Source organism: Oryctolagus cuniculus, chromosome 13, assembly GCF_051225735.1.
Source record: "Oryctolagus cuniculus isolate XC-2025 breed Fujian yellow rabbit chromosome 13, ASM5122573v1, whole genome shotgun sequence".
In the NCBI taxonomy this organism is placed as follows: Eukaryota; Metazoa; Chordata; class Mammalia; order Lagomorpha; family Leporidae; genus Oryctolagus; species Oryctolagus cuniculus.
Genome location: NC_142879.1, coordinates 41,076,273 through 41,316,435, shown reverse-complemented (window position 1 = coordinate 41,316,435; position 240,163 = coordinate 41,076,273). Strand labels below are relative to the sequence as shown.

General features: G+C 43.9%; 7 protein-coding genes, 4 long non-coding RNA genes and 2 pseudogenes across 21 annotated transcripts; 6 read left to right on the top strand and 7 right to left on the bottom strand.

Annotated features, from left to right (window-relative positions):
* Positions 1–668: 668 nt before the first annotated feature.
* Positions 669–3,603, bottom strand: LOC149122566 (uncharacterized). 2 transcript variants are annotated; one of them, XR_016218914.1, is made up of 3 exons: positions 2,969–3,603; positions 1,930–2,020; positions 669–1,406 (listed from the first exon to the last, which is right to left on the bottom strand). It is a non-coding gene; the product is annotated as an uncharacterized LOC149122566 (long non-coding RNA). The 2 variants fall into 2 exon arrangements; XR_016218915.1 differs by having other exon boundaries at positions 991–1,125; positions 2,969–3,106.
* Positions 3,596–61,969, top strand: NMT2 (N-myristoyltransferase 2). Of its 4 annotated transcripts, none has more exons than XM_051821427.3 (12): positions 3,596–3,942; positions 23,500–23,635; positions 30,738–30,882; positions 33,805–33,923; positions 34,025–34,116; positions 34,224–34,340; positions 36,218–36,388; positions 37,571–37,679; positions 44,156–44,326; positions 56,612–56,779; positions 60,286–60,423; positions 60,574–61,969. In XM_051821427.3, the coding sequence occupies exons 1-12, from the start codon at positions 3,833–3,835 to the stop codon at positions 60,592–60,594; spliced, it is 1,497 nt and encodes a 498-aa protein (XP_051677387.3). In that variant the 5' UTR covers positions 3,596–3,832; the 3' UTR covers positions 60,595–61,969. The 4 variants fall into 4 exon arrangements, with proteins under 4 accessions (XP_051677387.3, XP_051677388.3, XP_089167615.1 ...); XM_051821428.3 differs by having other exon boundaries at positions 3,767–3,970; XM_089311489.1 differs by lacking the exon at positions 30,738–30,882 and having other exon boundaries at positions 3,797–3,942.
* Positions 61,970–62,490: 521 nt separating this feature from the next.
* Positions 62,491–70,011, bottom strand: LOC100351937 (ribonuclease P protein subunit p38). Of its 2 annotated transcripts, none has more exons than XM_008268310.5 (3): positions 69,751–70,011; positions 68,773–68,824; positions 62,491–67,208 (listed from the first exon to the last, which is right to left on the bottom strand). In XM_008268310.5, exon 3 carries the CDS (start codon positions 67,195–67,197, stop codon positions 66,361–66,363), a length of 837 nt encoding a protein of 278 aa, XP_008266532.1. In that variant the 5' UTR covers positions 67,198–67,208; positions 68,773–68,824; positions 69,751–70,011; the 3' UTR covers positions 62,491–66,360. The 2 variants fall into 2 exon arrangements, with proteins under 2 accessions (XP_008266532.1, XP_089167617.1); XM_089311491.1 differs by having other exon boundaries at positions 69,382–69,764.
* Positions 64,370–66,272, bottom strand: LOC100348920 (set1/Ash2 histone methyltransferase complex subunit ASH2 pseudogene; annotated as a pseudogene).
* On the top strand, positions 69,894–84,031 carry LOC100353195 (acyl-CoA-binding domain-containing protein 7). 3 transcript variants are annotated; one of them, XM_051821429.3, is made up of 5 exons: positions 78,208–78,380; positions 82,852–82,931; positions 83,247–83,364; positions 83,473–83,535; positions 83,622–84,031. In XM_051821429.3, exons 1-5 carry the CDS (start codon positions 78,236–78,238, stop codon positions 83,693–83,695), a joined length of 480 nt encoding a protein of 159 aa, XP_051677389.3. In that variant the 5' UTR covers positions 78,208–78,235; the 3' UTR covers positions 83,696–84,031. The 3 variants fall into 3 exon arrangements, with proteins under 3 accessions (XP_008266531.1, XP_051677389.3, XP_002717480.1); XM_008268309.5 differs by lacking the exons at positions 78,208–78,380; positions 82,852–82,931 and adding an exon at positions 69,894–70,031; XM_002717434.6 differs by lacking the exon at positions 82,852–82,931 and having other exon boundaries at positions 78,238–78,380.
* On the bottom strand, positions 77,439–78,218 carry LOC149122565 (uncharacterized). The gene is made up of 2 exons (XR_016218916.1): positions 77,948–78,218; positions 77,439–77,866 (listed from the first exon to the last, which is right to left on the bottom strand). It is a non-coding gene; the product is annotated as an uncharacterized LOC149122565 (long non-coding RNA).
* A 4,174-nt stretch (positions 84,032–88,205) lies between the features above and the next one.
* LOC149122564 (S-acyl fatty acid synthase thioesterase, medium chain-like) lies at positions 88,206–121,887 on the bottom strand. The gene is made up of 9 exons (XM_089311252.1): positions 121,856–121,887; positions 121,093–121,301; positions 102,690–102,828; positions 99,515–99,614; positions 98,264–98,433; positions 94,841–94,943; positions 92,959–93,389; positions 92,407–92,444; positions 88,206–88,481 (listed from the first exon to the last, which is right to left on the bottom strand). Exons 1-9 carry the CDS (start codon positions 121,885–121,887, stop codon positions 88,339–88,341), a joined length of 1,365 nt encoding a protein of 454 aa, XP_089167378.1. The 3' UTR covers positions 88,206–88,338.
* On the bottom strand, positions 116,801–117,971 carry LOC127483440 (dead end protein homolog 1 pseudogene; annotated as a pseudogene).
* A 10,502-nt stretch (positions 121,888–132,389) lies between the features above and the next one.
* Positions 132,390–149,953, top strand: LOC149122562 (uncharacterized). The gene is made up of 3 exons (XR_016218912.1): positions 132,390–132,524; positions 147,972–148,053; positions 149,832–149,953. It is a non-coding gene; the product is annotated as an uncharacterized LOC149122562 (long non-coding RNA).
* LOC149122563 (uncharacterized) lies at positions 140,274–141,675 on the top strand. The gene is made up of 2 exons (XR_016218913.1): positions 140,274–140,342; positions 140,819–141,675. It is a non-coding gene; the product is annotated as an uncharacterized LOC149122563 (long non-coding RNA).
* Positions 149,954–165,947: 15,994 nt separating the features above from the next.
* On the bottom strand, positions 165,948–197,153 carry CDNF (cerebral dopamine neurotrophic factor). Of its 2 annotated transcripts, none has more exons than XM_089311487.1 (4): positions 196,771–197,110; positions 183,859–183,986; positions 182,703–182,844; positions 165,948–166,432 (listed from the first exon to the last, which is right to left on the bottom strand). In XM_089311487.1, the coding sequence occupies exons 1-4, from the start codon at positions 196,883–196,885 to the stop codon at positions 166,392–166,394; spliced, it is 426 nt and encodes a 141-aa protein (XP_089167613.1). In that variant the 5' UTR covers positions 196,886–197,110; the 3' UTR covers positions 165,948–166,391. The 2 variants fall into 2 exon arrangements, with proteins under 2 accessions (XP_089167613.1, XP_002717486.3); XM_002717440.6 differs by lacking the exon at positions 165,948–166,432 and adding an exon at positions 177,358–178,577 and having other exon boundaries at positions 196,771–197,153.
* On the top strand, positions 196,224–232,206 carry HSPA14 (heat shock protein family A (Hsp70) member 14). 2 transcript variants are annotated; one of them, XM_089311484.1, is made up of 14 exons: positions 196,224–196,366; positions 198,164–198,244; positions 198,320–198,402; positions 206,888–206,936; positions 207,070–207,175; positions 208,364–208,454; positions 210,436–210,540; positions 211,981–212,142; positions 213,395–213,550; positions 215,758–215,860; positions 225,287–225,499; positions 225,923–226,096; positions 230,568–230,638; positions 231,995–232,206. In XM_089311484.1, exons 1-14 carry the CDS (start codon positions 196,346–196,348, stop codon positions 232,071–232,073), a joined length of 1,494 nt encoding a protein of 497 aa, XP_089167610.1. In that variant the 5' UTR covers positions 196,224–196,345; the 3' UTR covers positions 232,074–232,206. The 2 variants fall into 2 exon arrangements, with proteins under 2 accessions (XP_089167610.1, XP_002717490.3); XM_002717444.6 differs by lacking the exon at positions 196,224–196,366 and adding an exon at positions 197,268–197,411.
* MSANTD7 (Myb/SANT DNA binding domain containing 7) lies at positions 197,268–205,285 on the top strand. Of its 2 annotated transcripts, none has more exons than XM_008268311.5 (5): positions 197,268–197,411; positions 198,164–198,244; positions 198,320–198,402; positions 200,431–201,143; positions 201,981–205,285. In XM_008268311.5, exons 4-5 carry the CDS (start codon positions 200,582–200,584, stop codon positions 202,502–202,504), a joined length of 1,086 nt encoding a protein of 361 aa, XP_008266533.3. In that variant the 5' UTR covers positions 197,268–197,411; positions 198,164–198,244; positions 198,320–198,402; positions 200,431–200,581; the 3' UTR covers positions 202,505–205,285. The 2 variants fall into 2 exon arrangements, with proteins under 2 accessions (XP_008266533.3, XP_069911535.2); XM_070055434.2 differs by having other exon boundaries at positions 200,355–201,143.
* Positions 232,207–240,163: the final 7,957 nt, after the last annotated feature.

Genomic DNA, 240,163 nt, shown 5'->3' with positions numbered 1-240,163 from the left:
GGTGCTTTTCCTGGTCTCCCATGGGGTGCAGGGCTCAAGCACCTGGGCCATCCTCCACTGCACTCCCTGGCCACAGCAGAGGGCTGGCCTGGAAGAGGGGCAACCGGGACAGAATCCGGCGCCCCGACCGGGACTAGAACCCGGTGTGCCGGCGCCGCTAGGCGGAGGATTAGCCTAGTGAGCCGCGGCGCCGGCCTATAATGGAATATTATTTAGCCTTAAAAGGGAGGGAAATTCTGACACATGCAATACTGTAGCTGAACCTTGAGGACCTATGTTTCGTGAAATAAGCCAATCACAGAGACCGGCGCCGTGGCTCAATAGGCTAATCCTCCATCTTGCGGCGCCGGCACACCGGGTTCTAGTCCTGGTTGGGGTGCCGGATTCTGTCCAGGTTGCCCCTCTTCCAGACCAGCTCTCTGCTGTAGCCAGGGAGTGCAGTGGAGGATGGCCCAAGTACTTGGGCCCTGCACCGCATGGGAGACCAGGAGAAGCACCTGGCTCCTGCCTTCGGATCAGCTTGGTGCACCAGCCATGGCGGCCATTGGAGGGTGAACCAACAGCAAGCAAAGGAAGACCTTTCTCACCTTTCTCTCTGTCTCTCTCACTGTCCACTCTGCCTGTCCAAAAAAAAAAAAAAAAAAAAAAAAAAAAAAAAAAGCCAATCACAGAAGAGATATACTTTATAGCAGCCATCTAAAAGAGTCAAATTCATAGGACTTAGAATGGTGATTGATAGGAGGAAATGGAGAGGTTAATGGGTTGTAGTTTCAATTTTGCAAAATGGAAAATTTCCAGACACTAGTTATCCAACAATGTGAGTAGGCCAGTACATAACACTACTAGATGATAAAATTAAAAATGGGTAGGGTGGTAAACTTTATGTTGTGTATTTTAGCACAATTAAGAAAAACAAAAAAGTGTTCTAATATTATGCTTAAATAAAACAAGGCCAATGATATACAACCAAGGCCTTACATTTGTAATGGAGACGAGCCTGGCTGACTAGGAGTTTCCCAAGGGGCTCTTGAACATACTGGCAACCACTTTTCAGTATTCTTTTCTCCCAAATAAACTTGGATCTGAGATTCTGGAAGATGCCACTTGGTTCCAATTCTCCAAACTCTGGGAATAAGCCAGGGAAAGAAGCAGAAATACTTAGGAACAGAGTGAGCTCCATCAGTGACAATAGGATTTAGGTCATCTGTAAACGCTTTCCTCCTTCAAAAGACCAGTGCCGAGAAACATTTGTATCATATAACACTTCAGCCCGGGACTGTACAGAGGTCTGGATTAGCTTCCTTCTGTCCTGGGGAGCAGATGCTGGCTGTTTGTCTTTGTTTCCTCCTGTTTAACTGGTTCTGAAGCCTTCATTTTATTTCTCCAGGATGATTTGTTTTCACATGCTTTTGTAAAAAACAAACAAACAAAAAAAATGGCTCTTGGTCAAAGCTGCTGGAAAATTCAAATAAAGATGTCTCCTGCCTTGCCCTTGCCTTGGAACTCTTTCATCAGGGAACCCTTGTCACACGTTCCAGCGGCTGAGCTGACGCTTGCTGCTGGTCAGGTTCCTGGTTGCAGTTACCCAGTTTCAGTTCCTGGAGAAGGACTGCGATAATCTCACTGTCCCGTGTTCGCCTTCATTAAAAGTTTAAAAGCAAAGGCCACGCGTACCTTTCTGGTTCAGAAATTGCTGCAAGTGCAGCTGGTGCTGTGGCCCAGCAGCTTAAGCCCTGGCCTGGAACTCTGCACTCCAGCACCCCATATCAGAGTGCAGGCTGGAGTCCCTGCTAATGTGCATGGGAAGACAGCTGAAGGTGGTCTAATATAATATATTATAAATAACATATTATTATATAATAATAATATATTACCTGGGCCCCAGCCACCCACGCATGCAGGAGATCAAATGAAATTCTTGGCTCTTACCTTCTGCCTGGCCCAGCCCTGGCTGTTGCAGCCATTTGGGGAGTGAACCAGTGGATGGAAGATCTCTGTCTCTCCCTTTCTCCTTCTGTCACTGGAGTGTTAAACAAACAAATAATAAAGTCTTTAAAAAGATTCAATTGTTCAGAAACAGAATAGCTGTGATTTTCAAGGATAAAATTGCTTTCCCAGCGTGCATTGGCTCCATTTGCACTTTTTAAAAAAGATTTGTTTATTTGAAAGACCCAGCACCAGAGAGAGGGAGACAGAGAGAGCTCTTCTGTCTGTTGGTTCACTCTCCAAAAGGCCACAAAGACCAGGACCCGGCTAAGCTGAAGCGAGGAGCCAAAAACTCCATCTGATCTCCTGCGTGGGTGACAGGGACCCCAGTCCCAGTCCGTGGGCCACCCTCGGGGGCCTTCCCAGGCACATTAGCAGGGAGTTGCCTGGGAAGAGGGCAGCCTGAACTTGAGCCTGCACGCTGTGGGCTGTGTGAGCCCCCGCTCCTCCCACCACCTGCGCCTCTTATAGAACCTTCTCTGTGCTCAACAGCAAACAGCTGAAGGCTTTGAAATCGCCCGGTAGTTTCCATTTTCAGGTGTTTCCACTTCATTGCATTTCAAAGGCATCGTTTGGGGGCGGGGGAGGGCCTTGGGAGAATCACAAAACGCTCCCAATACCTCTGCAAATAAGGGACTCACTCGGAACATTTCAGGTGGCTTTTTATTATTGTTATTTGACAGACTGAGAGACAGAGAGAAAGGTCTTCCTTCCGTTGGTTCACTCCCCAAATGGCCGCTATGGCCGTTGCTGCGCCGAAGCCAGGAGCCAGGTGCTTCCTCCTGGTTTCCCATGCCGGTGCAGGGGCCATCCTCCACTGCCCTCCCGGGCCACAGCAGAGAGCTGGACTGGAAGAGGAGCAACCGGGACTAGAACCCGGCGCCGCAGGCGGAGGATTAACCACGTGAGCCACGGCGCCGGCCCTCAGGTGGCTTTTGAAAGTCTCCTTTTGCGCCCCAGCCGTTCTTCAGAGCCATCTTACCACCGCCTTGGAGAACCACCACGCAGACTTCCGGGGGCCTGCCAGGGCCTCTGAACGCTGCGCATCTCCGGAAAGCAATGCTGCGCGCAAAACGCAGCCGCCAACGGGCGTCCGCGCTTCCCCGGCCGTGGACTCGGCGGTCCCTCGTGGCGCGCGTCCCTCTGCAGCTCGCCGTGTCCAGGAGGCCCTCCGCGCTCGCTCGGAAGTCCAGGTCACGACTTTCACTTAAAACCCTGCAGCCCCGGGGAGTGGACAACGTCCCCTTCTCCCTCGGGGTGCTTTTTTTGGGGTCGGAGCCGACTGTGCGTGGCATCCAGCGAAATAACGGGCAGCTCCGGACTTTTCCGGCCGCATTTTACAGGACTGCAAGGCGGGTGGGAAGGCCGGAGGCACCTCGTTTGGACTTTTTGGTTTAAGAACGTATTAGATGTCTTCAGATAAATGAAACGGAATTCTTAAAAAGCGAGGGGGCGGGGAGAGCTGGAACTCACTGACCGCGGCACGCCTACGCCTGATAACAATCCCTGCCCAAGGCCTAGAGCGCTCCGGCCATGCCGACATGGAAAATCGCGTGGGCTCCACGAAGATGTCCAGAATGCCCACGCACAGGACTGCGCGCCTGCACGCTGCAGCCTGGCGTGCAGAGCCCGGGACCGAGGAGGGAGGCCACCGTTCGGACGCGCCCCGCCCCCGGGCCGGCTGTGGGGGCGGGGCGGGGGCGGGGCCGGCCGGTTCGGGGCGGGGCCGGGCGCGGCGGGCGCGGCTCCCGGGCTCCGGAGCGGAGCAGCACCGCGAGCTGCACTAGAGGGAGCTGCCGCCGCGCCCGCCGCCCCGAGCGCCGCCTCCCCAGCCCGCGCCGCCGCGATGGCGGAGGACAGCGAGTCTGCAGCCAGCCAGCAGAGCCTGGAGCTGGACGACCAGGACACGTGCGGCATAGACGGGGACAATGAAGAGGAGACTGAGCACACCAAAGGGTAGGAGACGACGCATGGGCGCCCCAGGGTGAGACCGCGCGCGCTGAGCCGCTCCGGCTCCCGGGGTGCGGGGGACCCTCGGCCGCTCTGGCCCGCGATGGCGTCGCTTCGGCCCCAAGACCATTGTGAGGTCTGCGTGGCGTGGCTCTCAGGGGAGCGCGCGGTGGGGGCGAGGCCCAGGGTGGGCGGGGAGGCTGGGGCCCCAGCCTGGGACCGGCGCCGCGGCTGTCACCTGCCGCGCGCCCCCGCTGGCGGGCTCGCCCATCCCCGCCGGCGGTCCGGGCCCCGTGGGGGCGGCGCGCCGCCCTCGCCCGCGGGTGGCTCCGGGTGCGAACGGCGGAGAGGCGCGCCGCCCTTCCCTTTGTGGCAGCCGCGGCGCGTGGGATGCAAGTCGTCTTCCTCTGATCCTTGCCATCCCTCCTGAAGTCCTTTCACGCCCTCCCCCTTCCCGCAGCCGCCGCGGCCACCTGGAAAGAAAAAAAATACGTGCTGGGGAGTGGCGTGGAGCGGCGCCCCTGGGGGCTTCGGGTCTGCTGGCGGCGAACTGTGCAAAGTTCTGCGCCCCTGGCCCGGCGAGGGGCGCCGCGGGGCCCCGGGCTCTGCGCGCTCCTGGGCGCGGTGGCCTTTGCCGCCGCCACGCGGGTCCGCCGAGCGCCCCGGAGCTGGGCTGACCCGCCGAGCTGTCCGGCTTTGCCTGGCTGGTGATTGATCTCCGGAGTCAAAGGCACCAAGTGTTCTAACACTTGATCGGGTTTCTTAAGCCTTTGCGCCTGTCCTCCTTTTCTGCGCGGCAGACTTGGTCGGCTCTCCTGTTGGAGAGAAAGATTGCTTCAGGTCCAGGCCGGTATTGAAGTTGTCTTTGTAGAGGCAGGGGGTGGTTTTAAATAAAGACTGGTGTCATTTCATCGGTGGTGTTGGCATCGCCCTGCTGGACTGAGACGGTGCGCTGGTGCGGAGCCGTTTCTGCTGCCCCCTTAGAAGTGAGATTTGGCAAGCATGGTGACCGTGTCGAAGTGGGTCATCCTAAAAACATTAGACGGAGGCCTGCGTCACGGAGAGCTGATTTGTTCCCTTCACTGAAGAGAGATTCTTTAAATGATTGAGGGTTGGTGGCGTCTAGTATTTGCATTCTGTTTAGTATCTACTTTAAGATTTATTTTAAAAAGGAACATTTATTGACCTTTAACGTGCTATAAATTATTAAATAAAAGATAAAAAAAAAGCTGACTGCATGTGTCTGTCGTTTGCAAGAGCTTTTTTTAAAAAAATTTGCAGTGAATACTTCAGTGGCAGCTGCAAGTACTGAATGTTATTATTCAAATCTAGAATTTTTTTTTTGAGAGGAAATTGTACAGAAATCTGAGCCCAAGTTCCGTTTGTGCAGTGATGGAGATTTGCCTGTGATACGTAAATATAAATACATGGGAACTTCAAAAAGTTTGTGGGAAATGGCACTAAAAGATACGTTTATTCCGGTGCAAAAAATTTTGAAATCCCTGCATACATGGTTTTGAAACAATAGCTCCATTGCTGGAAATGGGCCCAGATCCAAGTATGATAAATTACCGAGATAACTTCAGCACAGGTCTGCTAACCTTTCTGGTGAGACCCTGCACTTCTCGCTTCTTTCCTGTAATTTGTGCTTATTGTTCTTCGTGTGAGTGACATTCTAGGTTAATTAGGGCTTCATTTTTGTACAAAACAACAATGTCCGTGGTACAAAGAATTCATCATGAATGCACATTGATCGGGCACAGTTCCCTGCTGTCTTGCTCGAGGCTGTTGGAAGTTCCCAGAGTAGCACCCACAGGCCTCTTTCGAGGGTTACAGTTTTGAACATCACTCGTTAATTATATGTTAGCACAGTTACTCACAACTTAGAGATGCGTAGTGGACTGCGCGTTGTTGTAACAAAGACTAGATAATCTGGTGGCAGTTTCCAATGGGAAAATGTTATTAATGTATTTGTGTGGTCTATTTACATGTAAGGGAATTAGTAAAACTCCAAGCTGCTGCTCTTGTTGGATTGCTTTTTGGGATTTGACAATTGCAGTGTTTTGTGGAGTGATTTTATTTGGCTCATGTACTGATGATAGTGCTTGGTAGAAACTTCCGGTTTTCAGTCCTCAAGTTGGAAAGTGTTAGAATGTGCGTGACTTCTCTTTCCTGCAAGTGGCGTCTTCATTGTCCTCTAACTTGAGCGAGTAGCAGATAGTGAGCTTCTGGAGAAATGAGTGGGCGTTACCCTTCCCCTTTGCAGGGCACACTGTCCCGCCATGCAGCTAGCGCAGCCGTTAAGGTGCTTCTGAAGTGGCACAGGGGTTAAGCCACCTCCTGGGACAGTGGTATCACTTAATGTGCTTGGGAAGCAGAAGAAGATGACCCAAGGACCTGGACCCCTACCTGGGAGACCCAGATGGAGTTCCTGGCTTCTGCCTGGCCCAGGCCTGGCTGTTATGGGCACTTGGGAAGTGAACCTCTCTCTTTCTCTCTTGCTTTTTCAATTAAATTAATAGATAAATAAATAAAATCTTTTTTTTTTTTTTTTAAATGATGCCACTTGGGATGCCTGCATCCCATTATCTGAATACTTGGTTTGAGTTCTGGCCCCTCTGCATCTGACCCAGCTTTCTGCTGATGTGAACCCTGGGAGGCAGCAAGTGATGGCTCAAGTACCTGGGGCCCTGCCACCCATGTGGGAGACAGAGATTGAGTTCCAGGCTCCTGGCTGGAGCCTGGCCCAACACTGGCTGTGTGGGTATTTGGGAAATTAACGAGTGGATGAAAATCTTACTCTCTATTTCTCTCTCTCTCTCTCTCTCTTCCCCTGCCTTTCAAATAAAATGAAAGTAAGTAAATAAAAATTTAAAAGGAAGGTTGTTGCTTTGAGGCCACTGGTTAGTGATTAGTACATAGAGTGAGAATTTTCTGATTAGTACCCTGGTGGTTTGAAATAATTAATTTACCATACCATTCACTGTAGTATACTTGCTAGCTGTTTTTAGACACACATAAGTTAAAAGTAGAGCCTCAAGTAACAGGAGGATATCTAATTCTTGCTTTGCACCAAAATGTAAAGATTGCATATGCTTTTGTTTTCATAGTTTTCTTTATGGATTAAAAAGGATATGTTGTCTTGTGGATAACGCCAAGTGTCCATGAATGAAATATGAGGCATTTTATGTTTCATTGAGAGCAATAGCATAGGCATTATAAAATACTTGGCTCTCACTATCTTTATGTGTTATTTTTGATGGAAAAATGTACTCTTTGCTTAACTTTTTGGCTCACCCAAGTGTGGAAGTGGCACACTGTTATAAGAATTCCATGAATCCCAAAAAACATAGTGGAGAGGAAGGATTGCCAGTTTTAATCTGTGGGACTGTATTCAAAAAAATAAAGTTTTGTTGTTTTCAAACAATGTGAAGCGATTAGAACCAGGCTGACCGAGGATTCTCTAGAAAGAGCTTTTTTTTTTTTTTTTTTTTTTTTTTGACAGGCAGAGTGGACAGTGAGAGAGAGAGAGACAGAGAGAAAGGTCTTCCTTTGCCGTTGGTTCACCCTCCAATGGCCGCCGCGGCCAGCGCGCTGCGGCCGGCGCACCGCGCTGATCCGATGGCAGGAGCCAGGAGCCAGGTGCTTTTCCCGGTCTCCCATGGGGTGCAGGGCCCAAGCACTTGGGCCATCCTCCACTGCACTCCCGGGCCACAGCAGAGGGCTGGCCTGGAAGAGGGGCAACCGGGACAGAATCCGGCGCCCCGACCGGGACTAGAACCCGGTGTGCCGGCGCCGCTAGGCGGAGGATTAGCCTAGTGAGCCGTGGCGCCGGCCTAGAAAGAGCTTTTGTAACACTTGATTTACAGGAATAAGTACATTCGTCTTTGTAGAGAGCTTGAGGGAGCCGGAAAACTTCCAAGCAAATGAAAAGTTGTAAGATTTATACTTTCCTTTTTTAAAAATTAATGAATGAATTTGAGAGGCAGAGAAAGAAAGAAATCTCCCGTCCACTGGCTCCTCCCCAGTGGCCGTAACCGCTGGGATTGGGCTCTGCTGAAGCTGGGAACTGGGAGCCCAGTCCAGGTCTCCGACACCGGCAGTAGGAACGCAAGGAAGCTGGAATCGGGAGCAGAGCTGGAACCCGAAGCCGAGCAGTCTGCTGTGGATGCGGGTGTCCCAGGCGGCGTCTTTTTTTTTTTTCCTTTTAAGACTTATTTGTTTATTTATTTGAAAGTCAGAGTTACACAGAGAGAGGAGAGGCAGAGAGAGAGAGAGAGAGAGAGAGAGAGAGAGAGAGAAGGAGAGGGAGGGAGAGAGGGAGGTCTTCCGTCTGATGGTTCACTCCCCAATTGGCTGCAATGGCTGGAGCTGTGCTGATCCGAAGCCAGGAGCCAGGAGCTTCTTCCAGGTCTCCCACGCAGGTGCAGGGGCCCAAGGACTTGGGCCATCTTCTACTGCTTTCCCAGGCCGTAGCAGAGAGCTGGATCGGAAGAGGAGCAGCTGGGACTAGAACCAGTGCCCATTGGGATGCTGGTGCTTCAGGCCAGGGCATTAACCTGCTGTGCCACAGCACCGGCCCCCCAGGCGGTGTCTTAACCGCTGTGCCCAACTCCCAGCCCATTTATGTTGCTTCCTGGCAGAGACAGCTTCTTAGATGAATTATTAGAAAGATGATTTTTGTTCCCCTGTAGGTGGCCAGGTTATTTACAAGATGAGTCTCCTAGGAGCTTAGGTAGATGTGGGTGGATCTTTAATGTTTAATACTCTACCCATTATCATTATTATTTGAGAGACAGACAGAGCTCCCATCTTCTGGTTCTTTCCCCAAAATGCCTGCAACAGCCCAGGCTGGGCCAGGTAAAAGCTGGAGCCAGGAGCTGCATCCTGGCCTCCCACCTGGGCGGCTGTCACTGCTGCCTCTCGGGATCTGCATTAGCAGCAGCAGGAATAGGAGCTGGGGCCAGGACTTGGACCTGGGCGCCCTGATGTGCGTGTGGGTTTCTTATCCATTAGGCCAAACCCCAGCCCCGGTACTCTTAGTCGTTCCTGGTGGGTTTGTGCTTTCTGTTGGTCTTCTGGGGGGTCTGGGGGAATCACTGAGGGCAGTGCACACTGCTGAGGAGCTGGCTGACCCTCAGTGCCTTCTTGCCCTTGCCCAATTGATGGGCATCTTCTCCGCTGGCAAAATGCTCCTGCGAGTGGTCGTTATCTCGTAGTCTGTCACCCACAGTAAGCAGGTTCAGTGTCACAGAGTCGCTCCATCGGCCTCCGATAAAATGAGTGTTTAAGTTGGTCGCAAAATCAAATCTCTCTTCTTGCTTTCTCCACATTGCCTTTGAGAGTGCGCATGTTCTAGACAGATGGGTGATGTTCATCCCCTTTCCACTAAGAGAGCTTTTCCGTGAATATTTACTCTGGTAAAATAGGAGGCAGCTATTAAGACTATGTAAGGGGATAAAAATAAATATGAGTATGTCTTCGTTGGCAGATAGGTGACTGAATTAATCAGTCCCTGGGGAAGATAGGGAGTAGTTTTAGTATTTGAGAGTTAAGATTTTAAAAAAATATTTATTTATTTATTTTCATCTTGAAAGAAATAGAGACAGACAGAGAGGCATCCATAGATTTACCCCCCTAATGCCTATAACAGCCAGCGCTGGACTAGCCTGAAGCCACCAGCCCAGAATTCCATCTGGGTCTCCCAAGTGGGTAGCAGGAGCCCAGCTACTTCAGCGTCGTCTGCTGTCTCCCATGATGTATTAGCAGGAAGCTGGATTAGAAACTGAGGCACTGGGACTCAAACCAGGCACTCCAAAATGGAATGCAGCTACCCCAAGCTCTGGCTTAGTCCACTGCACACAATGCCCAGAGAAAGAAGATGGCAAAGATATTTTTATGACTTTTTTTTTCTTAGAAAAATAAAAAATCTATTTGCAAAGATGAAAGAAAACTTTGGAATTCTTCAAATTCTTCTGCCACTCCCCATTTGGGGGGGGAATGGAAGCTGTGCTGTGTGCAGCATGTTGTTAAATATGACTTTGTCAATTATTGGAACTGACTGTGGGAACCTCCCCTTAGTCTGCTCCACGGAATTGGTGGGAAAATGCAGAAACTCCCTGTAACTCTCCATGGGCTTTTCTTGTCCTGGAAAATTCAGGGGATAACTCAAGACTGCCCCTTGTGAAATTTGATCTGGTATCAACCCACTCTAAATGGAAAGATGTATTCACACCCTTGCCCAAGGGACCTCTTCAATTCAAGAAATAGAGTTTGAAATAATCAAGTATCTGCTAAGACTTGCACCTGAAATGATGACATCACCCTTTGGCCAGAACAAAGTTTTTCCTGAGATTGAATAAAATACGGAAAATCTCTAGGTATAGGATGCATACTTTGTGGTCTTTCTTAGCACCGGTGTATATTATGCATCTGTATTAGATAAAATCGCCGTATTTAAACAAAAGCAAGTCTGTTCCAAATTCTGGAAGGAAGGTGATTGATTGGATTGTTGTTACTCAGTTGAAAATATGCTAATGGCTTCTACTGATTATAAGAGTGAAACGTGCTTATTAAAAATTCAAAACAATAAGTAGAGTGTGTAAAATAGAAGGTGAACGCCCCTAGTTATCTTTTCCCCTAGACATGCTAGTTTAATTAGCAGTTTAATGAACTCATTTTAATCTCTGTGTGTTGACAGTAAGTACAAACATACTTTACATGGGGTCACTTGTTACTGTGTATTTTTCACTGCCTCTTAGTGTTGTCGGGTAGAACTTTCCAGGATAATAGAAATGTCCAGTCTGATAGTCATTAGCTTTGCAGAACTTGAAATGTAGCTAGCGTGACTGAAGAAATGACATTTTGTTCAGTTTTAATTAATCTTAATTAAAACAGCCCTTTGTGACCAGTAGCTGTCATATTGGACAACTCAGCTCATGTCTTTTTTTTTTTTTTTTTAAAGATTTATTTACTTATTTGAAAGGCAGAGTTACAGAGAGGCAGGGGCAGAGAGAGAGAGAAAGAGGTCTTCCTTCCTCTGGTTCACTCCCCAGATGGCTGCACCGGCCAGAGCTGGGCCAATCCAAAGCCAGGAGCCAGGAGCTTCTGGGTCTTCCATGTGGGTGCTGGGGCCCAAACACTTGGGCCATCTTCTACTGCTTTCCCAGGCCGTAGCAGAGAGCTGGATCAGAAGTGGAGAAGCCGGGACTCGAACTGGTGCCCACATGGTATGCTGGCACTGCAGGCAGTGGCAGTACCCGCTACACCACGGCACCAGCCCCTAGTCCTTGTTTTGCCTTTGAGTTTTGTTTATAAGCATTCACAGTGCTGAAAGTACTTATTTTCCTGTCTTTTGTAGAATACATCAAGTTTCTTTTTTTTTTTTTTTTTTTTAAGATTTATTTATTTATTTGAGAGGCAGAGTTCTAGACAGAGAGAGAGAGAGAAAGGTTTTCCACTAGCTGGTTCACTCTCCATATGACCACAACAGCTGGAGCTGGGCTAATCAGGAGTCAGAAACTTCTTCCAGGTCTCCCACGTGGGTGCAGGAGCCCAAGCACTTGGACCGTCCTCCACTGCTTTCTCAGGCCATTAGCAGGGAGCTGGATCAGAAGTGGAGCAGCCGGGACTCAAACTGGTGCCCATATGGGATGCTGGCGCCACAGGCAGAGGCTTAACCTACAACACCACAGTGCCGGCCCCTAATATATCAGTTTTAATTCTTTTTTAACCTTCTAGAAATGCTCATGAAATTTCAAACAAGCGTATTTTTAATGTATATTTATGAATATAAAAAATTAACCACTACCTCCAATATTTAATACCTCACGGCACAAAAATGTGTAGAATGTTTAATTCCTCCTTGCTTTCATTTCCTAGGTTTTGCTGAAGTAACCTGACGTTTTAATTGCATGTGGCTTCTTTGAAATTTTTTGCCCTTGTATCCATAAAGACTTTTTTCTAAACTTTTCCATTCTATTTCACACCCATGTTATTAAAAGCCAGCTTTACTGTTTTTAATGCCTGAACACTGTGTCGTGTAAGCCACACACTTTCCTTTCAATACTTTCTCACTTAATTTTCCCCTAGAGTCTACGGATGATGTATTTCCTGAGTTCTTGGGGCTGGGGATGCCGGTCGTGGGCCCCCGCACGGGAACCAGCCGTTTTCCTTCAGGCGCCATAAACATAGTTTTATTGTCTTCTGGCTGTCAGTGGTGCACGTGTCTTCTCTGCCAGCCTGCTCTTTCTTTGTAGATAACCTTCTTCTTGGTCTCTGTTTTGACTTGTTTTCAGTCCTGAAGTTTCTAGGATTTTATCCCTGCCCTCTGAGCAGGGAGCTTCCATGTCCTTTACCTTCTTGGATGACCTTTGCTTTAATACCTACACAAAATAGCTCGAGCTAATAAATATGTATGAGGGTTTCTTGGAGATGGACATTCTCATGGTCCTCTAGCCCGTCCAAGCTGCGGCCAACTTCCCCGCATCTCCGGGCTCCGCCTATTTTTGCTGCTTCCTCAGCCTTTGTCCCTCTCCCGTCTCCCCCTGAAGAATCACTGCTGCTGTGCACAGTGTACCGATGTCTTTGTAGACAGCAGCAGAGGGGAAGCTGATTATAGCGGGAAACAACTGCGGATCCCGTGACAGGCATCATTGCTCACCTACGGGAAGTTGTTACCGTCCATGCCCCTCTGGGGGCCAGTGCTCCCGCGGTGTCCTCTGTCCCCCAGAGAACGTTCCACCCATCTGGCGGTACCTCTTCTCCAATGGAAAGTCCAGCTCCACTGTCCTTTCTGTCATGGTCTTTATAGCCTGAGGTGACCCCCAGCAGAGGCCCTGCAGCCCACGCTGCACTTGCGCTTCCCATGTACTGGACACCAGTTCCCCCCCTTGCCGTCTCCCAGTTACCTGCTCAGGCTCCAGACCCTTGATCTGCTCCCACAGAATCTGTAGCTCCTAGAGATAAGTGACTTGTCCATCAGGTGGCTGGGAGTTGGGAAACAGAGTTCTTTGCATCTGCTGTTGAATGCCTGTGCATCACGTCTACAAACTGCCTCAAATAAAAGAAGATTTTATTAAGCATATCAAAATAAGGTATGACTGGCCTTTACTGGAACCCGGGACCAGCATGTTAGCAGTCCAAGGTTCTATCTCTCTCCAGCCTTTTCTCCCTCTCTGCCTCCTCCTCTCAGTCACTCGCTAACTGTCCAGAGATCTGTCAGATTCTCCAGACTGGTTTCTGGCCGACAAGGGAATGATCCAGGCTGATCCAGTCAGCAGGAACTGACCAAGACATATGTCAGAACGGGTCTACACACGCTGACATGTGTGTCCCTGTCTGCACACACGTAGATTACAGCACGGAGACCACATCTTGCGTCTGAGACCCCTGTCATGTCTGGTTCATTGCATGCACTGGGAGCTTCATAAAAGTGTGTTGAGTGGACTGCAGTGATTCTAAGTGACCACTGGCTAATTTCTGACTTTTAAAATGTCCTCCTGTGTGCGTTAGAAACATGAGAAGGATTTCCTTATTCTGTTTCTAAATGGAAGGACTTAGACTGTAGAGTTGTAGTTGAGTTTTATGCTGGATAGGCCCCAACATGGTAAAATAACATTCAGTTTTAAATTTTTATTTATTTATCTCGTTTTTATGAAATAGAGCGAGATCTTCCATCCACTGGTTCACTCCCCAAATGTCTGCAACATCTGGGGCTGAGCCAGGCCAAATCCAGGACCCTAGAACTCCACCTGGGTCTCCCACGTGGGTGTCAGAGGACCCGAGTACTTGAGCCATCACCTGCTGCCTCTCAGAAGGCACAGTAGCAGGAAGCTACGTCAGAAGTGGAACCAGGAATTGAACCAGGAATACTGATACAGGATGCGGGCATCCCAAGCGGCAACTTAATTGCTGAGCCCAAGTGCCCACCAGTAATTTGTTGAACTCCTGATATGTGCTGTGTACTTTCTGTGGTTGTTTATTGTTCTCATTGAATCATTACCAAACAGGCAAGCAGACCGCGTCTTAGCATAGCTTGAGTGACTTGCCCCAGCCCACTTTTGATTCGAACTTGGATCTCTCTGTGAACCTGTGCCCTTCTATAAACTGTCTGGTCTCGGGGACTCTCAATAAAGATTAGTTTGTTTCATGTTCCACACTCATCTCCCCGTAAATCTTAGGTTAGCAGCTGAGCACCTTGGGTCTCTTAAAGGACCACTTTTAACCAGGCCATCAATAAAGTTCGCAGTAAGATTTTGTTTTTCCCCATGGCCGGATCATCCCCACTTGGGCCATCTTTGTCTACTTTCCTAGGCTCATTAGCAGGGGGCTGGATTGGAAATGGAGCAGCCAGGACTCAAACCCATGCCATATGGGATGCTGGCGCTGCAGGCAGAGGCTTAATCCGCTACACCACGGCGCCAGCCCCAGTATGTGTTCTTTGGTGTCTAAGAAGAGCTCCAAGTCCACCTTTGTGACTCCCGATGTGCCATTTGCACAGCCTCACCACCTTGGCCTAAGACCTTTGATCTCATTCATGGAGATTGTTCCCTCTCTCTGGTCTCTGGCCCTTGCTCTTAGGCGCATAGCACAGGCTCATTTTCAGTCTTTCTGCCTTGGATCCTCCATGCTATTTTCTCTCTCTCTCTCTCTCTCTCAGCTTGTTTTCTTTTCAAAACCATCTGCAGCTCTTTGTTCTGGGCCACGATTTGGTGGGTTCTCGTGACCTCATAAGTGGTGGTTCTGTCTTTGTTGCAGAACCGACCAGTCTTGCTTCTTTTGCAACCTCATGGCTCTTTCCTCGTGGGTCTAACTGCAAAAGATGATGGCTTTCCTTCGATAGCATGTAAATCTTGCCCCTTCTTCCCAAGATTTTTCTGGAGAAAAAAACATATCCTGTAAGGATTTCATACAAATATGGAACATTTCTGTAATGAAATCAGTTGACTAGCTCCATGATCAGCATTGAGATATATTTTTAAAGGGCATAAGAAATGAAAATTTGGGGGGGGGGTGTTTGGTCCTCTTAATTAAGCCATCAGCTAAGATGCCCACATCCTACATCCCAGTGGCCTGGGTTCAATGCCCAGCTCTGGCTCCTGACTCCAGCTTCCCACTAACATGGACCCTGGCAGCAGCAGTCATGGCTCACGTGGGTAGATTCCTGTCACCCATGTGAGAAATCTGAATTACATTCCTGGCTTCCGGGTTCAGACTCCTGCGCTATGGCGCAGCGGTATACTACCACCTGCAATGCCAGCATCCCACACGAGTGAAAGTTTATGTCCTGAATGCTCCCTGCTAATGTGCCCAGGAAAGCAGTGGAAGGCAGCCTGAGTGTTTGGGCTGCTACCACCCATGTGGGAGACCCGGATGGAATTCCAGGCTCCTGGCTTCAGCCTGACTCAACCCTAGATGATGTGGCCATTTGGGGGATGAACCAGCGGATGGAAGCTCTCTCTCTCTCTCTCCGTGTCTCTCCTCTCCTTCTGTAACTCCACCTTTTAAATAAATAAAATAGGCTGGCGCCGTGGCTCACTAGGTTAATCCTCCACCTGCAGCGCTGGCACCCCAGGTTCTAGTGCCGGTTAGGGTGCCGGATTCTGTCCTGGTTGCTCCTCTTCCAGTCCAGCTCTCTGCTGTGGCCCAGGAAGGCAGTGGAGGATGGCCCAGGACCTTGGGCCCTGCACCCGCATGAGAGACCAGGAGGAAGCACCTGGCTCCTGGCTTCGGATTGGCGCAGTGCACCGACTGTAGCGGCCATTTGGGGGGTGAACCAACGGAAGGAAGATCTTTCTCTCTCTCTCTTCCCCTGTCTAACTCTGCCTGCCAAAAAAAAAAAAAAAAAAAGAAGTAAATAAAATGAAATAAAATAAATCTTTTAAGAAAATGTAAAGGTTAGAGGCAAGAGAAGGATTGTCTCCTGGGGCAGGAAGCCCAGGGCATGTCCTCAGCAACTTCACTTACTAGCACTTTCCCTCTGCACCTGACACAGTGCTGAGCCTGTGGTAGATTTTCAGTGAATACTTGATAATGGGTGCTGGTAGGTTGCTGGTAGGTGGACTTCAGCATCGAGGCTATAGGGAAGTATAGCTTTCAACTCCTTTTTAAAATTTTTTTTATTTTTTGTTTGAAGGCAGAAAAACTGAATGAGAGGAACAGAGAAAGGCTGGCAAACAGAGATCTTCCATCCATTAGTCCACTCCCCTGATGCCTACAATAGCCAGAGCTGGGCCAGAGTGAAGTCAGGAGCCTGGGACTCAATCCAGGTCTTCCCCATGGGTGGCAGGGCCCCAACCACTTGAGCCCCCACTTGCTGCCTCCCAGGGTGTGCATTAGTAGGAAGGTGGAATTAGCGGTGGGACCAGGACTGGAACCCAGGCACTCCAGCGTGGGATGCACGCATCCCAAGTGGCATCTTAGCAGCAGCACCAACAGCCTGCCCTGCTCCCTCTCATCAGACATGTGTGATTAATGTCAGCTAATGTAGGGCATCAGACTGAATAAACTCCTCTGTCACACACACACACTCACACACGTTTACGTAAATCACACAATGACAATACAACACATTTACCACTTCAGAAGATGCCAGCCATGGGAACATTGAGGGAAGAAGGCCTAAAATATTCCTACTCCCAAAGCAGAGAATTTACAAAACGCTCCGTGTCCCCCACTGTATTTCTAGCCTCCGTACCTGGCTGTGATATGTTTGCGTAAGCCCAATTGCTAGTCAGGTATTTTGAGCATCCTTGGTCGCCAGATGATTTAAAATGCAAACATCACGGTAGTACAGATTTGATTCTCCTGATGAAAACAAGCCGCTCGTTTCAGGGTAGAAATGTGCTGCTATTTTTAAACCTCTAGGATACCATTTGACAAGGTCTTAATGTATCTCCAAAAATGAGCACGTGTTCTATTTGAGGACTAGGAACAGGGGAATTGGAATCTAGAGCTCAAGTGCTATTTCTCAGACAGTTTCCCTATCGGACGTATCTTTCATATTTTGACTTCACAGAAGAGTGAATTATCCATTGAATTTAATTTTCCCTTTTAGAGGAGAATCTCAGTGGCCATTGCTAATTGGGTTCCTTTTCTTTAAAACAAACAAACAAACAAAAAATCTGTTAGGCCTACTACAACAAGCAGGAGTGAACCCGCGAGGCCTTGCTCCTAATAAGCTCTGGCAAGTGGACGTCACCCACATTAACTCCTTTGGTAAACTTAAGTTTGTCCATGTGGTGGTAGATACTTATTCAAAGGCTGTATTTGCAACAGCCCAATCCAGAGAAAAGGCTAGTAATGTCCCAATCCAGAGAAAAGGCTAGTAATGTGATAAAGGCGGTTAGGGTTAAGTCAGCCATGCTGGTCCTTGGTGTCCCCTGGACCATAAAGACTGATAACGGGCCGGCGCCACGGCTCACTAGGCTAATCCTCCGCCTGCGGCGCTGGCACCCCGGGTTCTAGTCCCGGTTGGGGCGCCAGATTCTGTCCCGGTTGCTCCTCTTCCAGTCCAGCTCTCTGCTGTGGCCCGGGAGTGCAGTGGAGGATGGCACAAGGGCTTGGGCCCTGCACCTGCATGGGAGACCAGGAAGAAGCAACTGGCTCCTGGCTTCGGATTAGTGTGGCACGCCAGCTGTAATGGCCATTTGCGGGGGTAAACCAACGGAAGGAAGACCTTTCTCTCTGTCTCTCTCTCACTGTCTAACTCTGCCTGTCAAAAAAAAAAGACTGATAACGGGCCAGCATATACATCACAGGAATTTAATCCCTTCCTGAGGTCCTGGAACATACAGTCTGCCACAGGTATCCTATACAACCCACAGGGACAGGCAATCATTGAAAGAACTCATAGATCTCTTACAAAGCCAGAAAAACAATCATATGCCCCTAGACCCACAGCTTGCTTTGACTGAGGTCCTTTTCACTATCAGTTTTCCTACTTTGATTCCCAAGGGGTCAGCCCAGCTTATAAACACTGGGGATCCTTTCCATCCCAGACCCCAGCCCCTGTGGTTAGGTGGAAAGACCCCCCGACAGGAAAATGGAAGGGACCACACCCTCTGCTAACCAAGGGCTGAAGATATGCTTGTGTCTTTCCAGGGAATGTGGGACAGTCCATTTGGGTACCAGCCAGAAACATCAAGCCTGCAACTGACAGCCAACCAGACCCAGTTGAAAAAGACTGAGACTCCGCCTTGTTATCAGACACACCTGCCCTATCATCCTACCCTGAGAAACTGCAAATAGCCACACTCGCTACTGCTTTATACCCCACTTAGCTCCTGTCAGCCACTCAAACAGCCCACAGCCTGTGTGCGGTCACGCCATTCCTGATAACCATTGTTCCTCATTCCTGCCCCTATCTGAGCAAGCACTCCTGTGGTCTCCTGTTTTGAGCACTGGTTAGTCAATGACGGGTAAGATCCCCTGGGGGACAACCTAAGACAGGCACAGCCGCGTACGGAGACCATGTGGAAACGGGGTCAACAATGGTATGGCCAAGAATCATGCCTCCCGTTGCTCAAAAATAAACGAAAAGGGTGATATGTGGTGGAATGAGAAGGCCATGCCAAGATGGCCACTAGCGAGCGAGCAGTCAGTTACTCAGGAATGGCTTCCGAAACCCCCTGGGAAACCACCTGGCAACAGAGCCTGCCTGACAACAGGCTGTGATTGGTTAGGGCATAAACTGCCCCTTGACTGGATTGGCTGCCTCGGCTATATAATCTGCTGTACCAACTGAAATAAATGAGTCTGCGGGCTGCTGGCCTCTGGCCCACTTTCACCCGACTCCTGGGTCTGTGTGGTGACTGCGCCCCTCACCATGCTCCTCTCTGAACAAATCCACAGCAACAATGGATGATCAGTGTCTTGCTCTTCCTTTGTTTCACTTTATGATCCACCCATGAGACGAAAGTCATATGCAGGGCTCTTTGAGATAAGCAGTTTGTGGGGAGAGATAATTAAGATTCTTGGGGGCCCTGTTGTTAGAGGGAAAACAGGCAAGGCACATCCCTTAAAAACTCAGAGGGCCTTGGTTCAGAGGGTCCGTTAGATCTTCCTGAAGTCTTAACCAAGGGTCTGACAGCTCTACCCTGGATTTGATTTTTTTTTTTCTTTTTTTGTCCTAAGGCCATTTCATAATTTAATGCTAATATATTGCTCTCTGGAGATGGAGATGGGAAGCAGTTTTATTTTTGAATCTGACAACTATGGGCTGGGTTTATAGTTTCTGTAAATTCAACTCAGAACCTAAATCATCAGTATTTAATTAATCTCTCTTCTCTCTCATTTTATTGTGGGCAGCCAGAAGTGGCCAACATTTTCTTTTCTTTTTTTAACTTTTATTTAATGAATATAAATTTCCAAAGTACAGCTTATGGACTACAATGGCTTTTTCCTCCCCATAACTTCCCTCCCACCCGCATCCCTCCCCTCTCCCACTTCCTCTCCCCTTCCATTCACATCAAGATTCATTTTCAATTATCTTTATATATAGAAGATCAATTTAGCATATATTAAGTAAAGCTTTCAACAGTTTGCACCCACACAGAAACACAAAGTGTAAAATACCGTTTGAGTACTAGTTATAGCATTAAATCACAATGTACAGCATATTAAGGACAGAGATCCTACATGAGGAGTAAGTGCACAGCGACTCCTGTTGTTGACCTAACAAATTGACACACTTGTTTATGGCGTCAGTAATCATCCTAAGCTCTTGCCATGAGTTGTGGCCAGCATTTTCAACACTTTTTCCAGAAATCTTTTCAGTTAAATCATAAAGTTCATTAGGCTTGTTGTCTGTTTTTCACATGTTCTCTGGGCGATAATGTTTGGGGTTTTTAGGTTTATTCTTTGTTTATTTGAAAGGCAGAGTGAGAGAGAGAGGAAGAAACAGAAATAAAAAGAGATCTCCCATCACTCCCCCAAATGGCTTTTATGTTTGAGCCAAAGCCAGGAGCCTCGAACTCCAATCAGGTCTCCCACATGCCCAAGTTCCTGGCCTCATCTGCTGCTTTCCCAGGTGCACTAGCAGGGAGCTGCATCAGAAGCGGAGCAACTGAGACTTGAACCAGAGTTCTGATATGGGATGCTGGACCTGTGTCACAGGTGGCAGCCTAATCTGCTGTGCCACAGCTCCAGCCCCATCTTGCAGACAGTTTTATAAGCATTCCTCTCCTGCATCAGAGGCATCCTTTCCTTGGTCTTCCATGCATTTGCTTTCTTCTTCTTCACACCATCAGGTCTCTCCAGCCAGTACCTCCTGTTTGGGTTGTTTATCACTTTCAGACACCAAATTTCTGCTTCAGGGTTCATTGCTACAGAGCAACAACTTGGGGACATAAAGCAATGCTCAATTACTACGCTTCCAGGTTTGGTGGCTCAGCAAGTTGGCGAAGGCGGACTGACACATGGAATCTCAGACAGTTGCCGTCATACCTGGGGCTGGCATCACTTGCACATTTGCCTCTGCTGATCGATCGCTCATGGCTTGATTGATTCTGTCTCGGTGCTAGCAGTTCCCCCTGCAGCCAGCAAATTCAGCTGCACTCTCTGGGGGGCCTGTCCACTAGGCTGGAGGTCTCAGAGCGCACCTGACTTCCCTCAGACGGAGAACCTCAAGGGAACAGGTGGAAACTGAATCGCCTTTTGTCACCCAGCCTGGGAACTCTCAGAATGTCACTTCCAACATGTACAGGGAGAATCGCAAGCCTCCCAGCCCCGCCCCGCTCTGCAGGGCAGGGAGTGGACCCACCTCTAGATGAGAGAGGTATCAGAAACTTTGTGGACATGTTTGAAAACTGCTCGCACCTGGTGTAATTGTCCAGTGAGTGAATGTGTAGCCAGGAAGTGGGCTTGTCGGCCTCACTCTCTGCTTGTTAGACTTTGCACAGTGCAGTTTGGCACTGTATTAGCAATTATGTTATGGTGGAACTTTCTTGTGTATATAATGTATTTTTGAAGAATGGGGACATGCATGGTACAGTACATTTACTCCAGCTGGGTTAGAAAGCTAACTTTTTCTCCCCAAAATTTCATTAAAATATTAGAATCAAAAAGCAGAGGAGGATATTTATGTACTTTTGGGATTGGAAAGGACTTTTAAAGCAAGATTTAACAGGCCGGGCAGGCCGGCGCCGTGGCTCACTAGGCTGATCCTCCGCCTTGCTGCGCCAGCACACCAGGTTCTAGTCCTGGTTGGGGTGCCGGATTCTGTCCCAGTTGCCCCTCTTCCAGGCCAGTTCTCTGCTGTGGCCAGGGAGTGCAGTGGAGGATGGCCCAAGTGCTTGGGCCCTGCACCCCATGGGAGACCAGGAGAAGCACCTGGCTCCTGGCTTCGGATCAGCGCGGTGTGCTGGCCACAGCGCGCCGGCCGCGGCGGCCATTGGAGGGTGAACCAATGGCAAAGGAAGACCTTTCTCTCTCTCTCTCTCACTGTCCTGTCAAAAAAAAAAAAAAAAAAAAAAAAAAAAAAAAGATTAAAAGCAAAAAAGCCACAAGGGAAATATTTTAAATGTTACAATACATTAAAAACCTTAAATGTCTATATAAGAAAAGAAATTATAAGTAAAACCAAAAGGTTAAAAATAAAATGTGTGAAATATTTACAGTCTAAATAAAAGACAACCAACTAGGCCAAGTGACATAAGCATACAGTAGTATCTCTCTCCTAAGGCTGTTGTGAGAAATGAGGTTAAGTACCCAAAGCAAATATTTAATAAATGGTACACCCCAGGAGGCAGCAGGGGATGACTCAAGTGTTTGGGAGACCTTGACTGAGTTCCAGGCTCTTGGCTTCAGCCTGGCCCAGACTTCGCTGTTTCAGGCACCTGGGGAGTGAAACAATAGCTGGAAGACTGTCTGTCGCTATCTCTCTGCATTTCAGATAAATTAAATAAATAAAAATGTAAAAAGATGTGCAGCCTCATTCCTGATTAAATAAGTGAAAAGTCAGTCTACACTGGGACTGGTTCCACCTGTGAGAGTATCACGGTTGAAGAAGATTGTTTCAGAGCTGGCTAAGATGTGGGTAATTTGATGCTCTGATTTTCTGTTGGTGGGGGAGAAATTGGTACAGTATTTGTAAAAGCAGTCTTTATTATTTAATAAAACCAAGAATGTGCATGCCCTTTGACCTAGCATTTCCCCGTTTGGACATAGTTTGTGGAGTGTGTAAAGATAAAAGCACCAGAATATTTTTTTGTAGTAGCCTTTTTACTATAGGAACAGTAAGTAAAATCTGATCCATCTACATGGTGAAAAGCCAGCCAGTTGGTAAAGAGAAAGGCAGTAGTTCAGTATATTCCAACGCAGAAAGAATTCCAAGATCTGCAGTTAAGTGGAAAGGTAAGAAAAATTTCAAAATGGTATGTCCAAGATTCAATTTTTTATCTAAAAAAGATCATTCAACATGAAAATGAGGACATGCTTTGAGAAGAATGGCAGTTTTGGAAGCATATTGATTGCTTTTGAGGGACGGTAGTATAAGGGAATTAATTGATTAATGACATCGGAATCTTGTGCGACATATTCGGCATGTCATAATTAGGTGCAAATTCAAGAAGGAAAATAGGGAGAGGTAAATCTGATTGATTTAGAACAATGGCTCACAGCTAATTGTTCCCGCCACTTTCTTCATCCTGGACAATAACGCAATAGTAACTCACACCCAACTTTTAATTCACCCTCTGGGAGTTTTGTGGTAGAGTAGACCAGATGAATGGGAAACCTGTCTCCTTGCATCCATTTTCCCCTGCTTCCTCTTTCAAAAGGCAATAAGCCTTCTGACCAGAAACGGTTACAGTTTGTTGTTGTTAGCCCTGCTAGTAAAAGCCTTTGCCAGGAGAGGTTCCCTCCTCTGCATTTTTGAAAACGCATGTTGCAGAAAAGCACTCTGGTTAGTTCTGTTGCTCCCGGAGTGGTGCTTGGTTGTACCAGAGATGTCTGTGATGGAATTTTCTTATGTACCGCTCCCTGAATAGGCTAACTTTTGAAATGTAGAGTGGGAGAGCAGGGGTACTGAGGGGATGGCGTCCAAGTGCCGGACTCGGTGTGGACTGATGTTTTCCTGCCTTGTCTGTTCTTTTTTTTTTTTTTTTTTTTTTTTTTTGACAGGCAGAGTGGACAGTGAGAGAGAGAGAGACAGAGAGAAAGGTCTTCCTTTGCCGTTGGTTCACCCTCCAATGGCCGCTGCGGCCGGCGCACTGCGCTGATCCGATGGCAGGAGCCAGGTGCTTCTCCTGGTCTCCCATGGGGTGCAGGGCCCAAGCACTTGGGCCATCCTCTGCTGCCTTCCCGGGCCACAGCAGAGAGCTGGCCTGGAAGAGGGGCAACCAGGACAGAATCCGGCGCCCCGACCGGGACTAGAACCCGGTGTGCTGGCGCCCCAAGGTGGAGGATTAGCCTAGTGAGCCGTGGCGCTGGCCCTGTTCATTTCTTAATCTATGCCTCATCTCCTGCCCAGAGCCTAGGGTGGGTTTTCCCTTGTGTGTAACACACGTGTTCTCCGGGATGCCTTTTTTGTAGCTTGTTTTACCCTGTTTGTATCTCCTGCAGGAGTCCTGGAGGGGATTTCGGAGCCAAGAAGAAAAAGAAGAAGCAGAAGAGAAAAAAGGAGAAGCCCACCTCTGGAGGGGCCAAGTCCGACTCGGCGTCTGACTCCCAGGAGGCTAAAGCCCAGCCACCTTCCAAGGTGCGAGCCCTGCTCTGCTCTCACTGTGGGTTCCCCTGGCTGGTGGTGGCTTTGTGCCTGGAGGCGCAGTCGGAGTTATGTTGAGACTGTGTGCTCAGTGGCACTGGGAGCCACGCCGTCTTTACAGCTTCCCTAACACTGACTTTGGCACCCGAATAAGGAAAGAGGAACAACCTGTGCTTTGTGTGTGTGTGTGTGTGGGGGGTACCTGCCAGATTTTCCCTGATTTTCAGGGACTTGGGGTTGGGAATTAGACTGTAGTTACAGAAGAAAGTCAGTGTGAGCTGCTTCGGCTTTTTTATTTTTTTTTTTTTCCAAGTTACACTTCATGTTTGACTACTTCTAGTTTGGCACATATTGACATTTTCATTTTCTGGGTGTCTGTCTAATTACCTGGGTAGCACACCGCCATCTCCACCGCGGGTAAGTCTCACGTTGACTTTGGATCAGACCAGTTGCCAGTGGCTATTCTTCATTCAGTTGCAGGGATGGGGAATAGCTCCTGGTGAAGAAATAACCCATTTAGACCAAACCACACAAGTTGTCCCGCTGGGCCCCGTGTTGGCAGGGTGCGCTGCGTGGGCGTGTGGTGGTGCAGATGGCAGTCACCCCTGCCCACAAGCACCTCCCCCCACTCCTGTCACCTTGGCTGAGAACACAGCCCTTGTGTGCTGGGCTCTGGGAAACACCGAAGCCCTCTGGGTGCAGGAATTCAGTGCACAGCAGGATGGAACTGGAAGTGTATACTAAGATAGAGGTGATTTTGATTGTAGCTACAAATAGGCTATCCTGGATGGTGTGTGTCGTGGAAATACCTTGGAGACTTTGAACTTGGCCCTGGCTCCATTGTTCATGAACTGTGTGCTTTTGCCTAAGCTCCTTCATCTCCTTACGTCTTCCCTGTAAAATGGAAATGATGCCTTTCCATCTCTCAGGGCTGTTTATGTTTAAATGAGGCCATTTTTATTAAACGGCTTGTGTAATGTGAGGCACTGTGTGCAGGGCAGTTATTACTTTTAGGTAAGTTTTGTGGGCTTTTATTATACAGGATGTATATTCTGGCCCATGAGCTGAGTCTTTTTATTTTATTTTATTTTATTTTGACAGGCAGAGTTAGATAGTGAGAGAGACAGACAGACAGAAAGGTCTTCCTTCCATTGGTTCACCCCCCAAAAGGCTGCTCAGGAGCCAGGTGCTTCCTCCTGGTTTCCCATGTGGGTACAGGGCCCAAGCACTTGGGCCATCCTCCACTGCCTTCCCGGGCCACAGCAGAGAGCTGGACTGGAAGACGAGCAACTGGGACAGAATCCGGTGCCCCGTCCGGGACTAGAACCTGGGGTGCCAGCGCCGCAGGCGGAGGATTAGCCTAGTGAGCTGTGGCGCCAGCCTATGAGCTGAGTCTTGCAGGTAGTTTTGTTGTTGTTGTTGCCTGTTTTACACAAAAGGACCAGGAATCACTGAGAGGGAAAATTACTTGCCCCACTTTTTTACTGACTGGCTTTTTGGGTGAGAAGAGAATGGAGTCTTCCACCCTAGCTTTTCAGCCTGTCTCTCAGGTAATCAGTATTCTACCCATCAGCCATAATTTCCAAGGTAGCTCATAGGAGAATACCACTGTCGGCTTGCAGAGTATCTTCCCATCTCCAAGTGTTGCTTCAGCAGATAGGCAGGTGTCACTCAGCTGCAAATGTGGCCGCCCCCTCGTTGCTGCTGCCACCACCATCATTCCTATACCCTAGTAACTTTGAGTTGTTCCCTCACCTCTACTTTCTTGTAAGAAAGTAGGGCCCACCAAGGCCGAAGGCACTGGTAACATTACGTGGTAGAGACCTTCTTTTAATTAGGAGCAAGCCAACAGTGTTTTTTTTTTTTTTTTTTTTTTTTTTTAAAAGCTTTACTTGAAAGACAGAGTTACAGAGAGAGGTAGAGCCAGAGAGAAAGAGAGGTCTTCCATCCACTGGTTTACTCCCCAAATAACTGCAATGGCCAGAGCTGAGCTGATCGGAAGCCAGGAGCCAGGAGCTTCTTCCAGGTGCAGGTGCAGGGGTCCAAGGACTTGGGCGATCTTCTGCTCTTTCCCAGGCCATAGCAGAGAGCTGGATCGGAAGTAGAGCAGCTGGGACTCTAACCCGTGCCCATGTGGGATGTGGGCACTGCAGGCTAGGGCTTTAGCCTGCTACACCACAGCACCGGCCCCACCAACAGTGTTGTAATGTGAGCTTTTCACCACTGGATGTGTTTTTATTTTCATTTTATTTGAAAGGCAGAGAGAGGGACAGAGACAGGGAGATAGATAGAGAATGATCTTCTGTCAGCTGGTTCGCTTTCCATATGCCTGCAACTGCCATGGCTGGGTCAGGATGAAGCTAGGAGCCAGGAACTGCCACACTGAGGGCATGGACGAAGCACTTGACCCCTCATCTGCTGCCTCCTAAGGTTCACATGAGCAGGAAGCTGGATCAGAAGTGGAGTAGGGGCCAGTGCTATGGCACAGAGGGTTAAAGCCCCAGCCTGCAGCGCCAGCATCCCATATGGGTACCCGTTCGAGTCCCAGCTGCTCCACTTCTGATACAGCTCTCTGCTAATGTGCCTGCAAAAGCAGCAGAGGATGGCCCAAGTCCCTGGGCCCCTGCACCGGTGTGGGAGATCCAGAAGAAGCTCCTGGCTCCTGATCCGCTCAGCTTCAGCTGTTTCAGCCATTTGGGGAGTGAACCAGCAGATGGAGGACTTCTCTCTTTCTCTGTCTTTAAAATAAATAAAATAAAAATCTTAAGAACAAAACAAAACAAAACAAAACACAGAAATGGAGGAGCCAGGATGCAAACGCAGCACTCTGATATGGGATGCTGGCATTCCAAGCAGGGGCTTAAGCTGCTGTGCCAACTGCCTGCACCTACCATTGTGTTTTTAAAACTTAGGGTTCTTTTCCTTTAAGCTTCTATTAGTTCTAGATAATACTATAGTTTATAGTGAACTGAATTTTAGCGAATATTCTGATCAACCCTAAAGAATCACAATAAAAATGATTTTTTGTCTGTATTTTTTTTTCTTTAAGATTTATTTATTTGGTGCTGGCGCCATGGCTCACTTGGTTAATCCTCTGCCTGAGGTGCTGGCCTCCCATATGGGCACCGAGTTCTAGTCCCGGTTGCTCCTCTTCCAGTCCGGCTTTCTGCTGTGACCCGGGAAGGCAGTGGAGGATGGCCCAAGTACTTGGGCCCTGCACCCGTGTGGGAGACCAGGTGGAAGCACCTGGCTCCTGGCTTTGGATTGGCGCAGCGTGCCGGCCGTAGCAGCCATTTGGGGGATGAACCAATGGAAGGAAGACCTTTCTCTCTCTCTCTCTCTCTCTCTCACTGTATAGCTCTATCTGTCAAAAAAGATTTATTTATTTGCAAGGCAGAGAGAAACATATCTTCCATCTATTGGTTCACTCCCCAAATGGTCATAGTAGTGGGGGCTGGGTCAGGCTGAAGCCAGGAGCCGGGAACTCCGTGTGGGTGACAGGAACTCAGCTACTTGAGCCATCGTCTGCTGCTTCCCAGGTGCATTATCAGAAGCTGGACAGGCGTGGAGGAGTGGGCACACTGACTAGCTCTCTGACATGGAATGCCTGCGTTGCAAGGGCTTAACCTGCTGCACCACAACACCTACCTCTGTCCGAATTCTTAAAGATGTTTGGTTTTTATTCATATCCTGTATTTTTTTTAATTTTAAGGTGAGCACATTTCATGTATTGCATATATACAGATTTAGAGCATAGTGATACTTCCCACCTTACCCTCCTTCCTACCCATACTCCCACCCTTCCTCTCTTATTCCCTCTTCTAATTTTTAAAATGATCTATTTTCAGTTTATTTTATACTTATAAGATTAACACTACACTAAGTAAAGAGTTCAGCAAATAGTAAGAAGAAAAAAAAGACTTTTTAAAAAAAGATTTATTTATTGGGTGCCCGCACTATAGCGTAGTGCATAGTAGGTAAAACTGCCACAGGCCTGTCCTATGTGGGTGCTGGTCTGAGTCCCATCTGCTCCACTTCCAATCCAGCTCCCTTCTGGTGTCCATGGGAAAGTAACGGAGGATGGCCAAAATGCTTGGGTTCCTGCTCCCATCTGGGAGACCCGGAGGAGGCTTCTGGCTCCTGGTTTCAGACTGGCCCAGCTCCTGCTGTTGAGGCTGTTTGGGGAGTGAACCAGCAGATGGAAGTCTGTCTCTCTCTCTCTCCCTGCCTCCCTCACTTCCTCACTCCCTGGCTTGCAAGGCTCCGCTGGTTCTGGCCTCAAATGGGTGCAATAGCAGAGCTGGGCTAGTCTGAAGCCAGGAGTCAGGAGCTCCATCCTGTCTCCCACATTTGTAGCAGTGGCTCAAGCACTTGGGCCATCTTCCATTGTTCTCAGGTGCATTAGCAGGCAGCTGGACTGAAGTGGAGCAGCTGGGACCTGACCTGGCCCTCTGGAATGGGTTGCTGTCATCTCCAGCTGCAGCTTAACCTGGTGTGGCATAACACCAGCTCCTTCTTTAATGACTTCTTAGTGGCAGAAGACTTGGATGGTTTTCCGAGGTAGTAAACTTGAAACATAATTGGTAAAGCGTATAGTCGATGTTCAGTATTTTGCAAAGAGTAGGTGTATAAAAAGAATACCCTAGGAGTATAGTAGTGGGAATTCAAGGCAGGACTGTTGGCCATTCTCACTCTCTTGACACTCAGTCCTTTCTCCCCAGGTGGTGCTACTGTTCTGTTAATGGGTAGGGTTAAGACATCATGACTGAGTTTTCCTTACTTCTTTGCTGCTGTGAATTTCAAAACTGAACTTACTTGAATCTTTTTTTTGAGAGCATTTAAAAAAAATTTTTTTTTTTTGACAGGCAGAGTTAGACAGAGAGAGAGACAGAGAAAGGTCTTCCTTTTTCCGTTGGTTCACCCCCCAAGTGGGCTGCTACGGCCGGCGCATTGCAGCCGTTGTGCTGTGCCGATCTGAAGCCAGGAGCCAGGTGCTTCCTCCTGGCCTCCCATGCGGGTGCAGGTCCAAGGACCTGGGCCATCCTCCACTGCCTTCCCGGGCCACAGCAGAGAGTTGGACTGGAAGAGGAGCAACCGGGACAGAATCTGGCACCCCGACCGGGACTAGAACCCGGGGTGCTGGCGCTGCAGGCAGAGGACTAGCCTAGTGAGCTGTGACGCCGGCCTAGAAAGCATTTAATAGCTAGCAGTGGGATCTAACTATTTCACAAATGGTGACCTCACGTGGAGAATGCTGGGCAACCTGATGTACCTGGGGAGGTGAGGTAGCTACCACTCTGAGCTGTGACTCGTAGAGCTGGGATACCATTGGCTCCTTTGGAACAAAGATGCTTATCCACTGTTACAGAATCATTCGAGTTTGATGTATTAGTGTTAGAAGATTTAACCCAAATCTCAGGAAAGAAAACATGCCATGAGAAATTTAATATAGACACTGTGGATTTATATTGGTGCATCTGGGCTCCATAAGACTTGTCCAACATTATGAGTTGAGAGTACTGTGACTTCAGCTCCCGTTTGAGTTGTGGGCCCCTGTACAGATTGTGTTTTGGGATTTGAGTGGATGTAAATTTTGCTTTGCTAGAAACCAGTTACTTTTAATGTTGGAGGAACTCAGAGACCCAAGCAATAAAAATGATCCAAAAATAAAACACATTAGAGCAAGAAATGTATTTTTTTAAATTTCTATGTGATGTTAAGGTATGGCCCTTGGGATCTGGAGCTCAATCGAAATGTGAGTGTAACAGCTCATGAAAGCAGGCGGTTCTGGGCTGGACGGCTGCGTTTCTAAGGGGAGACATCAAGCCTTCAACATGCCTCCAAGTGGCTTCACAACTTTGTTTCCTTGAATCACTGCAGTGTCAGGAACCCCAAGGAAACCTAGGGACACAGCAACTGCAGGATGGCCTGTGTCAAGTAAGCCCTGTTTTGGGCTGTGTCAGACAGGTGAGCTCCCCAGGTTAGGATTATTTACTCCAGACCACAGATTTCAGATTCAAAGTGGAGCAGAAGTCCAAAGTCACTGTTTACAGGCCGCCCAGGGTCAGTTGTACCTTAGCCTGTGGCCGGCGGCTGGTGATGGACAGTGGAAACCAAGGGCTCCGAAATGCCTTTGAGATGACAGCAGAGGTCATTCTTTGTGGCACGGCAGGCTTCTCCCACTTCCCGGTTACTTTGCATATTGAAAAGTCTCTGATCTCCACTTTCAGTCCTATGCTCTGTCCTCTCATTTTAAGTATAGTTTCATGTCCCATAATTTGAGGAATTAAAAGAAAAAGAGCTGAAGAATCCTCAAGAGATGATCAGTGTACTGGCTTTGAAAAAGCAACTTTAGAATTGAAAGGTATTGTCTGGAGGTTGGAAATGTGCTTTTCCTAAAAAAGAGGCTGGATCCAGCCCTGGGCTGGGGAGAACAGGTGGTAGTTGCCAAGCGTCTGAATGTACAGAGGACGCTGCTGGCCCTGGTGCTCGGAGGGTTTTGTCTCCCTGGAGGAGGGTTGGAAGAAGGGCAGGATGTTTCAGGGAGGGGCATGGTTTAAGGTTTCCTTTCTTGATCATCTCCTTCCCAGCTCAGCGCTAAGTTCAGGTTTTTTAAAATTTTCTTTAATGAACTAAAATTCCCTCCCGTCCACTTAGCTACTGTTGTAGAAGCTATTTCCTTCATTCACCCATTGCCACTACTACAGAGCATAACCCTGGCAGTGCCACCAATGCGCGTGCCCCTGGCTGCTGCATGATGGTGAGGCTTGGGACGCTTCTCCTCCCAGAAGCGTGCTGTTGGGTGCTGTCAGCGGACGGGTGGGAGACGGTGGTAGAGTGTGCTTTGATTTGCTTCAGTTTTCCCAAACTGCCACAGCCCCCATCCAAACTATAGAGCTGTGTGACCATTAACAGACTGTGTTTGCTTTGAGCTGAACGTGTTTGCCCACTTATGCCCGTGGCCTTGACCTGCCCTAGAGGAGGATGTCAGTTTTTAGCGACGTAGTCTCCAGGGCAGACGCACGTGCGTTCGCCCCGGCTTCAGGAGCAGTGGCGGCTTCCTCACGCCCGGTGTCTTGTGTCTTTGCTGCTCTAGAATGCCGCCGTTCCCATGCAGAAGCTGCAGGATATGCAGAGAGCCATGGAGCTGCTGTCCGCGTGCCAGGGCCCGACCCGGAGCACTGATGAGGCCGCGCAACACAGATACCAGTTTTGGGACACGCAGCCAGTGCCCAAACTAAGTAAGCGCTTTTGCTTTATTTTTCCCCCCAAAATCAAAAATGCATGCACAACAGCCAGAAGTCTTGAAAGAGATTACACCACTTGTATCTTTGTCGCATAGTAACTAACATGTTTACTATCAGGTAGTTACATCGGCTGTCAGTGACAACAATTTTGGCCTAATTTCTGTCCCTATAAGAACATCCTATTTCCCCACATGTGGAACGCTGGTGGGGTTCTTTCCCCCTCTCATTCTTTGCTTCTGAGCTTCTTGGGATTGTTTTTGCTCTACGTAAATTTTTAGCAGTTTCAGCCCTCGGTTATTTAAAGTCTCAGAAACCATCCCTGTTGCAGTCACGTATTACAGACATGGAAAGTTTTGTGCTATTGAACCCTGGGATGTGCACACCTGCCACTGGTGCTCATTGGCATCAACTCGGTAATGGCCCGGTGCCCTCAAGGATTAGGGGCGTCTGGTGAAGGCCTAGGTAGGGGCTTTGGTTCGCAGAAGACACAGCCACGAGGCCTCGTCCCTTGGTGCTGCGCCTGCCTCCTCCTAGCTCACTTAGGCTTTTACCTTTTAAGTTGCCATAAACGTAACCTGATTGGCCCTCCTTCACACTCTGCAAAAACGAGACGGTGTTATAATTGCCATAGGGTGATCAAAAATGTACTGCAACTTGGGTGTGTATGGCAACAGATTATCATAGCATTGTTTCTGCTTTTTTCATCCTTGATTATTCAGGTTCTGAATCTGTAGCATATCAAGGGTTAAATGCTGTCAAAACTTAATAACCCAGCTGTGACAAGCAATCTGTTTTGTCTAATTAGGAAGCAGTCCTTTTCAGTGTCTGCAAGTATTGGTTCTTAAACTGTTCTGCTGCTCCTGCCCCTCTCCAACCCACGCCCACCTCAGATACCTGAAAAGGAATCCATTTATGAGTGTGGAAGACAGAAATGATCTTTGCTTACTTTTTTTCTCACAGGCTTTAGAAATGTATTTTGTGATGGAGGAAGATTCTCTTGAATTGACAGGCTTTTAAATGGGGGTGAACTGATGACCATTAGCTACGGGATCTAGATTTGTGGGTCTAAGTATATTGGCTGCTGCTGAATGCTGCTAGGTGGACTTCTGGTCTACCTATTTCGGGGAGTGAAAGCCACTTCCAGCCAGCACCTAACCCCAGGGTGCTTCTTGAAAAGACGGCCCAGGCACTCACTGCACTTTGCCTCTTCCCCTCAGTCTTTGTGTGGTTCTCTAGTCCCTTGACTTTTTGGTGCACACTTTAGTTCATTCAAAGGCCAGAACGGGTTGGGGAGAGGGAGCCAGCTTGGTGGGGGAGGAGTAAGCCTGCAGTCAGGGAGGACATTCGGAAGTCAGGAAAACTGCTTGCCTGCTCTGTCCATCTGTGGGGCATCCAGTTTCAGTCCCGACACACCCAGCTGTTCAGAGCTGCCTGGGACTGTCCCCGGGATGCTGTGTGAGAGCCAAGGTCCCCAGGGACCCTGTAGGGGCGCAGTTAGGAGTTTGGCCACCTGGGCTGAATTGAGGAAGCTAGAGGCACTTCTGTGGAGCTGAGCTGGTAAAGTGCACATAAGGTAAGAACGACCACGTTGGGTTATTACCAAAGGAACTGGAGCTGGCACAGCCCCTGTGACTTGTACCTATACAAAGGTCGTGTGATGGGAAGAACCAGCCCCCGAGGGTTCTCCGTTCAGCAGATGTTTGCTGAGTGTCTGCTCTCAAGCACTGGGCACAACATGGGGTGCGTGCTGGGGAGCCAGGTGGAAGAGTAGAGAGACGGTGGCCAGGCTGGGCATCTGTGAGGACACGCTTCAGGTAGGCCAGGGAGAGATGCTGTGAGAGAGCGGTGGCTAAGCCAGCACCTGCCTGAGAAGTTCCCCAGGGCCAGCCGTGTGAGGAGCAGAGGCCCGGCCCCAGAGCTGCCCTGGCGGGGGACAGGTCTGAGGGAGGTCCGCACGCTGAGCACTGGCAGTGAAGGGCGGCGGAGCGCAAGACCGGCGGTGGCCCTGGAGAAGAGCCCGGGTTCCATTCTGACCACTTGGGGAAGTTTCTAGAAAATGAATTGGAAGAAGGCACCTAGGTGGAAATCACTAGAAACCATTATGGCACGGACTACTCTGCTAGCAGGACCAATGGAGAGAAGTCACCAGTCTTGAAATTAATTTTGGGTTTGTTGCTGGGAGGGGCCGAAGGTCACTGCAGCTCCCGATTCCACCCCTAGTTTGCAGATACAAGGTAGAAAAAGAAAACATTTGTCAAACTAATGGTTAAGAATATTATACTACTTAGTTTTAATGACCTGTGATTACTTAGAAATTTACGGTATCTGGGTGAAATGGTCATTTTTCCACTTGATGATTATTTATAGCCCTTGCCTACATATCTGCTAAACTAGGACCTTCTTGCTTTCTACTTGCTGAACTCTTTACTTGCTGGAGCTTTAAGCCCTTGACTGCTATGTGAATTAAAGAGATATTATCTCAGATGTGAAGGGGAGAGGTGGGGGAGGTGGAGGGAGGGAGGGAGAAAGGGAAAAATATTGTATTCTTAGAATGTGCCTATGAACTGTGCTGAACCTGTTAAAAACTAGATATATAGACGTCTCTAAGGCTGTTGTATCGTGGTGCTGTGTGTTACATCTGCAGCCTGCCACTGGGACTAAGAAATTGCCATTATTGTATAAAGTCACCATCCTCACTGGGTGACAGAGGATTTCTCCTTTGATTTAATTGATGAAATAGCAATGCCTAGCTTACCTGTCTCAGTCCACAGGAGGCTGAAGTAATAGCTTGGTTTTCAAGAGTACATTAAACCCAAGGCCCCTAAATAGGATTTTGTTTCTGTCACTGACTGTTTCGGATTGTCCGAATACTTTTGTGATTGAAAATTCTGTCCGTCCGCTTCTCTTCTGTTGCAGATGAAGTCATAACGTCCCACGGTGCAATTGAACCAGATAAAGACAATGTCCGTCAGGAGCCGTATTCCCTGCCCCAGGGTTTCATGTGGGACACTTTAGACCTGAGTAATGCCGACGTGGTGAGTAAAACTCCTGCATTCAACTTGACGTTGCCTCCACACAAAAGTGCTCCTGAGTTGGGTCTGAGCACCGTGGACAGGACGCTTGCTGTGTCTTGTAGCTCAAGGAGCTGTACACGTTGTTAAATGAGAATTACGTGGAAGACGATGACAATATGTTCCGCTTTGACTACTCGCCCGAGTTCCTGCTGTGGTGAGTCGCGCCCGTCTCGGAGGCCGTGGGGCTGGGAGGGCTGCATCTGTCCCCGCGTTCTTGGACACTCACTTGGTGCCTGGTTTTCTGGTCTTTCCTGACTTCAGGGCGCTGTGCCCCCCAGGCTGGCTCCTTCAGTGGCACTGTGGGGTCAGAGTGTCTTCAAATAAAAAACTCGTGGGATTCATAAGTGCCATCCCCGCAAACATCCGGATATATGACAGGTGCGTCGTGAGTTCTTGTCAGGGCCAGTTCTTGCGTTTCCTTTCCAAGAATGGCTGTTAGATGCGGCTCGCGTGTGTGTGCCTGCGTGACTGCATAGGCCGCGCTTTGTTTAGCAGTACATTTGGAAGAAGATAAGGCAACAAGGTGGTAACAGGAGGCTTTTAAACATTTAATGCAGGCTCTTGATAGTGGGGGAGGTTGTGCTTGTGTGGGGATGAGCTGTATGGGATCTCTCAGTGCAGTTCTGCGTGAACAGAGAACTATTAAAAAGTAAAGTTTAGGGGCAGGCATTTGGCCTAGCAGTTAACATGTTGGCTAAGATGCCCACCTCCCATGTCAGAGTACCTGGGTTCACGTCCCAGCTCGCCTTCTGATACTAGCTTTCTACTAATGCAGATCCTGGGAGGCAGTGGTGATGGCTCAAGTAATTGAGCTCCTGCCATCCACACGGAAGACCTGCATTGAGTTCCCTACTCCTGGCTGCAGCCTGGCACAGCCACAGCCATTGAGGGCATCTGGGGAGTGAACCAGTAGACAGGAGCTCTCTGTCTTTCTCCATGTCTCTCAAATAATTAAAAAAAAAAAAGTATATTAAGTAGTTAAAATAATTTGGATAGAGGGGACTGTGAACTAAGAAAAATGTTTTCTCTCTCCCTCTCTTTTTTTTTTTTTTTTTTTTTTGCTCTACCTGAGTCTCATACAGGCACACTAATATGTGTCATGTGTAAATACAGACACATAGAGAGAGGCTATGTGTGTATCAGAATAAACAAGCCCATAAAGAGGTATTTCACATTTATTTCTAGGTAAGAATACTATACAAATTTGAAGTGGGATAAAAAACTGTCTCTATAAAGTGAATATGTTGTATTTCATTTAAAACATTTATTTATTTACTTAAAAGGCAGAGTGACACACAGTGAGAGAGATCTTCCATCTGCTGGTTCACTCTCAAACAGCCACAGTGGCTGGCACTGGTCCAGGCTGAGGCCAGGAGCCTGGAACTCTATCTGGATCTCCCACGTGGGTGGCAGGGGCCCAAGCACTCAGGCCATCCTCTGCTGTCTTCCCAGACACATTAGCAGGGAGCTGAATCAGAAGCAGAGTACCAAGGGCTTGAACCAGCACTCCCATATGGGATGCTGGTGTCACAGGCGGCAGCTTAGCCCACTGTGCTACAGCGCCAGGCCCCAGTATATTGCATTTTTGCTCTGTGTCTCCAGCCCGGAAAGTCAAAGACCCAGCTGTGAAAGTCAAAGATCAAATGCATTCTAGGTCTGTTTGCATTCCAGCATGTTGGGTTAACTTAATTACTGCTAAAAAGCATTTGATCTCCAGGAATAATGTCTGCCAAACAAAACGGCGGCAATCCTGGAGGCCAACCTGGGAACAGGCTTTGAGGCTCTGGAGTGCTTATGGTAGCTCAGAAAACCATCAGAGCTGGTCTGGTCAGGGCCTTTCTCAGAGATCCTAGGAATCTGTGTCATATCACAAAGCGACATCTTGTCTGATTCTGCACCGGGCTGACCCAGTTACTGCCGTAATTATATACATTTCAGGAAAAACAGATAAACTTTAGGAGAACCATCTGATCCAGTTTGTTAACTAAAAACTTAGAAAAAAAAAACAAAACTGAAATCCTAAAGTATATTTAGAACTAGAGTGTTTACACCTCCCTGGCCTACAGTTAAACCATTTTGGCCGAGGAGTATGGGGAATAGCATTTTGATTGGAATCTGTGAAAAGTCTAAAGAATAGAATATTTTTAATATGTTAAAGGATGTCTTTCATGTACCTATTTTTAAAAATGTTGGTCTTACTTTTGAAAAATGTTTGTCTTGTGTTGGCTCTAATTTTCAACATCTTTATTTCCCAGTGTGAAGAAGATGGTAGAAATCAACTTTCTTTGTGTGCACAAGAAACTGAGGTCCAAACGAGTAGCCCCAGTGTTAATTCGAGAAATAACTAGAAGAGTGAATCTGGAAGGAATCTTCCAGGCCGTGTATACCGCTGGGGTAGTTCTTCCTAAGCCGGTGGCCACGTGCAGGTAACAGCCACGCTACTCAGCTCCTCCCACCCCAAACTAATGAGAACTGTTTTTCTGGAAGCCTTTATTCCCAGGAGTAACTCAAGGGATTTTGGCTTACTTGTGTTTATGGAGTTTCTTGGTAGTGGAGATCAGACTGGAACCTAGAACCACTGAGTCCAGTATTCTTTGCAATATAATACAGCCAACTGATCATTTAAAAATGTTTTAGCTCGTTCCCTCTGGTGCTTCTGGGTCTGAGCTTTTGTTGCCCTTCTGCTTGAAAGCCCATCGCTATGGATGCATGGGGAGACCTGAGCGCTGTGATCTTGAAGTGGCCAACATCTACCCTTGGCTTGCTCCCTACCACTTGGTTTTCTGCTGTGCCTCACGGCACTACTGAATTATTCCAGAACCCCACTTGTGTCGGTCGAAGAGCCATGGCTGTACTTGGTGGCAGACAGTAAGATGGCAGCTTCAGCTCTGTGTTTGTGACTTGGTCCATTCTAATCAAGCTTTCCAAGGTTACTCCAGGGAGAAGCCAGTCAGGTCGTCACTGTTTCTGAAAGATCAGGAAGAATTCATCTGTCTGTATTGTTTTCATTGACTAGGGTGAAATTTAATGTAACCATAGTATAAAAGGTAAAAGAGTACAATTACTGTATTCTATTAAATTACTATACTCATAATTTAACAAAAACAAAGACTCCACAGCTGTATTTTAATTCAAATCATTTATCCTAGTTCCTAACCTGGAATCACTTTAGAAAGTCAAGCTGGTTTCTCAAAGAGTTGGTTCCCTTGGTGTGTATTCTATGGGAGTGGAGAAGACTGTGGATGTAGGAGAAGCACTTCCATGTTTTTAAGCTGTTCAGTTTGCCTTCTTAGTATCAGTGGTAGTCACTGAAGGCGTGCAAACCTCGGTCTAAGATTTCTCTTGTACTTTTAAGATTCCTCTTCAGTGAAGATGAAAGGTCACCAACTCCAAAGGAACATTAACTAGGAATGCAAGACATATTGTTGGGGTTACAAAGTTGGCTGGTAAAATGACTGCGTGGGCGGAGGGCCAGCATTCAGCACTGTGCCAGGCACAACGTGAGCGTTCAGGAAATGCTCACAGAGCAGCTGAGCTGAGCTGAGTGAGGAGTGAGGACCTGTGCACTCAGCAGTCAATTTGACTTCAACACCTTTATTGTATTCCAGATACTGGCATCGATCACTAAACCCCAGAAAATTGGTAGAAGTGAAATTTTCTCACTTGAGTAGAAATATGACTTTACAGAGAACAATGAAGCTATACAGACTTCCGGATGTAAGTAAGAATGCTTTGCAGTTTTCTGAAGCTGTAACAGCTGAAGCTTTTAATGCAGAAAAGAATTATTCGCAGGAGTCTAAAAACAGTCTGAAGAAGTGAACATGGGGCTAAAAAGACTGCAGAGAGCTAAGGAACTAGGAAAAGTAGGAGAGCTTAATGTGGAAATACCAGTCTTTTGCTTTGTTTTGATTTTAAGACTTTTTAAGTTCTTTGGTTTATAGTCGCATCAGGTTGAACTCAAGTAAGTTTTCAAATTTTGAGTTTTTATGGTCTGTTAAGTAAGAGGGAAGGCGAGTTCAGGCTGCTGCTTTCTTCAAACAAAGGAACCGAGTTTAGAGGAGAGACCCAGGGACAGGAAATAATGTCTCATTAAATGATCATCTTTTTAAGCTAGCAAATTTCCAACAGGAAAAAGTTGTCATTCTTCATAGGGGAAGATGTAAATATGCCTTTTAGTCTTAGCATTATTGGGGAATTGGTTGGTAAATTCACGGTTGCTCCGTGACAGACCATCACACACCGAGTCAGCCGCCCGGGCCCTGTGTAGCTGCATCTTACTGTCAAGGTGTCAGCCAGGGCTGGGTCTCCTCTGAAACTTCCGGAGTACGCGTGTTGTCAGCAGGACGGAGTTCCTCGCTGGCTGGTAGACTGAGGGCCTTACTACTTTGCAGGCTGCCTTCAGTTCTTTGCCATGTGGACAGCTTGTTCATCGAAGCCAGCGGGAGTCAAAGCCTCCATGAGAGGGAAAAGTCAGAGAGCCTTGTGTAAATCAAATCCCCATCTGTCAGTCAGAAGCAAGACCTGTGCCCCGCCCACGTGCCCTAGGAGCATATCACAGCAGGTGTGACCTCCAAGAGGTGTGAGCCCTGGGGCCATCATACAGCCTGTTTGAAGTTCTGCTCTAGGAGAACTGAAATAAAAACTTCAGACATGCCTGCTTTTTTCACTAGGGGGCTAACGCTGTTCTACTTTGGTTTCCCCGGATTTCAGTGTATTGAACCTAAAGCAATATACCTTATGAGTAAGGAAGACACACAGTTACATCTAGGTTGCCTAAAATAGGATGAAGAATAAGGAGTTTTGATATCAATCATTGGCTTAGTCAGGATGATTAGAATTTAAGATGTTAAAAATATTTTTGATGTGACCTTGACAATCAGCCTTTATATTTTTGTCCAACAGTCAATCGAATCATGGATGAAAACAATTCTTCTTCTTCTTCTTCTTCTTCTTTTTTTTTTTGACAGGCAGAGTGGACAGTGAGAGAGAGAGAGACAGAGAGAAAGGTCTTCCTTTGCCATTGGTTCGCCCTCCAATGGCCGCTGCAGCTGGTGCGCTGCAGCTGGCGCACCGCGCTGATCCGAAGGCAGGAACCAGGTGCTTCTCCTGGTCTCCCATGGGGTGCAGGGCCCAAGCACCTGGGCCATCCTCCACTGCACTCCCTGGCCACAGCAGAGAGCTGGCCTGGAAGAGGGGCAACTGGGACAGAATCCGGCGCCCCAACTGGGATTAGAACCCAATGTGCCGGCACCATAAGGCGGAGGATTAGCCTATTGAGCCACGGCGCCGGCCAACAATTTTTCTTCTTTTCATTTCATTTTATTTTTTAATGATGCATTTACTTATTTGAAAAACAATAATATATCTCTACCTACCTACCTACCTATCTATCTATAGAGAAACAAATCTTCCACCCATGGTTAACTCTCCAGATAACTTTAATGGCTTGAGCTACTGATCCAGGCCAAAGCCAGGAAGCAGAGCAACTAGAACTCAAACTGGTGCTCTGATATGGGATGCTGGCATCACAGGTGGCAGCTTTGCTTACTACACCGCAATGCTGGCTCCTGGATGACAAAGTTTTGACAAGTTGGTAAAAAATCCCTGGTCAGGCACTGGTACTAAAACCGGATGTTGGCATCTTACCTACAATTGACCTATGCCCTATTCTAGCCATGTTGTTGTAGTGACTGCCTTTTTTCCCCCAATAACATTTTTCCAACACATTTTCACACTCATTATTCAATTTCATGTCAACCTTCTGAGGTTAGTGCTTCTTATCTCCTTTATCCAGATGGAAAAGACTGAGGCCAAAGGCATTATCACTAGTAAGTAGAGGACTTGGGGTCCAAGCCCTCATGTCTGTGTTTCCTCTTATAGATCCCTTTGCTTCTGCCATCACCTCTAGCACAGCCCCTGTCGGGGCACCATGGCCCAGTCCCGCCACATGGCCCGCTGTGCAGCTGTCACAAAGCAGGTTAGGACAGAACAGGACGATGGTCATGGTCCACTCTCGGCCTCTTCCAGTTTCCTCTCCTCCTTTTAAGTCATAGAGAGAGGGTAAAAGAGACGAAAATACAGATATCAGGAAGCTGGGAGATGCCAATGACAACTACTTGGGTGTCTGCCTCTTTTTTTTTTTTTTTTTTTTTTTTTTTTTTTTTTTTTTTTGACAGGCAGAGTGGACAGTGAGAGAGAGAGAGACAGAGAGAAAGGTCTTCCTTTGCCGTTGGTTCACCCTCCAATGGCCGCCGCGGCCGGCGCGCTGCTGTCGGCGCACCGCGCTGATCCGAAGGCAGGAGCCAGGTACTTATCCTGGTCTCCCATGGGGTGCAGGGCCCGAGCACTTGGGCCATCCTCCACTGCACTCCCTGGGACAGAATCCAGTGCCCTGACTGGGACTAGAACCTGGTGTGCCGGCGCCGCAAGGCAGAGGATTAGCCTAGTGAGCCACGGCGCTGGCCTGGGTGTCTGCCTCTTAAGTTTATGCTGGACAGTGCAGCAGCATCACCACCACCACAGGTGGACGATACCACCACTGGCAATCAAGTCATTAGTGAGCATTTTTGTACCGTTCAGTGTAAAAGAAGCCTTTTGAATGCAACTTTTGCTTTGTATATCAATCTTACTTCCTGATGCCTCATGACTGTCTCTTCATATAGTTCCTACTTTACATCTTTCTCATGGACTACTGAATAAAGGAGTGAACATTTAATGTGGCCAGCCTGATGCTAGACATTTAGTGTCCATGGTCAATCTCATGTATGGTTCATAGCGATCCCAGGAGGCATTATTCCCAGGGTCTGTCACAGCACAGGACCTCAAAGCACAAGGTTGACTGGACCAGAGTCTGCTAGGTAAGAGTAGAGCTATTGCAAAGTCCACACCACTGGCCACTGTTACCTAAAATGCTAAGACTTGGTACAGGTGTGTGGATATAGCAATTAAGATGCTGGTGAAGACACCATGTCCCACATTACACCCTCTGGCTTCCATTCTTGGCGCAGGCTCCTGATTCCAACTGCCTGCTAGCGCAGAACCTGGGAGCCAGTGGTGATGGCTCAAGTAGTCAGGTTCCTGACATCCACATGGGAGTCCTGGATCAAGTTCCCAGCACCCAGCTTTGGCCTCTGGTCCAGCTCTGTCCATTGTGGATATTTGGGGAGTGAACCAGCATATGAGAACTCACTGTCTCTTTCTGTCTTTCAAATTAATTAGTTAAAAATAAGACAAGATACTAAGGTTTCCTTAAGAAACAAGTCTTACCATGTCTTAATATCCTTTCCACCTTGTTTTTTTTTTTTTTTTTTTTTAATTTTGGTGTTGGGTATTTCCAAAGGGGTGTGTGTGTGTGTGTAATGACTTCAAACGTAAAGGCATTTGAAGTAGTTAGGAGTCAGAAATTAATCTTCTGAGGTCCTTACTTGGTCTTACAAGAAGGATATTCTTGCTAAGACATGTTCTAAGACACACAGATGTTCCATAGCATTAGATAAAATGTTTTTTTTTTAGTGTTTAGCATCTTCTTTTTAAATCATATAAACAACCATAATCATTGTTTACATCTCTACCCTGGAATGCCAGCGCTACACAGGTCAGGCCAAGTGGTTTGACAGATAACAGCACCCTTCTGTTTCTCACAGGGCTTCAGGCTGCACTTCCTCGGGGCTGCTGAGCAGGTTTTTCACAGATTTCATTGTCTATGCATAGAGTGCAACAAGTAATGGGATAGAGCAAGGCAGTGGGAAGGTGTTTGCTTATGGAATCAGAGATGCTCTCAGTTACTGAAAAAGTTTCTTTGCTTTTTATTAAACTCAGAAGACATGACCACTTCACTGAAATTATACAAAAGCTTATCGTTTTTATCTAAGCTTAACAATCTTTCCACTTTTCCCTGAAGATGACAGTTATATTTTGAGTATTTCGTATTTAAAAAATTATTTTATCACTTTTTAGGCTTTTGGCTAAGATCAAGTATAAATATTATTCTATAGATTGTCAAGCCATTGCTAGTCAGTAAAATAAATAACTGCCTCATTTTCTAGGACCTTATATGTTTTTATAGCTGGTAGTACTCTGATGATGTTCTCCTCTTCTTAATGCCTCTGCTTACAAATTGCCAAGTTTCTGTTATTTTCTATCTGGGTCTTCCTTGAGTAAATTACTTATTTTTCTGAACTTCTGAGACCTACGACAGTCCCTGAGTTCTTTCTGTGAAGTCAACACTGTTTTCATAACAACACTACAGTGAAATTTTGCATTTTTCGTTTTCGCTGTCTGCGTGCTTATTTAAAATGTTCTCAGGTTTAATTTCTGATGCAATAAATGTAGATGCATGTAACCCTTATCAACAAAGCCCTTTGGGGTCTTCAGTGATCGCTGGGAGTGGGAAAGGGACAGTTGAGGTCTTCTGTGAGGACGTCTGCTGGGCTCACGGCACACTCTTCTTAGGAATGGCACAGTCTGCATATTAAGTGCAAGAGAATTCTGTTCCAGAAGGATATTTTGCTCTGATAGAAGTTGGCAAACTTTTTCTTCATTTCTGAATGTTCTTTATTAACAGATTTTTAGATCTTGTTACTTCCACTAATTAATGTAATGGCTTGATAATGTAGATGGTTACAGATCCAGTTAACAAAAGAGAAAACATTCCGATATGGAGAAAGGCTATTTGAAATCTATCAGCTGAGGTCTGCCTCGCAGAAGAAATGCATCTTTAATAACTGCAACATGGTGTTTTCTGTGATTTTGGTCTTCATTCTAGCATTTAGAAATACATATTTATTTCATTTACTTCCAACTAGGACCTGGGTTTCTGGACTTGTCGGCTTTGAGAGCCATAAAAAGAATAAAAGAATGAGTTGTCTATTAAATAGTAAGAATTTCAATTCTCTAAATTTAGATTATTAAATAGTATTTTAGCTGCAATATTATATCTTTATAGATTACCTAAGTCATGATTGAATGGCGCATAGTAAATAGCCAGGGACCACTGGGTCTGCATTGCCCGATGCCCCGCCCCCATGCTCATCAATAATCAATCAGCACTGGTCTGCACAACTACTGGTAGTCATCAGAGCTGGCACTTGAAAAAGACCTGTTTTCCCCCTGGGATTCTACCTAGGAATGTGCAGGAGTTAGAATGATCTAATTCCATGGGAATTTTTTTATTTTAAAATATTTAAAAATAATTTAGAACAGAAAAGTTAGAGTGGCAATATTTGTATAAGTTACTAATCCCCTAAAATGTATCTAGTATTTCTCCCAGAGCAGGGGGTGGGGGAGGGAGCAGGTCAAGTTTCCCTGGGGAAAAAATGAGGCTATTTTTCTCAGCTTTTACTTTTTGTTGGTCAGGCTTTCTCATTCTAGTCTCAAGTATCTAGTCTAGACAGCCTGTAGAAAACCAAGTGTTGCCAGGAGCTTTTTTTTTTTTTTAATACAAATAGTTGAACAAATTCAAATGAGGACCTGTCCTGAGCTGCAGGCTTTTTACAAGTCCTGTGGTCTCTGTGTAAAGTTGTGAAGCTCTGGAATGGTGACCGAAACGCCTGCTCTGATGACCTGGTAATCCAGAGACCGCACGAGCAGCAACCTTTAGGAAATGCTGAGCTGTTAAAGTGCTTGCCTTCCCATCCTGACCAGTATGGTTCAACTCAAACTGTTTTTGTTAAAAAGGACAAGATCATGATCTTTTTTCATGGGCTATTTGAAGAAAATAAGTTTCTCCACTGTGTTTTTCAGGATGTCAGACCTGGCAGTTTTAAAGGATAATATTCCAGCAGTCATGCTAGACTGTTATGTTCTGTCTTGTATAATGCTAACGTCCTTGGCTTAGGCATACAAATCAACTGTGACAGTCCTCCCTATCATTTTGTTTGGGTCATGGCCAATACTGACCAAAGACCAGCCACACAGAAATTACAAGAAATGACACATTATCTAGCACATCTTCGAACTCAGTGCCTCTCACACTGTATGCAGGAATCACTTGTGGGCTGAAGTGGGGTGGGAGTTGTGTTGAATTGCAGATTCTGATTGGCTAAGGGCTGGGGCCCAGCCGAGATTCTGCAATTTTGACAAGCTCCCTGGTGATGCTGTTACTGCCCATCTAAGGACCATGCTCTGGACACAAAGTAGTTCTTATTCGCCTTACATTTAAACTCCTGAATTTGTCTCGTTTTCCCTCCAACAAGGTTACAAAGACTTCAGGTTTGAGACCGATGGAACCAAAAGATGTCAAAGCAGTTCGAGAATTAATCAACAGCTACCTGAAGCAGTTTCATCTAGCCCCGGTGATGGATGAAGAGGAGGTAGCCCACTGGTTCCTCCCCCGGGAGCAGATTATCGACACTTTTGTAGTGGAGGTAAAAATAAGGTGATCCGATATTACCGAGAAGTGTGCAGGAGTATTTCCCAGAAAGATCGGGGAGTGCCCCTCTCTTTCCTCTTCCTCCACCACTCGCTGCTTCTGGAGCAGATTTCCACCACCCCTTCTTCCAACACAGTGTCTCATCCCGAAAAGAGCATACCTTTTACTCCCGATTCATGGGAAACCAGGATGCTTCTCTGTCGTTACCTGCATGGTTAATTGCTGTTCTCATTTCTGAAAAGGTCGATCTGGATGACCTCATCCAGGTGGATGTGTCCCAGATTCTTTCGGTTGGGGAAAACTGGTAGTTACTGAACTGCCTTGGTTAAGAGGGCAGTTAACCCCGGTGCTCCAGGAAAGGAAAAGAGGAGGGAAAACTGACAGCTTGTGATTATTGGTTAGATTAATTTAACATAGTGCTCTTTCAACCTTTTTTTAAAAGCTTGAAATTTGTTTGCCTGTCTCACTTGAAAGCTCTTTTGGTTGAAGTGGGGTTGCGTTGACAATTTGGGATTTAATTTGTTAAGTACTTGGAGGATGGAGTTGGGGTGTTCAGCAAGAAGCTACCATAGTGATCTGATTGCATCCGCTGTAAACACTGAACAGCAGTGATCCTCAGCACTGTCAAGCCTTGTCTGGATGTAGGATCACAGGCCCAAGCAGGGCACAATGGTGGGAGCCGAGGGGTGGGGCTGAAATGCAAAGAACTTTTCTAAACAACAGAGCGAGCTTTGTCTCTAAATTTGTTTTTGTAAAGCACTGCAAGTATGAACATCTTCGTATACACATTTCATATCTGTGTTTCTTTAATGTATTTGAGAGGCCGAGTTAAGTTCCCATCTGCTGGTTCACTCCCTAGAAGCCTACTATTACTGGAGCTTGGCTGAAGCCAGAAGGCAGGGACTCAGCCAGGTCTCCCACGTGGATGACAGGGACCCCATTACTTGAGCCATTGCCTGCTGCCTCTCACCCATTGTACAAATTATTATGCACTTGAGTAAGTTTCTCCTGGGTGGCTGGTCTCAAACTTTTTAATCTAGGACTCTTACTCTGAAGAATCATTGCGGAAAGGGGCTGATACTTGGCCTTGTGGTTCAGATGCCCACATCCTGTAGCAGTGTGTCTGAATTCAAGCCCCTGCTCTGCTCCTGATTCCAGCTTCCAGCTAATGTGTACCCTGCGAGGTAGCTGGTGATGGCTCAAGAAGTTGGGTCCCTGCCAGACATGTGGGAGACCTGAATGGAGCCCCTGCCTCCCAGCTTCAGCTTGGCCCAGCCCCTGCTGTTGGGCATTTGGGGAATGAACTAGTAGATAGGAGCTCTCGGTCTCTCAAATAAATAATAAATTTAAAAATGATTGAGAACACCAAAGAACTGGCAGATATTTACTGTAATAAAATTTAAAAATTTTAACATTTGAAGAACAATATAACACTAGTAAATGCATTCCATGTTTCCCAAAGATCATATTTTGCTATGAAAACCACTTTTTCCAAACAACAAAATTAGTGAAAGAATGATATTGTGTCATATTTTTGCAAATTTCTTTAATGTCTGACTTTAATGAAAGAGAACTAGATACTCAATGCTTCTGCACTGAATTTTCTGTGATTTTTTTGGTTAAAATACATGAAGAAAATACTTCATATGAAATGTTGAAGATATAGAAAAGAATGAGTATTTCTATAGCTTTTTCATATAGTTATGAATATTCTCTTACCTGAAATCATCAGTGAACTTTTTATACTCTATTACATTAAAAATCCATTGGTTTACCTGGTCCTTTGAAAGACTTACCTATATAAAAGTTTCTAACATCATCTATTGGTCACTTGGAAAACAATTGGGGGCCGTTGCTATGGCGCATAGCGGGTGAAGCTGCTTCCTGCAGTGCCGGCATCCCATATGGGCGCTGGTTCAAGTCCCGGCTGCTCCACTTCTGGACAACTCTCTACTGTGGCCTGGGAAGGCAGTAGAGGATGGCCCAAGCCCTTGGGCCCCTGCACCTGCATGGAAGACCCAGAGGAGGCTCCTGGCTCCTGGCTTTGGATCAGCCCAGCTCTAGCCATTGAGGCTACCTAGGGTGTGAACCAGCAGATGGAAGACCTCTTTCTCTCTCCCTCTGCCTCTCTATAACTCTGTCTTTCAAATAAATAAATAAATAAATCTTTAAAAAAATTTGGTATTTCATATAAGATACCAAAAGTTAGAATATTACCACCATTGTTATCAGAAAAAGTTTATAATACAGCTTATGCAGATTTTTCAAAGCTTTTAACCTACACTTGAAAGCTGAAACTTTATCAGCGGCAACAAATTCTCTCAGTTATTCAAGTGGCAGGCTTATATAATTTGTTTCTAAGAAAATATGCCAAATACCCAAGTCTGAATGACCATAGTTTGCCAGTCCTGCTTTTAAGTAATGGGCCATGGAAACAAATGGCTAGTTGAGCTTACAACCCAGTTGCATAGAGCTTCTTAAGATGATCTTTATGTTTCATGTGCAGCAGGAGCATTTATGCATAACTTTTTCCCATTTTATGACAGAGTATTAAAAAAGCTGAGAGTGAAATAATAGTAAGAACACAACAAGGACATATTTACATCAAATTTGCTTTTTCTCATATTTTATTTTAAAGATTTATTTATTTATTTGAAAGTCAGAATTTCAGCTGGCCCTGTGGCATAGTAGGCTAAGCCTCTGCCTTCAACAACAGCATCCGGTATGGGCACCAGTTCTAGTCCTGGCTGCTCCTCTTCTGATCCAGCTCTCTGCTATGTCCTGGGAAAGCAGTAGAAGATAACCCAAGTGCTTGGGCCCCTGCACCAGTGTGGGAGTGCCGGAAGAAGCTCCTGGCCCTTGGCTTCAGATTAGCACAGCTGGGATGTTGTGGCAATTTGGGGAGTAAAGCAGCCAATGGAAGACCTTTCTCTCTGTCTCTCCCTCTCTCTGTCTGTAACTCTACCTCTCAAATAAATAAAACAAAAAATCTTAAAAATAAAAAAAAAAAGAAAAAGTCAGAATTAGAGAAAGAGATCTTCTATTCACTGATTCATTCCCCAGATGGCTACAATGGCCACGGCTGGGCCAGGCCAACACCATGAACCAGAATCCTCATCTGGGTCTCCCACATGGGTGGCAGGGGACCAAGCACTTGGGCCATCTTCTGCTGCTTTCCCAAGCCATTAACAAGGAGCTGGTTTGGAGGTGGAGCAGCCAGGACTTGAGCTGGTGCCCATGTGGGATACTAGCATCACAGGTAGTGAGTGGCTTTACCTGCTGCTACACCACAATACTGGCCCCCAGAATTTTTTTTTTTTTTTTTGAGAGGCGGAGAAAGAGATAAAGACAAACAGACAGGCAGTGAGGACTGTCGTCCAAAATGACCACAGCAGCTGGGGCTAGGCAGGGGCCAAAGCTGGGAGTCAGGAGCTGGGAATGAAGGATCCATCGCAGCCTCCCAGGTCTGCATTGCGAGGAGACTGGAGTCCAGACCATGCTGTGGGGTGGGGGTGTCCTAGGCTGAGTGCCCACTCCACGCTGACTTTTCTTGAAGTGTGAGGGTGTTGTGCAGAATATGGCGACTCCTGGTACGGCTGGTGCTACAGCCTTGATTTGTGCTAATGCACCAGCAGCTGTCTCCACCATTGCTTCTCCACTATCAGTGCAGTGAACAAAGCAAATACTTTCTCAGTGTTAATTACAAAAACCCCATAGATTTCTGAAAGGTTCCTGGGTACCCCTCTGGTTCACAGACCACATTTTGAAAACTGTTGCCCAGGGGGCATGACTGGAATGGGTCAGCCCCATCTGTAGCATTCTCAGATGGTCTCGCAGCTCACCAGAATATCTCAGCATGACCTCAGACTTCCTGTTTCCTCACATCCTCACAAGCAAGTGGTTATTTTCAGGCTTAAAATCTAGTCCTGTTTGATGAGTTTGAAACACTTCCTTGTTTTTAATTTATATTTTCTCATTACTAATACATCTGAACATCTCTTAAATCTGTTAGCCATTGTTATTTCTTCTTCCACGAATTCGCTGTTCATATAGTTTGCCTGTTTTTCTTTGTGACTGCAATTTTATTGATTGGGGAAGTTGTGCTAGAAGCTGAATACTAACGCTTTAGAGTTCTATTTCTGAGTTCCTCTGTGCTATTCTGTAGATATCCATCTGTCCCTCCACGAATGCCACGCTGGCTCCAATACTATAGCTGCATAGTAAGCCCTAATGTCAGGCAGAATAATTCTTCTCACTCCAATTTTATTAGTCAGGATTGTTTTAACTAATCTATTTCCTTTTCCTTTTCATGTAAACTTTAGAATAAACTTGTCTTTGTCCACCTTGCTGGCCCTTGATAGGCGTTACATTAAGCCTATGGATTAATTTGGGGGAGACTCAAAGTCTGCCAATCCATGAACATAGCATATCTCTACATTTATTTAGGTGTTTTTTTTTTTTTTAAAGTTTCTGTTATCAGCACTCTGATTTTCATCATCCAGATCTAATACATGCTTTTCTGAGTGTCTACCTAAGTATTTCTGTTTTTTGGAGTGACTTCAGTGGTATTTTGTTTTTAGTTTCAGTTTCTGCGTGTTCATACTATAAAGAAAGGCAATTGCTTCTCCTGTGATGATGGTATATCCTGCAACCTGTTGAGATTTCCAGGAGTTTATGTATAGATTGCTAATAGTTTCTGAAGTATACATTGAGTTGATGAGAAATACTGGTCTAGAGGATTTTCAGTTTTTTGTTTTGTTTTGGTAATATTTTTGTCTGGTTTCAGTTCCAAGATAATGTTGGTCTCATAAAATAAGTTGGGAAGTGTTACCTCCTTTCTGTTTTCTGGAAGAGATTGTATAGAGTGCATGTTAATTTTTTAAATGGTAGAGTTCTCTATTTGAAACCATAAATTTTTGGAAGTTTTGAGATAGAAATTCAACGTGTTTAATAGCTGCAGCACTGCTCAGATGGTCTCTCTCCTCTTGATAGAGTTGTAATAGTTGTGGGTTTTGAGAAGCTGGTTCAATTTATTTCTACATTTTAAAATTTGAGTGTCAATTATTTATAATGTTCCCTTGTTACCACTTGGATGGCTGCAAGGCCTGTGGTGACATCTGTTGTTTCATTCCCTATACTTGTAATTCATATCTTCTCTATTTTTGTCAGTCCTGCTAGACTCGTATTGATTGTTTTTCCAAAGAACCATACTTCTGGCTGCTCTCTGTTGTATTCCTGTGTTCAGTATCATGAATTTCTGCTCTGGTGTTTATCAGCATTCTTTCTTTCTGCTTGTTTGTGGTTTATTGTGTTCTTCTAGTTTCTTGAGGAAGGGGCCAGCTTATTGATTTGAGACCTTTGTTACAAGCATGCACTTAGTTCTGTAAATTTCCCTCTCTACACTCTTCAGCTGCAGACAACATATTTTAGTATGTTGTATTTTCATTTTCATCGAAGGTTATATATTTTAACTTTTCCTTTGAGACTTCCTTGTTGACCCATGGCTATTTTGAATTGTGCTGTTCAATTTTGGTGTGTTTAGAGATTCCATTTTTATGTTACTGTGCTGACTTATGTTACGAATAAAGGACACATTGGGTGTGGTTTCAGGTATCTTAAACTTCATGAGGTTTGTTTTATGGCTTAGGATATGGTCTGTGTTGGTGAATGATCCATGAGTGCACGAAATGTATATACCACTGTTGCTGGGTAGAGTGTGCTGCATCTGTCTGGCACATCCTGTGAACTGAGTGAGTTATTCAGATTTTCTGTGTTCTTGTTGCTTTTCTTTCTAGTATTTGATTTGTTAATGAGAGGGCTGTGGACGTCCCCAACTATACTTGTGGATTTGTCTATTTCTGTTTCTAACCTGTCAGTTTTTCTTGTCTACTAGTCCTTCTTTTGATCCCTGCATTTAGACTAATTTCATTTCAGATAATTATTGATATGTTAGATCTCAGTGTCTGCTGCTTTATTATTTGTTTTCTGTTTGTTTGTGCTGGTTCTTGTTCCTGTTTCTTTTCTTCTCTATTTACAATGCATTTGGGTGAATTTGTTTGGTTTTCTGCTCTGGGTGTTGCAGTATACCTGTGGGACTCAGCACAGTCTATTGAAATCAGCATTTTATCACTTTAAGCAACTTTACTTCTATTTAGATCTCTTTCCTGTCTCCATTTTAAAACATCATTGTCACAGCAGGTGTTTAGCCTGACAGTTAAGACACCTGCATCCCACATTGGAGTGCCTGGGTTTGATGCCCAGCTCAGGCTCTTAACTCCAGCTCCTGCCAGTGCAGACCATGAGAAGCAGCAGTGATGGCTCAAGTATAACGAGTTCCTGTTCCTATGTGGGAGACCTGCATTGTGTTTCCTGCCCCTGGCTCCAGCCCCAGTCTAGCCCCAGTTGTTATTGTCCTTTGGGGAATGAGCCAGCAGATGGTAGCTCTCTTTGTGGCTATCTGCCTCTTAAATAAATCTTTAAAGATTTATTCTTATTTTTTAATTTACAAAAGTAAAATGTCTTAAGTATCAGATGGTACTGTAATATTTACGTCAATTATCAAGTATGATTTATAACACTCAGAAGTGTAGTTTATTGTTTGGGCCCAAATTTCTGCTCTATTCTTTTTTCCTTCTGGTACTCCAAGGTCCTTTTTATTTATTTATTTATTTATTTATTTTTGACAGGCAGAGTGGACAGTGAGAGAGAGACAGAGAGAAAGGTCTTCCTTTGCTGTTGGTTCACCCTCCAATGGCCACCGTGGCCGGCGCACTGCAGCCGGCACACCATGCTGATCCAATGGCAGGAGCCAGGTACTTATCCTGGTCTCCCATGGGGTGCAGGGCCCAAGTACTTGGGCCATCCTCCACTGCACTCCCTGGCCACAGCAGAGAGCTGGCCTGAAAGAGGGGCAACCGGGACAGAATCCGGCACCCCGACCGGGACTAGAACCCAGTGTGCCGGCGCCACAAGGCGGAGGATTAGCCTAGTGAGCTGCGGTGCCGGCTTCCAGGGTCCTTTCTTAAATTAGTCTTTCTTTGAAGAAATTGCTTTAGCCAATCTGCTAGTGACACATTTGTTTAGAGTTTTCCTTTATGAGAGAGACTGTCTCTGTTTCCCTGTTATCCCCAAAGGGTGATTTCATCAAATATAGAACTTGTGGTTGACAGTTCTTTTTCTTTCAGCACTTAAAAAAAAAACATATGCCCATGGGTGTTTAGCCTAGAGGTTACACATCAGGTGGCTGGGTTCCACTCCCTGGCTCTGGTTCCTGACTACAGCTTCCTACTGCGGCAAACCATGGCAGGCAGTGATGATGGCTTAAGTAATTGGTTCCTGCCACGCCTGTGGGAAACATGGATTGCATTTCCAGCTCCCTGCTTCGGTCCTGGCCAAACTCTGGCGATTGTGGACACTGAGCCAGTACATGGGAGCTCTTTATTTCTGTCTGCCTCTTATATAAATAAAGTAATAAGCAAATAAATAAATTGTAAAAACAAACAAACAAACAAACAAACAAAAAACCTTGCTCCATTTCCTTCTGGCCTCTATGATTTCAGCCGAGAAGTCTGCTGTCATCCCCCGATTGAAGACCTGCTTTCAAAATGTTGGCAGTTTCTTTGGATTTGTCCCATTAGGGTTTGCTCAGCTTCTTGAATGTGCAGTGCCAAACTTGGGGAGTTTTCAGCCATTATTTCTTCAAATACTCTGCAGCCCAACACTTACTCCTTTCCTCCCAGAACCCTAAGGGTGGGGATCCCTTTTGATACTGACCAACAGCTACCTGAGGCTTAATTCATTAGTATAGGTCTGTTTTCTCTGTGTTGCTCACAGGTAAATTCTATTGACCCTCCTGCGTGATCCATGTTTGTATCCTTGGTCTTCTCTCTTCTGTTGAGCCCATCTAGCAATTTTTTTTTTCTGTTGTGTTATCTTTCAAGTCTGTAACTTCCCTTTCCTTGCTGAAGTTTGCTATATTTGCTTGTAAGATAATTCTGCATTAAGTGAAGCAAAAGCATTGCGTTACAGTCCTGACAGGTCATTCCAACATCTGATCTCATTGTTGGCCTCAGTTGGAATCACAGTGGAATGTGCTGGGATTGCCATCTTTTTCAAGTTGTGGTTTTCCTATTGTTGGTGTGGCAGGTGATTTTCAGTGTTATCTAGACATATTTCCTGTTGTGTAAGGAGACTGGGTCTTAGTTAAATCTTACATTCACAGATTATCTCCCTGTTAATGTGAGCGTGTAGTTTATGGCCTAATTTGGTGACTGTTTTCCCAATAACGGTTTGCTATTTGGAGCCATCAGAGTATTACTTTGGTCTCCTTGGTTTATCTGTGTCTTTGGGATCCTCACAAGAGTACTGTCCAAAGGGTTGGCAGTGGTTTGCCGGGGTGTGCTGCCCCTGTCTCTCAGTGGGATGGGGAGTCTCAGAATTGTGGCATCAAAATGGCTTCCCTGGCTGGGCACTTCCTATGTCTTGTTCCCACTGCCACTACGGGCTCCCTAGAGGGATTAGGGCTTGGAGAGTGTCAGGCCCGGCAGCAGGCACAAAGTGATTTCTGGGTCTGAGTGGTTGTTGTGGTAGAATCCCCACCCCCTGCCAGTTCACCTGACTGCCCTAGCACCTCCTTCCTTACCTTATCTTTTAGTTTTGTTTCTAAGGACATTTTAGGTGAAGTACATTTTGTTGTAATTGAAATGGTTTTTTAAAAATTATTACTACTTGGGGCCGGTGCTGTGGTTCACTTGGCTAATCCTCTGCTTGTGGCGCTGGCATCCCATATGGGCGCCGAGTTCTAGTCCCGATTGCTCCTCTTCCAGTCCAGCTCTCTGCTGTGGCCCAAGTGCTTGGGCCCTGCACCCGCATGGGAGACCAGGAAGAATCACCTGGCTCCTGGCTTCGGATTGGCTCAGCGCCGGCCGTAGCAGCCATTTGGAGAGTGAACCAACGGAAGGAAGACCTTTCTCTCTGTCTCTCTCTCTCGCTATCTATATCTCTACCTGTCAAATTAAAAAAAAAAGTTTAAAAAAATTATTACTACTTTCAGATTGACTGAAGTCAGTGAATAATAAGATTTTTTGTGTATTAATCTCATGTTTAAAAAATTTGCTGGACTCTTATTGGCTCTAAGATTTTGGTTGGATTATATTATGTGCCAATACTTTTATACTTTAAATTTTCTTTCCAATTCTTTTAAGTCATATATGCTTTTCTTTTAGTCTTGTAGTTGACAAGTCCTGGAGTACATCTTAATTTTGATCCTGACTTCAGCATCTAGCAGTTAAGATGTTTTTGTTACAGATGTTTGGTGGATGTTCTTTATCTGGCTAATCACGATCCTTTCTCCTTCCTAATTTGCTAATGGATATTTGAAAATCATGAATTGGTACTGAATTTTGTTTACACCAGTTTCATTGTTGTAGAATTCACATAAAGTGTGCAGGTTTTTTTTTTTTTTAAGATTATTTTTTATTTATTTGAAAGACAGAGTTACAGCAAGAGGTCGAGACAGAGAGAGAAGCCTTCCACCTGCCGGTTCCCTCCCCGGTTGGCTGCAATGGCCGAAGCTGCACTGATCCAAAGCCAGGAGCCAAGAGCTCCTTCCAGGTCTCCCATGTGGGTGCAGGGGCCCCAGTGCTTGGGCCATCTTCTACAGCCTTCCCAGGCCATAGCAGAGAGCTGAATCGAAAGAGGAGCATCTGGGACTAGAACGGGCGCCCATATGGGATGCTGGTGCCACAGGTGGAGAATTAACCTACTGCGCCACAGCACTGGCCCCTAAATTTGCTCTTAAATACATGTTACCTGTTGATATTGCACTGTATATTAACTTAGTAATTTCATCTTATACTTGCTTCTTTGTACTGTATAGAAATACTACTGATTTTTATACATTGACCTTTTATACTTCAGCCTTGATAGATTATTTTTTGTAGTTTTTTTTTTTTTTTAGGATTCTTTTTCTACATAGATGTCATCTGAAAAGACAGCTTTATTTCTTCTCTCTAGCCTACTTTTATTTGTCTTACCCTATTGCAGTGGATTCCCAGTTTGTTTTAATAGGAGAGTGGACATATTAGACTTGTTAACAGTTCTAGGGATTTTTTTAAATTTATTATTCCTATTTGTTTTAAAGATTTATTTATTTATTTGAAAGCAGAGATACAGAGAAAGGGAGAAGCAGAAATCTTCCAACTGCTGGCTCACTCCCCAAATGGCTGCAACAGCCGGAGCTGAGCTGATCCGAAGCCAGGAGCCAAGAGCTTCTTCTAGGTCTCTCACACAGGTGCAGGGGCCCAAGCACTTGGACCATCTTCTACTGCTTTCTAAGGCCATTTACAGGGAGCTGGACCGGAAGTGGAGCAGCCGTGACTTGAGCCAGTGCCCACATGGGATGCGGGCACTGCAGGTAGTGACTTTACCTGCTCTGCCACAGCGCTGGCCCAGGCACCAGGGAGTTTTGTTCAGTATTGCGTTATTTTGTATGTTAGCTGTAGGGCTCTTGTAGATGCCCTTTCTCAAACTGCAGAAGTTACTCTCTGTTCCTAGCCTGTTGAGAGCTTTTAATCACACATTGGTATTGAGTTCTATTCCGTATTTTTCTGCTTCTGTTGAGATGATGTGTTTAAACTGTGTGTCTAATGGAACCATTATTCTTCCCCCAGGGACAATTTATACATAAGGCTTATTTGTTCCTTGAAAGTTGTTAGAACTTAGTTATAAATCACTGAGACACAGCCTTCTATTTGAGGGTAGTTTCTTTTAAGATCAGTCTTTACACTGGATTGATTATGAGGAAAAATGGAAGGCACCAAAGTCAGTGAGTATCCCACACTTTCTTAAAAGTTTGATAGTAGGTGGCCATCACTGTGGTATAGCAGGTAAAGCTGCTGCCTGCAGTGCCAGCATCCCATATGGGCGCAGGTTCACGTCCTGGCTGCTCCACTTTCAATCCAGCTCCCGGCTGATGGCCTGGAAAAAGCAGCAGAGGATGGCCCAAGTGCTTGGACCTCTGCTCCCGTGTGGGAGACCTGGAAGAAGCTTCTGGCTCCTGGCTTCAGATTGGCCCAGCTCCAGCTGTTGCACCCATTTGGGGAGTGAACCAGCAGAAGGAAGATCTCTCCCTCTCTCTGTGTGTAACTCTGCCACTCAAATAAATAAATCTTTTTTAAAAAGTTTGGTAGTACTTCTGGTAATATTTTAGTAGGAAAAGGGGAAAGAGTAACCCTGAAGAAGTAGTTTTCTAGAAAGCAAATGATGAAAATGGGGCTGGGGTAGCCAATCAGAGTTGATGGGTTCTTCAGTGACTTCTGCATGTGATACTGATATTGGTCTATTCGTAGGAGAATGTAAAATCCCTAACACAGTGTGGGGCTTTAGTTCTTCTCCAGTACTGGACTGCCTACATAAATCAATAGAAAAATCCCTTTCATTATAGAAAATCCCTTTCAAATAGAAAAAACCTCTTTCATTTCTTAATGTCTGAAGAGAAGTTTAATGAATCAGAAGCACTCAAAAATCAGATAACACATCGCTCTGGAATTTTCTGCTGAAAGGAATATTAGCAACAACATGCATTTGGTCTAGCCTCCTCAGCCACACAATTAAACAGACTGTGCTCCAAAAGAAAACAAGAAAACAACCTGAACGCTGCTGGCTAAGGGTTTGCCAGTGATGGTGAAATGCATACCATCTGTTGCGTCCCTCTTTGCTTCTGACAGCTGTAAAATTTCCAGTTATTTTTTCCCACTGTGTGTATTTTGGTGCAGTCCTAAGACCTTTTACAGGCTTCCAAAACACAGCTCCCCGCCTCTACCCAGCTCTGCTGTAAGCTGGTAACATTCTTGCCTTGCACTAACAAAGTGTGAGATATCAGACGGTATCTTCTAGGTGCAGAAGGCAGCCTTCTGATCCTTAGAACTGTTATTTCTGCCAAAACATTGAACTACTTTTAGCACTGTTCCATAAGTCTACAAATTTGATGCAGTAGTCAATGCAAAGGAGGTATTCCTATTCGGAAGGGCTTCTTCCCAAGAACTGTATGTGAATTGCCAACCAGCATTTGGGCTAAAATTCCAACTCCATCCTCTCTACCTGGTGTCTACTCAACTTCAGATCAGAGGGACTCCAGATAGGACTGCCAAGGAAGAGGTAGGACTCGATGCTTTTCATTTAGCCGAAAGTTGCAGTGCAGGTCAGGATCCCAGAGGGAGCTTAGCTGTGAGGATGCAGTTTGTTCAAAGGGATACTCACCGGCGTGGCCTTTGCCCTCTAGAGCTCCAGTGGCAGACTGACAGATTTCCTGAGCTTCTACACGCTCCCCTCCACGGTGATGCAGCACCCTGCTCACAAGAGCCTCAAAGCTGCCTACTCCTTCTACAACATTCACACCGAGACACCCCTGCTGGACCTCATGAACGACGCACTCATCATAGCCAAGCTGGTAAGTGCTGCAGCCCTTTCCGTACTCTCTGGGGCTCCCAATATGTATGCCAGAATACAGAAAACATCCTACTCTCTTTTTTTAATTTTATGTAAGTTATACAAGTTTCATGCATTTCATATATACAGAATTAGGAATATAGTGACATTTCCCCTCCACCCTCTCTCCTGCCCATGCTGCAACCCTTTCTCCTCCTCCCTCTCACATCCTTACAAAGATCTATTTTCAGTTTACATAATGATCATATAGTTAACTCTACACTAAATAAAAGAGCTCAACTAGTAGTATGAAAGAGAAAAAAATGTTCCTCAACAGAACAGATAAGGGCGGCAAGCAATCATCAGATCTCAGACTATCTATTTCACCCCAATACATTACATTTCAGGTACTCTATTAGGTACTGCGGATCAGGGAAAACATATGATATCTTTTGGGGACTGGCTTATTTCACTAAGTATAATGGTTTCCAGTTGTAGCCGTATTGTTGCAAAAGACAGGATTTTTTTTTTTTTTTTTTTTTTTTTTTTTTTTACAGCTGGAGTAGTAGTATTCCACAGTGTATATTTTTATACCATAATTTCTTTATCCAGCTGATGGACATCTGGGTTGATTCCATATCTTAGCTATTGTGAACACGGGGTTATAGATAACTTTCATATGCTGATTTCTTTTGGTTTGGGTAAATTCCCAGGACTGGGATGGCTGGATCACATCGTAGGTCTATATGCAGATTTCCATACTGTCTTCCATACAGAGGGAAGTGGCTGCACCAGTTGACATTCCCACCAACAGTGGACCAGGGTACCTTTTTCTCCACGTCCTCACCAGTGTGTGCCATTTGTTGATTTCTGTATGTGAGCCATTCTAACTGGAGTGAGGTGACACCTCACCATGGTTTTGATTTGCATTTCCCTGATGGCTAGTGATCCTGAGCATTTTCCCCGAGTGTCTGTTGGCCATTTGAATTTCCTCCCTTGAAAAATGCCTGTTTAAGTCCTTTGCCCATTTCTTAAAGCGATTGTTTGTTTTGTTGTTGAATTTCTTGAGCTCTTTACAGAGTCTGGATGTTAACCCTTTATCAGCTGCATAGTTTGCAAATATTTTCTCCCATTCTGTCACCTCTGTTTTCTTTCACACAGATAGATCTCATCTATTAACCAACAGTCAATGGAAGAATCTCAAATTTCTTTTTTATTTGACAGACTTATAGACAGAAAGCGAGACAGAGAGAAAGGTCTTCCTTCCGTTGGTTTACTCCCCAAATGGCCACCAAGGCTGGCACTGTACCGATCCGAAGCCAGGAGCCGGGTGCTTCTTCCTGGTCCCCCAATTGGGTGCAGGGACCCAAGCACTTGGGCCATCCTACACTGCCCTCCCAGGCCACAGCAGAGAGCTGAACCAGAAGAGGAGCTACCGGGACTAGAACCCGGCACCCATATGGGATGCCGGCGCCACAGGCGGAGGATTAACCAAGTGAGCCACGGCGCCGGCCCCAAGAATCTCAAACTTTTAAAATTTTAGTGACTATTTTCATCACTAATTTTTTTTGCATTTTAATAAAAAACATTTTTTTTTTTTGACAGGCAGAGTGGACAGAGAGAGAGACAGAGAGAAAGGTCTTCCTTTTGCCGTTGGTTCACCCTCCAATGGCTGCCGCGGCCAGCGCACCGCGCTGATCCAATGGCAGGAGCCAGATACCTATCCTGGTCTCCCATGGGGTGCAGGGCCCAAGAACTTGGGCCATCCTCCACTGCACTCCCTGGCCACAGCAGAGAGCTGGCCTGGAAGAGGGGCAACCGGGACAGAATCCGGTGCCCTGACTGGGACTAGAACCCGGTGTGCCAGCGCCGCATGGCGGAGGATTAGCCTAGTGAGCTGCGGCGCCGGCCTATAAAAAACAATTTGTACAAATCAAAAACTACCCCTGCATATCCATAATATGAGGAAATAACCTAAGAAAAAGACAGTTTCCATAATAAAAGGAAAATAGCTGAGTAAATATTTGTGTTGGGTTGAATAATTGACAGCAATAAGTTTTTTTGATTCAAGTCTGTGAATTGTAAAATGAAAAGAATTATAGTCCTCCCTACCTGTGGGCTGTAGATCCCAGGACCACAGAGGATATGGAACCCTCTATACCAGCACTGTGCTTTTGCACCAGGTGACAAGGTAACTGAGACGGTTACTCAGTGACTCAAGAGTGGGTAACACACAGCATGGATAAGCTGGACAATGATGATTCACATCTGAACAGGAAGCACAAGATCTCATTATGCTACTCAAAGTGGCACACAGTTCAAAACTGATGAACTGTTTGTGTCTAGAACTTTCCATGTAATGTTTTCAGTTGCCTGGGTAACTGGAAGTTTAGAGATGGGGGAACTACTGAAAATTCAAAATGTTCCTTAACGGTATCTGTTATTCTCTGTTCTCTTGGTCTGGAAATTATAAGAATTGTTAAATTCTTGTTTCAGGTAAACATTTCCTTTAAAAAGAAATTTAAATAATCTGGCAGATAACATTTGGATAATATGTTGATGATGGGAAAATAATTGTTTATGAGAAATTGGAAACATTGCATTTCTCTAGAATTTGATCATTAAAAGTACTGTTTTTTAAAATTGATTACTTGGGGGGCAGGCATTGTGGCCCAGCAGGTTAAGCTGCCACTGAGGATGGCCTCATCCCATATCAGAGTGCTAGTTCCTATCTAGCTTCCTGCTAATTTGCTTTGGGAGGCAATGGGTGGTGACTCAAGAATTTGGGTTCCTGCCACCTATGTGGGAGACCCAGATGGAGTTCTGGCTCCTGGCCCAGCCCTGGCCATTGAGGGCATTTGGGGAATGAAACATTGGATCAAATATATCTCTCTGTCTCTCCCTGTCATATACCTTTTTTTTTCTGATTTTAGATTTTTTTCTTTGTCATATGCCTTTCAAATAAATAAATTTTTTAAAAAAATATATTATTTATTTTGTTTGAAAGGCAGAGAAACAGAGAGATATTCCATAACGCATTTTTTGAAGATAAACTTATCCTTTAAAAATTTATATATTTGAGAGAGAAAGAACACACTCATCCACCGATTCACTACCCAAATGCCCACAACAGCTGGAAGTTGAGAACCTAATCCAGGTCCCCAGCGTGGGTGGCAGGGACCCAACCATGTGAGCCACCAGCTGTCACCTCCCAGGAAGCTGGAATCAGGAGCCAAAATCTGAACTTGAACCCAGGCACTCTGACATGAGACGGAGGCATCCCAACTGCTAGGCCAAATGCCTGCCCTGCACTTTTCAATTTAGCATTTCTGAATTATCTGGCTGACTCCATTAGATTCACTGCTAGTTTTACGAGTTTTGAACTGAATTCATAACATATTCTATTACAGACATTAAACTATTATGAATGCATGATCATGCTATTAATAGAGGAATTAAATGTTATACTCAATACATAAAGCATTCTAGTCCTTTGTTTCAAATTTTAAATTCTTGTTATGTTGGCAGAAAGGATTTGATGTATTCAATGCACTAGATTTGATGGAAAATAAAACATTCCTGGAAAAACTCAAGTTTGGTATAGGAGATGGCAATTTACAGTATTACTTGTACAACTGGAGGTGTCCGGGAACAGAGTCTGAAAAGGTGAGTTGTAAGCTCCATGAATCTATCCAGACAATCCCATTCTTGCTTCCCTGAGATTTTGGTGTCTCTTAAAAATACAGACCTGTTGTACTATACCAGTGAATCTCTCAGCTGCTTGCTCTTACTATTCCATTTCTTCCTTTCCTTTAGGTTGGACTTGTACTACAATAAATGGATATTTTTATTTCTAAAAATCGGACATCATCGTTTCTTAATAGTCTATGTAATGATACCTGGAATTGCCATTCCAAAGAAAAATAAAAAGCACAACTTTAAGTGAAATTGAAGTAGTTGGTAACCATCAGAAAAGATGAAAATACTTCCATATGTGACCAATAGTACACATTCTAGCTAAATCATTAAAATGCACCCCTTATTCACTGTTTACCCATTTATGAGGGATGATGGGGTACAGAGCACATTTCTCTAATTTTCAAACTTTTGGCTATTTTGCTGAAGAGAGGGTGTTTTTCCACTCTAGGAAAATAACCATTTTTCCTATGAACTGAAGAAATAACGCTTGTAAAAGGAAACCTTTGCTATTATATGGAGACAGACTGCTACACTTCTGTTTGATGGTATGTTTGTGTAGGAGAATGAAGGATCCATTGGGAAAATTCTCACTGCTGTCACTTTACCTGCTATCACTGGGAACACCTAAGCGTGGACTCAACACTTCCATAACTCAGTGACAAGGCACGGCTGAGTGTGAAAAAAACATAAAGATGTACTGGGAACTGGTCCCTTTATTTCTCCATAAGCAACACTGCCCAATCCATAGACACCCAGACTTGTACTTTGGTCTTGAGCAGGTCAGTGAATTGTTTGAAAAGCAAAGTTGTGTGCACACGTGAAGCGTGCTCTCTGAAAGAGCATATGCCCACGGCCAGACTTTTCTGCTGCCCTACATCAAGGACATGGGAGGAAAAGGAAATAAAGGCTCTAAACTCAAAAGAAACGCCCAGTGGGATTCGTTAGTGCTATCAGGACCTTGATAGTCTGAATGTTTTTATTGCTTATGCAAAATTGCACATATTCCTTTATGCTGACTCTTAATTTATCATGAAACTGTCATGCTAATGGAAAATGTCTTATTTGTAAATAAGTATTCATAATTTTGTTACTGATGGTGTTTTTATCTAGAATTTGAAAACTCGTTTCACGGTGTACATATAAGTGTATATATTGCCAACAATCCAAGGGACAAATAAGATGCCAAACGAGGCCATATAGACTGGCCTAGACTAAAGTACCACTAAGCAGATGCGTGTTCCTGCCTGCACTGTGCCAGTGCCTCAGCTGTGCTGTCCACAAGTGAACCCTCCTGGACATGATGGCATTGCCAGTGAAGCCAGTCATCTTTTACCAGGGAGGGTCAACAATCCACAGCCCAGCGCCCATCTGTGTAAAGCCTAAGAATTTTTTCTTTGAATTGGTGGTGGGGGGGGGGGGGAGTGGGGAGGTCAGAATCATTTCGTGACATGTGAAAATTCTATGAAATTCCCATTTCTGTCTCCATAAATAAAGTTGTACTGGAACACTGCCACACCTTCATTCATGTATTGCCTCAAAGGCAGATTGGGTGGTTCTGACAGCCCCCACAGCCTACTGAAACACTGACCGACTGACCCTTCACAGAGAATGTCTTGGGGCAGTGATTTAGTCAAGAAACACAGCTGTGGCATCCCAAGACTACCACTAGAGGGACACCACGGCTAGAGTGTTCTGAAGACAATGGAGACTTCTTTCATGGCTTCAAACCCAGTGCATTAACTACTCTCTCTCACCAGAAGGAGAAAGCCTTCAAGAAACAAAACTATACCGATTCACTGTAACACTGAGATACCGGCATAAGGTAAATGAGATTTTAACTTCATCTGGAATCAAGGCTGAAGTTAAGAACTTAGGTGCACTTGTTTTTATAGCAGAAAGTTATATTTGTACAAAATAGTTTTCAGGTCACTGTAGAACTGCCAGATATTTTGTCGAAAGTTTACCTCATGAGATGAACCGGATAGACTATTCCTTTAGATTCATTTATATAGTTGCAGTTGACTCAGAATTCAGTTTCAATTTTTAAAAAACTTTATTTGACAGGTAGATTTATAGACAGAGAGACAAAGGTCTTCCTTCTGTTGGTTCATTCCCCAAATGACCACCATGGCCGGCGCTGCGCCAATCTGAAGCCAGGAGCCAGGTGCTTCTTCCTGGTCTCTCATGTGGGTGGAGGGACCCAAGCACCTGGGCCATCCTCCACTGCCCTCCCGGGCCACAGAGGAGCAACTGGGACTAGAACCCAGTGCCCTTATGGGATGCCGGTGCTGCAGGTGGAGTATTAACCAAGTGAGCCATGGCACCAGCCCCAGTTTTAATTCTTAACTGCATTTTTCTCTTTATAACTTAAGATTACCAGTGAACATTTTAAAATACAGAATCAGTAAATCTGTTTATAAAATAGCTATTAAAACAATTTATATACAATATATAGTATGATTCAAAAAATTACATTGTTGTACAGTCTTTGTGTATAATGAAAATGCTCTATTTATAAGGTATCCCTTTTGCACAAAATGAAATGGAAATGAACAGAGCTGGCATAATCCATTAGTCCACTGGAATTTAGGCTGGGAAAAATTTTGGGAATGCAATCCCTTCCTCACCAGCTGTAGAAAGTGATTTTTCTGAACAGCAGACACTCAGACACAGAGCATGGACCAGACTCCATTTCCCAACCTGAGGGACTCCTGCAACACAGACCCACCTGAGAACCTACCCCTTGGCTTTAGCCTCATCCTCCCACATTTCACCTAACCATCATCATCTTGTTTATACGGAGTAAATTTGAAGTTAATCATGTACAGTGGGCAACTGCTAACTAGTCAAATATCTTAGCTTTTTGTGTGAACATCAAGCCTTTCTCCTCAGCCTATGTCTATGTCTGCCTACAAGGAAGTCAAATTGACATGAAGCAAAAAAGGATATATTGCTTCTGAAACAATGCATTGCTTTGTGTTTACTGTTCTTCCTTTAAAAAACTGATAGTGCTTCTCCAATCCACTTTCACCTACCCTACTACCTGGGAGCATGTTTCCTTGGCACATTTTCCAAGTTGGATGGAAAACTAAGTACTGCAGGACTACAGATGTTCTTGCATATAAACATTATGACCAGCCTTTAAAAGGTGCAGTTATAAAAGCATGGACATTATTTCCAATAAGTTTGTTTTTTCATATTAAAATATTGTCTGCACTGAGTATTTTTAAGCTTTGATATATCCATGCCATATGGTTACAAAAAGTAGGAATCTTATCAAATAGGATTTTTTTTTTTTTTTACTTGAGAACAAGTTTATTGGGAAGGGTTTCTGTTAAAGTGGAAGCAAGTCCCTGTCACAATTACAGCTCTGGAGACCTAGTCGTTTCAGAGGTCCCAGTGTTCACAATTAATAGCAAAACCAAACTCACGCAGAGAGGTGACAGTCTTTAGACTGCTCTGGAAGGTACAACCATTGATTTCAGCTGTCCTCGGAAGCAGGCCCTCCCCCTGAGGAGAAGTGAGGTGGGGTGGGGTGGAGTCAATGCCTATGCGTCTTCAGATAACTTAGCTACTTGGACGAGATTATGCACGCCTTAGAAAATCCAGTGAGGGAACGAGTCCCTGCGGGCAGGGGATGTGGCACAGCACCAGTTCCACAGGGAGCGTACAGGATCCTGGGGTCAGCGGCTGTCGGTTTATGGCACACAGAAGAACAGCAGTCACTGGAAGCGGGGGACGGGATGCACGAGAGCAGGGGGTGTCCCGCAGGCCCACCCAGCCTTCCGCCTTGCTGAAGGGTGAGGCCGTGCTCTGCGGCAGCTTGTGGGAACACTGGGCACAGGTAAAAAGCAAAAACCAAAGCCCCAGTCTTCTCCCCCAGAAAGTCCATGTCCGAAAACAGAGGGGACAGTTAGGGTTCCCACGGAGGACTCCGCCTGCCATCCACTTTTGTCTCCACGTGATACAAGACATCGGCCAGGGTGTGCTCTACCACAGCACCCCAGCCCATGTCACTCATGGGGCGGCGAGGTCTTTACAAGGATACTTGAAGCACGGCCCGAAGTTAATAGAGACTGTGCAGCTTTTGTACAGTGAGATGGCTGGGAAGTAAACCCCCTCAAAAATATCTTTGTAAGCCACACTTTGATTGGCACCATTTTTATAAAATATTATCTCACTATGGGGACTCCGCTTTAGGCACTTCTCTGCTTTATCCACGAAGTCTTTCTCCTCAAAATACAGATAACTCTTGAACTTGATCAAAGCCTTGTCTTTGTATGTGTCAGGCAATGACTTGCCTGTCTCCGTGTCTTCAGGAAGGTTGATGTAGAATCCCAGGACATCTCCCTGTCCGTAGCCAGAGGAGTAGTGTTTGCCAATGGACTGATGGAACTTGGTTCCCTTTTTGCTCCGCCAAGGATAGCTGAATTTATCATAGCCCAAGGGAGCTTGGAGGTTGCCTAAGGGCTGAGACCAACCCAGTCTGGCAGCAGTGTCGGGTGGCATCTCATTCACAGTGATCTCAAAGTACCAGGCACCTTTCCATACCCCATGAGAGGCCCCCACCATGGAGTAGCCCTTCTCTCCAACCACAGTCAGCCGGTCATTGAAGATCTTCAGCTGGGGAGCTCTATCATGTAGGGCTAACAAAACTCGCTCGTACAAGCAGGCTCTGTAGAGGTCTCCAGGGATAGATTTTCCTGCCCAACAGTCAAGTTCGAGCTTCTCAGGGTCAGGGGCATGGGGGTCAGGCTCAGCTAAAATATACCGATAGCCATCTTTATTAAATGGATGCTCCAAGGGGTAGCCATGAGGGGGAAGGTGCTGAACAGAAAACAAAGGGTCACTGCGGGCCTTCTTGGTGGTCCCCGTGGTCCCTCCATCCTGCTGTTTGTGCTTGGCTCCTCTTCCTTTTCCACTGCTCCCTGCTGCAATGCCCCCATTTAGATTCCCACTGGTAGACACAGCACTGCTTTGTTTCTGGTTGTTGTAAGCAGGACCGATGTTACTAAGATCCTGATTCAGAAGTCCAAATTTGGGGTAATCTTCAGGGTCTTTGCTCCCTGGATCAGGGTGCTCCTTTACCAAAAACACATCTCTCTCTTTACTAATGGTTTTAACAATGTTTTTTGGCCAAGTCATTTTCCCAGGTCTCTGGTTGTCATGCACTCCCAGTATTTATCAATAAATGGTATAATATCCTTATCTTTGGAGAACATGGTTTTCGGGTGCTCATCCTGTGTTCGGGACTGCCATGTAAGGTTGGCCAAAGCACTAAGGCACATTTCCTTCAAGTCTGCTTGCTTCCGGAGGAAATAGGTATTCCCACTGTGATGGCAAACATTGCAATGAAAACTGTAGTTAGTCATGAAAGGCAGGCAGAATGAAGTGTCGATGCCAAAAGTCTCTACCATGAACGATTTCGTACAGATGCCACACTGCAGCTCCACTTCCCCCAGCTGCCAGCAGTTCTCATCCACCAAACCCGTCTGCACGTCCATCACCTCCGATGTGTCCCCGGCGCCGTCTAGTGTATCCTTCCCATTCGTGGATTCCATCTTTAAACCGCTGCTTATATCCGCCAAGCTGGCATCCCCACTCTCAGCTTCTCCCCATCTGGGCTCCGCCGCGGGAGCAGCAGACGTCCCCTCTCCAGCCAGAGCGGCTACTACTGGTGCAGCCGGCTTCGTCTCTCCGTCTTCTGCAGCTGCTGCATTTGCAGCCACTCCCGGGCTCGGCCTGCCACCTGCTCCCGAGCTGGGTCCAGTTCCCACCACCGCCATGCCTGCACTCAAATAGGATCTTAAGAACATACATAAATTAAACTTACTTTTATTGTTTCAAGGCATCTTTACAAAATATCCTTTGAAAAATTGTATGAGATGACAAGCTTACACAAGATTACTTTGAAGTTGTCTTTTTACTTTTGGGTGGTTTCCTTTTCTTATTAGGGTTTGCAATCAGTTTCTTTATTTTAAGGGGCTGTAACGCTACAGCAGAGGCTGGCTGACCTTCTGCAAGTTTCCTCTTGGGTTTTGAGAGGTCTTCAAATGAAGTTTCCAAAATCTCTCCGCCTGGCTTTTCCAAAGCCTCCCCGGAACCTTCAGTTGTGTCTGGAAGCCAGGGTACATTTAAATCGGGTACTCTGGGGATGATGGCACTGACTTCATCCACGAAGTCCGTGGAGTTCTTTTTAAACCCCAAGGCTAGGACACATTTCAAGCCAATGACCGGGGCGATTCTCTCACTGAGCCGGGGAAGCTGGCAGGCAGGCACGGCTCTGCTCACACTCAGCTGGATCAGGTGAGAGGTGATGATGGCAGGCTTGGCCGACTTACACACCAGCACCAGCAGCAGCTCGCTCCTCTCCAGGGCTCTGGTGACCTCGTTGACGCCGATGGCCAGCTGCTTCCTGATGTGCACAGGCGACCACCCCGAGGCTGGCTGCTTAGCGTCTGCCTCTCTCTCGTCCAGAGCCTCGCCAATATCAGCATCGAGGTTGCATTTTTCTCGGCTTTGCTTTTTGACACAAGTTTTTTTCTTTTTCTTCTTATCCTCAATCTTCTGAAGTCCAATTGATCTAAACCTGTCTTCCAGGGTCTGGAGGATGAAGTGCATGTGGTCCCTGTCCAGCTCACTCCAGCAGATAGCATACGGGTTGTTCAAGGACGTCTTTACAACCAGAGGCCTCGTCTTCCGGACAGATCCCCGTGCTGGGGCTTGAGGGGCCGCAGCCATCGTGGAAAATCCTTCAGAGATGCAAAATGACAATGGAAAAGTCATGTTAGCTAGAAATGCACGCCTTCAGAGTACCTTGGTCGTACGGATTCTTGGTAAGCTATAGCAAGCATGTGTATGTAGACCAATTAGGTGACCACACATTTAACCTCTTTCAAGATTAACTTTCCCCATTTGTCTCATGACTTTGTCTTTATTCACAGGCAGGATGTGAATGTTCTGCATGGTTGTAATCGGTGAAATTCCACTTGTTTATTCATTCAAAATGTTCATAATTCTCTTTTTGGGGGCTGTATGGCATTAATCTTATAGATTTGTTTCCATTTTCTAAAGTGCTCTCTAGTTGGGACTCCTGTTCACTGAGCACCTGCAGTGTGTGGATGGAGTTCTAGGCCCTGGGATTCATGGGGCCCAGGAGACCTCTGCCATTCATAATTAACCAACTGTGATTCTGTCAAGACCTGAGCCGTGTGCTCCCTTCTGTGACTCTGCCTTCCTCCTTGCACCCAGTTTCTTGTATATCCGTCCTGAAACACTGGCTGCACAGGCAGAGGTATACTTGAATCTCCCCTGCCCCTCCCCACACGGTTATTCCAAGCTGACTTCCCTCCCTGGCAACTTTACAAAAACTGAGGAAACGTGGTGGTGAGACTTAAAGACATTGTTTCAGTAAGGAAAAGCAAGAAGAGGGATCCTTACTGCTGGGATCCACTGGTCTAGGGCATACCCTCCCTATCCTCAGGGCGACTGCCTAGGCCTGCCTTTCCTCGCCTTCTATCTGGCATTCAGTTGAGAACCATGGGCACCCTCGTGGCAAAGCTAATGGAAGCTACGTGCTCTCCGAGAGTGTGTGTGCAACATGTCAGAACATACAAGGCCCCTGCTGCGTGTGCTCCTTGATTCTCAAAACATTCCTGCAGAACTCCCCAAGGTGGGAGTGAGGAAACAGACTCACTACGCCAAGTCACAAGTAGTTTTCCAAATCCCAGTTTTCTGCTTATTCAGTCCTAGCTGCACCTCAGAAATAACCTGTGGCTTTAAAAATATTTATCCAGATAGTTGGTCTTCACCTAGAATCTCTGAGAATAGGGCCAGGGCATCTGTGTTAGTGAAAAGCTGCCCAGGTGAACCTGACAGAGAACCAGAATGAGCAACTGCAGGTGTGGGAGAGGCCGCCCTTCCACACCGGGCAGCTCTGAGAAATGGCCCTCACCTCTTCTCAGCTGTGACGCTCCTCCCAGTCACCTTCCCACAGAAAACTTAAATTCCACTCCCTGGGGTCAGAGATCAAACCCCAGTCGTGTCAGTAGTACCCACGCTGGGCACTGCTGCCTACGCTGCTTCCTTCGGGCCCACCACACTGCCCTCCCCAGCATCCCGACAAGCTCAGGGAACTGGGAAGGAAAGTGATTCTTCCAAATCCACTTAAGCATCACTAACTGCTGGCATCAGGTTAAAGCTGGTCAGGAAGGGGAAGTAAGTGAGGAGCAAGACAAATGCGACTGCACAGGGATCTTGCCAAAACACAAGTCCCTTAAGATGTTCAGCATCTGAACAGCAGGGGTAGAGACTTACAGCTCTGTGCTCCAGAGGGGTAACAAGAGGCGTTAACTTCTGAATGCAGAACCTGGTGCGGGAGATAAAAAGGTGTAAGTGGCTTGGATAAGCAGAAGTTCATGCAGTACAATCCAGAAACAAAATACTGTAAGAATTGCTTGGGAAAATAGACCTCGCTGAGGTGCCTTCCGAACTATGTCTCCGAGCCTCTACTTCCAATAGAATCAAGGCAAACGACCCAGACAAAGAGGGTTCTTATCTCCTGGTTCTATCTCCAGAAGGCCTGGGGCGGGGCGGGGCGGGGCGGCATTTGGGGCTGGAGCCAGGAATACCATCCGGTTTTCCCAGGTGGGTGGCAGGAACCCCAGTAACTTGAGCCATTACCATTTCAGGGATCCCAGTGTTTGCATCAACAGGAAGCTGGGGTCTGCAGCTGGGTTTTGAACCCAGGCACTCCAGTGTGGGGCACAGGCATCTCAACTGGTAGGCTAAATGCCCGCTCCCCAACTGCAAACTGACGGTGCCACGGAAGGCCCTCCACGCTCTGACCCCATGTCTCACCTGCCTTTCTCCCTACGCTCCCCCCAGCACATTTTACACTCAACACCAAACCACACGCATACTCACTAAGCCATTAGTTTCTCCCATCCCTGTCTATACTGCTTGGAATACCACGCCTCCCTTCAGCCCCTCAGTGCACGCGGAGCTGGGGAACGCAGAAGGGCCAGGGTGGGGTTTTATCTTTGTAGTTCCCGCGCCCACCAGGTGCGGTAACCCAGGCACCCAGAGGAGCCCAAGTAGAAGCACGCGCTGGTCCTGGGAGGTAGCCGGAAGCCCCGCGGCTGCGCGACAGGCCCCCAGGAAGCCCTGGCTACCGTGCGTGGCCGGGGCCGCGACCTCGGCCTCCGGACCCAGCCGGAGACCCAGGCTCCATTCCACCCGGGCCGGGGTCCTTCCTCCCCAGCCTGGCTTCTCCCGCACCCCAGCTCCACTTACAGCTCGCGTCTCCCAGCGGACCACGGCGGCGGCTGCACGTGCGCCTGCGCCGCGCGTGCGCACAGCCCTCGCCTGCCGGCAGCGCCTTCCTCTCGCTGTTGGGGCTGGGCGGAGGTGCTGAGCGCGCTACGCGTTGGTTTACTCCGCCGTAAGGATCTTCACCCACCCGATGTCGGGCTGCGGGGAAGCCACAGAGCGAGGCCTCAACTTTGAACCGGGAGCGGAGGCTCCGGCGTGTGCGCGGCGCAGCTGGCTTCTCGCGAGATCTTGGGGTTGCCATGGTGAGTTGCCGCCGCGTTCTCCAAGCCTGCGGGTTGGGAGACAGTCAAGCGGTGAAACTCCCCGGAGGCTGGTTCCCTCAGGGCGTCTTTGCTCCTGTCTGCACCCTCCTATTTCTAGCTCGGTTTCCGTCTTTCAGAGCCTTGTAAGTCTTAGCTCGCTCTTTTCCATCCTTCGGGACGCAAAACCCCGGCCCTTGCTGCCCCAGTGCCTCACTCTCCGTCGGATCCCTGCGCGCGACCCACCGCCCTGGAAAGAAGAGAAACGGGTGGGGGTGGATGGGTGGGTGAGACACTTCCCAGGCAGTAATGTAATCCTGGGAATAATGTAGAGAGGAAGAGTAGGGCTTTTCGCATCCCGGAACACGGCATCCTCTGCGGTGGTTACTGCAGCCAACGCAGAGGGCAGTTAGGAGCGGACTCGGGTGTCGCGGGCAGCCGGTGAAAACAGCGGAGGGAGAGTGTTAAGGTCAGGGCTCTACACTTGGCTATGCACTACACAGGTCAGTAGGTTGTTAATGAGCTGCTCACCCCCGCCCCTTTTCCTCTTCCGCTTTAACCTGACCCTCTCATACTGGGGGTGCTTCAAAAAGTCCTTGGAGAATGAAATTAAAAGATGAGTTTATTGTGGTGCAAAATTTCTTTTTAAATCCATGCACACGACGGTCTTCAGAACAGCCATGAAAAATGAGTATCATGAAGAAACCGCATAGATTTCATAGATTTTTTTTTGCACCAAAATACAATCTTTTTTAAAAAAATTATTTCTTTGCAAGACGGCTAGACAAGACCGCAGTCCTGGTTCACACCCCAGATGCCCACAGTGGCCAGAACAAGGCTGGTCCGAATTCAGGAGCTGGAGCCCAGTGTAGGTCTCCCACACGGGAGGCAGGGCACCATCACTTGAGCATCACGTGCTGCCTCCCAGGGTATGCATCGCCGGGAAGCGGGAATCAGGTTGCAGAGGAACCAGCTGGTGTCTGAACTGCTAGGCCAAATGCCCACCCTGGTCTTTTAATTCCATTGCCATGAACTTTTTGAAGTATCCTCGTACATATTTTCCTCCTTTTTTTCAGTCTATGCTCTGCTTGTTTCCCATTTTGGAATCTGGTTTATATAAATTTTGATAGCCTACATAGTACCTAACTGGCCATAAAGTAAACACTACAAAAAGTGGCATTGCTTTTGGTCAAAAACTGCAAGTTACACAAGGTTAAAGTATAATCTGATTTTTATCACATGTAGAAAGTTGAAAAATGGCAGTTGGGGCAGCATTGTGGTGTGGTGGGTTAAGCTACCTTCTGTGTTGCTAGCATCCTGTATCAGATAGCTGGTTCCAGTCCCAGCTGCTCTGCTTCCAATCCAGCTCCCTGCTAATGTGTCTGGGAAAGCAGCAGAAGATGGCCCAAATACCTGGGCCCCTTCCGCCTATGTGAGAGACCCAGATGGAGTTCAGTGTTCCTGGCTCTGGCCTGGCCCAGCTCATGGTAGCTATCTGTGGAATGAACCAGCAGATGGAAGATCTCTTTGTCTGTATCTCTTCTTCACTCTGCCTTTCAAGTAAATATTTAAAAAAAAATGAATAAGGTTACCATGACATTGAGTACAACAACAGGCTTTTGTTTCAGAAAATGGATTATAGTAGTTCATTATGGAGAATTAAACATGGGATCCTAAAAACAGACACACAGATCTCATTGAAATACTAGAATTATGGGAAGAAAATCTGTCTAATTCTTTGTCCCCCTTAAGGTTCCAGATTTATCATTTGAGCATCATCTTAGTATTTATTAGCTGGGTAGGGATTATCAGTGGTTACATGTCTCTGGAGCCAGGCTACCTGGTTGAAATCCTAATTTCATCACTGACTAGCTATAACCCTAGGCTACCTAATTAACCTCCTCTGTGAAGTGATAAAAATAGTACCTGTTTTGAGGATTAGAGGAGCTGATCTATGTAAGATGCTTAGCATAGTGCCTGGCATATAGTCTTGGCAGTCCTGATAAATAGTTTTGTAATGAATACAGTGACAACCTGGCAGAATTAAGTGAATGAAAATTATATGTAGCTTCTTTATTTCAGTGTTTTTTTAAGACTAGCGATACAGTTTCCACAATAATTTTGTGAAAATGAACATTTCAAAATTAGTTTCTGTCCCATTTGTATCACACAAGCATGACAACAAAAAAGAATTGTTTCCATGGCCCGGAATCTCCAAACATATTTCCTTTCTGCACTCCCTTCTAATTTGTTTCACAATATGTATGCTTTAATATGAGTCATTATAAAGGTATGTAAAAAGTTTGGAAGCAATGAAATTAAAAGAAGTCTATTTTGGTGGGGAAAATTCTGAGGGCAGGCATTTGGCTCACTGGTTAAGATGCGAGCTGGGATGGCTGTATCTCCTACTGGAGTGTCTGCTTGTTCCTGATTCCCACTTCCTGCTACTGCATGTCCTAGGAGGCAGCAGATGATGGCTTCTAAACATGGATGCAAAAGCAAGGAAGGGAGGGAGGGAGGAAGGAAAAGGAGGAAAGAAGAAGAGGGAGAGAGGAAAGAAAGAAAAAAGGGGGCCAATGCTGTGGCACAGCGGGTTAAAGCCTCCATCTGCCGTGCTGGCATCTCATGGACACTGGTTCAAATCCTGGCTGCTCCACTTTCGATCCAGCTCTCTGCTATGGCCTGGGAAAGCAGTGGAAGATGGCCCAAATGCTTGGGCCCTGCACCTGTGTGGGATACCCGAAAGAAGCTCCTGGCTCCTGGCTTCGGATTGGCACAGCTCCAGCTGTTGAGGCCAGTTGGGGAGTGAACCAGCGTATGGAAAACCTCTTTCTCTGCCTCTCCCTCTCTCTCTGTGTAACTCTGACATTCAAATAAATAAATCTTTAAAAAAAAAACAAACAGTAAATGGTAATGAAAATTCTATGGGAAAGCTGAATGCAGGCTTAAAAAAAAAAAAAAGAAAATTCTTGTAAACCATCCTGTTGAAAAAATCAAGGGAGAAATGTTACAGTATCACTGAGACATTCTTTTTTTTTTTTTTAAAAGAAAAGCTTTTGATCAGATTCAGCATCCATTCATATTAACAATTCCTATGAAATTACAAGAGAAATTAATTTCTTTAACATAGTAACACACACCAAAATCTCACCACTGCAGTAAACATCACATTTAATAGTGAAAAACTGAAAGTATTACATTTAAGGTATAAGAGTGCTCATATTACTATATTTTTTAAAGATTTATTTTATATATTTGAAAGATGGAGTTACAGAGAGAGGTAGAGGTCTTCCATCACTTGGTTCACTCCATTCCAACAGCTGGAGCTGAGTCAAATCAGAGCCAGGGACTTCTTCCAGGTCTCCCACGTGGGTGCTGGGGCCCAAGGACTTGGGCCATCCTCCGGTGCTTTCCCAGTTACATTAGCAGGGAGCTGGATCAGAAGTGGAGCAGCTGGGACTCAAACCAGCACCCATATGGGATACCAGCACTGTAGACTGGGGTTTTAACCTGCTCGGCCACAGCACCAGCCCCTGCTAATATTACTATTACTACTGTTTGTTATACTAGATTATACAAGGAAAAGAAAGTTGTGAGGATTGGAGAGGAAGAAATGAAATTGTCATTATAGACTGCTAGCTATAGACCAAAAAATAAAAATAAAAATTGCCCAAAAAAGAATAAAGAGACTCAGCGGAGCCATTGGATATAATATACAAAGGTCAATTCCCTTTCTCTACTGCAGTAACAGATACACAGTGAAATTCAAAAAGCAACCTCCATCTGCATGATGAAAATCACAAAGTAACAGAAGTAAATCTACAGAAGTTGTGCAGTACCTTCAGTGGGGAAGAGTAGAAACTTTATCAGAAAACATGACAACTATTGAGAAACTCATGTAAGGGTCATGCATAGTAAACCTGTATCGTCAAGCTCAGCCTTGATCCTCATCCAACTGACAGAGACTTTCAGTGCAAGTCCAAGAAAAAGTAAAAGTTATTATTTTGTGGGACTTGATCCATGGATGCTAAAGTGTATCTGAAAGAACACAGTGCCAGAATCCTTCCTGAACAAAATGGGAAGCATTTAATAAGTAGGATAATGTGTGTGCCACAGGTGGAGGGATAAGCAAATAGAAGGCCCACGAGACTACTCTGTTATGCTATTAGGAGCAGCTGCTCCTGGCATTCTTTCTTAAGCCCACTGTAATCGGGCTTTGCTCCCCGCCACCAGTTAAACTTCTCTTCAGCTCATCAGTGAGCTAGCGCCAACTGTTAATCCTCAGTCGTTATGTTGCTTGAAACACTTTCCCATGAGATAAGCTTTTTTGACTTGATTTCCAGCATACCACATTCTCTGCAATTTCTTCCTCTTCTCCCCAGCTCCCTAATTTTGGAGTCCCCCAGGGTTCAATCTTCAGTTCTTTTTTCTCTTTTATATACACTCATGTTCTAGGGTCATCAAGTCTAGAATTCCAAATACTGTTCCTAGGTTGGTAACTTCTAAATCATCTATCCAGCCCAGACTGAACATGGATATTCAGCTGTCTATGTGACTTCACGGATGTCTCAGAGGTAACCGGGCCAAGCTGAACTGGTCTTTGCACCCCACCAAACCCCATCTGTGGCTCTTCTCATCAGGCCAGGAGGCGTGGGATTATGCGTCACTCCTTTCTTTCTGTCACAGCCCATGTGCAATTTGTCAGCAGATTCTGTTGACTCCACCTTCAAAATACATCCAGAATTTGAAGTACCCCTCACTGCTGCCACTGCTGCTACCTGAGCTGGAGACATCCGTAAGTTCTCCCCGAGATTACTATCACAGTAAGGATAATTTTCCTTTTCCCCTGATTGTCTATTTTCTTTTCTTTTTTTTTAAGATTTATTTATTTATTTGAAAGACAGAGTTACAGAGAGTGGTAGAGACAAAAAGAGAGGTCTTCCATCTGCTGGTTCACTCTCCAACTGGCTGCAATGGCCAAAGCTATGCCAATCTGAAGTCAGGAGCCAGGACCTTCTTCCGGGTCTCCCACATGAATGCAGGGGCCCAAGGACTCGGGCCACACTCCACTGCCTTTCCAGGCCACAGCAGAAGACTGGACGGGAAGTGGAGCAGCCAGGACTCGAACCGGCACCCATATGGGATGCCAGTACTTCAGGCAGGGGTTTTAACCTGCTGCACCACAGTGCCGGCCCCACCTGTTGTCTGTTTTCAAGGTAGGATCAAGAGCAATCCTGGTAAGGTCAGGTCCAGTGCTCTACTCCCACTAAAAGCCAAATAAACACTTTTGGACCAGGCTTTATACGATCCGACCTCTGTCTCTCGCTGCCTGCCTCAGCCACACTGGCCTCCTTCCTGTCCCTCCCTCCTGCTCGGGAAGTCCAAAATCGTCTCAGGGGAAACTCTGCCTCCAGGGATCTGCCTGGCCATCTCCCTCACCTCCTTCAAGTTTTATTCCAACTTCTACTTTCCAAAGAGACTAATCCTGACTCCCCTACTTGCAACTGCCAATCACCTCCTCGTTCCCCACATTCTTCGGACTTGTCCTCTTTTTTCTGCTCCTTTTAAAAATAGGACTTTTCACCCATCTTGTAATAGACTATGTAATATGCATATGATGTGTTTATTATCTGTCATCCCCTACCAGAATAATACTGGAAGAGAGATTTTGTTTCTTTGCTTTACGGATATTTCTCAAGAGCCTAGGACAGTGTCTGGCTCCCTCAGGCACTCAGTGAATATTTGCATGCATGAATATGGGAGGATAGGATGAAATGGAGTTGGAAAATCCCAAGGGGCTTCACAACTAAAGGTACTCTTCTGTTTCTTAATAGAAAGTGACTCCTAAGTGTGCCTTTCATTGTTTTAAAGCTTTACATCTATATGTATGTGTATAACCAACTTTTAATAAAACAGTCCAAAAAAAAAAAAAAACCTATTCTATTGTCTGTCCAAGCTGAAGAGCCCTCACGAGCTGACGTGGCACTGAGTGGGGAATACTGTTATGGATGCTTGGAGGACAAGGATTCCGCTGCTTTGCTTCCTTCTTGCTCCCTGAGAAAATGCCACAGCTCTGCCAATCTGATGGGGGAGGACGACCCAGGAGAAGAAATACTTTGAAAAGAGTGTTTTACAGAATATTCTAGACTTAAGAGAATTAGAGCACAGAGTACCTCCCGCTCTCCTCTTCTGGTTTTGTTTTCTTTTAATGTTTATTTATTTTCATCTACTTGAAAGGCAAAGCAACACATTTTGCATCTGCTGGTTCACTCCCCAAATGCCAGCAACAGCGGGGCTCTATCCAGGTCCCTACCCATTTCTCCTACATGGGTGTCAAGGGCCCAAGGACTTGAGCCACCATCTGCTGCCTCCCAGGATGCATTAGCAGGAGGCTAGATAGGAAGTAGAGAAACCAAGATTCACACTGGCACTGCAGTGTGGGACGTGAGCATACTGAGCAGTGGCCTACTCCCTTATACCAAAATGCCTGCCCCCTCCTGGTTTCTTATAATTATCATGTCAAAGGTAGCTGAAGATGACATTGAACTTCAGTGCAGAAACACTGAGAGGGGTTTTCCACCTTTGACTGGACTAACCTAGGGTGTTTCTTCTTTTCTCGTTTTTAGGTATCACTGAATTTTTATTTTAACAAAGATAAGGCAGGCCAGCGCCGCGGCTCACTAGGCTAATCCTCCGCCTTGCAGCGCCGGCACACCGGGTTCTAATCCCGGTCGGGGCACCGGATTCTGTCCCGGTTGCCCCTCTTCCAGGCCAGCTCTCTGCTGTGGCCAGGGAGTGCAGCAGAGGATGGCCCAAGTGCTTGGGCCCTGCACCCCATGGGAGACCAGGAGAAGTACCTGGCTCCTGCCATCGGATCAGCGCAATGCGCCGGCCGCAGTGCACCGGCCGCGGTGGCCATTGGAGGGTGAACCAACGGCAAAGGAAGACCTTTCTCTCTGTCTCTCTCTCTCACTGTCCACTCTGCCTGTCCAAAAAAAAAAAAAAAAAAAAGATAAGGCATTCATGGTTTGAAATATTATTTTATTATTATTTATTTACTTTTGACAGAGAACACATTCTCCCATCTGCCAATGGTTCACTCTCCAGATGCCTGGGGCTGGTCTGGTGATAGCAATTCTGGAGCCAGAATTCAGTTGTACCTCCCAAGGTGGGTAGCAGGAATTCAGCTCCTTGAGCCATCGCCACTACCATCCAGGGTCTCCATTAGCAGGAAGCTGGAGGGGGGAGCTGGAACCGGGAATGGAACCCAGGCACTCTGACAGGGGACACACATGTCTACTGTCAGGTCAAACACTGGCCCCCAGCGCTCCCCGTTCTGAAGCTGCCACTGCGCATGTCCCATTGTCCAGGACTTTTTAAAAACAAAAACCAAGAAAACGGCCCAGTATGTTTTTCTAACATTTTCCTTTACTTGGAAATAGATTTATTTCCATTGATTTGCTGTCAAGGAGAGAAAACAAGCAAAACAAAACAAAACAACAAGATTTACATGAGAACGTAGCAAACCTTTAAAAAATGCAGTATTGTACAAAAACAAGCTCAGATGTTCTGAGGGCCTCCCCCCGACCCCGCCACATCCCTGGTTCAAATCCAGTACCCTCTGAAACTGAGTTTCTTTGCTCCCAGTCCCCTTTCTCCACCACGAAAAACGAAGACCAGAAAGCGAACCACCCGTGCGCCCAGGGACTGTGTTCCAGCTCCAGGGAAGGCACTGAGACGCGGCTCACAGCCCGGTTCTGCGCGTCCGTAGCCTCTTGGGGCGTGGGGTGTGCGCGCTGGGGAACCGGATCAGGCTGCACAGGCTCGCAGTGCTGGGCCTTGCCCATAAAGAAAAGCAAGTTAGGGTAGTTTTGCGTCACAAAGAGGAAAAAGGAGACAAACCGCAAACCCCCTCTCACCCAGCGTTCGCAGACTCTGGGGAGGTGACTCCTAGGCGAATCCTCGTCGTCAGCGTTGCACACGGGTACAGAGGCGGAATCCCAAGTGAGCTCCACGTCCTGCAAACAGCCTCCTGAGAAAGACCAGAAATACGATCCAGGAGCGGAGAAGAAATACTTTAAACTCCCTTCCTTTAGCCTTTCCGCTGACGGGGACTCGAGCTGCTGAGAACCGCGGTGGCGGCCGGGGAGGCCCCGCGAGTCAGCGAAGCGCTCTCCCCTAGCCCCGCCCTCCAGCGCCTCCGGCCAATGGGAGCCGGCTGGGCCGGGAGCGCGGCCAATGGGAGGGCCGAGGGAGGAGCTCTGCCTTTAAGAAGCAGCGGCCGGCGAGGCAGAAGCTCAGCAGCAGGCAGAGAGCAGGTGTGCATTGGTCTTCGCCAGGATGTCTCTGCAGGTAACCCGGCGAGTGAGGGGTGCTCCGAGAGGGAGGCGCCCGAGCAGGGGGCGGGGCAGGCGTGGCGACCCCTTGCAGCTGCCGCCCACCCTCCGCGCCTTCCCGGAGCGTTCCTGGTGGTTCTGAGGGCATTCCCACCCCTCCCCGAGGGCAGCACTTTGCCACCTGTTTACCAGGAGCGGGGACTGCCCATGGCAACTTCCTGGACCCCAGGGACCGATTAAACCGCGTGAGCGTCAGAGTAGGCGCAGTCCCCGAGGAGCTCGACCACAACCGCTGCTGATGGAATGGATGACTTCCTTGTATGTCGTTTTTCATGTGCCTGAATGCAACTGTACATATGTGTGCATCTGAAGTATGCACGCCTATTCTGTTGCTTTCTGTGGTTTTGGTCTTCTACCTAGTACTTCTACTTAGTATTTAGCATTTTCTCACCATTAAATATTCTCCAAAAATATAGTTTTAAATGCATAAGACTTGATAGAATGAACACAACTAAATGTGTTAACCATTTCTTCATGCAGGAAGTTATGTGGGTTAAAGGTGGACACTGCAGTCAGCTGGGCTCAAGTCTGTAAACCTCGCCCCCTCCCAGCCTGTGAAACAGTGACTTTACCTCCACCACCTCCCCTTCCCTCTCCCACACTGGCGTGTGAACACAAACGCTGTCAAATACGCCGCCTCCATAGTGTATATAAAACAGTGCCGGGCTTGTGGTAAGAGTCGAGGAAACATCAGCTGCTCGTTGAACACGTAGATATTTTTCTCTTGTGAATGACTTCATGTAATCCATACTGAACTTGTCCCAAAATAATCAAAACTTACATGGAAGATATGAGAGTTTCCTTTTTCACTTCGTACTTTGTTCTCCGTGGAACTCCGTGCAGCCTTTATGCTGAACCCTGGCAAATACTGTTGGCCCTGCCTGGAGCAGCTTCCCCTGCCCCCGCCCACCCAGGGAACGAGGTGAACGAGGACCCTCCCAGGCTGAGCAGAGCACCTGCTCATCACCTCCGGAAAGGACTCGCACCCTTCCCGCCCTGTTCCCAGAGCCGCAGCGCCCTCTCAGGGCTCACTTGCCCCTGGGACTCGGAGCTGCTGCGGGCGGATTGTCCTGCGCACGCATCGAGGCCGGGCACCGCGTGTTGCTGTTCAGTGCTGAGCTCTGGGAGCCGAGTGCTCACAGCCAAGTCAAGAACGTGTGCCCTGGGGATCGCGTTGAGTCCTAACACCTTCCTGCCCGGATGCTCGGTGTCTTTGTGAAGCTGCACTTCAGAGGAGTTCGCTTCTCGCGGGGGTTCCCGGGCAGCGTGCCTCACAAAGGCCTCACAACCCGGGATGCGGTGGGACAGCCCGGTACAGCGGGAAGGTCCCGATTCACGGTGCCCGGGAGGTGCCCGCGAGGAGGAAGCCGGGCCCTGCTCCACAGCGGGGTGCCTGTCAGGGGAGGGGCAGCCTGGGAAACTTTGTCAGGGCTTACCTCTTCTGTCGAGAGGGTCCAGGACTTTCCTTAGCTCTTTAATTTTCCAGAAACTTCTTCCTAGAAGGCGAGGCCCTCTCACAGTTTTTAAGACGGCTTAGAATTCTGCTCAAGGCTTGGCTCCCAGCAGGGAATGGAGTGGACATCCTTGGACCGTGGCAGGAGATTCTACAGCAAACAGAACACCTGAGATGGGTGACAAGCCTGAGGAGGAAGACCCAGCGCCTCTTTCCGAACAGCCTTGCCTTGAGCGGCCCTGGTCCCTCATGCAGCCTTTCTATTTTCTCATTATAAACACAGTACAGGCACATTATAGAAAATCTGTACAGAATGTATTTAAAAGCCAAGAAACTTACCAGTATCAAAGGCAGTTACTGTTTGAATATGTTAGTGTGTTTCTTTCTAGTCTTTGTTTTTTCTACACAGTTTACAGGGCTGAGTTTATAAAACAATTTTGTGGTTTTGGTTAAACCATAATCTAAGCATTTTTAAAGTCTTGCTTCACTGTGAATATTTATATCAGTTTCTTCTAGAGCTAGGTTTTCCCACCAAGGAACCTTAAATAGAACAGAAAATAGCTAACCGTCGTCGACCACACTATTCTAAGGACTTTGTGTGTATTAACTTATTTAAAACCTTCTGGCCCCCTTGCGAGTGGTGCTCCTATGGTGTGACACTCCAGATGAAGGACAGACATGCAGAGGTTCTGCAGCTCGTGAGATCCTGCAGCTCTTGCGTGGTTATGCTGTGATCCAAACTAAGGCCGTCTGGCTCCTAACACTAACCCCAACCCTAACCACACTCTAACATTATGTGTAAAACAGCTGATGGTTTCCTAGCAGGATGATGTGCCCTTTGTCACAGCGTTGCTTTAAGAAGAATATAAAATACAATTAATCCTCTGGCTGTGAATGTAATAATTAAGAGGTCTGTAAGGGTGCATGCTTCCTTCTTGGTCCCCTGTAGGAACTGATCAGGAGGCTGGGCCATTTTCAAGGTTACATAAGTTAGAGACCCTGGTCGCCAATTTGCAGATGATTTCTGTCTGTCACAAACAACTGTTCTAGTTGTGCTTTTGTCCTGTCTTCGGGGTTGGAAGGAGACTTAACCCAGTAACTGCTGTGATCACAGAGTTCTGAGGTTACTGTGGGGCTATCCGCTTTCCCTCCTGGGCCTGTGGACCAAAATGGAGCTCTGACATTGGAGAAAGAACTGTGAAGGGCAGGGTTAGACTGCCTCCTTGTTAGATATGCAGGCCTCTGACAGTTCCTGCTTACTTCCAGCTTAAAACAAATGACATGAGGTAAAATATAGTTTATTTAAAGAAAAAGGATTTAAGAGGTCTGTTCATAAGAATAACCACTAAGGCCCTTTGCACAGTACAAATCTGGAGGTTAAAAGAGGGGAAAGGGGCTGGCGCCGTGGCTCACTAGGCTAATCCTCCACCTTGTGGCTCCGGCACACCAGGTTCTAGTCCCGGTCGGGGCGCCGGATTCTGTCCCGGTTGCCCCCTTCCAGGCCAGCTCTCTGCTGTGACCTGGGAGTGCAGTGGAGGATGGCCCAAGTGCTTGGGCCCTGCACCCGCATGGGAGACCAGGAGAAGCACCTGGCTCCTGCCATCGGCTCAGCGCGGTGCGCCGGCCGCAGCGCACCAGCCACAGCAGTCATTGGAGGGTGAACCAACGGCAAAGGAAGACCTTTCTCTCTGTCTCTCTCTCTCCCTGTCCATTCTGCCTGTCAAAAAAAAAAAAAAAAAAAAAAAGGATAAGGCCCCTGGGAGTGCTGTTTCCTGGAATACAGTAAGGAGTGGCTGCTGGCTGCTTCCTGGGCTGTGGGCCTAGGTCAGCCCAAGGTTCCTGGGGAGTTACGCAGGCTGGGGTTGTCAGAGTTAGCTCAGGAGAAAACTTACTCCTCAAGCATGCTTAGAGTGAACCTTTGCTAAGTTGGCTACACAACTTCTCTATTCTGTACACCAGTTGAAATAAATCTTATGGGTTTTGGTTGAAAGGAATTTATATGAGCAATTTGACTAAATCAGGAATATTTTGAAAGATTGTTTATTGGGGCTGGTGCTGTGGCAGCGGCTCCTCTTCAGATCCAGCTCCTGCTAATGTGCCTGGGAAAGCAGTAGGAGATGGCCCAGGTGCTTGGCCCCTTTACTCACATGGGAGACCTGGAAGACGCTCCTGGATCCTGGCTTCAGCTCGGCTCAGCTCTGGCTGTTGCAGCCATCTGGGGAGTGAACCAACAGATGGAAGACCTCTCCTTCTCTCTGCCTCTGCCTCTATAACTCTGCCTTTCAAATAAATAAATAAATCTTTTTAAAAAATTATTTACTTATTTGAGAGGCAGCGTTACAGAGAAGAGAGAGGTAGCTTCCATTCGCTGGTTCACTCCCCAAATGGCTGCAACAGCTGGGGCTGGGCCGGGCAGAAGCTGGGAGCTTCATATGAGTCCCACAATGGATGGCAGAGGCCCAGACACTTGAGCTGCCTTCCACTGTTTTCCAGGCACATTAGCAGGGAGCTGGATCGGTTGTGGAGCAGCTACCACTCAAACCAGTGTTCACAGGGGATGCCAGTGCCAGAGGATGAACCCACTGTGCTGCAGTGCCAGCCCCTGAATCAGGAATATTGATTGTCCTTGGCACCGAGCTGGTCCATGCACAGGTGTCAGTGATACTGTTGAAGAACAGGGGCACGTGGGCGCTGGGGGAAGAATGTCCTGCCCGATGGCGTGAACTGCTAACCCAGTGCCTGCGTGCAGTGAGATGTGGGCTTGAGAAAGTAGTGTCACATAAAGAAAGTGTCACTGAGTTAATGCCCTTTAAAAGCCATAGATAGTATTAAGAATTTGATTTAGTTCTGCATGTGTTGTCTGAATATCATACTAGGAGAGGTGTCCATGAGTTCAGGAAATTAGGATAATTTTGGTGGAAGCAGAGCAGAAATAATTTTTTAAAATGTTTGTCTGTTTTCACCTACTCTAAAGGCAGAGCAACAAAGAGGGAGAGAAATCTTTCATCTTCTGGTTCACTCTCCGCATGCCAACGACAGCCAGGGCTGGGCCAGGTACTGGGAGCCTGGAACTCCATCTGGGTTTCCCATGTAGGTGGCAGGGGCCCAGACACTTGAACCATCCTCTGCCGCCTTCCAAGATGCATTAGCAGGGGAGTGGATCAGTGCCCACATATGGGATGTGGTTGTCCCAAGTGCAGCCTAACCCACTGTGCCACAGCACTGCACAATAGCTCACTTCTAATTGAAACCTTCTCCTCCTCTCTGGGTTCCCACTCCCTGGTGGTAAATGTCTTCAAATGAAGATGGGCCTGCCTAACATTAGCAAATGCACTGTGTGTCTTTTCTTTCCGTTTTTTCCCCCTTTAGGCTGATTTTGACAAGGCCACCAAAGAGGTGAGGAAGCTGAAGGCGAGACCCAGCGATGAAGAACTGAAAGCCCTCTATGGGCTGTATAAGCAAGCCATCATTGGCGACGTGAATATTGGTATTGCGTGGCTGTAGAAGAAGACTAAGTGTGAACTTGCTTTGAACAGTGTTTATAGAAACACGCAGTGCACAGTAAACCTGAAAGTATCTCTCCTTCTTTTGGCAGCCTGTCCAGCAATGTTAGACTTAAAAGGCAAGGCCAAGTGGGAAGCATGGAGCCTCCAAAAAGGTGTTTAATTCTTTAACAAGTCCAAAACAAGGCTTCTCAACCTCCCCGTGCAGCAGTCCCTGAGATAACCTCTTGTGTCTTTTTAGGATTGTCGAAGGATGATGCCATGAGTGCCTACATTTCTAAAGCTAATGAGCTGATTGAAAAATACGGGGTTTAGAATTCTTAGAATGCAGCAGATGAGAAATTTTCCTTCTGGAGCCTTCGTGGCAAAGGTACCATAACCTAACATTGAGTGTGGAAAATGCACTGTTAACCCCATGTATCGTGTATACTTTCACTATTAGCATGATTTATAATATTTAACTAGGAATATATTATAACTGCATAGCTGATTAAATCTTACTTGATTAAACCAGGTGAGACTTGAGTTTTTTTTTAAAATTATTACTCTGATGGAACGTGCACAGAAACTTTAACCATTGTTTGTTCTTGTGGTTTTTCTCTGCTACAGTGAGTTGGTGTCAGTGGTGTAATAAATGCAGCTTGTTAAGAATCAGTAGCAGGATGATTCATTGTTACACTGTGTGGCTTTGGGCTCACCTAGACGTGGGGACTGTGGAGTGGCAGAATTGCCTGGTCCAGGTCTTCTGTGACTTATGAGATGACCTGGGACAAGTTAGTTAACCTTGCTAAGCTTCATCTGTGTAGGAAAAAAAAAATGATATCACTGTCACAGAGTGGTTGTAAGATTTGAATGCGCTAACTATAATCATCCGGCCCTCATATTACAGAAAATGCTATATACAACATAACAAGTAAGCTGAAAAAATATTTTAAAAAAGAAACTCAAGTGTCTATCCATTGGGGCCAGCACTGTGGCATAGAAGGTTAAGCTTCCACCTGTGGCACTGGCATCCCATATGGGTGCTGGTTCAAGTCCCAGCTATTCCACTTCCAAACCAGCTAATGTGCCTGGGAAAGGAACGGCAGTCCTTGGGCCCCTGCACCCACACGGGAGACCTGGAAGAAGCTCCTGGCTTTTGCTTGGCCCAGCTTCTGCTTTTGCATCCACTTGGAGAGTGAACCAGCAGATGGAAGACATTTTCTATCTCTCTCTTTCTCTCTGAATCACTGCAATTAAATACTTTTTTTTATAGTCTCTCCATCATTCTTCAAAGAAAGAAAAAGCTGCCATGAAAAAGTGGACTATTTTTCTTTACACTTTTAAATTTAAGAAAAAAAAAAACACTTGAAAATGTATCTAGTGATAAATGAACCACTACTGTGTACTTAAGTTCAATATCATCAGAATGAAAATATAAGAGTCTGGAATATTGGCCCATTGTTCAGTTTCTGGCCAGTACACAAGTTCTTTGAAAGAGGATAGTTACATTTTAATCTGAAAACTTATTTGAGATACCATAGAAAAAATGCCTGTGAAAAGGGTGTATCTGTATTCTCTTTGTAAGAGTTCAAGTTGAGTGTGGTATCATCAGAGAAATAGATTAACTTCATCGTTTTTTGTTTTGTTTTGTTTTGTTTTGTTTTGTTTTGTTTTTTGACAAGCAGAGTGGACAGTGAGAGAGAGACAGAGAGAAAGGTCTTCCTTATCTGTTGGTTCACCCCCCAATCGCTGCTGTAGCCAGTGCGCTGCGGCCGGCACACCACGCTGATCCAAAGCCAGGAGCCAGATGCTTTCTCCTGGTCTCCCATGCGGGTGCAGGGCCCAAGCACTTGGGCCATCCTCCACTGCACTCCCAGGCCACAGCAGAGAGCTGGCCTGGAAGAGGAGCAACCAGGACAGAATCCGGCGCCCCGACTGGGACTAGAAACTAGTGTGCCGGCGCCGCAGGTGGAAGATTAGCCTATTGAGCCATGGCACCAGCCAACTTCATGTTATTTTTAAAAAGTAATTTTTTTTGAGAGAGAGAGAGAGATAGAGCTCCCATCCTCTGGTCCACTCCCCAAATGCCCACAACAGCTGGGGCTAGGCCAGGGCTGCAGTCAGGATCCAAGAACACATTTCAGGGCTCCCAATAGAGAGGCAGAAACCTGATCACTTACTTGAGCTATTACCTGTGCCTCCCAGGGTGCTCCTTGGCAGGAAGCTGGAATCAGAAGCAAAGACCGGACTTGAACCCAGGTACCCCAGTGTGTGTCCCAAGCTGTGTCTCAACCACTGCATCAAACACCTGCCCCAGTGTGTTGAATTATTCTATAGGGGCCTCAAAAAATTAATAAAAAATGGAATTAAAAAGCAAGTTTACTTTGGTATAAAAAAGTTTGAAATCCATGCATAGTATTGTCATTTTTTTTTTGTAAAATACAGTCTCATAATACACAATTTCCATGGACTTTTTGATTTTTCATATTCAGTTAATATATTTAAAATGGTAAAACTACAAGCATTAAGTACAGCATAATGGCTGCCAGAGAGGAAGAAGGTGGGTGTGGCTGTCAAAGGGCAGCAGGAGAGGTACTGGGATGTTGGGTTGTTCTGTATATTCACTGTAGCCATGGCAGCTTCCTGATTGGGATGTTACATTTTAGTTTTTACAGTGTTGTTACAAATTGGGCAAATGGCTCTGTGGGATGTCTGTATTTTTTTTATAACTGTAGGAATCTAAAGTCATCTCAAAAAAAGTTCATTTTAATAATCAAGGTTGATTTGTCAACTGGAACATTTTGAAAAGTCAAGCTGCCTCTTATGGCCACTAAGATTTGCCTGAAGATGCTCAGATGTCTTCCACAATGAAGTGAAGGCCCACATCCTCCAAGGAGAAGCTATCAGCTACACCTGGGCTTTTGCAATAGAGGTGTTTTAGAGTTCTTTAGAGACAGAAGCCACAGGATATGTGTATAGATACATGAAGAGGGAATTATTAGAATTGTCTCATGTGATTATGGTAGCTGAGAAGTCCCATGACAAGTTGTAGCAGGCTGGAGACCCCAGGATGCTGCTAGTGTGACCGAGTCTAAGGGCCTCAGAACCAGGGAGGCCCAGGGTGTAAGTCTCAGTTCAAGGCAAAATGTCCAGGCACCAGCACGGGGGCTGCTGGCCTAAGACCTGGAGTCCAAAGGCCAGCCACTGATGCCCAAGGCAAGAGGCAAGTGCGTCCCAGCTCACAGAGCAGGAGACGCCAGTTTGATTTCTGTATTGGTTCTCTCCAGACCCTCCATCAGTTGATGGTGCCTGCCCACACTGAGGCGGGCTCTTCCCTCCTAGGTCCCTGAGACTCATGTGCTAATCTTGTTTGGAAACACTCTCACAGACACACCCAAAATAGCACTTTTCTAGGTTCGTAAGTATGCCTTGGTATTTTAGGAGTCAAGTTGACACCTGAAGTTGACCAGCACATGCAGGCTTGGAAACTCTCAGAGCTGGTGTGTGTGGACCTCGCCTCCCCTGTGGAGAGGCAGGAAAGCTTGGCCAGAGCCTGGCACGGGACACATTGTGAGATTCCCACTTATAGACCATATTGAATAAAAATGTTTCGCATTAATAATGATAAACCCACATTGCTTTTGTACCAATTCTTCAGTAAGAGAGCCCTGAGAGTTTAGAACGGGAGGGTAAAGTACAACATACACTAAGCATTGAGTACAATTTGCTTGAAGCTATTTCTAAACTGAATTTGTGGATTCCAACTCATGTCCTTCCCCAACAATTTTATATTATATTCATTTTGTTAAAAAGGATGATCTATTAGGAGGAATGTTTCCTGTGTGTACTTTTCTTAATCTTACTAAGACTCTACGCACATTACTTAAAACAGTAACAAAAATATGAAGCCATATTGTATGTTCATAAACACACTGATGCTTTCATATTTCCTATGTAGCACTTTAATATGCAATTCTATGTAAGGAAGAGGCGTTGGTTGCATTAAGTAGTAGAGTTTATTGTGAAGAGCTGAAGGAAACAGGCAAATCAGGGGGATCTGATTGCATGGTCAGGCCTTGAAGAGACTGATGTGGTTTGGAAGGTGACAGAGGTCAGGGGCTGTGTGGCTCCAGAGGTGCCGTGACTGTTTGCCCCCTTCAGTAGCAATCTGTGGATCCCATTTGTAGTGTGCTACTGTTACTCTGACTCTTCTAAAGCTTTCCTTTTTCTCTTGGTTCCTGTTTGTTTCCAGCTTCTGCCTTCTCCCTATGCCAGGTTTCAGTTGTCACAGAGTGAAGCCAAGGCAGCCTGGCTGGAATGGCATTTGTGCTTGGTCAACCCCTATACTACGGGCCAGACTGTGGACTTGCTGTCACTGGGAGGGCTCACTGTGGGCCTCAGCCAGTCTTTGCCAGGGTAGCAGGGCACCACACAGCCAACAGGCAGTTGGTGTAGAAGGAGAGCCAGGGTTGTAGGCATGCTGAGGACTTGCTGGTACACATGACAACAATTGATTTAGGGCCATCTTCTTTTCACAAAGTGGTAGTTTAAATTTTCTTATTAAATGGGCTCCCCTATATTTCTAAAGATTAGATCAAACTTTGAGCCCACAGTGTTTTGGTCGAACAATAATTTCAAACATTTCCCTTGTTAATCACTTTCACCATTAAATAATTGAAGCAAATAAATGGCTAATTTACCAAGCAGGATTTTGCAAACCTCCCCCAGAAGAGAATCAAGTGAGATTCTAACGTGAAGACAAAGGGCTTCGTCAGAAGTGTTTGTTGTCTCTCTGACTTTTGTCCCCAGGTACACACATGCTTCATGAAGAAATAGATTTATGTTTAACAAATCACCCTGAGAGTAGAAAGTGTGTAATTTCCAATCTCTGAAGAAAACGATTAAGCATACATCTGAGTAACTGAGAAGCGTAGCGTGCGGACACCTGGACTATTTTACGACTACAAGGAAGAGATCTAACAATTAGTAAGCGACGATAGTTCCAGACACTTGGCTATGTAGTTCTTGATGAAATTCTCATTGGCAGGTTCCTTAAGATAAAAGTGGTCTCCAGGAAGCACATGAACGTCAAGACTTCCACTGGTTATGTCTTTCCAGGCTAAAAATGGAATCAATAATAAATGACATTTACCAATGACAGCTAACGATTTACTTCCAGATATTGTTTCTCTGAGAGCTGACACTCAGTGGTGGAGTTCCTTCCAAGGTCTCAGGTTCTGTGTGGCCCGTGTTTTTAATTTTTCTAAGGCCCATCAGTCTACAGCAGTATCACCTGTGTCCTCTCATGTTGCATGGGACCAGCATCTCTCCATTTACATGAAATATTACCAGGCCCAATTTTCTACTTATTGTGACAACTGCCAGTTGATGTTAGCTGAAAATCATATGTGAAATACATATTCTGATACAATAGTGAGAACAATGAAAATAATTTCACCTTGCATATCCTTTTGCAATATCATCAGAGCCCAGGAAACATGTTAAGTCACAAGAAATGACAGCTTTGGAGGGTGTGTCATAAAAGAGCTGGTTAGTAATTCTTTGTAATCAGCACCCAGACTCTTTCCCTCTTGATGACCTCACTGAAACGACCATGGGGTGGCCCCCACTTTCCCCTCGGCCAGTCTCAGCAATGCCAGCCTCGCTTTCACCAGGGACACCTCTCCCTCTCAGGGCCTACCCGAGACCATTGCCAGTATCTAATTTCTAGAAGATTGTGAGAGGAAGCAGGATAGCACTGGGGTACTTGTACAACTCTGGGTGAGGCTGCTTACAACTGATACATCATTTTTAAAAAAATACAGATTAAAATACAGTGTTCATATCAAGAAATGCTCTTAAGTCTACAGATCAATGAGCCTTTTTGGCATCACCCTCAAAGTTCTTACTATTCCACTGTCAGATATTTTCTAAATGTGTGAAATGAGTACATTATTACATGGTATGATTCAATGAAGCAACATTTATAATTGTATGCCAAATGAACTGACATTCACATAATTTTATCCTCTCTGTATTAACTACCACAAATAACAGAAAATAGTTTTCTTTTGGGACTAGCTAATTTCACTAAGCCTAATAACCTCCAGTTGCACCCATTTAGGATTTCATTATTTTTATGGCTGAGTAATATTCCACTGTGTGGAATACCACATTTTCTTTATCCAATCATCAGTTGGTGGGCATCTAGGCTGATTGCATATCTTAGCTATTGTGAATTGAGCTGCTATAAATATGGGAGTGCAGTTAACTTTCTTTCTTTTCTTTTCTTTTTTTTGGACAGGCAGAGTGGATAGTGAGAGAGAAAGGCAGAGAGACAGAAAAGTCTTCCTTTTTGCAGTTGGTTCAACCCTCCAATTGCTGCCACGGATGGCACACTGCAGCCGGTGCACCGCGCTGATCCGAAGGCAGGAGCCAGGTGCTTCTCCTGGTCTCCCATGGGGTGCAGGGCCCAAGCACTTGGGCCTTCCTCCACTGCACTCCCTGGCCACAGCAGAGAGCTGGCCTGGAAGAGGGGCAACCGGGAAAGAATCCGGCACCCCAAATGGGACTAGAACCTGGTGTGCTGGTGCCACTAGGTGGAGGATTAGCCTATTGAGCCGCGGCTCTGGCCGAGTGCAGTTAACCTTCATATGCTGTTTTCATCTCCTATAGATAGATATTCCCAGGAGTGGGATAGCTGACTACCTATACCTTTACCTGTAATTCCCAGGAAACAAGGCCTCTCTGGTATCTTCCAGCTCTCTGTGGTCTAGCACAGGCTTGCTGTGCACAGAGCAAGTTTCATAACAGCAGCAATAGAAAATTTCATTGAGCTGGACACTGAGTGTGTGTGCCAGCCATTAAGGACGTGTGAAAAGTCCATTCCCTGACCTCTTGCTGCTGGTTCACCCTCCAATGGCCGCCACGGCTGACGCACTGCAGCCGGTGCACTGCGCTGATCCGAAGGCAGGAGCCAGGTGCTTATCCTGGTCTTCCATGGGGTGCAGGGCCCAAGCACTTGGGGCATCCTCCACTGCACTCCCGGGCCACAGCAGAGAGCTGGCCTGGAAGAGGGGCAACTGGGACAGAATTGAGTGGGACAGATAGACAACGAGTGGGAGACTGAAGAATTCGGAGTTCAGGGTGATCTGGTTGAAGGGAAGTCAAGGGCGGGGAAGGCCTGCAGGCAGTTTAATCTGAGGGGAGGGGGTGGCTCTGAGATCAGAATGAATAAGAAAAGAGTGGACAAAGGGGACAGGAGCAGCAGGGAAACCAGGAGGAAGGAGCATAAATGGATGGGGGGGGGGGGCGTTGTCTACAGAACAAGGTGGGGAGGGGGGTGTTGGGGCAAACTGGGGCAGAAGAGGTAAGCAAGGGCCATGTGAAGAATTTCATTCTAAGAAAGAGGAACCCACCAACAGGATTCCAGGCAAAGTGGATCAGCATCAAAGTTGACGCCTAGCTCTCTGGTAATGTATGGGGGTTGCAGTGTGGGTTGAAGGGGGGACCAAGGGTCTAGGAGAGGACCGAGTTAAGTGACTTTTTCAGTACTTCAGGCAAGGAATTTGCTTCCACATAGCAGTAGAAAAGAAAGAGTGCCACCCCACCCTAACAGTGAGGAGAAATAAACACCCAAACCTTAAATTACAACATCGTACTTCTTGAACTCAGGGAGCTGTGTGTGCAAGACAAGGAGGGGCAGGCCCCTCTAAGAAGAGTGAAGGGCATGGGCGGGTGCAAGTGCGGCTGAGAGGGGCCTCAGACTCTCCCAGTCCTAGGGCACAGGTGGAGACAGGGCTGCAGGGAGGTTGGGGGGAGAGCAAACAATTCTACACCAAAGCTCCGTGGAAGTCTAATTGTGGGAAGGGACCAGAATCTTCCAAGCCAACCACAGGTACAAGACAAAATTTGTTTGGAACAAGGAGAAGAGGCAGGCATGCTGAGAAAGTCCAGTGCACAGAGCTCAGCCACAAGGGGCTCGCCTAGGACTGATGCTTAAGACGATCTGGGATGGCCAAGAATTCCCCGTATTGCTCCAGAGGTGACTACGCATCGAGTAACAAGACACAGCTGTCTCTGCCAGAGAGGGCCATCGTAGGAAGACTCAAAGCCAGAGGCAGAGCAAGAACACTGAGAACTCAGTCCCCATGCCAAGCACTCAACACCACAGGTTTGAGGGCCTGGTGGTGCACTGGAGGTGACCATTCAGACAACAAAATCCAAATCCAGTTAAGTCCAGTCTAGGTCGACTCAACTCCATGCAGTGACGGCCTGGGAGAGAAACGTGCTCAAACTCAGGTGTAAAAAATATTCATTTCAGGCGCTACTCTTTTATGCACAATGCTTTAAATAAAAAAGAAAAATGGGAGTGAGCCTTTACACAGCAGTTGGGAGGATGTGTGGGATGCCTGCACCCCATAATGGAGCGCCTGTATTCAAGTCCTGCCTTCACTCCCAATTCCAGATTCCTGCTGGCGTGCACCCTGGGAGGCAGCAGATGTGGCTCAAGTAGTTGGATCCCTGTTCCCTGTGTGAGGAACCTGGTTTGGGTTCCCAGTTCTTGCCTTCAGGCAGGCCCAGCCCGAGCTACTGGAGGCATCTGGAAAGTAAACTGGTAGATGGGAGCGCACTCTCTACCTTTTACAATAAGTACACTGTTTTATTATAATTTCTTTTTACATAACCTTTTCAACCTAGATTCAGGTAACTACCTGTCTCTCCCATCAAAGGAGAAGGGTCCTGCACATTACAACAGGCAAAAAAGGCTTTTCGGAAATAAAAAAGTACACTGTTTTAAATTAAGAAAATTGGACACACAAGAGAGCAAGAACTAAGCAATCCATGGTTAAGGGATGATCAAAAGATGCAGATAAGACCCGGATGTTGGAACTACCAGGCTTAAAATACCTATGGTTAATATGTCCAAGAAAGTTGGACACATGCACACTCAAATGGAGAACTTCATTAGAGGGGCAGAAAGTATCGAGAGAGTTTAATGGAATTTCTAGAAATTTCTAGAATTTCTGCCTTGATAGGCTCACCCATAGACTCAATACAGCTGAGGGGAAAAACGGTGAACCTGAAGACAGTTAAACGTAAGTTATCCATAGTGAAACACAAAGAAAAACAAATTAAAAGGCAAACATCCAAGAGAGGAGGACAAGACCAATAGGCATCAGCCCAATGTGTGGAACCAGGATTCTTTTATTTATTTATTTATTTATTTATTTATTTATTTATCTATTTATTTATTTATTTAACAGATACAGTTAGTGAGAGAGAGAGAGAGAGACACAGAGAGAAAGGTCTTCTTTCCGTTGGTTCACTTCTTAAATGGCCGTTATGGCCGGAGCTACTCCGATCCGAAGCCAGGAGCCAGGTGTTTCCTCCTGGTCTCCCAAGCAGGTGCAGGGCCCAAGCACTTGGGCCATCCTCCACTGCACTCCCTGGCCACAGCAGAGAGCTGGCCTGGAAGAGGGGCAACCGGGACAGAATCCAGCTCCATATGGGATGCCGGCGCCGCAGCGGAGGATTAACCAAGTGAGCCATGGCGTCGACCCCTGAGTCAGGATTCTAGCTGGAGAAGCACGAACAGCACCCAGCATGGACGACTGGCGGACGAGAGGGGGAGGTGCGTGCCCCGTGACGTCACGGCGGCCGCACGTTTCCGGTTCCGCCGCAGGCCCAGCGCTGGGTGGGTGGCGGGAAGCTGAGGGCGTGAGGAGAGAGCCCACTGAAAAAAGGCGAAGGAGCAACAAAGAGGAGAGGCGGAGAGCCCCGGGAGCAGAGCTTCAGCAGGGATTTCGAACTTGGAGAAGAGCAGCTGGCAGGTGTGAGTAGCCGCCGTGATTTGTTTCGCTCGGGAGCGGGTGGGCACGTTGTGTCGGTTTTCATTATTCCGTGAGCAGAGTGCCTCTAGGAGTGCGTTGTGTCTTGTTTTTGGTGTTTGGGGTATTGTGTTTGAGTTGTATTGGTGTTCGTGAAGAACATGGTAGGAGCGGCCCTTGTGGCACAGCAGGTTAAGCTGCCACATGGGAGGCCCGCATCCTTATGAGAGCGCTTGGGATCAAGTCCTGCCTCTGGTTCTGATCCAGCTTCCTGCCAGCAGAACCAAGAGGTAGCAGATGAGGGCCCCAGTGCTTGGGTCCCTGCCGTCCTGGTTTGGGCCTCGCCCAGCCCTGGATTTTTTAGTTTTTAAAATCTCAGTGATAGTTTTGTTTCCTTGTGTCTTGGTTTTAAATATGGCTTCTGATTTGTTCTGTGCCAAACCCTCTGCTAAGCACCGCTTGGCGCATTCCGCTGCAGGACACCAGGAGTAGTTACTGTCTCTGCCTGTGATGGATTAGACACAGCTGTTGAAGACGCAGAGTCGCAGTTGGTAAGACACAGGCAGAGGGTTTCAAGCTGGTAAGCAGACCCTAACGACAGCATGGTTGACCACTGTGTGAGGGCTGGTGTTTTTAAAACAATTCTTTTTAAAATGAAGGTTGATTGATTTGACAGGCAGAGCAACCGAGAGAGAGGGAAAGAGAGAGCAATCTCACATCTGCTCAGTCCCCAAATGCCTTCCACGCCGGGGCTGGGCTAGGCTGAAGCCAAGGAACCTAGAACTCTCGTCTTGGTATCTCACGTGGGTGGTAGGGAGTTAAAGTACTTGAGCCATCATCTGCTTCTCAGGTGTATTAGCAGGGACCTGGATCAGAAGCAGGGAACCTGGGACCCAGGGGCAGGTGTTGTGGCAGGTGCTGTCTACAGTGCTGGTTGTAGTCCCTGATGCTCCACTTCTGATCCAGCTCCTTGCTGATGTGGCTGGGAAAGCAGCGGAAGATGGCCCGAGTACTTGATCCCCTGCTACCCGTGTGGGAGACCTGAATGGAGTTCCTGGCTCCAGGCTTTGGCCTAGGCCAGCCCCTGGCTATTATGGCCATTTGGGGAGTGAACCAGAGAATGAACGACCTCTCTATTTCTCTCTCTCTCTCTCTCTGTCTGTGTGTGTGTGTGTGTGTGTGTGTAACCCTGCCTTTCAAATAAATAAATAATCTATCTATCAGCCTGTCAAAAAAAGAAGCCAGGACCTAAACTGGCACTCTGACTTGGGTTAAAGGTGCCCCAAGTGGCAGTTTAACCCACTGTACCACAGGCTTTACCCCCTCTTAGAAGTTAATACTGATTATCTTATTAATAACTGTAGTTACCATGCTGTGCATTGGATTTCAGAAACTTCCTCCTAACTGAAACTTTGTACCCTTTGACCAGCATCTCCTCTGTGCCTCCCCAAGCCCCAGCTACTCCCTGATTTAACATTTTTGGATTCCACATGTGGAATCATGTGGTGTTTGTTTTTCTGTGCCTGATGTTTCACTTAGCATAATGTCCTCCTGGTTGGTCCGTGTTATCTCAAGTGACAGTATCTTTTTAAAGGCTAGTATTCCAGTATGGGTGTTTATCACATTTGCTGATGGGTACATAGGTTACCTCCTGATGGATGCACAAGTTGACGCGCATCTTGGCATTAGTGAATAGTGCTGCAGTGAATACTGGCGGGCAGGTATCTCTTGACATACTGATTTGAGTTCTTCTAGATCATGGGAAGTTCTAATTTCCATTTTGTGCAGAGCCTTCATGGTTTCCATTGTGGCTAAAGTAATTTACATTCTAACCAACAATGTATGAAGTGTTCTCTTTTCTCCACATTCTTGCCAACACTTGTAATCTTTTCTTTTTAATTAATTTATTCTTTTTTTTAAAACTTTTATTTAGTAAATATAAATTTTCAAAGTAAAGTTTATGGATTACAATGGCTTTTCCCCCCCATAACTTCCCTCCCACCTGCACCCCTCCCATCTCCCGCTCCCTCTCCCATTCCATTCACATCAAGATTCATTTTCAATTATCTTTATATACAGAAGATTGATTTAGTATATATTAAGTAAAGATTTCATCAGTTTGTACCTACACAGAACATAAAGTGTAAAATACTGTTTCAGTACTAGTTATAGCATTAATTCACATTGAACAACACATTAAGGACAGAGATCCTACATGAGGAGGAAGTACACCATGACTCCTGCTGTTGACTTAACAATTTGACACTTGTTTATGGCGTCAGTAATCTCCCTAGGCTCTGGTCATGAGTTTCCAAGGCTATGGAAGCCTTTTGAGTTCGCCGACTCCGATCTTATTTAGAAAAGGTCATAGTGAAAGTGGAAGTTCTCTCCTCCCTTCAGAGAAAGGTACCTCCTTCTTTGATGGCCCTGGGATCTCACAGAGATCTGTGAGTGAGATCCCATGCTGAGTGAATTAAGCCAGTCCCAAAGGGACAAATATCATATGTTCTCCCTGATAGGTGACAACTAATCCTTTGTCTTCCTTTGATAACCATTTTAATAGCTATGCGATATTGTAGTTTAATTTACTTTTCCCTAGTGATAAATGATGTTTTTTTTTCACATACCTGTTAGCCATTTGTATGTCTTCTTTTAAGAAATGTCTATTCATATTAGGTCCTTTGCCCATTTTAAGTCTGGTTATTTGTTATTAAGTTACTTATGTTCCTTGGGTATTAACCCTTTTAAGATCTGTGGTTTACAAATTTTGTTCCCAATCCATAAGATAACTCTTTATTCTCATTTCCTTTGCTGTGCAAAAGCCTTTCATTTGATATAATCTCAATTATGTGTTTCTGCTTTTGTTGTGTGTACATTTTGCTCATAACAAAGTGTTGCCCAGGCTAATGTTGTGGTACTTTTTCCCTGTGTTTTATTCTTGGAGTTTTATAATTTCAGGTCTTACATTTAAGTCTTCAATCCACTTTGAGTTAATCTTTGTGTGCAGTATGAGAAAAGGATCTGATTTCACTCTTTTGTATGTGGATGTCCAATTTTCCCAACACCTTTTATTGAATGGACTGTCTTTTGTTCATGTGTATTCCTGGATCCTTGATTGTAAATGCATGAGTTTATTTCTGGGCTTTTGTTCCATTGGTCAGTCTGTCTGGCTTTGTACCAGTAACATACTATATTGAATATGAAGACTTTAAAAAATATTTATTTATTTCAAAGTCAGAGGGAGAGAGGGAGAGAAAAAGAAAGCAAGCTCCCCTATGCTGGTTCACTCTCCAAATGCGCACAGTAGCTGGGCTGGGCGAGGCCAGAGCCAGGAGTTGGGAACTCAATCCAGGTCTCCTAGATGAGTGGCTGGGACCCATCTACTTGAGCCATCACCTGATGGTTCCCAGGGTGCACTTCAGCAGGGAGCTGGAATGGGGAACAGGGAACTTGAACTCAGGTACCCTGCTTTAGGCTGCAGGTATCTCAAGTGGTGTCTTAATACTTCACCAAACACCGATCCCTGATTATTGTAGATTTTTTATGTCAAGTTTCAGTGTTTTTTTTTTTTTTTTGAAGTCTGACTAGTATTTTGTGATCCTAACTGTGTGCTAAGACAGAAACACAAGGCAGATTTGCCTTATGGGTAGAAATGGAGAGACATGGATAAGACTTGGGACATCTGGGAGGTAAATCATGAGCTTTACAACAGATTGAAGGTGAGCAGTGAGTAGAGGATGTGTGAAAAATGAATGGGACTGCCTGCATTCTCAAGGTGTTGCTAGTCTGCTCCACTTTTGGTAGCTCTTTGTGAACTCCTTTTTGTAAGCACTGCCCAGCGTGGTCCCTGCCCAGTTCCAGACTTTGTGGAGGAAGCAAAAGTATAGATCCAGGCTTCTTCCTCCAAGGAACTTACTCCAAGGGAACAAGGCCCAGGCAAAACAGAAGACATGCGTGACAGCTAAAGGCTGGCTCTACAGTAACAGCCATGGGTAAGTCAGACCAGGAGGAGCCATTTAGGTTTGGGGAACCAAAATTCACAAGAAAGCAAATCTCCCCTGGTTCACATCCACACTTACAAGCAATCCACTCCCAACGATGCCTCTAAGAAGATGAGAATGCTTTGGTACTAATTCATTCAAAAAATATGTGATGCAGCCAGCATTGTGGCTCAGTGGGTTAAGCCGCTGCCTGTGATGCCAGCATCCCAGACAAGAGCCAGTTCAAGTTCTGGCTGCTCCACTTCCAATCCAGCCCCCTACTAATGTGCCTGGGAAAGCTGCAGAAGATGGCCCAAGTGCTTGGGCCCCTGCTACCCACTTGGGAGACCACTTGGCTTTGGGCTGGCTCAGCTTTGACCACTATGGCCTTTTGGGGAGTGACCAGAAAATGAACGATCATTCTTACTCTCTTACATTCTCTCTCCTCTTTCTCTCACTCTGCCTTTCAAATAAGTAACACTTTTGAAAATATTATGTTATGAAACATGCATGTCTAACCACATTTTTATGGCAACAAATACATGTTATCCATCTTTTATAGACACAATTTCTTTTCCTGTTTTTCTTTAAATATTTATTTATTTGAAAGGCAGAGCTACAGAGAGAGAGTGGGGAGAGACAGAGATCTTCCTTCCACTGGTTCACTTCCCAAATGGCTGCAGTGATGGGCCAGGCCAAAGCCAGGAGCCAGGAGCTTCTTCTGGGTCTCCCACAGGTGGCAAGGCTCCAAAGACTGGGTCAGCTTTCACTGCTTTCAGGCCTTTAGCAGGGAGCTGGATCAGAAGAGCAACCAGGACTTGAATTGGCACACGTATGGGATGCCGACACTGCAGGTGGTGGCTTAACTCACTGCACCACAGCACCAACCCCACTGTACCACAGCACCAACCCATATAGCTAAAATTCCTATGCCCAGGCTCCATTCTAAACCAATACAAATATGACAGGTGGCTCCAAAGGAAATGAAATCAAAGTTTAGAATCTCTTCTCCCATCTAAGCAGCCTCAGTAAACTGCCAATCTACATTTTCTTTACATAATCGTGCAGTAAAACCTGTCTCGGTTACTTACGTGTAATTACGCATAATGTCAGCATCCGCCAGCAGCACGGGAGCGTATTGCTGGAAAAACTCCTTGTCGTCAAGGCAGTCCTGGGGAGTGCCGCCGAAGTCCACAAGGTACCGGCTCAGCTCCTCTTCTGACAGCTCGTTACTTTTGGGAACTTGAAACCTGTCTTTGGACTTGAAACATTAACAACACAACACACACAATTGAATGTTATTGCAATACCATACTTGCTCATAAACTACCAACAGCCTAAAGGAGAAGTTGCTAAATCAAGTTAGGCAATGGAATCCTTTACAGGCTTCAGGGGAGAATAACTTATTTATTTAGGTTTTTTTTTTTTTTTTTATCTTAATGTCAAGAATTACAGAGGAGACACACACACACACACACACAGCTAAAGAGAGAGAGAGAGAGCAAGTGAGAGAGAGCGCGCGCGCAAGCAAGCTTCAATCTGCTGGTTCACTCCTCAAGTGGCCACAATGTCCAGGGCTGGGCCAGACTGAAGCTGGGAGCCTGGACATTCTTCCAGGTCTCCCACATGGGTGCAGGGGCCAAACTACTTGGGCCATCCTCCGCTGCTTTCTCAGGCCATTAGCAGAGAGCTGGATTGGAAGTGGAGCAGCTGTGATGGGAACCGTCACCCATATAGGGGCGCCAGCATCGCAGGTGGTGGCTTTACCTAGCATGCTACAGCGCCGGCCCCAATCATTTCTTTTTCAAAGCAAGGAGGAGGAAGTTGATCAGACATTCCAGTGCTGTAATACAGAATTCTAGACTCAGAATTCCAGGCCATTCGAGATTTTTATCCAGATGAGGTGGGGAAGATCCAGAGGGTAGGAAGAGGAGAAGTGGACACAGCACACTGGATTTTGAAAAGCCATGCTCATTCTAAAAAGGTGATGTCACCTCTTGCAGTTTCAAAGATTCTTTCCTGGTTCGGATCCAACAACTCTGCTAAAAGTTGATTATGTGCCCAGCCAACCAGCAAGGACAGGAAAAGCACCATGGCCACTGACAGCCCAGAGGTACAAGAACAGTGCAGGCGAGGATCCAGGAACAGTTGAAGTACATTTCAGAGAAAAGGAGAGATCGTGACAGAAAGGGACTTGAGGGATTTTCAATAGCAAGTAGTATTCCTGTCATCATTCCCTGTGGGCCAGGATCTGCCAAGTGGAAAATAGCAGCTTGATTTTTATCCCCTCCACCATTTTCGTCTCGCCACCACCCCGCTTCCAAGAAAACAAAATTGCTTACATGAGGAGGAGTTGTACTTGACACGAAGAAGTGCATCGGTTCTAGCTTGTGATTTTCTTTTAGGTACAGTGCCGTCATGAAAGCAATATAGGATCCCATGCTACATCCAGGAAAGAAAAACACGGTAACTGTTCAGCAAAACTCGTAAAGATCCATCAAGTGTCAGCACAAGTGTAGAACATGCAGCATAAACACAGTAGTGGTCGGGTAATAGCCAAAAGAAAACTGTTGTGAAAGGCATATTTTCTTTTTGTTTTAAGATTTATTTTACTTATTTGAAAGAGTTACAGAGAGAGGTAGAGCCAGAGAGAGAGAGGGAGAGAGAAGCCTTCTGTCTGCTGGTTTGCTCCCCAAATGGCCGGAACGGCCAGAGCTGAGCTGCTCTGATCTGAAGCCAGGAGCCTCTTCTGGGTCTCCCAGGCAGGTGCAGAGGCCCAAGGACTTGGGCCATCCTCCACTGCTTTCCTGAGCCACAGCAGAGAGCTGGATCGGAAGTGGAGCAGCCAGGAGTTGAACCAGCACCGCTATGGGATGCCAGCACTGCAGACTGGGACTTTAACCCACTGTGCCACAGCACTGGCCCCATGAAAGGAATACTTTCAAGAATGTATGTCAGCAGTAAAAGTATTTCAAAGACATTCTGGATAGTTCAGTTCAAGATTTAGTACTAATTTTCACTGTGTCTTAAGATGAATTAAAATTTTCTCTTCTGCCTTGAAGTACAAATCTTTGACCAGTAGATACCAGCTATTTTCAAAGTATGGTTTGGGGACCCCTGGGAATTTCTGACAGCCCAACAGGTGACCCACAAAGTCAAAACTATTTTCAGGATAGCACTGAAATTTCTGCACCTTTCTGTTCTCATGAAAGTACAGTAGCGTTTTCTAGAGACTATGACATGGGGATTGCAACATTTTGCAGAAACTCAAGTGAGAATCCAGCTGCCTTCTCTTAAGCCAGGCAATAAACATTTGCAAAAGTGTAAAGCAGTGCCACTCTTCTTACTGCGCTTTGGGGCAGAAATATTTTAGTCATAAAAATATTTATGTAAACATATCATGAGTATGTTAATGTTGTTGACAGAGAAGTTAATAGGTATCTTTCAGATCTGTTTGTCTTTCTCTCTCTCTTCCTCTCTTTCTCTCTCTCTCTCTTTCTCTCTTTCTTGCAGAGTTAGACAGTGAGAGAGAGACAGAAAGGTCTTCCTTTCGTTGGTTCACTCCCCAAATGGAGCCAGGAGTCAGGTGCCTCCTCCTGGTCTCCCATGAGGGTACAGTGCCCAAGCACTTGGGCCATCCTCCACTGCCTTCCCAGGCCACAGCAGAGAGCTGGACTGGAAGAGGGGCAACCAGGACAGAATCCGGCACCCTGACCAGGACTAGAACCCGGGGTGCTGGCACCGCAGGCGAGGGATTAGCCTAGTGAGCCGCGGTGCCAGCCTCTTAGTAGTACTTTCTAATATGGTAAATATTGACCGATATATCACATCTAAACAAAAGCTGTTTGAGGTCCTCAGAGTAGCCTAAAAGAGTAAAGGGGTACAAGGACCAAAAAGTATATATATTTCTATTAATATATTTATGTTTGTATAATATATCAATGTATCTTATATAAATATATATGTAGAGATTTCTTTGAAAGGCAGCGCAACAGAGAAAGAGGGAGGGAGGGAGGAAGACAGGAAAGGAAGAAGAGGGTGAAAAAGAGAGTTCTCCCATCCTCTGATGCCTTCAGCTGCCTACAACCACTGGGACCGAAGCCTGAAACTGAGTCGGGGTCTCCCCTGGGAGTAGCAAGGGCCGACTCTCTGAGCCCTCGCTGCGGCCTCCCTTCCTGCCTAGCGGGAAGCTGCAGTCCAAAGCAGAACGGGGCCTCCAGTGTGGGCACTCCAGTGCGGGAGGCAGGTGTTCCAAGCAGCATGTTAATGGCCACACTGAATGCCTGCCCCATAGATGTATTTTGCCAGAGGTTATGCACTTGTGAATAAATATGAGTGTATTCATTTGTATGTGAATTTCTATACCTTTTGAAAGAAAGGGAAACTCAGTCCCCATGATCACTGCTGATGGAGTGTGAAGTGCAGGGAATTTGAAAATGTTTATCAAGAGCTTAACAATGTACATATCATTTAACTGAAATTCTAGAAATATAATCCTAAGAAACTGATAAGAGATTTATATTAAATTTTCTATAAGTTATTGTTTACAGGCACAAAAATAAAAAGAATTTATAACCACAAAAATAGTCTTAATAATTGGCATTAGTTTTACAGGATAAGTGGTGTATACTTACAGGCTGTGAAAGATGCTCATAACAATACTAAGGGAAGAAAGATATAAAATAGGGTCCTATTATATAAAACTATTGAGGAAACACATCAAAACATCAAACATTGTTATTTGGAGGATAGAATGATGGGTATTTTTTATTTTTGAATTTTTGATTGGAATGCTATGATATAGTAGTCAAAAAAGTTATTTGTGATCACTACTCATTGAATCCTCACAAGTAGGAACTATTATTATTCCCAATTTACAGGGGGAGGAAACTTAATTTCAGAAGTCTATAGAATTTATCCAGTTGCTGAGAGGCAGTCAGAGCCCCAGGATCTGACCTCAAAATTATACAACCTAGCTTAAGGAACAGTCACAGGTGTGCTTGGAAAAGCCCATGGAAAATGTAATTAAAAGATAAATTTATTCTGGTGCAAAAATATTAAAATCCAGACATAGTTTTTGCATAGTATGCATTTTCCACAAACTTCTGCAGACTTATGATTGAAGAAATTCCCCAGGGCCAGTGTTGTGCTGTAGCAGATAAAGCTACCGTCTAAGGGCCAGCATCCCATATGGGTGCCAGTTTGTGGCCCAGCTGCTTCTCTTCTGATCAAGCTCTCTGCTGTGGCCTGAGAAAGCAGCAGAAGATGGCCCAAGTCCCTGGGTCCCTGTACTCACATGGGAGACCCAGACTTTGGTCTGGCCCAGTCCTGACCATTGTGGCTGCCTGGGGAGTGAACCAGCAGATAGAAGATTTCTCTGTCTCTCTTCTCTTCTCCCCCCCCCCCCCAACTCTCTCTAACTCTCTCTCTCTAACTCTGTAATTCTGACTTTCAAATAAATCTTAAAAGAAGAAAAGAAATTCCCCATGATGTCTTTCCAAACCGACTTTTGAATACCTGTGGCCAAAAAATGCAAATGGCTTATCCTGGATGATTGGCAGCAGAACACAAACGATTTCATCCACTATCTGGTACATGTCGTTTGCGAAAGGTTCTTCAAATCTGCTCTCTCTTCCAGCAAGCCTTACAGAGTGCACTGGAGGTGAGACAACACGATAGACACAGACAATGAGCAAGATGCTGTGAGGTAAAAGCCTTTATACTGGCATGATGTGAAAATGTCAAAGAAGTGAATAATAGTGGTCAAACCCAGGGAGGTCAAGTTATAACATCTGTGGATAAGAGGAGGAATAACATAAAATACTGTGGACTACACATTGGAAAAGTCCCTTTTTGCCCCTCCCCAAGCCCCTGGAAAAGATGGGTGAAACACACATAATTAGCATGGTGTAGCTCACAGGACTCACAAAGTAATAGGAACAGTAGGAAGGAGAAGGAAATGGACGCTCTGGTGGTGAACGTGTGCTCATGAAATGGTAACCTTGACAGCCAGCATCTACATCAGGAAGACACCAGGCACTGGGATTCATTAAATTTGAGAGAACTGAATCCTCCACATAGTCAGGAGACTCAAAGCTCTAAACCCTCTGTGAAAAAGAAGACCAGGGAAAAACAAAGATCCTTCTAATGACAAGGGGAGAAAGAAGAGCTTTCTGGTTTTGCTTTTGCTCTGGATGGGAGAGAGGGGAGAAAATTGCCCTTCTAATTTTCAAACAAGGGGTTGAATTCATGCAGATTTAAAGTTTATTTATTTTACCATGTGGTCTGAGGAAAATGAAGTTTAACATAATACCTCAAAATACCTCAAAAATACCTGGGTTGGTAACCTTCTAGGGTGCCTAACAGAAGACATTATAGGTCATCTGATGAATACATAAATGACATAAGCCTCTTCAGAATCAAGAGCAATCTGATCAAATAATAGCTTGCAGAGAAAAGTTCCAATACATTCTTGAAAAAAATTTTTATAAGAAAGGCAAAGAGATGAGGGGAGAGTGAGAGAAGAGAGAGAAATCTTCCATCTGCTGGTTCACTCCCCAAATGGGCACAGTGGCCAGGGCTGGGCCAGGGCCTCCATCTGGGTCTCCCACATGGGTAGAAGGAGTCCAAGCACTTGGACCAACTTCTGCTGCTCCCCCAGGTGCATTGGCAGTAAGTTGGATTGGAAGCGTAGGAGCTGGGCCTTGCACTGGCATTCCAGTATGGGTTGCCAGCTTCACAAGTGGCAGCTGATCCTGCTATACTACAGTGCCAGTCCCTTTAATATAAAGTTTTATTTGTTTGAGTGGGAGGGGGCACTTCTATTCCCATCTACTGATACGTTCCCCACATGCCCACAATGGCTGAGTCTGGGCCAGGCCAAAGCTGGGAGCTGAGAATTCAATCCAGGTCTCCCACACGGAGGACAGGAACCCAATTACTTGAGCCATCCCTTGCTGTATCCCAGGTGCACATCAGCAGGAAGCTGGAATTGAAAGCAGAGCTGAGCCTTGAACCCGGGCACCTGGACATGGGATGCAAGCATCCCAACCAGTGTTGTGATTGCTGGGCCAAACGCCCACCCCTCCACTCAATCCAGATTTCTGTATCTTGTGACAGTCTTCCAAAAATGAGAACTAGTTAAGTACTTTTATATACACAGAGCCCAAGAAAATTCAGTGCCAGCAGACTTACACTGAATTAAATATTAAAAGAACTTCTTCAGGCAGAATAAAATAATATCAGGTAGAAATTTGAATCTACTCAAAGTTAATCATGTAAGGAAATATAAAAGACTTTTTCTCATTTTAAAATCACTAAAAGAAAAATGACTATTCTATGCAAAATAGCAGGTAGGACGGTTTGTTACCTTTGCGTAAGTGCCAGAGGAAGGATTGGAGTAGAACTCTTGCAAGATTTTCTCATAAAAACGAAGGGAGATTGCAGTGGGAGCCCCGCCGCCCATTTTGCAGTGTCTGAGTTCTTACCTCAGCTCTGCGTTCATCTCCAGCTTCCTGGTGATGCGCACCCTGGGAGACAGCAGGTGGTGGCTCAGGTAGCTGGGTCCCTGACCCCCCGGATCGGATATCTGGATTGAGTCCCAGCTGCTGCCTCCAGCCTGGTCCAGGCTCAGCTATTGCAGGCTTTTAATGACATGGTATAATGTAAGTTGGATGTAGACTGTGATAAGCTAAAGTTCCTAAACACCTAAAAATAGAACAGTGATCTATAGCTAAGAACCCAAAGGCAGAAGTAAAATGAGAGTTTAAAAAAAAAAAAAATGAGTCCCGGGGCCTGCATTGTGGTGCAGAGGGTTGAGTTGCCATCTGCAGTACTGATATCCTGCATGAGTCCTGATTCGAGTCCCAGCTGCTCCACTTCTGATCCAGTTTCTTCTAATGCACTAGGGAAGACAGCAGAGGATGGCCCAAGTACATGAGCCCCTGCCACACATGGAATAGGACACAGGGATGCAGTTCTTGGCTCCTGGCTTTGGCCTGGGCCAGTCCTGGCCTTTGTGGCCATTTGGGCTGTGAACCAGTGGAGGGAGGATCTTTGTCTCTCTCTCTCCCCCTCACTCCTTCCCTCCCTTGCCCTCCCTCTCTGTAACTCTGCCTTTCAAATAAGTAAGTAAATGAGTAAACACTCAGTCAAAAAGAAAAAAAGAAGATGGAAGGAAGGTATTATCAAGGCAGTGCACTATTGGAGTGAAAAGTAGACATTGCAGATTAGTAGAATGGAGACTCCAGAAATGTATCCACACATGTGCTGAGTCATGGACTTCCAGAGGGGTTACAATTACCCTGAGACTGCCATTCTGTTATGATGTGGTATTGACATGTAGACCAATGGAAGAGAATAGAGAGCCCAGAAACAGACCCCATGAGCATGAAAGCTCCCATTATAACAGCTGGCATTTACGATCAGTGGGGAATGTGTAGACCTCTCAGTGCGTGCTGCCCAGTCACTTGACACTTCATGAGGAGTAAATAACATTGAGTACCTGGCTCACCCCATATATAAAAGTCAACTCTAGCTTAAATATGAAAAAATATTTTAGGATTGAGAGAAGACGACAGGCCAATAACTTTTTAACTTAAGGTAATGGTTTACCTTTTATAGCAAGCTATGAAAAGCCCAAATTTTGAGTGATAAAGTTGGCTATATCAAAATTTAAAATTCAACCCACAAAACACAATAAAGGTAGAATCTAGAATATATAAGGAATTTCTACATGTCAGTAAAAAAAATAAGCAATCAAATAAAAAAGTGAACATGATACTAATTCAGCAGAAAGAAAACATAGCTAATTCGTATCTTAGAGATACCAAATTTCACTTATAAGGATTATTAAATTTAAGATAAGAATAATTTCATTCACAGAGTGGTGGAATATTAGGATGGTATTGTCAAAGGTATAGAGCCATCAGAATTGTCAGACACTGCTTTGATAGTAGAAATTGTTGTCATTTCTTTGGGGAGCACTCTGGCAATATTTCACATACTTGCGGATGTTCATATCCTGCCACTTAGATACTTCTAGATGTACACTCTGCTGCATGTGCATGCAAGAAAAATATGTAAGACTTCTCACAGAAGTACTGTGTATGGTAGCAAAAAGTGGAAATTACTTTAATGCCCATAAAGGGGAGAGTAGATATGTAAATTATTATAATCACACAATAGAATATAACAGCCGGCCCACATCCGCCTTGTCCCCGGGGTCCTGGAGGATTTCCTGCAGGGTCTGCAGCTCAGGGCAGGAACTAGACTTGCTCAGGGGTTGTGAGGGCTGGAAGGACAGGTCCACCAAGGGCTGGCCACCCGCAGAGGACATGGCCTGCTCGATGGGGACGCCCCCAGCAGCCAGATCCTCTGCGTGGAACTTCTCCTGGCTAGATGCTGAGGATGACTGGAAGGGACCACCCCAGGGAGATCCCTGGTCAGGCCAGCAGTGCCCCCACCCCCGCCACAGCCCCCTCCCTCGCTGGGCACCCAACTCCAGGTCAGAGCCCCACACCGATCCATGGACACCTGGCGATCCCCAGAAGGGTGCCGAGGACCCCAGGCTGCCCATGTGGAATGCCACTTCTCAGAGCAGAGGGGACAGATACCGAGTGCACAGAGCAAGCTGGGGCCCTGCTGGGAGACGTGGGGTAGAGGCCCTGCCGCCTCCTCACTCACCCTGCTGTAGGCATTGGCACGCCTGCAGTGCCCCTGATCCTCCAGCTCTGGGGGCTCTACCGGCACGGGGGCCTCGCCTGCACTGCCCTCCTCCAGCACCACTGCCTGGGGGGAGCACACGGGGCTGCTGGGGGCCAGGCTGAGCCTGGAGCACACGTGGTCTCGAGCGCGCCATCCTCTCCCTCCCAGAGGCCACTGTGGGCCAGGGCAATCCCAGCACAGGTCACTGCTGCATGGGCTCTGGGGCCAGGGCTGCCGGCCCCGCCCACCCAGGGCCCAGCAGAAGCTGCTGCCGTGCCTCCACGAGAAAGGAACCCCACCTGAGGCCTCAGCCCAGGCAGAGCAGGGCACTGGCCCTCGGGCACCATGCAAATGCCGAAGGGGTCCCCTGTACGTGCACACAGGCTTGGGACCCATTCCTGATAGTGGAGCTCGCCTCCAAATCCAAGCCAGGCCACAGCCTGGCACGCAAGAGGGGGCACAATGTCCCAAAGCAGTGTGTTCATGCCAGCATCAGGGGCGCGGGGGGAGAAGTGGCAACCGAGGTGGGCAGCCCGCGCCCTGCCCCTGCGGACAGGGTGGATGCAGCCCAGAGTGGGGTTCACAGAATACGGGTGGGGAGCGAGGCAAAGGCAGCTGCCACCCATCAGCATCTGCAGCGTGGCTGGTGTCACCAAAGACTGGGGGCCACCCCAAGTCCTTAAGGCCTTAAGAAGGCTCGCGAATGGAGCTCAGAGCTCAGCCACGGAGGGCCACGTGTCAAGGGGGCTGGGGCTGGCAAAGCAGGGGCCAGGTCCCTGTGTGGGTCAGGGCCGGCCCCAGGGCAGAGGGGGCTCGCAGCAAGCACCGCATTCCTGAGACGCACGAATACCTGCCCAGGAAATGCTCCTGTGCAGCTTCCCTTGGCAACTGGACGGGCACAGGGAGGAGAGAGGCCACTGCAAGGCAAAGTCCGCACTCAGCCGGCTCAGCAGGAACCCGCGCAGCCCAGCAGAGGGCGCCACCCGATCCTGGAGAGGAGAGAGGGGGCCAGCGGCGTCCGGGGCGGCGGGTTGGCTCCTGGCTCGGACCTCGGGGGAGGCAGGACCTCCCCATTCCTCACAAGCATCCTGGGCCTCCCAGGAGGCTCCACGCTGGTTCTAGGGCTGGGCGGCCGATAGGCAGGCTTCGGCATCCCAATCGAAACCCAAGCGGGACCCACGGCATTTGGTGGCCAGCACCAAAGGCCACCCCTGGCGCCCCCCAGTGGGCAGCTGCCGCTATGGGAGAGGATGAGAGCCAGTTTCCAAATGTCAGGGCCACAGCATGGCGTCCTCCCAGGCAGACCGTGTGGGAGACCCTGGAGCAGGGGTCCTCGCCCACCTGTGTTAGAGCGAGGGAGAAGAGGGGGCTTGGCTGTGCTGGTGGCCGGCACGGATAGCGACTTGTACAGGGCGGTGTGGCGATGCTCCTTGAAGCGCTCTGCAGCCATCCATGAGGGCATTGGACAGCTCCTGCAGGTGCATGTTGTTGATGCCGGATGAGAAGGGGCTCAGCGGGTTCTCCAGGCTCATCAGCCAGCTCGTGTTCCCTGTGGGCCTGTGGACCAAGATGTCAGCCCAGCCCTGGGTCAGCAGGGGCATGTAGGCTGCCAGGTTCGTCCTCTCCTGCGCTGGACCCTGGGTGCCTGCTGAGGCCCTGTCAGGCTTTGCAGCCGGTGCAGCCTGTGTTCCCGGAGAAGACGAGCTGCCTGGGAATTGGGAGGTCGGTGGGTCCAGGGCACCAACCCGAAGGCCGTGGCCTCCTGACATGGAACGGACGTGGTCCCGGGACCCACGGGACACCTGCTGCCCAGCCTGGGACTTCAGCTTGGCTGGTGCCTCCTTTGTCTGTCTCAAGTGCACGCCAGGGTCAGAACTCAACCCTGTCACAGTCGGGGCTTCTGGATGGAGACGGTGCTGCCTGGGCAGCCACTGACAAGGAGACCCAGGGCCTGGGCCCAGCGCAGCCCGAGGGTGCCCTGGCCTCCGGCTCACCTGGTGGCCTCGGGCCCCAAGGATACACCATCTCCGATTCTGCCCCATCGCACAGGGGCCAGCGGGCAGACAGGGTGGAGAAGGATACCTTCAAGAGCAGAGCCACGGCCACCAACGCCAAAAAAGAAAGGACTTCAAACTGGGCACCATCAGAGGCCAGTTCAAATTTGTGCATGTGATCATCATGCCATTGGACTACAAGTGCAACCTTGTATCCTTGCAGTGCAGGAAAGACATGGAAGGCCTGGTGGACACCAGCATGGCCAAGATCATATCTGACCGCAGCCTCCTGTTCGTGGCCCACCAGATGGCCCTGCATGCGAACGTGCACCACAGCCGCTCCAACCCCACTGATATCTACCCCTCCAAGTGGATCGCTCGCCTGTGGCACATCAAGCGGCTTCGCCAGCAGATCTGTGAGGTGGCCCAGTACTCCAACTCCAGCCTGCTGGTGCTGCACACGCACACACCTGCCCGCCCACACCAAGGCCCCAGCCCAGGCCCCAGCTGAGCCGGTGCCCCGCTACAAGACAGGCCAGTGCAAGTGCCTCCTCTCCTCCGCGGATGACTTCATGGAGTTTGTGTGAGGCCAGGGCCCAGCACAGATGAATACAGGCAGCTCAGCGGGGCGCCGAGACAGAAAAAAAAATAGTATATGAGAGTTAAAAATTGAGGAATAGAGATAGACATATCCATGCAACAAAAAATAGAGGAAACAGGTTTCAAAAGAATGTTTATGATAGGAAGCATCTATATATATATAGCATTATAAACATCTATACATAATAAAGTTGGATTGTGAAATAATGCTGTAGCTTGGTTGATATCTGGAGAGATCAAAAGTGGAGGGAGAATGATTGGGGGAGATGGCCACATGGAGTCACCAACTCTGCTGATACACTTTTATTCACTAAGGAGGACAGTGGACATGGTCAAGGTGGTGGTGTTATTTATACACGTTTAAATACCACTTGTTTTAAAAATGGTTCAGACTAGTAGCCTTTATTGTATTGAACCTTCATCCGTTGACTTAGAGCCTCATATAAAATAATTCCATTAATGTCTAAATAATTTTTATAAGAATTCCAGGGCTCTCTTGCAAAGAATGAATGATTTTGTTGGAGATCTGGTATCGGAGTGGTGGCCACCTTGAGGGAGCAGAAGGGTGTGTGTGAGAGGCAGAATTTCCAGGTGAGCGAGCCAGTCACCTTGGAGAAGAAAAATGTCTCTTGGATACCTGGTGGCAAAATAAAGAAGGATGGAGCTGAAGATAAGAATTCTACAGAAACAGGAAAATAGCAAAGAATCGGAATTCAGATACACACACACACACACACAGGTACCACTTACCTATTTTTAAAAACTACACTTCATTATATCAACAGAAGAGGGCACTAAGTAAGCAGCTCAGCCCCAGTAGACTGAGCTATTATTGCTGGTCAGAAAAATCCAACACCTTTCATCATAAACCTAACACACAGATTGCTGAACATAGAAATGAAAAATTTTTAGCTAAAGAAAATACTCATTAAAAAACAAAAGCAAAGCAGGAGGGGCATGTGTTGTAGTCAGTAGGATCACCAGTGCATGGGGCATCTGCATCCTATTCTGAGTGCCTGGGATCCAGTCTAGCCTTCCTGCTTATGGGCACCCTGGGAGGCAGAAGATGATGGCTCAAGTACCTGGTCTCTGCCACCCACATGGGAGACCTGGGTGGAGTTTCTGGCTGCTGGCTTCAGCCTGGACCAGCCCTGGCTGTTGGGGGACGTTTGTGTGAGTGAACCAGTCAATCTCTCTCTCACTCCCTTTCCAATAAATAAAAATAAACAAACTTTTAAAATACAGGCACAAAAGAAGGAAATAGCACAGTACTCCAACATAAACATGACACTGCAGAAATAAAAGGCACTATAAACTTAGAAATTTAAAATTCTGAATAGAAATAGTTGCCATCAAAGAAGGAGGTACCTTTCTCTGAAGAGAGGAGAGAACTTTCACTTTGACTATGGCCTTGTCTAAATAAGATCAGAATTTGTGAACTCAAGAGGCTTCCATAGCCTTGGCAACTCATGACAAGAGCCTCGGATGATTACTGATGTCATAAATAATTAATAAATTGTTAAATCAACAACAGGAATCACTGTGCACCTACTCCCCATGTGGCATCTCTGTCCTTAATATGTTGTACTATGCAAATTAATGGTAAAACTACTTACTCAAACAGTACTCTATACTTTGTGTGTCTGTGAAGGTGCAGTCTGTTGAAATCTTTGCTTAGTATATGCTAAGTTGATCTTCTGTATATAAAGATAATTGTAAATGAATCTTGATGAAGAATGGGATGGGAGAGGGAGTGGGAGATGGGATGGTTGCGGGTGGGAGGGAGGTTACAGGGGGGAAAAGCCGCTATAATACAAAAGTTGTACTTTGGAAATTTATACTCATTAAATAAAAGTTGGAAAAAAAGAAAGAAATAGTTGCACAGAATACTGTGAGGAAATTGACTAAAAGAAATGTTTCATAAATGAGGAAAGTAAAATTTCTGAGGATATAATAGATACAAAGTATTTAAAAGGATGCAGAGGATAGAAGTTGAAAAGCTAGAAAAAGGAAAGCAAAATAAAGAAAGGAAAAGTTACAAAAGCATATCTATAGAAGGCAGAAAAGGTCCTAGGATAGGAATAAAAGGAGACCCTCAAGAAAGCTAACAAAAAACAAAAACACTAGAAAAAAACATAAAAATATAATGAAAGCGAGACCACTCAAATTCATCTTAATACATGTAAGTGGACTTAATTCACCTATTCAAATAAAGAGTTTTAGATTGCTGCACAAAGCAAAATCAAATTCTTTCCTGTCTATAGAGACACACCCAAAACAAAGTGAAAAAGATTGAAAAGATACACCAGGAAATAGAATAGGCAGAAAAACATATCAGGGGTTGTATTGTAATTTCTGATGGGTAGAATTGGAGACAAAAACATCCAGCAAGATCAAGGGCACTTTATAGTGCTAAAGACCATGATTCCCAATGAACATAGAACAGTTACAAATTTCATTCACCCAATAATGCAGCAGTCTCTTCTTTTTTAAATATTTTAAAAATAAATTGTATGGGGGCCAGCGCTGTGACGTAGTGGGTCAAGCCCACTCCTGCACTGCCAGTATCCCATATGGACGCCAGCTTGGGTCCCAGCTGCTCCACTTCCCATCCAGCTCTCTGCTATGGCCTGGGGGGGGGGCAGTAGAAGATGGCCCAAGTCCTTGGGCCCCTGCACCCATGTGGGAGACTGGGAAGAAGCTCCTGGCTCCTAGCTTCGGATCTGCGCAGCTCCAGCCATTGCAGCCATCTGGGGAGTGAACCAGCGGATGGAAGACCTTCCTCTCTCTCTCTGCCTCTCTTTCTCTCTGTGTGTAACTCTGATTTTCAAGTAAATAAATATTAAAAAAATAAATTACATGTATTTTCATTTTATTTGAAAGGCAGAGAGAGAGAAAAAAAATAATAAATATCTTCCATCTGCTGGTTCTGTCTTCAGATGCTTTCAACAGCTAGGGCTGGGTCAATCTGAGAAGCAAGATTCCTAGAAGTCAGTCATGGTCTCTTGTGTGGGGGCAGGGGTCTAATAACTTGAGCCATGACTGCTGCCTCTCAAGGTTTGCATTGGCAGGAAGCTGGAATCAGGAGCAGAGCCAGGACTTGAACCAAGGCACTCTGATATGGGATGTGGGCATCCCAAGTGGTATCTTAATGAAATACCTACCCCACTTGGCCTGCTTTCTCTCCCTCCCTTCTCAACCCCCCCCCCAGCCTCGTCTTTCTCTCTTTCTCTTTCCTTCAATTTTATCTTCCGCATATAAGGGAGAACATGTAATATTTGTCTTTCTGTATCTGGCTTATTTCAGTTAACATAATGTCCTTCAGTTCCAACTATTCTGCTGCAAATGGTAGAATTTTATTATTTTTTTATAGCTGAATACTAGTCCAGTGTGTGTGTGTATGTATATATGCATACTTACTCTATTCATCTGATGATGAACACCATGGTTAACTCCATATTTTGGCTATTGTGAGCACAGCTGCTATAAACAGGGGAGAGCAGTATCTCTTTGCTCACATCACCTTAATTCTATTTTCCACAAACTTTTTGAAGCATCCTTATATCTTTAAAAGATATATTTCACCAAAATTAATTCCAGTAAAAATAGAAAATTTAAACATAACACAAACCCAGATTATTTCATAGGAAATATTTTATAAGTGTTCAAAGGACATAATAATGCTACTTATAATTCTCCATAATATCAATTCTACTTAAATAGAAAAAGAAAAACTAAAATTTCTTAGAAAGTACTTATGATAATCATCCCTGAATGTGAAAGATGGGGAAAAAAGCCTGGAATTAAAGAACACGCTTCCTTAGGGGTGAGTAGATTGTGGAGGCTGCTGTAACAAGTAATGTTGGGAGTTGGGTGTTTGGCCTAGCAGTTAAGCTGCTGGTTAGGGTGCCTGCATCACAATTTAGGGTACCTGTGACCTGGTGCTGGCTCTTCTCCCTAACTCAGCTTCTTCCTAATGCGATCATGGGAGGCAGCAGGTGATGGCTCGAACAGTCAGGTCCCTGCCATCCATGTGGGAGACCTCGTCTGAGTCCTGCCCAGCCACTGGTGGCCAGCTGCAGAGTGAACCATCAAGTGGAAGATCTGTCTGTTTCCTCCCCGCTCTCACTCTGCCTTTCAGATAAATAAATAAATCTCTCTTAAACATCCAATAGGTGAATAAAAGCTTTTTAAAAACACGAAAAGGTGATGCTGACAGTTGTACCTGAGTGTCTGTGTGACACTAGTGGGTAAGCTCAGTCAGCTCAGCCTTCACTACCAACACAGTAATAGTGATTCAGTTTCAAACATCTCTGCCTTGTGGTGGGGCCTGGAGAAATTCTGTCTTCATTACTTCCTCAGAGTGGAGTACAGAAAACTTCTGTTTCCATTTCCACATGAGACATGCGCATGACAAGGAAGAAAATGGGTGAAACTGAAGGTGAAACATCATACCTCGCCCATCCTAGATCCTAACCACGAAGGAAACCACGGTCGTCAGTTTTATGTCGTCTCCTATGTCTCTGTATCTTCTACATCATTCTGTCTTGGTGTATTCTTCCAATTCATGAATTTCTATATGTGAGTATAATCCTTTTAAATTTTTACACAAATGACAGTAGACCATAACATCATTCTACAACTGGTTTTGTTTTTCCCTACATAATTATATAACAGGTGTTGCTCTATATCTGTACATATAGACACTAATCATCCTTTGATTTTTTTAAATCATTCTTTTTAACAGTGGCATCATATCTAACTGTAGCTATGTCCCATAATTTATTTAACTAATTTTACATTAGTGGATATTATATTCCCAGAGTGTCTTTTTTTGTTTTGTTTTGTTTTGGTTTGGTTTGGTTTTTGGTTTTGGTTATTGCTTGCTGCAGGGATTTTTTTTTTTTTTGGTCCCTAAAACAATGCTGCAGTGAAGTGCTTTGTACGTACACATCAGCATACTTTGCTGTAGTTTAAGTTCCTAGAACTGATTTTCAGATAAGTCATAACAGGAAGGTGGCTGCCATTGCAACTGGAGCTGAACTATTAGAACTGCCAGAGGGGCACTGGAAGAGGGGTTGGGAATCGAGCACTTAGCAAATGTTCGACTGACTTTGAAGAAAGTAAAACTAAGCGACAGGGTGGATGCTTATTTAGCCTAGTGGTTAAGATGCCCATATCCCACGTCAGAGTCCATGGGTTCAATACCTGGCGCTGGCTCCTGGCTCCTGGCTCCTGGCTCCTGCTTCCTACTATTGCAGATTCTGGGAGGCAGCCGTAATGGCTCAAGTAATTGCCACCTTTGTGGGGGACCTGGATTGCATTCTTGGCTCCCGTCTTTAGCCCCAGGCCCAGCCCGGAACCTTGTGGGCATGTAAGGAGTAAATGAGAGGATGAAAACTCTATCCATTTCTGTCTCTCTCCCTCTCAAAAAAAAAAAAAAAAAAAAAAAGGCTACAAGTCAATACATAATTTTACAAGGTGACTTCTAGCCTATCAGAGCTAGTAAATATAATTTTAGATAAGTTTCATCTCCCATTTCTTTCAATATTTAACCTGAAAAGTACACACCTTGTATTGAACAAGCATACATCAAATAATTCATAGAAATATGAAATGAAAAGTAAGCTTATTTGCTACCAAAATTTGAAATCCATTCATAGTTTTTTCATGATAGGTATTCTCCATGAACTTTTTGAAGATGCCTCATAAAAATTACCTAACTGGAAATAAAAGAATGAAATTAGACACATTAGGACCTTCAAATGAATTTGTTTTGCTTTGTTTGTGAAAACACCTGAAGCAGAACTCCAAATAATTTATGACTATTCCAGGCTTAAGGAGATGGATCTTAACCTCCTCTCTGTGGAATGACTTGATTCCAAAGGGTGTGGGAAAGACACAGGGAAAAGGCAACTCTGCAGTGGAGACATTTGGCCCTACCTTGGCCCGGTGATCAAGGTTATCATATTGATAGGCCATATTGACCCAGATATAAAATGTTGAGAATGGCACTTCACCCTGGGCTCTTCTTCCCAGAAGCCCAGGACCCCAGTCTAGCCAGGATGAAAACATCAGGAAATCCAAATGAGATGCGTCTTACAGAGTACCTGACCTGAACTACTCCAAGGGAACAAGGGAAGTCTGAGAAACTGTCGCAGACTTGAGAAGGTTAAGGAGGTTCACCACTAAGTAATGTAGACTCAGATGAAACCAAAAGTGCGTCGGGGAAAACGAGTGAAATCCAAGTGAACAGTGGAGTTCAGTTATCAGTAATGCACCGATTTTGGTTTCTTAGTGGTGACGTGTATACCCTGTGGTGTAAGATGCCACTGATAAGAGACTGGGTATGCAGTAAATGAGTATTCTCTACTGACTACACAATTTTTCTGAAAACCTTAAACATCCTTTAAAAAAGACCTAGAGACATTACTTAGTCAAGAGTAAGAAAGAATATGAAGCAAGTGTGTCACAATACTGACATTTGAAGGCTGGGAGTTGGTACCCTATCGTTGATGCAGTACCCTCTACTCACATACCTAGATTTCCACACGTGACCAAGAAGTAGCTTGTCATAGACCAACACTCTCCTGGCAAAAACAGCGGAGTGCATTAGACACAAAGATGTAAATCTGTTTGGAGGTGTCAGGGAGCTGAGGCGGCAGCTGGGCCTAGCCTGAAGAGAAGACCTCTGGAGAAGGAGCTGATCCTGCTCAGCCTCCTCCCTCTACCGAGACGTGTGAATAATTGGGTGCAGGTAAAGCGTCCTAGGCTCCAGGGAAGGGCAACTTCTGCAAACCAAGCAGCTAGCCGTTTTCTGCATCCTCTCAAGGCACAAGGAGACAAAAATCAGAACACAGTGCTACAGAGGCAGCCAGGAAGTCCAGCCAGGACTCTAGGCAGGAGGAAAAGGTACAGCGTCTCTCCCTTCAAGGCTTTGGACTCATTCTTTTTTTTTTTTTTTTTAATTTGGGTTTAATATAAATACAACCATCATAGAAAACGTCGAAACGATACATTAACCAAAACCATAGTGCCAGGTGCTAGGGATGAAGGGCAGAATTTGACCCTTTGGTTCAGCCGGTCCCCCCAAGTAAAAAAACAGAAGTCAAATCGAACAGATTCATGTGCAGAGGGCAGGAAGGAGTGGCAGGGAAGGGCAGGGTGGGTGTCACAAAGGGAAGACCATGGGTTAGGTGGGGACTCAGAGGGGAGAGGACAAGGCCCAGCAGCGTAACTCAAGCCAAACCTGAGCTGCCCTAGATACACTGGGCTATGTCCCAACAGGGAGGCTATCAGGCCAAGGTGCCTTTCCCTTTCTTAAATCAGCTAGTCGGCTGCCCAGGCCTGCTGGGCTGGGGACTGACACAGGCTCTGCCAACCGTTGTAGGCTGCCTCTGTTGAGAGGACGGGGTGTGTGTGTGTGTGTGTGTGTGTGTATGACTGCTTAACTATGGTACCTGCCTCAGCCCCAGCAGACCACAGGAGGCTGGCCCCAGACTCACCCAGGGCCTCTAGCAGCTGTGCAGACACGGCATCCTTGGCTGTCTCATGCCCATCCTGCCCACCTGTGGGTAGCACAACCCAGATGAGGCCACTGAAGGGCACTGGATGCCCAGGGATCACCACCTGGTACCTGAAGCGGTGCCAGCCAGCAGGGCCCCTGCCCAAACACTTGGTGAGGAATACTGGGCTGCCCAGTTTCATTCGTTGGCACAGCAGCTGCAGGGCAGCCTGAGCTCCTTGAGACCCTAGCTTGTCCCTGGCCAGGGCCAATCGGTTGCCCTCAGGCTGAAGGTACCGCAATGAGGAACCCACAAGCTGCTGGCACAGTCGCTGTCTCAGGTCTGGCTTGAGCCACTCCACAGCCATCTGCTCTCCGCAGAGGCGGGACTGCCCTTCCACCAGGGCCTTTTTGGCCATAGCAGCAGCGCGGTGCGAGCTGAACTTGAGCAGTGCGATCTGCCTGAGCCCCGGCCCGGGGCTGGGCAGCAGCAGCGCCTCTTGCAGGCCGGGGCCCAGTGGCTGCAGCGCGAGCAGCAGCGCGTGTTGGCTCAGACACGGCGGCAAACAGTCCACACTCAGCTCGCACTTCTCCGTGCTGCGGCACCCCAGCAGCGGGCAGGAAGGCCGCAGCGGGTGGCTGTGCAGCGTGGCAATGGCGGCCTGTGCGCCGCGCTGTGAGCTGTAGCAGGCGTAGGACAACTCGCGGTTCAGGCCCCTGAAGGTCATCATTAGGCGGAATTCGTAGAGGTGGCCCACGCTCTGGAACAAAATCAGCTGGTGCTCGAACACGTCCTGGGGCAGCTGCCCTGTAAACACCTCGGACCCGGCCGGCGGTGGGCAGCCCACCCAGCCTGGGGGTGGCCCGCCATACTTCCTCTGCCCATTCACCTGCACCAGCCGGATGCCCGTCTCCCTGACCCATGCCTCTAGGGCCGCCTTGTTCTCTGGATTCACCCTCTCACACCATTGCTCACATTCGCGCTTGGACTGCATGGCTCTCTGTGGATTCATCCTTAAGTGAGGCAGAGATTAAGAAAATTCACAAAAAGAGGTGTGGCCTTTTCTTTAGTTTTATAATCCTGCAAAGAAAAATTCAAGTCTACACTCCACCAATAAGGAAGATCATAGGAAGAACAGACAGTAGATTCAAATGGAAGCACAGAGGAAAAGGTCTTAAAAAATGAGACAAGTGGAGCCAGCACTGTGGCGTGGTGGGTGATGCCACTACCTGTGGTGTTAGCATCCCATATGGGCGCCAGTTCAAGTCCTGGCTGCTCCACTTCTGATCAGCTCCCTGCTATTATGCCTAGGAAAGCAGTGGAAGATGGCCCTAGTGCTCCAGTGCCTGCACCCATGTGGGAGGTCCTGGCTTCAGATCAGCTCAGCTCCAGCCATTTGGGGAGTGAGCCAGCTGATGGAAGATCTGTCTGTCTGTCTCTCTCTCTCCAACTCTGCCTTTCAAATAAATTTAAAAATCTTAAAAAAAAAAAAAAAGAAAAACCAAGCTCAGTGACCTATGGAACCATGTCAAGCAATATAATATGTATTTAATTAGAATCCAAGAAGCAGAGGAAGGAGAGTAGCAGAAAGAAAATCTGAAGACATATGGACTGAAAAATTTGAAATTTAATACAAAATTATAAACCTAAGCATCTAAGAAGTAAAAGGAACTCCAAGCTTGATAAAGGTACATCAGATTTTTTAAAAAGGTAGTGACAGTTAAAAATCAGACAATTGTATATAACATTAATAATTATTGTTGACTGTTCATAAAAAACAATTCAAGTCAGAGAACAAGGGAATATTACCTGTAGAGTGTATTGTATGTTCAGAAGACGCCTGTGTATCTTGCAAGGTGAGACACAAGGCACACATATGGTGTAGTGGCTAAGCCACCGCTCGGGATGCCTGCATTCCATATTGGTGCCTGGCTTCTGGCGCTGCTGCCACTCGCGATTCCAGCCCCCTGATCATAAATGGCCTGGGAGGCAGCAGGTGATGACTCAAGTGGTCAAGCCCCTACCACTCATGTGGGAGACACAGACTGAGTTGCTGACTCCCCGTTTTGGCCTGGTCCAGCCTGGGCAGTTGTGGGCAGTTAACCAGCAGATGGGAGATTTGTATTCTTCTTCTCTCGGCCTTTCACCTACATTGAAAATAAACAGAAAATTTTAAAAAGCGAAGGCAAAATATAGGCAAGTGTAGCCTGTTGAGGGAATATGCCTGCTAGCATGCATGCACTATAAAAATTGCTTCCTCAGGCTGAAGGAAAATGATTCCAAACACAAATTCAGACTACACAAAGGAAGAAAATGCCAAAGCTTAATAGAAATGTGGATAAGTATGTTTTTCTCATTTAAAAAATTGTATAACTATTCAAAGCAAAAATAATACAAATGAGCTGTAGAAGTAAAGTGTATGGGGGCCGGCACTGTGGCATAGCGGGTAAAGCTGCCACCTGCAATGCCAGCATCCCGTGTGGGCACCGGTTCATGTTGTGGCTGATCCTCTTCTGCTCCAGCTCTCTGCTATGGCCTGGGAAGGCAGTGGAGGAGGGCCCAAATCCTTAGGCCCCAGCACCCACATGGGAGATCCAGAAGCTGCTGGTTCCTGACTTTGGATCGGCCCACCTCCAGCCGTTACGGCCATTTGGGGAGTGACCCAGTGGATGGAAGACCTTTTTCTCTTTCTGTAACTCTACCTATCAAATAAATAAATCTTTTTTTAAAAAAAGTATGACAACAGTAGCAAAAGAATGGGAGGGAACTACAAGTGTGATATTGTAAGATTTTGAAATTTTTAAAGACGATTTATTTTATTTTATTTGAAAGGCAGATAGGGAGAAAGAGAGAGAGAAGGAGAGAGGAAGGGAGGGAGGGAGAGAGAGGGAGGGAGAGAGAGAGGAGATCAATTTTCCATCTGCTGGTTCAACCTCCAAATAAATGGCCATAACAACCAGGGCTGGGCTAGGCTGAAGCCAGGAGCCTGAAACTCCATATTGGTCTCCCACATGAGTGACCAAAGCCCAAGTAATCTCGACATCTTCCACTGCCTTCCCAGGTGCATCAGCAGGAAGACAGATGAGAAGCAGAGCAACAGGGGCACAAACTGGCCTTCCCATATGGGATGCCCAGATAGTAAGTGGTGGCCTAACCCATTGCACCACAATGCTATCTTCAAGATTTGATTTAAAGATAGATTATGAGGAGTTAAAGATGCATTGTCAAGCACTATTAAAAAAAAAGAACTGCAACTAATAAGGCAATAGTGGAGATACACAGAATCTTATTTTAAAACTAAAAACAGAAAACAGGGCTTGGTGCTGAGGCTCAGCAGGTTAAAGCCCCAGCCTGTGGTGCCGGCATCCCATATGGGCACCAATTCACAACCTGACTGCTCCATTTCTGATCCAGCTCTCTACTGTGGCCTGGGAAAGCAGTAGAAGATGGCCCAAGTGCTTGGGCCCCTGCACCCACATGGGAGTGAACCAGCAGATAGAAGACCTCTCTCTTTCTCTCTCTGCCTCTGACTCTCTGTAACTGCCTTTCAAATAAATAAATGTTTAATTTTTAAAAATCCTCTTAGTTCTAACAATAATAACCAAATAAAGGCAATAGAATTTCTTTAGAAATGTAAAAATCACCCTATTTGAGTGAAATTTTGAATGCTTATAAATTACCTATAAATTAGGGAAATGTTTACCATGCTTCAGATTCCTGTATGTTTATGTAATCTGACCTTATTTGCTCTAAAAATTGATTGATTGATTTGGAAGGCAGAGCAACAGAGAGAGAAAGGGAGAGGCAGAATCTGCTGGCTCACTTCTCAAGTGGCTACAGCAGCCAGGCTGGGTCAGGCTAAAGCAAGGAGTCAAGAACTCCATCCAAGTATGTATCCTATGTCAGTGGCAGGAGCTCAGAGTACTTGGCATCTTCCACTGCCTTCCCAGGCACATTAGCAGGGAGCTGGATCAGAAGTAGAGCAGCTGGAACTTGAACCAGTGCTCCCATATGGGATGCTAGAGTCATAGGCTACAGCTTAACCCATTGTGCCACATGCTGGCCTGAGTCATCTGACTTTATAAATTGCTTAGATGGTGATGAAAATTAACGTACCTTCCAGTGAGTCATGAATTTTTTGGCCCCATTTGGCAAAATAAGTGGAGCCACCTCCTGCCCAGGGAAAGCAAATCAGTTTAAAAATTGCATTAGGATTTTGGTATATGCAGTTCAAAACTCTTTTATTCCTAGAGAGAAAAATGAAATTATTTAACAATACATAATTAAGTTCTTCAAACTGAATTCGATGTGTTTTAACATGAATGCTTGTTAATTATAAAGAACATATGTTCATATACAAAGTGATTTCTGATGTTATCTACAATTTGACAGTTGATGAAGCTGACAATGAACAGTACCGTGTCACTCAGCTAGGTTGTGCCAGATCAGGAATTAAAGTACAAATCCTATACAACCTCAACGCCACCTCCCTGCTTTGCCCTTTCCTGTGTTCTCAGCGTCCCACACAGGCAGCCACTGAGTGGTGAGAGATGGAGAACATAGCTGAGAAGCTTTGGCTTGGAGAATGGGGAACTGGAAGCCCTTCCACTTTGGTGTGTAAATGAACTCTTGCCTCCACTTTCCTAGAGCTTCAGCCAGGACAAGTACTTGGGCTTTGTCTTGTAGAACTCCACAAAGTCCGTGCCATCTCACAGAGTGAATAGTTGGTACCACTTACAGTGTGCCTGGTGTTAGCAGTAATGCCATCAAATTTGTCTTCTATGAGAAGCCTCCTTCGATCTAAAAAGGTCATCTTATAAAATCAGGGTATCGGAGTTCCTGGAGTGGGGGAAGAGCCAGCTTACACAGAGTGGCCTACCTGGTTCTCCCAGCTTGCTCTCTTCTCTCCATGCTGTCAGGAGTTCACACAATGCAGTAATTTACTGCTCCAACGCTGAATTCAATTCCTCTTTGGAGGTAAGACTTCTAGTTTGCCTTGTGTGTAGAGTGACCAAATTTCTACTTAAATCTGCTGACTTTTTATGGTTCCAACCACTGCAGAAGAGGAAGAAGAGGAGGAAGAACAGGAGGAAGGATAAGGGGGGGAGGAGGAGGAGGAGGAGGAGGAGAACAAATAATAATGTATTAGAAGCAACTTAACTGATGTAACCTGAGATAAGGAGTCACCTGCATCAATTCCTTTTAGATTTCCAATAAGTGCTTCCATTAGTGGAACTTTGGCTAATAGTCATAAAGACAAAGAAGCAACATTTTTAACTTCTAGCAACTGTGCAATCCTGCAGGCAAATAAACAGAAAACACTCTCAATACATATTGGGAAATTGGGGCGGGAGAGGGGACAGTAGCTATTTGTTTTGAAGGTTGGGATATCTTAGCTTTCTAGATATTTATAGAGTTATATCCTTTTAAATCTTAAGAGGGATTTTAACCACTTAACCACTATTTTATAAGCTTCAGATATTCAGAAAGGAGACAGAGTAAATACCCAAAGATCTGGTATTTAGACTCCTTCCTCAAGGGAAAACCAGTAGAAGCATTTGTTTGATTGGAATACCAGAGAGAAGGACTGGGCAGAGGCACTCTCCTAGATGTAATGGCATAGATTTATTTTCCCAGAACTGATTTGTAACACTAATCCAAAGATAAAACACACTCAGCAAAGTCCCAGCAGAATAGATTACAAAGAAATTTGCAAATCGATTCATTATACTGAAACTGCAAAACAAAGACAAAGGCAAAGTATTAAAAGTGGCCAGGGGATGAGAAGATAGGCATGGAATAGTAGCTTTGAAGGAAGCGCTGTAGGACTGGCAGCAGCGTGGCAAGCCAGAAGAGAACAGAATGATGTCTCCAAGTGTAAGAGAAAGAACCTTATTGTTTCTATGAAGTTTTATTGAATGTACACCAATGTCTGTGTTCCCCTGTCCCCTTGCAGGTTATCTTTATGACTTGGCTTATCCCATCAGGTTTGGTATGACTCTCAGGGTTACACAAGATGGCAGTTATGTCCAAAATGGCTCTAGTCTTGTGAAGTTAAATCCTTATACTTAAGTTCATCATTGTTAGTATAGACCTCATTTCTTTTTTTTTTCTTTTATTTAATGAATATAAATTTCCAAAGTATGACTTATGGATTACAATGGCTTCCCCCCATACCGTCCCTCCCACCCACAACCCTCCCCTTTCCCACTCCCTCTCCCCTTCCATTCACATCAAGATTCATTTTCGATTATCTTAATATACAGAAGATCAGCTTAGTATACATTAAGTAAGGATTTCTTTTTTTTTTTCATTTTTTTTTATTTTTTTATTTTTTTTTATCTTTTATTTAATGAATATAAATTTCCAAAGTACGACTCATGGGTTACAATGGCTTCCCCCCACCCATACCGTCCCTCCCACCCACAACCCTCCCCTTTCCCACTCCCTCTCCCCTTCCATTCACATCAAGATTCATTTTCGATTATCTTAATATACAGAAGATCAGCTTAGTATACCTTAAATAAGGATTTCAACAGTTTGCTCCCACACAGAAACATAAAGTGAAAAATAATAGATGATTTTTTTTAAATGATGATGAAATCAGATCAGACCTATTGTCATGTTTAATCCCAGTGAGAGTCAAGTTGGGAATTGATAATTTCTTTTTTTTTTTTTTTTTACAGAAGATCAGTTTAGTATACATTAAGTAAAGATTTCAACAGTTTGCACCCCCATAGAAACACAAAGTGAAATATACTGTTTGGGTACTCGTTATAGCATTAAGCCTCAGTGTACAGCACATTAAGGACAGAGATCCTACATGAGGAGTAAGTGCACAGTGACTCCTGTTGTTGACTTTACCAATTGACACTCCTGTCTATGGCATCAGTAATCTCCCTATGCACCAGTCATGAGTTTCCAAGGCTATGGAAGCCCCTTGAGTTCTCCGACTCTTATCTTGTTTAGACAAGGTCATAGTCAAAGTGGAGGTTCTCTCCTCCCTTCAGAGAAAGGTACCTCCTTCTTTGAAGACCTGTTCTTTCCACTGGGATCTCACTCACAGAGATCTTTTGCCAGAGTGTCTTGGCTTTCCATGCCTGAAATACTCTCATGGGCTTTTCAGCCAGATCCGAGTGCCTTTAGGGCTGATTCTGAGGCCAGAGTGCTATTTAGGACATCCACCATTCTATGAGTCTGCTGAGTATCTCACTTCCCATGTTGGATCACTCTCCCCTTTATTTATTCTATCGGTTAGTGTTAGCAGGTACTAGACTTGTTTATCTGCTCCCTTTGACTCTTAGTCCTTTCATTATGATCAATTGTGTACTGAAATTGATCACTTGGACTAGTGAGATGGCATTGGTACATGCCACCTTGATGGGATTGAATTGGAATCCCCTGGTATGTTTCCAACTCTACCAATTGGGGCAAGTCAGCCCGAGCATGCCCCAAATTATACATCTCTTCCCTCTCTTATTCCCACTCTTATGTTTAACAGGGATCACATTTCAGTTAAATTTCAACACTTAAGAATAACTGTGTGATAATTACAGAATTAAACCAGTCATATTAAGTAGAACAGACAAAAAAAAATACTATGAGGGATAATGTATTAAGTTGTCCATTAGCAGTCAGGGCTATGCTGATCAAGTCACCATTTCTCATAGTGTCCATTTCACTTCAGGATGTTTCCTTTTTGGTGTTCAGTCAGTTGTCACCAATCAGGGAGAACATATGGTATTTGTCCCTTTGGGACTGGCTTACTTCACTCAGCATGACGTGTTCCAGATTCCTCCATTTTGTTGCAAATGACTGGATTTCGTTGTTTCTTACTGCGGTATAGTATTCTAAAGAATACATATCCCATAATTTCTTTATCCAGTCTACCATTGATGGGCATTTAGGTTGGTTCCAGGTCTTGGCTATTGTGAATTGTGCTGCAATAAACATTAGGGTGCAGACCGCTTTTTTCTTTATCAATTTAAACTCCTTTGGGTAAATTCCAAGGAGTGGGATGGCTGGGTCGAACGGTAGGGTTATAGTCAGGTTTCTGAGGAATCTCCAGACTGACTTCCATAGTGGCTTGACCAGTTTGCATTCCCACCAACAGTGGGTTAGTGTCCCTTTTTCCCCACATCCTCTCCAGCATCTATTGTTGGTAGATTTCTGTATGTGAGCCATTCTAACCGGGGTGAGGTGAAACCTCATTGTGGTTTTGATTTGCATTTCCCTGATTGCTAGTGACCTTGAACATTTTTTCATGTGCCTGTTGGCCATTTGGATTTCCTCTTTTGAAAAATGTCTGTTGAGGTCCTTGGCCCCTCTCTTAAGTGGGTTGTTTGTTTTGTTGTTGTGGAGTTTCTTGATCTCTTTGTAGATTCTGGTTATTAACCCTTTATCTGTTGCATAGTTTGCAAATATTTTTTCCCATTCTGTCGGTTGTCTCTTCACTCTCCTGACTGTTTCTTTTGCAGTACAGAAACTTCTCAATTTGATGCAATCCCAATAGTTGATTTTGGCTTTGACTGCTTGTGCCTCCCGGGTCTTTTCCAGAAATTCTTTGCCTGTGCCAATATCTTGAAGGGTTTCTCCAATGTTCTCTAATAACTTAATGGTGTCAGGACGTAGATTTAGGTCTTTAATCCACGTTGAGTGGATTTTTGTGTAAGGTGTAAGGTAGGGGTCTTGCTTCATGCTTCTGCACGTGGAAATCCAGTTTTCCCAGCACCATTTATTGAATAGACTGTCCTTGCTCCAGGAATTGGTTTTAGATCCTTGGTCAAATATAAGTTGGCTGTAGATGTTTGGGTTGATTTCAGGTGTTTCTATTCTGTTCCATTGGTCTATCCATCTGTTTCTGTACCAGTACCATGCTGTTTTGATTACAACTGCCCTGTAGTATGTCCTGAAATCTGGTATTGTGATGCCTCCGGCTTTGTTTTTATTGTACAAGATTGCTTTAGCTATTCGAGGTCTCTTGTGCCTCCATATGAATTTCAGCATCATTTTTTCTAGATCTGAGAAGAATGTCTTTGGTATCTTGATTGGGATTGCATTGAATCTATAAATTGCTTTTGGGAGAATGGACATTTTGATGATGTTGATTCTTCCAATCCATGAGCATGGAAGATTTTTCCATTTTTTGGTATCCTCTTTTATTTCTTTCTTTAAGATTTTGTAATTCTCATCGTAGACATCTTTAACGTCCTTGGTTAAGTTTATTCCAAGGTATTTGATTGTTTTTGTAGCTATTGTGAATGGGATTGATCTTAGCAGTTCTTTCTCAGTCATGGCATTGCTTGTGTATACAAAGGCTGTTGATTTTTGTGCATTGATTTTATATCCTGCCACTTTGCCAAACTCCTCTATGAGTTCCAATAGTCTCTTAGTAGAGTTCTTTGCATCCTCTAAGTACAGAATCATATCGTCTGCAAAGAGGGATAGTTTGACTTCTTCCTTCTCGATTTGTATTCCTTTGATTTCTTTTTCTTGTCTGATGGCTCTGGCTAAAACTTCCAGAACTATGTTAAATAGCAGTGGTGAGAGTTGGCATCCCTGCCTGGTGCCAGATTTCAGTGGAAATGCTTCCAACTTTTCCCCATTCAATAGGATGCTGGCTGTGGGTTTTTTATAAATTGCTTTGATTATATTGAGGAATGTTCCTTCTATACCCAATTTGCTTAGAGTTTTCATCATGAAAGGGTGTTGAATTTTATCAAATGCTTTCTCTGCATCAATTGAGATAATCATATGGTTTTTCTTTTGCAGTCTGTTAATGTGGTGAATCACATTGATTGATTTGCGAATGTTGAACCATCCCTGCATACCAGGGATGAATCCCACTTGGTCTGGGTGGATGATTTTCCTGATGTGTTGTTGTATTCTATTGGCCAGAATTTTATTGAGGATTTTTGCGTCTATGTTCATCAGGGATATTGGTCTATAATTTTCTTTCAGTGCTGCATCTTTCTCTGGCTTAGGGATTAAGGTGATGCTGGCTTCATAGAAAGAATTTGGGAGGATTCCCTCTTTTTCTATTGTTCTGAATAGTTTGAGAAGAAATGGGATTAGTTCTTCTTTAAATGTCTGGTAGAATTCAGCAGTGAATCCATCTGGTCCTGGGCTTTTCTTTGTTGGGAGGGCCTTAATTACTGTTTCAATTTCTGTTTCAGTTATGGGTCTATTTAGGTTTTCTATGTCTTCATGGTTCAATTTTGGTAGATTGCATGTGTCCAGGAATCTATCCATTTCTGATAGGTTTTCCTGTTTGCTGGCATACAGGTCCTTGTAGTAATTTCTGATGATTCTTTTTATTTCTGTGGTGTCTGTTGTTACGTTTCCTTTTTCATCTCTGATTTTATTGATTTGAGTCTTTTCTCTTTCTTTTTTAGTTAGTTGGGCCAATGGGGTGTCAATTTTGTTTATTTTTTCAAAAACCAGCTTCTCGCTTGGCTGATTTTTTGTAGCGTTTTTTTGGATTCAATCCTGTTAATTTCTTCTCTGGTTTTAATTATTTCTCTTCTCCTACTAGATTTGGGTTTGGTTTGCTGCAGTTTTTCTAGGTCCTTGAGATGCGCTGAAAGCTCATTTATTTGGTACCTTTCCAATTTCTTGATATAGGCACCTATTGCTATAAATTTGCCTCTCAATACTGCTTTTGCTGTATCCCATAAGTTTTGATATGTTGTGTTGTTGTCTTCATTTCCTTCCAGAAAGTTTTTGATTTCTTGAATGACCCAGCGTTCATTCAGGAGCATGTTGTTCAGTCTCCATGTGTTTGCATACTTTCTGGGGTTTCCTGAGTTGCTAATTTCCAGCTTCATTCCACTGTGGTCTGAGAAGCTGCATGGTATGATTCTAATTCTTTTAAATTTGCTGAGACTTGCTTTATGGCCTAGTATGTGATCAATCCTAGAGAAGGTTCCATGCACTGCTGAGAAGAATGTGAAGTCTGTAGATGTAGGGTTGAAAGTTCTGTAGATATCTGTTAGATCCATTTGGGCAATAGTGTCAATTAAATCTGCTGTTTCCTTGTTGATCTTCTGTCCGGATGATCTGTCTATTTCTGAGAGTGGAGTATTGAAGTCCCCCAGTACTATTGTATTGGAATCTAAATCTCCCTTTAAGTCCCTTAACATATCTTTTAAATAGACCGGTGCCCTGTAATTAGGTGCATATACATTTATAATAGTTACATCTTCCTGTTGAATTGAACCCTTAATCATTATATAGTGTCCCTCTTTGTCTCTCTTAACAGTTTTTGTATTAAAGTTTATTTTGTCTGATATTAATATGGCTACACCTGCTTTTTTTTGGTTTCTGTTGGCATGGAATATCTTTTTCCAACCTTTCACTTTCAGTCTGCATGCCTCTTTGTTAGAGAGATGTGTTTCTTGTAGGCAACAAATAGTTGGGTTGTGTTCTGTGAGCCGGTCAGCCAAACGGTGAGTATAGACCTCATTTCTAAAACCCAGTACGACCTGAGCTTTGAGGCCAGGGTGAACGGTACAGGGCATATGGTGCCTTTGCACTTTGGAGCTTTGCCTTCTAGACTGACTATTGGACGTCAGTGCCTTTCTTGCTGGAGTCCCCTAGCATAGATGCCTGCCGAACTCTGTGTGGATTATTATCCAAATGCTCTGTAGTGAGTAGATACGATCACAGAGGAGGGTGCCGGTGTAGTATCTCAAGGACAAGTACAACCTTGCTGGGAGATTTGCACAACTCCTCTCCTATGAGCTGCAATTCCTCCATCAAGCTATTGAAAGTTTTTGGAAGAATTCAAGGTAATAGTCATGTTAATATCCCCAAAAGGTTGCTAATGCTTTTACTTTTTTTACTTCATTGGTTTCCCTGTATACTGTCCCAGTGAGTTTTAACACACCCCGCCCTTTCTCCTGAAATCTCTCTCCCACACCACCCAGGTTGCCCAATACTCCTGGGTGCTTGCAGTCTACCCCCAGGGCTGGGGTAAATCTCATGATTCATCCTGGCTGACTTCCTGGCCTTTGGTTCTTTGCCTTGGTAGTACAATGACTGCATTCAGTTCTTTTTTTTTTTTTTTAAGATTTATTTATTTATTTTGAAAGGTTACAGAGAGAGTAGGAGAGACAGAGATCTTCCATCCACTGGTTTACCCCCTAGGTGGCTACAAAGGCCAGGGTTAGGCCAGGCCAAAGTCAGGAGCCAGGAGCTTCATCTAGGCCTCCAATGTGGGTGTCAAGACCTCAAGTACTTGGGTCATCACCTGCTGCTTTTCCCAGGCCAATAGCAAGGAGCTGGATCAGAAGTGCAGCAGCCAGGACATGAACTGGCACCGTATGGGATGCCAGTGTCACAGGTGATGGCTTTACCTGCCAAGCCACAACACTGGCCCCACACTCAGTTCTTATTCCTTGTCAAAGTTGCTACTGAGTATACAGTAAGATACCATATACTGTATAAGTTTAATAACTTCCCTGCAAACATAGAGAATTCCAGCCACGGTACTAGCAGTGATGTAAGTTTACCATCCCTCACTCAGGCATTCTGCTCCCTATGGATCGCTCATGAGAAATGGTCCTTTATGATTTCAGAAGCCATCAGGCCTTCACTTGGGCCCATGTGTGAGATTACTTCAAAGAGTTCAAGACCAATGGAATTAAAAGATAAGTTAAGATAAGTTTATTTTTGTGCAAAAAGAATTTTGAAATCCATGCATAGTTTTTTTCATAATACACAGTTCCATGAATTTTTCAAAGTACCTGCATATATGCCCTGCTCCAAACAGATACATTTACCATTAATAACTTACAGTTATTGCTATTAAAAATTATTACAGTAATTGACTTCCCAGGAGAAAGCTGCAGCCATAATGTAATGTCTTTACATGTAAAGATAACACTGTGGCTTAACTGTGCAGCAATTAAATCTTTGTTATACAAATTGATAGGAATTATATCCTACTAGTTTTCATAATTGTGGGACTTTTAAAATTATATGAGTGTTGGCTGGCACCTGCAGTGCAGCATCTCATATGTGTGCTGGTTTGAGTCCCGGCGCCTCCTCTTCTGATCCAGCTCTCTGCTGTGGCCTGGGAAGGCAGTAGAAGATGACCCAAGTCCTTTGGCCCCTGCACCCACATGGGAAACCCAGAAGAAGCTCCTGGCTCTTGGCTTTGGATTAGCCTGCTCTGGCTGTTATGGCCATTTGGGGAGTAAACCAGCAGATGGAAGACCAGTCTTTCTCTGCCTCTCTGTAACTCTTTCAAGTAAATAAATAAATCTTTTAAAAAATTATATGAATGAGATTATATGTTTTCATTGAATTTTTGTTTATAGCCTTTGCCTATTTTCCTGTTGCACTATGGTCTTTTTATTTTTATTTGTTGAACTCTTTATTTAGTGCAGCCATGGAGCCTTTGGGTATAATGTAAATTAAAATGTTATCTCAAAGAAATAGAAAGCTTTAAAAAATCATGCAGTTCTTCAGCCTCTGGACCAAGACTTCTTAGACATTGGTGTGCAGTTATTGTTCCTTGGTTGATTTCTCATTACTGGATACATCACTGTGGAGGGCAGAGCAGATTGAGGCTGATTTCCAGGCTAATTCAGCCACTAGGGAAAGCACACACCTCGCTGGGCCTGGATTTCCTCAGCTGCCTCCCAGGACTGCTGTGACATCAGATAAGAGCGTGGAAAATGAAGGGAGGAGCGCTGATCCACAAGACCCCTGAGGTTGACTTGTCCCTGTCATAGTGAGACCTAGCATTTCCTGAGATGGAAGAGGACAGGCCCTATGTCTGTACTGCCCTTCTTCCTAAGGAGGTCAGCTGTACCTCTATACTTCCTCATGGTATCCCAACAAAGGGAAACAAGAAGAATGAAATGTTCTTGCCTGGGAAGGGAAAGGGAGTATGGGAGGGAGTGCTCTTTGCAGCATTCTCAAGGTGTGGGATGTCACAGCCTTAAATGTGTCGTAGCTTCTCTGATCGCTGGTCTCCCTTTCTCGAACTTTGCTTCTCCATGTTTCTAGCATGCCTCTCCGACTCCCTCACTGCCTTCTCCCCTAGCAAACTCCTTGCATAAGTTCAATGAACAATCTCAGACTCTTTACTCAGAGCATTTCATGCTGGAAAATTGACCCTCCAGTCTGATGATTCCTGATGGGCTGTTCGAGATACCCGTTGATTTGCTGAAAGGTCCAGCTGGTGCCCACCATGGGCTCCCAGATCCCAACTTATTAATGCATCCTGGAGCCCCATGGCAAGCACGAAGTGGCCAGGCCACAGGCCACTGCTGCCCCAGCACATCGTGCAGAGGTCAGGTGCCCTCAGCATCAGACAGACCCTGCCCTCTCTGCTCTGTTACCTTTGGGACATTACTTGGTGACCTTTCTTGCCCATCAGAGATTTTCTAATAATGTTGAACTTCAAAAAGAGGGAAGTTTTCTCTTTCCCCCTAGGAGGGTCCTTGGCTTTTATAGAAATGCCCCCAACCCCATCCCCGCTTCTTAGTAGCGGTTCTCATCTCCTCTAGACAGAGAGCAGCATCTTTTGCTAAAGTTCCACATGGCCACTCTTTCTCTCTTTTCCTCATTTCTTCCCGTCCTCCCTCCCCACCTGCTGTGGCTTGAATTTGAAATTTAAATGCTGTTATAACAGTGTTAAGAAGTGGAGTGGGGAGGGGAGGGCGTGACACTGTGGTGTAGTATGCCTGTGATGCCAGCATCTAATAAGGGTTCTGGGTTGTGTCCTTGCTGATGCACTTGGAAAAGCAGCAAAAGATAACGCAAGTGCTTGGGCTCCTGCACCCACATGGGAAACCTGGCAGAAGCTCCTGGCTTTGGTGTGGCCCAGCCCTGGCCATTGCGGCCATTTGGGGAGTGAACCGGCAGATGGAAGATCTCTATTTCTCTGTAACTCTACCTTTCAAATAATAATAATAAATAGAAGTGGAATCTTTTAAAATATTTATTTATTTGAAAGAGCAACAGGGAGAGAAAGAGAGACAGATCTTCCATCTGCTGGTTCACTACCAAATAAGTGCAACAGCCAGGGCTGTGCCATGATGAAGTCAGGAGCCTGGAAATATATCCAGGTCTCCCACATGGGTGGTAGGGGCCCAAGTACTTGAGCCATCTTCGGCTGCTTTCCCAGAGGCATTAGTAGGGAGCTTGATTGGAAGCAGAGTAGCCAGGACTGGAACCTGCACTCTGATGTGGATGCCAGTGTCGTAAGTGGCAGCTTAACCTACTGCACCACATCTGCCCCAGCAGGTGGCATCTTTAGAGGTGATTAGGACAAGAGAACGTTCCTATCATGAGTTTTGGATTAGTGTTGTTAAAAACGATGAGTGTGGGGCCCTCCTGCCTCCTCTGTCTTTGCTTTCCTCCTTTGTGCCATGTGAAGACAAAGTGTTTTCTCTCCACAGGAAACAACAGCCGAGGCACTGTCTCAGGATCAGAACTCCAAACTTGCTAGTCCCTTGACGCTGGGCAACCCAGACTCCAGAACTGTGAGCCAATAAGTGTCTGTTCATTGCAAATTATCTAGTTCAGATATTCAGGTATGTCTGCAGAAGTGGACTGAAACAGAAATTGATATGGCAGAGTTGGGTTACTGGTGGTGGTGGTGGTGGTGTGTGTAGCTGTGACAAATACCTGAGACTGTGGAAATGGCTTTGGAATTCAGTCATGGGTAGAGGCTGAACTAGCTTTTTGTTTTTGTAAGATCTGTTTGAATGGCAGAGTATCAGAGAGACAGACACAGAGAGAAAGGGAGGGAGGGAAGGAGGGAGGGAGAGAGAGAGAGAAAGAGAGAGAGATCTTATCTATCTGCTGGTTCACTCCCCAAATGTTCACAAAAGCCAGGTTAGGCCAGGCCAAAGCTGGTTCTCCCACGTAAGTGGCAGGGACCCAAATACATGGGACATCATCAGGTGTCTTTCCAGGTATACTAGGAGGCAGTTGGGACTCAAACCAGGACTCCAGAATAGGTTCCCAGTGTCACAAGTGTGGTTTACCCACTGTACATCAGTGCCAGCCCCTGGAGTAATTTTGAAGTAATTCTGGGAAAGAGTCTATGTTGCACTGAAGAGAGCATTATGGGCAATTGTGGTAAGGGCTCAGGAGAGCTACAGGGAAACTGACTTCTTAGCGACTACTAAGTGGTAGAAACATGGACGGCAAAGGCCGTTCTAATGAGGTCACAGATGGAAATGAGGAACGAGGAATTGGGAACTGGGGGGAAGGTCATCCTTCTTAGCAAATGGCCAAGAACTTGGCTGAATTGTGTGCATGCTCTAGGGCATTACTGAAGACAGGATTCAAGAGTGATGAAGCAGGACACCCGACAAAGGAAACATGGAGGAATCTTTGTGGCTTCTTTTAACTGTATATGATAAAATGAGAGAAAAGAGAAATTATTTAAAGACAAAGTTGAGAACAAAGAGGGAAGTGGAGAGTAAAGACTGAGGAAGTCCCCAGCCTGGGAAAAGAATGAAAAAGCATGTTTAGAAGACACTATGGTTTGGTTCTCCAAGGTTTCTATGCAGGAGGCTGCATCCTTAGTGTAGCAGTGTTGAGGTGCTGGGACTTTTAAGAAGAGGGGCTGAGAGGAAGCCTATAGCCCTTGGAAGGGACTAACATGGGTCCTCACGAAGTTAGTTTCTTGAGGTTGGGCTCTTATAAGCAAGGCTACCCCATGCACTTGCCCTGTTCTATGTGAACTTTAAAGATAAGGGAGCTCCTGATTTCTAATAATTATTCCTACTAATTATAAAATCCACAGTCAGTAAACATGTTGAGTTCAATATCTTCCCTCAATGATATGAATTAAAATTAAGGAAGCTGCTTCTCATGAAAAATAGAAATGTAGCAACAGATTTAGTCACCACTTCTCTGAATTTGAAAACATGTTGATTCTGGGGCTGACGTTGTGGCACAGTAGGTTAAACCAGCTGCCACCTGCAACACTGGCACCCATCTGAGTGTCAGTTTGAGTCCTAGCTTTCCTGCTTCTGATCCAGCTTTCTGCTAATGCACCTGGGAGGGCAGCAGATGAGATGGCTCATCTGCTGGTGCCCTGCCACCCACATGGCAAACCTAGGTGGAGTTCTGGGCTCCTGGCTTCAGGCTGGCCCAGCCCTGGCTGTTGGAGCCGTCTGGGGAGTGAACCAGCAGATGGAAGATCTCTTTCCTTCTCTCTTTTCCTCTGTCACTCTGCCATTCACATAAATAAGCAAATCTTTAAAAAATATAAAAATAAAACCAAATCATATTGATTCCAGTTCAGAAATCACCTCCTAGGCAAGGAATGGCCATACAGTAGTCCCCCTTTATTTGCTGGGCATAGTCCCAAGACCCCTAAATGATCCCAAAAACCACAGATAATACAAATCCTGTATATACTATGCTCCTATACATGCGTATCTGGCATAAAGTTTAATCTATAACTTAAGCCTAGTAAGAAATTAACAACAGTATAATAGAATAACTGTATAGCAATGTGCTGTAATAAAAGTTCCGTGAATATGGTTTCTCTCCCTCAGAGTGTCTTAGTATAATTTCACCTCTTCACTTAAAGGAAGCAATTTACATCTTCTCTTTGGCTTATCTGAATTGTCGGCATTGTTAGTCCTGTGCTTTGGGAATGTTATTGAGAAGAATAAGGGTTAGTTGAACATAGGCACCATGACAGTTGATATTGTACTGCCTGACGAATGAGTGAGGGCACATACAGTGTGGATATGCAGGACAAAGGAGCGATTCGTGTCCCCAGTGGGATGAAGTAGGACTGTACGCGATTTCATCATGCTATTCAGAACAGCATGCAGTTGAAAACCTGTGTGTTGTATGTTTGCAGAATTTTTCATGTTTTATTTGTGAATTATGATGGACCATAGGTGATGGAAACTTTGGATAAGGAGGAACTGTTGTATCTGGCACTTTGAACAGCAAGTCAGAAAAATGTTCCATGAGATGTTTTTCATTTTTCACTGCTTGTGTTCCTTCTAGTCAATGATTTTTCATTCTAAGATGCTGCCAAACTGCTGTGTTACTTTCATGATAATAAAACTGAAAGGCAAAGATCTTGTAGCCAGGCATGGGTATCCAAACGGCTCCGATGTAAGTGTCTGTCACAAGTGGTGGCCCCCAAATCCATGAACATTGTAATGCTTTATGTTTGAGCATGGAGCCATGGATGGTTTTCATTTGCCTACTTGGGATAATTTCCTAAATGTTCTTTCTGTGTCTGTTAGAGAAGAACTTTTAGTTCTTTTAGAGTATATGTCACCTCCAAATGAAAAAAAAAAAAAAAACAGAAAAAGAAAAAATGTATCTAACTTTTATTCTGGTAATGAATTAATCTTCTCTTTATATAATGAAGTTCTATGTAAAGGCTTATTAACAGAATTCTGTTTTGTTGGTAATTAGCAGTACATGTGACCTGTTCTTTTATCTATCCACCCATCCATGCTAGAACTACGATGCTAAGACATGCAGTTACATGTGAACACTGGGTTTCTGCCTCCAGCTTATGGTCTGGTGTAGAAAGATAAGGAAACAGACTTTTACAGTGGAGTGTAGTAAGTGCTATGAGAACATGTCAGGGGAGGGACACCTAACTCAAACTGGTGACTGAAGTCAACGAGGAGAGGCTTTCTCTGAAGTGAGGCCACGCTAAGTGAGAAGCAAAGGTAGGAGGTGGCCAGAGAGCATCAGGGTGGTTTGTGGGGACAGCAGCAGCCAGTCAACAAGAAAGCTGGTTGGTGAGGGAAAGCTCGAGGAGGTGAGAATCTGAAGAGTGTCAGGAGCTGGGAGGGCACCCAGAGAGGCCCTGGAATAAACAGTGACAAGTTCATGCCGAGCTTCTGACAGCATTTACGTTTCATCTTAAGAATGAGGAGTACTATGACTGAATGTGCCTCTCAAATTTCGTGTATTGGAAACTTAATTGCCAAGTCGTGTGTTAATGGTGATTTAGAGATGTGACCATTAAGAGTGATTGAATCATGGGGACCCTGCCTTGGGATTGGATTCATGCAGTGAGTTAAAGGTGTCACGGGAGCGCCTTTGTTATGAACTAGAGCTCTTTCTGACCAGTCTTGCTACATGGTGCCTGTGCTGGGCTGGGACTCTGCGGAGTCCCTACCAGCAAGAAGGGGACTCCTCAGCCTCCAGACCTGTGAGGGATAATTGATTTTTTCTTTATAAATTGTCCAGTTTGTGGTATTCAGTTAAAACAACGAAAAAGCAGAACAAAACCATAGAAAACTTCCCAAGACTTTGAACGAAGTCATATTGCAGCCGTGCAGTTTAGAAGGCTCACTCTGACTGCCGTGAGGATAAACCCCTGGAAGGAGCCAGAGGAGAGGCTTGGTGACATTCAAGAGAGGATGAGATGCAGCTTGGCCGAGAGTGGCAGCCGCAGGGCTGGAGAGTGTGGGTAGCCTGGGGAGACATCCTCTTTAGGGAGAATCAGTAGGACTGAGGGGGCAAGGCAGAGCATGGCATGAAAACTGATTCTCAGGTCTGGGCCTTGGGCAGCTGAATGTTCCTGAATCATTCAAATGATGTATGAACAAATCCCTAAATGGTGACACACTCCAAATCAAAGGATGCAGCCTTGTTTCTGATTGCTTATCAGCCCACATAATCTCATGAGGAAACTTGTGCAGATAAACTACAGAAAGACTCTTTTGGCCTTTGGAAGATCCTTTTTGTCTTCAGAATTTCTGTTGTGCTCTTGATAAAGTAACAAGGTGATTTCATAATGCAGATAAGCCCCAAAGCTTCTCTACCAGCTCAAGGACACAACTCCTCGAGCTGTTCTAGAAGGAAGGGATGGTGAATAGTGGTGTCAGTACTGAGGCCAGCAATGAACTTGGGCAGGACTGAGGTTGAGAAGCTGTGTGTGACTCGTGGAATGGAAGATGGATACCTGGTCCACACAAGGTGGCAGCCATCGCTCATCTAGGCTCCATGTAGTCACTACTTTTTTATTGTATTATTCAACTAAAATACTTAAGAGAAGTTAATTATGAAGGGAGAAGGCTTGCTACAGTTTTGGAAGGTCACATTCCAAGTTGCCCTAGTAAATTATTTCATTTTTTACAAGGCATTTCCTTCTTCATTTTTCAGTCTTAGGATTCCTGCTCAGTCTGGGGACATTCCATGCTTTGCCCTGCCAATGCCACACTCTGTTTCCTTTTTAAGAAAGCAATGCTTCTATTCCCAAAAAGTCTGAGCCCCTCTAGGATAGTACTTCTTCTCTGGACACTACTTCTGGTTTGGAGGACCAATTAACTAGGTAATTTCACTGAGCTTGGGAGACTTCACACTGTAAGGAGTATTTCTTCACCACACTGATATAGTTCCTACTGATCAGATAAATGACAACAGCTAGTTCAAGACTTGTCTGCTCCACTTTTTTTTTTTTTAAGATTTATTTATTTATTTGAAAAGCAGAGTTAGAGAGTCAGGGGCGGAGAGAGAGAGAAAGAGAGAGAAGTTTTCCATCCACTGGTTCACTCCGCAGTTGGCCACAACGGCCAGAGCTGTGCCAATCCAAAGCCAGGAGCCAGGAGCTTCTTCTGGGTCTTCCACGTGGGGGCAGGGACCCAAGTACTTGGGCCATCTTCTATTGCTTTCCCAGGCCATAGCAGGGAGCTAAATCAGAAGTGGAGCAGCTGTGACTTGAACTTGCACCCATATGGGATACCAGCACTGCAGGCAGCAGCTTTACCTGCTACACCACAGTGCTGGCCCCTGCTCTACTTCTGATCCAGCTCCCTGCTATTGTGCCTGAGAAAGTAGTGGAAGATGGCCCAAGGCCTGAGCCCCCGTATCCATGTGGGATACCTGGAAGAAGCCCCAGATTCCTAGCTTTGGCCTGGCCCTGCTCTGGCCATTGCAGCCATTTGGGTGAGTGAACCAGCAAGTAGAAGATCTCTCTTTCACTCTGTCTGCCCTCCTCACTCTGCCTTTCAAATAAATTTAAAAAATAAAAATAAAAAAGTCTACTCAAGATGAAACAAAGACCAGAAACTATGAAATTCTTAGAAAAACACATAGGGTGGGCCGGCGCCGCGGCTCACTAGGCTAATCCTCCACCTTGTGGCGCCGGCACACCGGGTTCTAGTCCCGGTTGGGGTGCCGGATTCTGTCCTGGTTGCCCCTCTTCCAGGCCAGCTCTCTGCTGTGGCCCGGGAGTGCAGTGGAGGATGGCCCAGGTGCTTGGGCCCTGCACCCCATGGGAGACCAGGAAAAGCACCTGGCTCCTGGCTCCTGCCATCGGATCAGCGCGGTGCGCCGGCCGCAGCGCGCCAGCCGCGGCGGCCATTGGAGGGTGAACCAACGGCAAAGGAAGACCTTTCTCTCTGTCTCTCTCTCTCTCACTGTCCACTCTGCCTGTCAAAAAAAAAAAAAAAAAAAGAAAGAAAAACACATAGGGAAAATGCTTTAAGGCACTGGTGTAGACAGTAATTTATTGAAAAAGATCTTAAAAGCATAGGCAATCAAAACAATACTAGACAGATGAGATTATATCAAACTCAGAAGCTTTTGTACAGCAAAGGAGCCATTTGGTAGCGTGAAGAGACATTTAACAATGGGAGAAAATATTTACAAACTACTTATCCAATGAAGGATTAATATCCAAGAATATATCAGGAACAAAAAAATCTCATTAAAAACAAAAAGCAATGAAATCCAATTAAGAAATGGGCAGGAGAATTGAATACTCAGTTCTCCAAAGAAGAAATATAAATGGCCAACAAATATTTGAAAAAATGCTCAATATCACTAACCATTAGGAAAATGTCAATCAAAACCACAATGAGATTGTGCTTCATTCCAGTTAGAATGGTTATTATCCAAAACAAATTCTGTAAATCATATGGAGAAAGGGGAACACATACATGTTGGTGGTGGGAATGTAAATCAGTAAAGCTACCATAGAAATTTTAAATTAGAAATGGACCTGCCATATAATCCAGCAGTCCCACTGCTGGGTGTATACCCAAAAGGTATAAAATCATAGTATCAAAGAGGTGCCTGCACAGTATGTTTAAAGCAGCAAGTTATGGAGTGTGATAAATTTCCCAAGACAGGTTGACAATCACCTGCCAGCAGACAGACTACTCCAGACTTTACAAACCTTAGAAATAGACTATGCAAAACATGCTTTCCCTGCTAATTAACCTATACCCATGGTACTGTGTGTGTTTATAGATGCCAACAAGTCACTGTTTGGAATAGTGATGAAATCCTCCACAGAAAAAGATAAGATCCATGTAGAACCCCACGGGCAATCAGTACAGTTGGGAGAAATATGGGCAATAGTCAAGGTTTTACTCCTTAGCCTGGATGGGCTGGTAAACCTATGTTCGGACAGCAAATACTCAGTACAGGTAGCAAAGACGATCCCTTTTGCAGTCTTTAACCTGACCAATAAGCCAATTGACCAGGTGTTCACAACACTTGAAGAGCTAACTGAGAATAGAAAACTCTGATGGTTTATCTCAAACTTAAGATCACATACTGGGTTACTTGGCTTTATTTTCCAAGGTAACAAAAAGGTTGATTATCTTATCTCCTGCAACATGGCTCTCATTGGAAACCTAGAACAAGCTCGTATTCTGCACCAAAAATTTCATATGTCAGCTAGCAACGTAAAATTGCTCTTCCCAGAGCTAACAATGAGCCAATGCAAACACCTAGTGCACTCTTGCAAGAATTGTGACCCCCTCACCCCGTTCATTAGGCCCACTGCAACAAGCAGGAGTGAACCTGCGTGGCCTTGCTCCTAATCAGCTCTGGCAAGTGGGCGTCACCCACATTAATTTCTTTGGTAAACTTAAGTTTGTCCATGTGGTGGTAGATACTTATTCAAAGGCTGTATTTGCAACAGCCCAATCCAGAGAAAAGGCTAGTAATGTGATAAAGGTGGTTAAGTCAGCCATGCTGGTCCTTGGTGTCCCCTGGACCATAAAGACTGATAACGGGCCAGCATATACATCACAGGAATTTAATCCCTTCCTGAGGTCCTGGAACATACAGTCTGCCACAGGTATCGCATACAACCCACAGGGACAGGCAATCATTGAAAGAACTCATAGGATGATTAAAGATCTCTTACAAAGCCAGAAAAACAATCATATGCCCCAGACCCACAGCTTGCTTTGACTGAGGTCCTTTTCTTTTTTTTAATTAATTATTTATTTATTTATTTGACAGGTAGAGTTATAGACAGTAAGAGGTAGAGACAGAGAGAAAGGTCTTCCTTTGTGAGCTTTTTATTCTTTGTTTTATACCCAGAAGTTGGAAGTTAGACATAAAAGACCAGAACAAGATTTTCTAACCCTTGAAGAACGTTTAGAAAGGTAAAAATCCAATTACCATGCAAAGTAACTTCAGACTCCGTAAAGCACATATACCATGTACTAAGACAATCATATCAATTATGATCATAAATTGGCCTGTTTGAAGCCAGGGGAAATTTTGGCATTAGCTACTTCGAATCACATAGCTTTTGCACGTTATTCCTAATTTTACATATTATTCACAGAGCAGACAGAATCATGGTGAATTTGCCAAATCACTTAATACTCTAATTTTAAGCCTATGATTATAAAGTAAATTGGAATTATGTTATTGCAAAAATTAAGGGAAAAAGAAAAAGGAAGAAAGGAGGGAGGAGTGAGGGAGGAAGTGTGGTTATCATCTTAGAATTGTATCTGAAATGCATGAAATCTGTTTTCTTTATATTAATAAAAATTTTTAAGGAAATTTATATAATAACACCTTCAGATATTTTTTCATAAACTATGTTTTAATTATTTCACAATATACCTTTTAGGCTAAAACGTGTAAGCATTCTCTTGGGAGTCGTAATTGAAAGGCAGGCATGCCAACTGACACAGCTGAAGAGAGCGCTGCTTTTTTCCATCACGGTCAGTCAGTCCTCTGCTTCGTCACACTGAAGCTGCTCACTTCTGCTTCCGTCAGCCCTTCACGGCAGGTGGCAGCCTTACTGACTACGCCACAGCGCCTTGTCGAAGGTATCTGTTAGTTGGAAAAGAGTTGAAAGCATACCTCACACATGCATTTGCTCACCATTATTGAGACATGACATAAAGGAGTGGTTTCCTGATCACTTTGTCATTTGATTCAACCAGTTTTCCCATAAGCAAAAACTTTAAGGGCACAAGCCTTTGGCCTAGTGGTTGAGACACTCACTTGTGGATGCCTGCTTCTCATGTCAGAGTACTTGGGTGTGTGACCAGTCTCCTGGCTCCAGCTTTGTGTCATAGCATACCCTGGGTTACATAGGTAATGGCTCAGGAAGTTGGATTCCTATAACCCACATGGCAAAGTGACATTCAGTCCCCAGATCCTGGTACTGGTATGGGCCAGCCCTGGCCATTCCAGGCATTTGGGAATGGACCAGGAGACTGCAGCCCTGTCTGGCTGCTTTTCTATACCTATCTATCATTTTCTTTCTCCCTATTTTGTTTTTATCCCTGTTTTTTACAGGTTCTCAGATAATTTCTAAAAATCCTAAGTGAAACAAAAACTAACCCTGAAAATCATGTGGCTGTGAAATAGGGTGGTTTTACACACATTTCTGACATCATCTTCAAGATTCCTCACTGTTCTGTCATTGGAAAAGAAAATTTCTTCTAACAAAACAATAAAGACTATTTTTTAAAAGCATGTATCTTGGAGCATCTTATATTTTTGGCATACATATAAATTTTTCCTGAAATTTAAACATTTGTTTTACCATGAAACATCAGAAGAAAATACACTCTACATAAAGTTATATTTATGGTTTAAAGGGTCCTGTACATCAAATGCATGCACACAAAAAAAGAGTGTGTCAAGTAACATGCAGAAGGCTTTGTCACTGGTGTCTGGTGCTGTATGTTGGCCCAGAGCAGCCTGCAAGCCCAAACCCCTGTCCTGTTGACAACACTGTGCAGGCTCCAGAGAAAGGCTCCTCCACAGTGGTTGTTCATATTTTCAAAACAAAAAGCAACTACATTGGCATGCCATGAAGTTTGTAGATTGCAGCACTGCCAGCCTTGGCCATGGACACTTAAGAGTATGGGAAGAGGCCGGTGCCGCGGCTCACTAGGCTAATCCTCCGCCTAGCGGTGCCGGCACACCGGGTTCTAGTCCCGGTCGGGGCGCCGGATTCTGTCCCGGTTGCCCCTCTTCCAGGCCAGCCCTCTGCTGTGGCTAGGGAGTGCAGTGGAGGATGGCCCAGGTGCTTGGGCCCTGCACCCCATGGGAGACCAGGAAAAGCACCTGGCTCCTGGCTCCTGCCATCGGATCAGCGCGGTGCGCCGGCCGCAGCGCGCCGGCCGCGGCGGCCATTGGAGGGTGAACCAATGGCAAAGGAAGACCTTTCTCTCTGTCTCTCTCTCTCACTGTCCACTCTGCCTGTCAAAAAAATAAAAAAATAAAAAAAAAAAAATAAAAAAAAAAAAGAAAGAGTATGGGAAGATTTGAGCAGTGAAAGCGTTTAGAGAAAGGACAAACAAGTTAAGTTCTTCTTAGCATGGGTGCAGGGGAAGCACTACGCAGCACCAAGTACTACGACCATCTTCCATTGCCTTCCTTGGCCCATTAGCAGGGAGCTGGTTTGGAGGCAGAGTAGCCGGATCTCAAACCAGCACTCGGCTATGAGTGCTCGGCGCACCGGCTTAGCCCACTGCACCATACTGGCCCCAAACATCCACTTTCTTAACTCTTTAGATTCCCACTTGTGATTCCAGAAGCCCTCACTCATGTAGTATCTGCCACAGTTGCATGAGCCAGACTTGGAATACTTTGCAGTAGGAAACATCATTTTTTTTTAAGATTTATTTTATTTATTTAAATTACAGAGAGAGGTAGAGACAAAGAGAGAGGTCTTCCATCCACTGGTTCACTCCCCAGATGGCCCCAATGGCTGGAGCTGCGTAGATCCAAAGCCAGGAGCCAGGAGCCAGGAGCTTCTTCTGAGTCTCCATGGGTGCAGGGGCCCAAGGACTTGGGCCATTTTCCACTGCTTCCTCAGGCCATTGCAGTGAGCTGGATTGGAAGTGGAGTAGCCAGGACTAGAACAGGTGCCTATATGGGATGCCGGCAGTTCAGGCCAGGGCTTTAACCCTCTGCACCACAGCGCTGGCCCCAGGAAACATCATTCTTAAGTCTGTATATGTAGTCAGTTCTCACTATCCATAGTAGCTGTGTTCTATAAAATCAACATGGACACTGAATTTGTGGACAGGAGTACTGAACCATTGCTCCCCAGGGGGAAACATGGGACTGGCTCCTGTGAGCCACTAGTCACATTTCACCAGCCAATCAATACACAGCCTTACGTTCCATGTGTTTACACTTGAATGTCTTTAAAATATCTATTGCTGATTCACTATCAGTGACCTCGTGGCCAACACTGCTATACCTCCAGCCTAAATGAAGCTTCCTGGATACACATATGTTCTCTACAAAGCCAGCATCCCATATGGGTTCCAGGTTCTAGTCCCAGTTGCTCCTCTTCCAGTCTAGCTCTCTGCTGTGGCCTGGGAAGGCAGTGGAGGATGGCCCAAGTGCTTGGGCCCTGCACCCACATGGGAGACCAGGAGGAAGCACCTGGTTCCTGGCTTCGGATTGGCCCAGCATGGGCCGTAGCGGCCATTTAGGGGGTGAACCAATGGAATCAAAAGTAAGAAAATTGATAGTGAAAAGAACCTCAGGGGCCGGCACCAGGGCTTACTTAATCCTCCACCTGCAGCGCCAGCATCCCATATGGGTGCTGGGTTCTAGTCCCGGTTGCTCCTCTTCCAGTCCAGCTCTCTGCTGTGGCCCAGGATGGCAGTGGAGGGTGGCCCAAGTGCTTGGGCCCTGCACCCGCATGGGAGACGAGGAGGAAGCACCTAGCTCCTGGCTTCGAATCAGTCAGTGCCAGCCTTGGTGGCCATTTGGGGAGTGAACCAACAGACGGAAGACCTTCTCGGCACCTCGCCCCGCGGCAGCTTCACGGCTCTGCGCGGCTTCCCGGCGCCTCGCCCCGCCGGCGGGTTCCCGGCTCTGCGCGCACGCTCCGCGGACTCCACGCACTTCGCGCCCGCACCACGGCCTCGCGCCAGCCCCGCGTTCCCTATCTATTCACGCCCCGTGCTCTCTCTGCACGCGGCGGCTTCCGCGAATGTTTCCGCCACCACCGGCATTCAGTCCAAGTTCCCCGGACTAACCTGGCGAATCCTGGCGGCCCACGTCTCTGCCTCTGGTTCCAGATCTTCGCCTCTTGCTCCCCGGGGTGACTTGAAGAATTCCAAGGTGGCTTATGTCTCCGCCTCGGCCTGCACTCGCGGCTTCATCCTCCCTAACATTTTTCTCTACCCGGTATGTTTCCTTAAGTTTTCTTCCAACAATATTCCTCTCATTTCTCCTGGCTACTCCCCACAGTCCGTATCCGAGTCCAAGCCTCCTCCAGGTTTCACTTTCGCTTTCAATCTCCTAGCTTCCCTGCCATAGTCCGCATCCGAGTCTATGAAAGCTTTCACTTTCGCTTTCAATCCTAACTTCTTTCCCACAGTCCATATCCGAGTCTATGCCTAGGCTTTCAATAGCTTCTTCCGGCACCTTTTCCGTCCAGCTTTTCCCTAGGCTGTTTGCTAGTCTCTCTCTCCGGTATTTTCCCATTTCTTTCCTCCTAAGTTTCCTATCCGTCCTAGGTTTCCTATCCGAGTCACGGCACCATTATGTCGCTCCCCCTCTTCGTGGAGGAACGACACAGGACCCTGCGCTGTTCTTTCGTCTGCTCGGCCCTCCCCGGGTTTGCTGCTGGTTCTTCCCGGGTTGGCTACTATCCCTTCCACCTCCGTGGAAGGGCAGTTCCCCCTGGCCACATTCCCCACTTCCGCAGGGGAGCGGCACACCGCCGGCCGGCTCTCTCGGGGGCTGCACAGGTGTTCCCCTTAGATGTTCCTTTTAGATGTTCCTGGTGCATGCCGTCTCTCTCCTCCTATATAGTCCTCTTCCACCAATCCCAACTCGGCTGCCCACACGCCCAGCACGCTGCTCTCCTCCAATCAGGAGCAAGTCCTACAGTTTATTGGCTGAACTGGAGGCAGCTGTGCAGAAGCTGTTTTCTTCTCTCCCAGCGCCATATTGTGGGAGAGCAGATGCATAGAATAAGTCTTAATTCCAGTAACAGTATAGTCCAGTCCGGATTGCTCCCCACAAGTGTCCTGTACAAATTGGATTGAATCCTTCTTCCCGTGGTTGAAAATGGCAGCAAATTCAGAGCAGGAGGCTCAGGATACATCTGCTCCGTTCTGCACAAAGCCTCCATTAATTCTATTATTCCCCAGCTTGCACTTTATAGATTATTTTCTCTGCATCCTACCCAGATGGGCAATGATCATGAAATAAATTGTATGCAGCATTCCTAGACTGAGAAGCACATACCTTCCGTGACCACTAAACAGGCTAAGGCCACTGAACTGAAAATACTTAGTCTGTTGCTAAATATTGAAAATATTTAGTCTGTTGCTAAATCAAGTTTCTGAAATCGATTCATTGTTGCCTTACTTTGGCAAGCAATCTGAAGGTTGAGTAGGGATCCACAGCTTGCTATACAAGAAAAGCTGTGCCTTCAAGTTGGAAAGGAGTGATAAAGGGAGAAATCCCAGTTCTGGCTGTATCATAAAGGAAAATAAACTTAGATTTCTTTTTCCCATAGCAAGTAAAGCATGGGTATTTTATAGAACAAGTCTCTTCAGCAAAACTAAGTGCATTGAATTGTGTACTTGTTTAAAAAGAAGTTAGGATGAAAGTTTTATGCTAAAGCTTTATGTTTATGCAGAAGTCTCAAGAAATAAGTGGTATGGTATAAAGTACTGAATTTTATCCTAACATTGGTTAGAATAAAACATTTTCATTCTATACAAAGGTAGGTGACATGCGTATTAGAAATTTTCCTTTAGGCAAATTCATAGCAAATTCTCCACTTTATACAAGATTATGTGTCATGCAGATAAATAAAAAGCAAAATGAAATTAAGGACTAGATTTTCTACACAAAATAGATAAGAAGGGGCCGGCACTGTGGTGTAGCATGTAAAGCCGCTGCCTGCAGTGCCAGCATCCCATATGGGTGCCAATTCAAGTCCCAGCTGCTCCACTTCTGATCAGCTCTCCACTGTGGCCTGGGAAAGCAGTAGAAGATGGCCCAAGTCCTTGGACTCCTGCACCCACGTGGGAGACGTGGGGGAGGCTCCTGGCTCCTGGCTTTGGATTTGTGCAGCTCCGGCCATTTTGGCCATTTGGGGAGTGAACTATCGGATAGAAGACCTCTCTCTCTGCCTCTCCTTTTCTCTGTGTAACTCTGACTTTCAAATGAATAAATAAATATTTTAAAAAGATAGATGAGAAGTACTGAAAGTATAAGCTCTATAAAAGTCAAAGTGTTACAGAAAGCCTTATAAAAAAGGGAAATTAGGAACTGGGTCTGAATAGGTGAGGATAGACAAACAGGAAGAGCTAGAAAAGGCAGCCTAAGTAAAGGTGGAGATATGGGGAGATTGAGCAAAAATCCCTGACAGTTTGCTAAAATGCAAAGACAGGAGAGTAAACATTTATGTACACACAACTCAGAAATAAATGATTATATCAGCATTATTAATAAGAGCCAAAAACCGGGGAAAAAGCTAAATGTTCACAAACTGATTAATGGATAGTTCACAAGACAGAATTTTATGCTGATATGCATTATTTTGTTGCTATAAAATATATCCTAATGTAGTTCTAATAAATATGTAATAGAAGATTATTTGACAATAAAACAAAGAAATATTGAAAGATGCTACAACCTGGAGGAAGACTACAAATGCTATGCTAAGTGAAGTAGCTGGTCATGAAGGGCTACATCCTGTAGGGCTCTCTATATATAATATGTCCAGAACAGCAAATGTTTATAGAGACAAAACATAGGATGGTGACTGCATAGAACTGGGAAGACAGAAGAACTGCAGGGTGATGACTAAGTGGTACAGGATTTCTTTTCAAGGAGATAAAAGTACTCTAAATTGACTGTGGTCGTGGTTACAGAATTCTGAGAATACATTATGAATGGGACACCAAATTTCATTAGTTTAAATGAGAGAAATCTATGGCATGTGAAATAGACGAGGGTCCTTTTGTGGGGAAATAGGGCTCAGGGCCAAGTTGACATTGATGTAAACAGTTTTGGAAATGCATGCTTAGTTTTTCATATTAACAATTCTCGTGAACTGTATGAAGCCCCTCTGTAACTCAAATACTTGTTCTGAAAAATCCAGTGCAGGATCTAGATGGTTTTCTTAATTCTCTATTTTAGGTGTACACATTATACATGATCTGCACATTTCTATCCTGTTATAAGATATACAAAAAAAAAAAAAAAGGGAAGGGAAGCAAATGCCCCTTTGCCAGATAGATTTTTTATTAGCTGAAAACTTTTGCATTATGGAGAAAAGTATAATGGCCTTTCTGTCCAAATTATTCTGAAATCAATTAAAAATATTTATCTGTCTCCACAAAAGTGAAGGTAATAAATAAGAACATTTTCTCGAGCATTCCATTAAACGCTATCTTCCCAGTAAATCTGGTATGATGGCAATGGAGCTATCACTAAAAATATTAAAAAGAAAATAAAGCTTTCAGCTTCTAAGAGGAATAATGCATAATTCTCAGCTTTCCTAAGAGTAAATACTGTTTCTGAAAATAATGTAATTGTAAGAAAAAAATGGCAGAATGAAAGACTGAGTTTAAGAAATAAATGCATTACAAAGATGAAATTATACTAAAATTAATTATAATAAAAATACAAAAGAAATTCATGTTTACTAAAATTCCTATCCTAAAACACCTATATTATTTGATTGGCAACAGAATTACTATTGATATGTTAAAGTTTCATACTTACTTGTCTCCCAGTTTCCCTTGATGTCTCATTTCTATTCTGTTTGTCTTTAGCTAAGATTTGGTGACAAGTCACCAAAATCTCCACTGCAATGCTAGTCTCAGAAGGACTTTCTTCAGCATTGGGCAGTACCTGGTAAGACACTTCTGTTACTACATCATAGGTCACATTATGACATTGTGATAATAAAATTTAATTCTAGTGTATATAGAAATGGTCCTAGATTTGTGATGGTTTGACCTATGGATTTTTCAAACTAATGATGGTGTGGAAGTAACAGATGTTCTACATAAAAAAAAAAATACATCCATTTTTTTACTAGCCCACTTTATGGGCTATTAGTATGCCATACGTTACTCTCTCATGATGTTGGGTAGCAGCAGTGAAACACAACTGCCAGTCAACCACACAATCACAAGGTAAATAACAAACATTCTACAGTGTACTGTGTTGTTCAGATAGGACGGTGGGTAGATAAGTCAAAAATTTTTGACTTATCAATGACTATCATTGACTTAACAGTATCTTCTACTTAACAATGTCTATCAGGATATAATTCTGTCGAATGCCATAGAACAAATGTGCTTTGAAAACCAGTACATCATTAATTCACCTTCTTCTCTCATGTATACATATTCCCATTTTTCACTGAACTAAGCAGAGTACTAATTTCTTGCTTAATAAATTTTATGTGGTTAGATAATAGATTTAGCCCAGTATTTTTTTTAACTTTTAATTAATGAATATAAATTTCCAAAGTACAGCTTATGGATTACAATGGCTTCCCCCCTATAACGTCCCTCCCACCTGCAACCCTCCCCTTTTTCACTCCCTCTCCCCTTCCATTCACATCAAGATTCATTTTCGATTCTCTTTATATACAGAAGATCAGTTTAGCATACATTAAGTAAAGATTTCAACAGTTTGCTCCCACACAGAAACATAAAGTGAAAAATACTGTTTGAGTACTAGTTATAGCATTAAATCTCAATGTACAGCACACTAAGGACAAAGATCCTACATGAGGAATAAGTGCACAGTGACTCCTGTTGTTGACTTAACAAATTGACACTCTTGTTTATGGCATCAGTAATCACCCTAGGCTCTTGTCATGAGCTGCCAAGGCTATGGAAGCCCCCTGAGTTCACTGACTCTGATCATATTTAGACAAGGCCATGGTCAAAGTGGAAGTTCCCTCCTCCCTTCAGAGAAAGGTACCTCCTTCTTTGATGACCCGTTCTTTCCACTGGGATCTCACTCGCGGAGATCTTTCATTGAGGGTTTTTTTTTTTTTTATCCCCAGAGTGTCTGGGCTTTCCATGCCTGAAATACTCTCATGGGCATTTCAGCCAGATCCGCATGCCTTAAGGGCTGATTCTGAGGCCAGAGTGCTATTTAGGACATCTGCCATTCTATGGGTCTGCTGTGTATCTCACTTCCCATGTTGGATCATTCTCTCCGTTTTTTTATTCTATCAGCTAGTATTTGCAGACACTATTCTTGTTTATGTGATCCCTTTGGTTCTTAGTCCTATCATTATGATCAATTGTGAACAGAAATTGATCACTGGGACTAGTGAGATGGCATTGGTACATGCCACCTTGATGGGATTGAATTGGAATCCCCTAGTATATTTCTAACTCTACCATTTGAGGTAAGTCAGCTTGAGCATGTCCCGAATTGCACATCTCTTCCCTCTCTTATTCCCACTCTTATATTTACAGGGATCACTTTTCAGTTAAGTTTCAGCACTTAAGAAGAATTGTGTATTGATTACAGTATTCAACCAAAAGTATTAAGTAGAACAAACAAAAAAAATACTAAGAGGGATAACATATTAAGTTGCTCATCAACAGTCAGGGTGAGGGCTGATCAAGTCACCGTTTCTCATAGTGTTCATTTCACTTTAACAGGTTTCCTTTTTGGTGCTCAGTTAGTTGTCACCTATCAAGGAGAACAAGTGGTATTTGTCCCTTTGGGATTGGCTTATTTCACTCAGCATAATGTTTTCCAAATTCCTGACAGGGATCACTTTTCAGTTAAAATTTAAACACCTAAGAATAATTGTGTGTTAATTACAGAGTTCAACCAATGGTACTAGAACGAAAAAAATACTAAAATGGATAAAGTATTACATTGTACATCAACAGTCAGGACAAGAGCTGATCAGGTCACTATTTCTCATAGTGTCCATTTCACTTCAACAAGTTTAGCCCAGTATTGATTCCTTCCCTGATGAATTTGCAACATTTAATAATTACTGAAGTATCAGAAAGACTTCTTGAATAAGACCCCAGAAACATAGGCAATAAAAGCTAAAATAGACAAATGGGACTACATCAAGCTAAGAAGCTTCTCTACATCAAAGAAAACAAAGTGAAGAGGCCACTGACAGAAAATATTTTCAAACTATGCATCTGATAAAAGATTAATATCCAGAATATATAGTAAGCTCAAGAAACTCAACAACAACAACAAAAAAACAACAATCCAGTTAAGATATGGGTAAAGGATATGAACAGGCACTTCTCAAAAGATGAAATACAAATGGCCAACAAACACATGAAAAAATTCTCAAAATCACCAGCCTTCAGGGAAATGCAAATCAAAACCACAAGGAGGTATCACCTCACTCCAGTTAGAAAGGCTAGAAAGGCTGCTATTGAAAAATCAAAAAGTAACATGCTGGCAAGGATGTGGAGAAAAAGATACCCTACTGTATTGTTGATGGGAATGCAAATTGGTACAACCATTATCAGAAAAAAATATGGAGATTCCTCAGAAGACTAAAAGTAGCTATACCACAGGACCCAGCTATTATCCCACTCCTGGGAATATATCCAAAGGAAATGAAATCAGCATACAAAAGAGTGACCTGTACTCCCATGTTTATAGCAGCTCAATTCACAACAGCTAAGACATGGAATCAACCTAGATATCCATAAACTGATGATTGGGTAAATAAAATGTGACATATGTACATACATGATGGAATATTAGTCATAAATAAGAAAGAGATTGGCACTTGCAACAAAATGGATGCAACTGGAGATCAGTATGCATGTGAAATAAACCAGACCCAAAAAGACAAGTATCACATGCTTTCTCTTCTTTGTAGCAATTAATATATAAAGAGTATAAAAATTGTGGGCATATCATATCATTTGGTATATAATTATAAATATTGCTTCACTGAGTCATACTATGTAAAAAACAGTATACTCTTCTTTCTCACATTAAAAGAATGGAGAGGGGGAGGAAGAGGTTAGTGAGGACTCCTGCAGTACTAGCAATGTTTTGTTCTTTTTTGGAGTGTTGGTTATGAGTGTGATCAGAGGACAAAAACGTGTTTATCTGTACACTTATGTGCATTTCTTGATTTATATACTGTGTTTCAATAAAATGCTTTGTTGTTAAAGATTTTTATTCATTTATTTGAAAGTTACAGAGAAAGGGAGAGACAGAGACCTTCCATCTGCTGTTCACTCCCCAAGTGGCTTTAACGGTCAGGGGAAGTCAAGCTGAAGCCAGGAGCCAGGAGCATCTTCCAGTTCTCCCAGGTGGGAGGTAGGGGCACACGCACTTGAGCCAGCTTCCACTGCTTTTCCCAGGCCATTAGTGAGCAGCTGGGACATGAACTGGTGCCCCCATATGGGATGCCAGCATTGCAGGTGGCGGCTTTATCTGCTGTGCCACAAAGCCAGCCCCTCAATAAATTTTTTTTTAAATAAGCATGAAAAATGACTGGAGCTGGTGCTGGTAAATCCTACAGTGTTGAACAGTTGTTTTTCATTTAACCTTAAATGAACATCAGAACTCCTGGCACTTTCAACCCTTGCTCAAATCCTTCCAATAGATTCAATTCTCAGGAGTGAAATTCCAGTGAATATCAAGGCCCTAGCAGACTTGTCTCCACCTTTTTTTTTTTTTTTTTTTTTGACAAGTAGAGTTAGAGAGAGAGAGAAAGGTCTTCATTTCATTGGTTCACTCCCCAAATGGCCACTACGGGTGCAGGGGCTCAAGCACTTGGGCCATCCTCCACTGGCCTCCTGGGCCACAGCAGAGAGCTGGACTGGAAGAGGAGAAACTGGGACTAGAACTGGTGCCCATATGGGATACCAGCACCACAGGTGGAGGATTAACCAAGTGAGCCACGGCACTGGCCGTCCTCTACCTTCTTTCCTGACCTCAGTTCCTGCAACCCTGTCTTCTACTCATTGCCTTACGGCTATCTATGAATCTTACCAGCTCTCATGAGTCTGAACATGGGGGTACAATGCCTAAACAGCAAGTCACAGACAGCAACATTTATCTTTGTACTGTACAAAGTTATACTCAAATGATACTACTTGAGGCTTGAAGATAGCAAGCTAATTATTTGTAAAAATGCTCAACCAAATCATACATACAAGTGATAAAATTAAATCCAATATAATTTTGGAAAATTTAGCATATTTGTCACAAATAAGGATTCACTAAAAAGGAAATGCTGTTAAAAGAATTGGGAGATCATAAGAACACATGAATTGGGGTCGGCACTGTGGAGTAGTGTGTGCAGCACTGTGGATTGTGTGCAGCGCTGGCATCCCATATGGTCACTAGTTCGAGTCCTGGCTGCTCCACTTCTGATTCAGCTACCTGACACCCATGTGGTACACCTGGAAGGAGGTCCTGGCTCCTGGCTTCAGCCTGGCCCAGCCTTGGGGAGTGGACCAGCAGATGAAAGATCTGTCTTTCCCCTCTCTAGCTCTGTAATTCTTTCAAAAAATAAACATACCTTTAAAAAATACATAAATTAAGACAGGTATTTTCAGGTTTAATTAAAAAATACAATAACTAAAATATATCAAAAATTAAAAATATAAAGAGGTGCAACATTTATACTATTATTCATCTGGGAAATATGGAATGAACCATCAAGGAAGCACACTTAATTGAATGTTAATTTCAAAATAATCCCTTAGGGATGAGCATATTTTTAACTTTATCATGGTATGAAAATGTTGCATTTGCATAGGCCATGGTTTTTACATAAGACCACAAAAGCACAGGCAACAAAGAGAAAATTATACAAATGTTATTATGTCAAACTAAGAACTTCTTACACAGAAAGGAAATGTCAATATAGGGAAAAGACATCCAATAGAACTGAGAAATGTTTGCAAGCTACTTATTTCACAAAGGATAAATATCTAGAATATATCAGAACCTCAAAACAACTCAACAGTAAAAACAAAAAGCAAACACAGCTAATCCAGTTAAGAAATGAGCAAAAGAACTGAATAGAGTTCTCCAAAGAAATACACGTCTTAACCGCTGTGCCAAATGACCATCCAAACCTGTAATATTCCTAAAGCTTTCCATTTCTAGCTGTAATTCTTCATTTAGATTTATTTTTGAGGTTTTGCTGCTATGTGGGGGAAAAGAAGTTACATTTTGTAATCCAGGTGACTGCAGTGACAAGCAGCCTCCTGTTCATTTAGGTTAAGCCACCACCTATGATGTGGGCATCCCATGTGGGCACTGGTTCAGGTCCTAGTTGTTTCACTTCTATCCAGCTTCCTGTTAATGTGCCTAGGAAGGCAGCGGAGGATGGCCCAGGTCCTTGGGCCCTTGCACCCACGTGGGAGACCCAGATGAAGTTCCTGGCTCAGCCCCAGCCATTGCAGCCATTTGGGGAGTAAGCCAGCAGATGAGAGATTCTCTCTTTCAGTGTGTGTGTGTATGTGTGTGTATTTCCCTCTCTCTAACTCTGCCTTTCAAACAAATAAAATTAAACCTTAAAAAAAATAAAGGAGGAAGACAACTGGTTCACACATAATGGAGACACAGATCACAAATGGGATGGAAAATTTTCAAGGTCAAGTTCATTTTTTTATTCATGAAATGCTTGAACTACAACAGAGATGGACACTACAAATGCATCATTATGCTCACAATCAGGTGTATCACTCATCAAAGTTGAGGGTTTATCCTCTCTATCAAAAACTTTATTCATCTCTGGTTCTTAACTTACTAGATATTCTATGGATAGTTTAAGTTTTGTAACTATTTAAAATGTTTCCAATTAAATATTAAATTATGAGCTCCTGATTGTAAAAAGCTAATCTGAAAGTCATTTTGTGTAGTGCATGGTATGTTATTAAAGCAAAGAAATATTAAACCAGCAGTTTAAATTTAAATTTTGACATACCTGTTCTTTTTCCCTTTCATCAGAACATGCTGTTTCTACCTTAGGGATTGTTTCAATATTACAGGATGGCGAGGAAATGGGTTTCATTTCAGTTGTCTTATCTTCGTAGCTATCACCATCCAATTGACTCTGGGCCATGTCTTCTATAGATGTTGTTTCTTTACCACTGTCTGTAAGAGTAGAAACACTGTATCTCATCATCTGAATCACATGCTTTGAAGCCCCAAATTCAAAGGTTTCTGGACCACTAAAGAGAGGCATATGTCCAGTGTCTAATCCATTTAGTGTTAATTTAGCTCATTTTTTTGTCCTTTGCATTGGTAAATCAAATCCCCATGACAGATCTATATGTTTAGTTAAGTACACTATGCAGTATAGTTTAAATAAAGATATAATTGTTTTAAAAATAGAAATGAAATTTATTTTTATGTGTTGAAAGTTTAACTTAAGCTTGATATTTAGTTGAACATTTACTTTTTTTATTTTTATTTTTTTGGACAGGCAGAGTGGACAGTGAGAGAGAGAGAAAGAGAGAAAGGTCTTCCTTTGCCGTTGGTTCACCCTCCAATGGCTGGTGCACTGTGCTGATCCGAAGCCAGGAGCCAGGTGCTTCTCCAGGTCTCCCATGCAGGTACAGGGCCCAAGGACTTGGGCCATCCTCCACTGCACTCCCTGGCCACAGCAGAGAGCTGGCCTGGAAGAGGGGCAACCGGGACAGAATCCGGTGCCCCGACCGGGACTAGAACCTGGTGTGCCAGCGCCACAAGGCGGAGGATTAGCCTAGTGAGCCGTGGCACCGGCTGAATATTTACTTCTTTAAGACGCACTTCTAATTGTTCAAAATGGGAACCAGCTACTTGGGGAGTAGTAAACGTCACCAGGCTCAAAGAATACAAACATGACACATGTCCATACACAGATTCATCCACTCCACACACAAGAGTAAACCTGTCAGACACCAAATGAAAACATATAGGAGAAACACTCTCTCTACCTCACACCAGTATCATTTTAATAACACAAGACCGGGTTGTTCATTGTTTATGATTTCCACAGCCACTCTTAGATTACTACACCTTTATCAGTGTATAAATTGTTGCTTCTATTTGAAATGCTTTCCTCTACAGCTCTAAGACATTTTCTTTTCCCTTTTAAGACTTCACTTGCTACATGAAATCTTCCTTGATTATGGGCATTTTCCCCAGAGAAATAGTGTCTCTTCCTTGGGGCCACCTTAGTACTGGGTTGATCGTAAGACGGAATTTTTACCATGTAAACTATAAATTATCTCATTCCATGTCTACTCCAGCTTGATACTAGACTATAGGAAACAAAGCAACGGGGCCAGCACTGTGGCCAAACAGGGAAAGCCACTCCCTGGGATGCCAGCCTCCCACAGGGGTGCCCTTTCATGTCCCGCTGCTCCACTCCCGTCTATCTCCCTGGGAATGCACCTGGGAAAAGCAGTGGATGGAAGATCTTCCTCTGTCTCTTCCTCTCTCGAACTCTGCCTTCCAAATACATCCATAAATCTTTTAAAAAATATCAAAAACCCTGCTGTGTTTGTGTTAGTTATCATTGGATTTCAGCCTAGATCTCCCATTTTGTCAAAGTTCTAAAATATAATCCTGGAGCCCTGTCATAAATTTATGCTAAATATCAGCCTAAACAAAATTATTCTTTACCCTAATTCTATTATTTATATGTGGTTTTGATGAAAAGAATACTAATGATTTCCTAAATGGTATTCTGTTGCTTGTATGTTGCAGTATGGGAGCAGACACAAACTCAACCTTGACATAAAGTGATTTTTGGACAGCATTATAGTATTATAAAGCCATGCAGAGGTCCTTGGAGAGCTGGATTTTGTTTCCTGGTAGCTATGACTCACATAAGTCACAGAGAATGGAATTCCTTATTATAGCAGATGGCATAAGGCACTATAGCTTGCAATGCCAGAAACACTGGTTCGAGTCTTGACTGCTCCGTTTTGATGGAGCTCCCTGCTAATTCACCTGGGAAAGCAGCAGAGGGTAACCCACGTACTTGCGCCCCTGCCACCCATGTAGGAAACCCTGGATAGAGTTTCATGCTCCTTGCTTTAGCATGGCTCAGCTGCGGCTGTTGTGACCACTTTGAGGAATAAACTAGTGGATGGAAGACCTCTTTCTGTCACTCTGCTTTTCAAAGAAATTAATGAATCTTGAAAAAATTGCTTAATGGATACACAGCTCCAATGTTAGTCTATTATTCAATTTTCAGGTTATATGTCCAAATTTGTGCATTCTGATTGATTTTTGGTCTTTGATTTTAATACAATATATGTTAATCCTCAATTTTCAAATTTCCATATCTTTGACAAGCCTTATTACTGAGTGTCAAACTGGTAGAATTATCACCTGAAAAACTTAAAAATGAATTTTCAATTATTAGATTGAAATTGTATATGTACACTTCTTTGTTTTAGTTACAGACATTTGAAACATAATCAGACTTAAGAAATCTCAATGACATATTTTACTAACTGATAGGCTGTTTTGAATTATTTGATTTTTTTAAGTTTCATTAACAGCAGTTGTATATATTTAATGGCATGTAGTATGAAATTTCAGTATATGTATATGGTGTGTACTCATCAAATCAGGGTATCAACATTTCCCCTTCTTTGACATTATACAGATAACCATTTTTTATATCCATATTTGAAAAAAAAATTTACCAGCTTAAGAATGAGAGATTTTAAAATTTGCATGCTTAAATCTGATGTTTTAAAGTACTTCCATGTTTTGATATCCTAAAGTCCCAAGCTTGAAATTGTTTTTTTTTACATGCTCCACATGTAGAACCTCTATCCTTAATGAGTTGTACTATGAGAATTAATGCTAAAACCTGTTCTTAATATAGAGTTGCCTCTATATTTTCATCTTCTAGAGTATCTGTAAAATGCAAACACAGATCCACTAGTGAGAACAATTATTACTGTGAATTATAACTATACATACATAATTAAAACTCTATCCATGAGTAATTCATTTAATAAAAGTAACAGCAAGAGAGAATTTCAGAGGTTTGAAGCAGTTTCAGGAAGAAGATGGCAGTGATATTGAATTAGGATGACTAAAGAAAACACCAAAAAGAAATGTGTATCATATTTGTATCTTCACATTGGACTTCATATAATAGCATTTTAAACACAAAAATGTTGATCAATACATACTCACCATATAAGTTGTCTGTTTTGAATTCTTCAACATAGGTTATTTCTGTTTGGTGTTCTTGAATACTTTGAAGTACAGATGTGTCAGTGTTGTCATTCCCATTTACCGAAAGATTTTTCTATAGAAAAAATACAACTTCAGCAAATGTATTCATTCGATTACTCCTCCACTCACTCACTCACTGAAACATTTATTGTGTCAATAAAATCACAAGCATCATTCTAGGAAAAGATAAAAATGTCCATAGAAGGCAGATTCAACATTATGTTCAAGTGGGGGTAGACATACAGTATACAAAATTAAATTCAGGTAAGAAAATATATAATTAATTAATTATTTAATAATTAAATAAATAATAGAAGATTTTACCTTGGCAATTAAATCGATTTCTTCACTACTGTCAGGAGTGGTTTTGATGCAAGTGCTTTAGAGCAAAAATATATAACAAAGATTGTTAAATTATTTCCATTAAAAAGATCTAGTAAAAGGTCAGCTATCCATAGATTAAATGGTGATTTTGATATAATGAAAATTTCACTTTTGCTTTAGAAAATTTTCTATCTCCGTTTCTGCTTCCATCTCTCTTATTCTAATGAAATACTTAATGAAGACAATTCATTCTATAACAAAGTGTGATGCCAATAAATTGGCAGTGCCTGAGAAAAACTGGTCTTTACAATTTGTCTACCCTAACGGTTCAACTGAAAATCCAATGGTTGCCCTAAGTTTTATTACCTGAATGTAACAAACTTGGTAACCTTGGCTGGTGCCGTGGCTCACTAGGCTAATCCTTCACCTGCGGCTCCAGCACCCCGGGTTCTAGTCCCGGTTGGGGTGCTGGATTCTGTCCCAGTTGCTCCTCTTCCAGTCCAGCTCTCTGCTGTGGCCCAGGAAGGCAGTGGAGGATGGCCCAAGTTCTTGGGCCCTGCACCCACATGGGAGAACAGGAGGAAGCACCTGTCTCCTAGCTTCAGATCAGCGCAGCGTGCCGGCCGCAGCGGCCATTTTGGGAATGAACCAATGGTAGGAAGACCTTTCTCTCTGTCTCTCTCTCTCACTGTCTATAACTCTCTCTCTGTGTCTCTCTCACTGTCTAACTCTGCCTGTCAAAAAAAATTAAAAACAAAACAAAACATGGTAACCTGTAACACAGTAGAAAAATACATGGTCCATATCCCATTGCCTATCCTTGTTTTATAGGCTAAGCTGTGTAATGTAAAAATGGAAGTCTTGAAAAATTCAGCATAGAAATCACTTATTAAGAAGGCTTCATTGCTTCCTATTACCCTAAAACAATATAAAGAATCCTTGGAAACATACAAAATTTTTGAGTGCTAAAGGTATACAGGGCAAAGAACAAATGTATGGACTTTTATTGGTGATTTTCTCAGATTAAAATATTAAATATTATATAATCAATATTAAGTCTTGCCTCATTCAGGTATACATAAACTAGCAAGCCATTAAAAGCCTCCATAACACTGAGATACCCAAATAGAGACTCTACTGGAAAAACAAGAGTCCCGACACTTGTACCTCTACTTATGTATCAGTACCATCTAAATGTCTTTGCTTCCTATGGCCCCACCCCCAGCCAGGACACAATGGCAAAATACGATTTGAATAATAATTTGGATATCAATAAAAGTAGCATATATTTGTGGCTTCATGCCAAAATGTCTTATTTTTTGGTTAATGGATTACTGTTAAAGCCAATGGATTAAGGATGGAGACAATACAATTATGTGTCAAGTATGTGGGACTAGTGGGAGGCATACGGGTCACTGAGGACTTATTCTCCAAAAGTAGTTCTCCTGAGGGTTGAATGGCACCATGGTTATCCCTCTGCTTGCCGGCTTACCAAGTCATCTCCCCCTGCACACATCCACCACCCACCACAGCCAGATGCCAGACTAATGGTGCCACCTGGCCTTGGAGTGTGAACCTCAAAACCAGAAGCCAAGTAAACCCATCTCCCTGTGTCTGTTGGCGTCATTCAGGTATTTTAGTTAAAGTAACACAAAGCTGACAAACAAGGGTACCTCAAATATTTACATCTTAAGCCTATAAGACACAAAAACCTGAGATAAGGCTAGACTCAAACACACACTATTTCCTTCCTCTAAAAATCAAGTTACATGGAATCTCACTCATCTGTCCACAGTAAAGACACAAGGTCAGCAATCCACTGTCCCTCCATAACTGATTGGCCAGTCGATACTACCCATGTCTTATCTAACATGCTTTTGAGAAGGACATCAGAAAGTTGAGAAAGAAGACGGAGGTGAGAGACATCTCCCCTGAGCTATAGTTCTATGGAGTCCAGCAAGCTCCAGACCCCAGTGTTCCAGGAGTGCTAGGCTACCTTCTGAAGGCTGGGGTGGAAGCAGATGATGTTACATTACAATCCTAACTTCCATCTTCTATAAATGCTCCTCCCAGTGACTCTAAAATTATTTTTTAACATTCTTCAATAAAACTTGAAGTTTGCTATCCCTCCAGTTAAACAAAAAATCATAAACATCATAAGAATTTTGAGTTTCTCATCTACTATGTAATCCTAGATAGCTCCCTACATCTTATGTCCTTAATTCCTGTAATTTATCATTCCTGTCATAAACAACCTATACTCTGCATCAAAAAAGGTATCAGAACTAAGTCAGTCTGGTAAAGTCCCAAGATACAAAACCAACATACAAAAAAGCAGACTTTTATACACCAATAACAATCTTGATGGTAGACTGGTTGAGAAATAGAGGCTGGTCATGCAGCGCAGTAGGTTAAGCCAACGCCTGTGACACTGGCATCCCATATGGATGTGCCAACTCCTGGCTGCTCTACTTCCCATCCAGATCCCTGCCAATGCACCAGGGAAGGCAGTGGAGATGGCTCAAGTGCTTGGGGCCTTGCTGACCATGGGCAGACCTGGATGGAGTTCCTGATTCGTGGCTTCAGCCTGGCCCAACCCTGGCTGTTGTGGCCATTTGGAAAGTGAACCATCAGATGGCAGATCAACCTTCCCTCTCACCCTCCCTCCTCACCCCCCATCTCTGTTAACTCTTTCTGCCTTTCAAATAAATAAATAAATCTTTAAAAAGTAAACACCATATACAAAGCCACAAAAATAAATATTAGGAATAAATTTAGCCAAATAAATGAAATATCTCTACAAAGTATTTTAAAACACTGATAAAAAGAAACCATTGAAAACACAAAAATTGGAAAGATACTCTTTGTCTCAGGCTTAGAATATCATTAAAATATCCATACTGTCTAAATCACTCTACATATTCCATACACTCCTACAAAAATACCAATGACATTGTTTACAAATTAGAAAAAAAAGTCCTAAGATACATATTGAACCACAAAGACTCAGAATAGCCACAGCAATACTGAGCAAACACAAGCAAGCAAACAATAAACCACAGTAGTTGATTTCAACCATATTACAAAGCTCTAGCTATAAAAACATGGCACTGGCATAAAAACCAACACACACACAGATAAATGAAACAGTGTAGAGAGCCCATAAATTGATCCACATACATGCAACCATTTTTTTAGTGAGGTACTAAAAACATCTATTGCAGTAAGGATAGTCTTTTCAATAAATGGTACTGTTAAAACTAAACACATATATGCAGGAGAATGAAATTAAATCACTATCTCTCATCACATCCAAGAATCAAAACAAAATGGATTTAAGACCTAAACATAAGACCTGGAATCATGAAGCTGTTGGAATACAACGTTGGAGAAACACTTCAAGACATCAGTGTAGGCTAAGATTTCTTGGGTAAGACCCCAAATCACAGGCCACAAAAGCAAAATCAGACAAATGTGATTATATCAAACTCTGTGTATGTGTGTGTGTGTGTACACATAAACATACATACATACACACACAGAGACAGGCATATGTATCTTTCAAATAAAATAAATCTTTGAGAAAATTCAGTAGCAATAATTTAAAAATCCAGTTAATGGGCAAAGGACTCAAATAAACAGTTCTCAAAAGAAGAAATACAGAGGCTGGCACTGTGGCATAGCGGGTAAAGTTGCTGCCTGCAGTGCCGGCATCCCATATGGGCACCAGTTCAAGTCCCGGCTGCTCCACTTCAGATCCAACTCTCTCTACTGTGGCCTGGAAAAGCCACAGGTTCCTTGGGCCCCTGCACCTATGTGGGAAGCCTGGAAGGAGCTCCTAGCTCCTGACTTTGGATTGGTACAGCTTCGACCATTGTGGCCATCTGGAGAGTGAACCAGCAGATGGAAGACCTCTCTCTCTCTCTTTCTCTCTCTCTACCTCTGTAACTTTGCCTTTCAAATAAATAAAATGAATCTTAAAAAAACAAAACAAAACAAAACAAAAAAAAAAAAAAAACAAAAAAAAAACTCAATATGGATACAGACTCTTGATTACTAGAAACCAGGAAAGTTTAGAAGGATAGAGGGAATTTAGATTTAGACAGCAGGGGAATATGGGAGCTTTTGTTTGGTCCTTCCATGCCCCAGTAACCCAGCAGCACCTTGCTGGCTAGGGCTTTAAATAAAACTCTCTATGCTTGGGTCTCTGTCCCAGAGTTTCTGTGTTCTGCCCAGTTCCATAGAGAGACTTGGGGATCCATCCCCCCACGCAGCTACCAGGTTTTGGGTGCTTCTGCTCACTGTGGCTTGGGCCTGAGGTTCTTGCATTCCATCCAACCCAGTAATCAGCCTGCATAGAGAGCTCCAAGACTTCTTGTTCTATTGTCATAAAGTCAAAGTCACAAAAAATTGTGACTATTGTCATAAAGTGTGTTCTATTGTCATAAAGTCAAAGTCACCTAAATCCAGCCACTTGCTCAGTCAGCATCTGTGGGACCCACCTCCTTCATCCAGCATTAGTGCTATTCTTGGGGCACTGGAGTTGGGCAGGGGGTAGGAGTCTATGCGACCATCCTGCTCTTGGAGCCATCACTGAGCTCCCAGCTCCAGCTCCTGACTTGGACATTGGCCGGGAGTGAATATGCCGGGCCCACCCACAGCACCAGTGGAGTCTGCTTCCAACACCCTAGAAATCCCTCACTCTATTCCCTCACTTGAGAGATGGCTTAGGGTCCTACAAAACACGGATTTCAGAGATCACATTGAGCCACAGGAACACCCCTATTCCTAGTACTGCTGCCCTCAACTATACCAAATAAAGTTATAGGGAGATGATACTACAAAACAAACAAACAACCAGTAACCAAAGGCACAGCTCCATAGAAAAACCTTTAAGAAACAAAAACCATTCTCTAAAAGTGATAGAAACAATACCTCAGATGTGCAAAAATCAACATGGAAACACAAGAAATATTAATAAGGAAGACAACACAATAACCCAGAGAGAATACAATAATGCATTTATATCAGACCAGAAAGGGAGATCAATAAAATCAATATCAATAAAATGCCTGAGAAAGAATTCCAAAGAATAATTATAATGTTTCTCAGAGATACAAAAAGTTAAACAGTTAAATCAGAAAATCAGTACATGATAGGAATAAGAAAGCTAGCGAAAAGATAGAGATATTGAAAAAGAATAGAACAGAAATATTGGAAATGTACTCAATAAGTCAAATAAAAAACACAGTAGAGTCCCCCCCCCCTTTTTTTTTTTGCCCTTCTTTCACCATTATTGACCTTTGTTGCTCTTGTCCTGAGCCTTCGGGGTGGGTGGCTTTCGGGCCGCCCGGTCTCTGCCTTCACTTTACTACCCATGCTAAGCTGCTTGTAGCTGCTCATAATCAAATGCTCGCTGCACGTGGCTCCTGGCCTGCTCTCTGCTCGGTGTGGCCCCAACTTAATCTCCGGATTTCCTTTTCTCCCTTAGATAGAGCCCTCACTCTCCTATGCATTTCTCTCTAAATAAAAAAGCTTAAAAAAAAAAAAATACAGTGGAACGCCTTAGCAACAGACTTGATCAGGCAGAAAAAAAGAATATCTGATCCTGAAGACAGGTCTTTTGAAGCATTCCAGACCAAAAAAAAGGGGGTCTGTGTGGGCGGGCCGCTGTGGCGTAGTGAGTAAAGGTGCTGCCTGCAGTGTCAGCATCCCATATGGGCATCAGTTCTAGTCCCGGCTGCTCCACTTCCAATCCAGCTCTGCTATGACTTGGGCAAGCAGTAGAAAATGGCTCAAGTGCTTCAGCCCCGGTACCAACATGAAAGACCCAGAAGAAGCCCCTGGCTCCTGGCTTCCGATGGGTCCAGCTCTGGCCATTGCAGCCACTTGAGGAGTGAACCAGCAGATGGAAAACTCTCTCTCTCTCTCTCTGCCTCTCTGTAACTCCGCCTTTCAAATATATAAATAAATCTTAAAAAAAAAAAAGAAGAAATTAAACACAATAAATCAGTATTTAAGATCTCTGGGTTACCATCAAATGAACAAATATGAGTATTGGGATTCCTGAAGGGATAGAAAGAAATTACAGCTTAGAAAAACTCAATTAAACAATAGCTGAGTGTCCCACAGCCCTGGGGACACTCTGCTCGTTCTGCACTTGCCCAGGTGACACCAGCCTGGAGCTCTGTGTGCTCGCGAGAGGCACCTCTCAGCAGCTGTGGTGCCACAACATTCTGGGTGAATGGAAAATGAAAGTGTGTGGGTTTCCTCCCTGTCTGACACCACGTGGTACCAGGCAAGCATGAGCCTGGCCCCCGACGGATCAGCACAGGCCCTCGAGCCCTGCCTGAGCTCATCCTCCGGGCCCTGTTGCATGCTGGTTTTCCATCACGTTCTGGGCCTTGTGTGTAAAAGATGTGCAGGGCTCCGCACGGTGCTGGTGTCCGGGGAGGGCCCCCGTCCTCTGTGAAGGGTTCTCAGCCGGATCAGGTTTGAGGTGGGAGGCTGAGGCTCAGGTTCTTCCTGCGCTGGTGGCTCCTGCCTGCGGCTGCTCCAGCCCCAGCAGTAGATGGGCCTGTGCGACCTCAGAACCTCAGCCCCCATCCAGCACACGCACAGCACCTGCTTGGAGCCGGCTCCTGGATGTGATTCGGTTTCCTCCCCTAGTGCCCTAGAGAGCCAGAGCCCATGCATGGGAGTCAGGGAGAGCGCTGGTTGCCCTGAGACCGGGGACCCCCAGCAGACCTGCTGCGCGCGGGGGAGGAGGGGGCTGTGGGCCACGGTGTTGGCAGGCTGGGAATGCGCCCTGCAAGGCAGGTTGGCGGCCACCCAGCTGTGGGCGGGGCCTGCAGTTCCAGGTGGGGCTCTGTGGGTGCAGCTGTTGAGGGCGGGCTGTGTGAGCTGGGCTGGCCCTGGGAGCTGGGCGAGCCCCGGGCAAGGGGGCTGGCAGGCTGGTGGCGCGTGGCAGACAGCCGTTGCCTTGTGTAACCTGGCCCATCCTGGGCTGCTTCATAGGTATTTCACTGGCACCTTGGTCTCGACATTTTCTTTCCCGATTCATGAGGAGAGCGAGATCCTGGGGTCGGACCCCAAGACGACCTACAACAGGTTCTGTGGAGAAGAGGAGAAGGCGTGTGAGCAACCCGCCCACTGGAAGATCGCATGCTGAGGCGGCTGAGGCCTGGCCGTTGCCCTGGAGGTCGTCCCCTGCTCAGTGTCAGGCACTGGACACCCAGAGCTGTGGCCAGCGTGTGGCAGGCCCTGGGATGACCTGGACACAGCGTGTTTGTCAGCGCCAGGCCTGGGGCCTTCCCAGCTGCTGAGGTTCCCCATGTCTGAGCAGGGAGTAAGGACGGATGCTGGCCGGTGGCCCCATTGAACGTTCGCAGTGGGCATCAGAGAAGACTTGGGAGTCCTGCCCTGCCTTCCCTTGTGAGCCCGTCTCCTCAGGGGAGCTGGGATTGAACCTGCTGCCACCTAGAGCCCCTGGGGACCTGAGGCCGATGGGAGCTCTGTGAGTGATGGTTATCAGGCCCTCCTGTCTGCTCCTGAGGGTGCTACAAAGTTCCTTGGTGGGGTCAGTATTCCAATGGGGAACACCACCTTGTCTGCAGGAAGCTCCTGGCTCCACCCTCAGTACAGCAGGTGCACAGGGCTTTGGCTCCATCCCTTGCTGCTTGGGGAGGAACGGAGTCAGTTTCCAGAGGCCACATTGGAGACATTACAGCCAGGGTTCTGTCCGCCTGCTTTACACAGCCCCTTGCCATGGCCTCTCTGCCGCCACCACAGGGGCGCCTGCCACACACAGGGCTGGCAGAGGGAGAGGCACTGCCTCGGAGTCAGGGTGACCCTCCCGGCCCCTGGGCCTGTCCCTGTGCAACTTTCCACCACGTTGTTGGTGTCATGGTGTTGTGGGGCTGTCCGTGGGCCACCCGGGGCTCAGTTCCCACGGGGCTGTGTCCTGGCAGCGTGGTGACCAGCAGGACTGTGAGAAAGGACGTGCCCTGCCCCATGCCATGCCTCTGTGGTCACTTCCTGTGTCTTGTCCATCTTTCACAGTTGTTGGTGTTGCTCACAGCTGTGTGGGGTGAAGTGATGATGTATTTATTCTTCATTTGTATATCCAAATGTCAATAAGGTTTTCCAGAAAGCAAAAAAAAAAAAAAGGCAGGATATGGTCATCTAAGTACAGAGAACTAATGTGATGCCAAGTAGACATGATCAGACAAGAACCTCAGCACAACAAATTACAAACTTTCCTTTGGGGAAGATTTATTTATGTATGTATGTATTTGAGCTAGAAAGAGAGAGAGAGGGAAAATCATCTATTCAATGGACTGTTCACCAGATGTCCATAAAAGCCAGATCTGGGTCAGGCCAAAACCAAAAGCTTTATCTGGGTCTCCCACATGGATGGCGGGGACTTAAATACTTGAATTATCACTTGTTGCTTTCAGATGCATTAGCAGGGAGCTGGATCAGAAGCAGAGCAGCTGGGACTCAAGCTAGCACTCTGATAAGGAACATGGGCGTCCCCAGGGGCAGCTTAACCAGCTGCACCACAATGCCAGCTGCTATAGTCACATTTGCAAAAGCGGAACACAAAGAGGGTATCCTAAAACTTTCAAGGAAAGAGCACCAGGTCACTTAAAAGGACTCTGAATACGTGGACAGCCAATTCTCAACAGGAATCATACAGTCCAGGAGAGAAGGGAGAGATCTTGTCCAAGTTCTAAAAGAGAAAAAAAAAAAAAAAAAAAAAAAAAAAAAAAAACTGCCAACCTAGAATGCTTTACCCAGGAAACTTGAAAAATTGAAAATTGAAAAAATCATCACCACTTGGCTGACCTTACAAATGACACCTAACATGATACATTCAGAAACAGAAAGACAATCAGCATTATAAATGAGTGTGAAAATTGGGAACCACATAGGAAAAGGACAAAGTATATACAAAATAAAGAATAGGAATTTTAAAGGGAAAATGGCAGGACCAAGTCATTACTTAGTCATAACTTTGAATGTAAATGAATTAAATTCCAGAATTAAAAGATTCAGATGGGGTGAATGGATTTTTTTAAAGACCCAGTTATGTGCTGCCTGCAAGAAGCACACTTCACCAGTAGACACATACAGACTTAAAGTGAAAGGAAGGAAAAAGAGACTCTCTGCAAATGGAAATAAAAAAAAGCAGTAATATATATACTTACATCAAAGACTTTTAGACAAAAACTGTTAAGAGAAACAAATTATCAAGGGATAAATTCAACAAGATATGACTATTGTAATTGCATATGTACTTAATACCAAAGTACCCAACTTTACCAAACAAATGTTAATAGATCAAAAGGGAGACATAAACTGATATTAGCAACCCATTTTTTTTTCTTTTTTCTTTTTTTCTTTTTTCTCTTTCCTTGAAAAATTTTTTCTTTTGACAGGCAGAGTGGATAGTGAGAGAGAGAGACAGAGAGAAAGGTCTTCATTTTCCATTGGTTCACCCCCCCAAAATGGCCACTACGGCCGATGCGTTGCGGCCGGCGCACTGCACCGATCTGAAGCCAGGAGCCAGGTGCTTATCCTAGTCTCCCATGCAGGTGCAGGGCCCAAGCACTTGGGCCATCCTCCACTGCACTCCCAGGACATAGCAGAGAGCTGGACAGGAAGAGGAGCAACCGGGACAGAATCCAGCGCCCCCCAACCTGGGCTAGAACCCGGGGTGCTGGCGCCGCAGGTGGAGGATTAGCCTAGTGAGCCACAGCATCGGCCACACAACCCATTTTTTGCAATGGACAGATCAACCAGACAAAAATACAACAAAAACTTTATCAGGGCTGACACTGTGGCATCATAGGCTAAGCCTCTGCCTATAGCACCGGCATCCCATATGGGCAATGGATCGAGCTGGCTGCTCCACTTCTGATCCAGCTCTGCTGTGGCCTGGGAAAGTAGTAGAAGATGGCCCAAGTGCTTGGGCCCCTGCCCCGACGTGGGAAGACCCGGAGGAAGCTTCTGGCTCTTAGCTTCAGATCCATGCAGCTGTTGCTGTTGTGGCCATGAGGAGAGTGAACCAGCAAATGGAAGACCTTTCTCTCTGTCTCTCCCTCTCTCTGTCTGTAGCTCTATTTCTCAAATAAATAAATTAAAAAAAAATTTTTTTAAAGTTTATACTGTAGAAAAAAAGGACCTATTATACATTAACAAAATATTTGATCATTTTTCTTAAATATTTATTTACTTATTTTAGAAGTAAGAGTTACAGAGAAAGATCTTGCATCTGCTGGTTCACTTCCCAGATGGCCACAACATGCAGTGCTGGGCCAAGCTGAAACCAGTTGCCAAGAGCTTCATTCAGGTCTCCCACATGGGTGGCAGGGGCCCGAACACTTGGGCCATCTTCCACTGCTTTTCACAGAGCATTAGTAAGGAAGTGGGTCTGAAGCTGTGCAGCTAGGACAGGAACCAGTGTCCTTCTAGGATGCTGGTGTTGCAGGCAGCGGCTTTACCCACTGTGCCACAACGCTAGCCACAAAACATTTCAACTTACAGCTGCAGAATACACCCTCTTTTCATCAGTGCATGGAACATTTAGTATAGACCAGATGCTAGTTCATAAAACAAGTTTCAGCAAATTCAAAATAAAGGAATCATATGTAGTTTTCTGGTCAAAATGGAAAAAGCTGGAAATTTTCAACAAAAGAAACTCTAGAAAGTACACAAATACAAGGAATCTGAACAACATGCTCCTGGATGAATAGTGGGTCACTGAAGAAAGCAAAAGGAAAATTTTAAATTCATTGAAATTAATGGAAATGGAAACACAAAATATTAAAACTTGTGAGATATAGCAAAAGCAGTGTTAAGAGAAAGTTTTATGGAAATAAGTGCCTGTATTGAGAAAATGGAAAGGTATCAAATAAATAATTAATAATGAATCTCAGGGACTTGTAAAAACAAGAAAAAGTCCAATCCAAAATTAGTAGTAGGAAAGAAATAATAAAATTAGGAGAGAAATAAACAATATGGAAATTTTTTTATTTTTTTTAATTATTTTATATATATTTATTTATTTATTTATTTATTTTGACAGGCAGAGTGGACAGTGAGAGAGAGAGACAGAGAGAAAGGTCTTCCTTTGCCGTTGGTTCACCCTCCAATGGCCGCCGCGGCCGGCGCGCTGCGGCCGGCGCACCGCGCTGATCCAATGGCAGGAGCCAGGAGCCAGGTGCTTTTCCTGGTCTCCCATGGGGTGCAGGGCCCAAGCACCTGGGCCATCCTCCACTGCACTCCCTGGCCACAGCAGAGGGCTGGCCTGGAAGAGGGGCAACCGGGACAGAATCCGGCGCCCCAACCGGGACTAGAACCCGGTGTGCCGGCGCCGCTAGGCGGAGGATTAGCCTAGTGAGCCGCGGCGCCGGCCAGAAATTTTTTTAAATATAAAATATTAATGAAGAGCTTTTTTTTGGAAAAAGTAAAACATAAAATTTAGGCAGAAAAATCAACTACAAAGAGAAATTCAAATCAATAAAATCAGATTACAAAAAGATTATTGCAATTGATACCACAGAAATACAAAGAATCATTAGGAACTATTATGAACAACCATAAGTCAATAAATTAAAAATCTAGAAAAATGTATATATTTCAGGACATATATAGTTTACAAAGCTGAAGGGGGAAATTGAATACCTGATTTCTGACAGAAGTGCCCAGAACATACATTGGAAAAAGGAAAGTCTTTTTAACAAGTGGTGCTGGCAAAACTGGACTATATTAGTAGAAGAATGAAAATAGATTCCTACCACTCACTATATACAAAATTCAACTCAAGATGGATCACAGATCTAACTTTAAGACCTGAGACTATAGATTGCAGCAAAAAATTATAGGGAAATTGTGGGGAGCAGCCCGGACTGGACTGAGTTACTGGAATTAAGACTTATTCTATGCATCTGCTCTCCCACAATATGGCGCTGGGAGAGAAGTAAACAGCTTCCGCACAGCTGCCTCCAGTTCAACCAATAAACTGTAGGACTTGCTCCTGATTGGAGAGCAGCGTACTCGGCGTGTGGGCAGCCGAGTTAGGATTGGCGGAGGAGGACTATAAAGGAGGAGAGAGATGGCATGCACCAGGAACATCTAAAGGGAACATCTAAGGGGAACATCTGAGGGAACACCTGTGCAGCCCCCGAGAGAGCCGGCCGGCGGTGTGCCGCTCCCCTGCGGAAGTGGGGAATGTGGCCAGGGGGAACTGCCCTCCCACGGAGGTGGAAGGGATAGTAGCCAACCCGGGAAGAACCAGCAGCAAACCCGGGGAGGGCCGAGCAGACGAAAGAACAGTGCAGGGTCCTGTGTCGTTCCTCCACGAAGAGGGGGAGCGACAGGAAATCCATTCAAGACATTGGTGTGGGTGAAGACTTCTTGTCTAAGAACCCCAAAGCACATGCAGTAAAACCAGGTAATAGGATTGTATCAAATTCAGAGGCTTCTACGCAAAGGAAACAATCAATAGAGTGAAGAGACATCTGACAGAATGGGAGGAAATATTTGCAAGCTACTTATTTGACAAAGGATTAATATCCAGAATATATTAGCAACTCAAAAAAAAAAAAAAACTCAAAAACAAAAATTAAATGGCAAAGGATCTGAATAGACAGTTCTCAAAAGAAGAAACAGAAATGGCCAGCAAAGGGCCTGGCATTGTGGTACAGCAAGTTAAGTTTCCACCTGCAACATGGCATCCCATGAATGATGGTTGAAGTCCTGGCTACTCCACTTCCAATCCAGCTCCCTGCTAATGCACCTGGAAAAGTAGTGGAAAATGGCTCAAGTATTTGATCCATGTGGGAGACTTGGATGGAGTTTTTGCCTCCTGGCTTTGTCCTGGCCCAGCTCCAGCTGTTGCAGCTGTTTGACCATTTGGGGGATGACAACTAGTAGAAGATCTGAAGCGCTTGCCTGCTCTTTTGCATGTTCTCTCTCTCTCTATCTGTAACTCTTTTTTATTTATTTATTTGAGAGGTAGAGTTACAGACAGTGAGAGGGAGAGGGGGAGAGAGAAAGGTCTTCCTTCCGTTGGTCCACTCCCAAATGGCCACAACGGCCAGAGCTGCATGGGTGCAGGAGCCCAAGCACTTGGGCCATCATCTACTGCTTTCCCAGACCATAGCAGAGAGTTGGATTGGAAGAGGAGCAACAGGGACTAGAACTAGCACCCATATAGGATGTTGGTGCCACAGGTGCAGGATTAACTACTACGCCACAGCACCAGCTAAATAAATCTTTTTTAAAATGACCAAAAAGCACATGAAAAAATGCCCAGTATCACTAGCCATCAGGGAAATGTAAATCAAAATCACGATGAGGTCAGAATGCCTATTATCCAAAAGATGTAGAGTGACAAATGCTGGAAAGCATATGGAGAAAAGGGAATTCTTTAACATTGTAGGTGAAAATGTAAATTAGTGTGGCCACTGTGGAAAACAGTATGGAGATTTCCTTAAAAACGAGACATAGACCCGCCATATGATCCAGCATTTCCATTACAGAGTATACCCCTAGAAGACATGAACTCATTGTATCAGTTACCTGTTCCACCACGTTTATAGTAACATTGCTCACAATAACTACAATATGGAACCAACCAAGGATTCCATCATCAGATAAGTGGATAAAGAAAAGGTGGTATAGGCTGGCGCCGTGGCTCACTAGGCTAATCCTCCGCCTTGCGGCGCTGGCACACCGGGTTCTAGTCCCGGTCGGGGCGCCGGATTCTGTCCCGGTTGCCCCTCTTCCAGGCCAGCTCTCTGCTGTGGCCAGGGAGTGCAGTGGAGGATGGCCCAGGTGCTTGGGCCCTGCACCCCATGGGAGACCAGGAAAAGCACCTGGCTCCTGGCTTCGGATCAGTGCGGTGCGCTGGCAGCAGTGCGCTAGCTGTGGCGGCCATTGGAGGGTGAACCAGGAAAAGCTCCTGGCTCCTGCCATCGGATCAGCGCGCTGCGCCGGCCGCGGCAGCCATTGGAGGGTGAACCAACGGCAAAAGGAAGACCTTTCTCTCTGTCTCTCTCTCTCTCACTGTCCACTCTGCCTGTCAAAAAAAAAAAAAAAAAAAAAAAAAAAAAAAAAAAAAGGTGGTATATACACACAGTGAAGTATTATTCAGCTATAGAAAAAGAATAAAGTTCGATCATTTGCAGCAAAATGGTTAGAATTGGAGACTCCCATGATGAGTGAAATAAGTCAGACACAAAATGACAAATACCACAAGTTCTCTCTTATATGTGGGAGCTAAAATTAATAAAAGAGAGAGGTGACTATGTGTATCAGTTTTGCTGCAAATACAGTGCTTTGTTAAACTGATTTCAATCTTTGTCAAACAAATGATAGGAATTATATGCTATTATAGTTTTAATGTTTTTGTGACTATTTAAAAACGCACTTTATATGAGTGAAGTTGAACATTTTTCCTTTGATTATTGTTTATAGCCCTGGCCTATTTTCTTGTTAAACTATGTTATTTTTACTTTTTGTTTTACACTTATTCAGTATAGCCATTAAACCTTTGACTATAATGTGGATTAAAAATATGTTAATCCTAAAAAATTAAGCTTAAAAAAAAGACTCTGCCAAGAGACTATTAGAAGGGCCAGCATTATGGCATAGTAGATAAAGCTGCCACCTTCAACACTGGCACTTGATATGGGTGCCAGTTCATATCTTGGCTTTTCCACTTTTGATCCAGATCCTTGCTAATGGCCTGGGAAAAGCAGCAGAAGATGGCCAAGTGTTTGGGCCCCTGCCATCCACATGGGAGACAAAGATAAAACTACTGGCTTCTGGTTTCAGCCTGGCCCAGCCATGGCCATTGTGACATTGGGGAGTGAACCAGTGGATGGAGGATCCCTTTCTCTTTCAGTCTTTCCCCCTCTCTCTGTAACTCTTTTAAATAAGTAAATAAATAAATCTCTTTTTAAAAAAACAAAAAAGAGAAACTATTAGAACTAATAAGATAATTTAGTAAAGTTGCAAGATATAAAATCAACACATAAAAATCAATAGCATTTTTATATACCCACAATGATCTGGCAAGGAAGAACTTATAAGAACAATTTATTCAGGCTGGCGCCGCGGCTCAATAGGCTAATCCTCCGCGTGCGGCACTGGTACACCGGGTTCTAGTCCCGGTCGGGGAGCCGAATTCTGTCCCGGTTGCCCCTCTTCCAGGCCAGCTCTCTGCTATGGCCCAGGAGTGCAGTGGAGGATGGCCCAAGTGCTTGGGCCCTGCACCCGCATGGGAGACCAGGAGAAGCACCTGGCTCCTGGCTTCGGATCAGTGCGGTGCGCTGGCAGCAGTGCGCTAGCTGTGGCGGCCATTGGAGGGTGAACCAACGGCAAAGGAAAACCTTTCTCTCTGTCTCTGTCTCTCTCACTGTCCACTCTGCCTGTCAAACAAACAAACAATTTATTCAAAATAGCAACTGGTGATTGGAAAAGAAAATGTAGTGTGTAGATATATATGTGATGGAATATTACTCAGCCAAAAAAATAATGAAATCCTGACATTTGCAACAAAATGGATGGAACTGGAGATCATCATGCTAAGTGAAATAAGCCAAACGAAGAAAGACAAACACCACATTTTTTTTTTCATATGTAGAAGTTAATGTAGAGACTATAAAGGCTGTGTGGATGTCCTATTATTTGGTATACAGATGTTTATAAATATTATCTTCACTGAATTATATCATCTATGTGACACTACATTCTTCTTTCCTTACTTTATGATCATTGCCATGAATCCTACATTATGTGATGTTGATATCCCTGTTGTCAAGAAAAATTGTGTATATCTGTATTTATATAATATCTACACATGAAGTGGATATAGCAAAATGTTAAAAATGGTTAAATCTCAAATCTTAAAATTGCTCCTAGGAATACAAAGAAGAACAAAGAAATGTCATACCATACCCCATAAATATGTATTATTTTTGTTAATAAGGTTTTTAAAATGTTTAAAGAAAAGCACAACAGGATAAGCCAAGCTTTACCGTAGAAAAACAATCTTCTGGGAAATGTTTCTATTTCAGAATGTTATTGTAAGAGTGAAATAATTTGGGGTACAATTCCTTTGCAAGAAATATTGAAGCTTTTTCTTAGGGAATTGAAAAATTTTATTTCTCAACATTCCTGAAGTTAACCTAAAATTTCATGCATGTCATCACATTTCAGCAAGAAAATAACAAAATTATTGGACTGTGACTTGCCTTGAAAATATTTGCATCAGGATAAAATCTGCCATCAGCTAGGTGGGAAATCTGAAGTGGGCATTTAAATTACAATTTATACTAATTCATCACTTACTGGTAAAGACAGTGTATAAGGCAGTAGTTTTTATTCATTTTATTACAAATTTTTGGCAAACAGACTTCGGTAATGTTTATTTCTTCATATTTTTGTCTTTGAAACTTTCATTTATGTGAACATGTACTTTTTTACATTAAAATATTTATCTAGGTAGCAACTGGGCATTTCAAGAAAACAGCATGAGCACAATTTTACCCATTCCCACAGTGAAGTTGGGGTGCTTCATAAAAGGGCCACAGCTGCCCCATGTGGCTGCAGAGGGAAATGCTATGATTTAAGGAAGATAAAAGGGAGGCTCTGCCAGCTACTGGAATATTAATTGTTCCTAAAAAAAAAAGGTCTCAAATTTTCCACAAGCTTTTGCTTCTTTCTTACACCCGCAGCTTTCTTTTATGATCCCTGTCAGAGTTTAGAAATTGGTATTTTCCATCAAAGAATTCTTGCTTTTTAAAACATATATTCATTAGCAGAAATCTTTCAGATTAGCTAAACCTCTACCATTGCACCAAATGTCCACTCAATAAATATTATTTTTGAAGGGAAAAAAGCTAAAATAAATGATAGCCACTAATAAAAAAGGAAAACAAAAAAGATCCAAAATAAACTAAAACGGGGAAAGGCACTAAAATAAAATTCTAAAAGTTTCTAATATCAGAATGATAGAATGTCCAAAAGAATTTCTCTTTGTGTGGAATGGTCTATTTCAAACACATTGAAAAAAAAATGACTCTCTTGCAGTAATTTCTTTCGGATGAGACCTCCAGGATAAACACAGCCAGCTATGTGCATAGAAAAGGCACTTATTAAGAGAGGCACAAATTCAGACAAGGCCTTTGCATCATAAAATGCATTAGTGTTTTTTTAAAGATCTACTAATAAAATATTTTCTTGTCCTATATGCTGAGCTAATTTGGTCAAGATTTAAAACTTCTTTGTGGAATGTGAATTATAAATCATTCATATGCAAATGAAAAACTACAACTTTCCATATGTACTCTAAATGTTATATCTGATCTCATATTTATTTACAAGCCAAAATGATGAGTCTTTTGTTTGGAATTTTTTAAAGATTTATTTATTTTATTTGAAAGTCTGAATTACACACAGAGAGAAGGAGAGTCAGAGAAAGAGAAGTCTTCTATCTGCTGGTTCACTCCCCAATTGGCTACAATGGCCAGAGCTGCGCTGATCCGAAGCCAGGAGCCAGGAGCTTCTTCCAGGTCTCCCACGTGGGTGCCAGGGCCTAAGGACTTGGGCCTTCTTCTACTGCTTTCTCAGGCCATAGCAGAGAGCTGGATAGGAGGGAGAGCAGCCAGGTCTTCAAGTGGTGTCCACATGGGATGTCAGCACTTATAGGTGGTGGCTTAATCCCCTACACCACAGCACCAGCCCCTTGGTTGGAATTTTTGAAATCCAGAGTAGGTCAAGAGCAATGTCTGTCTAAGACTAGTACAATTTAGATGAAAGCCTTTCAGAGTTTTGTCACTTTTTAAAGAATATCTTGAATTCTAACTCATGAATGCTTACAGATTTGGGGTAAAACACACACATACATACACAAACACAATGCCCCATGAGATAAGAAGTAATTTTAAATGAAAATAAAATAGGAAAACTGTACTCAATTCTTGTCAAATTCAAAACACAAGGAAAGAGGCCAGCATTGTGGCCCAGCAGGTTAAACCACTGTCTGTGATGCTGGCAGCCCATATAAGCACTGGTTAAAGTCTTGGCTGCTCCACTTCTAATTCAACTCCCTGCTATTGTGTTGGGAAAGCAGAGGAAGATGGCTCACTTGTTTGGGTTTCTGCCATCCACATGGGAGACTGGATGGATTTCTGGGCTCCTGGCTTTGACCTGGCCCAGCCCTAGACTTTGTGGCCATTTGGGAATTGAACCCATTGGATGGAAGATCTCTCTCTCTCTCTAACTCTACTTTTCAAATAAAAATAAATAAATCTTTTTTTAAAAAAAATGAGGAAAAATAGAATTGCTTATATCTATGTAAAATATAAGCAACGAGAAGAATGAAGAGTTATTTGGAGTTTGATAACCAGAATTATAACTAAGAGTCATGCTAAGGAAAAATTTACACTATGTGGCAGAGATGGTTTGTGGCCATGTTTCTACCTTCTGCCCCAGTCATAGCAACAATAACAAATTCCTGATTTTATCAATGAGCCCAACCCAAAATGTAATTTCCTAAACTCCCTTGCAGCCAAGTTTGGCATGTGATTAAGTTCTGGCATGCGATTAGAGTTTTATTTCCTAAACTCCCTTGCAGCCAAGTTTGGCATGTGATTAAGTTCTGGCATGCGATTAGAGTTTTAAGTGGGACATGGGGGTGGTTCTGGGGGTGAAGAAGATAGAAGGGCATATACACCTTAAAGAAGCTGGCTCAGGGCCAGTGCCATGGCTCACTTGGCTAATCCTCTGCCCGTGGCACCAGCACTCTGGGTTCTAGTCCTGGTTGGGGTGCCGGATTCTGTCCCGGTTGCCCCTCTTCCAGTCCAGCTCTCTGCTATGGCCTGGGAAAGCAATGGAAGATGGCCCAAGTCCTTGGGCCCTGCACCCACGTGGGAGACCCAGAAAAAGCTCCTGGCTGCTGGCTTCAGATCGTCCCAGCTCCAGCCATCACGGCCATGTGGGTAGTGAACTAGCGGATGGAAGGCCTCTCTCTCTCTGCCGCTCCTTCTCTCTGTGTAACTCTGACTTTCAAATAAATAAATAAATCTTAAAAATAAATAAAAAAAAGTAGATGCATTACACGTGATGATTAAGCAGCCAAAATCCAGAAGCAGTCATCACTTTTGGCCATACATTACACCAAATATTTTTATTATTACTTTCAGTTACATAATATACATATCTCCTTAAGAACCATCAATTCTCTGACAAATTTGGTTACATCTGAACTGCCCAGCTGAAAATTCTACCTCTGCAGCATTTAAAAGTGAAAACTCCACTTTCAATATATACTTTGTCTGGAAAATTTCTCCTCTACTCTCCAAAAGGGACTGTCAGTAAACACAATTCTTGACAGTGTATTTGCGTCAATTAATTTTAGTTGATTTTCAAATAATGATTCTATAGCAGTTCTCTTACATGTAATTTACATACAATAATATGTCCAGATCTTAACTGTACCACTAGATGAGTTTGACAGTGGTGGTCATCCATATAACCACCACTCCAATCAAGGTACAGGACATTGCCATCACCCCAGAAGGTTCCATGGGAACACTGTTCCTCTGTCATTCCCCACCTCCATGCACCACACAAAGATAAGCATTTCTTTTTTTAAGATTTTATTTATTTATTTGAGAGGTAGAGTTACAGAGAGAGAGAGAGACAGAGAGAAAGGTCTTCCATCTGCAGGTTCATTCCCCAGATGGCCACAATGGCCAGAGCAGAGCCCATCTGAAGCCAGGTTCTTCGTCCAGGTCTCCCACGTGGGTGCAGGGGCCCAAGGACTTGGGCCATCTTCTACTGCTTTCCCAGGCCACAGCAGAGAGCTGGATCAGAAGAGGAGCAGTTGGGACTTGAACCGGTGCCACAGGCAGAAGCTTAGTCCACTACACCACAGTGCCGGCCCAAAGATAAGTATTTCTTCCTTAGTTTCTTATGTGGCTGGAAAATAGAACTAAAAATGATTTTACAATTTAAAGTTGATAAAATATGGTTAAGAACCATAAAGTTCCATGTTGCCTGCAGATGCTCTTAATATGCTTTGTCTATGACAAGCTTGTCTGATATGTGCAAGAGAAAAATGAAAAAGACCTTGAGCTTCATCAACTTAGCAATCTGAATATCAACAAAATCTGCCAAAACATCACTGATACTTACAAGAGTTACAAGATTTAAAGTCTTAGATAGGAAAGAAGAGAGCTAGAATGTACAGTGATTTGCAGTTGAAAATACAAAGTTTACTCTAAAAAATATTTAAACATACTAAATTATTGTTTAGGGTTGAAGTCTGCATTAGGTAAGCTAAACATTGTTTCTTTTGTCCTAGTCCAATATATTTAATAAAAAAAAGTTGTGCATGGACAGAAGCCTTCTTTGCTTCTTAGAACCATCTTATTCGATCAGTCTTAGTAGCTCACTTTCCCCTATTTTAGAAGGCACTTGGAGGTTTTGGTGCACTACAAATGTACAATGCAACACTGGAAGTTTTACTCTTCAACACAACTACCAAAATTCTGAGGTATAATATCAAGACAAAAACTATAAGACCAAACAGTGCAATTCCCAGTCGTCCTTAAGCAGCATGTCCATATCCCAGAGAGTCATTTTTCTCTAAGTACGGTTGATGGGTGCTGGTGTCCGTGGTCAGAGTTCTGTCTGAGGGTGCATCGCTGCATACTTGGGGGCCAGTTCTTTGATCAGGTTCACATAGTCAGTTTTCTCTGCACAAGCCCTGCACTCTTCCCCCCAGCTCCGCAGTATCTGTTTCAGTTCTGCTACTCTCATCTTCCACAGGTCAGCTGATGCCAAGTCCAATTTCTTTTCTAAATGCCAAAAAAAGAGCATAATTGAAAAAAATTAAATCATAAAACCCTATGAAACACTTAAAGAAGCATATGGTATTGCTTATCTCAATGCTGACCTATGGTCCAAATTGGGGAACGGTTTCAATTTCCATGGAAACCAAAACATACCCTAAAGAAAATATGATATATACAGCCAGCCCTCCATATCTGCGGATTCCATATCTGCAGACTCAATCAACCACAGGTCAAAAATATTCAGATAGAAACATTGCCTCTGTCCTGAATGTGTACAGACTTTGTTCTCATCATTCCCTAAACAATGCAAAATGACAGATATTTGCATAGTATTTACATTGTATTAGGTCCTGGAAGTCAGCTAGAGAAGATTTGAAGTACGTGCAAGGAAGTACCTAGGTTAAATGCAGATATGCACCATTTTATATAAGAAACTTAAGCATCTACAGATTGGAGTAGCCTGGAGCCAGTTCCCCATGGGGTATCAAAAGACAACTTTACCAAGCTATCAGAATAATTTGTGTTCTATTCAACTTTCTTTCCCAGGGATCTTATTTGCTTGAGTGTGTTACCACCCCAAGGATTCACAAGATCAGCATTATTAAAGCAACTAGCACCACATCCTAATTATGCTCCTAAAGTAAAAAGAAGGAAATCCATAAAAAGCTGTGCCTTTGGAGGGCCATGGTTGTGGCCAACTAAAAGCCATAAATCATAGTTAACCAGCAGGTTACGGTTCACTTTTGCCCATAGGACCATCTTCAGTAAGACAGATGAGCAAACACATTACAAAACACTCTTGGGGCCGATGCCGCAGCTCAGTAGGCTAATCCTCTGCCTGTGGTGCCAGCACTCCGGGTTCTAGTCCCGGTCGGGGCGCCGGATTCTGTCCCAGTTGCTCCTCTTCCAGGCCAGCTCTCTGCTGTGGCCCGGGAGGGCAGTGGAGGATGGCCCAAGTGCTTGGGCCCTGCACCCGCATGGGAGACCAGGATAAGCACCTAGCTCCTGGCTTTGGATCAGCGCCGTGTGCCGGCTGCAGCGCGCTGGCTGCAGCGGCCATTGGGGGGTGAACCAACAGAAAAAGGAAGACCTTTCTCTCTGTCTCTCTCTCTCACTGTCCACTCTGCCTGTCAAACAAAAACAAAAACAAAAACAAAAAACCACTCTTGGGTTTTCAATAAGCATGTAAAGAAATCCATACATAATAAAATTAGGAGCTTTTCCACTGAGCCTTAATTATTTTGGATCTCTGTTTAAGCTCACCTGATGCCATGCCCCCGCTGTTATTACCAAATTATCCCAACCCTTCTCCAATGCTAGTGCTTCGGTGCCAGCCAACCTAGCTCTTGCCATTGGTCCTAATGACACTTGTCACTAACAACTAACTCTTCTAGCAAGATTACTGTTTCCCTGCTTACAGATTCTCTGCAGAAAATATTAAGATTTCTATTGACAAGTCCAATATTAGAAAAACAATAAGGCAATTTATAATGTAATGATGACTATAATTTCTCTAACAGAAAGAGGTAATTTTCCTCTTTCAAAGGAAAATCTCCTTTGTCACTCCCCCACTGCCATGTGAGTTTACAATATTTAAGTTGATTTTTTCATTAGTGACAGCCTAAGACTTTTACAGCTTGACTTCTCATTTAAAATCTGTTCCTTGTCCCTATGTAAAACAACATACCACGTGCAAATATTCTAAACTCAACAGTTAAATGATTTGTCAAAAAGTTCCAGTGTGTTCAAATTTCAAAATTGTCTTTTAAAGCTTTTTTTTTTATTGGGATGGTCAGCTACACGCTGTGTTCCCGAAAACAAACACTTAAAATGTTACAGGATCTTCACCCTTCTAAAAAAGAAAATTAACAGAACAGTCTTTCAAATGAAGAGCCAAATGTCACCATCTTCACTGAGAGCATACTCTAACTCTACACTTACCTTGCTTGTTAATTTCATGGCTGACTCCTCAGGGTACCTTTAAAAGTAGAAACTTTCATAGCCCAAATTATGAATCTCCAACATGTGTAAAGGCTCTCAACATGTGTTGGCTCTCATCTTTCCCACCAAAATAAGCAGGGAAGAAGAAATTTGAACTATTGATCTACTCAAAATAAGTGGTTGAGGAGAAAAATACTTTTCTGTCAGTGTCAGCAGCTGGATTTTTCAAGAGAACTTGGTAGCTGGCGTACATTTTTAAAAAGGGGGAACCCAGGGTCAGCGCTGTGGCATAGCAGGTAAAGCCGCCGCCTGCAGCTCTGGCATACCATATGGTCACTGGTTCAAGTCCCGGCTGCTCCACTTCTGATCCAGCTCTCTGCTGTGGCCTGGGAAAGCAGTAGAAGATGACCCAAGTCCTTGGGCCCCTGCACCCACATGGGAGACCCAGAAGAAGCTCCTGGCTCCTGGCTTTGAATTAGCACAGCTTTAGCCGTTGCAGCCATCTGGGGAGTGAACCAGTGGATGGAAGGCTTCTCTATCTCTCTCTGCCTCTCTGTAACTCTTTCAAATAAATAAATCTTTAAAAAAAAAAAAAAAGGTGGGGGGGCCCTCTGCAGCCACCCTGAAACTGCAAAGAGAAGGTCAACACAAAAGCTACAATTGGTTCGTGGCTGCCCAAGGACTTCTAATGGCCAGCCTCGCCAAAACCTTCATTTCCTCTCAGTCATATCTGACTGATTTTTCTATTATTTGGGAGCTCTGTAAGATCCTCTTCATGTAGGAAAAGTTATGCAAAATAAATGTGTTGAACAAAAGAGTCAGCACAGGCTTGTCCCTTTTGTGAATGCTGTTTATGTGAACCCAGTGATCTCTGCCTCTGCTTCATTACTTTGAAGCCAATAAAAAGGATACCTGTCCATAATAACTACCCTGGAAGGTAGGGTCTGCCTTGGAAATTGAAAAACAGGTTATCTTTGGTACCTTTAAAGCTATTTAAAGCTAGCTTTGAAGCTGTGGTGCACAGGCATACTACACAGCTGTGTTAAAAAACTAGACTAAAATAATTCAGAGTTGAATGCTAAAGACAGTTTGTAATACTATACTTGGTATGTAACATGAAACAATGACTTAAGCAGAAGAAGTGAGTCTCTACTGGAGGAATTTCAGGTGTTAGGACAGGCAGAGGGTGGAGTCTCCCAGCCTTTTTTACTTACCAATTTATCCCAGAGGCTGGGCTAGTTACAAATCCTCAGTATAAGAATAGACGTATCTATGTAAAATTTAGAAGGCCAAACATAATGTTTTTTTTTATTTTGACAGGCAGAGTGGACAGTGAGAGAGAGAGACAGAGAGAAAGGTCTTCCTTTACTGTTGGTTCACCCTCCAATGGCCGCTGCGGCCGGTGCACTGTGCCAATCCGAAGCCGGGAACCAGGTACTTCTCCTGGTCTCCCATGGGGTGCAGGGCCCAAGCACTTGGGCCATCCTCCACTGCACTCCCAGGCCACAGCAGAGAGCTGGCCTGGAAGAGGGGCAACCAGGACAGAATCTGGCGCCCCAACCGGGACTAGAACTCGGTTTGCCGATGCTGCTAGGTGGAGGATTAGCCTAGTGAGCTGCGGCGCTGGCCCTCAAACATAATGTTTTAAATAGAACATCAACTTTCTTTCATTTCTGTTTATTTTAGGCACCCCTTGATAAGTCATTTCATCAGGCAAAACTTGACTTGATGTAAAAAACCTGTTTCCTGTCATTTAAAACTGACAGTATAGAGGTGCCTAAAAAGAAAGGTAGGGTACCATTTCCAGCATCAACATTTTTGTATCATCTTTGAATAGATGCAGCTTTTGTTTTAATAGGTTTTGTTTGATTAGGTCACTAAAGCTAAATTGTAGCTGCTCTCCTTATGTTTTGAGATTTTAAATAATTTCTTATGTATTTTCTTTGACATACATAGCTGACATTGCCTTAGTAACATAGGAGCTCAAACTTTGCTATTTGGGTTGCAGTTTTAACCAGGAGCTGATTTGCCAGTACTGTTTATTTCTCTTCCCTCCGTGAAGCTCAGGTGGCTCTGGGCATCACTCATCAGCCCCGCAGCCTTTCCTAACACTGACATTTTAGAAAACATGGCCCTGTGTTACATGGTTCAGCGACACACTGGGGAAAACATGTGGCTTTGCTATACCATATTTCAGCTCACAGATCTGGCTGTCCATCTTCTTCAGCTTCTCACAGATCTTCACTGCGGGCATATGCACACTCATTGGGCGAGTGACTTCACTTAGGATCTTTGTGGCAGCATCCTTTGTGGCTCCTAGGTAATAGCACTGAAGGAAAACCAAGAGAATGTAGCATCCCAGATAATGCAAAACAAACAAACAAAAAAGAAGCCTAGTAAGGAGAGGGGAGAAAGTGATTAACCTAGTCTTCACAGTCCAGACAGCAGAAACAAATGACTCCCTTCTTGTGATGATGCTAATCAGAAGTGCCCTCTATTTCACCTGGTGTTAAAAAGCTAATGAGAAGAGCTAACACTGTGTTCTCTGTGCAGGTGCTCTTCTCAGCGCTTTAAAGGTAGTAACTTATTTCATGTTCACAACAATCCTGTGAAGTAAGTACTATTAATATCTCTATTTAACACCCAAGCCAACTAAATGAAGGTTGCCCAGCCAGCAAGGAGAGACAGAATTATAAAATCCGTGCCCCATTCCATTACGCAATATTCACACTGCCTCTCAAGCTACCCGATTTAAGAAATTTACATTAAAAAAATAAAATTTAATGGCATAAATAAATGACCAGAGTTCCAACAATATATCAATGGTGAGTCATCAACAATGCAGATTGAGCTGACAAATTCAAAGTGACCATTTTAAGCAAAAAGGAATTGACCTGAAAAATGTCCTTAGTGATGTAGGAAACAAGTGGATGTGTATACCCAGGAAGCATAATACAAGTGCTGTTACAAGAAAACAAACACTTCATTAATTACAAATAAATAATAGTATAAAATGTTCTGATAGGTTTGACTCATTGTTCCGGTAGGAAATTGAAAGTCGTCCCATGCCTAGCACAGCTAATTCTCATTAGGAATTCCATTTTATAATTGAAGAAAAGATGGAATTGGTTGCCTTTAGTTTACTCAGAAATCCAAATGAAACTGGATAAAAACTCACAGGACTACGTTTCACTGGAAAATCGACTTTCTGGTTGCTGTCCCCAAAGAACATGCTGGAGGGGAGCATGTGAGTGAGAGGCTACCAGGTCCAAGAGGAGAAATGAAACAATGAGCAATTTTCTTTAAGCACACGGGAAAAATGACAGGTGAAAACTGACCATACCAGGCGGTTTTCTTTTCCTTTGGCATCCAAGCAGAAGCTGATCAACTCTTTTTCTATGATCTCCAGTGAAAAGTGAACTCCTCTGGCTATCAAGGAGTTGTAGAATCGATCCAAGAATTCCTTGCATACTAGAAGGAATAAAGAAACATGTCTTTATACACAAGCAAATCACAATCACACTTGTATACATGGCCTACTCACCAAATAAAATAGTTATGATTCAAAGCATTGTGAAAATGGGTTCAAATTCCACGTAAGAATGATTTCAAACCTGTTGCTATCAGTTTAGTACTGGGCCTCAAATGCAGTGAAAATTTAAGTTTAATTTATCAATTATGGAAATAAATTCCAACCAATATGGGAATTTTCCACAAAAGTTAGTTCAGCATAAAAGAAAAATCATAGCTTTCTATAGGATTTGATGGCACAGCCTAGTTTTAAGCACAGAGAAAAATGTGAAGAACTTTCTTTAATGAAGTCCTTTAGTACTAACTAAAACCAGGTAATGTCTCTGTCCCTTGTGCCTCTGTGGCCAAGTGTCTTATCTACCTATCTGATACAGCCATCTACACAAAGTAGATTCTTCAAGTTGTTTAAACTATACTAATTTGATTAACGTCATTTATCCACTTAATAAACATTTACTGAGCTCTTTAGACAAAGCACTATGGGAGAACTACTACAGGGTGAACTTGTGGAAGGAGATGGAATCCAGAGATGAGGACCAAGTTGTAAGAAGCAATGATGAGGGGGCCGGCGCTTGCACAGTGGCTAAAGCTGCCACCTACAGTGCCAGCATCCCATATTGGCACTGGTTTGCTGCTCCACTTCTGATCTAGCTCTCTGCTATGGCCTGGAAAAGCAATAGAAGATGGCACAAGTCTTTGGGTCCCTGCACCAGTGTGGGAGACCCAGCGGAAGTTCCTAGCTTCTGGTTTTGGATTGGCCCAGCTCTGGCTGTTGCAGGCCATCTGGGGAGTAAACCAGCTAATGGACAACCTCTCTCTCTACCTCTGCCTCTCTGCAACTCTGCATTTCAAATAATAAATAAATCTTGTAAAAAAAAGTAATGATGAGAAAAGAAAATGGCAAATGTGTGAATATCTGAATAAAGATAGACAATACAAACAAAAATAGCATATCAGGGTGTAAACATAACCCAAAACCTAAGTGCAATAAAATCATAACACATAAGATGACAAATAAAGGAAAATTCAAATTAAACTTCCTAATCTCTCTCATTATCCAGGAAGAGGATAGAGAAATATTATTAAAACATTCATTTCTATTTAATTATGCATGCTAAAATGTAGGGTAACTAAAAAAAAGATTACTTGTGAGTCAGTATCAGTGCAGAGGGAAAGGAAGCAGGAAAGAGAAAAAAAAGTATAATTTTTTTAAAATAAAAAATTGATAGAAATAAATTCAAATATATAATTAATTGCAGTATGTGTAAATACATTAAATCTGCAATCATGTAACAAGATTTTTCAGATCAGAACCTTTAATAATCTATATACTGTGGGTAAGAGACATAAAAAGTATAAGGTCACACAGGGATGGGTGGAGGAAACCCAGTGACAGAAAGACCGATTTCACTCCTATGGGATACCTAGCAGAGTCATGTCTCCAGACAGAAAGTAGAGTGGTGGTCTCCAGGGGCTGGGGGAGGGTAGAGTTTCTGTCTGAGAGGGTGAAAAGAGCTGGGAAGACGGTTGGCAGTGCTGGTCGCAGAACAGTGTGAACAGCCTTGATACCATGGAACTGCACTCTTAAAAATGGCTAAGATGGTAGCTTGTGTGTGTGTTTTAACCACAATAGAAGCAATGTGTTGATTTTTAATGCCACAGAAAGGGGTTGGAAAAGCAACAGCAATAACAACAGGTGAAGGGCTTTAAAAACAAAAGGATAAGCCAGGCAAATGCTAACCCAACACTTGTTCAGTTTTATGAAATATTAGGGATGACCAAAGTCATGACCAATCATACAGTGAATTATTTGGGGTGGCGCAGTGGCATAGATGCCCAAAGTGCTGGCATCCCATATGGGTGCCGGTTCTAGTCCTGGCTGCTCCACTTCTGATCCAGCTCTCTGTTATGGCATGGGAAGGCAGTACAGGATGGCCCAAAGTGCTTGGGCCCATGCACCCACATGGGAGACCTGGAAGGGGGCTCCTGGCTCACCCTTTCCAATCAGTGCTGCTCCAGGCTCCTGGATTCAGATCAGTGCAGCTTGGGCCATTGTGGCCGTTTGTGGGATGAACCAGAAGATGGAAGACCTCTCTCTCTCTCTCTCTCTCTCTCTCTCTCTCTCTCTCTCTCTCTCTCTCTCTCTCCCTCTGTGTGTGTGTGTGTCTCCCTCTTTGTAGCTTTGACTTTCAAATGTATTCATTAGCAAGAAACGATTAGAAAAATTACAAATTTTTATTTATTTGTTTTAAAGATTTATTTATTTGAAAGGCAGAGCTATATAGAGAGAAGGAAAATGTGTGAGGAACTGAGTGGCTGGTCTGAAGCCAGGAGCCAGGAGTTTCTTCTGGTCTCCCATGTGGGTGGCAGGGGCCCAAGTATGTGGGCCATCTTCTGCTGCTTTTCCAGGCACATTGCGGGGAGCTGGATTGAAAGTGCAGAATTCGGGACTCAAACTGGTGCCCATGATGTGATCAGATTTGGAATTGTTTCTATTTATTCTATTTAGAATATATTGGACTTCCAAATCTATGGATTGATAAGTTTCATCAGTTTTGAAAAATTAGCTACTATCTTTTTTTGTGTGTGTGCCATATCCTTTCTCTGCTCCTGGAAATCCAGCTTTATCTTCATTGAATCTTCATCTCTCTACTTTTATCTCTTAATTTCTCAGTGATTCATTCTTAATAATTTGTTTAGCTCTCCTAAAATAATTCTTTCCTCAACTGTATTTAATTTTCTGTTGATCTTATCAATTTTTAGCTATAGATGTTTATTTGGTTCTTTTGAAATATGCTTGGACATTTTTAATAGTCTCTTGCTCTTTATCCATATTTTCAATCTTTTCTTTATTTCTTTAAATAATAAAAAACATACCTTATCTTCTTTGCATGGTAATTCCAATACTTGAAGGCCTTGCCCTATGCTGCTTCTGTCTCTTGACTCAACTGGCTGTCACTTATGTTGTTCTTCTTCCCTATAGGTTCATTAATTTTCTGAGTGGTAGTTATATTTCTTAGAATTTTATGTGGACAAATTCTTTGAGGATTAGGATGAATGTGAGTTCCTGTAGGTAAGACTGACATTTGCTGACACCTGAGGGTACCAGCCACTTAAAATCACCTCAAATTAAATTTTCAGTTTGAGATGTCTCAAATTATCTAAGTAGTGTAAATTTAGTCTTTCATCCATATATGGGCTAGCTTATAATTATGAGCTATCAATGAACATTTTTGTTTTCCCCTTTACTCAATAAAAGTTCAAGTTATGCAATTCCTAGATGGAAATAAGTTGCTGTTACATCCAGTTCATCCTTTATAATGAGGGAAGAACTTTGGGGCTCTAATTTAATGGAGGGTTGGGGTGGGGAGCTACTATTCCATTCCTAACTCAGGAACACAAAAGATTTGTCTTTGTGATAGTCCATTTTGTGTCACTGTAACAAAATACCTAAGGCAGGCTATTATTTAAATAAAAGAATTTTGTTTTGGCTCCCAGTTCTGGACATCCAAGGACAAGAGTTGATGGCCTCATCACTGGCTTCTCCAAGGTGGTGCAAGGCACCACCAGGCAAGAGAAGGGAAAGCACACAGGAACATTTGTGCTTCTGGTTTCTTTTCCTCTTCTTATACAGCCACCAGAAATTCAATCAGGAAAATTCCATCCCAATGGCCTTACCTAATCCCAGTGAAAGTCCCACCTCTAACTATCCTATCTGAACGAAGTGTTTACCCTCTGAATAGCTCACCAGGTGGTTTAAATTTCAATATGCGAAGCCTTGGGGAACTCAAACCATATCCAAACCACAGCCATGGTTTTTTTCTCTCTTGATCTTGTCAAAGTCACAAAAACCAAAGTTCAGATCACCTGGCTGTCAAATGCTCTCAAGACAAAGCCAGGTACAGCACTCCTGTTACTCTTTTGGCTCCTGTTTCTAACTCTGTCTCTGGCTCCTGAATATGCCTTCTGAGTTATACAACTATTTTTGTTTTATCTAGTGTTTTCAGAAGGAGGACTGGTCTTTGGAGGCTGAGATCATGTACATTAATTTCTAATTCTATTAATAGGAAGAGAACAGTCAATAGACTACACTGTCATTCACGTTTTTAAAAACTACTGAGAACGTGCAATATGGTATTCTAGGTTCTTAAGATTCAGCGATGGGGCTGGCGCCACGGCTCAATAGGCTAATCCTCCACATAGCGGCGCTGGCACACAGGGTTCTAGTTCCGGTCGGGGCGCCAGATTCTGTCCCGGTTGCCCCTCTTCCAGGCCAGCTCTCTGCTGTGGCCAGGGAGTGCAGTGGAGGATGGCCCAAGTGCTTGGGCCCTGCACCCCATGGGAGACCAGGAGAAGCACCTGGCTCCTGCCTTCGGATCAGCGCGCTGCGCCGGCCGCAGCGTGCCAGCCACGGCAGCCATTGGAGGGTGAACCAACGGCAAAAAAAAAGGAAGACCTTTCCCCCTGTCTCTCTCTCTCACTGTCCATTCTGCCTGTCAAAAAAAAAAAAAAAAAAAAAAAAGATTCTGCGATGAAGAAGAGAACGAAGTCCTTGCCCTGGAGGGTTACACTCTATTGAATACTGAGACGTATCCATGGCTAAAAGAAATAGCACAGTAAAGGGACAGAAGGGGACAGGTTATAGATTCTAAACATGGTGATTGGGGAAGGCCCCTGAGATAAAGGTGTGTTTCCGAGGACCTCTGAAGGAAGTGAGCGGTGACTTACGCAGACTGCTTAGAGAGGGGCTTCCAGGCAGAAGGAACACAAAGTGCAAAGGCTCTAATGCAGGAGTGTACTTGGTCCAAAGAACAGTCAGAGGCCAGTGTGGCTAACGTAGAATGAGCAAGAGGGAGAAGAGTAGAAAAGGGGGTCAAATAGGCAGCAGTATGCCAGGTCATCTAGGGTCTTTTTTTTTTTTTAAAGATTTATTTATTTCAAAGTCAGACTTACAGAGTGAAAGGGTAAGGGAGGGAGGAAGGGAGAGAGAGAGAGAGAGAGAGAGAGAGAGAGGTCTTTCATCCTTTGGTTCACTCCTCAGATGGCCAGAAGGGCCAGGGCTGGGCAGGCTGAAGCCAGAAGCCAGGGGCATCTTCTGGGTCTCTCACATGGGTTCAGGAACCCAAGGACTTGGGCCATCCTCCACTGCGTTCCCAGGCCATTTGCAGGGAGCTGGAGCAGCTGGGACTTGAATCCATTGCTCATATGGGATACTGGCACTGCAGGTGGTGGCTTTATCTGCTATGCCACAGTGCTGCCTCCCATATAGGGTGTGTTAAGCATGGTGAGAACTTTGGCTCTTACTCTAAGAAGGAAAGCCATTAAAGGTTTTTGGGGAGAGGAGTGCTACAGTCTAACATTACTTTTAAAGAAGGCCTTTGAGGACTGGAAAGTGAGCCAAAAGGAAGCCAGAATGAAAGCAGTTAGACCAGCTTCAAGGATCTCAAAATAGCTGTATCTCTTAGCCCAGGGTGGTAACAATGGAGGCTGTAAGAAATGGCTAGACTTTGAACATATTCTGAAAGAAAAGTTGAAAGAATTTGTTAATAGGTTGTATGTAACGTGTGTGTGTGTGTGTATGTGTATGGGGGGGGGGGGATGGGCCGGCCCCGTGGCTCACTTGGTTTGATAATCCTCCACCTGAGGTGCCAGCATCCCATATGGGCACCAGGTTCTAGTCCCGGCTGCTCCTCTTCCAGTCCAGCTCTCTGCTGTGGCCCGGGAAGGCAGTGGAGGATGGCCCAAGTGCTTGGGCCCCTGTACCCGCATGGGAGACCAGGAAGAAGCACCTGGTTCCTGGCTTCAGATTGACGCAGCACCAGCCATGGCAGCCATTTGGGGGGTGAACCAACAGAAGGAAGACCTTTCTCTCTGTCTCTGTCTCCCTCTCTCACTGTCTATAACTCTGCCTGTCAAATAAATAAAATAAAATAAAAAAGAGAGAGGAGGGAGGGAGGGAGGGAGGGAGGGAGGGAGGGAGAGAGAGAGACTCATCTAGTCAGTTGATGGTTTGAATAGAATAAAATAGACCAGCCTCCCCGGTTAGCAAGGCACTCTCCAGCAGATGGCCTGCAGACTCCATCTGTACCATCAGCTCTCCTGGATCTCCATCCTGCTGGCCCACACTGCAGTGTTGGGCTTTCCAGCCTTCATAATTATGTGAGCCAATTCCTTGTTATAAATTTCTCCTTAAATATGGCTCCATACTTAAGATGGTTCAATTTATGACTTTTGGACTTTATGAAAAAAATTGCAAAAGCAATGCCCATTCAGTAAAACTGTACTTTCAATCTTGAATTTGGATCTTTCCCTGGACAAGGTAAATGTGTTTCAATCCCCCACCTGATGCTGGACAGTGGAAGAGACACAGCTCCCAGTCAGCTCTGTGGTCATATGGGGAAACAGCTGATACCCTTCAGTGTCACTGTGTTGGTAAGGTGTGGGGAGCAACTCGGACTAAGACTGTTACTGGAATTAAGACTTATTCTATGCATCTGCTCTCCCACAATATGGCGCTGAGAAGGGAGTAACAGCTTCTACGCAGCTGCCTCCAGTTCAACCAAGAAACTGTAGGACCTGCTCCTGATTGGAGGAGAGCAGCGTACTCGGCGTGTGGGTAGCAGAGTTGGGATTGGTGGAAGAGGACTATAAAGGAGGAGAGAGACAACATGCACCAGGAACATCTAAGGGGAACATCTATCTGAAGGAACACCTGTGCAGCCCCCGAAAGAGCCGGCCGGCGGTGTGCCGCTCCCCCGCGGAAGTGGGGAATGTGGCAGGGGGAACCGCCCTTCCACGGAGGTGGAAGGGTTGGTAGCCAACCCGGGAAGAACCAGCAGCAAACCCGGGGAGGGCTGAGCAGACAAAAGAACAGCGCAGGGTCCTGTGTCGTTCCTAAGGTATGACATTCTGTAGGTTAGGTACATTCAATCTGTTCTCAACTTGTTGTGTTTTCATTTACGACGTGTTTATTAGGGCATAACCCTAGCATAAGTGGAGAGTTGCCTGTCTATCTGTCTATCTATCTAGTCCATTGCCTATTGGTTCTGACTCTCTGGAGAATCCCAATACAACATCCAACTGGAAACAGTGAGAAGGCAGCTGGATAAATGAATGTAAATGTAGAGATCAGGGGTAAACTCTAGGAGGCACAGATAAATTTGCAAGTCACAAACATTCAAACGGTATCCATGAGATGAGACCACAGAGTTAGGTGAGAAACTGAAAAGACTTGTGAAACTCCAGTGTTGAGAAACTGAGAAAATGGAAAAGAACCAGAGACTGAACGGATCAGCCAGTGAGGCGGGATGAGAACAAAGGGCGAGTGTTACCCCCAAAGCAGAAATGAAGAAAGTGTCACAAAGAGATGTCTAATGGATCAGTTGTGTTAACGCTACTGATATTTGTCTGTCTCTATGTGTGAGGGTGGGGATGTGTGTGTCTAAAACAAATTTAGGGGCCAGTGCTATGGCGTAGTGTGTAAAGTTGCCGCCTGTAATGCTGGCATCCCATATGGGTGCTGGCTCGAGTCCCAGCTGCTCCACTTCCAGTCCAGCTCTCTGCACCCATGTGGGAGACCCAGAGGAGGCTCCTGGCTCCTGGCTTCAGATTGGTGCAGCTCTGGCCGTTGTGGTCATCTGGGGAGTGAATCAACAGATGGAAGATCTCTCTCTCTCTCTCTCTCTCTCTGCCTCTGCCTCTCTGTAACTCTGCCTTTCAAATAAATAAATAAAATCTTTTTTTTTTTTTTAAAAAAAAAAGCAAATTTAAAGAACTTTTAAATGCCTGGGTTTAATCCAGCTGCAGCTCCTGATTTGAGCTTCTTGCTAATGTAGACCCTGGGGGGAAGCAGTGAAGGTTCAAGTAATTGGGCTCCTGCCACCCAGGTGGGACAACTGGACTGAGTTCCCTGCTTCTGGCTTAGGCCCAGCCAAGCCCAGCCATTGTGGGCATTTAGGGAGTGAATAAGCAAAAGGGAACACTCTCTTGTGCATGCACGCTCTCTCTCTCTGCCTCTCAAATAAACAATGTAAAAATAAATAATTGCCACTGAGTGTGAAAAATGTTATGTCTCCGAGAATGTATTTTACTGAGCTTAATTAGCAAATATATCAACAATGAGAAGACACCTGCTGCAATGGTCAATGCTACAAGTAAGAATGAACCCATCAAAATCTTGTGACCTCTATTTCTTTTCCCCCTATAAAGGAAATCCAGTGTCACAATGCCTCCTACCTATTAACCCTATTGACCAAGATGCATGTTTCCATGATTTCAGTAACTAAGTTGTTACTCAGCTAATGCATCATCTAGAAGACACTAACGAATTCTAACGTGTATTTGAAGATACCTACTTGCCTCACTAAAAGGTATGGAATTTTATTACCACATATATACATACATTTTTGTTCAACAAACTGAGTACCTAATATATGCCATGCATTTTAGGAGCTACTGGAAATGATCTGGAAAGAGAAACAGTCTAGACTTTCAAATGCACAGTTGCATGGAGGAGACCAAAACAGTTTGTAAACAATGTGAGAAGTGTACTAAATATGGTGAGGAAACAAAGGAGAGACACCCATCCAGAGTAAACTGAGCATCCTTGAACATGAAGTAGGTAGCCTGGCGACCCTGCCAAGAGACTAGAAAGAGTAAGAAGGTGCCGGAAAGATGGTGTTGTGACAACAGGAAGGTAAAAATGGCAAAGTCTTGTAACGAGACATTGGACCTGGGGAAGCAGAAAGGAGGAGACAAACCAGGATGCAGACTTAACGGACACAGTGATTGGTTGGCTGGTAGTGATAGGGAGAAATGGTCAAGAACGAAAGCTAACTGGCCAGTAACTGACCTGTGCTGACACAGTAAGCTCAACAACAACAGGTCTGGGCAGTCAGAAAGGAGGACTCTGTTGAGTCTAAAGTACCAAGTACTTCAAAAAATTCATGGAAAGTGGATTTTTTTTTTTTTTTTTAAGATTTACTTATCAGGGCCAGGACTGTGGTAGAGCAAGTAAAGTCACTGACTGTAATGCAGACAACCCATATGGGAGACAGTTTAAGTCCTGGCCACTCCAGTTCTGATCCAGCTCCCTGCTAATGGTCTGGGAAAGCAGTGGTAGATGGTTCAAGTGTTTGGGACTCTGCTATCCTCTTGGGAGACCGGGAAGAAGCTCCTGGCCTCCTGACTTCAGATCAGTCCAGCTTCAGCCATGGCAGCCATTTGGGGAGTGAAGCAGCAGATGGAAGATTCCCTCTCTAACTCTTTCAAATAAATAAATCTTGAAAAAAGGTTTCAGATTTACCAGAATGTAGGTAGGTGCATTTTAATTGCACATAAGAGTATGTAGACTGAGAATAGAGAAAAGCAGAGGGCAGAAGCCTGAAAAATTCTAATATCTAAGCCACTGCTAGGAGATTACAGGCAACATAAATACTTTGAACAAATGGCAGAGATGATAAGCAAAGGCAAGGGGAAAATCAGCATCCCAGCCATCAGTGGAAGAAAGTTTCCAAAAGGAAAGGAATCAATTGTGTCACCGGCCACAGAGAAGTCAAGATGGAAATTCATTCCTTGGCCTTTCATAATGAAAACAACCTCATTATAAATCACCCAAAAAAGACAGAAAAAGATTGGTTTCTGGCATGTATTTATTGCTGAAATAAGCTTATACTTTTTTTTTTTGCTTATTAAAACACTCTCAAAAGTGAATCTGTATTTCAAAATAAAAAGTTCATAAAAATAGCTCCATAATATAATTCTTTTAAAGAGATGAGGAAATACTTACATTTTCCCAGTAAACTTTACCTTAGCTAACACAGGGCTCACAGACTTAATATCCATAGGATCTAAGCAAGTAAAATGAGTGAGTAAAGCAATTTGAGTCTGGGGGGATAGGGGATCCTGGAGAACAGAAAAAGTGACCCCTGTGATAACTACTAAGAGCACAACCCAGGTTCAGAGTTCATTTCAGTAGCTGGTAACATATGCCCTTTCTATAAAGAGCAGGCATGCCCAACTCTCACTACATGACTATGGACCAGCTTGCCAAGTTATCTAGCTTTCAAGAAAAGCTATAAATGTGTTTTTTTTTTTTACATGAAATCTCCCAATTTTAAAATACAGCTGATTAAATTTTTCTGAAATACATGTTAATTTAACAAAATACACCAATAAATCTAAGGCAGCCCATGAGCCATCATTTTAGCTTTGCTGTAGAATACATATGACACAGCAGTTCAATCTTCTATGTTGTGAAAGTAATAAAAGGGCTCACAGGCAGTAATACAGCCAGTTCTGGAATCTAGTCCTTGTTCCCAAATTATTTCCCTCCTCTGTAATTACACAGCCTCTTTATCAAATGAAATACATACACAGGTTAGTCTGACGTGCAGATTAATAGGTCATGCTGTGATAAGTTTACGAAAGCATGAGTGTCACATTTTATCAGTCCAGATTCTCTGTCACTCCTGAAATGCTGTTTAGTAGAAATTCCAGGAAATAAATTACTGAAGAGTCATCAACTGTGTATCCCTTAACAAATGCTGCCTTAAATGTAAAGGACACAATTGTACCTTTAAGCAAAAACTGTAATTAAGTGAAACAAATTATCTTTATATCAAGATTTAAAAAAACGCATCAAGTATAATACTTCAGTTTCAGGAGAAAAATTTACTGCAGGGATAATAGGAAAGCTGGACTCCAGGGGTGGGTATTTGGCCCAGAACTTTTATATATATATATATATATATATTTTTTTTTTTTTTGACAGGCAGAGTTAGTGAGAGAGAGAGACAGAGAGAAAGGTCTTCCTTTTCCGTTGGTTCACACCCCAAATGGCTGCCACAGCCCGTGTGCTGCGCCAATCTGAAGCCAGGAGCCAGGTGCTTCCTCCTGGTCTCCCATGGGGTGCAGGGCCCAAGCACCTGGGCCATCCTCCACTGCCTTTCCGGGCCACAGCAGAGAGCTGGCCTGGAAGATGAGCAACCGGGACAGAATCCGGCGCCCCATCCAGGACTAGAACCCGGGGTGCCGGTGCCGCAGGCAGAGGATTAGCCTAGTGAGCAGCGGCGCCGGCCTTTTTTTTTTTTTTTTTTTAAAGATCTATTTATTTGAACGGCAAAGTTAGAGAGAGAATTGCAGAGTCAGAGAGAGAAGTCTTCCACGCACTGCTGGCTCACTCCCCAAATGGCTGCAATGACCAGGGCTGGAAGCCAGGAGCCAGGAGCTTTCCCATGTGGGTGCAGGGGCCAAGCATTTTTGCTACTCTCCAAGGGGCATTAGTAGGGAGCTGCATCGGAAGTGGAACAACTGGGACTCAAACCGGTGCCCACCTGGAATGCTGGCATTGCAAGTGGCAGCTGAACCCACCATGCCACAGTATCAGGCCCAGCCCACAACTTAAGATGCCAGTTAGGATGCCCACATCTCATATCCAGGTGCCTGGGTTCAAGTCCTGGCTCTGTTCCTCATTACAACTTCCTGCTCATGTGCACCCTGGGAGGCAGTAGTGATGACTCCTGTGGTCCCTGCCACCCATGTAGGGGACCAGGATTGAGTTCCTGGCTCCTGGCCCAGCTACTCACCCCCCCCCCCCCCATGGCAGACATTTGGGGAAGGAACAAGCAGATGAGATTCTCTCTCCTGCATACATTCATACCTAAGAGCTGGACTGTAAGTACCAAGACTTGACCACTCCATATTCACTGAGTCCTTCAACATAATTGGTAAGCCAACTACTTCCTGTTAAGCAGGCATAGATTCTCCAGTGTATGGCACACATATTTAAATTCTTTCAATGCAACAGGGAGGTAGGGGCTAAGAATAAGATGCAAAGAGAGCTAGTTACAGCTTTTGTTCTTGCTAACAGACTTGCAAGAGCCAGGTATGATGGCCTGAGTCAGTGGGCTTGATGGGACTTGGACTCAGGTGTTGTGACTCCAAGTTAGCAGCTGAGGCCCCGTGAACTGAAAGGAATCATTTGAATTCCTGGCGAGGAATTCCCTTCTAAAGCTCACTTTCACCTGTACAGTCTTGTACAGGTAGTCTGTTGTACATAGTCTGTTGGCTATGTTACTTTATTTGAGAGTTAGGAGAGAGCGAGCGAGAGACAGACAACGAATCCATCTACTGGATCATTCCCCAAATGCCCAGAACTGCCAGGGTCTCCGACGCGGCAGGGCCCTAAGGTACTACAGCCATCACCTGCTGCCTCCCAGGTCGTGCATTAGCAGGAAGCTGCAACGGGAAGCGAGAGCAGTGACTTGAACACATGCACTCCGGTATCACTCCGACACGAGATGGCTGCAGTCCCAAACCCGGTGAGCCAAATGCCCGCCTCACCACGCTTTAATTCCATTTTGTGGCCTCAAAATACATCGAATCTGTCTTCTGCTCGAGGAGCGGCAAACCTACCTACCTATTCGGCTTCGGGGTCACCTGAGTCTAGCAGCGTTTGCACAAAATCTAACCCAAATCCAAACCCACCGGCTTTTATTGCGGCAATTTAATATTCACAGCAAAACCAGGACATGGCCTCAAGGTGTCACTGGGCCGGCCTCCAGCTTTCGCTTAGGCTTGGGTAAAGCGATCTGAAATTCGGGGCACGGCCTGCGTTTCTTGGGCGAAATGTCATTTACGGCCGGGCCGGGATAAGCCAAAGCCAACAGCAGCGGCGCGGCTGCGCGGTACCGGGAGCCATGCTAGCAGGTCACACGCCGCTCACCTTCACAGTCGGCCCCCGGCCGGCCCCCGGCTTCCGGGCCCTGAGCCTGCACCGGACTAGAGACCCAGAGCCCAGCGCAAAAAGCCAGCACGGCACCTAGGCTCGCGCACCACATGCTGAGCCGGCACCTGTAGTCAACTACAATACCCGCACCAGAGCACAGAGGCTACCGCCCCAGGTTGCAACAAGACCCCCGCAGAGCGGAGCCCGAAGTGGGAGGAATCTGCGCGGAGTCGTAACAACAAATGACGAAACTCAATCTAGAGTTTCAATTGGCTCTCCATAAAGGGTCACGGGAGAGAGGCGGGGCGAAGGAGCTTCTTCCTGTCGCCGCCGCAGCCGGCACATGCGCCTTGTAGCTCCAGCAGAACGCGGAGAGATGCGCTGATGCTATTCGCCGACTGCTCATGGGGTAGGAATGGACCTTAACTCTGATTGGTGGCGAGAGGGAGACCGCGGCGAATCAGACGTAGGGGGGGGGGGAACGTGAAAGCTCCGCGGTGCCTGATGGGGCCGTTTGGCGGCCGGTAGCTGTTGGCAACTGAGGGACCCCTCGTTTCTGCTGTCGCTCCCCCTGATGCCCTATGGCGGCCATCGGAGTCCACCTGGGCTGTACTTCAGCCTGTGTGGCCGTCTATAAGGTGAGGGACTTGTGGCGCTGGGCTACGGTACCTGGTTCTCTGGGTGCAGGGTCACCTGCAGGGTAGGGGCGGCATGTTGCCGACCCAGTATCGTGGCCTGGAGTGGCCTTCCTGCAAGACCTTCGGAGGCGGAGGGCCGAGTGTGCCGGGCCTCGTCCCGGCGGCTCCTGTGGAGAGCCGGCTGCGCTCTGAGGCTCGTGGCGATGTGCCTGCACGTGGGTTCGGGAGGTGTCCCGGGGACGTCAGAGCCGCAGGGATGTCCGAGGGTGACGTCACAGTCTCAGGATTCCCGGGGGTGGACGGGCTCTGGGGCGTCAGAGCATCGGGACGCGCTGGGCTGGACCGGGAGGGGCGGGGTGGCCGCGATCTGAAACTGGAGCTCTTGATCCCTGCAAGTGTGCCTCGCTCTGGAGCGAGTTGATCGTCCGTGCGCTGCAGACTTGGCCTGTCTGGAAGCGAGAGCTTGACGAGGACTGTGGCCTTCCTCGGAAGGAGCAGTAACAATGAACTCCTGCAGTTGAATGTCAACTCTGTAAGGAAAAACCAAAGGCATTAGTGCTGCTTCATTTGTAGGAAAGAGAGGAACATTAGGGATGGAGGTGGGGAAGAGAAGGCAAAGGGGGGTGCGATCATAGCTTGCTGTTGTGATGGAAGCGTTGTTGTCTTTGATTAGGCTGTTGATCCTGGGGAGCAGGCTCATGGAATGTCGGCCTGTTTTATTTGAAGAGACTAAATGTCGTGTTTTTCTCTAGGATGGCCGGGCTGGCGTGGTTGCAAACGATGCAGGTGACAGGGTTACTCCAGCTGTTGTTGCTTACTCAGACAATGAAGAGGTACTGTTGTCCTCATTTTTTTACTTGGAAAAAAATTTAAAGTTACATGCATTGTAATGTATTGCTCTGTTTCAGGTTGTTGGACTGGCAGCAAAACAAAGTAGAATAAGAAATATTTCAAATACAGTGATAAAAGTAAAGCAGATCCTTGGCAGAAGGTATGGAATAAAGTGATATCTTAAAATATGGTAATAAAAACATGTTTGCAAATTCTAGCATAATGTTAAATATAATTAGCAGTATCACATTGTGTTTTTTGTAACAGTGATTTTGGAGACTACCCCCAGGAGACAGACTGACTTTTTTTTTTTTTGAATATTGCTATTGGATCTTTTCTTGGGTGAAATTCTTACAGGTCTATTAGTATTGATAAATATCAACATTTCATTTAGTTTTGAACATTTTTATCATTTAGAGGTTGTAATCTGGATTTTCCATAATTTTATAGTGCTTTTTTAACTGAAGGAACTTGAAAAATTTGTGGGAATTTGAGGACTTCTTTGCAGGATGGTTGAATTTCTTCAAAATCTATTACAGTTGCTTATAATTTATGTACATGGTATTAATTTTCTTCCTCTGGGCCTTTTGTGACACTTTCTGGGAATTAGCTTTACCAGCTGGCTTAAAATTTCATCATTAGAGAAGAATCTTAATTAATATCTTATATATGAATCAGGTTAATCATCTGTTGTAACTTTAATTAGAAGATTAAAGAGGCTTGCTTCCTCAGACTTCTGTCTCTTCAAATTATAGATTACTATACTAATTAAGAGTTTCATTTTAATTAGCATAGTAATACTTGATAGAGTGTTTTTAAATTTCTGAAGTATTTTCACATCTGTTTTATTTAATTCTCTCAAAATCCCTGTAACGCTGGTAGGGCAGGTACTGTCCATCCCCATTTATAAATGAGAAAAGGCATAAAGTTGTGGGATTTTAACTTAGTTAAGGGATAAACTAGATAAGACTGCAGGTCAGGTCTCCTAACTCTCGGCCCCAGGTTCTTTTCTTTCTACGTTGTTTAATAAGGACTTAAATAGAAATTTCCTTGTTGATTTTAGGATCTGGAGATTATAGATTACATTTAATATTTCTTTTATACATACAAGTATCTTAATTATCTCTTATGTTTAGTTAAATCAAATTTGATCTTAATTTTTCTTCCTTAAGATATCTGTGCATTAAACCAAAAACCGTAGTACGGAAAGAATTCAGATTTTTGTGATGATAAATATTTTCTCATATCCTTTAACCTGTTGACAAAACTGGTACTGAGCAAATTAAAAATAAAATTACTTGGTTTCAAATATTTTCAGATCATAAACTCTGGGGAGAAAAAAACATAAACTTACAAGTCTTGGAACCAGAATCACTGAGCAGCCAACAATATGATTAAACTGTATTTTGAGATAATTGTAGTTTCACATGCTGTTATGAGAAGTACTACAGAGATACCTGGTGTGTTGCTGGATTTGCCACTTTGTACAAATGGTGACATCTTGCAGAACTATAGTGTAGTGTTAGCCAAGATGTTGATATTGATACAGTCGAGCTAGAGAACATTTCTGTAGACCTATCAATACCCTGGGAGCCAGTAGTATGTTTTTTGTTTGTTTTATGTTGATATTTGGGGACAGGTAGTTAAAGTAATGGTGTAGCTGTCTTTTGCCGTATTATGCAGAAAGCTTGGTATTAGCAGAATGGCTTACGCTCAGTTTTCTGGCCTGAAGGTTGCCTTTCAGCCAAGGCGTTCAATAGTGGCGGTAACACATAGCCACAGCATGCTCGCTAGGCAAAGGTTCCTACAGGATGAATACCTTTCAGACATACTGTGAACCATTGTCCTGCTAGTACTTCTGCAGAGTTAACTGCCACATGGCCCAGTTTGTTTTCCTCTCTGATCTGTCTACTCACTGGTGGTGATTTTTATAGATATGTGGTTGTACCAGGTCTCAGCCTTGCTTCGAAGCATTTGGCCGTTTGTGGAAGAACCAGTCCCTCTGTGACCCTGCCATTAAGCTTTTTTTGGTCCAGAACCTACCCTGGGCAAACTCAAGTAGGGATTTCTCCGTCTTGGCCTCATGCCTGTTTATGATCTATCTACTCACAGGTAGCCCCACTTAACTTGCTGCCAACTTGTCCTTACAAACCCTCCCTGTAACTCTCCTTCCCCTCTGGCCTTCCAGCCAGAAATGTGGTCCTTGGACCAGGCTTTTCAGCAGTTAGCCCTGAGAAGAAAGAATCTGCTGGCTCCTGGAAATACACGGAGAGTACACTGAGTTTACCCACGCCTGCTGCCTGGGAGCTTGCTTCAGTAGCCTTCCTTTCCAGCTCACTATGGCCAGTGCCAGTAGCAGTGCAGGGATCCGGTGGTCCAGACAGGAGACACGAACTCTTCTCTCCATACTAGGGGAGGCAGAGTACATTCAACGCCTCCAAACTGTGCATCATAATGCAGATGTCTACCAGGCCGTGTCTAAGCGAATGCAACAGGAAGGCTTCCGCCGTACGGAACGTCAGTGCCGCTCCAAGTTTAAAGTTCTGAAGGCATTATATTTAAAGGCCTATGTTGCTCATGCCACGAGTATGGGTGATCCACCCCACTGTCCGTTTTATGATACATTGGATCAGCTTCTCCGAAATCAGATAGTGACTGACCCAGACAATGTAATGGAAGCTGCTGCTTGGACCAAGCACTGTGAACAGAACTTAGTGGCCTCTGACAACACAGGGAAGGAGGGAGCCACCATTCTGAAAGCAAAAAGAACTCAGGCAGCTGATCGTCAGCCTACCTTGAAAACAGCTCAGGGATCAGATGAGGACTGTCAGCTGAGAATTAGCGACCGGATGCAAGAAACCAGTGACCTTGAGGACCCCTGGGATGCATCCTCAGGTGCAGGTAACTTCCCAGCATGTGAAGGATTGGGGTCCCAGAGTCACTTCATTTTAAACAAAGTGTGTGTGGGTATTCCCTGTTTCTGTCCCCCATCCTTTTTTTAAAACCTAACAGTAAGATTAAAGGGCTAAAGGTATGTAAGGTATTGGGACTCTTTTTTTTTCCTCCTTTTTTTAAAGATTTATTTTATTAATTTATTTGAAAGGCAGAGTTACAGAGAAGCAGAGGCAGAGAGAGAGAGAGGTCTTCCATCCACTGGTTCACTCCCCAAATGGCTGCAAAGCTGGAGCTGGGCCAGGCTAAAGCCAGGAGCCAGGAGCTCCTTCTGGGTCTCCCACTTAGGTGCAGGGGCCCAAGCATTTGGGTCATCCTCCACTGCTTTCCCAGGCACATTAACAAGGAGCTGGATCAGAAGTCCTGCAGCTGGGACTTGAATCGTCGCCCAAATGGGATGCTGGTGTCGTAGGCAGTGGCTTAACCCACTACACCACAGTGCCAGCCCTGGTTTCAGAACTCTTTAAACCCAAGAAAGGAAATGCTCTTTGGAACCAAAGTAGTTTTGGCATTATTTATCATGGGTACTTAGGAATTTGTGGGTATCAATGGGTTGGATAGTTACATGGAAAGGGATTTATGGAGGCCAGGGGGAAGTTTTGGAGGTAGGATTACAATAGGATAAAATACTTAGATTAAAGAAAGAAGTTCTTCCCAATCCACTGTAGGAAGAGGCCTTTCCAGGAACTACCTTGATCTTGTTAATTGTCTTTCATCTCTGAGGCTGGCTGCAAACATTCCCTAGCAGGAATGTCCTCATTGCAACATTGTTGCTTTGTTTTTCAGGGTGCTCTCAAGGGACCCCCAACTACAGCAGTTCCCACCACCTTTTCAGAGGTGCAGCTGCTCCCTGTCAGAGCAGCCCCATGGCCAGGATGGGTGTGTCCGGTGAGCCCAGTCCCTGCACCAGCACCAGCCGAAACCCTCCCAGTGTAGCCTCCACACCACAGCCTCCGGTCTGCTCTTCCAGAGTTGATTTTGTTTCTGGAGGGCATAGGCCTTTGACCAGTGAGCCCCCTCCAAGGTGGGCAAGGCGAAGAAGGCGGTCAGTGGCCAGGACTATTGCAGCTGAGTTGGCAGAAAATAGGCGATTGGCACGAGAACTTTCAAAGCGTGAGGAAGAAAAACTGGACAGGCTGATTGCTATTGGTGAGGAAGCCAGTGCCCAGCAAGACGCTGCCAACGAGCTTCGCAGAGATGCTGTCATCGCGGTCCGACGTTTGGCGACAGCAGTGGAAGAGGCAACTGGTGCTTTTCAGCTAGGGCTTGAAAAATTGCTTCAGAGGTTGATTTCAAATACCAAAAGCTAGGAACTGATGACAAAAGGGTGCCTTTGCTAAGCTGGGAGCAGCCCAGTTTAACACTTGCCATCTCGTTCTCTGGCTCCTTTTCTGTCTCCTCAGAAAAAAAAAAATAGATGAACCATGAATGTGCAGGATAATATGCCTGCTAGTTCCTTTTCCCAGAAATCTCCACGAATTGAAAGATCTGTCAGAAATGAGAGTGGTGGCCTAATAGAAAACCATGGAACCAAGTCCAAGAGCTAGTTTGTCTGTCGCTTTGTCACTGATGTGAGACAATTTTGTTTACCCTGTCTACAACAGTTTCCTCATCTGTAAAATGGGGGAATAGATAATAACTCTTGGCCTGCCTACCTCACAGGGTTGTTGTGAGGATTACGTGGCTAATAGATGGGAAAGGGTTTAAAAGCTTAGAAGCACTATACACATGTAAGTTATTAATGCATATAACCTTGGCTGAAGCAAGACCCGGATGCGCACATTAGTTTACAAGATAGAGAAGCATGGTTGTATACTATGACTCATTGCTTGAATCTTCCCTTTACTAGTTTATTGTGACTGTTTCATAGAGCTTGAGAGCTTCATTTCTTAAATCCCTCTGTGGCTCTTTAGACAGTATAGGCACAACAAGTATTCATACCTTTATTGATTCTATTTTCACTGCTATGTCTCTGAATAGCACTGGGTAAGCACTCTGAGTAGTCAAACCATCTCTCCCTCCTTCATGTTACTAGTTCATAGTCTCCTGTCAATATAAGGATATGATTAAGGAATAACAGGAAGCCACAGTAGTTTGTTATGGCTCATGTTGGTTATTTATAAAGTAATAAGTGTGAGTAAATTATTTTTATTTCATCTTATTTGAGTCCCTTCATATTCATAAGTTATGTCTTTAAATATTGATTGCCGTTTGAACACTAGAAACAACATACATTATATCAGTTTGCAATCTGCTTTCAGCAAATTTTATTTTTTTCTGTTAGCTGTTTTTGTTTGGTGTTTTTTTTGTTTGTTTTTTTGGTCTAGTATGTTACACAGAGGAAGTCTTAGAAAACTTTATAAGGTCACTTTTTCTCAAATGGCATAGACACAAGTTCATCTAGTCAGAGACATATGATGAAAGAGAATAGCTTTTGTTTCTCTAGCTTTGGGAACACTAGAGGGTGATATGGACAGACGCTTTTAAATGCAAGCCCTCAACAAATACCCACTTTCCTTTCTCCCTGCCCCACCCACCCATCCATACACAGCCACTGTCTTTGGAAGAGATGAAGGTGATAAGCTGAATTTCAGTTTACTTTAGAAAGAAAGCCATTACTGGCCATCATTGAACTATAATCTTTTTGCGGGTTACTTAGTACTTATAGGAGATACAAATAGGAGTCCTTGCTATTTACAAAGCTTTCCTGTAATTTAGAAGCCAGGGAAAAAGAGTGGGTATGTTGGGAAAGGATTTTGCAGGTTTGGGTTCTTACTTAAGTGCTGGACATACAAATAGGTGGAGAAATGGTCAAATGAGCAGTGGGACCCTACCTGGAAGCACGAATTGGTGGCAGACAAGCAAGATGCTCTGATGAGTGAGTGTTGGGTATATGAAGCAGCTGATGTGGTAGAATAGGGTCGAATCTTGTTAGAACTCCTGGATTCTAACTTTCAGTTTGTTTCGTTAGGCAAATCACTTGCCTTTTTCAGCCTCACTTTATCTCTTAATTGAAGGTTTGTACTAGATATTTTTTTCCTGATGCCTTCCAGTTCTAAAGAGTTTTAAATAGTATCATTTAAAAAAAATGAGTGTAATATTTGTCACAGCAGCATATTAATGTATGTAACTGGTAACAATTGTATTTTGAGGAAGTATTCTGTGGTATTAATGTTTATTAATATTCTCATTAACTTGGGCACCACACTAAGCATACATATTCTTTGCTTTGAAGGAATATATATTAAGCATTGAAATTGATACAAATTGTATACGTTGTCTTAATTGTTTGTGGCCATTTTGTGGAAGGATGGATATCGGTTGTAACTAGATAACACTAACATACATAGGTAGATTTTTCTGGAAAAACAGGGAAGTTACTTGAAAACTTAGACCTATACTATATAAATCTGTTAATGGAAACAAAGTACATAGGGATTTATTTATGATAAAAGAAATGCTGAAGAACACAAGTGGAATTAATGTTAAAAGGTAAGATTGTAAATTCTAGTGGATGAAGTAACTTTAATGTGAGGAAAAAAATGTGAGGGAAAGACCCTGAAGAAGTAAACAGAAAAACAGTGTCAAGTAGAGGGAAGTTGTCCACAGGGGAGACACAAGAAAGCAAGCCCTAGGAATCCTGTCTACATTGTAGGCCCGGCCATTTCTACCTGCATATCCTTAGATAAACACATCTGTTCGCCATTCTTTGACTCAGGTTCCTTATTTATAAAGTAGGAAACTACTAACAATTGTCCTACCTACCTCACAGGGGTGTTGTGAGGATTAGCGAACAGGTGAATGTAAATACTTTTAAATGTGTAACACTACAGTGAAACAGGCATGGGGTGGAACACGCTATAGTAGTGAGTGCTGGCATGTGCCAAGTCCATGGGCCTGCTGGCAGAGAAATCATTTGGGAGAAGGAAAAGGCGATGATGTGACTGGTAAAGGTTGAAAACCATGGTAGGATTAACTCTGCCTGCTGAAACCACAATGTGAATAAGGTGCTGTGTATACCAACCTCCTACTACCTTTATTTTTCTGTTAAGTAATTCTAGTATGAACAAATAAAGTTTTACTTGTATATAGTTGTGGGTCAGTCCGCTACTTTCTGATGACATCTATGATCCTTTTTCTCCCCCGTTCTCCACTTTCTACTCTAGTCCTCTGACCAGTCTCCAATGTCTGGTCTATATTTATAATGGTGTATATTCATAATGTGCTTTCTGTCCACAAATGAGAGGCCTTTGTATAGCAGTTGGGAAATAATTTTCAATTGTAGGAGTCCATAAATTTCATGAAATACCCATATAATCATAAAATATCCTTCTTGGAAATTAGTTTGTGATAATAGTAGATTACCTATACAATAATAGGATAAATTACCCTATTCTAAAGAAAATAGCTTTTAGATATCAAGCTGAAATTATAATAAATACTGAGTTTAGAAACAGGAGCAGAGAGTTGTTTTGGGAAAAATACTACATTTTGTATTGAAGATCTGGATACCAGCAAATAATGTCCTTGTTTAGCTGTGTAACTTCTGAGCAACCTAGTTTCCTCTAGCTTTTTAAGTGAAAGAAGGAAAAAGAACCAGCAAGTATTCCAGATTAGTCTCTTTTAAACCACTTTTCTGTGCCTCTTATTTGTATAGTTAAGGTCCTCAATGTTGTGTAACCCTTCCACAAGTAGCCAGTATTTTCAATTCTATAAATATTTTAGGCTGGTCTCTGAATAGAATAGACACAACCCTAACTAGAAGGGATAGTGGTGTATGTCATCCTCATTTATAAATGAAATTAAGCCAGGGATTGGAGAATGTTATTCCCGCTCCAGGGGCGGAAGCACAGTGATCATTCATTAAGTCGGAGGTAGGCTGTTAAAGTGGAAACAGTAGTCTGATGGATAGCTGCGATCAAGTACTAGGTCTGCCCCTTGTTAGGTTATAAATCATCTGTGAACCTTTTTAATCTCCAAAATAATATCAAATGTATCTTAGATGTTGTGAGATTCAAGTGAAATAAAGTATGAAAACATTTTATAGCCTGCATACATTGATATTATTACTTTGAGCAACATAAAACCCATTGTTTTCATTTTTTACTGTGATGTACATTAATTTAGCACTTATTTCATATAGGACATTATTACAGATCTATCTGTACTGTATGTATATGTATACCTAGTTACTTTGCACCTTTCTGTAAGCAACATTCACATTTTTGCTCATTCTTTTGGTTTTGGGTGTTCAGTTCAGAAACCAACAAGGATGGTGTTAGTTATCCTGGTTTGCCCTTAGTTTGCAATCTTACCTCTTTTTGTCCTTTTCATCCCAGTGGTTGGGTCCTCAGGATCATAGGTGTACAAATAGGTGATATAAAATCATTGATACTATGAAAAATAACCCCCAAATATATAACATTGGTTAATAGTAAGTACAAAACAAGAAAGATTTATTTACTCCCAAATGCAAAGGTTAACACTTCAGTGAAATTATTATGATCATTATAAATGCTCCATCCATTTAATTCTATCTTATGTAATATTTGAAGATTTTTTAGTAGTAAGCAACTGAATCATTTTGTTTATATTTTAATTGTTCAGTGGTCTTGAAAAATAGTCTTCTTTAGACCTTATATATCTACAATATGAATTTTAACACTTAGTTATCTGTCTTTCTTTATGGACAGCGCTGATGACCCACAAGCTCAGAAATACATCGCGGAAAGTAAATGTTTAGTGAGTATGGTTCTATTATTGCTTACCTATTGTACAAAGTAATTGCCAAGATTATGACCTACAGTGGTTATTTGAAACTTTACATTTTTATTAAAAATTATTCATTATTTTACACCTTTATAATGTCTTCTAGGTCACTGAAAAAAATGGGAAATTACGATATGAAATAGATACTGGAGAAGAAACAAAATTTGTTAATCCAGAAGATGTTGCCAGACTGATATTTAGCAAAATGAAAGGTATTGATTGAACAAAGAGAAAAGTTAACTTTAAATGATCTTTTAAAAGTTGACTTTAAAAAAAAAGGGGGTGGATTTTGTAATCTTAGGAGATGCAAAATGATTAAGCACATTAGTAGTGAGAGAGGCCTAAATTGTAGACCTGGTTTGGCCACTGATGGACTGTGTGACCAAATATTTTAGAACATAACTTACCCTCCCTGACTTTGATTTCCTTCTAAGTACAGTTGGGTCTCCCTGTCCTCAGGTTCCTCATTTCTTATTTATTTTTATTTATTTATTTATTTAAAGAGTTAACAGAGAGAGACAAGGAGAGACAGAGATTTTCCATCCACTGGTTCACTCCCCAAATGGCCGCAATGGCCAGGGCTGGGCCTGGCTGAAGCTAGGAGCCTAAAGCTTATGTGATCTTCCACCGATTGCCTGGGCACATTAGCAGGGAGCTAGATGGGAAGTGGAGCAGCTGGCACTTGAACTGGCACTCATATGAGATTCCAATGCTGTGGGTAGCCTCCACAGGTTCTGTATCTGCAGGTTCAACTAACTTGAATTGAAAATAGCTATCCCCCCCTCCCCCCAGTTGTGTTTGACTAAATACATATAGGTCTTTTTTTTTTTATCATTATTCCCTAAACAATACAGTATAACTACCATTTCCATAACATTACGTTAGATATTTTATGTAATCTAGAAATGATTTATAAAGTATATGGGAAGATTGTATAAGTTAAGTGCAACCTATACCGTTTTATATAAGGAACTTGAGAATCGGTATCTGTGAGGTCTTGGAACCAGTTTTATTGACACCAAGGGATGAGTATACTATAGTCTCTTCAGCATTGATAGTATTCTCTGAACAATAATTCAGGCAGATTAAGCGGATCTGATTTTATCACTACTTCAGACAAAGGCCTTGAGGTAAATGATATTCTGTGGAACAACTGGGAATTCTATAGTAGATTATTTTTAAGAATTACTTCACCTCAAGAATTAGGTTATGAACTTGTGGGAAGGCAAGTGGCCTTTTAATGAATAACTCTAACATTGTAATGTTGGGTCTTCATGCTGATGCATTAGAAGCCCATTTTCTGTGCAAATGGTCTAATTTGGAAGGTGGCTAAAAGTTGGAAGCCAAAGAGCCAAACAGTTGATGAAGTCTTCATTATCAATTTATATTTTTTAACATAGAAACGGCGCATTCTGTCTTGGGCTCAGATGCAAATGATGTTGTTGTTACTGTTCCATTTGATTTTGGAGAAAAGCAAAAAAAAGCTCTTGGGTAAGTATATTGTAGGGTTCATGGTATTTGCTAAATTACAAGAAATACATATTTCACAACATCACTATATAGTAAAAGATAAAAATGTACTTGAAAATACCTTAGGCAATAAAATTGTGTTTGTAAATAACTTTGTATAGTAATGAACATTAGCATTTTCTTTTATGATATGGCAAGAGAGCATAAAATTAGTTTTGATTGAAAACATTAATTACCAGGTAAAGTTAATACTTACAAATCATCTTGCCTTAGTTTCCTGTAACTAGGATTTATGTTGGAATTATACAAGAGTATGCCATTTTACAAAATATTTGTGATTATTTCTTCATCTTACTTGTAAACATCTAAACAAAAAAGTTGCATTTAGATTTTACAGGTCATTGGGTAAATATAATTGGTAAGCCTGTGTGTCTTTGCTTTATTGGATGAAGCTCCAGCAAACATTGATGTTGCTTCTGAAGCAGAAAATGACCATATTTACCTTTAAAACCTGTGAACTTAGATTAATGAAGTTGGAAACTTCCAAAGTGCTGTTTGTCCAAAATCTTTCTAAAGTTTGTAAGCATGACAATTTTTTTTTCATTCAGCAAACATTTGTTGGATACCTTTACTGTTTAAGCCACACTGTATACAAAGTTGAATACATGAAGATAAATAGGACATAGATTCTAACCTCACAGACTTGACCATTAGGGTAGAATGTAGTAAATGTTTTGGGTAGTGAAGTTCTAGATGGCATGAAGGCAGTACCTCTCCTATGCTATGAGAGCCCAAAAAGACTTCTCAGAAAAAGTGAACTCTTCTGTTTGGTTAGCATGGGTATTTTTAAGAGCTTTGTTTTCCTGATTCAGCATAAGCACATAATACTGTTTTCTTTGTCCAGAAAATGGCTGTTAACATTATAATGTTAAACCGAAAGTGAACTCTTACAGAGTCACATCCATTTCTTGCGTTCTGTTTTCTTCTAGAGATCATTGTACTTCTTATTCTACAGTAGTCTCTTCTTATCCTTGGGGGATGCATTCCACACCCCCAGTGGATGCCTGAAATCTCAGATAGTACTGAACCCTATGAACTTATATTATTATGTTTTTTCCAATACTTACATACCTATGATAAATCCCTTTTTAAATTTTTATTTATTTGAAAGGCAGGGAGACTGAGAAACAGGCTGAGAGATCCTGTTTACTCTCCTAAATACCTGCAACATTTGAGGCTGGGCTGGGATGAAGCTTGGAGCCTAGAACACCATCCAGGTCTCCTACATGGGTAACAGGGACTCAAGTACTTGAGCCATTACCTGTTGTCTCCTAGGATATGCTTTATCAGTCATGCCAAGTCCTCACTCCAGGGGCTGGCACTGTGGCCCAGTGGGTTAAACTGTCATTTGCTATGCCAGCATTCCTTATTGGGGTGCCAGAGTGGCACTTTGAGGCTTGACTCCTCCATTTCCCAACCAGCTCCCTGCTAATGTGTCTAGGAAGGCAGCGAAAGATGGCCCAAGTACTTAGGTTCCTGCCACCCCTATGGGAGACTTGGATGGAGTTCCTGGCTCCTGGCTTTAGCCTAACTCAGCCATGATTATTGCAGCCATGTGGGTAGTGAACTAGCACATGGAAGATCTCTATCTCTCCCTCTCTATCACTGCCTTTCAAATAAATGAAATAAATGTGTTTTTTTTAAGGTCTCAGTAAATCTTAGTTCATTACTTAGGCACAGTTAACACTAATAATAAAATAGTACAATTATAGCAATGTACTGTTATAAAAGTTATGTCATTGTCCTGTACAGTTACTGTATTTTTGGACTTCAGTTGACCATGGTTAACTGAAACCACAGAGACAAAAGTTCATCAGGGATGGGACTATTGTACTTGTGAAATCTTATTTCTTATTTAAAAAAAACTTTAGCAAAGCATTTCTAAAAATGTAGAGTTGAACATGTTGTGATATGAAATTCATTGCAAGCATGTTGTTCACAGAGAAGCAGCTAAAGCTGCTGGATTTAATGTTTTGCGATTAATACATGAACCATCTGCAGCTCTTCTTGCTTATGGAATTGGACAGGACTCCCCTACTGGCAAAAGGTAAAAATTGTTATGGTTTTAAGTTTTTTTTTTAACTGTTGAAAACATGCTAGGTAATATTAGATGATGGTAATTATATCAGCAGGGATTGTTATACAATGTACGATTTCCCAACTTTATGTATAAGATACTGAAACTCTCACTTAGGATTTTTCAAATAGTTGAAAAAAGTGCTAAAGAGATCAGAGGAAGGATGTAACAGGAGGGAAGACTGAACTTTTCTGCTCTTTTTAAAATTTTTATTTATTTGAGAGGCAGAGTTATAAACAGAGAGAGGGAGAGACAGAGAAGGGTCTTCCATCTTCCATCCACTCCCCAAATGGCCTCAACAGCTGGGCCCGAGGTGAGCTGATCCAAAGCCAGGAGCTAAGAGCTTCTTCCTGGTCTCCCAAGCTTGTGCAGGAGCCCAAGCATTTGGGCCATCCAATGCTGCTCTCAGGCCGTTAGCAGAGAGCTGGATCAGAAGAAGAGCAGCCAGGATGCCAACTGGCAGCCATATGGGATTCTGGTGCCCCAGGCAGAGGCTTAGCACACTGTGCCACGGCTCTGACTCCTAGCTTTTCTGCTGCTAGAACCCTCATTTTGTCCCTTTATTGGAGAAAAATTGGAAAGTTATAGAACTGGCAAAGTTCCAAGGCAAGCTAGGGCACTGTTGATCTTACTACTAATTCTAACTATTAGGCATGTGTAGAAACAGTGAGTACTTTTATAAATAAGTACATTTGACTTAACAGGAAGTAAGGGAAATGCAGAATGAGGCTTTCAGACCAATTTTATGGTGAAATAATAACATATTTATGCCTGATTTGAATGTCAACATTTGTGTTAATAGACCTGATGGCCATGCAACTTTAGAGAAATTAATTTAGGTATTGTTTTAACTTTCCTTAATTGTTTCACTTCATTCATATCTCACAGTTAAAGAGACTAATGCATGTATAAATTACCAGGAAATTATTTTTAAGTGAACTAGGTAAAATAGAAATAGCAGAAATTATGAATTTTGATACATAGGAAATAGAAGTTTAGCTCCTAGTTTTGCATACATTTTATACCTACAGAACCTCTTATTGCAGTAGTTATTACTTTATATTAACCCAAATAATTTATATTTTTCTTAAAATTCACATTTTTCACAAATCTCTCCTTGACTTACTATGAAAAGTCTTTTGAACTTTAATTATTTAGAATAGTTAAGTAAAAAAGGATTTTGACTTGAACTGAGATGTAACTAAATTGTCTATTGTCATTTGGTAATGAACCCAGGTTCTAGGCTGGGTTCATTACTAGGTGACTATAGCCACTTATTCATTGATATTTTCAATTTCCTCATTTGTAATTTAAAAAAATAAAACTAAGAGAGTTCTAATGTCCAGTCTACCTTTAAACTGTTATGGTTCTATGATCATTTACTTACAATATCTTTTTTTTTTTTTGAAGCAATATTTTAGTGTTTAAGCTTGGAGGAACATCCTTATCTCTCAGTGTCATGGAAGTTAACAGTGGAATATATCGAGTTCTTTCAACAAACACTGATGATAATATCGGTGGGGCACATTTCACAGAAACCTTAGCACAGTATCTAGCTTCTGAATTTCAGAGGTGAGTATCAGTGGCCTGGATATACATTGTGATTAAGGTTTCTCTTCAAGTGTTTTTGTTTGTTTGTTTCCTAATTTATTTCATATTACCCTATTGCAAAGGACGGTGTAGTCTTTTCATTGCCTGGAGACTGGCATTTTTAGCTCTGGAATTATAATGTCCTACTCAAGCGGTAGCAAGGAAACAGAGGCCCAGCTGCCCAGTGCAGTATGCTTAAATTTTTGTAGTTAGTGTCCAGGGACCACCAAACACTGACCTTCATGAACTTGGATCTCACGTTTGTTTTTTGAATTCTTCACATGCTACTTTGTTGTCTGAATAAAGGATGTTATAGGTACCGATGCCTCACTTCCTCCTAAACAGTGTTTCTAACAGGCTCTCATAAAGATTGCATTGTATTATCACGTTCCAGTGAGTTAATGCCTTATGGAGTACTTTAATTACTTATCTGCCACAAGGAATATTTTAGTGCTGTTGCTAGGTATAATTACTCCATTCAAAATTCTAATTCTGTTTGCGCATATCAAGAATCAGATATATAGAGGTTATATTTTGGATTTTGCTGCCCTAGGAAAAATTGTGATTCAAATAGTATTTTCACCAGTTTGTCCAAACTCATTGGTTTAAAAAGTTTTAGAAAAGTAGTAATTTCTCACTTGCTTAGTAAAGACTTGTACTACTGTACTACTGTTTTTGTAAAGATATTATTTAAACAAAGTCATTGATCACTATTTAGCAAGCACTTTTTTAGGTGAACTCATTGGAGATAGAGGAACTGTGGTTTTACTTACTTTATATGTGTGAAATTTTGAAGAAGCCCTTTATAGTTTTTTTTAATGTTTAAAAATTACTCTTATACTGTTAAACTGTGATGTGCTCTGATTCTAAAGAGAGAAATAGGAGACTGACTCAGTTACATAAATCTTTTTCAGCCTCTGTCTCAGCTGCAAAAAAGATGACTATCTACTCTGTTTTCCTCCGAGTATCATCCATGATTATGTTTACATAATACAACAATTCAAACTATTAAATAATGTGATTATTCATTAGTTTTTGAGGAGACCTTTCTGTTAATTGCAGAGAATGTTCTTAAGAAAGTTTGAAGGGATTAGAAATCAATTACTAAAATCCAATATGTAATGTTGATTCATGAATTTGTTATTGTTCTAATAGGAGTTATCCAGATTTTAGTTTCAATAAATTGTAAGCGACCCAGTAATTTTAAACTTGAAAGGCTATGTTTTTAATTTAGATCCTTCAGACATGATGTGAGAGGAAATGCTCGAGCCATGATGAAATTAGTGACCAGTGCTGAAATTGCAAAACATTCTTTGTCGACCTTGGGAAGTGCTAATTGTTTCCTTGACTCATTATATGAAGGTCAAGATTTTGATTGCAATGTGTCCAGGTAAACATGTTTGGAAAAGTAGTAATTTCTCACTTGCTTAATAAAGACTTGTACTACTGTACTACTGTTTTTGTAAAGATATTGTTTAAACAAAGTCATTGATCACTATTTAGCAAGCACTTTTTTAGGTGAACTCATTGGAGATAGAGGAACTGAAGTTCAAAATCTTTAAAAAAAATTCCAAGAATATTTTTATGTAGGTATAATTTTTTTCAACTTGGGCTTTTTGTTTATTCATTTCTTTGAGATTTATTAGCCATCCATAAGTGGAGAGCTTTCCTGTCTTTCCTTTTGGGGTCTAATTTTTGTCAGACTAAATAGTGGTTCCCAGATTGACCCTATCAGTTGTGATTGCTTGCCCTGTTATTTCACAACTATTTAGCAGAGTGTGAAAAGAGTATCTGAGAACTTTGAGAGATGGAATAGAATTTGAAGGTTGAGATTTTCAGAATTTTCTTAAATTGTAGTTCTACCAATGTAGTCCCTAATTGTTTGTTCCTAAATTTTGATGTAGAGTTTGGTCGTATTTTAGTATTACTTTGCCATTGTGTGTCAGGCTACATTTTAAGTAGTTTATATTAAATCATTGAACCCTCATATGAGCCCTACGAGGTAGTTACTTTTAATACCTTTACAAAACTAAAGCCACACAGGTTTTATCATTTGCCCGAGGTCACACAGCTAGTAAATGATAGACCTAGGATTCAGTCTATTAATTGGACTCTAAACTCCATACTCTTGAACCATTATACTGTTTTGAAGATTGACATGTCTTATTTTGGGTTGGCTCTGTCATCCATCATCAGTATTTTACATTTTAATAGCTCTTATGATGTCTAGTAAGCACACATTTAATGTGCAATATTATATTATTATTTTTAGAATTTTACTAACTATATGGGTAGTTGGTTAAATTCTCTTGTCATCTGTTCCTCAAAGTTTAGCTTCTTCATTTTCCCTGGTCTTTCCTGATAGAATTCTCACAACCCACCTTTGGCAGTTCACTTGTAAATTCATTAGGATAATATTACGAATGCTCAGTAGTGTTATGTGGCTAGTGTACAGCAGCACCATTGCTCTTTGAAGAAAGGTTTCAAGCTACAACCCAAATATAGCCAAGGTGTTATATGTTATATGGAATTGAAATATTCAATGAGTAGAATGGCTTCATATTTTTCTATTTCCAGAATTCCTTGACACTAAGTTTAAGTGTTGAATATATGTTTACTAATTTTTTAAAAAGATTTTATTTATTTGAGAGGCAGAGTCATAGGCAGAGACAGGAAGAGATAGAAAGGTGTTCCATCAACAATTTGTTCCCCAAATTGTTAGAGTGGCCAGAGTTGAGCTGATCCAAAGCCAGGAACCAGGTGCTTCTTCCAGGTCTCCCACGTGGGTACGGGGACCCAAGCACTTGGGTCATCTTCCACTGCTTTCCCAGGCCATTGGCAGAGAACTGGATTGGAAGAGAAGCACCTGGGACATGAACAGCCTCTATGTTTGCTTATTAATATCAGTAAGAAGAAAATGAGATTTGTAATTTTTCACCAAGAAAATATTGCTACTATTACAAAAATTTCAACCATAAAAGATGTTTTGATGTCTATAGGTGACACACACATAAGTTTTAAAATCATATCTAGATTTAAGAACTTCAGAATCAAATTAGGGAATAAATTTTTTCATGGACATAAATCTTTGTTAAAATTTTATTATGTGCCAGCATTCAAGCTTCACAGGCAGTGTAAAAGGTATAGACTTATATACAACACAGTCTCAGACTACAGAGAAAAATAATTAGAAATAATTTTTAAAGCTTTAATATAAAAATAGCAAAAACTTCCAAATAAGGATTTGGCTAAGGTCAATAGGTTTCCTTTGGGAATATGCCCTATATCTGGTATGTTTTTTTAGATTTTTTTGAAAGCTTATAAATAGGCCATGGACAAAGCAGGCTTCCACCTGAATTTGCTATGAAATCTCTCAATATATATGTAGATTAATAAATAGACTTTTTCCTCCCCAGGATATTTTACTGCTGATATTTATGCCCTGTTCTGATCAATTTATCATTCAAAGGACTATCACATTAAGTTTTAACATTACTATTCTCAAGAAAAATAAGTTTGGTGGTACTAAGCCTTATCTCTCTCTTCTCTCTATGTGTGTGTATTTGTGTTTGTGTGTGTCTGTATGTGTGTGTACAGAGCAAGATTTGAACTTCTTTGTTCTCCACTTTTTAATAAATGTATAGAAGCAATCAGAGAACTCTTAGATCGAAGTGGATTTACAGCAGATGATATTAACAAGGTAACATTTTTATATTAATCATTTTAGGAGTTGTTTCAGATTTGAAATTTAAGAAATAGCTCTAGGTATTGAATAATTTTTATGCATTTCAGTATTTTTGGAGTTTGTGTTAGTAAATATAATGACCACCGATTACATTCAACACTTATAAGGGAGTAGTCAGGGTTTTTGGTTTATTCATCTATAAAAGCACCTCGGCTGCTTGATTCCTGCCCATCCTCACATCCTGGAATGAGCTGTCAGTGACTTCTCCTGCACCATTGCTTTGCAGTTGGTCAGCATGTAGTTGACTAGTAAGCTTCCTGTGAACAACATGTTTATATAAGCTGAGAGCAGCAGTCCTGCCTCTTAACCTGGCTCAGTTCCTTTCTAATGTTTCCTCTGTCCATCCCTGCTCTTTCTCTCTCCCACTTGAAAATCTCATGAGATATAATCAAAGAAAAAATAGGATTTAATCCATTTGACTCAAATACTTGAGCTTAACTAGAGTGACAAAGTCTCACAATTATATCTGATTCAGTTATTTAAAACAATACCTTCTAAACCAAAACATCCAGTATTTTTTTTCAAGATACCATAATCATACATTCTATCTTCAGGAAATAGACTAATACTAACTTCCATTACTGTGTAGGCTGAGGCAGAGTGGGAAGAAAGAACTACCTGCTGTGGTTGAAGGGCATAAAACTGAATCAAATTGTTGAATATAGAAAAAAAGAACTACCATAAAATATCAGACTGATATTTTCAGACTGGGTATAAATGTGCAAACACGCATATATATGATATTGGAGGTTATATTTTAAATTTCAAGCTTAAAAATACAAATTGACATCCCATATGGGCACTGGATTCTGTTCCTGTTGCTCCTCTTCCAGTCCAGCTCTCTGCTGTGGCCTGGGAAGGCAGTGGAGGATGGCCCAAGTGCTTGGGTCCTGCAACCGCATGGGAGACCAGGAGGAAGCACCTGGCTCTGGCTTTGGATCAGTGCAGCGCGCCGGCCATAGTAGCCATTTGGGGGGTGAACCAATGGAAGGAAGCCCTTTCTCTCTGTCTCTCTCACTGTCTAACTCTACCTGTCAAAAAAAAATACAAATTGGGCCAATGCGGCACAGTGGTTTAAGCCTCCTCTGACCATGTCCACATTCCATATCAGGGTGCCATTTCATTCTGCCCTGGCCGCTCCATTTCCAATCCAGCGTCCTGTCACTGGACCTGGGAAGGCAGTGGAAAATGGTCCAAGTGCCTGGGCCATTGCCACCCAGAGGGGAGGCCTGGAAGGAGTTCCCGGCCCCTGGCTTCAGCCTGGCCCATCACATCACTGGCTGTTGCAGGCCTCTGGGGAGTGAACCAGTGGATGGAAGACGTCTCTGTCTCTCTGTTTCTCTTTGTCACTCTGCCTTTCAAATAAATAAATGAATACATATTTTAAAAAATCCAAATTGACAAATAAAAATACTTTATCAGTGTTTTCACAACTAATTCCTCCTTCAGATTCAGAACCTGAAACACCTTTCTTCTGCTTCTTAATGCCAGAGTCAGGTCTTAAATTTTGAGTTGTTATGTTCAATCTAAAATTCAGCCTGAAAGATAACGTTTCAAAGTGACTGCTTCTGTGTAAGGACAGAATCTTTGTGTAGTGGGCTTTTAAAATAGTAATAGTTTAGTATAACTACTCCAAAGATGTCTATGGAATTCTGAAATCCATCTCTGTAATTTTAGAAATTTAATTTTAAGTTTTCATTTTAATATTTTTAAATTAAGTACATGGTAGAAAAGTATGCCAAATCCCTTGCCAAGTGAGTTTTCCAAAGCTAACATTTCTCTAGAAAAAGCAGATAGAAAATTCTTTTTTTGTGTGACTATGAGAATGCCTTTGCGGAGACGGATAAGTCCTCATTTTGGTGGATTTTCCATAGAATATAAAAGTATCAGGAAAACAGCACTTGCTCCTATCATATCTGATACATTGATCTGTGATTTTCCCACAGATGATATGAAAAAGTCAATTTCTTTTTATACTTAAAAAGATATCCTTGTATGTACTTCTTAAGTTCTACCCCAGAATTAAACTGCCTAGCAATCGTGTAATTTGGTAGACTCACTGTACTTTGTATGTTCCCTTCATCAAGCAAATTATTGAACTGACTGGTTCAAGCCATAGTGTCTATCCACTTCATATTGTTAATTGACCCCTTCCTTGATCTATTTCAGCTACTATTTTAGCACAAAATGATTCCTGATGAATTATGGTATGACTAAATTTAAGTTTTGCATCAGTGCAAATATCAATACTTTAGCTTTAAGCTTTAAGCTTTCTGAAGAGTCCATCATCAACATGCTTCATCCCAGATGCTCTGTCTATAGTTATGCAGCCTAATTTTTAAAAGTCAAAAGAAAACACTACATCTAAAAGTTCTTTGGTTATATCAAAATTTTCTATGCTAAATATAACCAAATGGACAATATTATTTTGATCTGTGGTCTTACCAGTTATAATGAAAAATGTGTAGGTGATTTATCTTATCCTGGTAATTTGTCTTGTAGTTTTTTTTTTATTTTTTTTTTATTTTTTTTTTATTTTTGACAGGCAGAGTGGACAGTGAGAGAGAGAGACAGAGAGAAAGGTCTTCCTTTGCCGTTGGTTCACCCTCCAATGGCCGCCGCTGCAGCCGGCGCACCGCGCTGATCCGATGGCAGGAGCCAGGATCCAGGTGCTTTTCCTGGTCTCCCATGGGGTGCAGGGCCCAAGCACCTGGGCCATCCTCCACTGCACTCCCTGGCCATAGCAGAGAGCTGGCCTGGAAGAGGGGCAACCGGGACAGAATCCGGCGCCCTGACCGGGACTAGAACCCGGTGTGCCGGCGCCGCAAGGTGGAGGATTAGCCTATTGAGCCACGGCGCCGGCCCTGTCTTGTAGTTTTGTATGCATATTTTCAACCTGGTGAGCATCAGCATTTGTTTTTAGACTTATATTTGCAACTGGTCATATATTTCCAGGCACATAATATTTACTGTATTCAATATTAAATCTTTGGTAAACACTGTCAGAGGTTCTGACAGGTCATTTTCACTGAAGACAGAACTACAATTCACAGAAGCCTCATTTATTTGCTTGCATCTGAAATGAAACTCTTGAAATTTGTATTTCCTCATCATAATGTCTTTTCTAGGTTCTAGTAATGTTTGCGTGATTGTTATTTTATAGTGGTAACTTAATTATATTCATTGGATATGTGTATACCTTTTTGTTTACATATTGATAGGAATGGTGCCTACTTTTTATTTTTCTTGAAACCTTTGATCATCTTGGTTACTTTTTCATTCTTCTGGATTGAGGTGGGTTTAAGAGTTGAAATAGTTTTACATTCAGCTTTCTCCTGTAGGACAAGCAAGAGCACTAGTGTGATTAGAGGTGGCAAGTGACCATGAGGCAGTGTCAGTGCCCAGGAGTTAGTGATAAGCCTACCCCAGACAGACAGGAACAGTCCTTGTCCAATAGGGGCGGCTACTATCCACCTGCGAAATACTGCCATTGAGGGATGCAGGGCATGCTGGGAAGCCTTTTACCTTCTAAGAGGCTCTCAGAATATGAATTTTGTAATAAAAAATTTTAATGTTTAGATGATAGTAACTAATTCAGAGAGTAACTAAAACACTGTGTTCGAGAGATAAAGCATATCTTTCCTGATATAATTTACAACTTGACTGCTTTGCAGTCTGTGGTCCACAGGGTTTTGTTTGTGTTTAGTTTTTTCTGTGTTGTTCCCTATGTTGTCAAGGGCGTATGGAATGAATTTTTAAAATATTCACTTATTTGAAAGGCAGAGTTACAGAGAGGAAGAGACAGAGAGAAAGATCTATCCATTGGTTCACTCCCCAAATGGCCATAATGGCCAGGGCTGGGCTAGGCTGGAGCCAGGAGCCAGGAACTCCATCTCAGTCTCCTACGTGGGTAGCAGGGACTCAGCTACTTAGGCCATCTTCTGCTGCTTTCCCAGGCACATTAGCAGGGAGCTGGAATGGAAGTGGAGCAGTTAGGACTCAAACAAGCTCTTACGTGGGATGTCGGAATTGCAGGCACTGCCTTAACTCACTGTGCCATGATGCCAGCCCCAGAATGAGTTTTTAATACCTTTTCATCTTTTTAAGTGTTCCAGATAAGTATATTGCATGGGTATCTCTATTACTCAGAAATTGTAAAGAATTTACCTCTAAACTCATGTTGTCTGAGACTGGTTTTGAAGTACTTCTGATAATTTCTCAATTTCTCTATTTTTATTTCTTTAATTTTGAATTTACATTTGTTATAGACTTATTTCATAGAGTTTTTTTAAACTTTTAACAAAACATTGCATAATCTCAAAATTTTTAATTTTATGAAGCTTTTGATAATAGCACTTAGAAATTAAAGGAGTATTTGAATGAAAACCAGCCAATTACTGTCTGACCTTTGTTCTTTTTTTTCCTTACCTAGATGGGGCAAATATTTATCATTTTTATTTTTTATATATTTTTTTAGATTTATTTATTTATTTGAGAGTCAGAGTTACACAGAGAGAGGAGAGGCAGAGAGAGAGAGTCTTCCATCTGATAGTTAACTCCCCAGTTGGCCTCAATGGCCGGAGCTGTGCCTCTCCAAAGCCAGGAGCCACGAGCTTCTTCCGGGTGTCCCAGCGGGTGCAGAGGCCCAAGGACTTGGGCCATCTTCCACTGCTTTCCCAGGCCATAGCAGAGAGCTGGATAGGAAGTAGAGCAGCCAGGTCTTAACCGGTGCTCATATGGGATGCCGGCGCTTCAGGCCAAGGTGTTAACCCGCTGCGCCACAGTGCCGGCCCCAATCATTTTTATTTTGGCTCCAACTCCTACCACCACCAAAGAATTCTTCTATTTATTTCAAGTCATATTGATCTCTTTTCTTTTTTAAGTTTTCTTCTTCTTCTTCTTTTGTTTAAATTTTTCCTTTTAAGAAGCGTACGTATGTTTTTTCTCTTTTTTGCTTTGGATTTTCTCCCAGCCTTTCCAGGCCACTTATTCTTTATGTTCTTGAACATTAATCCACTTATATCATCTATGTTTCCCCTAATTAAAAAAATACCTACAATAATACTTTTATTAGTAGCTTCAATGAAGTGTGTTCTCATTTTCTTTATTTGCAGAGTGATCTGTGACACATTTTATTTTCCTCTTTGTTGTTTGGCTTCATTTTTTTAAGATTAATTTTTATTTATTTGCAAGGCAGAGTTACAGAGAGAGGTAGAGACTGAGAGAGAGAGGTTTTCCATCCACTGGTTCACTCCTCAAATAGTCACAATTACTGAGGCTGGGCCAGGCCGAAGGCAGGAACCTGGAGCCTCTTCCAGGTATCCCCAATGGGTGTAGGGGCCCATGACTTGGGACATCTTCTGTTGCTTTCCCAGGGGCATTAGCAGGGAGCTGGATTGGAAGAGGAGCAGCCTGGACTTGAACCGGCATCCATATGGGATGCCAATGCTGTAGGCTGGGGCTTTAACCTGCTGCATCACAATGCCAGCCCTGGCTTCATGTTTTTTTAATCTCCAAGTAATTAAGTGGTAATATGGACTGAATATTTGTACCCTCTCTGCAAAATTTGTATATTCATGCCCTAACCCCTAGTGGAGCTGTTTTTGGAGATGAGGCCTCGAAGGAAGTAAGGTTAAATGGAGTCACAGGTGCAGTCCTGGTCAGCCAGAATTGCTGTCCTCATAGGAGGAAGCCCCAGAAAGCTGGGTGTTGCTACTCTCAAACCACCTCAAACACATGAAGAAAAGATCATGTGAGGATACAGTAATGAGCTGCCTGTTAGCCAAGAGAAGAGTCATCAAAACTGCCTTGCTGGCACCTTGGTGCTGGGCTTTAACATCTGGAACTGGGAAAAAAATTCTGTTGTTTTAAACCACCCATTCTATCGTATTTTGTTGTAACAGCTTAAGCAGACTAATGAGTGTGTTTTGATTTTCTTTTTAACATTTGTATTAGCAATGTTTATTTTGATATTTTAAAATTTTATTTTAAGATTTGTTTATTTATCTGAGAGGTAGAGTTACAGACAGAGGTAGAGGCAGAGAGAAAGGTCTTCCATCCACTGGTTCACTTTTCAAATGGTCCCAACGGCCAGAACTGGGCCGATTCAAAACCAGGAGCTAGGAACTTCCTCCAGGTCTCCCACATGGGTGCAGAGGCCCAAGCATTTGGGCCATCTTGCACTGCTTTCCCAGGCCATAAAGCAGAGAGCTGGATCAGAAGAGGAGCATCTGGGACACGAACCAGCACCCATATGGGATGCCGGCACTGCAGAAAGAGGCTCAGCCCACTACGCCACTGTGCCTGCCACTTGAATTTTTGACTGACAGATAATACCTGTTCATTTTTATGGGGTGCAGTAAGATATTTCAATGCAGGTATACAGTGTGAAAAGATGAAATAAAGTAATCTTCTTTATTTTGGAGTCTATGAGATCCTCTCTTGCAGTTTTTCATACAGTTTGATTTTTTTTTTTCTTTTTTAAGATTTGTTTATTTGAAAGAGAGGGAGAGGGAGGAAGAGAGCAAGAGAGATCTTCCATCCACTGGCTCACTCCCCAGATGGCTGCAACAGCTGGGGTTGCTGAAACAGACATCTGGGCCATCTTTTGCTTCTTTTCCTAGGCCATTAATAGGGAGCTAGATCTGAAGTGGAGTGGCCAGGACTCCAGGTGGCATCCATATGGGATGCCCACGTCACAGGCTACAGCTTTATGTGCTATGCTGCAACACTAGCCCCACAGTTTGATTCTTATGCACTTTTCTTTGATAAAATGCTGTGAAAATTATATTTGAAAAGGCCTTAGGAAGAATAATTATATTTGAAATATGTAATTTCTTTTTTTTTCTTTTTTTTTTATCTTTTATTTAATGAATATAAATTTCCAAAGTACGACTCATGGGTTACAATGGCTTCCCCCCCAATACCGTCCCTCCCACCCACAACCCTCCCCTTTCCCACTCCCTCTCCCCTTCCATTCACATCAAGATTCATTTTCGATTATCTTAATATACAGAAGATCAGCTTAGTATACCTTAAGTAAGGATTTCAACAGTTTGCTCCCACACAGAAACATAAAGTGAAAAATAATAGATGATTTTTTAAATGATGATGAAATCAGAGCAGACCTATTGTCATGTTTAATCCCAGTGAGAGTCAAGTTGGGAATTGATAATTTCTATTTCTTTTTTTTTTTTTTTTTTTTTTTTACAGAAGATCAGTTTAGTGTACATTAAGTAAAGATTTCAATCGTTTGCACCCACATAGAAACACAAAGTGAAATATACTGTTTGAGTACTCGTTATAGCATTAAGCCTCAGTGTACAGCACATTAAGGACAGAGATCCTACATGAGGAGTAAGTGCACAGTGACTCCTGTTGTTGACTTTACAAATTGACACTCCTGTTTATGGCATCAGTAATCTCCCTATGCAGCAGTCATGAGTTTCCAAGGCTATGGAAGCCCCTTGAGTTCTCCAACTCTTATCTTGTTTAGACACGGTCATAGTCAAAGTGGAGGTTCTCTCCTCCCTTCAGAGAAAGGCACCTCCCTCTTTGAAGACCTGTTCTGAAATATGTAATTTCTATTAATTACATTATTATGAGAAGAAATCTCATGCTGTAGATTAGACAGTTAAATTCATTTTAAACTTACTGATTACTGTCAGCATCAATAATAACATAGTCTTTGTTCCTTTTACCCTAAAATAAAAATTCTGAAAACCAAGATTTTCCAGGATTATTACTATTTTTTGCATAGTGCCACTAGTTAATAAAATTTTCTGATGTTGAATATGAGAAATTTGAAAAGCATAGTCTGTATTTTTATTCTCATGGTATTTGCCACGAGATTTTGTAAAATTTTAGGGAAGACTTTTCTTTTTACTCACCTCCAAAATAGACCTTTTGGGCCTCTTCGCCAGGGCTGGCCTGGTATTTAAAATCTCTCAGTTTGTATTCTTCCTGCCCTCACCTGCAGATTAAGGTGGTGGTCCTCACTTTCCACACTGCATTTTAAAGAGGCCGCCTTCTAGTCAGTTACTCTCTGCTTAACAAGTCATTACTCAGTATTCTTTTTGTAAATTCACTATTCTAAATACTCCTGGAGTCATAACTGCTTAATGCATGAGCCAGTGAGGAACTTAAGGGACTTCAGTACATGGGAGTAATTTAGTATGAAATACTTTAGAGATCAGAGAAACCAAATGGATGGTAAAATAAAACTTTTTTTTTATTTGAAAGTCAGAGTTACACAGGGAGAGGAGAGGCAGAGAAAGAAAGAGGTCTTCCATCTGATAGTTAATTCCCCAGTTGGCCGCAATGGCCGGAGCTGTGCCAGTCTGAAGCCAGGAGCCAGGAGCTTCTTCCGGGTCTCCCACATGTGTGCAGAGGCCCAAGGACTTGGGCCATCTTCCACTGCTTTCCCAGGCCATAACAGAGAGCTGGATTGGAAGTAGAGCAGCCGGGACTTGAACCGGTGCCCATATAGGATGCCGGTCCTTCAGGCCAGGGTATTAACCCACTGTGCCACAGCACCGGCTCCCAAAATAAAACATTTTTACTCAAACAGGTTAATATTCTTCCATGCCAAAGGCAAAAATACTATGGTGTTCTGCTCTTTTCTTTCTTTCTTTCTTTTTTTTTTTTTTTTTAAGATTTATTTATTTGACAGTCAGAGTTATACAGAGAGAGATGCAGAGAGAGAGAGAGAGAGAGGTCCTCCATCCGATGGTTCACTCCCTAATTGGCCACAATGGCCAGAGCTGCGCTGATCAGAAGCCATTAGCCAGGAGCTTCTTCCGGGTCTCCCACGTGGGTGCAGGGGCCCAAGGATTTGGGCCATCTTCCACTGTTTTCCCAGGCCATAACAGAGAGCTGGATTGGAAGTGGTGCAGCTGGGTCTTGATCCAGTGCCCATATGGGATGCTGGCGCTTCAGGGTAGGGCATTAACACGCTGCATATGGTGTTATTTTCACATAGAGATTGCTGATATTTATCATAAAATACCATAATATTTATTTAAATATTTCTTGTAGAACAGTGGGACAGTATGATAATATATTTCCTAGTCAAATGAATATCTTGTTTAAACCTCATATGTATAGTGTTAATCATGAACCATTATATAGAGAGCTATATTTTCCAATAGGTGGTGAGATCCTGATTTTAAATTTTGTTGTGAGTAAAGAATATGTTAAATGTATATAATAATATTAAATATCTGTATATTTCCACATGAAGTATAAAATAATAGATTAAAATATAGGACATTCTATATTTTATCATTACACATGATAAAAATGGCCCCGCCTGTTGTACTTAATTTCTAGAAATAATAATTCTTTTAAAAGGAAAAACTGAAAATTATTTTCATTTTTTAGGTCGTCCTTTGTGGAGGGTCTTCTCGAATCCCAAAGCTACAGCATCTGATTAAAGACCTTTTCCCAACTGTTGAGCTTCTCAATTCCATTCCTCCAGATGAGGTTATCCCTATTGGTGCAGCTATAGAAGCAGGAATTCTTATTGGCAAAGAAAACGTTCTAGTGGAAGACTCTCTTATGATAGAGTGTTCAGCCAAAAATATTTTAGTTAAGGTATGTTTCACTTTCATATACTTTTGCATTGAAATAGTACAAATTAATTGACGTACATAGCATGACTTTAGAATAAAACTGTTTACAGGTAAATTTAGGCTTATAATTTTACTTTTATTGAGTTTCTTATATTCTTTTAGTTTCTATTTATCTTACATGTAACTTTCTTAGGAAAATGAAAGTTGATGAAATGAAAATCAACTATAAGCTTCCAATATAGGGAACGTACACTCAATATATTTTTTAAGTAAAGTGAGGTAAGATTAAGTAACATTCTATTGTTATCTCTTTGTCTCTTTTTATAATTTTATTTTTTTATATATATTTCATTTATAATAAGAGTAGTAGGACTTTATAGTAGGAGCTTTTTAATTTGTAATGGTAAATATTAAAGGATATACATCTTATTTTCCTTCCTTTTAGGGAGTGGATGAATCAGGAGCCAACAGATTCACAGTACTATTTCCTTCAGGGACTCCTTTACCAGCTAGAAGACAACACACATTACAAGCCCCTGGAAGTATATCTTCAGTGTGCCTTGAACTCTATGAGTCTGAAGGGAAGAACTCTGCAAAAGAGGAAACCAAGTTTGCACAGGTGAATATATAAAATATATACAAAATATATAAAATATATATAAAAATATATAAAATTGAACTGTGACTTAGTCATGAGAAACTGTTTAGCTTTTCTTTCTGGATTCAGTTCAGTTTAATTTCTTAGTATGTGATGTATATAGGACACCTAACTTTTATTTATTTATTTATTTAGTTATTTTTAAGATTTATTTATTTGAAAGTCAGAGTTACACAGAGAGAGGAGAGAGAGAGAGAGAGAGGTCTTCCATCTGCTGGTTCACTCCCCAGTTGGCCACAGTGGCCAGAGCTACGGAAAAAAAAAAAATGAAACCACCTGGTTGTCTTTCAGTAAAAGCTCACTATTAGACATTTTTTTAAAGATTTTTTTATTTATTTGAAACTCAAAGTTACACAGAGAGAGGAGAGGCAGAGAGAGAGAGAGAGGGAGAGGTCTTCCATCCGATGGTTCACTCCCCAGATGGCAGCAACGGCTGGAGCTGCACCCATCTGAAGCCAGGAGCCAGGAGCTTTTTCTGGGTCTCCCATGCGGGTGCAGGGGCCCAAGGACTTGGGCCATCTTCTACTGCTTTCCCAGACCACAGCAGAGAGCTGGATTGGAAGTGGAGCAACCAGGTCTCAAACTGGTGCCTATATGGGATGTCAGCACTTCAAGCCAGGGCATTAACCCACTGTGCCACAGTGCCGGCCCCAAGGACACCTAACGTTTTTATGAGTGAATTACTTCTACTCTTTTTTGAAAGAGGGAAGAAATAGTTTAATTTGAAACAGTTATGGGAATATAAAAATGAAATATAATTCATTTTTAAAAGATTTATTTATTTGTTTATTCCTTTATCTGAAAGACAGAATAACAGAGAGGGAGAGCTAGGGGTAGAGATCTTCCAATCTGCCATCTGCTGATTCACTCTTCAAATGGCTGCAACAGCCAAGGCTAGGCCAGGCAGAAGCCAGGAACCTGGAAATGCCATCTGGGTCCTCCCCATGGGTGGCAGGGGCCCAAATATGCATCGGACCATCATCTGCTGCTTTCCCACGCACAATAGTAGGGAGCTAGAGCAGAAGCAGAGCACTGAGACTAGAACTAGCACTTGGATATGGCATCCTTGCAATGACAGGCAGCATCTTAACCTCCTGAGCCATGAGGGCAGCCTCTATGTTTTTTTGTTTTTGTTTTTAAAAAGATTTATTTATTTGAAAGTCAGAGTGATACAGAGAGAAGGAGAGGCAGAGAGAGAGGTCTTTTAAGATTTTTATTTATTTATTTGACAGGCAGAGTTACAGACAGTGAGAGAGAGGCAGAGAGAAAGGTCTCCTTCCTTTGGTTCACTCTCCAAATGGTTGCAACGGCCAGAGCTGCGCTGATCCGAAGCCAGGAGCCAGGTGCTTCCTCCCAGTCTCCCATGCAGGTGCAGGGCCCCAAGCACTTGAGCCATCTTCTACTGCTATCCAGGCCACAGCAGAGAGTTGGACTGGAAGAGGAGCAACCGGGACTTCAGCCGGCCCCCATATGGGATGCTGGCTCCGCAGGCAGAGGGTTAACCTACTGCGCCATGGCGCTGGCCCCCCCTATTTTGTTTTTAATGTTTATTATTTCCAACTGCTTGAAAGAGCAATAGAGAGACAGAGAATGAGGTCTCTCATCCACTAGTTCTCCAAGTGGCTGCAACAGTCAGGGCTGGGTCAGGCAGAGGCCAGGTGCCCAGAACTCAATCTTAGTTTCCCACATGTATGGCAGGAGCCTAAGCATTCGAGCCATCATCTGCTGTCTTCTAGGATGCATTAGCAGGGAGCTGGATCTGAAAGGAAGTAGCGAGAGTTCAAATGGCACTGCAATATGGGATGCAGGCAGTGGCTCAACCTGCTATGCCACAATACCCACCCACAATTTGTCTTTTATATTGTTACCTGATGTGCTCTTGGCCCACCTTGGTAATTAGGTAAGGGAAGGGGAAAATAGCCTTGTTTTCATTTGCTAAATGCCAGATGCTGTACTGCTGTGAGGTAGGACATTATATGTATATTCTTATCACAGATGATTAAAAAATCAGCTTGTTGTAGTAAATACCCTGTTGGTTTCTTTGTCAAGCTAAGATTTCTCTGTAGCTTGGTTTTATTCCTCAGTCTATGTTTTTTTCTTTCTGCCATGCTGCCTCTGATAAAAGATAAATTACTTTTTCAAAATACCACATGCACATTTCAATCTATACCATCCTCTTTATCCTTTACAAAGAGGAAGTAGGGCTATGTCATTTACTTAGAAACATATCCAAGAAATACGGCTACTGTAAAATGCACATACACAGGGTAGGCATAGGGGTGTAGCAGGTTAAACTGCCACTTAGGACACCCTCATCTAAGTGCTGGTTCAAGTTCCTGATCCAGGGCCCTGCTAATGTATCTGGGAGGCAGCAGACATGATGGCCATAGACTTGGGTTCCTGCAACACGCATGAAGAGAACATGATGGAGCTCCTGGTTCCTAGGACCTGGCCCAGCCTTAGCTGTTGCCGGCATTTGGAGAGTGAACCAATAGATGGAAAAATTCTCTCTGGTTCTCTCTCTCTCTCTCTCTCTCTCTCTCACCTTCCTCTCCCTCTCCTTCTTTCCACTTCTCTCTTCCTCCATCTCTCCCTCCCTCCCTTTCTCTCTCTCTCCTTCCCTTTTCCTGTTACTCTGTCTTTCAAATAATAATAATAATAATAAACTTTATTTTAAAAGCACGCACACACACACACAGAAGGACTGCATAACACTTCCTTCTGCTGATTCACTCCCTAAATAGCCGTAATGGCTAGAACTGGAATAGGTCGAAACCAGGAGCCAGGAACTCCATTCTGATCTCTTCACATGGGCAGAGACCCAGGTTCTTGGACCATGTCAAGCACATTAGCAGGGAACTTGATCAGAAGTGGAGCAACTAGGACTTGAACTGGTGCTCATATGGAATGCTGGCATGGCAGGCAGCGGCATAATCCACCGTGCCACAACACTGGCCCTTATATTGAATGTTTTACATAGTGTAAAACATAAACATAAATTAACTTGTTATAAAAATAAGACAAATATAGGTAACAGAAGAGAATGTATAGTACAATTGGTTGTGTGTATGTGTTTTTTTAATGTATTCAGAGAAAATTCTGGAACTAGACTAAAATGTCTAGTTATTTTTGAGAAGAGGATATGTATTAGTGACAACACATGCATAGATCTTTAGCTTTGTATCAGTTTTCCAATACAAACAAAAGAGCAATGAAAACCCACACACTCATACATAACTTGAAATCTATTGATGAAGTTTTAAGAGCTCCTTCAGATGATTCTGCTATGTATATATATATTTTTTCTTTCTCTTTTCTTTTTTTGCTATGTATATATAAGCTTTCCTATGTACCCGCATTTCCAAAGACAGATTGCAATTTCAATATTCCCTTAGCTGTCTCCCTTACACATTTATTTCTTTTTTTTCTTACATCCTACTGGGAGGCTGCAGCCACTGTATCCTAACTTAAAGATGCCCCCCAAATTAGTTCAAGAACACTGAATTTGTAAGAGAATCTTTGAGAAAACCTGTCTGCTTGAAACTCCTCAGTTTACAAATGAGTGATAAGTGATGACTTACCTGAGGTTATTAAACTCAAATTTGGCAGTTTGAAGTCACTGCTAAACTCCAAATTTGGTTATTAGTATACCTTTCTTTAGGAAACTAAGTAAGCTAAGTAAATTCATGTACCTCTTACAGATGTACTCTTAATTGTACAAAAGAAATTGCCACATTCCTTTTTTTAATAGGAAATATATGGGACAGGCATTTGGCCTAGCAGTAAAGCCACCAAGTAGGGTGTTCATATCTCACATCTGAGTGCCTGGTTCCATACCAGCTCCAACTTCTGAAACTAGCTTCCTATTAATAGACACCCTGGGAGGCAGCAGTGATGGCTCAAGTGGTTGGGTTCCTGACACCCAAGTGGGAGACCTGGATTACATTGCATTCCTGACTTCCAGTCCCCACCCCCACCCCCAGGGTTGGGGGCATTTGGGGGAGTGAATCAGTAGATAGGAGTGTTCATTCTTCAATCCCCCATGCTCTGTCTCAAATAAATAAAAATTGAAAGTATGTGTAGGAGGCTTGCCTGGATATATTTTGCATGTTACTGGCAATGGCTTAATTACCAAAAAGAAGTCTTTATTTTCTGAGACAAACAGTATTTCTTAGAAACAATCATTTTAACCTAGGAGATGACATTTAGCAGGAAAAAAAATACATTGGTCTTATTATGCCCTCCTCCTGGAGGATAAATTTCCAGTTAACAAATCTTAACTCCTGTTCTCTGAATATGATTAAATGAAGGAGAATTGAAAACTGCCCTACTTTAAAAGATTCCTTTCAGAATTTGGTCTTTTGTGATAACTGATACATCATTTCATTAATATGTCAAAGTACTGAATCGTCTATTATTTCTGCATCAACAGGTTGTACTTCAGGATTTAGATAAAAAGGAAAATGGATTACGTGACATATTAGCTGTTCTTACTATGAAAAGGTACAATATTAAACTGTTTCTGGTGTGAAGAAAATTCACTTTGAGACATGACCATTTTTGCGAGTTTATTGAGCCAATATCAGACAATTTATTTAAAACTTAAAATATTTTATTTTTATTTACACTTTTTTTCCTGAAAATACTATTTTTACTAAGAAAAGAATATCTTAATACTTTTCACTCTGAATGTTTTATGAGTTCTTTGTTTTTGTTATAGTCAACCTAAAAACTGACCCATGCTCATGATATAATTTTTATCAGTTTTCAATATAATTATTTAAAGTTTACATAATTGTACTATTTGCCCCATGAAAGAATAAGATTATTTCACTATTCCTGCAGAAAATCTCTACGAAATAAATAACCAGTTAAATCCAGCTATTACCATTTTCCTTACAATAAGCCATCCATACTACTATGTGTTGCAAGTAAACCCTTTCCAGATTAACATTAGGGACAACTTGTTCCATAAATTATACATAGCAAGAATATTATTGAATCCATTGGAGTGGATGTGCCTTGGCCTGGGCTGGAACATCTTGAGCTCCAATGAAGTTTTTGTTTGTTTGTTTGTTTTTAGAAAGCTTTTATTTAATTAATATAAATTTCATAAGTACAGCTTTTGGAATATAGCAGTTCTTCCCCCCCATACCCTATACCTGCCCTCCCAAACCCCATACCATCCCACCTCTTACTCCCTCTCCCATCCCGTTCTTCATTAAGATTCATTTTTAATTATCTTTATATACAGAAATCAACCCTATACTAAGTAAAGATTTTAACAGTTTGCACCCACACAGACACATAGAGTATAAAGTACTGTTTGAAGACTAGTTTTACCATTAGTTCTCATAGTACAACTCATTAAGCACAGAGGTCCTACATTGGGAGCAAGTGTACAGTGACTCCTGTTGTTGATTTAACAATTGACACTCTTATTTATGACATCAGTGATCACCCGAGGCTCTTGTTATGAGCTGTCACGGAAGCCTTTTGAGTCCACAAACTCCTTCAGTATTTTGACAGGGCCATAAACAAAGTGGAAGTTCTTTCCTCCCTTCAGAGAAAAGTACATCCTTCTTTGATGGTCCCTGAATGAAGTCATAAGATGCTTATCATCATGAGTTTTCAGAGAATACAACTGTTGTCTCCATGATTAGGAGAATATTTCCAAGAACAACTAGCTAAACATAGCATAGATACTATATTTAAAGACACTGAGATTGTGGTTTCTACTTTGAAAATGCTATTCTTCTAAAAATTAAAATTAGCTCTGTTCACTCCTCAAGTAATTTCTTAAGGACTTTCTGTTTTTATAAAATAAGTTTTTAAATGTTATTTATCTGGTTTGTTTAGGGATGGATCTTTACATGTTACTTGCATGGATCAAGAGACTGGAAAATGTGAAGCAGTCACCATTGAGGTGGCATCTTAATGCTTTAGAGAAACCAAGAATTTTTTAGAACTAGAATATCAACACTCTCTGGTTTTGTGTAGAAGTCGTGTTTGTATTAAAATGCTTTTTCAATGAATTATATAAGCTGTTTCTATTAAACTACAATATATTGGTAAGTGTTGGAACTTTGTTTTGTTTTCCTTATAAGATGAACCATTACTAATGGGAAATATAAAATGTTTTCACTTAGGAAGCTGTTTCAAATTAAGTTGATTGAAGGAAATTTTATGTGACATTTTCAAAAAAGTTTTGCTTCTTTAATTTTCAGTTTTACAGTCTTTTATTGATTCTTGTTATATAATTAACTAAGGACAATTAAATGTCCTTGATAGTAATGGAAAAAGAAATTGCAGAAACATAGGTAACATAAAAGAAGCTCTTACGCTCGGTGTGTGTGTGTGTGTGTGTGTGTGTGTATGTGTGTATGTGTGTGTACATAGAAAAATATCCAGAAGGCTAAAGGCTAAACTCTTAATGTGGCTTCTTTTATGGCGGGAAAATGGGGCAAACACTTTTACTTTTTCTTTTTTATATTTAGTTTTTTTTTTTCCTCCAGCAAATGCTTTTATTTTGAAGTTAGGTTTTGTTTTGTTTTGTTTTGTTTGTTTGTTTGTTTTTTGTTTTTGTTTTTTTTTTTCATTTTGAGAGAAGGATAACCACATTTTATTCATCAGGGAGCATTTGCTAGAGCACTGAGACATTTGGTGGTCTCCCAGTCAAAAAGCTTATTCTAGAAATGGAAAAGAGAACTCAAGTGCCCATATTGAGAAAGAGCTGGAAGATGTGCACTGGACAGCAAATCTATCCTTCTTTCCCAAGAAAGGAGATACTGTTCATTTCTCTTAGTTCCTAGATGAAATGAGAAGAGGAATCTTTACTCAGTAGTTTAAAAACACTATACTTTTAGCCGGCGCCGCGGCTCACTAGGCTAATCCTCCACCTTGCGGCGCCGGCACACCGGGTTCTAGTCCCGGTCAGGGCACCGGATTCTGTCCCGGTTGCCGCTCTTCCAGGCCAGCTCTCTGCTGTGGCCAGGGAGTGCAGTGGAGGATGGCCCAAGTGCTTGGGCCCTGCACCCGCATGGGAGACCAGGAGAAGTACCTGGCTCCTGCCATCGGATCAGTGTGGTGCGCCGGCCACAGCGTGCCAGCCGCGGCGGCCATTGGAAGGTGAACCAACGGCAAAAGAAGACCTTTCTCTCGGTCTCTCTCTCTCTCACTGTCCACTCTGCCTGTCAAAAAAAAAAAAAAATTACAAAAAACACTATACTTTTAAAAAATCTATTCAAGCCTTTAAATGTGCTTTATTGGGGCCGGTGCCGTGGCGCAGTGGGTTAATCCTTTGCTTGCAGCTCTGGCATACCACATGGACACCGGTTCTAGTCCCAGTTGCTCCTCTTCCAATCCAGCTCCCTGCCTTGGCCTGGGAAAGCAGTGGAAGATGGCCCAGGTCCTTGTGCCCCTGCACCTGTGTGGGAGACCGGAAGGAAGCTCCTGGCTCCTGGCTTTGGATTGGCATAGCTCTGGCCATTTTGCCATTTGGGGAGTGAACTAACGGATGGAAGACCTTTCTCTCTGTCTCTCCCTTTCACTGTCTGTAACTCTACCTCTCAAGTAAATAAATAAAATATTTTTTAAAAATAAAAAATTAAAATAAATGTGCTTTATTATTAAAGTTGATTCTTATGTATATAGGTGGTGGTGCTCTTCTAAAAGTTTCTGAAGATACAGAAGCCAAATTTGCTTACTGTTTGCATCAAATTACTGACAGAGTTATGAAGATAAAATTCATAGTCAAGTCATTAAGTACAGAAGTGCCTCAAAAGTATACTCTTGATTACGGCTGAATACTTACTAATTTCTTAGGCTCTTTTCCAAAGTCATAAAGCATTAAACATAAAATTAATATAAGTGTAAGCCACTGTGTCATCAGAAATATAGGAAAAATAACTAAATTCATTGATTTGCTAAGTCTGTTTTCAGTCATGCATTGGAAAAATGCTTTAAGGTTTTATGTTGTGGTTATTGTTGGCTTTTTAAAATACATCATGAATTGGCAAACTATGGCAAATAGGTCACGTCTATTCCAGACCTGTTTTTATAAATTAAATTTTATTAGAACATAGCCATATTCAGTTGTATATGTATTATTGCTTGTAGCTATTTTGCATTACAGCTGCCTTATACACTGTGTGGTGGCCCACTTAAAGAAAAAGGCTGGGCATGAGCTTTGTGGAACAACCATTAAGATGCCCACAAGGCCTGCAGGCTGTATGGGAACGATTGGGTTCCAGTACCTGCTCTGCTTCGTTTTCACAAACCTGGGAAGCAGCAGGTGATGGCCCAAGCAATGGGTCCCTGCCAGCAATATGAGAGACCTGAGTGGAGTTCTGGGCTCCTAGCTTCAGGCTGGCCTAGCACTGGCTGTGGTGGGCATTTAGGGGAGTGAACCAGAGAATGGGAGCTCTCTATTTTCTTTCTCTCTCTTTTTCACTGTTGCTCTCTCATAAATAAAGCTTAAACACTTTCTCAACTTTGAAGTAGATTATTAAAATTTATAAAATATAAGGACTTAATTCAAAAAATTTTTTATATTCATGTAATAATATATTCATGCCTACTTTCTCCACTAGATTATTAAACATTCTAAGAGCAGAGACTCTCAATCTTAATTTCCATTTTGTCTTGGCCCCTAGAGTACATGAACACAGTAGGTGCTCATAATGTCCATCAAAAAAATGAATTATGTGGGAAAAAAGTCATCTTTATATCCTGCAGTACAGTGACCAGTAACTACATGTTTTTCATATTTTTGGTTTGTTTAGAAACACAGTAAAGAAGGAAAGGAATACCACTGCAATTTTTAAGGTACAAATAGCTTTACATTTTTCTGCTTACAAAAATTATACATATTCATTATAAAGTTAAAAAATTTACTATAAAAATCCTGGGGCCAGCATTTTGGCATAGCAGGTTAATCTGCTCACTGCAATGCCGGCATTCCTATAGTTATTTTTCCTATTTTCCTGTAGTCCCAGCTGCTCCACTTTCCTGTCCAACTTCCTGCTGGTGCACCTGGGAAAGCAGCAGAAGATGGCCCAAGTACTTGGGCACCTGCACCCAGGTGGGAGACCAGGACGAAGCTCCTGGCTCCTGGCTTTGACCTGTTGTGGTCATTTTGGTAGTGAACCAGTGGATGAAAGATCTCTATTTCTTCCTCTCCTGTCAGTCTGCCTCTCACATAAGTAAATAAATCTTAAAAAAAAAAAAGACAAAACTATAGTCTACCACCCAGAGTAGTTACTGTTAAGATTTTTTTGGTATACATCTTGATAATCTTTTTTTTTCCAAAGATTTATTTGAGAGATAGAATTACAGACACACAGAGGGAGAGACAGAAAGGTCTTCCATCTGTTGGTTTACTCCCCAGATGACTGCAGCAGCTGGAGCTGGGCTGATCCAAAGCCAGGAGCCAGGAGCTTCTTCCTGGTTTCCCACGTGGGTTAAGGGGTCCAAGGATTTGGGCCATCTTCTGCTTTCTCAGGCCATAATGGGACTTGAACTGGTGCCTACATGGAGCGCTGGCTCTGCAGGTGGAGGTTTAACCTACTACACCACAGTGCCAGCCCCTTGATAATCTGTCCATGGATTTCTCAGTTATTTTTGCTGTGTCATATACATATTTAAAAACTTGAACACTTTTTTTTTAAAGATGTATTTATTTATTTGAAAGGCAGAGTAAGTAGAGGCAGAGGCAGAAAGCGAGAAGTCCTCCATCTGCTGGTTCACTCCCCAAGTGTCAGCAATGGCTGGAGCTGAGCTGATCTGAAGCCAGGAGCCAGGATCTTCTCCCAGGTCTCCCATGTGGGTGCAGGGGTCCAAGGAGTTAGGCCATCTTTTACTGTTTTCCCAGGCCATAGAAGAGAGCTGGATCAGAAGTGGAGCAGCCGAGATTCTGTGCCCATATGGGATACCGGCACTGCAGGCGGCAGCTTTATCCACTATTCCACAGCACTGGCCCCCTATTTCACTTCTTAGTCATTGCTTTACTTTACCATAGTCTATGACCTCTTAACATCTCCCTGAATTCCTATATGGACAGTAAGAGTAAATGGTGTCATACATTGCTCCTTCATTTTTACCAGAGGCATCACAGAAACATTGATAAGATTTTTATACTACCAGCCATGCTGTTCTTTTCTCAGATAGCAACATAGAAACTGGACTTGCAATGGGTTGTGTTCTTTGAGAAAAAAAAAAAAAATACTCCAAGACAATTCATGTTCCATGTTGTGTGTGTGTAACATACTTCTCTTGGATTAGAATACATCTCTGCCATGCACCCCTGGTTAGCCATGCAGATGCAGAAGGGTAGAATGTCCTGAAATTCTCCCAGGAAAACAAAACAGAAAGTCTTGTGATATATGGTGAGCAGATGCTCTGCATATCTTGTGGAGGGGCATCCCACTTGGCAGAAAAACTTGAACACTTTTTAAAATTTTCTCGTGTTATAGGTTTTATTTTTTTAGGTTTAAAATGTAAAACTTTTGGCCGGCGCCGCGGCTCACTAGGCTAATCCTCCGCCTTGCGGCGCCGGCACACCGGGTTCTAGTCCCGGTCGGGGCGCCGGATTCTGTCCCGGTTGCCCCTCTTCCAGGCCAGCTCTCTGCTGTGGCCAGGAGTGCAGTGGAGGATGGCCCAAGTGCTTGGGCCCTGCACCTCATGGGAGACCAGGAAAAGCACCTGGCTCCTGCCATCGGATCAGCGCGGTGCGCCCGCCACAGCGCGCCAGCCGCAGCGGCCATTGGAGGGTGAACCAATGGCAAAGGAAGACCTTTCTCTCTGTCTCTCTCTCTCACTGTCCACTCTGCCTGTCAAAAAAAAAACATTAAAACTTTTTAAAATTTTGCCATATTCACTTTATATTATTCATATATATTTTGTTTTTCTTGAAACATTAAAATCACAAGGGATTCATGATAATCATAATGAGGGGGAAAGAAAGGTATATTATTCATGGTATAATTCAGTGAAACAATAGTTATTACTGTGAAATGATATGACATCCATATAATTTTTATACTCTATATATTCCACAAATAAAAATAAATGTAATATTTGTCTTTAGGGGAATGGCTTATTTCACATAGCACAATGATCTCCAGTTCCATCTATTTTGTTGCAAATGTTGGAATTTCGTTGATTTTTTTTTAAGGCTGAGTAATATTTCACCATATGTATATACACACACACCACATTTTAATGTAATCATCAGTTGATGGGCATCTAGGTTGATTCCCTATCTTTGCTGTTGTGAATTGAGCATCTATAAATATGGGAGTGCCGATATCTGTTTCATATGCTGACTTGACGTGCTTTGGATATATTCCCAGGAGTGGGATACCTGGGCCATATGCTAACTATTTCTAGTTTGCGCAGGAATTTTTGTACTGTTTTCTTTAATAGTTGTACCAATTTGCACTTAGACTTACAGTGTAATTGGATACCCTTTTGTCCACAACTTCATCAGCAATTATTTTATTTTTATGATAGCTATTTGTTATTTTTGGATGATAGCCATAGGAGGTGCCTGGCACATATGAAGTGCACAATAAGATTCCTGAATGAGTCGGGGGAAAAAAAGTCCCAGAGAATAGTGAGCAAAGAGGAGAGTGGCAAAAATAAGGTTAGAAAGACTGAGTTTCCCAGCCAGTGCTGTGGTGTAGAAGGTTGAGCCTCTGCCTTCAGCACCAGCATCCTATATGGGTGCTGGTTCCCGTCCCGGTTGCTCTACCTTCTGATCTGGCTCCTGGCTTCAGCTTGGTCCAGCCACAGTCGTTGCAGCCATTTGGGCAGTGAACCCGGGGATGGAAGATCTCTATCTCTGCATTTCAAATAAATAAATTTTAAAAAATAATAAAAAAAGGTTAATTTAAAAAAAAAGGTTTCAAACACAGAAGGCCCTACAGGCCATTGGAAGGTTTGGGCGTTATTCTAGGTATATTGGAAATATTGAAAGCAGGGGAAGGATATGTTCCAGTTTATGTTTTCCAGAAAATGAATTGGGAGGGGAACAATACTGGAAGTTAAATCACTTAGGCTTTTCAGGACTTTGGTTGAGATAATGGCTTGGACTTGGTTAATAGCATCAGAGATGGAGAGGATAGAATCAGCACAGGAAATAGCATTGACAGGACTTTCTAATGGAACTAAATTGAAGAATGAACGAGGACAGGGTGAATCAAGGCATTAAATTTTCTTCTCAAACACCTGAAATGCCAACATGTTGGGATGAAAAAGCCTTGCAGTCTGGACTAGAAGGGATGGGCTGGAGGCAAAACTCAAGGGTAGTTTTTTGAATATGTTCAGTTGGAGGTGTTTATGGGGACACCTCAGTGAGTTAGTCCATTAGGCACTGTAGATAAGATTCAAGTGTGGAATTTAGTGCACAAATCAAGGTTGGAGATAAAAAGTTGGGACTATTGAGCATAAAGATGGAAATTTAAGAGTCCATGGGAATTGCGGCAGTCACATAGAAAGACAGTGTAAGAGAAATGTGGTTCCACATTAAACTTTAGAGATGCATAGAAAGGATTGAAAATGAGTTGTTGGTGAGATATAAGGAAAACCAAGAAAGAAGTTGAGGGAGTAGCATACAGGACACTGAAACAGAACACCCAGAGAGGGCAGAGGGCGAGAAGCCCTGGGAAGAAGAAGCCTCTTTCCAAGTCTTAGAGGGGCTGTAGGAGTAATCCTAACTGAAGAGGCTCTTTCATGTGACCTTTATCATCAAGATGGTGAGATCCTCATTATAAAAAATGGTTAATTATGGGGCTGGCGCTGTGGCGTAGTGGGTAAAGCCGCGGCCTCCAGTGCCGCCATCCCATATGGGCGCCGGTTCTAGTCCTGGCTGCTCCACTTCTGATCCAGCTCTCTGCTATGGCCTGGGAAAGCAGTAGAAGATGACCCAAGTCCTTGGGCCACTGCACCCATGTGGGAGACCTGGAAGAAGCTCCTGGCTTCGGATCAGGTTGTGGCCTTCTGGGGAGTGAACCAGCAGATGGAAGGCTCGCTCTCTCTCTGCCTTTCTTCCTCTCTATGTATCTCTTTCAAATAAATAAATACATCTTTAAAAAAGAAAAAAATGGTTAATTATGGTAAAAACAAGTGAAAAAGTCACGCTGCAAAAATTAAATAAAAAAAAAAAAAGATTTGATGGGCCTGTGCTGTAGCATAGCTGGTAAATCTGCCGCTTGCAGTGCCAGCATCACGTATGGGATGCTGCAGTCCTGGCTGCTCCACTTCCAATCCAGCTTCTTGCTAAAGGCCTGAGAAAGCAGTGGAGAATGGTCCAGGTGTTGGGCCCCTGCACCTGCCCTGGGCCCTGGCTTCATATTGGCACAGCTCAGGCTGCTATGGTCATTTAGGTAGTGAACCAGCAGATGCTAGATCTGTTGGTCTCGCCTCTGCCTAGCTCTGTAACTCTGCCTTTCAAATAAATAAATATTTTTTTTTTGACAGGCAGAGTGGACAGGGAGAGAGAGAGACAGAGAGAAAGGTCTTCCTTTTGCCGTTGGTTCACCCTCCAATGGCCGCCACGGCTGGCGCGCTGCGGCCAGCGCACCGCGCTGATCCGATGGCAGGAGCCAGGTGCTTCTCCTGGTCTCCCATGGGGTGCAGGGCCCAAGCACCTGGGCCATCCTCCACTGCACTCCTGGGCCACAGCAGAGAGCTGGCCTGGAAGAGGGGCAACCAGGACAGAATCCGGCGCCCCGACCGGGACTAGAACCCGGTGTGCCGGCGCCACTAGGTGGAGGATTAGCTTAGTGAGCCGCGGCGCCGGCCAAATAAATAAATATTTTTAAAAAATTATTTGAAAGGCAGAGTTAGAGGGAATTACATCAGATTGTGCATTCCCCAAATATCAACAACGGGTCCTGGCTCTGGCCAGGATTCTGGAGTTTATCTGGGTCTCCCTTGAGGGTGCAGGGTCCAAGTACTTGGGCCATCTGCTGCTTTCCCCAGATGATTAGCAGGGAGCTATATCAGAAGTGGAGCAGCCAGGACTCA

Bases quoted from the DNA above. Each gene is read 5' to 3' on its own strand.
- LOC100351937 (XM_008268310.5), bottom strand. From the start codon at position 67,197: ATGGCTGCGGCCCCTCAAGCCCCAGCACGGGGATCTGTCCGGAAGACG.
- CDNF (XM_002717440.6), bottom strand. From the start codon at position 196,885: ATGTGGTGCGCGAGCCTAGGTGCCGTGCTGGCTTTTTGCGCTGGGCTC. The intron at 183,987-196,770 runs GTGAGCGGCGTG...TATTCCTTCTAG, and splicing joins GCCGGGGGCCGACTGTGAAG to TATGCAAGGAATTCTTGGAT. The intron at 178,578-182,702 runs GTATAGCAAAGC...TTTGGCATTTAG, and splicing joins GATCTGTGAGCTGAAATATG to AAAAGAAATTGGACTTGGCA.
- LOC149122564 (XM_089311252.1), bottom strand. From the start codon at position 121,887: ATGGAGAGAAGAGAGCAAGCTGGGAGAACCAG. The intron at 121,302-121,855 runs GTAGGCCACTCT...ATAATTAACAAG, and splicing joins GAGCAAGCTGGGAGAACCAG to CATTCATGTTAAAACACATC. The intron at 99,615-102,689 runs GTATTCAAAAGT...TCCTGGATGTAG, and splicing joins TTTGCATTTTTTGGCCACAG to CATGGGATCCTATATTGCTT.
- MSANTD7 (XM_008268311.5), top strand. From the start codon at position 200,582: ATGGCCAGTGCCAGTAGCAGTGCAGGGATCCGGTGGTCCAGACAGGAG. The intron at 201,144-201,980 runs GTAACTTCCCAG...TTTGTTTTTCAG, and splicing joins GGATGCATCCTCAGGTGCAG to GGTGCTCTCAAGGGACCCCC.
- LOC100353195 (XM_051821429.3), top strand. From the start codon at position 78,236: ATGGGAGCCGGCTGGGCCGGGAGCGCGGCCAATGGGAGGGCCGAGGGA. The intron at 78,381-82,851 runs GTAACCCGGCGA...CCTACTCTAAAG, and splicing joins TCGCCAGGATGTCTCTGCAG to GCAGAGCAACAAAGAGGGAG. The intron at 82,932-83,246 runs GTACTGGGAGCC...TTCCCCCTTTAG, and splicing joins GACAGCCAGGGCTGGGCCAG to GCTGATTTTGACAAGGCCAC.
- NMT2 (XM_051821427.3), top strand. From the start codon at position 3,833: ATGGCGGAGGACAGCGAGTCTGCAGCCAGCCAGCAGAGCCTGGAGCTG. The intron at 30,883-33,804 runs GTAAGCGCTTTT...CTTCTGTTGCAG, and splicing joins GCAGCCAGTGCCCAAACTAA to ATGAAGTCATAACGTCCCAC. The intron at 34,341-36,217 runs GTGCGTCGTGAG...TTTATTTCCCAG, and splicing joins AACATCCGGATATATGACAG to TGTGAAGAAGATGGTAGAAA.
- HSPA14 (XM_002717444.6), top strand. From the start codon at position 197,355: ATGGCGGCCATCGGAGTCCACCTGGGCTGTACTTCAGCCTGTGTGGCC. The intron at 198,403-206,887 runs GTATGGAATAAA...CTTTATGGACAG, and splicing joins AAGCAGATCCTTGGCAGAAG to CGCTGATGACCCACAAGCTC. The intron at 215,861-225,286 runs GTAACATTTTTA...TTCATTTTTTAG, and splicing joins CAGCAGATGATATTAACAAG to GTCGTCCTTTGTGGAGGGTC.